The 283761-nt window shown below is 39.6% G+C and overlaps 24 protein-coding genes across 30 annotated transcripts in view; 10 read left to right on the forward strand and 14 right to left on the reverse strand.

Annotated features, from left to right (window-relative positions):
* Nucleotides 1-3765: 3765 nt before the first annotated feature.
* LOC117303583 (zinc finger and BTB domain-containing protein 18-like) lies at nt 3766-8932 on the forward strand. 2 transcript variants are annotated; one of them, XM_033787784.1, is made up of 2 exons: nt 3766-4035; nt 6182-8932. In XM_033787784.1, the coding sequence occupies exon 2, from the start codon at nt 6331-6333 to the stop codon at nt 7672-7674; it is 1344 nt and encodes a 447-aa protein (XP_033643675.1). In that variant the 5' UTR covers nt 3766-4035; nt 6182-6330; the 3' UTR covers nt 7675-8932. The 2 variants fall into 2 exon arrangements, with proteins under 2 accessions (XP_033643675.1, XP_033643676.1); XM_033787785.1 differs by lacking the exon at nt 3766-4035 and adding an exon at nt 5965-6000.
* A 2961-nt stretch (nt 8933-11893) lies between these two features.
* Nucleotides 11894-40408, reverse strand: LOC117304129. The gene is made up of 8 exons (XM_033788631.1): nt 40098-40408; nt 28570-28794; nt 25516-25674; nt 24861-25084; nt 20917-21585; nt 20375-20529; nt 18980-19193; nt 11894-15131 (listed from the first exon to the last, which is right to left on the reverse strand). The coding sequence occupies exons 2-8, from the start codon at nt 28787-28789 to the stop codon at nt 14583-14585; spliced, it is 2190 nt and encodes a 729-aa protein (XP_033644522.1). The 5' UTR covers nt 28790-28794; nt 40098-40408; the 3' UTR covers nt 11894-14582.
* Nucleotides 40409-52617: 12209 nt separating this feature from the next.
* Nucleotides 52618-79870, reverse strand: LOC117303802 (adhesion G protein-coupled receptor L3-like). 2 transcript variants are annotated; one of them, XM_033788163.1, is made up of 25 exons: nt 79650-79870; nt 76140-76232; nt 73573-73692; nt 71199-71528; nt 70496-70858; nt 69673-69729; nt 68877-69017; nt 68007-68107; nt 66820-67080; nt 65931-66138; nt 65385-65534; nt 64665-64731; nt 64079-64241; nt 63796-63845; nt 63544-63667; nt 62718-62827; nt 62170-62269; nt 61197-61359; nt 60653-60719; nt 59990-60050; nt 58318-58403; nt 57311-57437; nt 56683-56839; nt 55738-55991; nt 52618-55572 (listed from the first exon to the last, which is right to left on the reverse strand). In XM_033788163.1, exons 1-25 carry the CDS (start codon nt 79654-79656, stop codon nt 55492-55494), a joined length of 3441 nt encoding a protein of 1146 aa, XP_033644054.1. In that variant the 5' UTR covers nt 79657-79870; the 3' UTR covers nt 52618-55491. The 2 variants fall into 2 exon arrangements, with proteins under 2 accessions (XP_033644054.1, XP_033644055.1); XM_033788164.1 differs by having other exon boundaries at nt 55738-55988; nt 79650-79869.
* A 4727-nt stretch (nt 79871-84597) lies between these two features.
* On the reverse strand, nt 84598-92582 carry LOC117304008. The gene is made up of 4 exons (XM_033788485.1): nt 90934-92582; nt 86836-87784; nt 86151-86796; nt 84598-85283 (listed from the first exon to the last, which is right to left on the reverse strand). The coding sequence occupies exons 2-4, from the start codon at nt 87778-87780 to the stop codon at nt 84598-84600; spliced, it is 2277 nt and encodes a 758-aa protein (XP_033644376.1). The 5' UTR covers nt 87781-87784; nt 90934-92582.
* A 2167-nt stretch (nt 92583-94749) lies between these two features.
* Nucleotides 94750-102533, reverse strand: LOC117304101. Its single transcript, XM_033788602.1, has 3 exons — nt 102507-102533; nt 97623-99271; nt 94750-95644 (listed from the first exon to the last, which is right to left on the reverse strand). Exons 2-3 carry the CDS (start codon nt 99265-99267, stop codon nt 94932-94934), a joined length of 2358 nt encoding a protein of 785 aa, XP_033644493.1. The 5' UTR covers nt 99268-99271; nt 102507-102533; the 3' UTR covers nt 94750-94931.
* Nucleotides 102534-107070: 4537 nt separating this feature from the next.
* Nucleotides 107071-119387, forward strand: LOC117303857 (heparan-alpha-glucosaminide N-acetyltransferase-like). The gene is made up of 17 exons (XM_033788251.1): nt 107071-107246; nt 108817-109046; nt 109820-109953; nt 110309-110442; nt 110814-110883; nt 111383-111440; nt 111926-112029; nt 112291-112367; nt 112570-112600; nt 113351-113487; nt 113939-114063; nt 114507-114628; nt 114978-115197; nt 115528-115602; nt 116252-116322; nt 116876-116988; nt 117568-119387. Exons 1-17 carry the CDS (start codon nt 107183-107185, stop codon nt 117744-117746), a joined length of 1944 nt encoding a protein of 647 aa, XP_033644142.1. The 5' UTR covers nt 107071-107182; the 3' UTR covers nt 117747-119387.
* A 320-nt stretch (nt 119388-119707) lies between these two features.
* On the forward strand, nt 119708-128071 carry LOC117303891 (histone acetyltransferase KAT8-like). Its single transcript, XM_033788332.1, has 10 exons — nt 119708-119946; nt 122068-122145; nt 122644-122813; nt 123576-123629; nt 123916-124080; nt 124720-124809; nt 125423-125563; nt 125908-126001; nt 126218-126368; nt 126810-128071. Exons 1-10 carry the CDS (start codon nt 119748-119750, stop codon nt 127033-127035), a joined length of 1368 nt encoding a protein of 455 aa, XP_033644223.1. The 5' UTR covers nt 119708-119747; the 3' UTR covers nt 127036-128071.
* A 2274-nt stretch (nt 128072-130345) lies between these two features.
* On the reverse strand, nt 130346-138624 carry LOC117303653 (cytochrome P450 4V2-like). 2 transcript variants are annotated; one of them, XM_033787894.1, is made up of 12 exons: nt 138518-138624; nt 137357-137563; nt 136274-136380; nt 135938-136023; nt 135308-135498; nt 134938-135007; nt 134150-134276; nt 133374-133556; nt 132643-132745; nt 131709-131843; nt 130892-131071; nt 130346-130564 (listed from the first exon to the last, which is right to left on the reverse strand). In XM_033787894.1, the coding sequence occupies exons 2-12, from the start codon at nt 137532-137534 to the stop codon at nt 130404-130406; spliced, it is 1521 nt and encodes a 506-aa protein (XP_033643785.1). In that variant the 5' UTR covers nt 137535-137563; nt 138518-138624; the 3' UTR covers nt 130346-130403. The 2 variants fall into 2 exon arrangements, with proteins under 2 accessions (XP_033643785.1, XP_033643784.1); XM_033787893.1 differs by having other exon boundaries at nt 138509-138624.
* Nucleotides 138625-139517: 893 nt separating this feature from the next.
* LOC117303655 (pre-mRNA-splicing factor RBM22-like) lies at nt 139518-145124 on the forward strand. Its single transcript, XM_033787897.1, has 9 exons — nt 139518-139571; nt 140015-140068; nt 140202-140364; nt 140750-140850; nt 141283-141455; nt 141979-142179; nt 142708-142961; nt 143482-143712; nt 144048-145124. Exons 1-9 carry the CDS (start codon nt 139518-139520, stop codon nt 144326-144328), a joined length of 1512 nt encoding a protein of 503 aa, XP_033643788.1. The 3' UTR covers nt 144329-145124.
* A 465-nt stretch (nt 145125-145589) lies between these two features.
* On the reverse strand, nt 145590-158455 carry LOC117303654 (heterogeneous nuclear ribonucleoprotein H3-like). 2 transcript variants are annotated; one of them, XM_033787895.1, is made up of 11 exons: nt 158409-158455; nt 156882-157011; nt 156177-156332; nt 155682-155822; nt 154028-154166; nt 151941-152128; nt 151201-151359; nt 150125-150315; nt 149343-149580; nt 147113-147259; nt 145590-146917 (listed from the first exon to the last, which is right to left on the reverse strand). In XM_033787895.1, exons 2-11 carry the CDS (start codon nt 156982-156984, stop codon nt 146841-146843), a joined length of 1539 nt encoding a protein of 512 aa, XP_033643786.1. In that variant the 5' UTR covers nt 156985-157011; nt 158409-158455; the 3' UTR covers nt 145590-146840. The 2 variants fall into 2 exon arrangements, with proteins under 2 accessions (XP_033643786.1, XP_033643787.1); XM_033787896.1 differs by having other exon boundaries at nt 158391-158445.
* A 5541-nt stretch (nt 158456-163996) lies between these two features.
* On the reverse strand, nt 163997-172902 carry LOC117303656 (phosphatidate cytidylyltransferase 2-like). The gene is made up of 13 exons (XM_033787898.1): nt 172583-172902; nt 171853-171968; nt 170963-171059; nt 170291-170470; nt 169538-169598; nt 169098-169156; nt 168758-168896; nt 167846-167946; nt 167419-167466; nt 166760-166864; nt 166328-166462; nt 165439-165542; nt 163997-164750 (listed from the first exon to the last, which is right to left on the reverse strand). The coding sequence occupies exons 1-13, from the start codon at nt 172730-172732 to the stop codon at nt 164630-164632; spliced, it is 1416 nt and encodes a 471-aa protein (XP_033643789.1). The 5' UTR covers nt 172733-172902; the 3' UTR covers nt 163997-164629.
* Nucleotides 172903-175528: 2626 nt separating this feature from the next.
* LOC117303657 (group XIIA secretory phospholipase A2-like) lies at nt 175529-177358 on the reverse strand. Its single transcript, XM_033787899.1, has 4 exons — nt 177034-177358; nt 176544-176611; nt 176115-176286; nt 175529-175854 (listed from the first exon to the last, which is right to left on the reverse strand). Exons 1-4 carry the CDS (start codon nt 177287-177289, stop codon nt 175715-175717), a joined length of 636 nt encoding a protein of 211 aa, XP_033643790.1. The 5' UTR covers nt 177290-177358; the 3' UTR covers nt 175529-175714.
* A 1251-nt stretch (nt 177359-178609) lies between these two features.
* Nucleotides 178610-182731, forward strand: LOC117303581 (sphingomyelin synthase-related protein 1-like). The gene is made up of 5 exons (XM_033787782.1): nt 178610-178695; nt 179729-180400; nt 180781-180898; nt 181220-181370; nt 181637-182731. The coding sequence occupies exons 1-5, from the start codon at nt 178667-178669 to the stop codon at nt 181978-181980; spliced, it is 1314 nt and encodes a 437-aa protein (XP_033643673.1). The 5' UTR covers nt 178610-178666; the 3' UTR covers nt 181981-182731.
* Nucleotides 182732-186092: 3361 nt separating this feature from the next.
* Nucleotides 186093-205462, forward strand: LOC117303980 (sphingomyelin synthase-related protein 1-like). Its single transcript, XM_033788450.1, has 4 exons — nt 186093-186883; nt 201316-201433; nt 202045-202201; nt 202603-205462. The coding sequence occupies exons 1-4, from the start codon at nt 186372-186374 to the stop codon at nt 202950-202952; spliced, it is 1137 nt and encodes a 378-aa protein (XP_033644341.1). The 5' UTR covers nt 186093-186371; the 3' UTR covers nt 202953-205462.
* A 3862-nt stretch (nt 205463-209324) lies between these two features.
* On the forward strand, nt 209325-216379 carry LOC117303693 (isovaleryl-CoA dehydrogenase, mitochondrial-like). Its single transcript, XM_033787960.1, has 11 exons — nt 209325-209504; nt 210224-210313; nt 210682-210733; nt 211246-211415; nt 211811-211904; nt 212731-212864; nt 213159-213255; nt 213756-213849; nt 214852-214933; nt 215439-215616; nt 216182-216379. The coding sequence occupies exons 1-11, from the start codon at nt 209331-209333 to the stop codon at nt 216313-216315; spliced, it is 1299 nt and encodes a 432-aa protein (XP_033643851.1). The 5' UTR covers nt 209325-209330; the 3' UTR covers nt 216316-216379.
* Nucleotides 216380-216480: 101 nt separating this feature from the next.
* LOC117303694 (hematopoietic prostaglandin D synthase-like) lies at nt 216481-228453 on the reverse strand. Its single transcript, XM_033787961.1, has 6 exons — nt 228217-228453; nt 226227-226319; nt 225378-225493; nt 224644-224751; nt 223203-224145; nt 216481-216913 (listed from the first exon to the last, which is right to left on the reverse strand). The coding sequence occupies exons 1-5, from the start codon at nt 228347-228349 to the stop codon at nt 223981-223983; spliced, it is 615 nt and encodes a 204-aa protein (XP_033643852.1). The 5' UTR covers nt 228350-228453; the 3' UTR covers nt 216481-216913; nt 223203-223980.
* LOC117303695 (hematopoietic prostaglandin D synthase-like) lies at nt 217101-220975 on the reverse strand. Its single transcript, XM_033787962.1, has 5 exons — nt 220670-220975; nt 219871-219963; nt 219032-219147; nt 218290-218397; nt 217101-217797 (listed from the first exon to the last, which is right to left on the reverse strand). The coding sequence occupies exons 1-5, from the start codon at nt 220800-220802 to the stop codon at nt 217633-217635; spliced, it is 615 nt and encodes a 204-aa protein (XP_033643853.1). The 5' UTR covers nt 220803-220975; the 3' UTR covers nt 217101-217632.
* A 2630-nt stretch (nt 228454-231083) lies between the features above and the next one.
* On the reverse strand, nt 231084-234746 carry LOC117304118. Its single transcript, XM_033788619.1, has 2 exons — nt 234645-234746; nt 231084-233406 (listed from the first exon to the last, which is right to left on the reverse strand). Exon 2 carries the CDS (start codon nt 233397-233399, stop codon nt 231885-231887), a length of 1515 nt encoding a protein of 504 aa, XP_033644510.1. The 5' UTR covers nt 233400-233406; nt 234645-234746; the 3' UTR covers nt 231084-231884.
* An 842-nt stretch (nt 234747-235588) lies between these two features.
* On the reverse strand, nt 235589-239163 carry LOC117304120. Its single transcript, XM_033788621.1, has 2 exons — nt 238929-239163; nt 235589-237997 (listed from the first exon to the last, which is right to left on the reverse strand). The coding sequence occupies exons 1-2, from the start codon at nt 239015-239017 to the stop codon at nt 236581-236583; spliced, it is 1506 nt and encodes a 501-aa protein (XP_033644512.1). The 5' UTR covers nt 239018-239163; the 3' UTR covers nt 235589-236580.
* Nucleotides 239164-240320: 1157 nt separating this feature from the next.
* Nucleotides 240321-245812, reverse strand: LOC117303966 (hematopoietic prostaglandin D synthase-like). The gene is made up of 5 exons (XM_033788435.1): nt 245526-245812; nt 243401-243493; nt 242192-242307; nt 241794-241901; nt 240321-240791 (listed from the first exon to the last, which is right to left on the reverse strand). Exons 1-5 carry the CDS (start codon nt 245659-245661, stop codon nt 240627-240629), a joined length of 618 nt encoding a protein of 205 aa, XP_033644326.1. The 5' UTR covers nt 245662-245812; the 3' UTR covers nt 240321-240626.
* A 9856-nt stretch (nt 245813-255668) lies between these two features.
* On the forward strand, nt 255669-256714 carry LOC117304125. Its single transcript, XM_033788625.1, has 2 exons — nt 255669-255696; nt 256070-256714. Exons 1-2 carry the CDS (start codon nt 255669-255671, stop codon nt 256510-256512), a joined length of 471 nt encoding a protein of 156 aa, XP_033644516.1. The 3' UTR covers nt 256513-256714.
* Nucleotides 256715-260200: 3486 nt separating this feature from the next.
* Nucleotides 260201-265478, forward strand: LOC117303917 (UDP-galactose/UDP-glucose transporter 7-like). The gene is made up of 3 exons (XM_033788376.1): nt 260201-260643; nt 261357-261648; nt 263012-265478. The coding sequence occupies exons 1-3, from the start codon at nt 260461-260463 to the stop codon at nt 263578-263580; spliced, it is 1044 nt and encodes a 347-aa protein (XP_033644267.1). The 5' UTR covers nt 260201-260460; the 3' UTR covers nt 263581-265478.
* A 2367-nt stretch (nt 265479-267845) lies between these two features.
* On the reverse strand, nt 267846-273826 carry LOC117303644 (glutenin, high molecular weight subunit PW212-like). Of its 3 annotated transcripts, none has more exons than XM_033787877.1 (5): nt 272694-273826; nt 271329-271868; nt 270475-271022; nt 269050-269277; nt 267846-268088 (listed from the first exon to the last, which is right to left on the reverse strand). In XM_033787877.1, exons 1-5 carry the CDS (start codon nt 273292-273294, stop codon nt 267954-267956), a joined length of 2052 nt encoding a protein of 683 aa, XP_033643768.1. In that variant the 5' UTR covers nt 273295-273826; the 3' UTR covers nt 267846-267953. The 3 variants fall into 3 exon arrangements, with proteins under 3 accessions (XP_033643768.1, XP_033643767.1, XP_033643766.1); XM_033787876.1 differs by having other exon boundaries at nt 270475-271184; nt 271221-271868; nt 272694-273824; XM_033787875.1 differs by having other exon boundaries at nt 270475-271868; nt 272694-273823.
* A 72-nt stretch (nt 273827-273898) lies between these two features.
* LOC117303645 (lysosomal alpha-mannosidase-like) overlaps nt 273899-283761 on the forward strand; it is a 16503-nt gene continuing 6640 nt past the window's right edge. The window contains exons 1-14 of the mRNA XM_033787879.1: nt 273899-274127; nt 274657-274759; nt 275567-275740; nt 276002-276195; nt 276442-276645; nt 277754-277825; nt 278489-278605; nt 278969-279169; nt 279614-279686; nt 280109-280148; nt 280247-280316; nt 280909-281031; nt 281966-282079; nt 283224-283353. Coding sequence (XP_033643770.1) covers nt 274041-274127; nt 274657-274759; nt 275567-275740; nt 276002-276195; nt 276442-276645; nt 277754-277825; nt 278489-278605; nt 278969-279169; nt 279614-279686; nt 280109-280148; nt 280247-280316; nt 280909-281031; nt 281966-282079; nt 283224-283353 — 1702 coding nt within the window. The 5' untranslated portion in view covers nt 273899-274040. The remainder of the gene's footprint in view (nt 274128-274656; nt 274760-275566; nt 275741-276001; nt 276196-276441; nt 276646-277753; nt 277826-278488; nt 278606-278968; nt 279170-279613; nt 279687-280108; nt 280149-280246; nt 280317-280908; nt 281032-281965; nt 282080-283223; nt 283354-283761) is intronic.

Below are 283761 nucleotides of genomic sequence, written 5' to 3' on the forward strand. Positions count from 1 at the left end.
AATTGTTAGCATAAAACCTTAAATTGGTAAAGAGTAATGGGGAGAGGTTGATAGCATAAAACAATGTGAGAAACGGCTCCCTCTGAAGTGACTTAGTTTTCGAGAAAGAAGTAATTTTCCACGACTTTGATTTCGAGACCTCAGATTTAGAACTTGAGGTCTCGAAATCAAGCATCTGAAAGTGAAAGTACACAACTTCGTGTGACAGGGGTGTTTTTTTTCTTTCATAGTTATCTCGCAACTTCGACGACCAATTTGAGCTGAAATGTTCACAGGTTTGTTGTTTTATGCATTTTTATTATGTTGAGATACACCAAGTGGGAAGACTGGTCTTTGACAATATTACCAAACGTTTCCAGTGTCTTCAAAAACATTTACCACCCAGAGAAAACTTTTACAGAAAATGGGGGGGGGGGGGCGGTTCCGCATCTCAAAATAAAGAGGACCTATGTTTTATGCTGATCCTTCACACACTCGGATGATATGTCGACTTGGCATACACAATGCTTCCCCCCCCCCCCCCCAACAAACATAATCATGAATATCTTAATTATTTTGCTATACATGAGTGTGGTTTTCAACCACAACTAAGTCGTCAGTTACAAATCCCTAGTCATCGGCTTCATAATAATATCCCATCCATCATCAGTTCAACTGTGTTCCTTGTCTTTCCTTTTCCCCGGACTGTGCATCGCGCCCCGTCGGCGAGCCAACCGTCCTCCGCTCCTCTGGCCCCCACTGATTACCGTGCCTCGATAACTGACGGTCCAATCAAGCTGCCGTGATCCAATTGACTGTGTCTACATCTCGTGTCGTCGTTTGAGGATTCAAATCCCACTTTTTTTTATTCTGTGGGGGTGTCAGTTCCACGAACTTCATTAGCCTAATAACTAGGATTCGATTGAGTTCTTGTTGTTTTACGGATTGACGGGGAGGTTTGGAATTGGGTCTAATAGCTCGGAGGCAGGAAAACCTGAACGGGTTGATGTGTCATTTTTACACATGGTGAAGCATGAAGCCTAGTTCAGTATGTTAGTACGAAACCGAGGGTCGAAAATGTAATAGTCTGTTCCCATTATATGAAACTGTTAAATTATTGTTAGTACCGAGGGAGCCCGACTGAGATTTCTATGGAGTTTGTTTCCCTTTTTTTTTTTTTTTTTTTTTAGGGGGTGGGGGGGGGGGCAAAAGATGTAGTAGTCGGCAACCAGCAGTTCGCGCGAGAGCAGTGACAACTCGAGTATCTCGCCGCGTTAGACCGTTAACGACTTGTCCACAAGTCTACATTATGACCGGTGTAACATCTTTGCCTAAACTAGGGGCGTTCAAATTGATTACCCCACCACACACAATACATACCAAGAGAAACCATTCGCCTTAGTTTTTGTAGTTGTGGGTCACTCTATGTTGTTATTTGTTGTCTTTATTGAGAAGAAATTAAAACGAGAACAAACAGAAAACAAAATAATATATCAATTACTTTTTGTACACGTGCAATGTCAGTTTGTGGATGAGCAATTTCTACGCAAACCACAGAATGGCAAGAGGAAAGCAAAACGCTAATTGTTTGTTTATTTTGTTTGTTTAGAATTGTTGTTTTGTCCGCACGGATTGTGGTATATACGTTAAATGTGATTAGGCAAATCTAATCAATAATTGACTTGGATTTTGTTTACCCTCAAAACCATCATTATTGTCTATACTGTATAATATCTTTGCTAACTGAGCTCCGAAATTATGATTTCCAATTTTCAAGTCACGCCGTAATTAATGCCAATATACTTTTCATTACAATGGACCCATATTGCAGAAACGGTCTTACGTCAAACCCAAAAAATACCCTTCATTACCGGATACCAGATCAGTACACATAATGTGATTAAACAATTAGACGTCAAAATTATTGTTATTGTTCAATGAGACCCAACCTATCAAGCTATAAATATTCCTCCTCATGCCTTGTTTGTCTAGAATAATTGAATTAATAAAAGACTGTAATTCGGATAATGCATTTTTTCTGCAATCCTGGTGACAAAGGCTCTGGCTGTACTCTTTCTTCTGGTTTGACAAACTGGGAGTTTTTGATGTACACATCAGCGTTACCAAGTGGTGAGGGACGGGACTGGATAGGCAGATGGCAGGGGACGTGGCTAAATCCCACAGCGCCATTAGTCTGGACTAGTCTGCCACAGTCGATCAATTAGGGCCCCCACTGTTCCTTCTCTCGCTGCCCCCGCCCCTTACTGAGCGGTACACGGGAAGCTTATCGTCGTGCCCCCTTCACGGTATTAGACTTGAGAACAAGTCGTTATAACGGCAGTCGCGGTGGAAGTGGCATTCCTGACTCTAGCCCGGTTCATACTTCCTGCGAATGCGAAGCGAATGTTGACGTCACAGAAATCGCAACGAATATTCGCAGCAGTTCAGCTCGGGGCAACTCACTTGCAAATATCGCTGCGAAAGGATAGTTGTGACGTCAATTTCACGACGAATTCGCTTCAATCGCATTCGCAGGAAGTAGGAATTGCGATTTCTGCGTCACTGGCGATATTCTCGCGAGACTGCTAGCATGGCCCCCGCGAAGCTAGTCGGCAGATAGTCGGCAGCCAGCAGTGATCTCGCGAGAGCAGTGATCTCGGGGAGATCTACTCAATTGCGGACTCCCTGAATCATTACGCCACCACCACGACTCGACTATCTCACCATTAACGACTTGTCAACAAGTCTAGGTTTGTAGCTACATCCACGGAGCGCACTCGAGCGACGCTGGCCGTAATTAGGGTCAACATATGCTGCGATAATGCACCGCCGGTTCGGCGGGCGACTTGAAGCTTGTTAGCTTCGTACTGGGCATATGCTCCCGTTATAGCTACTTGACATTAGTCCATTGTTCCTCAACGCAGTCTAACAGTGTCTTGATTTTGTGTTTGTTCAGAGAAAATGAAGAATGCTCTTACTTTTTTACATTTTTTTTTTTATTTCATTTTTTTTTTCAAGTTAAATAATTATGATTGGTGTTGATTTTATAATCGGGTTTGGTTTTATTCTAAGACGTTGCTCACTTTCGTCGCGCGTGTTTTGGGTATGCATGGATGAAAGACAAATAATGATGGGGTCACCGAAAAGCGTTACTGTTGATTTATCAGACAACAAACTTGACTTGATTTTTAGGTTTTTAAACCTTCCGTTGTAACAACTGTAATTGTCATACAGTCCGATGATGATCCATTGTGAGAACGTTCATGCACTTTCAAATTTTGCAATGTGATATGGCTCTTTTTGATCTAAACACAATCTGTCCTCAAACACCATTGTAGCAGCTCTGAAACCATCCAGTTTGCACACTTGATAATAAATCATATTGTTTCAACAAATTTCTGTCATTGCTTTTAAAAGTATGAATTAAAACAGCGATACACAAATGCCTGACAATAGTATTAAAGTCAACCCTTACCTTTTAAGGAATTGAAAAAGAAAAGTAAGCCAACACAAAAAAAACATTTTGCACTTGCTATTATATAAAAAAGTGTTGCCAAGCCATTTTACAAAGGCATCTGGTTGAAGATTATACATAGTGCCAACAGCGCACGCGTGGTATGAACAAGAAAATGGCGGGCTAATCCTAGCCCGAAGCAACACACACAAAAATGCATTTCTTTTTTTATTTGGCGCGCGCGCAGTGTACCATAGGCAAATGGTAAACGACATTGATACGTCCGTATGTGCAGAAGAGAGTAAGAACGCAGTTGACAAGTGGACCACTGACGGAAAAGCCGGCTATAAACTGAGCAGACGACAACTGTCCTCAAAAACTCATGCAAATTGGCGCGCAATTGCAGCCTGTGTGTATAACACATGTAATGCGTTTATGCTGCAATGATTGTATCGACAATTTCAGCTGAAAATATATGGTGAGAAAAAGCAGATCGCTGAAAAACATTCATTACGAGAACTTCACTGCTGACTGGAGTACGGTGCCGAGATGGGGTCGTTTTTGACGATGTAGCTTTGGAGGCAACATGGCGTGTTTTCACGGTAAGTTTGTTGGTCGTTTTGGTTCATCATTGGTCTGATTTGTTTAAATCTCTGCACACAGTTTAGATCGTAGGCTTGTGGTTGTTTGCTGTGCTTTGGAAAAGCCTACCGTTTGGGATGCGATTTTTTGCAATTATAGCAAGTATTGCTTTTTGTTTTTAAATGACTTAACTCCAAGCGTCCAAATGACCCGATCTCCGGGTTCCTCGTCAAGCTGACTCAGAAAGTGGTTACAGAACTGACTCTCTGTAATTTTGAGTCAATTTGGGCCAGGCCATATTGATCCAGGTCAGGCCACACGTGACCCGGAACTGTATTATTTCTGACCCGGAAAGTGTTTAGAGTGTATGATACTAAAAAAAAATATAGCGTCACTCAAACGATAGGAAGACGGCTTATAGACCACTATCATGCTGCCACCATCTTGGTCATGTTCCACGTATCGAGTAACACTAATGAATGATAATAAAGCAGGAACCAGACTATTTTGTTATTCCAGCCTCGGTTTGGTAACATTGATACCAATGGGAGAAATTCAAGATGTCTGCACCATGATAAACAATACAGAAACAAGGGTGCATCTTTTGCGATTCTGCTGACACAATGGTTTGACCGTAGAATTTCGATCGCCTTAAAGTAGAACTATACATATTGTACATGACGGGGAAATTAATTTACACAAATTAATAAGCTTTGCAGTAATAGGAATACCATACAAAAAAAAGATTTCTCCAAAGTATTTTATGGTGTTTTCAAAAACAAGGCGGTGATGTAGCAGCTCGACGTTTCGATGTATATCTTCAAGAGATAGTGTGAAGTGACGATGCTTGGTTGCTTGTTGTCTGAAAACTTCATCGTGCGTATTTTTTTTTCTTGGCAAAACGCTGATCGAGACGTTGAGTTGTCATTCGCTCCGCACAAACAACAATTTTTATCAAGAGAAATTCTGACAGCTCATATACCACAAAATAATGTAATTTGTTTTTGTAGGTATCTCCACAAATAATTAATACATGACCTATTTTAATAATTAATCTCCCGCATTCAAATTGCATGCTTTCCTGAATAGTTTGAAACCCAGTAAGACCAACTCAGAAAGAAAACAGAGAAGAACAAAATAGAAATGATCTGAAAACTGTCAGAGACGGAAATACTAAAGACGTGGGTGCCGACATCTGCTCCAAAATTTCTCGAAATTAATAATATATTTACGAAATTAGACGAGACACTATTATCATGTTGAGACCCACCCAGCCGCATATGCCGAAAAGAGATTCCAAATTATTAAAACAGAATAAGAATTCCCACTTAAATAAGACATGAATTTGTAGGAGAGCAGGAAGAGTGTTTTAGGTCTACGACTAGATTAAGAATTAATCTGTCAGCACGGTATGAGACGGACCCCGTACTGTCGTTGACACCCCTCGACATGCTCGACGTGCCAAAATGCACGGCTGGGCCCGTCAAACTTATGCTTGTCTCGGCATAGGGGGAGGGACGGGAGATGATAGACTTGATTCAAGTCCCGTTCTCGTGTGAGAGGTCCCTTATATCCACCGCGGCGCGGCACAGATTGTGGGAGTTTTCTGATGTTAGGCGCAGGCGATGGGGGCTGAAAATATTGGGAATTGAGTCAAGTCTAGGAGATGATGGCAAGCGTATTTTTATCCAGGGTTTCATCACTGTCTCATTCAATCATTAATTACTTTTCTTCTTTGCTCGTGTGTGTGTGTGTTGGCTGGGAAGTCGTATGATTAGGCCTACTCAACGAGTTTGTGGAATATAATTGTGGAATTATGTTTTGAAGAAGAGTGTGATGCTGTTTCTGTGGTCGAGCGAACCGGAGCGCCTTGAGCCACGAATTTTGTGCAAGATTTTGATGACGTTTTTTCGGATGTTTTGAAGAAGGGGGTGATACTCTTTCTTGTGGTGGAACGCAACAGGGGCGTCTTGAGATACGACAAGGTTTGAATCAATATTTTTACTGAGATTGTTAAGGATGTTTTTGAGAAGGGTATGGTACTAGCTTTTTCTGGCAATTGAACAAACGGAAGCGGCTTGGGCCACGATTTGTGTATTATAGACACTTATTGTTTCATCGGTGTGTTTTCTTATAATATTGTTTTCTTTTCTTGATTATTTACAGACAAAATGACGTGAGCGTTTTTCATTGGTAGAACTCTAACCTGACAATGAAGCAGTAGTGAGCAGTTACAGTATCCACCTTCACACCCTCTGGATGTAATTGATTCGCTCTTCCACAAATTGGAAACCAAGCCAGGCTCCCCGTAAACCATGGAGTTTGTACAGACTGGTTCCCGGTTCGCCCCCAGCCTCTGCAACCCAATCACGACCAGAGCAAGTACCGGGAAGGCCAAGTCGACACACCACGGGATTGCCAGACCGGTAGCGCTGAAAAGCGCCGTGTCACCGCCAGAGACAATGTGCGGATTCAACGAAAAGGATTCGCAATTGGAGCGAACCCCAATTACGAATGACGGCCATTTTCCGAAGAAGTTGTGCGCGTGGCCCACGAGTCCGGCTGGGGCCGGGCTCGGCCACACCTTACCGGGGTTCGAATCTTCAAAAACATGGGCTGATTACTGCAGGCATTTTTCGCAGGAAAGTAACTATCATCTCGCTGGGAATTTGACGAAACCAGACGGTCAAGAGAGCATGAGTAGGACATCACACGGGAGTGAATTTGACGGTAAAAAGGATACCGCCGCGTCACCGCTCGAGGGAAAGTTACGGCAACATGCGCCCTCTGTTGACGCGTTGGACACCAGGAATGGCGGTGGTACCGGTGAGTCGAAGCGAAGTGCGTTCCGCGAGGTTGCGAGACGCCAGGGGACCGGACTTTACGATCAGCGCACGACACCCTCGACTTGCTCCTCCTCCTCCTCCTCCCCCTCCACTTCAATATTGAGACAACGTGGAGGAGACGTGCACGATCATCCTCAAGAAATACCAAGTGACAAAACATTACCATATAGCCTAAATTCAGCGATATCGGTTCACACTCCCCTCCTACCAAACCAATTATTCTACAGCTCCTCCTCACAACCTCTGTCAGTGTCAGCAATGGGTGGCAGCATTCCACACAACAGTACTGAACTCGGGGAACGTTTCAGGGCGCCATCTTTGATCCCAGTGAAGCAACAACTACACGCAGATTTCGTGAAATACACCCCGGACAAACATCACAGAAATCCGTACAGCCCCGGGGCCAAGGTGTCCCAAATCAACACCAGCCCGATCAGGGATACGTCTGCTCTCCATTTTGGAGCATTTCAAAACAACGCCCCCACCGGCAAGATGATGAACTCTTTGCCAGTTCCATGGCAACAACAGCCGGTTTTCCCCGCTGGTGTCCTGCCGCTTTCATCCAGCGTTGCAACGCCCCAGTACGACAATTGGTGCGCAAAATGCAACGCAAGCTTTCGAATGACGAGCGATCTTGTTTACCACATGAGAACGCAACACAAACGGTCGGCCGAGGGAAGTAGCGCCACCAATGACAAACCTGGCACCAAGCGCTCTGCAGAGGAGAAACTGAAGTGCGACTTCTGTGGGGAGACGTTCAGAGAGCGCCACCACTTGACGAGGCACATGACGTCACACAACAACAATGAATAATTTATGTCCCTTCTTGTGGGATATTACGAAAACGACATCTAAAATTTCTGGTCTGTTCTCCATATTCAAACATTGCCTGTTTTCTGCGCCGAGATAATGGCCGAGTTAGTTCGGGCGGTGTTTTCTTGGCACGAGGGAGCTGTTCGCACGTGCGCCCGAACGATGAGAACGAGACCCGAGAACAATACACTCGCTACAATACACTCGCTACAATATCACACACGACCTTTCATCGGGGGTTTCGAAAACAAAAATGGCGGCAGCATCTCAAGGAGAACGAGTAAATTAGTTTAAAATGACTATAAAATAGATTGTTATAGTTAATTTTAATCAATTGAAAGTTAACATTAATCTAGACTACAGTCTAGTCATCATCCCAAAGAAATAGGTCGAAAGGTTGTCTCTTTCTACCGTCAGGTTTCCGACACTTACAAAAACCAGCCTATTTTTTTGAGTTGACGTGCCGCGTGGTCACATTAATTGACCATGAGTAGTACCGAATCAATATTGGAGGCTCTAATCACATCGTCGTTTGAGCGGATGAAACAAGAACGGTGATCCTACTTGTTCGTTCTCGATTATCCAAAAATAAACAGCCCGTACTCGGCCATTGAGTCTAAGTAGCGCCCTCTACTGCCATGTTTAGTAGACTGGATTACGTATCGTCAACATTTTAGTGCGGCCAAGGACCACCCATAGATTTCTGTACCTGCGACATGACACCGCACGTGTTTGTTGTGATTATCACAAAGAAATGAATGTGTTGCTCTTGATGGCTTTTGAAAACTCATAAACATTCTCTTTTGTGGTTAAACGCGAAGTCATCTTTTACTTTGCTAAAAAAGGCACATAACCGCTCTATCAAGACTTTGAAAAATTGTCCTTACTCGGTGGTTACGTACGTTGTGCAATTGCATTACACTGCACTTCCAATATTGCAATTAGAGAAGAGAGAGTCAGAAATTAGGTTTGATGGGTTCGATTCCCACAAAATATTCATGCTGGTTTTTTTATAGATCACTGTAGTTGAACACAATAATCATGGGTTTTTAATCATTGCACCACGCAATACGCGGCAACAAAAGATGGCAGCCAAATGCAAAGGTGTCTATTCAAATTATTGTCACGATGACATAATCACGATATTGTGATGATGACGTCAAGGGAAATGTGCCATCGGTGTTCTATTCTTTATTATTATGAAGTTGATGAAATAAAACAAGATGGCTGCAACACGACTAAAGTATTATTACAACAATGTGTATGTTATTATTATCATGATTTAATCCATAAAATTGTTTGTAATATCAACAGCTCTCTGGTACTCTATGGTAATACCAAGTTTTATAGCCATTAAATTTTGGAGTAGGCCTATTTTTACCAAAGGTGTAACCTTTAAAACACAGTAAACCCGAACACATACGCATCCAATGTCAATGAAGAGATTGTTTGAAGATTGAGACCAGAAAAAGAATAACTTCAACAAGGTCAAGTATCCGTTTTCCAAACAAAGAAACCAAACACTCAAACGCAGTAGTAAATTCCACGACTGGTTTACCAAAACTCACACCACAGTTTTAGACACCCCCAATTATCGCGTAAACCTATTATCATGCCATATAATCAACGCAATTAGTCCATTACAAAATTACCCCATTCAATATAAATCAATAACATTGAACCACATGAGACACCCACAGTAGGGGAACACATTGTGCAGGAAATATTACTGCCCCCATATCCTACATATAAATAACTTATCACCTTTATATAAAACTGTGTTTTAGTTGCCCCAGTTGGCAGAAAATTTATAGTGTGACATCCAACAATAAAAACGCAACACTCCCGAACAATTCCAGTGGTTGACCGTAACACCACTCATCACCCTACCGACAACTCTTACAAATCTTAGGCGAGCCAGTTTACATCCAATCGGGGCGACATTATTTAAAGACCGGACCGCAAAACAATTTGGGTGCGAGACGAACTTGCACAAGGTTTTACTGGAGTGATAGCATAATATTGATTGTGCTCTCGGCGGGTTGGCGGTTTCGGTGGGGAAGGAGCCTAGGACCGCCGACTGAAACCTTTCGTCACCCGCAGCCTATGCGAGCGACCGGAACTCCAAAAAAAAAAAAAATTGAGAACAATTTATAAACAGGAAATCTTTTGAAAGTTATTTATTCAGTAAGACGATACTCAAATAACTCTTTATATAACTTGCTATAGTCATACCATGGAGTCTCGTGCGGCACTTGCTTCCGAGGGAATGCAGTGGAGAGGGGTGGGCGGGGCAACTGGAATTGTGGGAGACAGAAACCTGCCTACGGTGGTTGTTGTCGTTAAAATGGTATTCCGCACAGCGCCGTTTAGGGAGAGGGGTACAATAGTGTGCACCGATTTAACTACGGTGGCACTTCTGACAAAGTTTCCAAATGCGTATTTATAAAAAAAAAAACTCCAGTGCACGTTTTAATGTCTGACATTATTGGGGAAAAAATAGTTTGAACATATCGAAACAAAAGCTAAGATCTTAAATGGGATTGGGCGTGGACATTAACTAGGCCTGGGGTGGGGGCACACATCCCCTCCCCCGTACTACAGGCACTTCTGAATAATAATATTACCTTTACCAATTGGTGCAAATGACACAGAAGTCCAGCAGTCCGTTCGAACCAAGCCAAGATATGTCTCTGTTAACTGCTTCATGCCGTGTGAATACATGGAACAGCCTTCCCATTATAGTGACTGTCGAAATGGTGCGGCCATGTTGTTTCTTTCTGCTCATCTGATCGCGGGCTAAACCAACTCGTCACGTTTTAAGAGCAAAACCCTATGCTCGGACCCCTTCCACTAACATCAAACGCGGCTATTGTCTGCCACAACCGCCATTTAGGGTATCTAAAGCACGAAAAACTATAGTATAATTTGTCTATTATGACCGCCGCAGTGTATTTGGGCCGTATCCGAATTGTTGGCTACAGCCACGGGTTCAGCTGTCAATAACATTCTTTAATGCTCATTGCATAAAGACCATAAAAAAGGAATGATGCTCCAGAACAGACCATGCATGCCTGATGTGGGAAGAGGGTCCCCCCCCCCCCCCCCACAATTTCCCCAAACTTCATTACATCTTTTTTCCCCAAGTGTACAAAAGTACCCTTCCTAATATCCTTCTTAACATTCCTGAGATTCAAAGCAAACAATGAAGACACCATAGTGGTCTGGCGGGAATTTCTGTGACCCCCCCCCCCCACACCCCGCCCCAGTGAATACGGCGAGCTGTGACTAAACTTCTTCTAAATAGCGCCCTCTTTTGAATTATCCTCCTACAGCCGGTAGCCCAAGTTGATTCCAAATAATGGGGGACTGAATCACAGGCGGACATAAATCCCTGGCACACCGGAACCTCAGCTTCGCTCCTTCCTTTGTCTCTCGGATGTTTTCGACTTTGGTCTTCGCAAGGCTGGCCTCTATCAGACAAACACCTTGGCCTATAGTGATTTTAAAGTAAAGGTGTCATTGGATTTGTTTGTTTTTTATTAGGTCTCCGTCATGACACATTTACGGACCTTTTCACAAACCATTAAATTAACACTTTTGTGCAAGCGGAAGTAAACCCAGGGGTGAAAGTCATTACTAACGAAAAAGTCTGAAACTTGGATACAAATTCAAAGGTATGTTGAAATGATGGCATTTCTACCGTATGGTAACCCCTGGGGTTGTTGATTCCAAGAAGCTTTTGAAAACAGCATCCAAAGCACTAGAGAAATAGACCAATAAGCAGGATTTCTTTATTTGTGGAAACAAATATTGTCTGATTTTCTTCACCAGGCCGACATAAAAAGTCTGAATTCAGCTAAAAATCTGAACAATTTCATCCCTGTAAACCACACACTACTTGCTTTGAAACCTCACACAGGGTTTTCTGACAACTCGGTGTATGTATATCACCTTGTAGCCCCCTTCTTAAAATGTATACCAAAAAATTCTGACAAATCAGCCACAAGTAAAATCTAGCATCTTTGTCCCTTTTGACATTCACTATTTTTCCCCATAGTGTTTCCCTTTCCTCTCACTCTTAATTCTTAAGGTACAAATTATCTAAAAACTTGCGTCTTTCTGCGAAAAATTCAGCTCAACAATAATGTTCATTTTGAGCTTCCGTAGAACAGGTAGCGCGAGACAAAATAAAATATCAAAAAGTAAATTCTTCATCTCAGTATATACTTTATCTTTTAATGACGAGAAGATTCATTATATATACACGCTTAATAAATTACATAATTATGATAACCACATTCTTGAATAATTAAAAACAAAAAGTTGATATAAATATACGTACTGAAAGATTGTACAAAAAATTCTTATGTTTTTTGTAATAAAATTATTATTATTATTACTGAATTAATTTACTTTTTTTGTTAAAATGTTTGCATCGCGTCCGAGACGGGTTTGGTAAGAGTATACAAAGCTTGGTAACTACTGCGGCAAAGCGCCCTCAAGTTAATGTACACAAGATATAATATAAAATATATAAATATATTGCAATAGGCAATGCATAGTATATTTGTAGTCGTTTATTGTCGGTTTCATTTCAGTGACATGTATATAAAACACAAAATAGTACCAGCTGTGCTTGTTTTGTTTGTGTTCTAATGGATTGTTTCGAAAGCAGTTTCTGTCAAAATCAGAGATACTGCATATCATGTTTTCCAACCCTTGTTCTTTCTAGAAGGAATATTTGAATTGAATGAATGAATATGATATACACCTTTTGTTTTGTGTTGAATTGAATTTCTCCCCTCTTTCCCAGGTTCAAGATTTGAGCAACCCGACATTACATTGTAAGATAACATTCTTTTTTTACATTGTTTCATTAAAAAGACGTTTAGAAAAATATACATTTTATTGAAGTCGAGTTTTTCATGTTCGTGCCGAAAAGTTAATCAATTATTTACAGCAACCTTAAACGTATCAACCCATTTACTTTGTATAATGTTCTTTACAAAGAAAAATATCCCACTAGAGCACACAAATTGTTCACGTTCACATCTCCTTGCTTGGTCCTTTTCGCGAAAGGCAACTTTTGCAGGCAACTTGGAGGCAACCAGCTGCAGTGCATGCTACAGGACCACTATGGTAGCACATGAGTCATTTTTCAAACAGTGTCTTACGATCCCCAAGAAGTTTATGAGAACATTCAAATGTACATGCCATTTCTTCGTGAACGTTGTCTGGAACTGGTTGCCTGTAAATTGTCTCGTGTGTCACATGTGGCTTAAACTGAATATGAAGGAGAAATAGTATGGATGCCAAAAATCAAAATTAGAAAACATTCCACACGCACAAAAACTGTATATTTCTTTACGAGTTGGTGAAGAAGCACATCGTTAAAAAATGAACAATTTGAAATTTTGGTATGGAAAAATAGACAACATTATTTTTTAAGTTAGACAAAAACCAAAACGGGCAATGTTCTTTAGAAGCTTTCGAAAAGGAAACCGTTGGAAAAACGGACCATTTGGTATGGAAAATAAACCACATTTTGGTTTCACAACCAACCTATTAAATGGTCTACTTTTCAGGGGGTCATTTTTAGGCCAGGCGTCAAATCCAGCCGTCATACCTCTGGCGTGACGGCCATCAAACCATAGTCAAACCGTGCCGCCAAGACGAAAATGATTACAAACCGACTGGTATCACGTTTAACCCACAACGTGTCAGGGGTCACGTTCAAATTCGTGTTTGGGTAACCCGGCCCGCCCTTTTCTTTTTCTTGGCCGCAGAATGACGATAATTACAACTGTCGGCTTTTACCCGTAAACGAACTTTATTGTTTTCTGAGTATTAGTTGTGAGGGCAAAAGGGGGCCATGTTAACCATGGCTAGACGCCTTGGTTGGTGGTTCTGTGGTCTACACAGTTTAGTTCCAAGTGAGTGGTGATTAACATGCTGCTATTACAACACAAAAATGACATAAATGGAAACTTTATTGATGACTTTAATGGGAACCAATACTGTCTTAAAGATCGTTAAAAGAGTATTTGGCGTATTAAGCTTATCGTTGGTGTTGTCTATGGACTATGACACGGTTTTAAATCGCTGTTTAAACTTTTAACCATAACAAACTTGCCAAATACAGTTCACCATTTTTTTCAACGGTGCTCAACCCAATAAAAGGAAGTGTAAGTCCATGTCCAGATTGGCGGCTACGGCTAAATGGACGCGATATTGTGCGTTGAAGCATATACGATATCCTTAGCAACATCCATAGCAACAGTCGTAGCCGTAGCCACACTTTCAAAAGCAGACTAAGATAAGGGATTGGAAGTGATAGCGGCTTGGCTACTTTTACTCGTACTATAGTTATTAATAATGAGCCATTTAGGTTGGGTACCATGTTCGATGTTGAAGCTTATTACCTAAATTCATTAACGGGACCAGACCATTATCTCTTCGTTGGTTTCGCAACGGAAACGAAACACATGTTTGCATCATGACGTAAGACAGTTTAAACATTGGTAAAGAAGTTTCGGTTATTGTGCTGTGGTTAACTTGCCGTGAATAAATAAGCTGTTAACTTGTAAAAGTTACTTGAATACATCATGCAGAAAGCTTGCCTGGTATCCAGTTGGTAATAATAATTGCCCAACCCAAAGGCCAAGTTCAAAAAACCTCTTGTACATCACACCTTTTATTTTCCCAATTTATTGTACACTTGCACTTTCCTCTCGCGCTCAATCGCCTCCGGCTACTATTAAGGAATGTTTTTTATCTCGATTGGATACTCCTGCGCCGGTTTTTGCTTTCCCCAATAATATTACACCCAGGACCCAAAGCCATCTGCGTGCGAACTGCGAACCCACACCGAGAAGGTAAGAGACTCGGAACAATGGCGCCTCTTGTTACCGCGTGACGTCACTAGGGGGATGGGATGACACCGTGTCTGTTAGTTCAACAGTGATGTTGCTGTGTTCCGGGACCAGACTAACCCCGGTCGACCGTGCCGGCTGCGAGACGATCACATCTGACACGGTTACAGAGCCAGAACAACGGCAGCCCTCTCCTAGCTCCGCGGTGCCCGGGTGAGGGCAGTCATCGGATCCGGGGCGGGGGGACCTTTCCGGGGACCCCTCTCTCCTCTGTTCATTGTTGGCGGTCGGGGAGCTCCTCACACCCCGTGCCCCCTCCACCTCCTCATCCTCCCGATCCCGCAGGTGGAAATCATCAAACCCGCATTTCCTCGTGAACTCGTTGTCGAAAGTGCCGTCCCTGTTGAACAGCACGTAGACTCGCCTCCATTTATCGAGGTGCGGGTACAGTCTATCGACTCGGTTGTAACTCAGGAAGTTATTCTTGCTCCAGTGCGGACGGGCTCGGTACTTACTGAAGAGAAAATCTTCCAACTTCTTGTGGAACTCGTCGATACCGTAGGCACCAGGGAGAAATGGAACCTGTAAAAAAAGATGATCAAAACTATAAATCAACACCCGGTTATGATATACATGGGGAATTGATTGATCCACAGATACCAAAATAACACCCATGTGGATACCCTGGCATTTTGCAACCTTGTTCGCCCCGAGGGTGTGCAAGGCCAGGTTGCAGGTTTTGTCACGTAACTTCCCTACATATTTTCCTATTGGGGAGCGATTTTTTTATTGTGGGATCCCTTTTTTCTAGGGACGTACCGCTGGGATTGCAGCCCTGCTATGAAAACGAGCGCGGCAGCTGATAGCAGAGCAAAGGGGAGTGTTGTGGTGGTGTCAAATAATGTTTCCTAAAGGCTCCTGGGCAAAATAGAGAGAGAGAGAGAGAGGGGATTTCTTTTGGAGGGGTTTAATTGTGGGGGATACCGCCATCACCGGGTCAATATGTCAGGTAGCGAGCTTGCCCACCACCGAGCGGCCTGTCGCCGGCAGCCGTGCCCCGGCTCGCGAACGTGCCTCGCCCCGCGTTGGCGACCACACCACTACCGGCTGGTCGGAACCCGCGTTAATTTGTGGCAACAAAAACTCCGGCCGGTTTGGAGAACGGAAGCGGCACTCTGCGTGCCAGAGACCCTCACGGCAATCTGGGACTGGCGGGGAGAACGGAGACAAAACCGTGTCATAATGAACATTTGAGAATCAAAGCTGTGAGAATGTCATTAAGGGGGTAGAGGTGTGTGTTTACGCGGGTGTTTGTTTGGTTGACATAAAGTGGGTGACATTAGAATAACAGATCCCTACCACAGTGCAATGCACCTCTCCCCGTGACAACTAAATCCAGGTGAACTGGTGACCCTATTCGTCAGGAAGAAGAGCAAGAAACCATTTTGGTACAGTTTTTAGTTTAATTATCGTGACATGTCATTAAGTAAGCCATTTTAATACATTCTGTCGCCATTTTGAATTTCTTGAAGCATGATCGAAAGCCACAACAAACTAGTGGTATTTTATCGAGTTTGAAAACGTAAGGTTCGTTAACGCAGTTTAAAATCTTTGCAATTGTTTTTTTTTTTTTTTACGGCACTACTTGAACGTTTTCATTCAGAAATGTTTGTAAACAAATATATTTCGCGAATTCAACTGTACACATCACTACATGCAAAAGTTGTCAAGCAAGCCAGAATGAGACAACACCCTACATAATGCCATCTCAAAATGGGCATGGGAATATGCATTTCTTCGGCAAAAAACAGTGCCGTGAAAGATTACAACCCAATAGGTCAAACGATCACCTGGATCAGTCTCATCCCCGGGGGCTATTTTTAGTATCTTGACCACCAAGCGTTCAAAATGGCTCCAACTTCGACCCCACTAAACCTTTGTCACGCAATGTGCCATTTATACCTCGTGGGTAGCCGTACCCTGGACTCAATTTGCACAGGCCGTTGGTGATGAGAATAGAAAGGTACCAGTCTATTTTTCAACCCCCACCTCAATTTCGTCCCACGTGGTTTTTTTTTTTATAGCAGAAAACAAAGATGGCCGATAATTATGCAATTACTTTTTGTTCAGTAGCAGTGTCAAGTTTAATCTTGTAGGAAAAACAACCATTAAACAGCCATCAAATATTTTCACTTCAGTGCATTGTCTGATAGTTCCCAACTCATAAGGTTTTGATAATCACGTATTCCAAACTTGTTGGATAGCAGCAAGACTAAAGCCATCTATAATCTTTGGTAAGCACTGATAGATCATTTTGATATAATTTCTGCCTCTAATTATGCTACTGCATGTTCAGCATGTTAACTTTTGATATTTGTTGGTGCTCTTTAAAACTTGTGCGAACAATGCAGTTTCTTCTTTTTGGAGATTCATAACGTTTTTTCATGTATTATGTCTTACAGTCAAGTATGCAGATAGACTTTCACACCAACTCAACTGGAGAACTTGTTATACACTCTCAAAACAACCTCAATACAATAATGCTTTATAAAAACCGACAAATTTCTACCAGACAAAAAAAAAGGAGCTCGACAAGACAATGTAATCAACACTTTGACAAAGTTTTATCTGACAAAACAAAAACCAGCCACAACAAAACCCTGGACAATTCGGAAATCCAAATCCGATACTTTAGTTGCAATTATCGAGGGTTTCTCGGGTGCTTTATTGTCAAATTAGGCGACAACTCTAGACTTAACTACTGGCGATAGATTCCATCAGTGACTGCATTATGGCCATTAAAGCACGACACGGAACGCGAATCGTATGACATTTAAAGGTAAGACACAAATTCAAAAATTCTCGAAAAAAAAAATTAGTTTTTAAAAAGTTTTTGTTTAAAGATATGTTGTTCAAAGAAGACTCAGTTATTACATTGAAAAAAGTTTTCACTCAACGGGTAATTTTAAAATGATTTTGGTTTCTAAAAGAAAAAATTACTACAGATGAACTTGAACCAGTGCTCTACAAACATGAGCTATAGGCCCAATGTTGGCTGTATCACTGTTGTGTCAATGTCTTTATGGGGTTGCCAGTCAGAAGACATTAAACATCTTATTGCTGTATAACCAGGGATCACAAACAAGTTTAAGAAACAACTTGGGAAGTGCCAACTGAGGGGTAATTTGTTCTGATATTTTGTCTTATAGTGAAACTTTCACGGATTGTCATGAACAATATTTCCGTCTGATGGAAGCAAATCTTGTTCGAGAAATATTGTACCTCACCGCTCGCTATTTATTTGTTTATTTTCCTAGTTGTTTATGTTTTTGATCGGGAAGCCCTCTAATTTCTTGAAATTGTCTCAGAATATTTGTACGAGGTTTGTCAATCGAAAACAAGAGAGTGAACTATTTCTTCTAACTGCCGACCATACCTTTAAATCAACGGAACCGCGCCAGGACCCCGCCACAAATTGAATAAAAAAATAACAACCATAGTTCCCTTTTTTAATGATAATGTCCACTGTGACAATAACACCTCAATCTTTCCACCAGCTGATAAAATTGAAACTTTAATAGAAAGATCAGCCCCAAACTGGGAAGTACCTTCCCCACATAGTCTTACAATCTCCATGATACCATGCCAGGCCAGAAGTGTCCCTGCTTGTTTCCCTAACAAATTACAGTTAATTTCCCTTGGGATGTATATAATATCTGCCAAGTACCCGTGAACCAAAAAAAAAAAAAAAAGGAAAACTTTGTAGTCAATGTCATATTTCTGTGCAGCTTTTATTGTTATCGTGTATTAATTTATGACGAATAAATTCCAAACAGAAAAATAGAAAGTGGAATTGTTGCTGCTTGAAACGACTTTTTGATTAAATCAATTTAGATTCTTCTTTTTTTTGCTAGCCCACGCAAATTTAATTGCAGAGTGACCGTAAGAGAGAGTCTTTGGGAGCAATGTGTTCATTGTTTCAAACTGGATAGGTTTGAAATTATGCGAGTTTGTTTGCAAATCTTTTAAGAAAATCACCAGACATCAGAGCCCAAAATACAAATAGCTACACAACTGTACAATAATTGGGCGATTTTGCCTGGATGTATTGCGTGCGTGGGTAACCATGGAATATTGACAAAATGGTCGCTACTCGAACTTGCCCCTTAAAATGTGACCAAAGCGAGACTGGAAGGGAATGGGAGACTTTTGGGACGCTTGGTGGCAGCAGACTTACCGGGTAAACTCAATTTTTCTCGGTCATGTGCGCACGCTCAGAACTACGTAAACAATGGCAATTTACCTGGTAAGTCTGCTGCCACCTAGCGTCCCAAAGTCTCCTATTGCCATGGTCGCTTTTATACTCTTAAAAAAAACAGTTATCAAGTCTCTTTTATACTCTTACAAAAAAAAGTTATCAAGTCTCTTACCTCAATGTAACAATATCTCTCGCAAATCCCACCGTCCGGAGTGTGTCTATTCGCCGGGCTCATGTACAGATCATCGGCTTTGACCATTCGCACGTAGATGGGAAGCAGTGTGTACGTCTGATACAACTTGCCGTACTCCTGTAGTACCCTAACGATGTCTGCTAACGCCGCGTCCAGGTCCTGTAGCGGTATGCAGTATTCGGCCGTCTTGATGCTATGAAACGACAACGGTACATAGTCTTATTTCAAAATACACATTATGTGGTGTTTTTGAGACAGGATCCGGTGAAACCCTTATAAGAAAACCAAAGTATCCGACTCGCAAGGAAGATAATTTTTTACAAAAGATGTTTTTACAAAACACTCCTAAATATAAGTCATTTTGAGGTATGGTGGACACAATACTATGACACTATTTGGTTGGGGTAAATTAGACACACAAACCAAACAAACAGTTCACTCCTATGGTGTCCACCATACTTCAAAAAAGGCTAATAGGAGTGTGTGAGGGTACCGCTATTTCCAGAGCTCAATTTTGTTTGACACTATGACATTGCCCCCAGCATACCCTGACCATGATTCCTATTATTATTCGTTGACATTGTGACATTTGACCCCCATCCACATTGCAGAGGAGCATGTGCCTTTTGGTAGGAGTTAGCCTTGATTTCAAGGATAAACCAGCAACCAGGGACCTCCTTTTGTCCCTCTTTTGTTTGTGTGCTTTTGTAGTTTTGTACACACTTTCTAACCGGGGACCTTATTAAAGGCAGTGGACACTATTGGTAATTACTCAAAATAATTATTAGCATAAAACCTTTCTCGGTGACGAGTAATGGGGAGAGGTTTATGGTATAAAACATTGTGCGAAACGGCTCCCTTTGAAGTGTCATAGTTTTCGAGAAAGAAGTAATTTTCCACGGATTTGATTTCGAGACCTCAGATTTAGAACTTGAGGTCTCGAAATCAACCATCTAAACGCACACAACTTTGTGTGACAAGGGTGTTTTTTTCTTTCATTATTATCTCGCAAGTTCGATGACCGATTGAGCTCAAATTTTTACAGGTTTGTTATTTTATGCATATGTTGAGATACACCAACTGTGAAGGCTAGTCTTTGACGATTACCAATAGTGTCCACTGCCTTTAATACAAATGGGAAGCCTGTTGTCCTCTTTTGTTTTTGGCCCTCGGTTTAAATGTTCTGCTAATGTTAATGTTAATCCCTTTTCTTGACGGTGTGATGTGGACCAAACACCGCCTTGAAATCAAGGCTAGGTTGGAGTTGCAATGGATGTAAACGGTGTGTATAAACGGTGGTGTAAAGCAGAATATTTCTAATTTTTAGGGAGAGATTCACAGCAAAACATAGACAGAGAGAAGTTCGAAACTTACTGTAAGTTTCCGTTGGTGAAGGTGAGAACGTTGTACCATTTCTGGATGTACGGAGCGTCTCGAGCGAACTGGTGCAGTCCGCAGTCGGCAAACCACGGGATGAAAGACGGCAGACAGTGGGCACCAAGCTGGAGACACGACGCCGAACAGTCTGTCTGAAGTAGGTCAACAAAAACAAGCAGAAAACGAAATTCAGTCTTCAAACTCTTAGGCCTAACTCTTTTGATATCATGAGCCTGGCGAATGGTGTATGGTATCTCATAATAAACTAGTAATAATTTATTAAAACAATATAAACATACACATATTAAGGTCAACAATGGTCCTTTTCAAATCCACGGCTTCGGCTCCCGATTCGGCTCAGGCTAGCTTGGCCCCGCGGTTATTTTGACAATTAATGTGCGAGCTTTGCGTATACACGCCCAGTGCTTCAGACGAGAGAAAAGAGACTAAAGCCGAATCCAAGCCGAAGTTTCAAAAAGGGCCAAAGAAACTAAAAACTAACAACAAAACGCCACCAACGACGTATTTTGTCCAATTACCTGAACTATCTGGCATGCACTTTGACCCCTACATCCTGTGCACGCGCAACATTGGAAGTTGAGGCAGCAATCGCACTGACAGCTGCCCGTCTCTTCGGTCCTCTCCCCCGACAGATAAACGCTCTTCAACACGGTCCTGTCCGGGTCCTCGTGACTCTTTCTCGGAAACGGATTTACGAAGAACGAGAAATATTTCCCCTGCCCGGCAGACATGTTCTTCACAGTTTCGGGTATCGTGAACGGTTGTTGTGCTTTTATCGACTCTGACTCTTCCTCCAGTCGGGTAGTCGATTCCTCCAGAGACGAGTTCGTGGACGATATGTCTAGATTCGAATTGTTCCTGCTCGGCGCTCGTGTAACCGGTCTCGACGAACACGGTGTCGACTCCGGCCAGTCCATCTCGATATAATGTCTCGTTTCCCGGATGTTGTAAACCGGAACACACGTGAGGGTAACGGAGTAAATCACTCCGAGCGATCCGAAACCCACGGCCGCTGCACGGAACACGTCCGTGCTGTGAATGTCAAGGAGCGGATCGCCGTATTCTGCCGATTCGATTCTCTGCCGGACGGTATCGAAATCCTCGTCGATTTCGCCTTCTCGTGGTATCCGGACTCGTACCTGGACTCCTCCGCAGATGATCATGTGAAGTTCTGCGACGAAATTTGACTATAAAAAAAATAATAAGGAAGAACAAACTATAAAATCATATTTTTAAGTGAGACTATTTTTAAGTTCGCCTCTTAAATCAATAGATTGCAATCTAAAATGGTATCATGTGAAAACATAATGACATCGAATATACATTTTCAAAATTGTAAAACCAGACATGAGAGTATAATGTATCTAATCTTCAAGAAGATGATCAGAGCATACTGATCGAAACGTCGCGATGAAACCAACGATTCCTTACAGAACCACCCAAACTCAATTAGAGTTTATCATTAATGGTGTTACTGCAAACCTTACTATATAGTCTACCATGCAACCTTTCAAATCCTACTTATTTTCAAATTACTCCTAAGTTCAATACAAAACTTCTAAGATGGCTGGAACTGGCCATTTTGTGAAAGAATAGCACTCTGATAATGTCTGGTATTTTTGAAAGCACTCTGACAACTTTGTTCAGCGAGACTGGTACAATAGTTAGATACCAATATCATGAGAAGTTAAACCAGTCACGTTTGACCCTGTCCCCATCATAGAAATTAGTCCCTTGCGAGCTGGCCCGGGGCTGACGGCTCGAATGTGTGAGTAGAGGCAGTTTATGCCGCTACACTACAACGAGGTTAGGTTATAGGCATCCTTGGTTATCGCCGGTGCGTTTAAAGGGAAGGTATACCCTTGGTAATCACTCAAACATTTAAATCTGAGAAGCATTATTGCGGTAACGTTTCTCAGATTGCGTATTCCTACTAAGATTTTTCTTCCTGTGTGGACATATTCGCTTCGGAATTTCAAAGTTACCAAAAAAAACGCAACCACTTTTTAAAATGAATTTGTATAGGATTAAAACAGTTGAACGGTTCAAAAAACCAAAGGTATACATCCATTTAAAGGTAAGTTACAACAGCAATGGCGTGACATAAAACTAAATCGACGACATACTTACTTTATAATAATTGTATAAAAGTTCAATGCGAACCATGTTCCTTTTTTCTATTAGAGAACTGTATTACAGCGGTAAAGAAATTAATTGAGCCATTGACACGGAAGTTCAGATCTCAAAACGTGAAACATTATTTAATGTTTGGAAAATTATCCTATAATCCTAAGTTCATTTTCGTTTTTAAACAAGCCGTTTGTATAGACGTTTTATTTGAAACATGGCGGCAGCCATGTCTACTGCCTCGACCAATCAAATCTATACATCCCAAACTGAGGCCGTGTCCGAAACGACGACTTCGGCTACAGCTACGGCTAGATCGCGCGCGTCTGCTATTCTTCAACACTGGTAGACGCGCTGATCTAGACGTAGCTGTAGCCGAAGTCGTCGTTTCGGACACGGCCTGAGCCTATAAGGAGATAGTAGTATGGTTCCCTTTATGTTTGAGAATCACACAACATATAAGTTGTGACCACTGGGATCAAGACCAAAATGGTGGAAATAGCTATACAGTGAAACGCATCTTTTCTGATAAGGATTTACGTACAAATAAACGCACAGCGTTAACATGTGTTTTTCCTTTAACAAGAGAACACAGAAAGGGAAAATATGTGCATCGTTCTATTTTATTTGTTCAACCCAATACCTGCGCCGTCCACAACCCTTGAATTTGCAAAGCCCAAGAGTAAAGAATGAATTATAACTCGTTTTTATTAAACATGACAATATTGTTTGAGAAATAATATAACTTTATGCTTGCATTCATGGCACACGTCACTGGCAGGTGGTTTCATACGTGTTGTCTACTATATGTGTGGGCTTTTGCTTTTGGTCTGGAAGTAAAGTATCAAATGCCATGCACAATATGACTCCTGTTTTGGAAGATTCAAAAACGTCTTAAAGAAAGTGTATTGTTGGTTCCCCTCTCCCTTATCAAATTCGTTCAGCTGAGTCACTTTTTGTTTTCTTTATGTATGTGCGTGTTTCGAATATTGTTCCCCTTCCACAATCCACTTGGAAGTTTTCCTTTGTTGTGTAGATTTCAAAGTTTTTTATTTGGTTTTTGTTATTTACACGACCATGATGTAAAAGAGCCTCTTAGAGCTGATTTATATATCATGTAAAAAATATTGTTAATTAAAGAAATAAATGAATAAATAATATACATGTAGTTTTACCTTTCTGTTACACTTCTTAGTTTAAACAAACAAACTCAAAAGGTCGCCTTACACCTTTCTTATTGATTTACAAAGTGTGCATTTCAGACGAATTAATAACAATAGGAAGACGCTTTAAGTACTACCAGTATGATCTCTATACAAGTAGGCGTTCGGATAAAAATAAAACACAAATCTGTTTCTTTGTCATTACCAAAGTACTTTAAGTGAAAGTTTGGAAAGGTAAAGACAATTTTAACCGCAATATTGGCTGTAAATCGTTCAAGTTATAACCATGTCATATAATTTACGATCTTTACGGAATGCAAACACAACTGTTACTTATAAAAACTTAATGGCCGAGGAAACCCAATTGCGGTTATACCTAATTGGAATCGTAAATGTGCCACTCCTGTGTGGCGTAAATTTCATCGTGTGGTGGTTTGGGGTAAAAAAAAAGTTGTTGAAAGTCACTCAAACAACAATTAAACACACTGACAGCAACGTGTAACAATAACCTACCGGAAACGTACAACCAAGAAATATATGACCAATTATACATAGTGACCCATTTACGGTTTTAAGGGTTTGCTTTTTTTAGGGGCGGGATATTCTCAAAACTAACCGATCGGAAGTTCACCTATCAAGAAAGTTAAACGCTTTGAGAGAATTCCGTTACTCACCCTGCTTTACATTTGGGGGAATTTAAGGTCTTATTTCATTTGGGCTGGGTTTTACGAGCAAAAATGATGTTAAAATTTGCTTTTTATTTTAGTGCAACTGTCTAATAACTTGCACTTAGAGATGGAACTTCCTACCACCGGTTTTTAGGCTAAGCATATAATATGCCATTGCTTCTAGATTTTAAGGCGACTGATTGTTTATTGCCTTTGTTGGTCATCCTTAGGCCTATACCGATTTCGTTACTGCAGTTCAGCCTCGTCCAATGAAATGGAAGAAACAACCTCAATTTACCCAGAAACAATCTTATAAAAATAAGAAACACAAATTTCCGGGTAGGCTTCCCTCCCCCCCCCCCCCCCCCATGAAACGAGATGGAGGGGATCCTTCAGTGTTGAAGCATGGGAACAATGGGGGTTATCCTCTGCCCAATATTTGGCATGGTGAAGGCCTAAAGTCTCTCATACATTTACTGATTTAAGAAATGAATTTCCTCTCACCATAGTGGGATAGTCCTGCCCCGTGCCGTGGGTGGATGTGCTGATGATGCCCGCAATGGTCTGCCCGGCGTAGTTGCCCATGCACGGTAGACTCATACCGTAATCCTCGTCTATGATCCGCACGAAGTCGTGAAGTTTCATCCCGCCTTGGACCTCGATGTGATAGAGGGCGCCCTCCTCGTCCTGTTTGTCTACTCGAATGATCTGGTTTAGTGCTGTCATATCTGATTGGTGTAATAATATTTAAAAAGTAAAGTATAGATGCATTACAAGGGTTACACACTGTTACTGTTTTCTGGCTAATTTTGCTAAACTTTGAAGGAATCTATGAATGATTATTTCTTCGACATAGTTAAGTTCAGAAACTGAGACAATGTTTGCGTCCATAGGTTCTCTTTAGTAAATCGTGTTAGTCTTGATAAAATTGTTGTTACAGTACATCACTTCTATTCGTTGTACATGGTTGTACAAACTCCACTTGTGAATATTATTGTGAAGTAAATGGCAAAGAAAGAGTGCCATTTCAGTAAAGACTATCCCAGTGTATTATTTATAGTTATACCTGGATTGTGGCAAGATACCTTGTCTCGTGATAGCTTTTCCAAAGAACAGTTCCCCTTCTGTCTGTGAAGAGAAGATTAGTAACTGGACTTACCTATCAATATGTCGCGGACATTGGTGAGTTTAGACCAGGACGAACCGGTTCCGACCGCCCGTACTTTCAGGTCGTTCTGGTGAGCAAAATGGACGACGGCGGCAATCTGTTGCACGGCGTCCAGACCTCGTTTCAGCTCTGCCTTGTCCAGTTTCATTCCTTCGTGAAAGACACAGCAAAAGGACAACAATTAAAGTACCGGGATGGGTTTTACATGGAGGTAAACCAATCTAAGCGAATTTCCTACTTGGGGTGGGGTGGGGGGGGGGGGTGTCTGGCCAGCAGGTTTGGGTGGAGTCATATATGAATGAACAACCCATGCAGGAATTTACTTTGAAATATGTTGCGTCCAAGGCACGTGTAAAAAGCTTTGTGAATGGGTCTAATGAATTGCATAACAAAGTAGGCCTACTCTGATGTAACTTCTGTAGACAGAAGGGGCCCTTTCCGAATCCACGGCTTCGGCTCCAGGTTCGGCTCAGGCTAGCTTGGCCCCGCGGTTGTTTTTGACAATATTGTGCGTGCTTTGCGTACGTGCTCAGCAAGAGAACGGAGCCTGAAGCTGAATCCAAAGCCGAAGCCGTGGTTTCGAAAAGGGCGTATATAACTAATCATGTGGTGTTCCCTGTATTCAGCAGTGTGCTGATTCTAATCACATTGAAACAGAGCCAGACTATTTCACACCTTCGTCCTCGCTCTTGTCACGTTGATTCGAATGGAAGAACCAAAGCGCAATGTGATACGGGTCCGGGCTCAGACAGTAATTTTCAGGAATTTCAGAGATATCCAAAAGTTGTCTCAGTTGTTTTTCCCTCTTCCACTGACCTCCTTTTATAAAACCACAAAGGTGTCTTAATACCCAGTAATGTACACACGATTATGAAGTTTACAGACAACTTTCAAGTCCTTAAATCTCTCCAGAAATTCCCGAGAGATGACGAAACAGGAATGACCTTGTGGGTACGTTTTGGGCGATATCAAGTTTAATTTTGTTTGACCATATTATTCTTGTCGATGAGCCATGAGTTGTTGGTCGCTGTGCCTGTGAGTTTTTTAAAGGCACTGGACACATTTGGTAATTTGTCGGAGACCAGTATCCTCACTTGGTGTATCCCAACATAATGCTATGACAAGTCTGTGAATATTTTGACTCAATTTGTCTATAAGTTGCAAGAGAATAGTGAAAGAAGTAACACCCTTGTTCTTGTTGAATAAATTTGTGTGCTTTCCAGATGCCTAAAAAAGGTTCCATCAGGCCTGATGAAGTCTTTTAACATTTGAATGAGCAATTATTACCTCTTTCTCCAAAACTACGTTACTTCAAAGGGGGCCGTTTCTCACACTATACCAGGTAAGTTTGTATGCAAACAATTATTTGGGGCAATTAAAAATACTGTCCAGTGCCTTTAAACACCCTTGTCCTAACGGCACTGGAAGGGTTGAGACCTTGACGCGAACGCCGTCAACGGCTCGCCCAGGAGAGACCAGTTGAGAGAGAGGGGGAAAGGGAGGAGGCCCGCCAAGGCTGGCTGGATTGTATTTTCACACTAATTTCGCTTCAACTTCAAAAAAGTGCAGGCACATCTTGCCCTTGGTACACTAACGCTTAGCCCTGGCTACGAAATCAGCCCCAGGGGGAATTGGGCCATCCAAAAAAAGGACCTTTCACGCAGAGGCCCGGATTAGCACCTGTACTTGAGCAAATTGTTGTTAAATTTGGAGAAAGTAAAAAAAAAAAGTCCTCGAGACAAGAAACAAAAATAGGAGGGATCGAGTATCCCTCGGCATCTGGCGATACCATTAAACACAATGTGGGGTATAAAATGCGGTCCTGCAAGCATTTGTATAATACGAAACCGTGTGTCTTCAAGATCATGTTGTAGTAACATCGAAAGGTCTTAGATTTCCCACGGGGACGCGTCTACAAGTTGTGTATGTTGATATAATGACGTTCAAGGGTGAGAAAGAAACCTAGGATTGCATCATACCCCCCCCCAATCCCAAATCCACCTTTCAAATTGGTTCATCGTACTTCCTGGAGGGTCCTGCGATTAAACTGCAATCGGTGAAGGCACTGCCGCTCCTTGCACGGGTGTCTAGGTTTATAGCTCATGAGACGCAGTGGCGGTGTTCTTTGATGCTTATAACCCCGTCAACTTGGAGTCATCCTTGCTTGCCCCAATCCCACTAAAAATAGTTCCCCCAAACACGGCGACTTTTCAACACACCCTTTACCATTACAGCTATATACCCGTAGGGCAAGGTGCCCCCCCCCCCCATATCCACGATGTCGAGAAGCGAGTCTTTGAACATGCAATGTTGCTTAGGTACCGGAAGGCACAATTTTTGCCAACGATGTGCAGGTTCGTTCGCGCCTTCAGCTCTCCATCTTTCAGAAGTTTCAACAAAGTACAAGAAACACGACGCGTACGTCCTTAACAATCTCGAATTACAAAAATATGTTTAAAGTCCTGAAGTTTAGACCCTAGCAGAGTTTTTCTCTTGTTAACGTTCGAGGAAGACCCTACTAGGGTCGAAACGTACTATTTTTTGTGTATTTATACATGGATCCTTTTGGTTGGTATGCAGTTTGCAACAGCTCTTTCTTTTTTCTCGATCTCGAATTACGCTAACATTTTTTTGCAAACTGCAGTGGTGAACTTTCTGCGTTGCGTTAAATTAAAAATGGCGGACAGAGTTAACCAAAACACCGCTCAGCAAGGACACCAAAGTCTTCACGAAGAATTTGAACACTTTACTCTTAACATTTCTAGGCCCTACACTTTATAACCGCCTGCAGTGCGAAATGCTGTAATCAGAAACGCACTCTGACTTCCCTGAGGCATATACAAAATAATCATATTTTATGACTGTTTGCGCGCCAAAAGAAAAAAACCCGGACACTTTACGCCTGCACTGGCTCAGTCACCAAAACCAATTGACCCAAATTTCAGATCCTAAACAAACTTGATAGGCTCTGGTGTGGTTTAAACAAATGTTTATCGAGGGATTTATAACAGAGAAGCTCGGGGAAAAACAGAACAAAACACTCACCTCTTATCATGTTCCTTTTGAGCAAGGAGTTTGTAGGTTTGAAGTAATCCACAAGGGGCTCCACGGTCTCTGTGCCGTCGTAGTTATAGAAGACTTTGCGGTCTCCGTAGGAGCAGCTTCGGATGCAGGGGAAGACGGCCTGATGACAAGGCCTCATACCGAAGCAGCAGTCTACCATGCTGCAGGCATTGGCCAAACCTTGGTATAGCGACTTTAACATGGTACCTGATGGCAAAACATAAAAAGACACAAATGTATTTATTCAAACTAAACATGTTATTCGTTAAATAGTACCAATAGAGGAAGAGCACGTTAATTTTGTCCGTTCATTAACTATACTCAACCTGTCCCCGTGAAACAATTCACACCTTTACGTCGTTAAACTGACAGCTTCTTAAACTATTCATCCGTTAAACAGTTGCGGTACGTAAACCCTTTACCCAATAAACTGCTGCATAAACTGTTAACTCATTTAATAAACAGTTTTAACTGCTGTTGGTTACCAATAGCTCCACCTCACCATGTAGTGCCTGGAATCCAATACTAGACTTAATTGTAAGATGTCGATGACTGTACCTAAAAACACATGGCCAATACTGTATTAACGCACAGTCAACTGCCGTTAAGATCACTGGGGCTGGCACAATTACCTCTTTATATCAGGAATGCTTTAACATGAATGTTGTTATAAGAGTACAGCAAATCAAAGAAACCTTTAGCAGAAATGAGATTCGTAACTTCAGAATGTACTCTTTATAAGCTGAACCCCTTTACAACGTCATTTGTATAATGACAGTTGACCGAATACAAAACTTCCGCATCGACGTCGAGAGGAAATATGTAATTGCTTGGTAAACATAAACTTGTTTGTAATTTCCTAAACAGTATTAGTTTCTTGATGAGCGTTTGTAAGACCATGGTAAGACAATCAACAGGAAGTATTAGTGGAGCGTGCGACACGAACGCAAACAAACATAACGTGTTTAATACATGGTAAGGTATCAATACGCAGCAAGCGGCGATGTATTCGTAGAGCATCCGTGTTGCACAAGATTAACATTCAAAACCCATATTCCCGAAATCATAAAAGGATGTTGAAACTTCTTCCGGTCGTTTATGCAATGGAGCCAACCATAAACACACTAGATACATCCGTCTTTGTTCGTCACTGTCGTTTAAGCATACATTCTTGTGACTTGTGAATCATTTTAAATGATTGGCGATTGGTATAGTGTTCCATACAAAAAAAATACTTCCTGTAGTTTCGACCCTAGCAGAGTCTTTATCATCGAAGGCTAAATGACAACGCAACCAAACAAATTGTTGGCAAAAAAAAAATCATGCAAGTGTAATGCATATCCGACAATATGATCGTATGCTTGTAGCATCACACGTTTTTAAAAGAGCCACAGAGCCTGGACTTCATGCACGCATGATTTGAACGCAGCCCAATGACAGAAAACAAAATAAGTGCGGATGTTACTCCGTCTGAATTATAGGTTTGGTATTAAGAAAGGGGAATCTAAAAACCAATTCAGCTGTTACTTTTAAAATAGAGTGTTAACAATTTCCAAGTGGTAAAGTGTAGTACCTTGCCTGCCAGAAAGGCTCTGGAATATATAAGGCCAGTCTAAAACAAAATGGTCTATACACGGCAGAGTATGTTGACATTTAGATTGTTGTTAAAACTTACAATATACAACAGCAACTCTTACGCAATCGGGGAAAAACCTCACTGACAAAACAAATCCACTAAAGGGAAAATATTTACAACAGGCGGCGGGCCAACAAAAGTTCAAAACCACAGCAATATAACACAAGACCTCCCGTATGTGCTAAAATGAAAAACTAAGTGAGTCAACGGTTGATATTCAACCGTAAATCAAACTCGACTGAAATAATTGCGGATCACACTCGGGTAAAATAAAGGTGCATCGGTCCTTTGAGATTGAGTTTAACCTTTGCCTACTTTTAAACTGGGCCAAGCGACAGTTGATATATGTAGACCACGTCAACATAGCATCACCGCTATAGAACTTGCTAGAATACTTTGAATATCTGGCTGACGCCAAAATTAAGCTGACGCCAAATTATGTTATTGCAGATATAATGTTGCTATCAGAATCAATAATTATGTGTGCGTATGACGCCAAATTGTGTTATTAAAGATAGTTATGCTATCAATTGTGTGTGTGTCTATGTTCTTCCTACGAAGTTATAACACCAGACGCCAAATAACATGACTATACTTGTGGCTATATACGTGCTAGATTACTATTACTTCTCTAATTCATACTCCCAGACGCGTATACAGGCTGCCACCCCAGAGCAAGGATATTTTGTACAATGGCGATATCCCTTTTGGCGATATGCCTGTGATATTTTTTTGCCACAGGACTCAGGAAAGTATACAGTGCTAACACACATCGGTGTATGGGTAAAAACCAAAATTAATATTCTTTATCACCAATGCCAATTTAACATCTCTGATATCCTTTTTGTTTATACTCTACAGGACGCTCTACACCACTGCAGACAAAGGACCTATATCTATATAATTAGTATTGATCTTTATCTACAAACAGCTATAGTATCTTTTTGAGAACTAAACCCTAACGATAGAGGAATACCTTATCAAAATGTTAATTGTACGCAGTGCTCGCAATTCCAAGCTAAATATATACTTGCCGAAAAATGACGCAAGCGTCTGATTTCTGCGCATAATAAAATCAAAATGGCCAATAAAATGACACTTTTTCGGTTCGGGGGGGGGGGGGGGAAATGGACCAGGGGTGGGTTTCACAAAGCGTTAGGACTTGTCTTATCTCGAGTTAGGACCAGTTACTCGTCCTAACTTAGGACTATCTATGCAATTTGTATATCTCCTAGGACTAGTCCTAAGTTAGGACTAGTCCTAACTCTTTGTGAAATCGACCCCTATGCTTTCAATCAAACCTTACTTTTGCTACAATGAAAGACCAAACCAAGTGATACCTCGATATACATGTGCAATCCCACCCAGTATCAGTAGACTTTCTCTCTCCTCTCCCCTCCACCAACCCAAACCGACCAATCGCACCCAACTCCAGTTACCGTCAAAGTACAGAGACCCTCCCAGGGCACCCATTGCCGGGGGCCAGATCCGCCACGCCAGGGGTTGACATTGAACCAGCTTTGTTGCCGCTATCACGTTTCACCCTCTAGTACTAAAACCCAGCCACTTAAAGATCAAGGTGCTGGTATAGGACGACAGTCGGCATTCCAACTAACTCTCTGCCGCCTTTCTCGTACAGTATGTGTGTGGTGTGTGAACAAGAGCAACCAAAACTTAACCGATGTCTCTCGTTATTACCCAGGGCTATATGCAATAACACCGCGTACTTTATGACAGGGGTGAGAACCTAATCAGAACCTGGAACCGCGCCATTTTTATATTTCCTTTATTTTGGTCAACAGCGCACATGTTTTGAGATTAGTTGTTGTCTGCAGACAATGAGACAACACAATAGGTTTGAAGAAGTCTCACCCGTGCTACGTTTATGACATGGGAGAGAACCTATAATCTGAATCTGGAACCGCGCCAGTTTTGTCCTCTTTCTACTTTCTTCATTTTTGGTCAACAACGCAACTGTTTGGAGATTAGTTGTCGTCTGCAGACAACAACATCAGTTTGAAGAAGTCTCACTCGTGCTACATTTATGACAAAGGTTATTATCTATAAGCTGAACCTGGAACCGCGCCATTTTTGTCCTCTTTATTTTTGTCAATTACGCACATTTTTTGAGATAAGTTGTTGTTGTCTATATACTGCAAAAGGAGCCAAAAAACTGCGTTCTTGAAGAAGGCTCACTCGTGATCATTTCTCATCAGCTGGCGACGCCATTGTGTGCTCGATATGTACAGGGTGGTTTAATTCTATTATACAATCTCCACAGAATTCTTACAAAAATACAAAAAGGGTGGACAAAATCCTGAGGAACTGTCGAGGATAAAACAAAAAAGCTAGAAAAAAAGCTTGTGATCCTCATGTGTCATGCTAGTGTAGCCCACACCCCCCTCGTATTGTGTCTTTATTGTGTTATGAGAATCCCAAGAATTCTTAAGAGGATTTTAGAGAAAATGAGCTCAGTGGTTAAAGAATGTGAACATTTGGGTGGATATCCTTTGCCACTTACATTATGATACACTAAATGTTCCTGGGGTGGAATTCACAAAGAGTTAATTAAGACTTGTCTTTTCTCTAGTTAACTCCTAAAGAGTCCCATAATTAGTCCTAAGTTAGGACTTACTATCTTTGTGATGATCGACCCCTTTACAATCAACTCTTAATATATAACAAAGTACAAGATCGCTGGGACTGGCCAATTACTTCCTTATATCAAGAACGTTTTTTATAAGTGGATATAAAACAAAGAAACACACAGCAGAAATGAGATTCAGGACATCAGAATGCAGCACCTTGTAAACCAAAGAAATAGGTTCCACACATACACGTACACCTTGCAGGGAAACAAACTGAATGTTAAATCGCCTTGAGCGCAACTGAGTGACAGATATGTGCGACAGTGCTATAAAGAACGAGAATTTCTAACCTTTTTCGTTTGACCGAAAAACTCTGGGCTGCCATGTCTATGATAAACATAGATCTCAGTAGACGAAACCCTCGTTCCGAGATTGCTACGTGTTTGATCTTGGCAATCGCTTTTCCTTCTTGGCACACTTAGAACAATGATATTTTGGTCACAGTGTGATGTTTTATGGCCACGTTATGTCTCCGTTACTAATACTAGCAGCGTTCAAGAAATAATCACCGAGACCCCAAAACAGACCTTCGCTTAATTGACCTGACGAGTGAGACCATTAAGTTATGGAATGTCTGCGATGCTGTATTGAAAAAGCACATACTATAATAATTCTCAAGCATGAGACGAAATATCATGGAACACCTGCGTTTAGGGTTTTATGTGAAAGCATACTTTTTCACACTTACGAGTACAAATCTCCCGATGTAAAAAGACTGTAATTATTGCTGCAGTTACACTCTTGCACAAATTAAATTGAAGCAGATACCCAAGTGCGCGACCCTGCACCGTAGTCTTGCCAACAAGTCATAAGACGTAAACTAACATTCGTGTTCCGCACCAAGGCCGCTGTCTGGTAATGTTATACTAGTCGATATTGTAAAAAAAAAAAAAAACTTTTAGTTTCAGACATTTTTATTTGTTTAGTTACAACAATTTGAAGTTTGTGTGCCACACGATCGTCTACAGTACAAGTTACAAATTGTTGCCGCCACGTAAAGACCGTTGTTACACAACGCTTGCGTAATAATTATTGTATCACCCTTTGCCCCCAAGCCAGTTTTGTTTGACAGCCCCAAAGAAAACATCCTTACCTGTTTTTGACAAAGTACTTCAATTTTATCGAAAAATCAGATGCGTACCCAGAACAGTGGCGAGTTCAGTACGAGCCACAGAAATCAAAAGGTTTCAAGTCTGCACGTGTGTTTAACTAGCTTAGTCCGTGGTCCTGTCTCTATGTGTATAGTAGTACTAGCGAACTTCAACATTAGACTAAATCAGGCAGACCATGGGTAGACCCAACTGGTTGACAGGTAGCGGGGAGCACGAATGATCCGCGCAGAGACGGGCGTTCTGATCACCACGTAACGGCCCTGTCTGGTCCACAAAGACAGACGTTATTAAAAGGTATTAACCTAACCCCCCTACAACGGATACACCCGTATCTTTCCTAGCACTTTATGCTTTGATCATCTGCTTAAAACCTTAAACCAACTTGTAATCCTTGCACATTCTGATTTATTCAATGTCCTATGCTTCCGATCTATAAGCGGCTTCCGACTGTTTGAGTGGACCCCAAGCAAAGAATTACAGAAAAAAAAAGAGTTACGGAATTATTTGATCCTCGCTAATCTGGATTAAGCCGTAGACAGTAGACACTCTAATCTCTCTCACGGGGTGCTTTCTGGCGGCCCACGTGATCCCCCCACGACGATAGCCCAATACGTTTAAGGCCGGTTTTGAAAGTCGATTTTGAATCCTTGGGACTCCCTTTGGGGTCGTGCCTTGATCAGGTTTTATCGAATTTTTATTAAGTCCATCAGTGTCGAGAAAACACACGCAGGACATTTTCGAAACCCTGGATTTGCATTCGGCACCGGTCAGCGTTGTAGAAATCATGCGCTTTCGGAGCTTGGGCTGTGCCGGAACCCTACGCAGTATTTGCAGTAAAAATCCTTTCGGAATGAACCCAGCAGCCAGGTCCGAAACCAGGACCTGCTGCTCCGGCTAAAAAAGCCGACGTTTCGGAAAGGCCTTTTGGTCCAACCAACAGACTCAAACCGAGCCTTGGAAGACACATAGTCAGGTTCCGAGAATCAAACGTACCAATGTCAGCATGTGTGTAAGGGGGGAACACGACTTACAATCCGAACACAGCGCGTTGTTGAAGGTCTATATCATTTCCTATAACCAGACATTTGAGAGCGTAATCCTTATTATCATTGGCAAAAGACTCCAACAAAGCAAGCTTTCTTTCCTTCAATTATGAGCCAATCTTCCGTATACTTCCGGTGTTCAAATCGGCTTGCTGATCTGTTTTACCGAGAAAACATTCAAATCAAGGTTAAACTTCCAGACATCTTGCCAACACACGGGCTGAACGATTCCGTTACGGTTCGCATAGATCGGGAAATTTGAGATTTCTTAGAAGAAAAGGAAAAACAGTATGCACGTACCCACGTCCATCATGCACTTTCCATCATGACTAGTTGATTATGTTCGTCTCTCGTGCGAAAAAACGTTTACCTTTACACAAGGAAATGTTACATAACAAAAGTTCGTTGCGCTGATTTCACCAATCGGAACTCCACAGAAATCAAGCCTTGACTTGACACAATCTTAGGATCAACACGTGTGAGATTATCTCATGCCGGTAAAATTTTTTTTAAAAACCTCGGCTCAGGTGTGGCAGTGAAGGGTTTAGTTTCCCAGTTTCCTAATCATGCTTAATTAACTACTGAAGACCATTTACCGAGCGAAACGTCGTGAATGATCACGGTTCTGGTTCATGCTCTATGATCACACCATGGTCACACCATGGGGTAAGGACTGGTCATGCCACTACGGTTCTCAACCTAGTATATCTCTACCGGAAAAAAATGCCAAGCTCATAACTGACAGTGAACGGTTTAGTTCTCTAGTTTCCCAATCATGTATAATTGTCTACTGAAGACATTTACTCTATACTGATCGAAACGTCGCGTATGGTCATATCAAACACCACGGTCACGCCATAGAGCAAGGACTGGTCACGCCACTTCGGTTTCATTCAACACCAAAAACGCTGTAGAGAGTTGCGATACCACAAGATACCACGCACCATTGGCTACTTTTTCCACCATGCAAAGTTCAAAACTTTCAATGCGTGAAAAGGAAGTTTGCCTATCACCTCTTCATCATCACAAATTAATCAAAATTCGAGACTTTTCTTTCTAGTCCGCCGTGTACAAAGTGCGTCTCCACCATGCAAGGTTTAAAAACTTGCACGTTCATAATACGTGAAAAAGGAACCAGGTTCCACTTCACATAATTCCACCTCTTCATTATATCACAAGTTAATCAAACTGTCAATACATTTTGAGAGTTTGTCTTTCTAATCCTCTTTGTAAAAAATTGTGCCTGCAGGAAGTCCAGGGCTGTGAACACATGAAGCCTGAATAACATGGTCTGCACATTTTACATCTGTGCAAAAGATTATCATACGTGGTACAACCAAGAAGTAATACTGGACCCCTATCAAAGTTGGACCTTTGCCGAAAAAGGGTGGCAGAACTGAAGTTGCGCCGGTTGGCTGGAAGAGGTCACCCAGTATTTAAGAGGAGTGTACAACTATAACTCGTACTCTATAATAACATTGCTTGCCAATGTCATGACCTAGTGAGGTTCAAAGTTAGTGCATACTCGGCCCGAGGCTAGCTGGCTCTCCCTAACCCTCTCTCTCTCTCTCTCGTACCCCATAACCCCCTTCCATCCACTTTCCGAAATTAAACCGCCATGTGCTGCCTTGGAGGAAATACTCGTAAGGTCCGTTCCTGGTTGTTGTTTTTTTGCTAAACATGGGAACTTTTACGGACCAGTGAAATGGCCGCTGACTTTTCAAGGGCAAGACTGCCGCCGTCCATGGTGGACCAAATTAAAACATGACACGTGCAAAGAATAAGCGTTATTTAATTAAATATTTAATGTGCAATTAACCTTCATGAGTTATTTTAAGCTTTAAAGTGACGGTAACGTCATTGTTTGTTTGATTTTGGTTTTGAAGAGTTAACCTATTCCCACAATCAAGCCATACCACGGAACCAAAATGTTTTGTGATGTTTTACAGGCCCTGTATGTTTTTAGTTTTTATCCAATTCTGTGATTTCATTTCATTTGTTACATAATTAGATCTAGATGGTGTCATCACAAACAAACAACATGATAATTAAATGAAATCCAGCGTCATCAATATTTGCTCACTGATTTGCTGTGAAATATAAAAAAAATGTTGCTCAGCAGTCGTTAAAGGTATTGGACACTTTGGGTAATTTTCAAAGACCAGTCTTCTCATTTGGTGTGTCTCAATATGCATAAATTAACAAACCTGTCAAAATTTGAGCCCAATTATTAGTCGTCGAAGTTGCGAGAGAATATTGAGGGAAAACCCGGCCCTGTCACACAAGTTGTGTGCTTTCAGATGCTTGAATTCGATACCTCAGCTGAGGTCTCGAAATCAATTCAAGAATTTTAGTGAGAAATTACTTCTTTCTCAAAAACTACGTCACTTCAGAGGGAGCAGTTTCGCGCAATGTTTTTACACTATCAACAGCTCTCCATTGTTCTTTGGTTAAAACATACTGAATAAGTTTTTATGCTAACAATTATTTTGAGTAGTTACCAATAGTGTTCAGTGCCTTCACGCCGGGGTAAGTGGATTGGGTTTTTCAGTCCCTCTGACCATTTCAGTTTTCCCATGGAATAGTTATCTTTGTTGAAGAAGTCATGTTTCAAGGGATGACTTTTATTGACTGTTCCCTTTCAGACATTGATAATAATAATTGACAAGCCCATCGGAGTGGAATCTAAAGGGATTACAAACCGCTATACCGAGTCAACTGTCCCTTTACTACTAGTCGTATCAAATTACACTGAGCTTAAACGAGGCTGATTGTTCCTTGATTTGCAAAGTCTTTATTCTCTAGAAACTCAACTTTTTAACATCTTTTTGTTGGCCGCTGGCCACAAACCCGATTACGCGACTGTCACCCCCGCACTGATTACGGGCTTTTCGTTCACCTCTTAAACCAATGCATCCTCCGCAACCCCCCCCCCCTTCGAAAAAGGAAAAAACGGAGAAGAAAAAAAAGAAAAACGAAAGATAGAGAACAACTCACTTGATTGACATTTCGAGAGTATCATTATGAAATGCTCTCGTCGATGAAATAGTATAATTGCAATAACAACAAATAGTTCATGGCCTGACGTTTCGACAGTTGCAGAGTCCTTCTCGAGGGCTCAAAAGGTAAGGTACTTGGAGACACCACAGACCACTTACCAATTATCATCAGTGCTTGTACGAACTTGCTTAAGATATCTGCTCAGACAATCGTTTCTGTTGGGGGTATATGATGATATGTTCCCTTGGGAAACAAAAGTAGGGACATTTTACTGCTTACTAAGGCTGACCTACATGTGGTTTAGGGCTTTTTTATTTGGGATTTTGATAATACATATTGATTGCAAAAACAAAATTCTGAGAATTCAGTAATTAAGGTCAATTTAGGATTTGCATGCGCACATTCCACAAACAACGATGACAATTTTCGGTCAAATTCTGAGAGATTCAATATTTACAAAAATCAAGACTTAAGTATTTAGAATATCATGCCCGCAATTGTTTTCTACAAACTTGATCACCGAATTGTTGAGAATTTTCAAAAGTGCCATGTATTGGTGGGTGTTTTGTTGAGAATTACAAGAGTGATGGGCAATTTCTACTCTTTCAAAAGACGGAGGAGCTTTTGCATTTTGTATAAAATTGAGTTAAATAATTATCTCTACCGGATTGGGGGGGGGGGCTTGCGTCTATGGAGGAGGGAACTAGTAATTAAAGACTTGTGTTCCCCAATGCGACCATTACTCTTTCTTAAACCCCGTCAACTGGAAATCCGTTTTCAAGATTCAGTGACGCAATAAATCTCATCAACAACATCCATTTTAAGTGAATACATGTAATCTGAGTCTTATATAGATGTCAGTTCGTGTAAGGCTTTCTGGTAGTGATTGGGGGGCCAAAAGCTTCTTCCACATGAGTCACCACGCATCAAGAAAACAGACAGAAAATATCGTGCCGTAGTAAATTGTGTCTCCAATTAGTTGTGTCAGAAAAGAAGAGGGTCACAATTAAACGAACCGGATGGGATATCAGTTAATCTTGCGTGTGTTGAGTTAAATTTTCTAATAAGCGGTTACGTAACTTGAATGAAAAACAGATTGAAAACGAAAGATTTTTTGCATTAAATTGCCCAGATTGTTCACAATCGGATGCATAACAAAGGCCTCAGGCCCAAAGTGTTTTAATATTTGAGTGAGAAATTACCTCTTTCTCATAAACTACGTTAGTTATTTTATGCATGTTGGGCACCAGGTGATAAGACTGGTCTTTGACAAATACCAAAGGTGTCCAGTGCCTTTAAGCCAGGTGTGTGTATGGGAAATGCAGCGTGTGTGATAAGCTCCCCCGTCTACACTTGGTTTCTCACTGGGGCTGGACAATGTCACTCTCCGTGCCACGGCACTGTACAAGAAGAGCGATATATCGGGGACGAATTTGGGGGAAGTAGTAGCCATTGTTGACGGCCTAACCGTCTGACGGTTCGACAGGTAGTCTCACCACGGGGCGGATGGACATCAAGCAGCGGGCCCGACAATGGACCATTGTCAGAACAACTTGAGCAACATCTTAATTTTACATTTGGCAGTTTAACTGTTTAATTGTACGTTGATATTATTGCACGGTAGGTGAGCACATGATTAAAAAACGTTTTTTTCAAAGCACCGATTATCGTAAGCGTTACCTTAAAGACAGGCTCTTGTGTCGGGCGCCCCGCACGTTCGTAACCTCGTGATTGTCAAAATAAGTGTGAAAACAAAATATTTATAACAATAAACACTTATCAAACCATCTTGTGGCCGAGCTATAAATAAGCGATAATAATTGTAAGTTTTTTTGCGGTTGCATGATGTTTGAAAGGCAAATTGAAAAACTTTAAAAAAGGTGTATTCATTTTCGTGTTACCCTTACAATCGGTACTTTCCCAAGGTCTGTGATGAAACAAATTCGGGTTGTTAATAGTTCTTTATCCCGCGATGCAAATTGAACATCTATTTAAAAAAAAAGGTGGTTGGAAATTATGTTTAACATTCAAATTTAGAGAAAGTAGGTAAATCACAGCATGAATATCTTACCCGGTTTGTTCAGCAGGCACCGTGTTGTTAACAACTCCACCAACGGGGAAAAACAGAAGTCTCCCACCAAAAACTGTCAGCGTGTACGTAGTCTTTGCTGGTGTATTTATCTCCAAAGCTCAGTGTTGTGGACGCTACCTCGATAGAAAAACACTACTACATGTACTAGCAGTGGTGAATCAATTACACAACAAACATAGTCCGTGTGATTTGGCTCATACATGTACAGTACGCTGTATTACACACAAAAACTTGACAGTGCCAAACTGTTTTAAGAGTCCAATGTCTTGCGAACAACAGAGAGCATTATACACATGTTGCTTCGACCTTGCTACTTGAGAAACTACCCAGTCCGATAGGTACGTCTCGAGTTTTAAGTGTCAAACATCACTGCCGTGCGTGCGTGGCCCGGCCAGCAACGGGCTTCAAGCCAGCTCCTCCGTGCACAGTCTGTGTACCCAAGTTTGTTTGGTGACGTCATGTCAGGTTGTTAAGGAAAATTCTCACTACTAGAAGGCTCAGCGGTGCGGAATTTCGAGTTGTTTAGGGATTTTTTTCTAGTTTAAAAGGAAATCCGCGATTTGTGAGGTGCTTTCGTCACTAAACAGGTCCGTGTTTTAACTGAAACCCTAATTTGGTCCCGACAATTCCTACTTCTGTTTTGATTTTAAAGAAATTCTGTAGCTTTGTATGGGGCATAAATTTACTTTTAAAAATGTTCCTATAGAAACGAGATTCGTAGATAATCCTAATAATAGCTTTCAGGCATGATAGCTTTTGCTCTGTTTCACCTCTCATTTTATTCTATCAACAGCTCTCCATTGCTTGTTTACCAAGATATTTTTTTTAATGGCAACAATTATTTCGAGTAATTACCAATTATTGTGTCCAGTGTCTTGAGGATGTGTCCAGTGTCTTGAAGATACCATATTCCCTTCTCGATTAAACACAACTAGGCTATAACAACAATGATGACAAACTATCAAGCCAAGATCTATACAATCTTGGGAATAAGACTTTTCCTTGAAATTAATCACCCTGTCCCTCTAATTGTCAAAACAAAGCAGTGCCGCTGGTCGTTTATCTAATTGAGCTGATGACTGCAGATGGGCCGGACTGTGGTATGGTGGGGACGTACCATGGCCCTCAAGCGAGATGACGATAGGCTGAGTCACCGAGTGACTGGCCCCGTGATGGAGGGGATGTCCCCCCGCACCCCAAAGATAGACCGAGCGCGGGGCAAGGGCGTAGTGGCCGTCCGGTCGGTAGATACCACCCCATAACTCCGTGGGAAGAAAGTGTAATATGGCTATAAATAAGAACCAGCTTTTCCACTTAATTTAAATTGCGGGAATGTGTACTTTTATATGAAAGATCACATAGCGGCCTATATTAAGTTTTATGCGAGAAATTACTTTCTCAAAGTGATGTCTTTTTTTTTAAAGTCACAATCGCCAAGATGTTTTGGTATCAATTTCTTTGGCAAAACAATAACTAAATTGTGATTTTTAGGCAAGGGTGAAAGAAAGACTATGCAACTCGGTGTTGTTGTTCTCCTTCTTATCAAACTATTTGTTTGTTTATTTGATTTGCTCACTCAATGGTTAGTTACTTTTCAGTGTCAAAGAGAGCGAGAGCTATACCTAGGTATATTATACCTAAATCTTGAAAAAAATTTGAGGTGCGTTAAAACACTAGGCCTATCAAAAAGAATTCAAAATTTGATTTAAGTAAAACGAGAGGGGGCATTTAAGAGAACATTTTTCTCTTATTATAGTCAAAATGTCATGCCAAAGAAAAGTCATTCAACAAATGAAAGTTCTAAATAAACTTCAATTTTCAAGACTGTGGTGAAAGGGTATGTTAAATACCTGAAAAGAAAGGGGTATTTTAAGAGAAAATGTTCTCATAGTCAAAATTTGAAGCCAAAAAAGCAAGTCCTTCAACCAATTAGACTTGTTAAGTTCTAAAAGACCTTCAATTTTCGAGACTGTGGATGTTTTTTTTTCTTTACACACACACCGCACCCGCAAGAATCGGAAGTTGGTTTTCTTTTGTCCCTAACGTCACTTCACCACACTTAGCTCCGCAAACCATGTCACTTCGTATATCCGTGGGCACAACGGATCATCAAAAGCCAAGATTGCCGTGTAGGGATTTGTACGGCGGGATTATCCGTTGGCTTTTGGCCAATAATTCCACAAGAGACTTAATGTAATAACCCTATTAGGGTTCTAGAACGGCGTGTAAATGCTTAAGTACCCGTCTCCTCATCGCTTTGTGGAGTATTATTGCCTCCACCAACTGCCGTTTACAATGGAAAAAAATGACTCGAGTCATCAGATCCAAGGATGGTGAGTGAAGTGCCTAGAGGGGGGGTGGCACAGGGGGGGAAGCCCCCCCCTCTAGTTGATGCACCCCCCCCCCCCCCCCCCCACACACACACACCTGGTTCCCACATCCTTATGATACCAAACACTAACAGAACAAAGTGTTGTAGTTTATCAACTTTGATATAGTAAATTCAATGTAGTTTTTTAAGAAGAGGTAATTTCTCAGTAAAATTGTTTATCCGAGAAAGTCTCCATAGGCCTGGAGCCTTTCTCAGGCGTCTGAAAACACACATGTGCAACAAGTCGGAGTATGCTGTTTTTTTTTCTTAGTCATTTTCTTGTAGATTAGATGACCACGATATGCATATGTAGGGATACACGTGCACCAAGTGAGAACACTGGTCTTTGACAGTTACCAAAAGTGTCCATGCCTTTAAATCAGCATTTCTGTGTCTGTCTTCTTTTTTTCTCCCGCCCGAAGTCCGGAGCTGCAAGTAAAAAGAGAACACCGCGCTGGATTAGGCTCCGTCTCGGGGCTCTTAGGTGTGGACGGGTTGCCGCTCAGCACACATGCCGGGTGTTAATTACTCGGTGTTGCATACCGTCACGGAGGCCATGATCCCACCCCAAACTTAAAGGCACAGGGGTGGATGAGTTACTCGTCCTAACTTAGGACTACCTTTGTGAAATCCACCCCTGGACACCTTTGGTAATTGTCAAAGACCAGTATTCCTACTTTGTGTATCCCATCATATGCAAAACATAACAAATCTGGACTCAATTGGTCATCAAAGTTGCAAGAGAATAATAGGTTTCAGACCTGCAGCCTTTTAATATTTCAGTGAGAAATTACCAAATTCTACGTTAATACTTCAGAGAGAGCCGTTTCTTAACAACAGCTCTCCATTAACAAGTTAGTTTTGTATGCTAACAATTGTTTTGAGTATTTACCAATAGTGTCCAGCGCCTTTAAGATTCGGTAATTGGTCGAAGCTAGCACTCAAGTTTGCAAGAGTACAGGTGTGGGAGCTATCGAGGAAATAATTTGATTATAGTTTGAATTTAAAAGCTCACCGATTATAAAGTTCATACCAATCCTAACGAGAACATTACTTCCACATTATTTTCAGAAGTACCCCCCCCCCCCCGCCATGAACAAAATATAGTCACATGGCAAATTTTCCTTGAAGAAAAGTAGTTATTGTAAAAACGAGGGGCAAAGATGCCCCCCCCCCCCCCCCCCCACTTGGTGCAATCACAAACACTTTAAATTATTCGACTGCCGCGCAAGGAGATCAAAGTAAACGCGGCCAACATTGTCAACACTTGTCTTATGCCCGTCCGGGCCGCAGTCACACAGCATTGTAAACTTAATGTAATTTTGGCTAGTAATCTTTTTCTTCTAAGAAATATCTTTTTGTGCTTAGCTGCCTGCCCTTGATGTCGGCACGCGTGTAAGAGAACCGAAGTTGTGTACACTTAACGGTTTATAAAAGAAAGCCCCGACGTTACACAATAAAGCAATCAGATTTACTCGTTAGATTCGCGCCTTCATCAAGTCCTTGGTACATACGCGAGGTCTGGCGGCGGCCTCTCTAAAGAAACATACGAAACACAGGAAGTGTAAATTTTGTCCACAAATCTCACCGCAAAGTCGGCTGAAAGGAACCGCTGACAAATACCGGAAACTGGACGAGTTTACTCTCAGGAAAGTTTACGTTATAACTATAACCAAGAATGCAAATTGTTGCATCTGAGGTTTTGTAAGGAGATGTTCCACTGCCTCTTGACTTGGACCCAGCAAGTTATGAAGTTGGCTGATGTGGCTACAGCTATGGCAGTTGCCAAGGGTCTAGGGACTTCCTATAAGCTTCAATGCGTATTGCCGAAGCCACAGCCACAGCCGAAGGTATAGACCTTCGCTGTCTCCATCTTGGTCATATTCCTTGTATCGGATAACAACAATGAATGCTAATAATCACTTTGCAAAAAGGAACCAGACTGGTTTGTTGTTCCAAGCTCAGTTTTAGTTACATTGATATCGATGGGAAAGATTCAAGATGGCTGCACCGATTTGAAGGGTTGTACACGTTCGAATTACAACCTAATCACGTGTCATTTTCGCTGCACACTCAAACCTGCTCAGTGTAAACTTTTCAGAACATATTTAGGCCCAAGTGCAGCAGCAATCTTAATGCCGATGCCCCACTGTTTTCACCACACTGTTTTCACCACACTGTTTTCACCAGTGTTACCCACTGTTTTCACCACTGTTTACGGCAGTTTTCCCCACTGTTTTGGGAGGGCATTGCCCCGCCCCTCTGGATTGTTAATGTCGATGTAAAGCATGTCTAACTCAAAACTGTAACCGGGTGAACAAAAAGTGCACTGAAAATTTTACAAGTTTTGTTTGGTCCTCAATTTTTTATTTATACAAAAAAAATTTGATTCTACTTATCATGACCCACAAAGATCTAGCGCAATCCGTATCGGGTGCGTGGGTTGGCAGTCGCTTTGTTATTATGGAGTTATTACATCTCCTTGTTGACTGTATGATGTAATTCACTTTGATAACGTGACGGTCTTTTTATCTTGGAGTTATCAACACGTCTGCTGTGGTTTGTAAACAACCGGCAGTGATGTGAAAACACCAACTTATAGAAGGGGAAGAGAGAAGGCTTGAACAGGAAGAACTGGACCGGCGTATCAAATTGGTATCGATGTTTCAATATTTAAAAAAGATACCATGATACTTGATCAGGGAGTTTTGGATTTAAAGGCGCTTGACACCTTTGGTAATTGTCAAAGACCAGTATTCTTACTTGGTGTTTCCCAACATATGCATAAAATCAAACAATCTGGACTCATTGGTCATCGAAGTTGCAAGAGAATAATGAAACAAAAATCACCCTTGCTGCACAAATGTGTGCGCTTTGTAATGCATAATGAAATAATTGGTCACAAGCGCACCGGTTGGTAAAAGTAATAACAGCGACTCGTGGCTCGGCGCACATTTGAATGGTTGTATAAACTCCATGAGCAACGTCTAGTCTTTCTGACCCAGTCCCCCCCCCCCCCGTGGTTCGGCACGTATTAAATACCATAAAGCTATCAATGATTTGATATCACTCAAGCTGAAACAATAGAACCACCCTTTGTTTTCATTGACCTCTGAACTTCACAGTATCTCAAGTTATACAATAAAAGTATAGAGGTGCCTGGGAAGTTGATGTTTCTCTCGACCTTTGCCAACTTCATAAAGACTATTAAATTAAGAAAGGTTTGTCTGTTGTATACAGGAGGGCCTAATGTCGTATAGCAGAACAAATTACTTGCCATGACCATATTACGGGTGCATCACACTTAAATAGGGAGAAAAAAAGAGCTTAAAGACACTGGACACCTTCGGTTATTTGTCAAAGACCAGTCTTGATGTATCTCAACATAATGCATAAAATAAAAAACCTGTGAACATTATTTTGAACTCAATTGGTCGTCGAAGTTTGGAGATAACATTGGAAGAAAAAACACCCTTGTCGCAAAGGTTGTGGGCTTTCAGATGCCTTGAATTCGAGACCTCAGCAGCTGAGGTCTCGCATTCAATTCAAATTTAGGGAGAAATTCTTTCTAATTGTTACCTGTTGACTTCAAATTTGAGGTATTTTGGATAGACCCCGGAATATGGTCCTTTTTAGCCAAGATTGTTTCCCGGACAAGGGAGATTTACATCGGCGCATGAGTGTTTTTATTTTAGTCCCCTCAACATCAGTGCGTCTCAATCGTCGCTCACTTATAAATAACAAATCGTATTACACGATATTTTCTCACCCGAAAATAAACACAGTCTTCTATAATTATAACATTGTCGGGTTGAATGTCAGAACACACGAACCGCCGCGAAACATCGTTTGTTTGTGGACTTCTAATCCGCTGGAGAAAGGAAGTGCCTCGCACTTTTTCTTCGGCTTTCTTCGGCTTGCGTTCCTTTTTTGTGGGTAGTTGGAGGGGCGCCTCTGAGGGCCCGGCGGAAGCTTTAGCGGCCAGAGTAAGGGAACGTATGATTGGGGGTAGGGATGTTGAACATCGCTCGGGGAAAGTAAACACAGACTTTAACCGGTGTACATGGATGTTTTCGGTGAAATTTGGAGAAAGTTTCATAACTATGGGTAGACTTTCTGGTGGCGCGGTGCGTAGCCTTAAGTCAAGTGGTTTTTGGTTTGTTTATTGTTTGGCGTTAATATCAAAGTAACTCCGGTAGGGGGATGCTGTGGGTTGGTTGGCACATGTTTGCCTCCTTGGTTGGCTCATAATGGGGTCGAGAAGTAACTGATTTGATGATCCAAGTTTTCAATTGGGGGCTTCTTCCTTTGGGACTTTTTTAAATAAGTCTTTGATTTGTTTTTTTCCCCTCGCAGTTCGTCTAGTTGAAAAATAAGCAAAAGTATATAGAACAAAAGTATATAGAACATTAAAATTATAAAAAAAAAAAATACGCTAACAACGTTTCTTCGAACGGCCGATTGTGAAAAGTAATCCTTTAAAAGAATAATTAAAAATTATTATTACAATAATATTAATTAAGAAACTAATCCAGTCAGATGTTAAACAATAACTAATCACAATCAGTACACGACTCAATAAAAAAGGTGAGTCTTTTAAATTGAATTACACAAAAACATACCCCCCCCCCCAACAACAAAAAAGTGTGGGGGGGGACACCCTGAATTACATTGTTGGCCGTTACTATCCCTAAGATGACCAACCCACGGGATCGTTCCCACCGAACCACACGTTGACTCTAACGGGAATATCATCACACTTCCGTCATCCCCGCATACCAAGCCCCACCCATAACTGTGTGTTACAGGGGCGACTGGGACCAAACGTTCAATGACCGAACGGATGTTCATCCCGAAGCATCCCGAAGAAGTTTTCTTCTCTCTTTTTTTATAAACCACGCAAAACGAATTTCCTCTGGAGGCAAGCGGGAACCGTTTTTTATTTTATTTTAGACTTGAACCAAGTCTGTTTTTACCAGTTTTCCCCTCTGATGAGAAAAGCGTGCCCGAATATATTTCATGAGGGTTATTATACACATGACTTATGTGTCGTGGGGTGAGAGGGCAGTTACCAGAAATTATATTTTGTAAAATATGAAAACTTGATTTCAAGTCTATGTATTTGCGTTGGCGTTCTCAGTATTGTAGATCTTAAGAAGAGGATTTTACTTAATTAGTGTACAGAACAAATTAATGTCCACACTGCAACACAGAGCTGTATCTTTTTGTGTTTGGATGTAAACGTGTCTGCCCGTCCACCGCTGAGGACGCCCTTTGCTTAGATTTGATGTAGAAAACCAATGGAGAGGTATCAAAAACCAAGTTTGAATAATTTGGCTAAAAAAAAACAAGTTTGAATAATTTGGCTCAAAAACCAAGTTTGAATAATTTGGCGCCGAAAAAAAGTTCTCACTTTTCGGCGTGCGTGGAGTTCTCCAACAACAGTATAAAGTAAGAGTGGGGCGCCCTCAAGCAATAAGAGACGCAACAATGAAGTAGGCCTAACCGAACAAAATTTCACATTAATTTTCACATCAATACGAGTCGTCAAACCTGCGTAGCGACCACTCTCATCAGTATGAAAGACAATTGTTTTTGTAAAATTCTGTATGGGATAAAAACAAAATAATTGGTGGCCGTATACACGGCCAAGTTAAATTATCATCCTCTCATTGACTTAAAATAACTGTAGACCTACGAAATCAGTCTCCAAATATTTTAGTGTTTTTGGCTGCTATTTTGCTAAAAGAATTATTACACATTTCCTATTTTTAACGAATTACAACCCACACACGTCTAGGCCCTATACCAAGAAAAGCGGAATCTAACCCACAGTCTTGATGTTCTTAAATTTGATCTCTATTTCTGACTTATTTTGTGTCTGGTGATTCATTGTACCTTAGTGCCGGATTTCAGGACGTGGTTCATGGTGTTCGAAACACTACAACGAGAGAGGGGGGAGAGGTCGACGTGCGGGCCGTGCCACGAACCGACTGGACGAGGGCGGATGAACGGTGTATTTCCGCACGTACTTGGGTAGCTGAGTCCGCAATTTGATTACAAGAGCCATCAAGATATGTTGCTAAAATTACCAGAGTGATTTGTAGGGTAATAGTCATTTCTCACGAGGCAATTTAGTATAACGCCGACATGTTTTCTAAACAATTATAGGCACTGCAATCATATGAAACTTACACAAACGAAGCCCCAACTTTAAGATCATTCTTGGCTCTTCGCGAAACTGGAACGCACATTGCGTTCCAGTTTACCGCCAATCAAACCGCGCGGTTTATTCCGAATGAATGCATTGTCAAGTCAAGTTGACTATTGAGTGCTTGTGTGTGTGTGATTGGCAGGGAGAATAAGGTGAAGTGCGGGGTATTGTAGGCAATGTGAGAAGCAAAGAGCAAGTGGGGGAATTTTCAAACGACGAGGAACTTTATAACAATGTTGGAAAGATACATAAAGAGATATGTTTATAGCCTACGCAGAACGGAAACGCGAAAATTATTCCATCTAATTTTCGATATTAAAACATGTAAATTAAGAGGTTAATGGCAGGGTATACTTCTGTTAATAATCAAAGACCACTCCTTACTTGTTGTATCCCCTATTGTGCATACAAATAACTGGTCATTGAAGTTGCCAGAAAATAGGCCACTCAGATTCCAAGTTAATTGTGGGTGACCTCTTTCTCTAAAACTACATCACTTCAAAGTTTGATAAAGATACTAACAGCTCCCCAGTGTTCCTTCCAAGTAAGTTTCTGTAGTCATTAGCTTGTAGGGTAGATACCGAAAAGTGCACACTGCCTTTAAGGTTGGGTTATGTCTAGACTTGACTCAAGTCCCAATCCCGTGCCATACCCGCGCACTGGACTGTATGCTACGGGTTGTTTCATAGTAAATTGTCGTGATGTACTTAGCTCTCACACGAGAATGGGACTTGAATCTAGTCTAGGTTACGTCTTGATCATAAAATATTTTAATTGGTGTGGTATTTTAGTCCTAAAACTTAACTAAGTTCAGTGAACGTAAAACTACTTTTATTTGGCGGTCAAGTTCTATGGAAATACTGACCGTCATTTTCTGACTCAGATGTTTCAGAATTTCATGAAAATACAAGAGCATTAAACCAATAACCGGAGAATGTCACCTTGAAATGTTCAAGGGTGAATCATTAACTCAGGTAAACGCTATACCTTCTCTAATATCAGACTGTATAATATACAAAGAAAGGTATGGCGTTAACTTTCACCAACAATAAACAAGCAATGCACGCACCACAAACACGCAACAATTTCACCGAAAAATGACAAAGCCCTCTCCGTTCTCAACAGTTTTTATAAGGTAAAGATACAAGAGCATCAGAGTTTGCATAAGTTTTTCACCTTGAGATGTCCTATTAATCATTATTTCATGTAAACATTATAAATTCCCACACCAAAAATGTGGGATAAACTTTCACCTAAATAACAACAATCAACAAGTCGTCAACACGCACCACATTGTGACAAACACAAACATAAACTTTTTCAACGAAAACGGACAACGCCCTCAGTTGTGTACACGGACGCCGTTCCCATGACAACATTATCAGTTCAAAGTACCGGTACATGACATAAACATCATAGTCGGCATTTCGTTCAACTTAACTCAGTCTTAACTCTTTGTGAAATTCATTGCTGGACATGTTTGGTAATATTGCCAAATATACAACTTCGTGTGACAATGGCGTTTTTCCTTCATTATTGTCTCGCAACTTCTTTAAACGCATGCTTAACAAACAACGGAGAAAGGTCTTTTCTAAACTGCCTGATTCAGAACATTTTTTCTCATTATGATTATGGTCTTGTAAAAACAATCTTAGTTGAGTAAACATTCTTGAGCTGCAAGCCCTGTGGTCTTACGGATATTCCCCTAAACTGTGTACAACAAATACTATTGTTCTCTTTCCTGGAGATTGCCTTGAGCTTTCAACTGTAAGACGCCACGTGTGACATGACCCCATCATAACACGGGAAAACAGCAGAACAAAATAAGTACAAGAAAAGAAGAACACACGAACAGGGACAAAAGATCTCCATGAAGCAAAACAATAAACGGGTAATAAAAAGGTTTAGGGACTAAATCACCAGCTTGAATAATATGTCCCTGTAGTAAAAGATTTCAACCTTCAACTTGACCTTTCAGTTGACCTTGGAATAGATCCATCACAGGCCGCGATGATTTACGTTTAATGTTTTTTTCTTCTTCAACTTCAACTTGAAGTTCAAGTGTATGATTTCCCACGTGGTTTGGTGCCATTGCATCAACACTTTAAGTGACTCCAATTGAGCACTATGCGTGTGTACGCAAACTATACAATCTGGTTTTCATAAAATAATTATGTCTCTACTTGCGAGAATGCACACTGTTGTGCTTTGCACCTTCTGACTCTTGTGCGCAACCAGTTAAGAGTCTTCCAAGTGGTCTCTGAGATGGGTGCGAGTCACTGCTGACAAAAAGTCTCAAACTGGGATCCAGATCTTAGGAGGAACATTGAAATGATGAAATTATCCCTTATAGACTCAAAGGAGCTTCTTGTAACAGTATCCTTGGTGCTAGAGAAAACTCAAAGAACACGACTTAATTTATACAGAGACAAATACAGCACTTTTGTCCACCAAGCAGGCTTTAAAAAGTCTAAGTTCAGATAAAAGTCTGAAATGTCTCATCCTTAGTATCAGCACCACCAGGGAGACTCATTCTGTCGCCGGGATCTTGAAGTACGAGATGTTGTTTATGACATCGAGGAGTGCTTTCAAGAGTTGGCACGCGAGCCGCTTGTAGACCGCTTGGCCATACACCGCCATCGTCTCCAATAACTTGCGACAAACAGAAACGACAATACCCTTTCTTTTAAACTTTATTTTTTTTTTTTTACAACAATGTGAACATAAACAAATAAACAACAATTTCAACATTCTTGGTATCTTGCCTCGCCTTCCACCTCTAGGACCCTGGTTCGAATCCCACCAGGGCACTCTGTTGATTGGGTTTCAGTCCCTACTCGACTGCGAGGGTTTTCCCTGAAATAATTCTCTGGGGTTTTCCTCCCACATTTAAAACTGCAACATCCTTCCCTATCTTCTCTCCATTGGGTTCTTGGCAAGTAAAGTGATTAAGTTTAGCTTTTTTGAGAATCCTTGGCTAGAATAAATGAATGAATAGTTTATTAAAGGAATGAATGAATAGTTTATTAAAGGAACGTTACAGAATTGGTGAGAAACAAAAATCGTGAAGATCACAGATTTACATAAAACTTACACGGTCTGATGATGACGATAGTAGAAAAACATCCCTTGAATTATTTCTGTCTGAAATGTCATATTTGATGAGTAATAAATAATCTAATTTCGCGTTTGGAGTTTTTGGCATCGATGCAATGCAAAATTTGTAATCGGTTTTTCACTATTCTCTCGTGACCCAGATGGCCGATCGATCTCAAACTTCTACAGGTTTGTCTGTTTATGTACATGGTGGATTACATGAAGTGATTACACTGCCAGCAACTGTTTTGTTAGCAAAAGCCAATTCTGTAATGTTCCTTTAACGATTCCTGTAAGTGGCGGCTATCCGCTGTTAGATATCAATAAATAAAAAATAATACAAATAATTATAACAAAAAGGGATATAAAATGAAACATCCTAAACACAGGGGTGAGAGTCATTACTAACGAAAAAGTCTGAAACTCGGATATCAATTCAAAGGTATGTTGAAATGATGTCATTTCTAGCGTTTGGTATCCCCTGGGGTTGTAGATTCCATGGAGCTTTGGAAAACAGCATCCAAAGCACTAGAGAAGTAGACCAATGAGCAGGATTTCTTTATTTGTGGAAAAAAATAGTGTCTGATTTTCTTCACTAGGCCGACATAAAAAGTATGAGTTCAGCCAAAAGTCTGAACAATCTCATCCCTGTAAACAGTTGTGCAGACTGTTGTTCCAGTAATGACAACAGGGACTTTTCGTTTTCGGCGACGGATGGTTCTGCGACGGTTGTTCAGCTAAACGTTGTCGTTTTCAGCACAACGAAGATTCATCCCAAGTACTGTCGTAGAAATTGAGGGACGACCGTCCTCAAAGCCGACGCATGCGCAGATGACGCCAAATGTCATCTTTACCGTCGCAGAACCATCCGTCGTTGAAAACGAAAAGTCCCTCATGTACAACTGGTGCTCAATGCCCCGGCAGTTTATCCAAGTGTGTGTACGATCAAATGGAAGCCAAGTTACCTCTATTTGAATCCATATCAATGTGTATTCCTTCCAATGGAAACGTCTACATAACAAACAAACACCAAGTAAACCCAAGTTCGAATGCTCCTACAGATGTACATCTCTAAGATAAAACAAACCGTACAAGCAATACATTGACAAGAAAAAGAAGTGCGTACAATACGCATATTACACTTTACCTTTAAACATAAAAAAATTCTCTCCATTAAAATATTTCAGCGGAAGATTGTTGGACAATTTGAGCCGAAATTTATTGGACAGTTTTATATTCTGCCTTCTGCCACCTAAGTACAAAAACAGTCAGACACCATAAAAATGGTCTCATCTGCTAAACTATATATACATCTGCAAAGCCTCTGAAGTAAGTACCAGTTAATGCTTAACTACATGCACATCATTAAAAAATACCCCACCTCTAAACACAAAGTACACTTTCAAACCAGGACCTACATTTTATCATAGAGCTGCTTTACAAAAACTAGCCAAGCACAGCAAATTATGCTTACCAGATTAAGGTTACCAGCTACAATACCATCTACCATGTACCATTTCTAACTGGTGTCCTACACAATTTCGCTAAGCAGAAAAATGCTCAGCAATATTTTCTGCTTTAGACAGCTTTATGAAACTGAGCCTCTTTGCCCAAGTTCATGGAGCTGCGCAAACACATAGAGTAGCTTAAACACATAGAGTAGCTAACAACAACAAAGTGTGCTTAACAGAATAAGGTAACCAGCGGAAATACTATGCTACATGAAGCATCTGTGACTGGTACCTTGTTCACTTTTGCTCAGCAGGAAACTGGTAAGTACTTATTTCCTGCTTAAGCAGCTCTATGAAACAGTGCCCAGGAGAGCTACATACAGGCCTAACACGTAAGCTCATTCAGGGGCCAAAATACATTTTTCGTTACTAAAAAGGGCGCCTCTATGAGGGTCATTTCTACAGGAAAATTTCAGGGGCATTGAGGCAACAACCAGGGCATGGAGGCAATTGCCTCCGTTGCCTCCGTGAAGTATCAGTATCAGGCCTGACTACGAAACCTAGCAAGGAAGAAACTTGAGAACTAGACGGTTCCTTGTGAAGTTCAATTTCAGTTGTTGCGGTAAAATAAAAAAAATCAAGGTATACAATTCTTTGGTGCTAAATAAACATAGTCGTTAACTACACATAATATTTGTACTGAATTTACATAACACACCAAGTGTGGACCACAGAGCAAAAAATGTTCAGACATTACCTACAAAGCATTCTGTGGAGTTTCAAGGTTTTTGCGAACTAGGGCCTTTCACAAACCTCGGCTTGGGTTCCGGCGCAGGCTCCGCATGCTGGTGTTCGTGCAATACGTGCTGCTCATAAATACAGGTTAAAGGCCAAGCCTAAGCCTGAGCCCAAGCCGAGGTTTGAGAAAGGCCCTTAGACAGGAAGCACCTTCTCTACGGTGTAGGTTTATTTGACTCAAAACGGAGTAGAATCACCTGAGAAATTATCTACGCTTAAAATTGCTGTAGTTTTTTTAAATGATTTTGAGAACGTCTGAATAATTTCCTGTTTTGTTCTTAAAGAACTCGGTTTTTTTTTGGTAGTTATTAAAGAACTTGTATTGTTTAGTTCGGATAAGAACTTACCCTGTTTAGTTCTTAAAGAACTTACCCCGTTTAGTTCTTAAATAACTCGTCATGTTTAGTTCTTAAAGAACTATATTGTTAAGTTATAAAATAACTTGTATTATTTAGTTCAGTTCTGATAGGAACTTACCCTGTTTATTTCTGCAAGGAGCTCATTCTGTTTCGTTCTTAAAGAACTTGTACTGGTCCAGACCAAACAAGCAACGGCTTTTGAAAGATTTGAGGGAGTGAGGGTCAAAGAATAGTTCAACTCGTATTGTTTAGCTCTGATAACAACTTACCATGTTTATATCTAAAACTTGTCCAGCTATAATTATACCTACTGCTTTTGAGTAAATTTTGTGACGTGACACAGGAGTTTTAAATTTGATTTTTGATAAAACAAAAATTACTGCGTTGATCCGAGTATAGTTCAAAGTTCCAACATTATCGTTCACCCTACTCCCTTGAGTGATTTACAAGAATCCTTCCTCACTCTAGCAAAATCCTACACCATTATTATAACAAGTCAACAGCAAAATGCTGGACTCTGATTATGGTGGTATGCCTGATCCCATGAAAGCATAATCAGTTTACGAGTGCAGTCCTCAGTCCAACACTATTCAGTAACTCAACACCCAAAATGTTCTTCTTCTACTTCCTTATAAAGTGCAGCCTTCAAATGGTTGAAGATGTACGCACTGCGTGTGAGCGCATGCGTTGACTTAGGCAACAGGAATTTGTGTGTCAGGTGCAGATAGAATTATTAATTAAGAATTAAATTAAAGCGGACTCTGATTAAGGTGGTATGCCTCATCCCATGTAAAAACATGATATGTACGTTTACTAGTGCAGTCCTCAGCACAACACTATTCAGTAACTCAACATCCAAACTGTTGGAATTTGATTTATGGCGGACGGTATGCCTGATCCTTTGTAAAGCGCAGTCATAATACTAGTGCAGAGCTCAGTCCAACAAAATCAAGTGAAACATGAGGTTGAATTTTGATGGTGTGTTAGGGGACAGTTTAAGTTAGGGTAAGTTAGGGTGATGAAATTATGTTTAGTAAAATTTAATTTCTATTTCGATCAAAATGCTACTTAACGTCACTGCTGATCAGACTGTCGTGACAATGTCGCCAGCGTCTATCTCTGTGACGGATCCGCTTGGTGGCCGGATGGCCATGACGTCCAAACTCTGTAAACAAACAGATATATGACAAATAAATGACACAAAAAAGTCAGAATTTCTGTCTCTAAAAGTACAAAATTGTACAAAAATAGTCACATCCCTTTCGGGTATAAAGACAATCAGGGTACTTTATCACCATTGCAGGTTGGGAACCTGTCAGTGTATACTCACCGTCTCTTCGGTTCGAGGTCTCTTCCCTTTAAACTTCCTCTGTAGCTGCGCACTACTCATGCCGATCAGGGGCGAGTCTGGCCCCGAACTGGTCCCCGCTACAAATCGGTGTCCCTTGACTCCTAACATCTCCTCGTTCCTGAGGTCGGGGGAGGTGTCACCGCTGGAGGGGGTGCGGTGCCGCGCCTCCTTGGGGCTGGCCGGGGTGTCAGCCGGGGGTACAGGCTGGGTCCTCTTTGATTTTCCAGTACCTACTGAGCGATATGAAAGGAAAACTTTAAGCTTGAAATCGGGAACAGATTTACACCTGTGCCCAATTTCTCATACAATCGGCTTAATGCCGACGTCTAGAAGGGCACAAGATGTAAAATCCACAGAGATACAAAATGTTGACAGAATCCTAAGCCAAAGGGACAGATTGTGGCTGTTTACTCCGAAGATTAACAGAATCCTTATCTCTAGTCCAGTGGTGTAACCAGAGGGCGAAAGCCGACCCCCACCTCCCATTGTGATATAAATGTAACAATGAATAGTTCAAACATTAAACAGCCTCCCAAAATGATGTCTTTGCCACCGCTTGTCATTTCTCCCTCCCAATAACATTTTATGATTCCGCTACAGCTCTAGCCAGAGACACAAACTGTGGCTTCCTAATCCAAAATAATGTCTTTGCCGTCGAGAAAGACTCAGCTACAACCCTGTCCATATCTCGTTGGCCCCCCTACCCCCTTTCAATGTTGGTTCTGACTGCCCGTCTTCTGCGTTACAGTCAACATTGAGCCGGGGGGGGGGACGGGGGAGAGAACGATTATTGTCAGTGGGAAGTGTACAGTGATTGGTTTTATGTAACGTTAGGAATAGGTGGTCCAAGCATTTTGACCAGGATTGTAGGTTTAAAAAAATCATCTGGCCATCAATAACTGTTTCTAAAATGAAGTATTTTACCTAGAGCCTTGATTGGAACGTATCGACGGTAGACGCTGTACTTGGTAGAGCGCGGAATGCTTGGCGTAACGGTCAGGCCGAGCGTCGAGCGACGTTCCGCCAGGATCTCCACGACCTCCCCGTTCAGTACACAGAAGAACACAAAGAAAAACGCCCCCTTCAACAGAAATAAACAAGTTTCGAGAGAAAATTACAAATAGGGTCAACAGTAAGGATGTAGTTCGGGTTTGTAAACTCCTACAAAACTTTTTTTTTTACAGATGCCTTTAGGTTTCCGCAAGAAGACATTATAACAAAGGTAATGTCCACAAAAATGTCTCGCCTGCTGTTCATTGTTTCATACAAGGGGCTCAGCAATTTTCATCTGATAAGGGGCACTTCTACTGGGAAAATGTAAGTTTGTATTGGAACCTTGCAGAGGGCACCACAGCAAAAGCACAGGGCACCACAGCAAAAGCACAGGGCACCACAGCAATTGCTGTGGGTGCCATGGGTCATTTCAAGGCTAGTTTTGGTGGTACAATAATTAAACACAAACCTTTGGAATGGGGATTCAAGATAATCACTTCTTCAAAAGTCATAAATTAACTGAAAACATTCTAGCCAGGCTAGCCTGGTTCTTCTTTACCTGTAGTATGTTGAACATGGCAAAGAGTATCTGAGGTATCATGCTGTACATCATGATGGAGAGGATAGCAAACGCCCAGGCTATCAGCATCAGAACTCCCTGAATCCAGCAGCCTTTACAGTGATTCCTACCATCCAAAACGAAGTCAATCAATCAACACATACATTTATACAATTCGATTTGATTTGACCGACTTGAATTGGTTTATTAAGATACATTGCATTGCGGCCTAAGGTGGGATTTCAAAATCTATAATAATTATTATGAAAAACAGATTTTTAACAAACAGCATAATCAAATAGGAAGAAACTATAAATACACAAGTGAACTTGCGCGTACCCATGTGTAAGTCTTTTTTGTGGGAGTGTTAGCTCTTTACTATTCATTTACACAATGCAAAGCTAAAAAACAATACTTGACAAAATCATATTCAAATACAAGAACGCAAATCAGTATGTATTACTAACAGCAAGCTAACACAAATAGAGGAGGGGATACGACTTCAACAGATGATCTGATGAAGACCGAAGTGTCGGTCTAAAGTTTCAGGTATGAAAATATTTTCAGTGTTGTGATCAAAAGTTTACCTAAATTGTAGATGCTCCTTTTGTCTATGAATACAGTACACTGTCTAAAACACATCAAAGTAAAGCCCGGTTCATACTTCCTGCAAATCCCAATACAATTACCATACGAACGTTGACGTCACAAATTCGCAACAGTTGAAATGTGTTCAACTCTTGTGAAACATTCGCAGCGAAAACAGGGCTGTGATGTCAAAATTTCGTTTCGCATTTGCAGGTCGGTGAAGAGATAGCATACATGTTCCGTCTGAACGACAAACCATATGTGTTTGGATTCTGTGTGTGGTGTTGGATCTAGTCACCATAGTCCTACAGAGCTTCACCCGTTACGTTTTCTGGTGCGGTGGGTCTACCAGGATTACAGGTTAAAACAAATAATATACTCTTAAAGTTTCCTGAATGTTCCAGATTCCGTTCACTTACCCGATGATTTTATTTGCCTCTCTATCCTTCGAGTATGAACTCTCCATAATGGCTTTACCAGTATACACCAAGACAAACACCGTCACCTAAGAGTAGAAAACAGTCTCAAGAGTTCATATTATTGCTAACTATGTACTGTATAACTACTGTTAATTAATTATTGTTATTGCATACTCATTTTATAAGCCTACTTAACCCTAAGTCACTGTGAAACTTAATGTAATTATTGACTGTTGATTATTGTTCTAATAATTGCATTCACTGAATATGTTCATGTTCATTATTGTTTATATTGTCTCTGCTGCGCCTTGAACAACTGTTTAGTGTTTAGACTGATTTAGCGCATTACAAATACCTATTGTTATTATTATTATTATTATTGTTAAATAATGTATTATATAAGATGTAAGGATAATAATGAAACATTAACAATAATAGTAACAATGATATTATAGTGCCTTTAGACTGTGCAAGTCTAGAGCATATTTGAACACAATGGCAAATACGATTATTTATTGACACAATACAGCTAGTTCTACAAAACTTGACGACAACAAAATACACTCCAGGAAAAAAATGAGAGAACTAATTTGAACCAAGAGATAAAGTCTAAACAAAATCTAGCTCATTATAGGCCTATTGATGACAAGTAACTAATCAATTTGTAAATCAAAATTAATCAGAACAATTAATTAACAGTAATAAACAAAGCAATTAGACAAATAATGTATAATGAAGCAATAATGGAGACACATTTATATAGCGCTGAACCCATTGCAAAACTGCTCCCATGCGCTTTACAATATAAATAAGAAAACCTATAACAGTTAACCATGAAAAGTGAAACCATGAAAAAGTAACAAATAAGATCCACAAAATGTGATCAATATAAACCAATAAAGGATAAAATATACAGATCTTCAGCAATCAATCAGTTCTGGAAAAAAAACACGTACAAAAAAAATCAACTCACTGAAAAATGTCACAAGGAGTTGTAAAAGATAACCTAGACATTGAAATCATGGGCAGACATAATCGTAAATATCACAGCATTATGAAAAGAAAAGTTGCAAATGTCATAATAAATTCACTTCTTTCATTATTAATATAAAGCATCTCATAAAACAGTAAACATTTCAATCACATGAATAGATGGTCACATTACAATCAGCAATATATCGGCAAAACAATACATGAACAAAATATGAACACTCCAAATTTGTAATCAACACAACCGACTGCGTCAAGTCTAGTGCCATGGACACAGTTCAAAGGGCAATATTTTGTTTCCTACAAAAGTGATTAAAGAGATATTTGTTTTGTGTGAACCATAGAAATAGAACTCGGACAATGTTGCATGTTAAGTTATCAGTTTTGGGCAGTTTGACACACTTGCTGCTAAACTGGAACTGAAAAGGCATGATAATCTTCAAGTGCTTACTGTATGAAAATGAATGACGTATCATTGCAAATTCATGGTAAATATGTAAGCTGGCCGTCTAATTTTCATGCTAACCTGTGAAACAAGCTTATGCTTAAGCAAACTGTTTCATAATAGTAGGAAAATTTGCTTCACGTAAGCAGCGTTGAACTTGCCCCCTTTATGAAATTTGAGCCATCTTTTAAACAGGTAATTTTGAGGTTTATGAAGATTGAAATGTTACGTTCTTACCGCGGAGAGCCCCAACGCTGGTCCAATCAAATACCAGATATGCACAGGATCCAAAAGACATCTGGAGAAAAACAGAAATAGATGCAATGACTTAAGCCCGGTTCATACTTCATGCGAATGCGAATGCGAAGCGAATTTGACGTGAATTTGACGTCACACCCTCGCAGCGATTATTCGCAAGGGAGTAGAACAGAGTTCAACTGCTGCGAATTGTTCTTGCGAATTTGTGACGCCAAGATTCGCTTCGCATTCGCATTCGCAGGAAGTATGAACCGGGCTTCAGATGAAATATTAATAATAATAAAGTCAGATAAAATACTATTATTGCACAAATTGGTGTGCTTTCAGATGCCTGAGAAAGGCTTCAGGCCTGAGGTCTTTCTCAAGTTAAAATATTTTTGTGAGAAGTTACTTCTTTTTAAAAACTAGATTACTTTAATAGAGGGAGTCGTTTCTCACAATGTTTTATACTTTCAACAGCTCTCCCAAGGCTCGTTAAAAACCAAGTTTTCATGCTAATATATATTTTGAGTAATTATCAAAGGTGTCCTTAACCAGGACTCAAAACCACATTCTTCTGATCAGAAACACCAGAGCTTGAGTCCAGTGCGCTTGGCACAACCTTTAGAAATCAACGCTAAGAATCTCCACTTAGTTACTTACACATCCGAAGAGAAGTAGTTATCCCATTTGACCTTAGCCACCGCACCAACAAGGACAGCCGGAAACACTTCAGAAATCAACAGAGAAAAGAAACAATAATTAGCCATCATAACTATCTTTGTTTGAAGGAAACACCAGGAAAAAATCTTCTTGAGTTCTGACAACAAAAAGTCCCCCATTAACGAGAACGCACACTACCCTATGACTAAGTCTTTTTTACTGTTTCGATTCAGGTCTTTTACAAAATTTTGAGCAGTCTTGTGGATTTTTGTTTCCCAAGTTAGAACCCCCAAAATTGGTCAATACACATAAGCCTAATATAAGTAAGATTTGAAGTTTTGCACGGTGGAAATGCGATATGGAAAGGTGTGCTGTAACACCATGTATCTGTAAATGAGTTGGGATGAGTTGGAGTTGGGGTGGATCAGAAAAGAACCATTGGTTTTAACTCAACATTTCGATCAGTATGCTCTGATCGTCTTCTGGATAAAGCTGTACGAGAAAAAAAGTTTTAAAAACACGAGAAAAATTTATCAGAACTTACAGTATCCTATGATGTAGTACCGCAGCATAGAACGTTGTTGCTGTGTGTCGGCATGGATTGAGTTGACCACCTCCATGTAGAGGTTAAATGCCTCGTTACAGATCCACGCAAAGGTGGCCAGGAAGAAGAAGTGGATAGAGATGGCGAAGACCTTGCAGACCGTCTAAATCGGGGAAAAAACAAAAAAAAAGTAATTGTCCACGAGGAAAACTGACTGGTTAAGTTTTCAAACAGTTTGAATTTAAACAAAGAAATATTGACTGGAGTGGGACTTTAACCAATGGCCTCCAAATTAACGACCGTGCCGGCGCTCTACCAAATGACCTATCTAGCCCGATGTTGGCCGTTTTCGTCAATATCTTTGTTCGGGGGTGCCAGACATAAGCCATACACCCGCTAACTGCCGTGTAGCCAAGGATCGCACCAAAGTGCAACTTGGAAATGGGCAGCCAGGGATAACCTTAAGGGGATGCAACTTTTTATTTAGGTATCAAATAATAATAATAATTGATAAAAAAAAATACTTATAACAACACAGGGCTGTATGCTTCGTTTTTGAAAGGGCACCAAGGCACTAAGGCATTTTTTTCTTGGTAAAGGGCACCCTATGATGAAATTGCAAATTTGTACTGGAGCATTTCAAGGGCACCAAGGCAATGACAAGGGGACACGGAGGCAATCGCCTCCGTTGCCTCCGTGAAGTATCAGGCCTGACAACAACTTGGCATCTCAAAGGGCTGATCATTATTTATTTCTTTTTGGGGTTGAACAAAGAATTGACTAGAGTGGGATTCGAACCAACGACCTCCGGATTAACGTGCCGGCGCTCTACAAACTGAGCTATCTAGCCCTATTATTGGCAGTGTCCCTATTATTATTATTTATTTCCATACAGGTTTTTGTACTATGAGACCATTTTATGGTGTTGTTACAGCCCACTGCTGATTATTTAGATCCAAAAAAGTTAATTTACCTCATTCTCATCACGTGTGATTCCAATAAAGTAACAGAGTTGTAGACAGATCATGGATATAGCCAGGTTACGATGCACGGCAACGGTGTCCGTCTCACATCTATAATAAAAAGGTCACACAGGGTTAATAACGAACAAAAAATAACTTTGTCAATTTGCTTGTTTATCTTCACTCTCTTTTTGATTCTTACCCTGCTCTGAAATGCAGAGGTTGTGGGTTCGAATCCCATCTGAGTTGCTCATTGTGGGCGGCCGTTTTTGTAAAATGATGTACCTCAAAATAGTCCACTTTGAACTGTTTCAAAATGGAATATACTTCTCTAGTCTGGCCCAATGCTAAAACTGGAATCTTGAGCCCCTTTTACTGTCCAAGTTCTCTTGCAAAATCTTGTCAAACATTGCTACATTTTACAACCTTGCCAAAATTAAGCAAGGGACCCCAGTTAAATTGCTGTCGTGTGAATAGCACCTTGGACTCTGTCTTGTAGTCCAGAGGGCTACTTGAATCTCTGCCCTTTGTGTTAACAAGTCAAACCTTTTGTACTGACCTGAGATATATGAAGACAGCCATAGACGTTGTGAAGAGACAGAGCGACACCAAGATGCCGATGTAGGACGCTACGGTCAGCGTAAAGCGTGGCGGGTCCTCCGGCCTCCACTGAGAAAGAAAAAAGGTTACAAAACATTATTCTCCATCAACATTAAAGCCATTGGACCCTTTCGGTAAACAGTATTGTCCAAGGCCCACACTTCGTTTATCACAACTTATATATAAAACAACAAACCTGTGAAAATTTAGGCTCAATTGGTCATCGGAGTTGGGAGAAAATAACAGGAAAACCCACCCTTGTTTCCGCACGTTTCGCGTGCCATGACATGTGTTTTTAATAAATCCGTAATTCTCGTTATCGAGAATTGATATTGTTTTAATGTTTTCTCAAAAAGTAACCATTACCTTCTGAACACCCTGTAAGTTATTTGTAAATCTGTGAACTTTTGTTTTTTCTGTACCGAAATGGTCCAATGGCTTTAAAGACACTGAGTCACTGAGGAGATGATCGTCAAAATGAACCACAGTACCCTGTCAGACTTTTCCATTTCGTGAATCACCCATTTGTCTATGACAAACTGAGTCCGTAGTTTTCGGTTTGGTAATGTTGTTGTTCTCCTGAAGACGAAACATCAAGACCAAAGCGGCTCTTTTCAGAGCCAACACTCCTTCAAAAGAGATTTTACTCATGGTTGCACCCGCAAAAGTGCACTATTAATATTTTCTCCACACCATGCAAAGCTTTAAACACCATTTAATGTTGTTGTTGTTGCTAATACTTGTAAAGGGGGTTAAGTGTGAAAGCAAAAACGAGCGTAGCTAACCTTAGTGTCGTACATGTCGGTCGTTATGGCGAAGACCCCAAGATGGGTGCAGCTGCACTGAGCATGCTCCCCGTCGCTTTCCGTCACCTCGCAGCCTTGCTGCACCCACTCCCACTCGTTGGGTCTGAGTTGGCAAAAGGAATACATATAATATTTAGTAGAGGCATGGATTTTTGGGGGACTACCCATCAAAAGTGGTCAGTTCTAAACTCAAAAAGAACATAAAGTTGCACAAAAAAAATATATACTTACAAAGGATTACCCCCAAGGGTGACGCATTCTGGGTTTGAGATATTCATAAGCTGAAACAAAGGAATGTAAAAATAAAATAAAATATTTGTATAAAAATTCATTTCAGTTCAACTTGACAACATTTATTTCCGTAATGCAAAATGTATGTACAAGTATTATTAAAGAAGGCCTAGTGATTGTGAACAAAGGTGTATAAAGAGCTACAAGAACAACAATTATACGAGAGCAGTTTTTTTTCATTATTAATGATACAAAAATCCTTTAAAGAATTCGTTCTCTTCACCTTTCGGAATTTCATGACGTAACTTATCGGATCTGAGGAGTTACTGAAGACGATGGGGCCTTTCTTGGTGTGCACCCTGGTTGCCATGACGACGCTGTTTAAGTTGTCGTGTTTGTGAAGGTGCTCCTTCATTTTGTCGCGGTAGAACTTCACAATGACAGGCCTTAAAAGAAATCAAAATTAAATGGTGAGAGAGGTAATTTGAAACTTGGGGGGGGGGGGCATTGACTCCTTCAAGAAATCATGGTGTGTTCCAAATGGAATGCCTGGTGACAATACACATACCCTCTTCGTTCCCCCGCTCAATGTTGTTAACCCGAGCTGGAGCGCTGACTGCGTAATGAGAGCCACCACTGAACAAGGGGCAGAGCGAGATATGGCCACGGTTTGTAGCAGTCAAAATAGAACACCCATCATTCCAATGAAACACCTAGGTTTAGGGGTTACAAACGGAGCACCTAATGTACAAAATGGAACATTAAGTATGCAAAATGAAACACCTAGTATTCAAAATAAACACCCATCATTCCACATGGATCACTCGGCCAAATGGATGATCCACAAACTTTTCCCAAAAAGGACTTACTCCGGATGGTTTGGCAAGTACTCGGGCAAGGTAGTGTTGTACCTGGTGTAGGATATGGCCACATGTTCTGCAAGCAGGAAAGAAAAAAATGCACACATTATGGGACGGACAAGAAAGGAATAAAGAACTTTTGTCCAAGTTTAAAAGTCAATGATTTCCACACTTTAGATGCAACTGTTGGAAATACTCGGTCTTCGCAGACCCTTTTGGGGAAGAGTCAAAATTAACAGAATCTATTTTTCCCCTGGTATTTCGTGGAGTAAATGTAAATCTACATTAGAAAGATTAGTAAAAAATATATATATATATTTTGTTTGCGGTAACACCATGTGTGTATCTACTTGCCAGGTAGAGTTTGTTCTTAGAGAACTGTCTTGCTTTATTTTACTGCCGCTGAGTAGATAATCAGAGGTTCGGGAGACTTCTCAGTTCTGAAAAGAACTGTCCTGCTTTTTAACTATTACCAGGGCGGATGGTATAGAAAATAGACTGGACTACTACTTTAGCTTACAGGATCGTAATTAACTGTAATGCCGGGGGGTCAGTTCTGAATTGATCTCAACGTTTCGACTAGCTTGCTCTAGTCATCGTCAGGAGACTGTATGGCAGAACAAACTCTACCTGGCAAGTAGATACACACATGGTGTTACTGCAAACCAAACATACATTGATACCTCACCATGCAATGCCTCAAATCCTATATAAAAAATATCTGTTTACCCGGCCAGCCGTCTAGTGGTGCTTCCTCAAACAGTGTCTCTGGCAGATCGATGTATCCATCTTTGTCGTTCAGTGACGCCATACCGGGCGAGCTGTCCGGTAACACAAGGCCCTCGAAACTCTCTGGCTTCACGATTCGAATGTGAAATGCTGCAGAAAGGAGCATCATTTAGTCAGGTTGGTAAGACACTGCTCTAGAATTGCAAAGGTAGTGGGTTTGAATCCCACCCGAGTAATATGCCTGTGATTTGTTTTCACAGAACTCGGGAATGTACCGAGTATCCCCTGCTAACACACATCGCTGTATATGGGTACAATCAAAATGAATATTCTTCATCCTAAACTGTTTCTATGTAATTTTCTTATGGCATATTTACTATTATGCGCTCTCGAACAGGCTGGTCCTGGTGAGAGCGCAATATACATGTAATTCAACACCCACGAATGTTTGTAGGCCTTGACAGGTTTTAACAAGGGCAAACTTTAAATAATGGGACAAATTTTCTTCTTGGAGCTATATAATCGTAAACAAAATATTCCGCTCACCGAAATTGGAACCGATGCGTGTGATGGACCATTCGCTTGGTTTTAAGGTCTCTGCTCTGATGTGTAACAACAAGCTGTTAGCGACCATGTCAGTGAATTCATGGACGGCCTTCAGAACCTTGATGGCCTCGGCTCCTCGTGGCGCCGTCCGACGCCAGCCCGGATTGTTCCTCTCGTCCAGGATTATGTCAAAGATGTTGCACGCAACCTTTGAGGAGATTAAGAGAATTCAAAAATGGATCCGTTTTCGCAAATTATGTTTGTGAAAAAGCACAAATTCTGAATACTTTTACAATTGTTTTTTTTCTTCTGTTTTTGAAGGTATTTTATTAATAGCAAAACCAGAACCTGTCTTCACTGCAATCTTGCTTGGTGGTTGGCTGATGTTAATTGAATTTTGAGAATTTAGATTCAGGGGGGTCAAGTTGGCATCTTGCCTTGCCTTTCACCTCTGCGACCCCGGTTTCAATCGCACCAGGAGCACTATGTGGATTGGGTGCTCAGTTACTACTCGAATGCGTGGGTTTAAGCTCGGGCAATATTGCTTTTATTATCCCACGATATACCGTCAAAGAAGTATCACGATATTCGATTTAATCGCGATTTATATTTGAAGTGTAAAATTCTGACATTTTACTATGCCCAATTTGCATACTTCAAAAATCCAAACAAATCGAGGTATAAGAAATGGTATCGCGATTTTCGATTATATCGAGATATCGCCAAAGCCTACGTGGGTTTTCCCTGGAATAATGATTCTCTGTTGTTTTCCTCCAACATCTAAAACTGAAATTTCTTCATCATCTCCTCTTTGTGTTTGGCTCCAACTAGAATAAATATTTATCCAGAGATTCACGTCAATGCAGTGCAGCAATTTCACTCATCTCACCGTGACAAACTGCAATGTCTCTTCCATGCTTGTATAACCCTGGCCCTCTCGTATCGATGCGTTGATGCCGTCGTCTTCCAGGCCCAGTGAGGCGTTCTGGAGCAGAGAGAGCATGCGGACGCCCTCTATATCGGCCGTGATGTCAGACGGGTTAGAGCGATACTGGACCGCATCCCGGTGAAGCTCCTCTAGGAGCTCTAGAAGCCGAGACCGGTTCGATAGCGGCCCCTCCTCCGTCGTGTTGTTTAACAACATTTTAATCTAGATTTAAAAATAAATATAAAAAAACAATCAAATACAATTGTTGGCTATACCACTCGGCTGTGTGGAATTATTTTTAATCAAGAACTTATCCGATGTTGATTTTGTATTAATTAAGCACTGTATACTCAGTACTACCTCAAGCTCTGTGCAAAAAAAAATCCCTGATAGATCGGTCGGGCGGGAACCCACAGCCTTTGCATTGCTAGAGCAGATTTCTTACAACTAGATAATTGAGCTGGTTTTTAGAGCCAGTGTTGTCTCAACGTTTAGAACAGAAGTCGCGCAAAGTATACTGTTCAAAACGTCAAGACCACTCTGGGGGGTTTTTCAGAGCCAACACTAGTCCAAAAGAAATTTTAAACATGGTTATGCTTTCAAGTTTACTGTTAATGGTAAATTTGTATCTTAAAGGAACACGTTGCCTTGGATTGGACGAGTTGGTCTTTAAAAAGCGTTTGATGAAATGCACATGGTTAAGAGATATTTTGAAAGAAGAATATAATGATCGATACAAGTATAACTCGAAATTGCATGGTTTTCCTTTTGTCACGAACTAACATGATCTGCCATTTTATGGAGTCAATTTTGACTCCATAAATTGGCCAACCGTGTTTCTTCGCGACGTACAAGGAAAACTGTGCAATTCCGAGGCATATTTGTGTCGATCATTAAATTCTACTTTTAAATTATCTATCTAACCATTTGCATTTCATACCAAACGTCTTCAAACGCTTTTTCAAAAACCAACACGACCAATCCAAGGCAATGTGTTCCTTTACATAAGGTAGGGTGCACAACATTGGTAAAATTGAACTATCAATGGTCACAGATGCAGTTGAAATTTTACTGTTTTATAGTTGAATCTTTTAATTTCCACACCATGCAAAGCTTCAAGCACCACCTGTCTTTATCGTCTACATTACCTTATTATTCAGCCTTCTTGTGTCTTCCCCAAGGCATTCAGAAACGTCCGCTTCTCCCCACAGTCCCGCCTCATTCAGGCACTTCCGATAACCTCGTCTGGCTTTGTGGGGGTAAAAATAAAAGGCACTTATAGGTTTTGAATTTAAGGAAAAACAAACCTCACAAATACTTAGAATGCTGCAGCCAGAGATGCAAAGCTATGAAAAATCTTGCTTCTCACATTCAAGGCCCTCCATGGATTACCACCTTGCTACATTACTGATCGTCTACAACAACGAAACATCAGACCAGGCCTTAGATCGTCATCATCATCACACATACTCTATGTTCCCAAAACTCGTCTGGCAAGTTACGGAGACCGTGCCTTTTCCAGCTGCGCACCGCGTCTCTGGAATTGCTTGCCAGACGAGCTGAGGGACACACCTGATCTGTCTACTTTCAAACACAACCTCAAGACTCATCTGTTCAATTTGTCAGCTTGCTAAGCTTCCGGCGCCTTTGAATGGTACCATTCTAGATACTGTGCGCCTTATAAATGGTATGTTATTAGTTTTATTATGAAAGCTTGCGGGCGCAAAGCATGAAAGGTTGTGAGCATGAAAGATTTCCTGCTTACATACATTACTTTGGTTTTGCATTCCCTACTCTGCAACCTGGGGTGTTCCATAAGGTTTTATCTTCATTTTCTTGTGAATTTGGTCTTAGTTAAAAAATATTTTTTACTTTTTTGAATTTTTTTATTAGTATTATTATTATTTTTTTTTTTTTTTTTTTGGGGGGGGGGGGGAGTGGGGTGGGTTTGAAAAAAAAAATGCATTTCCGGTAAAAAAAAAAATGGAGAAATCACATCCCTAATCTTGTTAACTTACTGTCCACACTCTGATACGTCCCCGAGGCATCCTTCACAAGGGGACCATTGAAGTCACCTGGGCACGGCATGGAAGCTCGCTTACCCACAGGCGTGTGGTTCCACTCGATATTTTCTGCAAACTCCTGTTTACACTGGGGTCCTGGAAATATGGAAAAAGGTTCGCATCCAAAGGTTTCAAAAGCTCTACTCAATTTCTGCAACTGTTTCAAATGTAAGTGCTGTAAACTTGCGGGTACTGTACCAACCATGTATGAAATCTCTTTTTAGGGAGTGTTGGCTCGGAAAAGAGCCAGTTTGTTCTCACTGTTTCTAAAAGACTCTGCTCGTCTTTAGGAGAACGTTAAGTGCAGGTTTACTACTATTTATAGGTAATTCATATGTTTCAGATGTATTTCCTTTTTAAACAGCAACCTGAACGGAAACAATTTATAACAGAAATTCTTTTTAAATTTTGTGTTTGAGACTTGCGGACAAGTCGTTATTGGTCTGCCTCGGTGGAAGACAGTCGAGTTGTGTCAGTGCTCCCGCGAGATCACTACTCTCGCGGGAACTGCTGGTTGCCCGACTACTACTCCCAATTAAATGGGACCGTAGTCGTGAGAGTAGTAGTCTCACGGGGCCAGCAGTCTCACGAGAGTACCGTAGGAATCGCGGGCTATCACCGCAACAGACATTGAACAACTTGTCCACAAGTCTAGTGTATAATGTGTTTGTTTATCATTCAATTGGAATTTTGATATTTTTATAACTCTGAATTTGTTGTAATATTCGGACGATTTGGTAATTGTACTAACCGATTGTTTTAGTGCAGTAAGTGTCGCACCCTTCCTCTTTGTCTCGAATGCAGGAATCTGGAATGCAAGACAAGTTTAGTTCGACAAACTCCTTACAAAATTTGTGGGTTTTTTCCTTCATGTATTCAAAACTTTGGCCGACACATTATGGATCCTTAAAGCCAAGTTCGCATTGAATTTATTATAATGTTTGAGACAAATGGGTAAATCTTCCTGGTGTATTTGAAGTAGGCCAAGTAAAAGAGATGATGGTGAAATAAACTAACTTACTAAATATAAAGACATGAGGGCGCTATGCCAGTGACCTTTATACGGATGTGACCAAATACATGAGCTAGCTTGTATTACATTGGTTGAAGAGAAGCACATCAAATAAAAGTAAGAAAAGCAACGCAACCAAAGCGATGCAATTTCTGAGTTATTTATACCGACACAGCAACAACATTCATAAGTAGGACTTTGCATGGTGGAAATACGATATGGAAAGGTTTGCAGTAACACCATGTAATCTCTTAATGAGTTGGGGTGGTTCAGAGCATACTGATCGAAACGTCGAGTTGAAACCAATGGTTCGTTTCAGAACCACCCCAACTCATTTAGAGATAGTCATTACATGGTGTTGACGCAAACCTTTCCATAACAACATTCATAAAGACGTGGTGTTTTATTAGCTACTTTCATCAGGACAACGAAATCACAGAGCACAATTTCACAGAGCATGTAGTGATTTGTTTTGTGGCATGACACTTTGCTCAGCAATCACGCTTGATACATGAGCCTTAAAGAGCAGTCTTAGCTCTTGAGAAATCGAGCCCAGTCTTACCAAAGACCCCAGACGGCCAGCGTAACTTCAGACTTCCTCTGGTCCCGATCCTGAAATCCACCCATTCCACCACGTCTCCGCAGTAGTTGAAGGTACAGTCCTGGTGCATGTCAGCGATATGACTCGCCTCCAGGGCACCCTTCCACATGTTTAAGTAGCTGATCTCGCCCTTGAACGACACCGCCCTGTCGAAGGAAGAGTTGACGAGCTTGTTGCCGATCGTCTTGTCCGTCTTCTCGGTGAAGTTGCGGTCGCGACGAATGCCGACTTCCAGCTCCCCGCCGGCTCGGATGGTCTCGCCCGTCGCGAGGTTCTCCCCTTCGATGATGAGGCGCCCATCAACGAACAACGACCAAAGACCACCTGTGAAATACAATGAGGGTCTCAGCAGTCAGTATCAATGTGGATCACACCTTTTGATCAAACTCAGAAGTACAAAAGAGTTTAAGTGGACATGATGTGTTTTGGGGTACTGTTATTTTGAAATTTACTATATAAACGACATGTACATTAAATTTTAAAATGATTTAATTAAAAAAAAAATGCACAAATGATTGGTTTCCAATAATCCCCCAAACTATGTCTTTCCCTCACCCCGAATGAAAATGTTTGGTTTCACCAAGAGGGCCTGATGCGTTGAAGATAAAAAAACATCAAATGAAAACTACAGCATGAAAAAGGTCTAGATTACTGTCATCACTACCTTCGCTATTCCATGTGCAGACAAAATGCAACCATTTGTCACGAGGTAGTTGCTGCCTGAGCTTAACGGCCGACTGCTTCCCTCTTATCCGCATGATGAAACTGCTCCCGAGTCCGATCCACAGCTCCTCGCTGTTCCGACTCGAGAAGCCATAGGAGAGAATGCTGCTGTTCCGCCCGCTCTCCCCCTCGTTGGCGGAGTTGAGGCGGAGCCAAAGGCCGACCGTGAAGGCCTGGAGGGAGGGGAAGTTCTTGCCGAGGAGGACGGCATAGCTCACGAGGGCACTGTTGCTGATGTTTGTGTAGTCGAGACGCGAGTCTATGGACAAGGCTATACAGTTACAAAGAAAAAAATGTCAATATGGGCTCAGCACTACTACTGTACCTAGGTATCCCAACTAATAAAAATAGAATAGAACTAAGATTTTTATAATAGTATTGATAAAAAAATGGGCTGTTAATGGATACTGCTAGCTTATGAGGGTTCGTTCCGCTATCGTCTCCACGAACCCTCAGTCATAGTTCTACCATACATAACTTAATAAGTACAGTACCTAGGTAGGAGTAGTCAATGGCTTTCTGGTTGTATTATTGATCTTATTCAGTTCAGACCATATAGGGGCCTAGTTAAGACTAAGGGTTAGAGTAGACCGATAATCAAAATCAAAGAGAGCCATTACAGCCCAAACAACGAGGTAGACTAACCAATCGGAAAAGTTTCCGTATGGGCATGGCGCCACCACTTTTTCATTCGATATAAAATAATATAGGAACTTATTTACCTGATTGATATATCTCTTTTTGTTAAAATGAGTGAAAAAAGTGGTGGCGCCATACGGAAAGTTATCCACCAATCCACTACAAAAAGTACAAGTCACCCAAAAAATAAAAAGTTTCCATTATAATCTATAAAAAAAAAATTATAATAATCCTGCCACCAGTTTCTCATTCATTCTTGAAATTGAAATAGTCCTTACTTAAAATCAGTGTCTAGTTCATCTCAAATTGAGATGAGCTAGACACTGATTTAGTTAGGCCTATTCACACAGCAAAGATCTTATTAAATAAATTCATGAGATGACAGCCACCAGCCTACCACCTGTCCAGCGAAGAAAATTAAAAATGAGTGAAACATGGTAAAACAAACATTGCATGGCATGAGTGCCGCATGCATGGTGGTGAACAACAGTCGGTGGTTTTCAGAGACTTTTCCTATAGAAAATTTGCTCACCGTTAAAATGTTTTTAAAATTATTAATAGATTGATGGAGTCTGGCGTTGTTCAACTTCTGCTCGGGTGGTCGGGCTAGCTCATTTTGGCATGGAGGAATTTTGGTTTGGATGTCGCGCTGCCGGTGCATTTACCAAGTCGTCGTCACATTGACTTTTGTGTTGGTGTTTTGGGTTTTTTTTTTTACCCAAGAGGGCGCTGTTCTTTATAAGTTACCGAAATTAAGATTATCAATGAGGAATGTTTTGTTTTCGAGCATTAATTTCTCTTCTAAAGCCACACGGATACATTTCCCTCCCATTGATTATCGCTTATTTTTCTTGGGGAAAGAATTACGTAAAAATTAACAGAGTGCAAAACAAAACGAATAATAATTGCTAATAAATAATTTAATGGGCCAAAAATTGACACAATAAAAAAGGAAATGGGCATGACTGCCTCGCGACCATCAAGAAATAACAATCATAGTGCAGACTGTTGTCAGTTCACGCAAAATTCAAGCAAATTAATTATTGTGGAATTAATTGAAAAACACAAGGTATATCGCTCACATTCTTTAGCAACAAAGTAGGACTACGGATAAACATACGCTGAAAAAAAAAAAAAATAAAATAAAAAAGCCTGCATCCCCCACCACACTCCGTAAAGTGAAAAATAATGTCCCGGACCGGTTTTAAAAAATAAAAATAATATTTGTTTTCATTTTTTTGACAATACAGACGACAAACCCAGACCCAGCCACAACAGCAGCTGCCAGCCTCGTCTGGCATTTAACAGAGGTTGTCAGAAGTCGGCGGCCCGTACTCTCCTTTAACAAGCCTATTGTGCGGTAGCTGCGCAACTTTGTACTTTTTTTTTCTTTTAGAAAAAAAAACTTGACGGGCCCGTCGTCGGCCAGGCGACATTTCTTTTCTTTCTGTGTATAGTATAGAATTACAATCTGCAAAAATGATCCTGATTTTTTTTTTTTTTCGATTTAGAGGAAGAAAAAATGTCTCCGGGAGCGGCGGCGCAATCCTGATGGACAACATTGGACTAACCAAACGGTTCCAAAAGTCAGCTCATTGGCCGGACCTTAAAGGGGGACTCGAGGTCCGATTCAGTTTTGTGATTTACTCATTTCCAATAAGTTGTTTAATACGTACCTATGCATTGCTGGCTGTTCCAGTCGAACCCGGCCCCACACTCGCAGAAATACGCCCCCGGTGTGTCCAAACAAGTTGGCGTCTTGTAGAAATTTGGGTGACACTGTCCGCTGAAATGACCTGCCCGGAAAAAAGGGATTGTTTTCTATTGACAAGATGACCTTATCACAAGGCTCGATGGGACAAGTGTACTGACATGTAACGGAGGCAAGGGAGGCGATTGCCGCCATGATTCCAGTCATTGACTTGACCCTTATAGATTTACAATTTCCTCAATATTAGGGTGCTCTCTAATGTGAAAGGGTGAAAAACACCACTCTTTACATTTCGAGTTGTCCCTCATTATGGCTCTTTAAAAAGGGAGGGGTGGTTGTTTCGCTCAGAGGGGTTTCACCCCAGGACAGAGTGGAAAATCACTCAAAAAGATGCTAACTTCAATCTTAAAGAGTGAAGACCACTCGAACAAGATGCGAACTTCAAGTTTAAAAAGTGAAGACCACTCGAACAAGATGCTAACTTCAATCTTAAAGAGTGGAAGACCACTCAAAAAGATGCTTACTTCAATCTTTAAGAGTGAAGACCACTCGAACAAGATGCTAACTTCAATCTTAACGAGTGGAAGACCACTCGAAAAAGATGTATCCCTCATACGGCTTTTCAAAGAGTGCCTTTTCACTCCTTTGCATTAGAGAGTGCCCTTTACCAAGGAGAAAATGCATTGGTGTCCTTGCTCTTTCAAAAACAAAGCATTTATATATAAGGCCGTGTCCGAAACGACGACTTCGGCTACAGCTACGTCTAGATCAGCGCGTCTACCAGTGTTGAAGAATAGGCAGACGCGCGCGATCTAGCCGTAGCTGTAGCCGAAGTCGCCGTTTCGGACACGGCTTTATACAGGCCTGCTTGGCCTACTCATGTTTCTTAGTTCCTCAAGGTTTGAAAATAATATGACTCCCCAAAGGTTTTTGTTTTTTGAAGTTTAGTTTATATTTGCACATAACTAAAAGAAAATTAATTTCGTAAAAAAACCAAAAACGATTTCATCAGCAAATTTGCCGATGAAATAATTGTTTTGAAGTTATGTTACAATAGTTGAAAATATTGTGGAAATGATTCTTCTTTCGGCTGTTTGAGATTTGGAAGGCGGAACCTGACGAGAAGATCAACTTCCACGCCTTCAAGAAGTCGCTAATAACTTACTATGGCCATAAAGGAAAATTATGAGAAAACTGAAAATGCGAATAAAAATGTTGGGAGTTGGCTTGGAACTGTTTGCCTGTAAATTTCCTCGTGTGTCATTTTCAGTTAAATCATTTACACTTTGCATGCATGCAATAAACTTTCTACATGTAGTCGGTGTTTTTTAATTACTCTAACAAGGCGTCATGTTTCACTCTTGAATTCTAAAACTCAGTGATGGGACAAACATTATTGCGTGAGTCCTGTGTTAAGGCAACTCTGACGTCACAGAGGTTTAATTAAATTGGTTTATTTTCAGCGTCAGTTTGAACAGAGGAAGATAATACTCATCTTCTTATTTCATAATCTTTTTTATTTCATCGAGATTGAAGTGTCAATGTCCATTCCAAATCCAATAAATAATTCTCAAGGACAAAATATTAATATAATGTTTGTGTACTTTGTGTGTGAATGGTTAAATCTGATATGTAATAAGAAGAAAATAGGTACGAGTGTTTGTCAATTTTGTTGTATGTAAAGTGTTTATTTGAATTTGGGTTGAACAAAAACAACGACTTAAGTGGGATTGAACCTGCGACCTCCGGATTAACCTACCGGTGCTGTATAAATACCAACTGATCTAAGAAAGAGGTTGACAAAATTAGGGAGGAAAACGCGCAGTGAGTGTTTTTTTACGAAACATTGATAAGGGTGTGACCAAAATAGAAATGATAATGCTAATGCCACACATGCTTTTAGAAATACTATAAAACGGCATAATAAAACTTCGTGATTGTTGTGTCCTGTATAATAAGTTTCTGAACCTAAAAGTTATTTTATATTGATGGGAGGACGAGGGTTTTGAGCACCCCAGCTATCAGGACCGAATTTCATAAAGCCTGTAAGCACACAGCACTTGCTAAGCACAGAAAAGTATTGCTTAACATAAACACTAGGTAACCAGGCAAAACTACATTAAGTTGACATTTTTGTGACGGGTTCATTACTCAATTTGTGCTTAGCAAAGAAATTTGTCAAGCAGTATTTTCTGCTAAGCAGATTTATGAAATTAGGCCCAGACGCTCCCCCGCCCCGACAACAAGAATTAAGAACAAAAAAATTGTTTGAGCAAAAGCATCATTGCATAATTTATAAGCTATTTAAGTTTTAAAATAAGTTTCCATTATACACCAACCAAAATGCGGGCCAGTGACCAGTGACTTTCAAAAATAATGTTTCTTAGTCCAGTAAAAGTTATCCACTCCTGGTGTAAACCACTCCCTAATGTAAACAAAAATTTGCAATCGGAAAATAATAATAATTTTATTCAAATTTGGTGTATTAAACAAGCTGTGATCAAAACTCTGGACAGAGTGAAAAGTACATACCACAGTTTGAAACTTGGACAAGAACAGCCACCGACAACATAAACACGATCGCACTGGCCATAGTGCAGCTTCTGTACGTCCCGATGTCGCCACCTGCAGTGAATGAAGAAAGTACATGTCAGAAACAAAATAACAATTTTTACGCCAAAATTTCTGTATATTGATGCACAGTTTGAATGTTATTACTAGGCCTACTGTATGTACCTATTGAAGACTGTTGGAATGATGTCTAAAATAAGATTGTCGAATTGTTGACCAAATAAAATCGAAACAAGTTTTGTTTCACAGAATAAGTTTTGCTTGTCCTTTTTTCCCCGACTATTATTTTCTGCTGATGATAATGGCAAAAATATCTCGTTTATTTCTAATTTCATGCGTATGGTCTGGTACCTCTTCAGTATCACAAAGATCTAGTGAACATTTGACATGGTTGCCGCTCTATTTAATTAGCGCACTAATAACCTAAAAGACACTGAACACTTTTGGTAAATTGTCAAAGACCATTCTTCTCAGTTGGTGTATCTCAACATATGCATAAAATAACAGACCTGTGAAAATTTGAACTCAATTGGTCGTCGCAGTTGCGAGATAATAATGAAAGAAAAAATACCTTGTCATACGAAGTTGCGTGCTTTCAGATGCTTGATTTCGGGATCTCAAAATCTAATTCTGAGGTCTCGAAATCGAATTTGTGGAAAATAACTTGTTTTCTCTCGAAAACTACGTTACTTCAGTGGGAGCTGTTTCTCACACTGTTTTATACTTGTAACAGCTCTCCATTGCTCGTTACGCAAGTAAGTTTTTATGCTTAAATCTTGCTTGAGTAATTACCAATAGTGTCCAGTGCCTTTGTTAACACTACATGTAAATATCTCTTTAGAGCAATGTTGGTTCTTGAAAAGAAAACTACTCAAAAGAGATTTTCACATGATGTTCCGCAAACCTCTCTTAGTTATACTTCCACCTTGAAAAGTTTCAAATCCTAATACGCATATTATAATCTTTATAGTCTGTCGCCTTTTTGGTGTAGCTGAAGGATTCAATACTCCTCCAACACAGCACGCAGGGTATGCGACCAAAAACAAAATGGCGGCTGTTGGCTTAAGCCATGGACACATTGTACAAAACATTAACATACAGTGATATAGAATCCCTCCTTTATGTTACACTGAAGCAAGTACATGCTTCATATCGATGCCTCGGCAAAACCCAAACTCGTCCATCTAATTTGATTTCACACCGTATTGATGTGCCACACTCTCCGTGCAATGCATATTATAGCCACTCGAAAAAGATTTTAAAGAGGCTTTCTTGCCTTATAATGTAGTCAAATTTTGTAGTTTGGAACTTCTGCTCCTTATATCCTTTTAAAGAGTAATTGTTCTGCACTCAGGCACCCATTGTGTGTTGCAATCACGGTGAGAGTGATTTAAACAAAAACTTTAAATGTTCCTCAGCTGTAAGATACAGCAGCGAAACATAGGCTACAAACGGCATTTTGTGGAGTAATTCATTAGAACAACGACGGACCACTCTGCCATAGAATGTAACAAAAACCGCACAATTTCAAGGGATATTATTTCAAATCTAGTTTGAACTTTTGAAAATATTTTTCCCAATCATATTCACTTCATAACAAACGCAATTTTATTTTAGGCAAAATCGCCCAATCCGACGGCAACGTGCACCTCTAGGACATTATTTCAGCCCTGAAGCCTTTTATCTGAAAGCACACACATTTTTGTACAACGGGTGTTGTTTTCGTTATTCATTGTTCAACAGGTTTGTTAATTTATGCACAAAATGATGGGATACACCACTGAGAATACCGGTCTTTGACAACAACCAAAGGTGTCCATCCAGTGCCTTTAATAGCTGCTGACAAAATACAATGTTCACAAACTCCAAAGGACTCCCTTGATGGACTCCTCTGCTCTACCTTTTTGAGCAATGTATAAATGTTCCTGTTCCACAAAGTAGTGATGTAACATACCTTTAAGTCCCATGATAATTAATTTAATAAGCAGTTAAATGATCGCCATCATTTGCCTGCCAGAAATTATAATATCTTATATTACGGATGCATACCGCGGCCACCACCACAGGGAAAACAAGATTTTGTTCAATTAACGCATTGCTTCAAGCAAAATTCCACGATTCGTCCATCACAGCGTACGGCGAACGGTTGGGTTTCATTTTGCGCGGGGAAAAAAACGTATGCAGATTTAAATGACACACGTTGTTGTCGTCTGCTCAGGGCCGTGGGCAATACACCGCCATGCCATCGTATAATCAAATTAGCAACACGTCTGATTTGCTCACGCACTCTTCATGAAAGCCATTGAGGGAAAACTGCAGCTACCAATTCGTGGTATCCCAACCACAATAAACATTCCACAGTATAAATACCTAAAACATTGGTATTTCTCTCTATAAGAAATTCCTGGTCAGAATATTGACCGGGCCCAATTTCATCCCTTGCAAAAAAAGTCCAATCTAATAGGCGAAGTATCTATATCCTATAGGATTTATGTAGGATTCCTATAGGATTCCTATAGTTTTTTTCGTCACTTCTTTGATTTCTATAAGATTCCTATAAGATTTTTATAGTTTTTTTTTGTAAGGGATAGAGCTGCTTGTTAATCACACAAAAGTAGTTTTAAAGCACAATACAATTGTGCTCAATACCAGAATAGGTTACTAAGCCAAACTACCACCGCGCGAAATTGCGCAAAATGCACATGTTCACACTTAAAACGATCAATATTGAAAAGAAAAATATAGAAGAAAAAAAACTAATTACATCAGTGTTGACAATGATTAATAATGACTCAGAACTGCTGTCATGTATTAACAACAAAATTATTTTTGTATAAGAGTAAGTGTACGTGATTCAGAAAAAACGAGTCTTGAATTGAGGTATTGCTGAATCAATACGATCGCGAGTCGGACTCCATGGTCATCCATTTATGCAGCACACAGTCGATATTCAATTCAACTCGATGCACTTGTATTCTTCATGTTGAAAATTACAATAAAACATCAGTTGACAACAAAATATAACAACGAGTATAATAAAGAAAAGGTGACATGGATGCCACATAATTCAATAATTAAATGTATAGAAATTTCAAATAATATCGAGTGTAAAAAATTAATAGCCAACATGCAGGAAAAAGGGTTTAAAAGCACTGCTTTTATACATTTCCCTGTGACAGACAAGGACTTGGACACGACAAGGGGAAAAAAAAACAGTGACTCGGACCAGACTAGTCAATATAAATAATTGTCAAAACAACAGTCTTCGTAAGTATCTAGATCTACAAATACATATTCAAGGAGTGATGTTTCAAATATTGTTAGAAAACGACTCGAGTGAACGAGACTTTTTAATATCAGAGTTGAGTCTCGAGTGCTACGCAGTAAATAACCCTTAATATCCTCCATCAATTAGACTCCATTCATTACACAATACAACACAATACATCATCATAATAGCCTATCCCTCACCTGTCATATCCAGCACTGCACGACTTGCAATAGGGAGGCACGATAAACCGGCTCCGCACGCAAGAAACACTGTGTATTTATATGCGGCAATATTGGAGTACACTCGACTCAGAAGACGAGATGGAGAAAAACTACGGGCTCCTCCAAGTCACCATCTACATGTATACATCTAAGACCTCCATCCGCTCTACTCACTGTGCATAGATGCAATCTCCCTCTCTCTCATGTCTCGTGCATGTCATTATCCCTCAGCAATGAGGCAGCTATTTTTAGAACAGCATGAAAGGTCACGTGGCCGCAGCTGCGACTGTAGAGTCTGGTTTACGGTACATAATAATAGCGCGCGCGAAGGTGTGATGAGAAATGTGTGTTGTAGCCATTATGGCGAGCTGCGGGTCGATAGAGTGGCTATGCAGCGTGCGAAAACAACCCGATTGAGTTACAACGGAAGACATGAAAGAGCGCCATTCACATCAATTTTATTACAATTGCGGTTTTACAATATTCAGCTCTAAAAAGTATACTACCTGTAGATAGCGGCATTTTATCGAAACTTTAAACAAAAAGCTGATTAATGAGCTACGTATAGATAAAAAAGAAGGTTATTGTTTTGCGATGAAAATTGATAATAATTATTAATATCTCATCATAATTATATAATTTCGGTACAGAAAAAAAAATGGAACGTAATAAAGGGTGAGCATCGTTAGTAAAACTTCGCTGTTTGGAATTGCTTCTAATCCCTTTTAAATGTTTTCATGCTCTAAAAATACATATAATTACTGAGGTGAGTGACCAAAAAAAATACATAAATTTGTCTCTGGAAATACGCCCCGAGCGGATCAGACGGACCACGTGAAAAATGTGGTCCTGCAAAATCCCCCCCCCCCAAACACACACCCTAACAAAAAACAAAAACCCACACAAAATGTATGTAAATTATTACATTCTACGTTTAAAATATCTTTCCAACCGCATTCATTTCATAACAATCGCCCAATTTGAAGGCATTTTTAAAGGAGCCCGTTATATGCAAATACATTTAATTAAAATACGGTGATACATGTTACTTTTAGAGCGCCCTCCAGTGGTGTGGCTAGTGTAGCTATGGTTTGTGTTTCCCCCACCCCCTGGGGTGAGGAGGGGAAGGATAACTCCCTCTTCACTCATCAGTCCACACCCTCTAAAAAACATTATTAAAAGAAACAAAGAAAAAAGACCTTTCGAGATCGATTTGGCGTTGCCTTTGTATGTTGTTTACAAAATGGCCAGAAAAACTCACTTGGTATAAAGGAGGAATCGCAGCGTAAATTAATATCGTGTAACTGCTCATTGTATTAACAAATGAATTGGCCATACAACGTTACTTTTAGGAAGATCCGAAACTTGTAAATACTCTACACGATGAAATACCATAAACCTTTACTTATAGAAAAAGTTCTACATTGCTAAATACTCAACATTAAACATACAATTTTACTTATGGGAAGATCTCTACATTGGTAAACACTCTACTACAAATGAATGACCATCAGATTTTACGTTTAGGAAGAGTTCTAAATTGGTTAGTACTCTACAAATGAATGACCATTGAATTTTACTTGTATGAACCATTCTAAGTTGGTTAGTACTCTACAAAATGAATGACCATTGAATGTTACTTATATGAACCGTTCTAAATTGGTTAGTACTCTACATATGAAAGACCATTAAATGTTACTTATATGAACCGTTCTAAATTGGTTAGTACTCTACATATGAAGGACCATTAAATGTTACTTATATGAACCGTTCTAAGTTGGTTAGTACTCAACAAATGAATGACCATTGAATTTTACTTATATGAACCATTCTAAGTTGGTTAGTACTCTCATATGAAGGACTATTATATTTTACTTATATGAACCATTCTAAATTGGTTAGTACTCTACAAATGAAGGACCATTGAATTTTACTTATATGAACCATTCTAAGTTGGTTAGTACTCTACATAAGCATGACCATTAAATTTTACTTATATGAACCGTGCTAAATTAGTAATTTTTTTACTTAAATGAATGACCATAAACTTTACTTATAGAAACAGTTCTAAATTGGTAAACTTTCTATTTAAATGGAACTTTACTTATAGGAAGAGTTCTAAATTTGTAAATACTCTACAAACGAATTACCATAAAACTTTACGGAAATACTGAAATTAAAAAAGACAATAAAATTTTACTAATGGGAAGAGTCTTTAACATTGGTATAAACTATAAAAAAGTAACACTACAACTTTGCTCAGGAAGTTCATATCTGCAAAGGTCGTGGGTTCGAATCCCACCCGAGTAATATGCCTGTGATATTTTTTTCACAAGACTCGGGAACGTACTGAGTATACAATGCTAACACACATCGGTGTATGGGTAAAAAAACTAAAATTAATATTCTTTATCCCCGATGCAACATCTATTATATGAAGTTCATGTTGTTAAAAAAAATGAAAGATCGTTATGTGGTTTTTTTTAGTGAGAAGCATTGCAGCTGTTGAGAGAGGCTATAAACTATTAATTTGAGAAAGATTTCCCTTCGGACAATATCGTTCACCTCAAATTATTTTAATCTGAGTATTAATCAATTGTGACCCGCTCCAACGAAATGAGGAATGTCTAATAAAGTTTCATTTCGTGTAATTTGACACCGAACATAATCATAACAAACAATTAATGAAAATTATTGAATTTTTTAATTTTTTTATTACTACACTTTTAGGTTGCCTAAATCTTGATTAAACTTACAATGGTCTTACCTTTTCGTCAAAAGATTACTAAAGATGTAAAAACAGACGATTTCTGAGCCATGTTCTTGACGTAATTATCCAAAAATGTTCCAAATCCCACGGGACAGACAGCGAACATTCATTGAAAACACCAAATTTGGCGAGCGTCGCAAAACTTTTCACACAACTTGCATAGCGCCACCAAGAGTACCATTGGAAAGCCAAAGATTAGAGGTGTCTAAATATAGCCACCAAAAACATGTGTCAACACTGAAAGGGGTTCAAAGGTCACCAAAGGCAAACCCTGTTTTATCAGCGATGACATCTCCCATTCATAAATCCGCGTCGCGAGATTTAGTATGGCTCACAGACCGAGGCGTTGTTTATCCATGCAGCGTGAGAGTCCGATCACCCGACCCGGTCTTGTTGCCATAGCTAGTTGCAGCGCTGGTAATACGACAATGTACACACGAAGACTGCGCGGGTACCATGCACAAACTTTGCTACACGTACGACGTATGGAACAGTGGAATGTTTATCGAACGTTGGGAAAACAGTGTCTAATTTCCATCATTGTTTTGTGGTTTTTCAAGGTTGAATTGTTCCAAACCAAAATAATTCTGAATGTTAAAGGAATAATCTTTCAGTTAAACTTCATGCTGGGTAAGAAATTTCGCTAAAATCATGAGAAACATGCACGGGGAAATTGCGAATGTTCCCGGGTCTTCAAGCCGAGTATACCCGTGGGGATTGATGCTATGCGCTGAGTGACAGCTGTCTTTACAATGTTTTGACTTGACGGAACAAAACTCGCATTTCAAGTTGGAAATATCAACGCAAATTGCTCTAAAATTTCAGGTAAACATTGTCAAACTTATTGGTGAAATTGTCTACACATTATAATCTAACTTCTCGTTGAGTTGTTTGTTCATTTTGGTAATTTTGTTTGCCTGACTACGGGGGGTTAAAAATTGATGTTTTCATTATCGTAAACAAAAATATTAATATTATTTTAATGAGTGTGTGAGACGTCGCGTTTTTTCAAATTAATTTTTATGGAGTTTGTGTTTTCCAAAACGGGTCGTAAAATTAAGCGTCAAGGGCGTCGAAAATTCCACATTGGTTCAGACAGGAAGGTCGTATGATCTTGATTTTTATTTCATTTAAAATATTAAGATTTGCTTGTTTGGAATATTATGAAATATGCAAATGTGAAATTCACTAGACATTCCTCATTTCGTTAGAGCGGGTCACAATTAGCATTTCAGAGGGGTGGTATCACTTCGCTAAATGTTCATGGATACGACATTTCTTGTGAAATCGAGTGACAATTATTCTACAATTTTGTGTTTGTTTTTATCAACAAGTAGACATTAAATTTAATTGAAACGTTAACATGTGACTTTTATTTTTCTTTTAATGTTCGGCTTGTGGTTTCTTTGCCGCCTCTGGAACTCTCTGCCTCAAAGTCTAAGAGATACACATGACATTTCTCACTTCCAAAACTCCCTTAAAACACATCTTTACAGACTGGCCTTTGAACACATCTGAGATTTCTTCTATTGACCTGGACCGGCGCCTTTGAAATGGGTATACAAAGAAAGTGCGCCTTACAGATGCTGTGATTTATTTATTATTATATCAAACTTTGGACCTCTGACTTGAGACTTGATCAGGTTAAGTATAGCCTACAGTCAAATTTGTACTAGCTTTTACCTTTATATCTATAGACCTTTCTTTTGCAACGTCACAGTCCGAGTTTTTGCAAACCCAGATTGGAAAACTATGGAAAGCCGTAAGTGCAAATCAAGAAAAGATCGCTATTTTTGGTAACGATCTAACCAAATTTGTTGATTTTGTTTAAAATAAAACAACTAATTATAAGAGGTATTTTGTTTAATTGAAAGTTTGCAGAAAGTGTTGAACTTTGTTAAAACATATGTTACTACGATTGAATGTTTTACTAACATTCGGCCGACCATGCCAACCGAGGCGGTTTGTTTATCAACAAAAGAAATGTCTATATACCTTTATCACGCTGTCTTGTTCATGTTCCCCGTTTTCAATAGGAGTAATGAATGCCAACATTCATTGCGCATGGCATCAGACTATTATTTCGTCTAGCCTCAGTTTGGTTACAATGAGTGGGAATGGAGTAAAATCAAGATGACTATACACCGTGATAAAGGTCTATACTGTAACCTCCTCCTTCAGCGTTTCAAAAAACTTCAAAGTGTTTTGCTCAGCGACCACAAGTGTGCCATTCCCAGTCACCACGATGTCGATGACAGGCTGGGAGATGTTACCACTTGTCAAACACCCAACGAAGCTTCCACATGAAGTGTACTGGTGAATGTGGATCTCCTGAGCGCCCTCTATTGATACAGCCACGTAGATGATGTCCCGGCTGTCACGACAAAGGCCAGAGCAGATGACTGGAGCTTCCTTTTCACCGTCCGTCGTAGATCTTGCCACGGTTGGGTGAATGGTCAAAGAGCTGGCATCGTTGTCGTCCAAACACTCGACACGAGCTGGCTTCTTTGAAGCGACTAGGATGCGCCCTCTGCTGGTACATGCAAGGAAATCAGGTTTGATATCAACTGGTATCTTGCGGACCATGGAACCGTTGGACGTGTCGAGAATGACAATCCCTTGCCAGTTAGAGTAGCTTATGACGATTTCTTGATTCCTGTAGTGTACCACTTTGACAGGCTGACCAAGGCTGATGTTTGAGCCATCTTGCACGATGGAAGCAGGGACGGCGATTTGTTTCAACAGTGCACAAGAGTTTGAGTAAAGATGCACAACCATATTGTATATGCAAACTGCTGTGCAAGAGGAATTTCCGCTGTCTTCAAGTGTTGCTACGATACCGCCTATTCAATAAAGAAAAAAAACAGGTGTGTAATCTCAATTTTCGTAAATGCAGTAGACGACTTCAGAACCAGCAATTTATATTTACCCTTCATTTGTAGACACTGTGTCTTATACAGAAATACCTTGCAGCTTAGCAAAAACCTGCTACACCCAATTTGTCACAATTGAATTAAAGGGTTTGTGGGTACATAAAACACACTGTCCTCAAATTTACTTTAAACTTAAAACACAGTTTGAACAAAATGGTGGTAGAAAGTTTCCCTTAAAATATGAAATGCTGAGGTGCTGTTGTCTTTTGAGAAATGAGTAAAACAATTTGTCACGAACATAATTTCGTATCAGTGAGACGAACATTATTTTAGCATGTACAACGTTTACCAGAACTGCGTGTAAACTTTGCTACCTTCTGTTGGTTCCGGTTAGCCACCCAGTGTGAGCGATACACTGCCGGACAGGCATCGACTGATTTATTGTCGATCATGTCGGCAGTATGTGATGCGAAACGCCACATAAGGATTTCATTACGAGTTAAAAAGTAACTCGATGCCCTCCCAAACTACTCGCAAGCTAATTGCGCCGTCCCTCGCATGTGGAGCAAACAAGTTCCCAACTCAGTGAATACGTGGGACTATTGATAGTTTTAAGACCAAATTGAAAACTCACCACACGCCATTTCTTAATAACCTTTATTCTTGTTAGCGCCTTGGGCCGGATGTGTTTTTGCGCGTCAATGTCTTTATTATTATTATTAATATTTATTGTGACGAGGTACTAATGAATCAGGGTGAGCTTTAAACGGTTTTATTTTTTCTATTTGTTGTTACCTATTGCAAGAAAATGTTTTTTGTTTTTTTTTACATTCTTACCATTGTAATTTTGACTGAGATATCGCTGTATGAAGAAAGTATGAAGAAAGACTGCAGGGTAGTTATTTGAAGAAGAAACCAGGATTTCATCATTCGATGAAGCTGCAGCCATACTGATTAAGTTACAACCGGTATTGATCTCCCTCGCAAACTTCCAAGTTGCTCCCAGAATCAGCTCACCGAGTGCCGTGTCATCGCTACTCTTGAATAGCATCTTTGAGTATCCCAGAGGCAGCCTAGGGGGGCTCTGGATGAGAAGAACACGCAGATGGCTGTCGACGACAAGGCGGAGATTAAGAAAATCCACGTTGGAGCTTGACTTCACAGCGTCGGAGGCTGTCTCCACGGTCTGCCGCATGTGTTCGATCTCAGCACTCACCATTTTACCGACACCCTTGATCATGGATGTCCGAAGTTCGAAGGTGCCTTGGATTGACTTCAAAAAGTGGTCCAAATTGGTGGCCACTTTTGACATGTCTTCCTCGTTGTCCTTTGCAGCCTCCGATTTAAGAATGACTTTAAGGTCCTTGATTTCGTCGTCTGATTTACGTATGGACTCAGCTGCTTTACCAAACGCAGCGAGGGAGCTGTCGAGGCTTGCAAACTTCTCATCGATTGTTTTAGAATACTTCTGTTTGTTTTCTTCCTTCACTGCATCGTCCTTCATGGGTGGCATCTCGGCAGCGTTTGTCGCAGCGTTTCTCTCAGCAGTTGTGGCGAGGGACTTGGTTATCTTTATACCGGTTTTGTTCATTACCTTTGTTCGAAGCTTCTGACGCTTGGCAATGTCCTTCGAAAAGTTATCTTCTCTTTTCGCGATCTTGCTTTCTTCTTCAGCAGCTTGGTTGGTCACCAACTGACGAGTTGAGAGCACCGAACTCTCCAGATCCGTGGTCATCTTTGCTAACTCCGTACTTGCTTCCAGATACGCTGCTAAATTCTCCTCAAATTTCTGAATGAGCTCCTTCGTGTTTTTCCTGAAACGGTCAGCAGCTTCGTCCAGAGTGATGAACTCGTGGGTCGATTCGCGGTGATCGACAACGGTGCAATCTCTGCAGATCAGCTGATTGCATGTCAGGCAGTAGAACCTCTTCTTCTCTCCTCTGTGTTTTTCACAAGGTGGTTCGTCTTGAGCTTTGCTCCGGAGGCTCACTTTACCGGACCGTAGGGTGTCCAGAGGAACGATGCAGTGACCGGCTGTGGCAGAGATGCGTTGATGGATGGCCTGGCAACTTGTGCAGAGGAAGAACGGGCAGTCCATGCATCTAGACTTTGCCTTTTGCTGGTCGGTGCACAACTCACAAATCACCTTAGCCTTGGGCTGGGTGAGTTTCTCTTGGAGAGTAAAGTCTTCGACCATGCTCACGAGGTGGAAGTTGGTCTTGAGGCTAGCGACGATATCCGTGCCGGGGGCAAACGTCATTGTCTTACGGCAAACAGGACATCTGATTATGGAAGGATCTTTGGTAGACTTCTGGTATGTTGCGAGACATCTTTCGCAGAAGTTGTGGAGGCACTCTAGAATTTTGGGTTCGTGGTATCGCTCGTGGCAGATGACACATTCTAAGTGACTCTTGCTGATTTTGCTTAAAACAGCCGCAACTTCAGCACCGGATTTCTTGCCCGCCATTTTTCTGTCAACAAATAAAACAAATGCCACATCTTGATAAAGACACACAAAACCTCTTAGCAATATGCAGATTTAATATTGATATCAAACTGTAATTGAGGGTTTTTTCAGGTGCGATAACCAATATCATAGCGCCAAATGGTGCACTGCGGATGGCTTTGGGCATTCATTTTCATAAAAGTTCCAACATCTGATGGGCGCCGAAGTACATTTTCAATCATACCCCCCCCCCCCAAACGAGCCTAATTGTTAACACCTTTTTATGTAATTTACTATCTTGTATAAGATGGCACGAATGTAAAAACAATGTAGAAGGTAAAACAGTGTTTCAAACACTTAAATTTTTTACATTTAACTTTGGAATTTTCCAATCACACAAGGCCATTATTTAAAATGGGAGGGGGGGGGCTGCCACTGCCCCCCCCCCCCTAAGGGATCGCTCCGCCTTTTTCCGAATCCAATAAACGATCACTCGGCTTCTCAAACTCTAAATCTGAGGTTTTGAAATCAAATTCGTGGAAAATTGCTTCTTTCTCGAAAACTACATTACTTCAGAGGGAACCGTTTGACACAATGTTTTATACTATCAGCGTCTCCCCATTACTCGTTACCAAGTAAGTTTTTATGCTAATAATTATTTTGCTAATAATTATTTTGAGTAATTACTAATAGTGTCCACTGCCTTTAAAGGAATCGCTCCAAGTTTCACCAACTAAAACGCCGTTCTTAACCAGCAAAAAGTAGGGTGACGGCTTATCGCATCGGATACCCGACGCCAATTGAGCGAGTGGAAAAAACGGTTTCACGAAGTAGCATGCCCGTAGTTGTGTGAGCGCGCGCGCGCTGACCTAGTTTCAAAAATGAACACAAAATGCTTTGTTGTAGCATAGGCGAGTGCTACTTCGTGAAAACGCAAAAAGACATTTTTGCTTTTTTTTTTTGGTATCCCGGAGTAGCACGCATCTTCTCTTGTGTCTAGTTTTATAATTAATTATGCAAATGAGTCAAAATAAGATTAATTGATAAGTTCAAGTCATCAAGTATCTACATTGAAAAATTTAAATGGAAATACTTTGAAGTTTTGAAGGGAGGCGGGTTTCTAAAAAGTGTTCAACTTCAGAGGCCGTTTTCTCTGATTGTTATTTTTTGCTGGTGTAGCAGCAGTTGGGTGCTACGTCGTGAAGCCGCTGACGATATGGTGCCATTTTGAAAAATGCATTCCCTTTAATATTAAGGTTATAAAGTGTTGTAGAAACAATTACCACTCTTCTTGCCAGTAAATTTCAAATCTTTGTTAACAAAATTTGATGGCCTTAATACGTTCATGACGTTTCGACCTTAGCAAAGTATTTTTCAGAGGTTTCATTAAAAAAAAATTAATAATTGCGAGAAAATGGTGAATTTTACCTTCAACTTCCACTATAAACTCCAGGTGACGTCTAGTTGTGGTACCACTGAAAGACAAAGCATCAATTTACTAATAAAGTATCAGTCGTTGGTGTGGCAAGAGCTTTAATGGTTAAATCTTCTAAATCGTGTCCACCCCGGTTTACGTCTTGTAGTTGAGTGCTTAAACTGCTAAATTTGTTCGTCCAGAACAACAACAACTGTTTCAATGCTCTCTCGCTCAATTCAGCATTTGGTATGTGAAACACAAAGTCATGTACAACACAATATAATTGATGTATATCTCTTTGCTCCAAGGGTATTTTTCCCACTGGCGCCAACAGAACTTGCCAGTTTAGCCATACGAACCGGATCAGACCGGTTCTGCCATGCGCAAAACACAAGGCGTATAGACAAGCTGCACATTCAAGTCGGTAATCATTAACAAGTTGTTTTGTCTGTTTTGTGACATAATATTATCAGGGGTGTTTAAATCATTTATAAGGGCAAAGCAACATAAAAGTTCAGAAAATTGGCCGGATGCCAAATTTGAGGGACAATTTGCCTTTGACTGAGCGATATGGGCTGGTGCCAGTTATAAATTACAGCATCCAAACTGTAACATACCGTAGATCACGACCCACTTCACGATACCATTTTGGGAAGCGGCAGTATCATGAGCAGTCAATGTTGTGTATTTTTTAAACCATATTATTGCTATTTTTGCTCATGTTTTTTATCCTGCATTTTAATGTTTTTCTTGGTTGTACAGCGCTTTGAAACAGTGGCGCTTTATAAATGCATTTAAGTTAAGTTAAGTTAAGAACACGTTGCCTTGGATCGGGCAGGTTGGTCTTTGAAAAGCGTTTGAAACAGTTTGTTATGAAATACCTATGGGCAGATAGGTAATTTGGAAGGTAAAATATAATGGTCCACGCAAACATGCCTCGGAATTGCACGGTTTTCCTTTTACGTTGCGAACAAACACGGTCGGCCATTTTTGTTGAGTCAAAATTTTGACGCCATAAAAATAATGGTCGACCGTGTATAGCGTGCGACTTAAAAGGAAAACCGTGCAATTCCGAGGCATGTTTGTGTAGATCATTGTATTCTACCTTTAAATTATCTATCTAACCATATGCATTTCATAACAAACTGTTTCAAACGCTTTTCGAAGACCAACTCGCCCGATCCAAGGCAACGTACGTTCCTTTAAGGGGATGCGTTTTTTATAAAATATCAAGTAATACACCACATTAGGGAAATGGACAGAGTAGGCCTTATAAACTTTTCTAATTATTTTTATGGGGGTTGAGCAATAATTATAGATTTTGTGACTATAACGGGCGCACAACGTCTGCAACACTCTGCAACTTTGGAAACAACATAAACTTCCGCTGCTGTTATATAGCGTACGCGTAAAGTATACTTGTGCTATAACATTACTAGTGTAGGTTTTGCGAACTCATAGACTTTGTCAGAAAAATTGGATAACAATATACAGGCTACATAACTTCCAGTCAAAATCAAGCTCAAGGTCTACTGATAATAATGTGCAAACATTGCAGGGACAGTTTTTCCATAATGACCTTAATTTGAAAAGATTTAACGAAAACAAGTCAAAACAACACGAAAATAATGTTTCTTTGAAGCACACTATACAAAATGATCGCTGCAAGTGATCTAGAAACCACAGCGAAATGGTGCAGTGACATTTTGGGTACAAACCATACATAGCAGAGAAGAAAAATAAGAAGTTTTACTCACAGAAAAATCGCCAGACCAACTAGTAACACAGAGAAAGAGTCGGTTGAGCGTACCCGTGTATATTTACAGGGAGTGGTTCTTGGTAGAGTTCCGGGCAACGCACACTTTAAGCATTACTACGCAATTTACGTTTTATTTATTAATCGTTTTTTTTTTTACATGACGGCAGAGTATTATACTAAAACCTAAGTGACATGTTAGAAAAACACACAACGATTAATGTGATTTTAAGATAATACAATGTTTAGAACTAATTTATAGGCGGACTAAGTTTTCCAATGTGAATGTGGATGACCTATTATGACCCTCCATATACTTAGTCTGGTTCCCAGACCCAAAACTCTCCGACTAGGCTCTGTCGAATTTTAACAAGAGACGTCAAGGAATCTTTGGTCAGGGAACCAGACTACCTAGTACTACGACTTATCAACAGTGAAACCGAGCCAAATATATTGTTAACGATCCAGGAAAGGCGCCCGAGACACATCTCATTGTGTTTTGGTCCATTGAGTACATGTACATGTAGTAAAGCCCTACGGAATGTAATCAAGTGCACGGGCTATGTCTAGAATTACCACTGTCAGACATGATACAAAAAAAGTTTGCTCTATGGTAACCAAAATAGAGTCTACCTCCAAACGAAACCCAACCAGCAACTCCGATTGACCGTGTGACACACTGATTTATATTTTCTCAACTAATCCTCGCTGAATTCACCATTTGGCATGTCTGATTAACAATATTTGAATACCTCTTGGCTCAAAGTCAGAAGAGCCCACAGAACAGAGAACTTGTCTTTTGTTGTTTAAAGGCAGTGGACATTTTTTGGTATACTCTAAATAATTATTAACGCTGCCCATACGATAAGCTCCTTAAACGGGCAAACATGCCTCGGAATTGCACGGTTTTCCTTTTACATTGCGAACAAACACGGTTGGCCATTTTGTGGAGTCAAAATTCTAATTATTTCTAATGTTTTTCTAATTATTTTTTATGGGAGTTGACTATAACGGATGCACAACGTCGTCCTCCTCTGCAAAACTTCGGAAAACAACATGAACTTCCGCTGCTGTTACTATTATAGCGTACGCAGCACATGGCTGCACCTATAGTACAGTTTTATTGCAGTGCTATGTTACACCCATTATTCTTTACACATAGTGTGGCCCATGTGAAAAGCTTACTTGTGCTATAACATTACTATAGTAAGTGTAGGTTTTGCGAACTCATAGACTTTGTCAGAAAGATTGGATAACAATACACAGGCTATACATAACTTCCAGTCAAAATCAAGCTCAAGGTCTACTGATAATAATGTGCAAACATTGCAGTTTTTCCATAATGACCTTAATTTGAAAAGATTTAACGAAATATTGTTTGAAATACACTTGTTATTGACACTTGTGTAAACATTTGACATTATTCAACATCACATTCCAGTCGCAAAGTATAGGCCTAGGCTACACATCAGCCGTAAGATCATGTTTATTCCATAACGGGTTTTGTGTCCCAAAACTTCGTCAATTAAAAGGTGATAAAAGCTAAATGTTATGACACTATAGCATGCTTGATTAAACTGAAATTTTGTTTTGAGTAACATATTGTCTGCTATTAAAGGCAGTGGACACTATTGGTAATTACTCAAAATAATTATTTGCATAAAACCTTACTTGGTAACGAGTAATGGGGAGAGGTTGAGGGTATAAAACATTTTGAGAAACAGCTCCCTCTGTAGTGACATATTTTTCGCGAACGAAGTAATTTTCCACGAATTTGATTTCGAGACCTCAAGTTTAGAATGCGAGGTCTCGAAATCAAGCATCTGAAAGCACACAACTTTGTGTGACAAGGGTGTTTTTTCTTTCATTATTATCTCGCAACTTCGACGACCGATTGAGCTCAAATTTTCACAGGTTGGTTATTTTATGTATATGTTGAGACACACCAAGTGAGAAGACTGGTCTTTGACAATTACCAATAGTGTCCACTGTCTCTAAACAAAATAATAATATAATATACCGTACCCTATCACGGCTCTGTGTAGTGAGGGATTCGGCACTTATTACAAATATTGTGGAAGACTGTTGGGGTTAACCCTATAGTGTTTCTCGTTCAAATAGCAGGCACAATTTTTGTACAGGTTTGCTCAGGCTTGCACGCTGCAGTTAAGTTCACTTGTTAGGCATACTTGGCTTCCATACCAGAAATAATGTAAAAGCAAAAATAATGGTCAAGATCCAAAACTTGTAAATACTCTACATAAAGAATTACCATAAACCATTACTTATAGAAAAAGTTCTACATTGCTAAAATACTCAACATTAAACATACAAGTTTACTTTTTATATAGGAAGATTTCTACATTGGTATTAACACTCTACAAATGAATGACCATTAAATTGTACTTATATGAACCGTGCTAAGTTGGTTAGTACTCTACATATGCATGACCATTGAATTTTACTTTTATGAACCGTGCTAAATTGGTAAATTTTTGACTTAAAATGAATGACCATTAACTTTACTTATAGAAACAGTTCTAAATTGGTAAACTTTCTACTTAAATGGAACTTTACTTATATGAAGAGTTCAAAATTTGTAAATACTCTACAAACCAATTACCATAAAACTTTAACGTAAATACTGAAATTAAAAAAGACAATACAATTTTACTAATGGGAAGAGTCTTTAACATTGGTATAAACTATAAAATAAAATTAAAATAAAAAGTAACACTACAACTTTGCTCAGGAAGTTCATATTTGCAAGGGTCGTGGGTTCGAATCCCGTCCGAGTAATATGCCTGTGATATTTTTTCACAGGACTCGGGAAAGTACTGAGTACACAGTGCTAACACACATCGGTGTATGGGTAAAAAAAACAGAATTAATATTCCTTATCCCCGATGCAACATCTATTATTATGAAGTTCATGTTGTTAAAAAAATGAAAGATCGTTATGGTTTTTTTTTTTTAGTGAGAAGCATTGCAGCTGTTGAGAGTAGGCTATAAACTATTAATTTGAGAAAGATTTCCCTTCGGATAATATTGTTCACCTCAAATTATTTTAATCTCAGCATTAATCAATTAGCATTTCAGAGGGGTGGTATCACTTCGCTAAATGTTCATGGATACGACATTTCTTGTGAAATCCAGTGACAATTATTCTACAATTTTGTGTTTGTTTTTATCAACAAGTAGACATTAAGTTTAACTGAAACGTTAACATGTGACTTTTATTTTTATTTTAATGTTCGGCTTGTGGTTTCTTTGCCGCCTCTGGAACTCTCTGCCTCAAAGTCCAAGAGATACAAATGACATTTCTCACTTCCAAAACTCCCTTAAAACACATCTTGCCAGACTGGCCTTTGAACACATCTGAGATTTCTTCTATTGACCTGGACCGGCGCCTTTGAAATGGGTATTCAAAGAAAGTGCGCCTTACAAATGCTGTGATTTATTTATTATTATATCAAACTTTGGTCCTCTGACTTGAGACTTGATCAGGTTAAGTAGCCTTCCTTCAAATTTGTACTAGCTTTTACCTTGAGATCTATAGACCTTTCTTTTGCAACGTCACAGCCCGAGTTTTTGCCAACCCAGATTGGAAAACTATGGAAAGCCGTAAGTGCAAATCAAGAAAAGATCGCTATTTTTGGTAACGATCTAACCAAATTTGTTGATTTTGTTTAAAATAAAACAACTAATTATAAGAGGTATTTTGTTTAATTGAAAGTTTGCAGAAAGTGTTGAATTTTGTTAAAACATATGTTATTACGATTGAATGTTTTACTAACATTCGGCCGACCATGCCAACCGAGGCGGTTTGTTTATCAACAAAAGAAAGGTCTATATACCTTTATCACGCTGTCTTGTTCATGTTCCCTGTTTTCAATAGGAGTAATGGATGCCAACATTCATTGCGCATGGCACCAGACTATTATTTCGTCTAGCCTCAGTTTGGTTACAATGAGTGGGAATGGAGTAAAATCAAGATGACTATACACCGTGATAAAGGTATACTGTAACCTCCTCCTTCAGCGTTTTAAACAACTTCAATTTCTGACTGTTTCGCTCAGCGACCACAAGTGTGCCATTCCCAGTCACCCCGATGTCGATGACAGGCTGGGAGATGTTACCACTTGTCAAACACCCAACGAAGCTTCCACATGAAGTGTACTGGTGAATGTGGATCTCCTGAGCGCCCTCTATTGATACAGCCACGTAGATGATGTCCCGGCTGTCACGACAAAGGCCAGAGCAGATGACTGAAGCTTCTTTCTCACCGTCCGTCGTCGATCTTGCCACGGTTGGGTGAATGGTCAAAGACCTGGCATCGTTGTCTTCCAAACACTCGACACGAGCTGGCTTCCTTGAAGCGACTAGGATGCGCCCTCTGCTGGTACATGCAAGGAAATCAGGTTTAATATCAACTGGTATCTTGCGGACCATGGAACCGTTGGACGTGTCGAGAATGACAATCCCTTGCCAGTTAGAGTAGCTTATGACGATTTCTTGATTCCTGTAGTGTACCACTTTGACAGGCTGACCAAGGCGGATGTTTGAGCCATCTTGCACGATGGAAGCAGGGACGGCGTGTTCTTGCAACGTTACATTAGAGTTTGAGTAAAGAACCACATACGTATCGTATACCAAAACTGTTGTGCAAGAGGCATTTCCGCTGTCTATAAGTGTTGCTACGAAATCCATGCCTATTCAATAAAGAAGAAAAGACAGGTGTGTAATCTCAATTTTCGTAAATGCAGCAGACGACTTCGGAACCAGCAATTTGGATTTACCCTTCATCTGTAGACATCATGTCTTGGTTCAAGACTCTCCTGGATTTGTCACAAGAGGGCGCGCTTTCACCCCCAACGCGCTATCAACCATGAACCGCTATCACCCGATAACCGCTATCACAGGAGTGTGATAGCGGTTTTATCACCCGAGAACCGCTATCACACTCCTGTGATAGCGGTTTTATCACCCGAGAACCGCTATCACAGGAGTGTGATAGCGGTTATCACCCGAGAACCGCTATCACACTCCTGTGATAGCGGTTTTATCACCCGAGAACCGCTATCACACTCCTGTGATAGCGGTTATCACCCGAGAACCGCTATCACACTCCTGTGATAGCGGTTCTCGGGTGATAGCGGTTCTAGTCTGGTCCCCTGACCAAAGATTCCTTGACGTCTCTTGTTAAAAATCTTAGGTCAGGTATCACATAGAGCATGACGCAACTTGTCAGGGTCGGGGGTCATCTCCAGGGAAACCATGTCTGCACTAGTTGCGATAACGTAACCCTCCTCCCGACGGCGGCCGCCAGGCAGGCCGGAGGGTTACGAGATTATTTTGATCGGCAATTATGACAATCTGGTTCAACACGTATAATTTCGACAGCTAGTCTAGTCACCAGATTTGCCCCATTTTTACCACTTTCAAAAATCATGAAACTTAATCCTCAATCAATGTCTAATGAACACTTAAGTCAAAACACCTTTGAAAAAATATTTTTGAAGAAAAACGACAAAAACTTACCAGATCCCGGAGCGATTTCCCAGGTTCATATATTTTGAACTTGTCGCATCGCTTTGCAAACGCTTTGTTTAGGCACAACGCCTGCATTGGCAATAACTGGCATAAAAACTCCTGGATCTACGGCCGACAGGACTGACATTACGATTCCGTACCGAACATCAACGATACTGTCCGAATGTTGACGACAACACGTTCGGAACATTTCGGATATCTTCGAAAAAGGAGGAATTCCTCCTTTTTGGTCACGTGAATTTGGGTGATACTGGACCCTAAATTCGACAGAGCCTAGTCGGAGATTTTGGGATCTGGGAACCAGACTGTAGCGGTCCGTGGTTGATAGCGCGCCCTCTTGTGACAAATCCAGGAGAGTCTTGAACCAAGACTACTGTAGACACTGTGTCTAACATATGAATACCTTGCAGCTTAGCAAAACACCTGTTAAACCCAAGTCAAATTAGAGGGTTTGGGTACTTTTTGTACTATATAACAATGTCCAAAGATTTATATTAAACCAACAAAGTTTGAAGATAATTGTGGGAGAAAGCTTCCCTTAAAATATTACATGCTGAGGTGCTATATTTTTTTTTTGAATGAGTAAACAATGCCGCTAAAATAATTGTTGTATCAGTGAGACGAAAATTATTTGAGCATGTACGTTTACCAGAACTGTGTGTAAACTTTGCTACCTTCTGTTGGTCCCTGTACCCACCCAGTGTGCGCGATACACTACCGGACAGGCATCGACTGATTTATTGTCGATCAGCAGTTTGTGATGCGAAACGCCAAAATAAGGATTTAAGTCCGAGTTAAAAGTAACTCGATGCCCTCCCAAACTACTCGCAAGCTAATTGCGCCGCCCCTCGCAAGTGAAACAAACAAGTTCCCAACTCAGTGAAGACATACGTTGGACTAAAAATAGTTTTAAGACCAAATTGAAAACTAACCTTATGACACGCCATTTTTTAATAATCTTTCTTCTTGTTAGCGCCTTGGCTGGATGTGTTTTTGCGCGTTATCAATGTCTTTATAATTTATGATTATTATTAATCGTGACGGGGTACTAATGAATCAGGGTGAGCTTTAAACGGTTTAATTTTTTATTTTGTTATTACCTATTGCAATAAAATGTTTTTTCTTTTACATTCTTACCGTGGTGTTCATCGATATATCGCTGTAGACCCCCAGTATTAAGAAAGACCTTGACACTATATGAAGAAGAAACGAGGATTTCATCATTCGAGGAAGCTGCAGCCCTACTGATTATGTTGGCACCGGTATCTCTTTCATAACCTGTAGATTCATAACCTCCATATTCATTCCAATAACATTCTTCATGACAATCGGTATTGGTCTTGATCTCCCACACAAACTTCCAAGTTGCTCCCAGAATCAGCTCACCGAGTGCCGTGTCATCGCTACTCTGGAACACCATCTTCGAGTATTCGACGGGTAGCCTGCGGGGGCTCTGGGCAAGAAGAACACGCAGATGGCTGTCGACGACAAGGTGGAGATTAAGAAAATCCACGTTGGAGCTCGACTTCACAGCGTCTGAAGCCGTCTCCAGGGTCTGACGCATATGCAGGACGTCATCGCTCGTCATTTTACCAACTTCTTCGATCTTGGATTTTCTAAGTTCGATAGACTTCAAAAGATTCTCCAAACTGTTGGCCACTTTGGACTTGTCTGCGTCAATTTCCTGAGCAGCCGCTGATGTTAAACTGCTTCTTAAGTCCTCGAGTGTATCATGTGTTTTAAGCAAGGATTCAACAGTGTTGCCAAACGCATTGAGAGAGCTGTCGAAGTTATCCAACTTCTCCTCAATTGTTTTTGAATAAATCTGCTCGTTCACATTCTTGACGGGTGTCAACGCCTCGGGTTTTGTCTCACTGGGGATCTTGATCCCGGCTTGGGACAATAACTTTGTATGAATATTCTGTCGTTTGGAGATATCATTGGAAATGTTCGCTTCTCTTTGCACAATCTTGCTTCTTTCTTCAGCTGCTTTGTTGGTCACTTCCTCACGAGCTAAGACCATCGCCTTCTGCAGATCGGTGTTAATCTTAGTTAACTCCGCGCTTGCTTCCTCAAAAACCTTTAAATTCACCTCGACCTTTTGAATCAGCTCTCTTGTGTTTTCCTTAGCTCGAGCAGCAGCCTCGTCCACGGTAGTGAAGTTATGAGCGGGATCACGGTGTTCAACAACGGTGCAGTCTCTACAGATCAGCTGATTGCATGTCAGGCAGTAGAACCTCTTCTTCTCTCCTCTGTGTTTTTCACAAGGTGGTTCGTCTTGAGCTTTGTTCCGGAGGCCCACTGCGCCGGACCGTAGGGTTTCCAGCGCCACGATGTCATGACCAGCCATGCCAGAGATGCGTTGGTGGATAGCCTGACAGCTTGCGCAGATGAAGAATTGACAGTCCATGCATCTGGACTTTGCCTCTTGTTGGTCGGTGCACAACTCACAAATCACCTTCTTAGCCTTGGGCTGGGTGAGTTTCTCTTGGAGAGTAAAGTCTTCGACCATGCTCACGAGGTGGAAGTTGGTCTTGAGGCCGGCCACAACATCCGTGCCTGGATCAAGCGTCGTTGTCTTACGGCAAACAGGACATTTGATGATGGAAGGATCTTCGGTAGACTTCTGGTATGTTGCGAGACATCTTTCGCAAAAGTTGTGGAGACAATCCAAAATTTTGGGTTCACTGTACCTCTCGTGGCAGATGATACATTCTAAGTGACTCTTGCTGATCTTGCTTAAAACAGCCGCAACTTCAGCATCGGATTTCTTGCCCGCCATTTTTCTGTCAAAAAATGAGACAAATGCCACATTTTCATAAAGACACCAAAATCACTATTAAGGCGGCAAATTTAACAATAAAAAAATTACATGATCACAATATGGCTGTCAGTGTATCTCTTTGTGTTTTCTGAACATCACATCTGATTGGCTGCATATAAAAAATACATGTAGAGGTGTTTGAGCGCGTGTCAGCGCCCTTGATCAATGCATGAGATGGTGACACTGATCTCGAGATTGGGCCGTATCCGAATTGGCGGCTATATTGAAGTACATGACGCCCTTAGCAACACCCCTGGCAACGGTCGTAGCCGCAGCCGTAGCTACCAATTCGGACACGGCCTTATTGACCCATTTCACCTGACGTCATCATCAGAAAAATCTTGAATGCGCCATACTGGTGGGCAATTTCACTGTGCGTTTTCATATAATAACTCTATGCATAGAGTATGCTGTGCGTTATGCAGTGAAGTGCGCATTTTAGGCGACGCGGCGTTAATACACGTAAACCTAACTGCCCACCAAGCAACATAGACCTTATCGCATATACCAATGCGCAAGCGCAGACTGTTGAATGAGGTGCATTGTGGGATAGATATGAATCAAATTTGGATACCAGCTAGACCACAATGCACCTAATTCCAAGCGTTACGCGCGCGCCCCGGTATTTGCGAAAAGGTCTATGGCGAACGTGGCAACAGTCGCCGCGTGTGACGCGCGTGCAATTGCAAGAGGTCAATAATTGAACTTTCGATTCGGGACTGTATGTAGAGCGTATAAAGGACGGAAAATAACAGAACGCGGCGGTCCGGGCGCTCAGCCTCATACGCTCTCGTCCCATAAACTGGGGTCGATTTCACAAAGAGTTAGGACTAGTACTAGCAGATATACAAATTGCATGGATAGTCCTAAGTTAGGACGAGTACCTGGTCCTAACTCGAGATAAGAATAGTCCTAACTCTTTGTGAAACCCACCCCTGTTTCTATATTCGTATTCGTGTTGAGAAATTAGTAGGCCTATACGTGGCAAATTCTTCCTTTAGATTGAATGGGAGACTTTCTGGGACGATAGAGGGCAGCAGACTTACCGGGTAAATCCATTGTTCTCAGAATTATGCGCATGTTCAGAACTACGTAAACAATGGAATTTTACCCGGTATGTCTGCTGCCACCTAGCGTTGGAAAGTCTCCTATTGAAGTGGAAATTGTCACCTGTATAAAAATGAGCCGATCTTTTACTTATCGACCTTTCACTTGATGCGCAACTGCTTTTTATTTGATTTATACGGCTCAATGAACCAACAATAACCAGTAGGTCCCTACTGCCACTAAAACCCTTCAACTTTTTCATTTATTTATTTCATGAAAACCTCCAAAAACGGAGAAGAAGAATCAAATTGCAAAACTGCAAAACAAATTCATACACTTTTTATTTGCTGAGCAAAATTTAAATCTTTGTCAAATGTTCTGATGGATGCCCTCACGTTTTGAAGGTTATAGCAGTGTCTTTCGTAATAATTTCAATAAAGCGCAATATCAAGTCATAGGCCTATTCAGTGAACAAAGGATGACTGTTGGATTCGGCTCACAATGTGTGTTGAAATGTAGTTCCCCATTTATGTGATAAGTCCACATGCGGTAATTGATTGGCTCTTGGCCTGACTGCAGGATACAACTGCCGAAGTGTTTTTCATCGCAATATGAAAAGACGATTGTTGGCCTTAATCACAACCGAAAGGACAATTTCTGATACCCCCTTTGGCACGTTGACATTTTTAGTGGCAAAATAATAGGCTAAAATGTTCCACTTCACAGGTTCTAAAAACGTGTGAGTATTGGCAACCTTGGTTTGCCTTCATAGCAAAATAAAAAGGTTTTTTTATTTGACCAATAATGTTATCAAATTAATAAATATTCTTATTACTCAAAACCAATATTAACTTAAAAACTGACTTGGTAACTACGTTACTTCAGCCGAGGGATCGAGTAGTTTCTCACAATGTTTTATACTGTTAACGGCTCTCCGTTGCTCGTTACCAATTAAGGTTTATGCTAATATTATATATTTTGAGTAAGTGCCAAACGTGTACAGTGCCTTTAAAAATATACCGATGAATAAAATTTAATAATATCATAACAAACGGTAGGCCTATAAACGACCCCTTAAAAGTAGTGTCTCGCTAAAAAGAGCATTATTTTGTTTTGCCATGTTTAAGTTTAAGTTTAAGGTAGGCCTACTGAAGGCATATTCCATTCAATATGATGTGTGTAAACAAAACAATATTTTGTCACAGACAGGGGTAGTATCCTCGTTATTAAAGCCATTGGACTCTTTCGGTTCAGAAAAAAATATTATTCCATGAAATACTTTACTTTTTAAGAAAACAGCAAAACAATATAAATTTACGTTAACGAGAATTACGGATTTATTTTAAATACATGTCATGACACGGCGAAACGCGCGGAAACAAGGGTGGGTTTTTCCATTGTTTTCTCCCGACTCCGATGACCGATTGAGCCTAAATTTTCACAGGTTTGTTATTAATTGATATAGAAGTTGTGGTACACAAAGTGTGGGCCTTGGACAACACTGTTTACCGAAAGGGTCCAATGGCTTTAATCTATAGTCAGTTAACTCCCAGGGAAAAAAATCCCATTGAATCCCATTTTTATATTTTGAATGGGATTAATGGGATCTATTGTTTTAATAGGATTCAATGGGATTCAATTGGGTTAAAAAGGATCCCCTGTGGATCCCATCGGAATCCCATTGAATATGTCCCAAATTCCACAACAATCCCATTTAATCCCCGGTAATCCCATTCAAATTTTCTAATTTAAATTTATTCAAACATACAGCTGATCTTTAAAGTTCAATCCAGTCCAATAAATTAAATCCAATCACAATAAATCCCAAATCTTTGAGTTATAATTAAAATCAGCAACACCGTAACCCCCAAAAGCCAACTTCTCACAAACTGGTCAACAATTACCTAGCCCTAGAAGATATATAAAATGCAACCCACACTGTCGTGTAAAACTAGTGACCATGGTTTGACACAACACAAATTTTAGACAATCAATCATGGAGTCAAAACAACACTAAAAAACCAATGTTTCTTTGAAGCACACTATACAAAATGATCGCTGCAAGTGATCTAGAAACCACAGCGAAATGGTGCAGTGACATTTTGGGTACAAACCATACATAGCAGAGAAGAAAAATAAGTTTTACTCACAGAAAAATCGCCAGACCAACTAGTAACACAGAGAACACAGAGTCGGTTGAGCGTGTATATTTATAGGGAGTGGTTCTTGGTAGAGTTCCGGGCAACGCACACTTTAAGCATTACTACGCAATTTACGTTTTATTTATTAATCGTTTTTTTTTATACATGACGGCAGAGTATTATACTTAAACCTAAGTGACATGTTAGAAAAACACACAAGACGATTAATGTGATTTTAAGATAATACAATGTTTAGAACTAATTTATAGGCGGACTAAGTTTTCTAATGTGAATGTGGATGACCTATTATGACCCTCCATAGTACTACGACTTATCAACAGTGAAACCGAACTAAGATGGCGGCTGGGTGACGTCAATGCATATCGGCCGCTAAGGGAAGCAGCGCTGGGCCCTGTTCAGAAGGCCTATAGTCGTTACTCCTTTACAAGTTGAAAAACACATTCAACAATAGAATGACGCGATTTTGGGCTTTGGAATGTGATGTTACATGCAAGGGATCTATGCGCCTTTTCAGCGACCCGACATGCTTGAATGCGCGCAAACTTATAAAGTGCGTTAATGTTAAATGGGTGCGTGCCTTTAGCTTCCCCGGGTCGACCCCCGGTGTGTGGCGGGGTTTTTTTTTCCAGGACGAACGTGTGCAGACAATTTCCCACGTTCGTTTCGGGAGAAAATAACCGCCACAAACCGGGGTCGACCCAGGGAAACTAAACGAACGCACCCATTGTATTCATGCATGTTTTACGTCACGGACGTGATCAGAGTTTTGGGCATCCTTGGCCCTATATAATGCCTTCCCTGCAAAATGCAACAGTTTACCATTTGACCAATGATTAAAATCCATAATATTACCGATGAATAAAATTAGGCCTATCCAAAACAAAAGGTTGAAACTTAATTTTTTACTTGGAAAAGTTGTAATGTTTTGTTATCATAAAAGGGCATTATTTTGTATTGCCATACAAGTGTATATCGTAAGCTACTCAAGGCATTCCATACGTGGCTAATGTTATAACAAAAAAGTACTTTCTATCTGAGTTAAACAGAGATAGCATAAACCGAGGTATTTTCTTGTTTCCTAGACATTACTTGGTTACATTATTTTATAAAGTTATTATTTTATAAAGTTTGTAAAAAAATCAACCTCATGATTTCACTGGCAATGTAAATTTGGTCTGCAGAAAAAGGCTTTGAAAAAAGTTCAATGTTTTAAGGAATTTTTATAGTGATTTAGTTTCATTTCAACACAGGAAAAACATCATCGAGATCAACGTCATGATTTCACTAGTAATGTAAAATGGCCAGGGGAATGAATGCAAATATTATAATCAGTTAATTAATGGGAACCAGACTAGTTTATTTTTCCAGTCTCGTTTAGGTATAACATTGATATCAATTGGATACATTCAAGATGGCTGCACCCTGATGAATGTCTACAGGACGAGTAAAATTGTCCTATTCTCGAGAAGACTGGTCTCAACTCTTTGTGAAATCCACTCCTAAACAAAAAGCCCTTTAAAAAGTTCAATATTTTAGCAATTCAGTTTGAGTAGTCACTAAGGATCGAAACAAAAGGAAAGGAATTTCGCAACGAAGTTAGTTTGATTATCAGAATTGGACTGAGTATGTTGTAACACCAGTACTGGCGGGTAGGAGGGGTTTACCAACGGCGATTATGGCAGGATCGTTTGGTAAGGAAGTATTGTCACACGCTGCCCATACGATAAGCTCCTTAAACGGGTGGTTTCCTGGCGTCGCCTGGTGGTGTGACGCACGCTGCTGCTGGTGGTGGTGTTGATCGACGGTGCTCTGTCCGTTGTCTCGACGGGCATAAAGAACAGCGGGATCTTCCAGTAAAGTGCCGAACGCAGACTTGTTGTTGTTTCTCGAGAGCTGTTCCAACTTCCTCTGGAACACGGCTGAGGGTGTTTCTTTGCCGCTGTTGAAGAGGTCTGACACGTTCTCGAGCCGGAACCAAGCCTTCCCGGAAGAGTTCCGGTTCTTATTTGGCCACTGGGTGCGCTGGACGACTTCCCCTACCGTCAGTACGGCAGGGTCTCGTAGCAGCCTTTCCTTTGGGTCGGTGGTGCACTGACCTGTTTTCAGTAAAGCTGGCCACGCATCATTAATTTCAGTCGTGGAATTCCTGCCCGAGTCTGTTTTCACATTGAAGTTACATCCTCTAACAGGTATGCGTTGTCCCGTTAAATAACAAGGATTTTGTGGACGAAATGAGGAACCTTTAACCTTTTCTTTCTCCCACATTCCCTCCCTCCGTGTGAAATTCTTGAAAAGTTTGTCACTTTGCACATTTTTGCAGGATGAATAAGGTTTGTCTTGAGTCAGGTTTTCCGTTAACCGTCTTGGTTTGGGTTTACGGCAATCACGAATGGTAATGTTTTGGCGGAATGTTGGACAGTAATCGTACTTTACTTTGGTTGTTAACGGCTGAAATAAAGGTCCGCGAATGTTGTCTTCACCAGTGGGACAGTCTTGGCTTGTGGTCAGAGGAGACCAGGAGGAGCACTCTGCGTCTGAATCATGAAAGTTCGGCGTGGTGGGTGCATTCACAAGGATACAGGAGACTTCCTCCGAACATTGACTTAGTCTTTGACTATCTGGCTGGGTATCTGGGAGAGCCTCTTCCCGGTTGGATCGACTTGATAGTGACGGGCTGGATGTGAGAGTTGTTTTTCTTTTCTTGCTGCGCCGTCTTTTTGGAAACACCTCCGGGGAATTGCCGTCGCTATCCCCATCGCTACTGGAGCTTCCATGCCTCGTGCTGGCATCGCTCTTTAGGCTAGAGAAACTGGCACTCAGAGACCAGTTAAGCTTGGAAGAGGCACTGTCGGAGGCGTCAACCTCATCATCATCCTCGTCATCGGTGCTTGTGATGAATTTTGTCTGCGGGAAAAACATCAGCTGCTGGTCGCTGTTCAGCATCTGTGAGAGTGACTGTGGGCTGGAATCTGCTTCCTGGACCTGTACCGGAAGGCTGTATCCCAGTGTTTCCACACTGTCGACGGTCTTCCCGATAGTGGACCGGGGGAAAATCTCATTCTGACCCGGGCCAAGGATCTCGAGTGCCAGGCTGTCCCTGAATGAGATCAGATCGTCCGTGAAGGATGAAATCTCGGCGTCTGAAGGAGATCGAAAGTTTGAGGGGGACATTAGTCTGGGGTTGTGGGTAAAGCTTTCGGCTAGATTGAAGGACGCATTCCCGTTTTCCCATCCCATCACGTGCCGGCTGACTTGTAATGTGGAGTGAAGTTTTACATCAGCTGTAGAGGTTGATAAACGCAAAGAAATATTTGTTTGCTTATATATGATTTTCCCGTCAATCAAACTCGGTAAAAGTTTCACTACATAGGGAATATATTAAACACCAAGCTGGCAACAGCTAATTTCAAAAACATTGGTTAAATTAAAGTCTAATGATTATTCTATTGCACAATTTTTGTATTAAAGAAATTGTGGCTCAATAGTTATTCTGGTCATTGTGATCATCATCAGTTAGCTTGGTAGGATTCGAACCCACAACATTTTGTAGTGCAAGTCCTGCAATCAAACCACTAGACCACGGTGATTTTTAAATGATACAACGTTAAAACCTCTCTGGAACTGTGGCCCTTGTGAATGACATAAATACAAAATAATAGAGGTTTGAAATACAATAATAATTGTATTACTCACGTTCTTGCACTTCGTTGTCCATTTTTCAGTTTTCTCAATCGAAATGAACACCGGACTAGCCAAAAGAGTTAAATTGTGTCTGATATTGTTAGCAAAAAATTAACGCAAGTCGGTCAACGGTGTACAACAGTGTGGCTACTCTCGACTCGCATTCTTTTGTTTCTCATCATCATGTAAAGACACATGCGCGTGCCTGCGTTGCGTCCGCGCGTTTCTGCGTTGCGTCCATCCAGCGTCCTCGCGCCGGCCTGCGGACGAACATAAACCAATGCGTCAGTTTTATTTATTGGGGCAAAAACAAAGGCAAATTACGACCAAGAAGTTAAGGTCGTAGGCTAGCATTTGTGCTGTCTTGAATGTTCAATTATTGTCTCATGAGGTTAAAGGTTCAAAATTCATCTTGAATTACATGTATGCTGCTGATAAGTTCCACGGAGGAAGAAGTTGAAGGGGAAAAAATCTGAACACTTACATTCAAGACGTACGTGTTCGTGCACTTGTTGGCCGAACACCTAAATAGACCTTATGCACATGACGTCATTTCAGTAGGGCGCTCTTACCTAGAGGTCAAAAGGAGGTTGTTCATTGGCCAATCCTGTGCGCCGCGCGTACAAATCTGTGCGTTTCGATTGTTTCGTCACCGTTTTTCCACTAAGATGGCTGCTGGTTGACGTCAATGCATAAGGTCTATTAAAAAGCAACCCATCCAGGATTTTAATCAGGGACCGGCACCTCCACCAAACTAGTTCTCATTACACTGTGATCTGGTTCACAAGTTGGGGTAGTTTGTTACCGATCGATCGATCCAAAAGACCAATCGATGTACTGGTCGGCTTAATTGCCACTTTGGCGTTCTATACCATCTTTGCTTTGCTTGTTTTGGCTGTTTTGGTAAGTTAAAGTTCAATGAAAGAAATCATTTTTTCTTTTCAAGTTGAAGAATAGACCGCAGCTGTAGTTTCCTGTGGACAATGTCGCTGTCACCGTCAGTTTCACTGTCAACATTGCTGTTTTTATCGGTGCTTTTTAATGCAGGTAAGGACATGGCATACAACATTTTGTGCTAAGCAAGTAGGGTTGCATTTTCGTGTAATATCTGTCACAGCACAGTGTACACACACACACACTACACACACCAGTGGTACAGTTAAAAAAAGGTTATTATCAAAACCACGACACTATAGTATTACTATACGACGACTAGACTCTGGCTGAGCTTGATGGGATAATTTACGGGTTACCTGCCACCGCTTTTTCATTGGTTATGTACTAAATTAGTATCTTAGTATTCTTACTCTAAAGTAGATATTACTTTCTTTAAATAATAAATTATAATAATTTACTTACTAATTTTACTTACCGATTGATGGGAGAAATTGTTTAGGCTTATATAAGTTATAAATGCCTTTTTATGTGACCCCATCAATATCATTGATTCCTTCCAATTATACTTATGATAGGCATCAAGCTCTTTCTTGTTGACACTGTTTTGGCATTTACCACTTCACTTAGTGTGGGAGACTTGTGTTCCAATCATTAATGAATGATTCGCTGTGAAAAGAAGTTCCTTCTGCACCCAATGTTTTTGTTGAGAGTAGGCTTGTACTATTTAATTAGTGAGAAATTGGTTTGCAGGACTAATCTTTCCAATAACTCAGTTGTTCAGCTGCTGTTTATGTAGTTTTATACTACTTCCTCAAGATAATTGGCCTTGGAATTGTTTTTCCAAATTTAATCAAACAATGAAAAGACTTGAAATAGTTGAGAGGGGCCTTCCAAAGCTTTCAATTCGTTGGGCTCATTGAATTTTGGTCATTTATTTCAGTACATTCAATTCAACATGACAAAACGACATTTTTAATCTTCAAAACAAAGTTCAAATTCAATTAAAATGGCATGTGAACATTTTCAATTTCAATGTGATGCTAGTTACTAGTTGCGATAACGTAACCCTCCTCCCAACAGCCGCAAGCCTCAGGCTCTGCTGTCAGGAGGAGGGTTACGTTATTGCAACTATGTGACTGCATAATATTTTTGAGTTGGTAAGAAGTTGGACCATAAAATAAGATTGATGAAATACTGACTTTTGTAGGGAAAAAAAAAAGTGGTGCCTGAATGACTACTGGGCATGTCTGTAGTGTTTACAAAAACAAAAAGACTGGTGGTTTTACCACTTACAGCTCCAGAGCAGGGGTGGCTACTCCAGGCCCGGGGTTCGCCGGAATAGATCAGGGTTAAACGTTATTCCCCAGGGCTATTTAATTAAAGGGCTCGAGGTATGGAAGCCACAGAGTGGGGAAATGGAGTTTATTTAGGATAGCAGCCTCACTTTCAAATCACCCATGAATGTAAACGAGAAATTTGTTTTTGAAACAAGGGCACACATTTTTCCTTGGTAACGGGCACCCTCTGATGAGAAAATTGTGAATTTCTACTGGAGCATTGCAAGGGCGCCGTGGCACGGAGGCAATCGACTCCGTTGCCTCTGTTAAGTATCAGGCCTGCAATGACCCCACAATGCATAACTGCCAATCTTTGACTTACGACTTGTTGTCTTCCTCTTTATTGCTCATACTGTGTAACATTATCGTCATCCTTGGTCCAGTCCATGCCGTCGATTCACCATCAGGTGAAGTCCTGGGTTTCAAGGAAGGTACCAAGAGCTACGTTCCCGCTCCCAGCGCGTCTTCTGGGGATGCATCTCCGTCGAGCTTGCACAGCACCTGGGATGCATTTCATTTCCATAATGCGAGAGTTGACACTGCCTCGCTGTACGTCACTAACAATATGCCGAATGACGTAAAGTTATGGATGCAGTCGGATGAATGCTACAAGGTAATAGAATAATTTTGTGTTGTTTTTAAAGAGGGGGAAGTTGCTAATAAAAAAAGGTCTACAACCAACTAGGATCTAAAATTTCTGGCCTGATATTTTGCACTTGTAAGGGTAAGATAGTTTTACCTCTACGACAGGGGTCGATTTCGCAAAGATCGTCCTAACTTAGGACTAGCCCTAGGAGTTATGAAAGACAAACCTTATGGGACGAGTAACTTGTCCAAACTTGAGACGAGAGTTATTCTCAACTCTCTCTGAAATCCACCCCTGGCCAGACAGGTTTGGTAATTGTCAAAGACCAGTGTTCTCACTTGGTGTATCCCAACATATGCATCAAATATTACCAAAAAAAGTTGCAAGAAAATGTTTATTAAAAAAAAAAACCTTGTTGCACAAATTTTATTGCTTTCAGATGCCTGAGAAAGGCTTCAAGTTTAAAGTCTTTCTTAGACTCAAATATTTTAGTGAGAAATTACCTATTTCCTCCAAAATGCGATACTCCAGAGGGAGTCGTTTCTCACAATGTTTTATACTATCAAGAGCTCTGCATTGCTTGTTTCTTATGCCAATATATTGGTATATCTTTAGAGCTGTAAATGTAGATCGCATGGAGCTTCTGGAAACAACAAAACTAATGTCTGTTTCTATTTTTTACCAAGCAGACATAGAGTACTCTAACTTTAGATAAAAGTTTGAAATTTCCCATCCCTGTGTTTTGTAAAACACTGAAATATTTATCAGTAAACCATTCTGCCTGCTTAACATTTCCGCAGTGTAAAATGATCGATATGGGAGATGTGACAGGGAACACATCTAAGCTGCTACTGATGGACACTTGGTGGGGTGTAACTTTGGCAGTAACCCATACTAATGTTGTGAGTTTCAACAAAAGCGCCGCACTCTGCAAGTAAGTATTCTGGTAATGAAATTCAGGGACCCTTCAAGCCTTTGTATGGCACAAAAACTTACTAAGCACAAAACAAATCATGCTGTAACAGAAACTGGTTACCAGACAAAATTCCATAAAGTTTACATTGTTGTAACTGGTGCCCCACTAATTTTTTTGCTTAGCAAAGAAATTTTCTAAGCATTTTTTTCTTTCTGCTGAACAGCTTTATGGAATTAAGCCCTGGTGTTTTGCTGTCATTTTTTTGCTTAGAAAATAAATTAAGCTTGAGTGGCATTTTCTGCCAGACTGTTCTATGAAATTGGGAACCCGATGAGTTGATGTTGTTCTTTGTCTTTTATTTTGTTTTGTCCAGCCCAGAAAAGTACCCGTATCATTTTGGAGAGAATGGGAACTACTCTTTCTTCATAAATCTGAACAAGACGGCAGAATCTGACATGGACGTCTGCTTCATGATCATCAATAAACAGCCGGACAACGCATATACTCGTAAGTCACAGTTGATCAGAGGCCTTTCTTAAAGCACTAGGGGGCAGCACATCCCTTCCATGGCAAATAAACCAAAATCCAAAATTGTTTTTTTTTTATGTAAGATTATTTCTTTGTACATTGAGGGGGCGTTTGAATAGAGCTTGATAGATGCACTGTGCAAGCGGGCAACACAAACTATGATATCATGTGATAAATGCATCTACACAGTACACAGTCAACCCTCCTACTGTCTGACCATTCAATGTTATCCACTTTGGTTTTTGAATGATAGAAGCACTGTGCCAGCCTGCAATATATGACAATTGGTGAATGGATCTTTACAATACAACTAGTCTCCCAATGCTATCTTTTGTTTATTGTTTTTGTAGCTATTTATGTCGCAATCGGAGTTTACGCATTTCTGGCTGTGGTGTACGGAATACTGAACTATGCATACATGTAAGTAAAAACCTACACTGTGTAGTTTGCAAGGACATGAAAGGCTTCAAAGAAAGACCCTTGATCAGGTTTGTGATCTGTTGGTATTTTCCTGATTACAGGTTGGACAAAGAAAATTAGATTAGAGCTATCTAATGCTTACGTTTGCGGTCTCCCTATTTTGTCAACATCTTTGTTTGGGGGATGCCAGTCAGAAGCCATTCAACCTGTATTAAGGACTGGGAATTATATGCCCCTGGCCAGGATGCCAGACCATCGCGGGTTACTCCCAAGCTCTCGCCGGTACCGATTTGTACTCCTGGGTGGAGAGAAGCAATTATGATAAAGTGCCTTGCTCAAGGACACAAGTGTCGTGACTGACCACCAGGCCAGGATTCGAACACACCGCCCTAGACCGCTTGGTCACGACGACAACCCACTTTCCAAGAGTTGAACTTATGCATTAAAATGTCAAATGCCGAAATTAAATGTTTATTGGTGTGCCCTTTTTTGTTGGCAGGTCGGGTGCTTTTAGCAGTGTATCCAACTGGTGCGCAACAGAAAGAGTTGTTAACAACGTAAGTGTTATAAAGTTTGAAAGTATGGGATTGGTAAATCAAATTGACCTGTTGCATTCTTAAAGCTCGCTTATTGCCAAGTTCATACAGTACCAATCCACTCTCGCAATAAGTGTTCTGGGTTCTTTTATGTTCACTACCAATCGTAGTTCACAGGTCCTACGGCTTAATGTTCCCTCTGAAGGACAAAGCATTTATGGTAAAGTGTCTTGCTCAAGAACACCATGACCGGGACTTAAACCAGCACTCTGCTGATCAGAAACACCAGAGTTTGAGTGCTCTGAATGGCTTTGCCGTGATCGCCACACTTGATTGCAAGGATGGAGTAGGTTTTGTTGCAGTGAAGTTAAAAATATTTTCCTGTTTCTCATCAATCCCTCAACAAATTGCAAGTCTACAAAAGCGACGTTCAAAACCATTGATATATCATCATACATGTAAGTTATGTCAATCCAATGTTGTTGTTGTTGTTGTTGACTTTTCAGGATCTTGGTGCCCCACCCTCTAGGCAACCAGTGACCAATCAGCCGAACTTCAACAACGAGCGCAAACGACCGAAGCGACTCAAATCCCTGGATACATTCAGAGGGTAAAAGGAAAATTTTAAATATAAATAAAAATCTTGACAGAACTGAAACCTCATAAATAGTTTGTGAATTGTCTATACAATTTTGTTTTGTCAATGTCATTGGCAGTTACTATTCCCACAGTGTTTTAGAAAGATAGAAGGAAAAAAAGGCAGGTGAAAAAAATATTGTTTTTAAATTGGTTTAGAATTTTTTGGGGGGGCTAAGAAAAATGACTGTATATTCAATAACAAATTGTTCTATTTGTATTCCTTCTGAGACAGCATTGCCATTGTCATCATGATTTTTGTCAACCATGGCGGGGGCAGTTATTGGTTCTTCAAACACGCACGTTGGAACGGTGAGAACATTTTGCTTTCAGTCGTTAGGGCCGAATTTCATGGGGCTGCTTACGTGGAAGGTAAATTTAAACTGAAGCATCCGTACAATATGGGATGCAGAGACCAAATTTATTTCATTTGTTTCTTTAGGATTGTTAAACCTCTGAAGTCCTTTATCTTTTCTCACATTGTGGTTTTATCTTTCTCCTTTGCTATTTTCAGGGTTAACTGTTGCAGATCTTGTGTTTCCTTGGTAAGTGTTGTTGTTGTTTTTCATTCACTCTACACTAAAGCAATAGCCTATAGTACTTTTTATTTTTTTTATTTTTTGTAATCTTTCTTTGTAATCTTTCCATCAATTGGGGAATAACACCAAGCTGGCAATAGCCAATCTCTCTCACACAAACAGTGGTTTAACGCCTGTGATAATGAATTGCACAAATCAAGAAATTGTGGTTCAGTAACTAGGCAACAATACTTATTCTAGTCATTGTGAAATCATCGGTTAGCTTAGTAGGATTTGAACCCACAACCTTGTGATTGCAAGCCCTTGGCATTGGACCACGGTGACCACTTTTTGTAACAGAAGAATGTGTCACAGGAATGGTTGGGAACCAATTCCCTAGGAGTGTTCAGCCCCGGCAGCAAGAAACCAACTCCTTAGGAGTATTCAGCCCCGCAGCAAAAACCAACTCCTTAGGAGTATGCAGCCCCGGCAGCAAAAACCAACTCCTTAGGAGTATGCAGCTCCGGCAGCAAAAACCAACTCTAGGAGTATTCAGCCCCGGCAGCAAGAAACCAACTCCTTAGGAGTATGCAGCTCCGGCAGCAAAAACCAACTCTAGGAGTATTCAGCCCCGGCAGCAAGAAACCAACTCCTTAGGAGTATGCAGCTCCGGCAGCAAAAACCAACTCTAAGAGTATTCAGCCCCGGCAGCAAGAAACCAACTCCTTAGGAGTATGCAACTCTAACTAAAACTGAGTTTCTTTATTGTCCGTCTAGGTTTGTGTTCATCATGGGAACATCCATGGCGTTATCCTTCAGCGGTCTGATCCGACACAATGTATCTCGCGCCTCTATAGTCAAGAAAATTATTCGAAGGACAGTCATTCTCTTCGCTCTTGGGATAATGCTAGACGGTAAGTCTGGGGGTTTTAATAATAGGGAGGTGGTTTAGCTGCACGTTACGCGAGCAAAAACGTGAACGTGATCGTCAGAAGCTTGTGTCGTTTCTATGAGACGTCACCACTTTTGAATCATTTCATGCTCACATATGACGTCTATCGTGCGTACCTGACGTGAGAAATGGTTACTTTACGTATGCTTAAAACGTGAGTTTTTTATAACAAAAGTCTCTGACGTTCCTGTTCACGTTTTTGCGCGCGTAACGTGCAGCTAAACCTCCCTAATAATAACTTTTGATTTGTATAGCTTGAGTATTTTGTAAATGCATTCACTGCATACATATAAAATATTGCAAAAGGCATGTAGAATTTCAAACCACCATGGATGATATTAATTGGTCCCACAGTAGAATAATTAAGTGTTATGAAATACTCACTGATTTCCGTTTCAAATTGATTGTTGTAGGAGGCATGGAACTCAAAACTTTCCGTGTGCCTGGCGTTCTGCAGCGATTTGCCGTGTCCTACTTCGTCGTCGCAATGCTTCACTTGATTTCAGCAAAGCCAACCTTGGAAGAGTACCGCATCTCTGTAAGTCTACGAACCAAAGAGGAAAACAAAAACACAGTTTAAAGGCTTTTCTCCCTTTTCACTGGGGGGTTGACAGGGTTAAACTGTAGGGAATTTCTTTCAAGTAAAACGTTATTTTCAAGCAAAATATTTGTTCCCACTGATTCGCAATTTTTAAGGCAAGATAAATAATTACCATCTTCCTTTTCCACTTTCATTATTTTCTTGCAGCTTCGATGACCAATTGAGCCCAAAATTTCACAGTTTTGTTGTTATATGCATGTTTGGTTAATACACCAAGTGGGTAAACTGGTCATTGACAATTACCAAAGGTGTCGCCTTCAAAAGCACTCTTCCACCAAACTGCCCATGGTGTATTTGACAATATTACCAAGAATATACACCTTTTGAATATTAATGATGCTTCTACTTTCTTGTTTCTTTGCCGTTTTCTTCCTACACAGAACAAATATCACCAAATGTTCCGAGACCTTGTTGACTATTGGTACGAGTGGCTGTTCATGATATCCCTGATGATCCTGTACGTCTGTCTGGTTTTCTTTTTGCCAGTTCCTGGCTGTCCAACGTAAGTAAAGATCAAGTCAAGCATTTCAGATTTTTTGTCCCTTGAAAAAAATCAGAAAAATTGCGATTGGATAGCCTGAGAAGTGTGATGCAGCCTACACCAAATGTTCATGTGGATTGACGGCCTTGAGGTTCTGGTCAGCTGTTCCTCCTTGCCACTCACTGGCTTGGATTTTTATTCAATTTTTGAATATTTGTATATATTTTTTAATTTCTCATTCTGTTCTATTTTTTGTTTGTAAGACTGTATTTGTTGTATTCCTCAAAGTGTTTTGCCAGTGTGAAATGTAAAAAAAAATATTTTGATAAAATAAATTTATAAAATTTGTTCGCTCGTTTGGGCTTCCCAGTGGCTACTTTGGACCAGGAGGCCCTCTTGTGGGGGAAAACGGTGAGTTGACAAACTGCACGGGAGGCGCTACGGGCTACATCGACAGGTGGATTCTGGGTGAGAACCATCTTTACTCGCATCCAACGTGTCAGAAGGTGTATCACACCACGTTGAACTATGACCCCGAGGGAATCCTGGGTTCGATTCCATCAATCTTCATTACCTTTCTTGGACTACAGGTAAATAAACCATCTTGAACCCAATTTCATAGAGCTGCTAAGCACAACAATTTGCTTTGCATGAAATTTTTTGCCTTGATAAAAAAAGGATTACCACGCGATTTTCAGGATAAGCAAACAACAGCTGAATACCAGAAACAAAACCTCAAGAACACAACCACCTTTTAAAAAAATGAAATGTTCACAGATTCATTTTACTGTATACAGCTACTTTTATATAGGATTAAAACAATCCAAATGTTTCAAAAACCAAAGGTATACTTTGCCTTTTTAAGGGACAAAAAATGAACTATAATAATGTAATTTTTAAATAATGTATTTTTTGGACAGGCTGGCAAGATTTTGCTTCTTCATCAGTTCCATGGCAGTAGGATCAAGCGACTTCTACTCTGGAGTCTTATTACCGTGAGTTAACCGCTCTTTACTGCCACCTTTACTGCGGTCTTACCGAAGTTGTAAATGGTTTACCGGAGATATGTACGCCATGGCTGAGTGACACATGACACATGTTTCCTTTAGCAAGGTGCTTCACTATGACCTCGCCTCACCCAGGGGTATAAAATGAGTAACTGTAAGGGTAGATGTTTGAAAAACGGTAGATGTTTGAAAAAGTCTTTTGAGCGCCACAGCAGCCCAGGGCTGTATACTCCCCAGGGAGCGGAGAAAGATTACAGGAAAGTTTTTAACCCAATGACCAGGGCACTAATGTATAGCACGTCAGCTTGGGGAATTCGAACCCACACCTGCAATTTAACCACTGGACCACAATGACACTGAATAGTTGGTAAGACACTGCTGTAGCATTGCAAAGGTCATTGGTCTGAATCCCACCCAAGTAATATGCAGGTGTTTTCTTCACAGAACTCGGGTAAGTACCGAGTATACAGTGCTAACACATATCGGTGTGGGTACCCAAATGAATAAGACACTAAACCAGTGGTAATTCACTGAAACCTCTGCATACTAGTAGTAAAATTAATAAAAACTTAACATTGCTATTGTTATTATCATAATTGAATTTCGAACATGTTTTTTTTCCTACTTATAATTTCAGGGTGGACCAGCCATTTTGTTGTGTGAGGCATCAAAAGAAGATGGATGGATCCCGGTCAGCAAAAACCTCTGGTGAGAAAAATGTGTTCTTCACCAGAATCTTAACTTTGTCCATTTTGATGTCCAAACTCTTACAATCTGGCGTTTGAAATTCTTGTTCACAAACAAAACTACCACAAGATACATTTTGTTGGTTGCCTTTAATTACTATCAGCAATGATTGGTTTGTAAACAAATTTATGAACCTGAAATCTTAAGGAGAAAAAAAACATTTGGAAAGAAACGAAAGGGTTACATTTTCATGCAAAATTTCTTTGCAGGAAAATAAATAAAGTAAAACAATTAAATTGGGGTTGAATAAAACTTGTTTTTAAAGAGCAGAATCTAAAGCTAAAAAATATATAGCCATATGTTGGCGTTCTCCCTATTTGTCAATATCTTTGTTCGGGGTACCTGTCGGAAGCCATACAATCATAAACTGCCAAGTTTTTTATATAACCTGGGTAGTGGCAGGAGGGGGATCACCTTGTGCCAGTACATGTGATACTCATAGAGTTTCCCTTGTGATTTATTATATATAAATAAATAAACGTAAGAATAAACAAGATGATGTATTTGTCAACAGGTCCTTGTCATTTGTTTTGGCTCTTGCCGGCACGTCATTCTTATTGCTGACGTTTTGTTACATCGTCATCGACATGAAACAGTGGTGGTCTGGGGTGCCGTTCTTCTTTGCTGGTTAGTAGTGCCACATATTATTGCAATTTTGTTTGTTTTTTTGTCTTTCTGTAATAAAAGCCAAGGGCGCGCCTTTGAAGCAAAGTTCATAACTTAATTTGGTCAAAACAGGCATGATATTCTTCCTACTTTACTCTGATTTCAGATTTGTTGTCCCTCGCTAAAATCTGAATAATTGTGATTAAACAGCCTGGAATGTCTTTTAAAACCTACACTTTGCATAAATGTAGGTCAGCCTTTGTACTAAAAAAAAATTCTTACAATTTGCCAAGGACCAAATATCATGAAGGTCGGATCTTTCATAATCGTAAATACACGACTTGAACCACACAGAAAGATGTTTCTCACAGAAATTTTCATATGCGACTCTCATTGTACATGTTTCTTGAAAATTGTGCCTTTAAATCAGCATTACATTATAATCAACAAACTATGACCATACCTTGTGTAGCTGTCTATTTCCACTATTAGTTTGGATTCCGTTTTGGTTTTTTGTTTTTGTTTGCAAACCGTGCAAAGTTTTGATGGTTGTGTTTACATTCCAATGTAAACACCACTTCTTTTCCCTGTTTTCATTAGGTATGAACCCCATCACACTGTACTGCGGTCATGAAATCTTGATGGGACAGTTCCCGTTCAGCTGGAGCCCTGTGTACGGCACTCACGCCGAGTTACTCTCCATGAGTCTGCTGTGTTCTTCACTCTGGGTCTGCATCGCTTACTACATGTTCAAGATTAACTTCTTCGTCAAGATTTGAGTGGACAACTGCAATTGTGTTGTTACCTTGTTCTTAGTGATGTACGATCTCGCTGCGCTATTTTTTCCCCCAAAAAAGTCTCAAGTTCTGTATCCTTTTTTTTGTTATCCAAGTTTACCCCAAACAAGGTTTAAAGCTAACTCTATAAGGGGGCTACAAGAAGAAAATGATTAAACATGAGAGCTGGAGGAAGGAATTGATATTGCTCTTAATTGATTTTCCATTTTTATCGTAAATTGTTGCAATAATTCAGCATTTGGCTGCTAAATGACAGTTTTGTTATTAACCATAAAAACAATAACTGTGTAATACATAACAAAAAACTGTACTTAAATTCTAAAAAGAAATTGTGAAAACAATTGTGTATTTGAATTTGTTTTTGTAATTTTTGACACTGCATATTTTTTATTTATGAATTGGTATTATTATATATTTCTGGTAATGAACGAAAAGGAGGCCTAATTAAGTGAACTATTCATTGTAGCTTGCAAGCCTGAAGAAACCTGTAAACAAGGGTAATTGCTAGTGACACAGAAACACCTAGGGTAATAGCTCTGGCAGAATGTAAATCTTTCGTAAATGTAGAAGAATGACTCATAAATTTACAAGTGGTTTGATTTTTCGGTTGAGTATTTCACTAAGACTAAAAGAGCCCTCTTACATGCATGTACCACAGACTGCCACGAAGTACCATTCCTTCTAGGCTAGCATCGGGTGCACAGGTTTGTTTGTACATCTGGTCAGGAATTACATGGAGATAACAGGTGTGAGTTGTCTGATGAAAAGGGTGTATTAATTGAGCCTCTTTCTTTAATGGAGCTTCCCGTAATGTGCAGATTCCTTAAAATGTTTAGAGCTGCTTCCTGTGTAGAAAAATGGGAGGGGAACTTTTGTCTTGCCATTCTTTATAATCATCATTTCGCAAAGACATGACAGTCGAGTTTCTGTCAGAAATGCTGTAGCCCTAAACGTTAAAATGAAAGACTGTCCAATTGTAGTAGATGTGCATGCATGTGCTAACTTAGTAAAAAATAAAATAATATAGTGACATTTATGCTAAAAAGACCCATTATTATGAAAGATCAGTATGATGGAAAAGAGACATGTTAACCGGGTTGGGCAATTTGGCTTTAAAAAGCATTTGTTATGAAATAATATAGTAGGACAAATTTGTTTAAAGTAGGATGTAATGATCGATTCACCCAACTGACTCTTGAAACTGTGTGGTTTTACATTTACTTTATGAACCAATGGGGTCCGCCATTTTGTAGAGTAAAAAAATGTGATTCCACAAAATGGTGGACTGTATTACAATTTCATGTACGTGTAGTTCAGACGGTAAAAGGAGGGATAGTTATGTGAATCATTATACTTTTAAAACATCTTTTCAACCATATTAATTTTATGACAAAATGCTTTTATACCCCAAAGTGCCTTACAAAGGCAACGTTCTGCTTATTTGTTATATTTACAAAATGGGATCAGATTGTAACCGATACCTTGACAATTTCATCACACTTGGAGTTTGGTCTCGATGGCAAGCTTAAAATAAAGTAATTTATTTTTAATATAAAATTAGTTTTAATTAGGAGTATTGATGAAACTCGGCAAAATAAAAAATAAAACTGCAATTTAAAAGTATTTTTTTCTGACAGTGACATTATTCTTGGATTGAGAGTGCTTTAGCTATATTAATGATACAATTTAAATTGAGCATGTTTACGAAGCCAAAATTGAAGACAAAGAGTACAGTTTTTCGATACGTGAAAAAAAATAGTTTTCAACCGTGTTTGTTTACAGTCCGTCTGGTCCTTTATTTTTTATTTTTTGCGCGCCTCATACCCTCACACAAAACAATACACGCACCAAATGCGCATTGTGCATTTAATTCAACTTCGTTTCCATGAGGCGTAAGCAGCGTCGATCTCTCGAGTTAGTCACAGGTGACACAATGCACAAAGATGAAACTCCGTGAAAACACCGGAAACGAGGACGAGACGCATGCAGACAAAAATGGCCGAAAGCGAAGCGAGCAGCAAAAACAAGGTGGAAAACCAGATTATAAACTGCCAAAATATGGCAGACGGGAAGGAGAATATAAATCAAAACGGTGGTGGCAAACTCTTCGAGTTAGGGGAAGAAGCTTCAGACCTTAAAATTGGGGAAACGTGTATGGTACGAAGGACAAACAACGCTTGGCGTAAGTGTGTTTTTCCTTACTTCGTGTTCGTCGTTCGATCGATGCGTTGTGTGTGTATTCGTTTGTTGTGTATAAACTGTTATGTCTTTTTGTCAATAGAGAGAGACGCTAGACGTGTGTGACTAGTTGTGCAGATAGACTGTGGGTCCTTTCTCTGTGGTTAAACGCATGGTTAATAACGTTTTTTCAAGTTTCAGCAGTGCCTATTTATTCATTGTGGAAAAGTTTCCGTATGGCGCCACCACTTTTTCATTCGAAATAAAATAATCTAATTTACCTGATTGATATATCCCTTTTTGTAAAAATTAGTGAAAAAGTGGTGGCGCCATACGGAAAGTTATCCATTCACTTGACAAGGCTTACTATACAAATATTGACTGCTTCAAGTGCTATGGTTGTTACTACGAGGTGATCCCTGGAGCTTTGTTCACCACCTTCCATAAAGGCTTATCGCCAATAGCAAGATATCAAGAGAAGGCGCTGTTGAACTCACACAAAGATATATAGCCTAGGCGATGCCTGCGCGAGTCGTGCATGACAACATACACCGCATAGCAAACTGCCCCATCTGCCTACCCACAACGCATTGCGGTTCTGAATCGCGATATACATTATTTGGAAATAATAGTCTTTTTCGTTTTTGCAGAATCTGCTCATCCCTGTTTCTTGTCAAATATTTTCTTTATGGAGTCAAACAAGTGGCATTTGGATGCAGCAGAACAAAATGTCCTTCTTTCTTACCTTGTTTTTATGCGGTCAGTCAGATTCAGGGTCTGGAAGCTGCAGTTTAGTCTAGTGTCGTTGAATAAATATTCCGTTAGCATGCAGTTGTTCTGTAGGCATTGAATGCTGGTCCCCTCAGCTCCACTCCATTATTCCAAATTGTCAAATAAACATTGTTACTAGATGGACTTTAAAGAGTTCTGTCCTACATCCAATGGTTTGGGACTAGGACTAGGTAGGAATACTACATTACAAGTACACTGTCACTGAGTACTAACTCAGTTCCTGTCGCCATTTAATGTACAACAGCAGTACAAAATGTCACTGTCGGGGTACAGACCATTATATGCATTGGTGACTGCTACTTACTAGTGCTTAAGGTGTGCCTCCAACCACCACTGGTCAGAAATAAGTGGGCAAATGCCTCAAGACCCATAAGAAATGCCTTGTGTGGATGAAGTGTATTCACATAGTTTTTGAGTCCAAGTGGTTTCACAGCGTGCACAAAAACAAAAGGATAACTGACTGTGCTCTGAGCTTTATTGTTGTACTCTTCAGTGGTATGTCACTTACAAATCACATTTTTGTTAAATCATTCCTATGTCAGGGTGCTCTAGATAACTTTTAAGCCATTTACAAGAAACACAAGTGGCATTCCTTTGTTTATAATGATACTTTGGAGAATGTCCTAGCCTTTGGATACATGGGCATTCTACTGAGGACAATGGGCAGTTGTTCTGTGCCTACCCTTGTGGAATTTCCCTCAATGTGAAAACGCCCAGAGTACACAAAAGTGAAATCTCTAGAGCATTGTCTCTCAAAACCAGTACTAGGCGCTTTAAGATAATGGTGGACACTGAACACTATAATAGAGCAGTATTTTGTTTGGTTGTATACACTACAGTACATACTACAGACAAATTCACCCAAACCAAACAGTAGCCAAGGTTCTGCCAAGAATTTGTTATTGGAGAATAGTGTTTTCCTTTCATAAACACTATAGACTCAAACCAATTTTTTTTTAATTGTATGCCTGTTGTACATTACAGTTTTTTTAGTTGTAAATATTCAATTGAACATTTTATTGAAAATTTGAAAAGAGATTGTAAGCATTTTTCTTCTAAAGTTTTGAATGTGTGGTGGTTGGAAACAAACAAAATGTATAGGCTAGCAATTAAACCATTGTGCAAAAAATGTAATGCAGGTAGTTATGATAAGTCCAATTTAATAAAAAGTATGAAATTGAATGAATTTCTGCCACCAAAACCATTTTGAGCTAGCATGAGTGCAAACATTTCATAACTCTACAAAGTAGGTAGTTATTTTCTGTCATTTAATATTTTTGTCGACTGGCCATTTTTTATATTTTTTATATACATTTTTCTTTTTAAATTGCAGATAATGCTGAGATTGTGCAGACTCGAAGCAACGAGCTAGAGGGGGGAAGACAAGAGTTTTACGTCCACTACAAAGGCCGTAAGTACAGAATGGTTTAAAGGCACTGGACACCTTCAGTTCCAAGAAGCTCATTTGAATCTATAACTCCAGGGGTTACCAAAAGGTGGACTTGTCGTCGTTTCAATGACCTGCTAAAATCTGGATCCCAGTGACAGACTTTTTTGTCAGCAATGACTCTCGTCCCTAACTAAGGCCAAATAAAAACAAAAACATGTTTTGTATCCCATATTTAGAGGCCGCCTCTTTTCAAAAAAAAAATATATAATTTTGAAAAACAGCCCAGCCGGTTGTCCGTAAAAATGTGTCGGCCTGCCATTTAGAATAAATTAAGACAAAAAGGGCTCTCTTCTTTTTTCAAAAAAGCAGGGCGCTAAGTATAGGGGTTTTATTTGTGTGGGGGGGGGGGGGGGGTTGGGCACAATACACACATGGAAAATTGACTCCCAAAACATCGCAACCGAGATTATTGTGATGATGGATTGGCTTTAATTGATTTAAATTATCTTCCCTCCTTAGTGAATCGTCGTATGGATGAATGGATTGGGAAGGACAGACTGAATATCGTACAGGAACACAGCGAGACCAAGATCAGCGACCCAGCCGCCGTCGTCGTTGAGGACCAGCCAGACCGGAAGATCACAAGAAACCAGAAGAGAAAACACGATGAAATCAACCATGTGCAAAAGGTAAACTAAGAATTGATCAACATAGTGGAGATCTGAAGTGTTAGTCTGTCAATAGGTTAGGGTACAAAAGCCAAGGCTTCACCCAATCCGAAATTTTGCACTACTGACTTGTTGAACAATGTTGGCTACTGTTTATCACTGTCACTGTTAATATTATGAAACACCAATGATGTATTTCATGTGAGGGCAGTACCGAAATAAATGTTTATTGAATTGAATCTAGAGTTGATGCTCATTGTTTGCCATTGACTAGGGGAGAAAGGCATTTTTTTTTAATCCACTTTCCAGAATATACTTTATTAAAAGATTTTTCACTCGCGGCCACTATAATCCTAGCAAATGGCAAGACTTGTCAAGCCATTTTAAGAACTTAAAACCCTACCACCTTACCCCTCATTTGTTGTAAACAAGGAAACATTTTTTTGACTCACCAAGTGGACAAGAAGCGAAGAAAGGGATTTGACTCGCCCGCCGATGTTTCCGCTCGCATTTGGCGACTGGTTCGTTCAAACCCTGGATTTGTTGTTGGGATCCACGGATCCCCCCACTTTGCATTGTTCACATAGTTTGGCGCATACTTTTTATATCGGTTGAATGCCATGGCTAGTGTGCTGCCACCTACCATTATCAAAAAACTCCAATCGCCTTCCAAACCACTTGTTCAAATTGTTGTTTATTGTTCCGTAACGTAGAAGTGCACATAATCAAGGACAAAGTTTTACCTGTATGTTATTTTTTTCTCGTTGTCTTTTTTCCCTTAAGAGTTTTGCTGAGATGGATCCAACAACCGCTGCTCTGGAAAGAGAACACGAAGCTGTGAGTATTTAATGATAAAATCCCCCCTTTCATATCCAAGTCATTGGTTTAAAGATAAACTGTACAATATATCCCAGATTTGGGCATGCCCTCTTGTCCCAGCGATTGCCAGTTAGGCATTTCCTCTTGCGTGGGCCTGTCCCACCTTATGTACTTTGGGTATGCACAAGTTAAGACAATGGCGGTACTAATTGATCAGAAATAAAATTAAACACAGAAAACTTTAGAAGACTTCCACAACAGTCAAAATGTTATATTCCGTGTTCTTTTTGTCTCTCTCATCTAGATCACCAAAGTGAAGTACGTTGACCGAGTACAGATTGGTCGCTATGAGATCGATTCGTGGTATTTCTCGCCATTCCCCGAGGACTACGGCAAACAACCGAAGCTCTGGATCTGTGAATACTGTCTCAAGTACATGAAGTTTGAGAAGACATTCAAGAGACATCTAGTAAGTTGACATCTCAATATTTCAATCAGTATGCTCTGATCATCTTCAGGAGAGTATGTAGTCGAGTCTCGTTATAACAAAGTCACTGGGACTGGCCACATTGTCTCTTTATAGACCAATTTGAGGAAACAAAATTGGTAGCGCCCTCAATTGAAAACTACCAACTGTGGTGTCTTTTTGTGCACAATCTAGGCATTGGAGACACCGCAGCAAATGGCGCGCAGTGCTCAACACCTGCGCACCTGGTGCACGTCGGATTGGTCTAACAGGAACTTTGTTATAAGAGGAAATGAGATTTTTCAGTTATTCAGAAGATGATTTTTTACAGTGCTCTTCATAACAAGAGCCGACTTTACAATGCTTGTCACACAATCAGTTTAAAGATAAAACCTACATAAGAGAAAATAATATTAGCCGTTGCAAACTGCTAACCAACCAAAAGGACCGATGGTATAAATGAAAATAATAGTTCTCTGGAGTTTTCCTCCCACATCTAAAAATTGAAACTTCCTTTCTTCTTATTTTCTCTCCATGGGCATCTTGACCGGTAGTACAGTGACTAGAGAGTCCTCGGCTTCCCTACCATCAACAAATGAAATGAAAAAATATCCTCATCCTGAAAATTTGTGTTTGTTTCAGGGCGAGTGTTTGCTGAGACAACCTCCAGGGAGAGAGATCTATCGGAAGGGAACCATCTCAGTCTATGAAGTGGACGGCAAAGATCACAAGGTTTGTTCAAGTCAATTCAGAACTGGCTTTAGGCTGTGTCTTAGATGATGGTTTCTGCAGTGGCTGTGGCTCCATTGCTGAAAATGATTGTGGTCACTTGAAGGCACTGGACACTATTGGTAATTACTAAAAATAATTATTAGCATAAAACCTTACTTGATAGTATAAAACATTGTGAGAAACAGCTCCCTCTGAAGTAACGTAGTTTTTTGGAGAAAGAAACAATTTCTCACTAAAATATTTGAATTTGATTTCGAGACCTCAGAATTAGATTTTGAGGTCTCGAAATCAAGCATCTGAAAGGACACAATTTGTGCAACAAGGGCGTTATTTCTTCCATTATTCTCTTCGACTTCGATGACCAATTGAGCTCGCAGGTTTGTTATTGTATGCATATGTTGAGATACACCAAGTGAGAAGACTGGTCTTTGACAATTACCAATAGTGTCCAGAGTCTTTAAACAAACGGCCATAGCCAAAACGGTAGCCGCTTGGTTTAGCCGCTTGGTTTAGCCGCAACCATAACTCCTTCTCTTAGTTCTTTCTGGACAGTGTGCTGGGCAACAACAACAATATATTTCCTTACCTACTCTTTTAACATCGTCTCGCACAGATTTACTCCCAGAATATGTGTCTACTGGCCAAGCTGTTCTTGGATCACAAGACGCTGTACTTCGACGTGGAGCCATTTCTCTTCTACGTCCTCACTGAAGTGGATCGACACGGTGCTCATTTAGTCGGCTACTTCTCAAAAGTAAGTTCAGGAAATCTTGTTCTGCATTGTTTCATGTTCTACTTACATTAATCCGTCCTTTCAATGTCACCCACGATGGTTTTGAGTGATGGATGATTTATGCCAGCCCTGAATGATATCATGTGGTGTGAGCATCTAAACAGTACACAGTCAACCCTCCTACTGTCTGAACGTTCATTCTCATCCACTGTGGTTTTAATTGATGGATAAACTATGCCAGCCCTGCAAGGTGATTGATAATAGGTGACTGATACCATACACGGTTCACATTCTGCATATCTTGTATTACAAACTGTTCTCAGAAACTTATACAATTCTTCCCTTTTGCAAAATTTTTTTTTTAGGAAAAGGAATCTCCTGACGGTAACAACGTAGCATGTATCTTGACACTACCACCATTCCAGAGGAAGGGCTACGGCAAGTTCCTCATTGCGTTCAGTAAGTAGTGATGATTCTGTCACCTTCACACTATTCACTTAAGCTAACCCTCTCACTGTAGGTGCACTCTTCTGCCCGACTGGCTGATTTTGCTAAGCAGGCAATTGCTATCTGCTTGAGAAGCTCTATGAAATTGGGTCCTTGTTTAAAGTTGTCATATAAATGATTTGTTTTTTCAATACATACCAATCCTGTATTTTTGTCTTGAATTATCAGGTTATGAGTTGTCCAAGCTTGAGGGGGCTGTAGGCTCACCAGAGAAACCATTATCGGATCTGGGGAAGCTCAGCTACAGAAGCTACTGGTCCTGGGTGCTGCTGGAAATCTTGCGAGACTTCAAGGGAACTTTATCCATCAGAGATCTAAGGTACGACAACTTTTACACCAATTACTACAAATCTTACTCCTGAAGACGAGCAGAGTATACTTTTCAAAAATATTGAGACCACAACAACTCTTTTCAGAGCCGACTTTCCCACAAAAGAGATTTAAACATGAATGCACCTGCAAGTTAACTATTTAATTATAGTTTCTTCCGATTTATCCACACCATGCAAAGCTTCAAACTATACTTACAAATCTTACAATGATTTTGCTTGAACGCGACGGCCAGGCAAACCGATATTGTTTGTGTATAAGTCTTTGTTGCTCTTGGCCTTGGTGCCCCTTCAAAAGACTGTTCAAATGGAAGTGCCGTTTTACAAAATGAAAATGGCCTTGCCTGCCCTCTTGAAGGGGAAGTTCCAAGCCTGGGTTGACGGGTTGTCGGAGAAATACAATTTCTACTCTTTTTGTTTTCCCCCAACAGTAACATGACCAGCATTGCCCAGAATGACATCATCACAACACTGCAGTCGCTCAACATGGTCAAGTACTGGAAGGGACAACACGTCATCTGCGTCACGCCCAAACTCGTCGAGGAGCATCTAAAGAGCGCGCAGTACAAGCGCCCTCGCTTGACCGTCAATACAATATGTCTGAGATGGGCGCCGCCGCGAAAGGTCTTCAACAAGAATGCCAAGATTAAGAAATGAGTGTTTCTTGTGGAGGCAGTGTTGAAGAAGTTTGAATTTTTTTAATGTTAATATTATGTACCAGATAAGTTTTTGTTTTGTTTTGTAATATATTGTATAGATAAAAACCAAATCAAGTACATGTATCAAGGGATGCTTCATTACATCGTAAATAGCTCTTGAGGGTTGGGTGATAGATTGCTAAGTACTCCAAAAATTAAGGATCATAGAAACTTACGTGGTAAGAAGCACTGCAGCTGTTTGAGAGTACGCATTATTTTGAAGTATTATAGTTTTGAGAAGTTTTCACTCGGGAATCATTTGAATCTGTGAATCGATTTATGCTTTCAAACAATTTTTGAGGGTTGAAAGAAAATTTGAGTTTCTGTGTTGTCGATTCGTGAATAATGCAGCCAGCGATGAGTCTAATACTCACTTCTCTCTAATGTGAATGGATTTGACGTTCTTGAAAATACTGCTGTATCATTTTTGAACTGTTTTCTCAAGAAGTAGACACTGTATTCAGCTGAAACTTTCACATGTGACTTTTATTATATTTTTCTTAATTCTTGTACCAATATATCAGCATAACATTGACAAAAAACAATTCATGAGCCTATCTTTAAGTTTGGAAAGTGCTACACTGTGGCTCAAAACATTCTACAGCTTAATTTGACAACTGGTTCAAGTTTGCGAACATGAGCAGTGCAACCAACACCAGTCAAGACGGAAACAAGTTAATTTGTATAAATTGAAATATATACTGGTTTCGTCTAAGATGGGAAGTTTCGTTGGTTGTTTATGGTTGGTGAAATCTTGAAATATAAAAATCTTCCCCTAATTAACAAGATTTATGAAGGACAGTTTTCTTGTTTTTTTTTGTTGTTTTTTTTAAAAGAGGAGATGCTTGACGCTCTGTGAAGTTTTTTTTATACACCCGTCTGCACTTTATCAAAGTTAATCATTTTCCATATTGCTCAGTAGAATGGAGTATTATATGAGTTTGATGTCAATATTGGTTTTGAATAAAAGCTAATGAGATTGTTATTATAATTTATTCCTTTGTAGTTTCCACATTTCTTTAAATTGTTTTAAGGGAGAACTCACAAGTTTGGCATGGCGGGACATTGTTTGGTTTTACCCATACACCGGTGTGTGTACTGTATACTTGGTACTTTACCCAGTTCTGTGAAAACAATTCACAGGCATATATAATTGAGCCTTGACAATTTAGAGAAGATGTCTTGCCAACTAATGTTCCAGTGCATTGTTAAAATGTTCTGCTGGACCATGACATGCCAAACGACAGGGAGATTATATTTTATGCATGAGTTAACTGACATGAGTGAACCCTTGTGCTCTTGACTCAAATCCAATTTGTCACTTGAGTACATTAAACAAAATGATTTGTTGACATTTGTGTGAATTTCCCTTCAGAAACATAATTTCAGAATTTAGGTATAAATTACTAAGCACAGTAATATATATATAATGTTATAAAAATTATACTATATACCCTGATATCAAATATAGACTAACATCAAAATATATTACTGAATGCTGAAAATTTGAACAACAAAATTACAAATAAAACAAAAATATTACACTATCAGACACAAATTTGTACAAAACTGTTTTGCATTGTGCAGACTATGTAATGTGTCATCATGTTAACAAAAAGAACCAAACATTAAATCTTCATTGAGATGGCACTGTCATTAAGTATGGCACTGTTAAGTATAAAGAAAGAGGACACATCTCAAACCTTGTACATGATGTGTGTACAGATGTATTTTTACAACTCATGAGAATTGATTTGGAAGTTTAGACACAAAAAATAAAGTTTCCTAAAGTGAGGCCTGGGGGCCTTTCACAAACCCCGGCTTGGGCTCCGGCTCAGGCTCTGCATGCATGAGCCAATTTCATAGAGCTGCTTAAGCAAAAAAATTGCTTAAGCACGAAAATAGCTCGCTTATTTTACACATGTTACTGGCCAAAATTTCATGCAACATACTTTGCTTGTGACTGGTATTTAGCTGTTGTTTACTTAGCATACCAATTGAGTGGAGTCTTGGCCGGTAATCTGATTTTACTAAGCAATGATTTTTTTGCTTAAGCAAAATTTAGTGCTTAAGCAGCTCTATGAAATTGGGCCCTGATGTTCGTGCAATACGCGCTGCTCCAAAATGCAGGTCAAAGACGGAGCTGCAAACACAGCCCGCAGACCCTAAGCGGGAGCCCAAGCCAAGAAAGGCACCTGCAATGCATTGTGTGAGGTGACTCTTTTTGTTAACAAATGTTACATGGCCTTTATAACATAGCAATTCCAAGATTAGTTCGTTTTTTATGTTTTAAAGTCAGTGGACACTATTGGTAATTGTCATAGACCAGTCTTCTCACTTGGTGTATCTCAACATATGCATAAAATAACAAACCTGTGAAAATTTAAGCGCGATCGGTCGTCGGAGTTGCGAGATAACTATGAAAGAAAAAAACACCATTGTCACACGAAGTTGTGTGCTTTTAGATGCTTGATTTCGAGACCTCAAGTTTTAAACTTGAGGTCTCGAAATCGTGGAAAATGACTTTTTTCTCCAAAACTACGTCACTTCAGAGGGAGCCGTTTCTCACAATGTTTTAATACTATCAACCTCTCCCCATTACTCGTTACCCAATCAAGGTTTTATGCCAATACTAATTTTGAGTAATTACCAATAGTGTCCACTGCCCTGAAAAAACATCGGTCTCTGAACAGAAAGCTCAAAAAATGAGTGTTCATAAATATCATCTGCTGTGGTGATTTTGAGGCAGTTTAACGCCAAGCTGGCGTTAAAAGCCAATCTCTTTCATACAAATATTGGTTTTATAATAATAAATTGCACAAATCAAGAAATTATGATTCAGTATTACTAGACGATCAAACTTATTGTCGCCATCATTGTGAAATGGTTAGCTTGGTAGGATTCGAGCCCACAACCGTATGATTGGTAGTCTAACTCTGATCAGTTGGTAACATTCAAAGTGCTAATGAGCATGGCACCAACATGGCCTGTCGGCAAGTCGTACAATCTGATTATTGTATAGACCTTTCAAGTTTTTGCCTAATGAGTTTGGCAAACTATGGAAAGCAACAAATGCAAAAACAAATAGCCACAGTTTATAACAACAGTAAAACAGATACATCCATTCCAATAATAACGGTGTTGAATTTGTTGGAAATAAAGCAACCAGCCATAGGTGGTATTGAATTTAATTTTAAAAGTTTGCAGCAGATATTGAATTTGGCTAACACATTTGTTAACACGACTGAATGTTTTGCTAACATCCAGCCGCCCGTTTAGCAAAAATGGGAAAGGTCTATACATTACCATCTTGATGACCTTTTGAACTTATGACCTCGGTGTAAGCTTGACCTGAATACCACCGCTGGGACGTAGAATCAGCTCCGACAGTGGCAACACTTCGTCTGGAGTCTGCAGGGATTGGATGTTGAACCGTCTCAGGACGGCAGACACCATCACCTTCTCTTCCATCATAGCGAAGCGTTGACCTAAAAACAACAGATCAAAATTGATCAAAAACATTTCTCTTTTTTTCTTTTTTTCCAAAATTCAATTCATTTTGTCATAAGTAGTTACTAAAAGTAGTAAACTTGCAAGTGCAACTATGTATTTAATTTTGTTGTGGGTATGATGGCTCTGAGAAGATCAGGTGTGGTCGCGACGTTATGATTCTGTTCGAAAGTACCATAGTTATTAAAACTTTTGTTTTACATGTTTGTTTAAGAGAAAAGGAAAATTCCGAAAAATCACCCAATCTTTAGGCAAGGGCTCTGTAAACAAAACACAATAGCCACAAAATTGTGCATCGAACTCACCGATACAGTTTCTTGCGCCGGCTGAGAAAGGTACGTAGGCGTAGGCGTGACGGTTAACGCAATTCTCCGGCAAGAATCTATCGGGATCAAACTCCTCAGGGTTGGGGAATACCTCGGGGTCCCTATGGAGCCCAGTAATCAGGGCGATAGCATTCACCCCTTTGGGTAACTTGTATCCACCTTTGGGTATAAGAATATCAAGAGGGGCTCGTCAGGCTGTTGATTAACTATTCTGAGGAAGAATTCGCCTGAAGGTAATTAGGTTTGGATAGTTTTTCAGTATAAAATCTGAGAAAAGATTCAGCATGAATATTTCCTCAGATTTCTGAGGGTTGGTGTGTCCGTTCGTGAATGCTGCGGCCAGAGGTGCGGTTGGTACCCTCGCTAAGAGTGGATGGATTCAAAAATATTGCGACAGTTTTGTAACCGTTTTCTCAGCAAGAGGACACTGTATTCAGCTGATACTTTCACATGTGGCTTTCATTATGTCTTTCTTCATACTACTTGCTAAGGTGCTGTGGATTTTAAGAAATTAGTATAAAAAAAAATTACAAAAACAATTTTCGTCTCAATGAGACAGAAATTATTTTAGCATGTTTTTACGCAACGGATTCTCCTAAAGAAAAAAAAAAAGCTCTGTGCTTTCCTTTTTTTTTCTTCTCAAAAACTTGACAACTAATGAAGCTGAAACTACTACAGGTAAATTATGCTACATACATGTACATCTTCATTCAGTGTGTAGCGACACATTGTCATGCCACAAATGGATTATTAAAAAAAAGAACCCCCTGTGAGGATGGGAAGTTTTTCCACTCACCAATCACACAATCCTCCTCAAGGGTGCGTCCGATGAAAGGCACAGAGGGATAAATCCTGAGAGTTTCCTTCAAGACGCGGGTCAGGTACGAAAGACGCTGCAGCTGGTCAGACGTTGCTGGCTCATCATTGTCACCTAAGAGGGCATTACAGGAACGATGCCAGAATAAAACATCATTTTCACGCGACAACTCACACCTGTTATCTTTATGTCATTCCTTTTCAAAACAATGGACTAATCATGCACAAACCAATAGGGCTGCTAACTGCCCCAGGTGGATTAACTGCTCATCCATTGAGTTTAAAGGCACTGTATACGTTTGGTAATTGTCAACAACCAGTGTTCTTACTTGGTGTATCCCATCATAAGCATAAAATAACAAGCCTGTGAAAATTTGGGCTCAATTGGTCATCGAAGTTGGACGAATTTGTGTGCTTTCAGATAGGAATAAAAGACTTCTAGCTAAAAGTCTTTTAATATTTTAGTGAGAAATTACCTCTTTCTCAAAAAGGTACTTCAAAGGGAATCAGTTCCCACAATGTTTTATACTATCAACATCTCTCCAATGCTCGTTACTATGTCAGTTATAAAGTTAATATTTGTTTTGAGTAATTACCAAACATGTACCTTCCCTTTAATGACTAAAGTATTCCAATATAAACACACTCACTCCCTGTATACAGGATAACAGCAATGTTACTGGCCCATCGAATCAAATTGTGCCTACCAGATCAGGTTACCAGCCAAAATACCATTCAACATATTTATGAATGGTATCCTGTTTATTTTTGCCTACCAGAAAATTGTCAAGCAATATATTTTGCAGTTTCAGCAGTTGGTAACACTTAAGAAATGTTCTTGTAATATAAGAACTATTTATTTATTTGTTTGTTCCATAAATAAAATGCAAAAATCACAAAATGATTTTACTCACCAAAGACTTCGTCCAGCTCCTCGTGGACCCTCTGCTGAATCTCGGGATGTCGTCCCAGTAGGTACAGGCACCAAGATGCACCTGCAGCTGTGGTGTCATGACCCTAAACAAAAACCAGTCATACAAATATCTAGCAAAACCTACGTAATAGAAAAAGAGCCCACTTTCAAAGAGCTACTTAAGCAGAACAAAATTACTATTAACACAAAATGTATTTGCTTAGCAGAGTTAGGCAGACCAGGGCCCAATTTCATGGCTCTGCTTACCGCCGAATTCTGCGCTTACGATCACGATTCCCCGCTTACGTGCAAGCGCCGAATTTCTGCGCTAGCCTTGTAAGCGTAGAATGCCTAATAAAGTGGAGTACGCATGCGCAGAAGCCAAAATTCGCCGCTAGCCCGTGAACAACGCTTGCCGTAAGCACAGAATTCTCTGCTTCCGTAAGCGCCAATTCTGTGCTTACGGTAAGCAGAGCCATGAAATTGGGCCCAGGAGCTCGTATGACTATTTAGTTAGTCGTTGTAACGCTCATGGGGTAAGAGATGGAGCAACTCAAAAAAAGGAATGTGATTTTTGGAGGAGGTCTTGATCCCAGTTGTTTATAATGCAGGTCCGTGGCAATTTTATCACAAGGATTCATTTCACATCACACAATATTTCGATTTTCAGAGCAACAGCCAACGTTTTGAGATCTCGTGTGAAACAGGCTTTTGAAACTCAGAAACTCTCACCTCGAACATGAAGGTGTCGACCTCCTCTCTGATATCTTCGAACGTGAAGCTGTTGTCCTCGCGGTGCATGTGTAGCAGGAGGTCCAGAAAGGCCAGACGCCGCTTCTTGGGCTCTTCCACCGATTGCTCATCAATCCCTCTGGGGTAGAGTTCACTGAACTTGCTATTTCTCTCTTTAATAACCTAGTGTTGTTTTAGTCAAATAAATAATAATAAAATAATAATAGTAGGAAGATGAAAAGAAAGTAACTGTGTTTGGGGCGTTTTTTTCAGAGGGAAGACAACCAGACTGTATGTATTCAACCAACAGATATTGTTTTTAAGCCTACAGAACAATTTGGCGTGTTGGCACAGTGCAGGGTTTTAATGACCAAGGAGACGGACACACTTTTCACTCTGTTTGTTTTATCCCCGTGGAAAACAGACTCAGTGTGGCCCCATGACTTTTCTTACCCCACAATTACCTGGGCGCACTTTTAAACTGTGTCCCTATTCAATTCAATTCAATTAATCTTTCTCAGATCCCAAAAAGGGTCATTCAAATGCTCGCATTTAATTCCACAGGATTTCAGTTGCACATTTCATTACCCCAGGCTTTTACCGCTACCCCGGGTTGTGCCCATTTGCCAGACCAGGGGTAAAGGAACCGTAGTGTGAAAGGGCCTGCGGTTATTCAGCCCCGGGGACTATCTAGTGAAAAGAGCTAGAGGTTCAGAAGACTCAATCTGAACCATCCCTCTCTCTATTACAAATTGTAGGTTTGGAAGGTAACTTACTGAGCTTGTAGCATCATGAAGGACTTTCAAGCATCGAGCGTGCTCTTTACCGCTCGGTAACACGGAGTAGAGACCGTCAAACCAATACCAAGGGTACTTCTGTCTCTCTTGGATCAACTCACTCATTCTAGAATAGGAATCAATAAAAAACATAATCCTAACTCTAAAACAAATATTATTAACAATGATCAAATATAAAGAGAGGAGAGCTGAGAAGAGCAGCGATTTAAAGAGACCAGATGATGGCGGTGACTCCAGGAGTGCGCCACCACTACAACTTGCAGGCCTGATACTTCACGGAGGCAACGGAGGCGATTGCCTCCGTTGCCCCTTGCCATTGCCTTGGTGCCCTTGAAATGCTCTAGTAGAAATTTACAATTTCCTCATAGGGTGCCCTTTGCCAAAGAGAAAATGCCTTGGTGCCCTTGCCTTTTCAAAAATGAAGCATACAGGTCTGAACTTGAGGACGAGGTGTCCACGGCCAGAAGTCTTTGCCAAATGATGATGAGAAATATAAAGAGCATTCATACCACTAAATAAAATGAACCAATCTGCCGAAAGGAAAGCAACAAAAGGAACAAAGAGAGTAAAGAAACAAAAAAATTGATATGTTCATACTTCATCCGTAAACGAATGGCAAGGGCATTAAGCTGAGGAACAATCAATACACACTGTTTTCCAATTGTGACGCAAGAAAATTCGCTTTGCTTCCGCAAAAGTGTGAACACTTAAACTAGTCAGCGGGTCAATCATAGAGAAGTAAACCAAATTTTCTTTTCCCAACTCACTTTATGACCGACTGTACGTATTCACTCTTCTCGTCCTCCTGCGCACGGATGTTCTTCCCCATTGCCGTTTCTGCAAAAGTTAAAGTTAAATTTTAAAGAGACCGAATAAGTACTCACTCTGCAGAAGTGCAGTTAATTGTCTACCTTCCGCCCAGGTAGTGATTAAAATACAGGACAGTTCTTTTCAGAACTCGGAAGTCTTCTGAATTAAAAAAATCTACTCTGTGGTTGTAGAATATAAAGCAAGATCTCTTTAAGAACAATCTCTACCTGGCAAGTAGATACACACATGGTATTACCACAAACCAAATATTTATTGATACCTCACCTGCATGCAATACTTGAAATACCGATTACAAACTATACTTACCACAGATAATATCCAAAGAACACTGTGTTATAATTGGGAATATGTTAAACGCTCGACCGTCTGCCATTGTCGACAGCTTCCGTGCCAAGATGTCAGCCTTTTCATTAAACACAACCCGAAAGTTGTTCAGGATGCTGAAATGGAATGTTGGCGTCAGGAGCTTACGACGATGAAACCACTTGCTCCCTTTACTGGAAAAATAAAGAGTTCCAGAAAATTGTATTTGTGCAGGATTTGAAACCTGTGGCTTGGGTCCAGTTTCGAGCTGTGTGACCGACTCTAAACATGGTGCAGGATTTGAAAACCAGTGGCAATTGGGTCCAGTTTCGAGCTGTGTGACTGACTCTAAACATTTTAGTATTAAGTAGCAAAGGGTATAAACGAAACGCTCAATTGTTTTGTCAAGTATTCCTTGGACAGCTTGCAAAATGAGCGTCTTTATTAAAATAGACATAACCCCTCTTAGGAATCATCAATTTCTTAAACTATTTTTTTTCTAATCAGCAGGAGAGAGTGCTTCTTAAATTATATGCTTTACTGAACTTTTGAGTGTCATTTGTCTGTTTTGAAAAACATCACCAATCCCGGTTAACTTCCTTGCGTCCCTGTATAGAGGTATTTTGAGTTTACCTTGTAAGTAGGCCTGCTCCTAGCCACGGATGAAGGAAGTCATACACAAAGCTTTTGGTAATGTGCTTTGTACTGTTAAACAGGACCTTTATAAAACAATAAAATAACTCAGCAACAATTTATAAAAATAATAGTATTAATACATACTATCAACAGCTCTCCATTGCTCGTTACCAATACAATTTTCTGCTAACAATTTTTTTCAGTTATAACCAATAGTGTCCAGTGCCTTTAAACAACAGAAACATAGCTTAGAGTTTTTCTGGTAAACAACAATTAGCAAGATACCAGTGACAACTGTAAATTGCAAGGGGAAAAAATTTTTTTTTTATTTACCTCAGCATCTTTCGCATTATGAATGGCAATCATACAAGTTGGTCCAAGCATGATCCGGAAAACTTTGGGATAATCCCGGCAAAATTGTAAGACCTGCTGATAGAATTCTAAAAAAAAAAGATAATTAAAAAGATAATTTTAAGCAAACATGAATATGGCATACATTTTATCCATGCAGATTTAAATTTACCAGGGAAATTTCCATCAATTACGAAGCTCTATGGACGTGTGCGATGTAGTGGCTACAGTTACAACTACGTCATCATACATTTAAGTAAAGGACATCCTCAGCAACAGTCGTAGCCGTAGCCCCTGATTCGGTTACGGCCTTTACCTAGTCTGCTGCCACCTAGTGTCAGGTCTCACAGTCATCCATTGAGAAGCTTGAAATACTTCAGTAGAAATTATTTTCAATTTACTCAATAAGGTTCCCTTGATGGGCCATTCATAATAATCAGTGTTAAATATTTTTTCGAAATTGTGGGTGGGTGGGTCAAAAGAAATAACTGAAAATCAAAATTATTGTTATTTTTTTTTTTACATGATACAATAAAGAAGGCTGCTTGATCTGCTCGATGTTTGAGTCCTTTGACCCGATAAATCCGCATCATTATATTGTGGTGTAAATCAATATTTAAAAATCTAAATTTTGGGTGGGTGGGTGGTTTTTAAATTGACTATTATGAATGGCCCCTTACCAAAGAGAAAATGCCTTGGTGTCCTTGCCTTTCCCAAAACAAAATATACAGGCAAGGGGGTCACACGGTTCACAGAGGTCACAGGGCAGGGCCCAATTTCACGGCTCTGCTTACAGTCAGCACAGAATCGGCGCTTACGGAAGCAGGGAATTCAGTGCTTACGGCAAGCGTATTTCAGGGGTTAGCGGCGAGTTTTGGCTTCTGCGCGTGCGTACTCCACGCTACTAGGCATTCTACGCTTACAAGGCTAGCGCAGAAATTCGGTTGCACGTACATGTAAGTGGGGAATCGTGATTGTAAGCGCAGAATTCTGCAGTATTAAGCAGAGCCATGAAATTGGGCCCAGGAGACAAAAATGCGGTAAAAACAATATAACGCAACTTACTGGCAGGGTCCCTGTCAAACATATGAGCATTCCCGACGATCGGGAGGGCAGGAGGACCTGGGATTTCCTTGTTGAAGTACTGGAACCGCTTCCATGGTCCGTAGACGAGGTGAATGAGAACATAATACACTGTGAACACCGCAGCTGCTGTTAGAAAGACTGGGAATAGGATGCTCATTTTGATGCTCCGACTCTCTCTCTCTTTTTCTGTATTAGGACGAGTAAAAAAATTAATATGTGCAGCGTCCGGGTTTCTCAAAAATGGGAGGAGGGGCTTTTTATTTTTTATTTCAAGATGGCCGCCATTCTTTTAAAAATGTCAAATATCCATTGTGTTTTCTACTGCTAAAACACACAATACATAAATGAAACATTTTGGTCGAGACATTTAGGCAAGCAGATTGTTTTTGCTGAGATCGTTTTAAATAACCTTTTTCGTTAAAAAAAACCCCTAAAAAACAAAAAAAATTGCATAAAAAACAAAAAAAATTCCCCCGAAAAGTTTGATTTCTTGCATTTTGGCAGCAGAGTTTTCAAACTTAATTTTCCATACACATATCGCTTCAAATCAAAGCGCTGTATACTGACTGTCTTAAAAAGCACTACTGTACTGGCCTAATTATTAAATTATTGACAAATAATCAAATTACTTCAAAAACATTTCCAATGGACCAATCAAGTTTTCGTCTGTGGAGGAATTAATTTTCCTTCCTCCATGCATGGTCTGAGCTTTTTCATCCTGCATCCATGAAGGAAGAAATGGTATCCTCCATGCTCCATCATGGGAGGTAATCCTACCTTCATGCTCCACCAATGGTCTTTGCAAAGTCTACAATGTCAATAATAGAATACAATGCAATGCAATGCAAATTTGCAATCAAGGTCAATGAACAATGTATGAAAAAGAAGCTATCTCTTCTCACTCTCATCTCTTCTCATCTCATTCTCATCTCTCTACAGTCCCCTACACACATGAATATGACTAGTTTTGTTGGAAAAGTTTCCGTATGGCGCCACCACTTTTTTATTCGAAATAAAATAATATAGTATCTAATTTACCTGATTGATATATCCCTTTTTGTAAAAATGAGTGAAAAAGTGGTGGCGCCATACGGAAAGTTATCCGTTTTGTTAGTATCAATCATTACTTACAAGTTATACCTCTACATGTACCTCTTCTCTAGCTCAACACTCCACAACTGTTTCAATTCACGACTGAATGAAACATAACATCCAGTTTTGTTGGGGGGCAGTGGTGTGTGAAGTTGTTGTCTCAAGAGAGAGATTAAAGAAAGAACAATTGAGAAATTTACCCAACATTTGTTTTAAAAAAATCACAGGAGATCAACGAGAAACTACTCCTAACCCGACGTTTGATAAAGAAAACCGTTTGTAATTTCTAAAAAAAAGGTCATCATTGCATTCATTTGCGATCGCACATTGCATATTAAACTCTTTACACACCCCCACTCTAGCCCTAACTGTGTATTGTAAACAAACTCTTCATCATTCCCCCGAAGGTCAACAACCCGCCCGCGGTCAACTCGTGCACGGATAATCGCATCACGTATGGGCATCACGCACGCACTTGCGCACCTCACGTACGCACTTCAAAAAACCCAGTCCCGTCCCCACGAATAAAATTGACGCTAGCTTGTACTTTGACCCCATGCATGGAAACACGTTGCAAACGAATCTTGAATGTATCATGAACACTTTGAGACACTGACGAACTTTCTCACTAAAAATGCAATGAAAATATGACTTACCAAACTCCAAAATTCAGGTACGTATCTGCGAGTTGTTGATGTTCAGGTTGACGTCAACAATATTCAGTAAAAAATAGAAAAAAACTGCCAATTCGTACGATTTTGGGATCGTTTTGAAGAGCGTAAGCTACTCTGTCGAAACAATGCATCAGAAGAGGTCGAGACGCTAACCACGGCGCATGCGCATCAATTTCATTCATGAAAACTGCCATAAAAGGAGCGTATCCGTGACGTCATAATCAAGCGCTTGGTGAGGCCCTCTCGTGGCTGCACCGTGACCAAGCCGTGTGGGGGATTTTTCGCTGTGTTGGGGGCCCTCCTATTTTGGCATGTGGCTGGCCTGCGTGTGATCACAAGAGGGCGCTATGCTCTAAATCATTCCCACACAAAACATGGCGGCGAGCAAAAGCACGAACACGTACAACCGGCAAAACTGGGAAGAAGCGGTAAGTTTGTTTGGGTTTTAGAGTCTCAAACTTCTGTTCTCCGAAATTATTGTTGACGTTTCGTGGAGTAATTAATGTTTGATTCTAATGACAAAATGGATTCGTGCTCTGGTAATGTATGGGACTCAAAACGCCATGCACGATTGAAAAATGCACAAACGACGGAGGATGCGGTTGTGCGTGGCGGATGCCACCTACTGCAAGTCCATCTCGCCCTTGCAAAGTCGCCCCTCAACCCTAGCCCAATACATTGGACTCCCTCCACTTCTTGGCCCTAGCCTAGTCCGAGAATACTGGACACTGTCACTGCCAACCAAGTAGTCAAGATAAATTAAATTGTATTCTTTGTTGTTTTTATTTTGAATTTGAATAAATCTGACTCGCATCATTTGAAATTTTGATCATTTAATTTTAATAAATAATTTCGTTACTTTTTTATTCAGGACTTTCCGATTCTTTGCCAGACATGTCTCGGAGACAACCCGTACATCCGCATGGTAAGAATAGATACAAATCAATTGTAACACTCAGTAAAAATCAAATCAAATTATGTGGTTTAATTTGAAGTCTGTTTTACTCTTTACTTGTCTATATGTGTGACTAATGTCTTGTTTTATTTTTTTGCCACAGACCAAAGAGAAGTTTGGAAGGGAATGTAAGATTTGCGATCGTCCCTTCACCATCTTCCGTTGGTGTCCCGGTGCCCGCATGCGATTCAAGAAGACAGAAGTGTGTCAAACATGTAGCAAGATCAAGAATGTCTGTCAAACATGCCTCCTGGATCTGGAGTATGGTAAGTTGGGAACAGCAGGCCTGGAATTTCATAGATGCCACAGAGGCAATGGCTTCTGTTGCCATTGTCTTGGCCTTGGGACCCCTTCGGCCTTGGTGCCCTTTCAAAAGTTTCCTAAAGACTTAAAGATTTTCAAATGGAAGTGCCCTTTGCAAAATGAAAATGGCCTTTGCCCTATCAACATGATCAAAGATGAAATTCCAGGCCTGAAAGTCTGAAACAGATGAAGAAACAAGCAGGGGTCGATTTGGCAAAGGAAAGGTTCATCTTTATAACTGGGAATTGATCTTAAAAACATTTGGTAATCACTCTTTAAAACTAATTATGGCAACACAAACTTACCTTGTTAAAAGTTTCTGTTGTTTATAATTTTTCCTAAACACAGGATTGCCTATACAAGTAAGAGACGCTGCACTGAACATCAAAGATGAAATGCCCAAATCGGAGGTGAACAAGGAGTACTACTCACAAAACATTGAAAGACAGGTAAGTCTGATCATTCAGAGATGAGAAGTTTTAGAAATTTTATGTAGACCTTTTTATGTCTGCTGGGTATACATTTTTAAATGCTGCATTTTTTTCTTCTCCAAATTGAATAAGTCTGGCACTTTGATCTACTTATCTAGCTCCAAGGAGGCTACTCCAAAAAGCTCCTTGGAATCTAAAGCTCCAGGGGTTACCAAAGGTGGAAATGTCATCATTTCAATGTAAATCCTAAGAGCTGGATCCCAATTTCAGACTTTTTTGTCAGCATGGACTCTCACCCCTGATCATTAGACAGAGCTTCTGCAGATCCCTTAACGGCAGTGTAACAGTTTGGTTCCAAACACTTTTTTACTGTCCAGATATTTCGGCATTATAGTCACTTGAGTGGAATTTGAATTTTGTAATCACTCTTTATTTGTATGTTATGTTAAGATTGCAAACGTTGACGGCATTGCAGCGCCTGGGGCCGTCGGTAAGTCACAGGCACCGAGTGACTTGCTGATGAAGCTCGCTCGGACCACACCCTACTACAAGAGGAATCGACCTCATATCTGCTCCTTTTGGGTCAAAGGGGAATGCCGAAGAGGGGAGGAGTGCCCCTACAGGTAAGAACCCCTCCTCAATCTTATTTGTTTTATTTTTGTTTTTCCCATGGAATTCAATGGAAAGCAAACCAAGGGTGGAAAGCTAAAATTAGTCTGGTGCCTTGGAGAGAAACGAAGGGTAGAACTTGTTGTCAATGTGTTAAAAATGAACCTCATAAATAACAATTAAGAAACTATTCTTTTTTAGCGCATATCACCGTGAGGTCCCTATGCGTTGTCAGTATTTACCTACACGATATTGTGGAGCTTTACATCCCATTCGAAGGACGAAACAGTATTGTCTCAAATAAGGACACAAGTGTCATGAGCGGGACTTGAATCGACACTCTGCTGATCAGAAACACCAGAGCTCAGTGCTCCTATCCACTTGACCACGACACGCCACAATGATATCATGGCATTTCATGCCATGTCAAAGATTCTACCACTTTCAAGAAATGATTTTCATTACAAAGTACATCCCTAAGAATTTATTCAGCAACACATGTGTATGATTAACCTTGCCGTCAATCTTTACATTCAGACACGAGAGGCCAACCGACCCAGATGATCCCCTGGCCGATCAAAACATCAAGGACCGTTTCTACGGAGCTAATGACCCGGTGGCCGAGAAGCTGATGCGCCGTGCTGATGCCATGCCGAAGCTGGAACCACCAGACGATAAGAACGTTACGACGTTGTACGTCGGCGGTCTGGGAGATAAAGTCACCGAAGAAAATCTCAGGTGAGGTGTTATATTTATTTGCCAGGGCAGGGCTTGTAATTTTGAAGAAAAAAAATCACATTACAAAATGTAGCAGAATTTTTGAAATACTCTAATAATAACAAAAAACCTTATTGTTAAAATAGTCACCCTCGATCAGAGCTCTAAATGGTCTCTCTCGACCTTTGCACCGATTTGTACCAGGCACTGTATACTCTCTACTTTCCCGAGTTCTGTGAAAACAATCCCACAGGCAAACTACTTGGGTGGGATTGGAACTCATGACCTTTGCATCACTAGAGCAGATGTCTAACCACTATACCAATAGAGCTAGCCCAGTGGCTAGAGGCAGTTTAAATCCTATGTGTTAGCAGTGGGTACAGCATCGATTTTATAGATATTGAGCAGAAATCAAACTTCAAAATCTTAACAACAACCCTTATTGTTAAAAAAGTCTCTTTAGAACAAAATCCAAGCTATTTTTCAATGAGTCAAAAACATTGGTTTAAAACATTTTGTTGAATTGTATTGTCTCTTTTGTTTTTGTAGAAACCACTTCTACCAATTTGGAGAGATCCGCTCAATCAACGTAGTCCAAAAGCAGCAGTGTGCCTTTGTGACGTTCACAGCCCGCTCTTCAGCAGAGCAAGCAGCCGACTTGTCCTTTCAGAAACTCATCCTCAAAGGTCGGAGGTTAAATGTCAAGTGGGGCAAGTCACAAGGTCAGCAGGGCACCGTGGCTAAGATGCCACTGAAGGGCATGGCAGAGCAGCATTACGAGCCTGTACCAGGACTGCCTGGGGGTAAGTTGGGGGTGAAAGGAGACTAGGCTAGCATCTCTCTGGATGGGCCAGACTTTTTGATGTGATTGTGGCTGGGAAGATACTAGGCCGACTTTGAACTGGACCCAAATTAATCTTGCTTTTAAGCACGAAAAAGTAGCTAAACACGACAAAGTTATGCTTACCGGAATAAAGAAACCAGCTAAACTACCGTGTTGCATGGACATTGTGTGACTGGGAGCCTGCTTATTTCGGCTTAGCAGACAATTTTATCTGTTAGCAATTTTTTTCTGCTTAAGCAGCTTTACGAAATTCGGCCCTGGATGTCCTGGACAAAGTGTTTGGAGCTGGAATAAAGACTAGGCTGACCCAGTGCCAATGGATATTGCAATATTTATTATTACTAAGTGAAGAAATGTTGACTGTAGTCAGTATTGAACATGTTATGGGAATATGAAGACTTTTATCAAGTTGCCTTGATTGTTGTAAAAAGCTTCATAATGATTTGATCTATAACTTGAACGTTTATCGTCTCCTTTAGCTTTACCATTGCCGCCCGTCCCAGCCGACGGATCATCAAGCAACAACTTCTTCAACCTTGAAGAGGATACACACCAGTTGCCCCCGTTGCCGCATGGACCACCAGGTGCCATGGGACCCCCAGGTGCCATGGGACCCCCGGGTGGTGGTATGCCTAGAGGGCCACCAGGTAGAATGCCTAGGGGTCCACCGCCCCATATGATGCGCCACCAGCAACCGCCCCCTCCAGGAGGTAGGTTTGAGTGCCTTTTCATATGATCCTGAAAGCCAAAAACAGGGCTCGAAGTTGGTTGTAAACTCCATAATACTGTAGGGCTTGTAGCTAGCTCAAAATGTTTACTGGACCAAAAATTTTCTTACAAGACCAAGAAACAAAATGAGAAGAAAACATAACCTGACACCTGCACTCTGTTGCATGTAACATGAACATGTTTGATTGTTTTGTACTTACAACAAGCACTGAGGCATGTTTGTCAAGTTTTATCTAATTTTTGTCTTTATTGACTTAATCCAACTGGAGATTTTAGCATAGCAGTAATTAAACATTTCTTCTTTCTCTCTCTGCAGCATTTGGGTTTGCACCTCCGCCACCCTTCCCACCACCACCGGGATTCCACGGCAGACCTCCCTTCCACCCCGGCGCCCGCCCTCCACCTCCAGGGGGACGCCCTCCACCCCCGGGCATGAGGCCCCCGGGCATGAGGCCCCCTCCACCAGCAGGCAGACCGCCTCCACCAGCCGGTCGACCCCCTATGGGCAACAGACCTCAGGGACAAGGGGTACATTATCCTTCACAGGATCCACAGCGCATGGGCACAGCAGGCCCTGATACAGCTGCCAAGGAATAGTTTTAAAACAATCGGTGAATCTTGGGGCCATGTCACTCGAGGCATTGCAACGCGAGAGGGCAACCGGGGCCAAATTTCATGCTTCTGCTATTAAACCATAAGCAATGAATCGGCGCTTACGTCAAGCGTTTATTACTAGTCGGCAGGGAATTGTTACTTGTGCGTACTCCAAGTTACTAAGGCATTCTTCACTTACACAGCTAGCGACAAATGGTATCGGCGGTTAGCAGAGCCATGAAATTGGGCACAGGTTAAGGCAACCACAAAGAAGAAAAGGCATTCACATCCGACTGTTCACATATTTTTCTATGTGGCTGCAAGACATTGGGACGTAATTTAGTGGGGCTATTACATGTATTCAATTGAGCATTTTTTTAAACCTCATTTGGGTTGGGGGCAAGGGGGGGGGGGGCAAAGTAATTTTTAAGAGAATCACTGCAAGTACCCTGTCGAGTTTAATGACACAACCCACGATATTCATCGAGTAGTCTTTAAAAGCTGGAGTAATTTTTAATTTTCGTTTAAATTTTGTTTAAATTTTTAAAAGAATTGGAGAGTATTAACTAGACACAGTCACTGAAATCCAGTTTGTAATGTCTTTGATATATTAACTCCCGTCTTTATCTGTCCTCATGTCAATTTAAACTTTTTAATCTTTGTTGAATTCCAGAGAAATCAACTTTCTGAGTACTGGCATACCTGTACTCATTGTCATTTCAAGTATATTTTTTTGATATTTGAAAATAAAGATGTAATTAAACGGTTTTCGACCACTACGATTAATTTCACATGTTAACAGCTGCATTCATGTTTCGTCTTTTGTTTGGGTTTTGCTAATGCTTCCTATATAAAGGTCGTACATCAACAGAGGTCAGAGCTCCCAAGCCCGATGTCATTTTGCCCCAAGTAATCACCCCTAGGGACTAGTCTAGATGGCAGCAGAGTTACAAAGGCCATTTTGAGATATGGCGGACGGACGCAATAAAACAATACTATAAAGTTTGGGTAAATTTGTCTGTAATCTAGCCACTAACCTCTAGTAGTGATGGACTAGACAAACAATGCTGATTGGCTCCCAAGGGTGACTATTTGGCGTACATGCTTGAACAAACGTTTGAGCGCTTGTAAGACACTCGGTACATGCGTGTGAAACTGCAAGTATTTTGACGCGATTTCATTTTAAATGAAGTTCAAAGGTGCCAGTTATAGTGTACATGTACATGTAACCACATTTTGGTAAAAGCAGACCATGAGCCATGACTCGATTTCCAGACTATTTATTCTTCAACAGAAATGAAAAACTTGTTACAAACACTAAATGACAACAGTTGGTGTAAAAGTAACATGTGTAAAACTATTTCTTTGCTTTCATATACACACTTGACTACTTCTTAAAACATGTCAACAAAGTTTTAAAAGATTCCTACAGTCAACAGTTTACTGCTATTGAAATATAGTGAACATATTCAAAACACGATCCACATCCAATGTTTCCCTAGGTAAAGGCCGAGAAAAAGGACGTCAGATAAAAAGTAAGCCGCACCAAAACACGCCCTATACTTTTTAAGTCCCATTGATGATTATTTACAGCGGGGGAAATGTCATGCCTGATCTAAGGGTTTATCCCACAAAGTTCTGGTATTTTGTGCTACACTTTATGACTTACTTTTAACACTGGAAGCTACAGGTTATAATCTGTCCAATGATAAAGTCGTGTTATTTCTTTACAGTTCCAATTATTACACCATGCACATGATTAAAATCAAACAAAAAACATTCAACTACGTTATGATGTATATAACAACAGACAACAAAAAAAAACTTGAACAGGGAGGGAGGGGGGAGGGGCAAGTGTTGGGGTAAAGTTTAGTAACAGAGGAGTAGTTCAGTTCCACACTACATATACTTAGTCTTAAAGGTAGGGTCATAGATTGTTTTTTGTTAACGACGAACGTATTGCTGATTTTGTTAACGACGAACGTATTGCTGATTTAAAGGCCAAATTGTCAGAAAAGATACAATTTAAGTCACCTGTGAAAGTTTCAGCTTTTAATCAATTTCTAATCAACAGGGGCGTTTCAAATAAAATAATTTCGCACAATGCAATACAAACCTAGTCTTTATGGAAGAGTAAGCATTTAGAAAGAAAACCAAAATTACCCCGGCTCATTACCAAAATTACCCCGGCTCATTACCAAAATTACACCGGGTCATTACCAAAGTATGACCCTACCTTTAACGGGTCGTCAATTCTTCAAAACTAGACAATCTTGCCAAAAAGCTTTGCTTTTCAGTTTCACTGCCTTGCAGTCTTGGGTCAAGAAGAATATTCCCCAAAAATCAGTCACTTTCCAACTGCAAAATGTGACACAATGTACATGGAATTTACTTAAATTCCTACCAATTAAAAAATACAAAACAACTTCCCGCAGACATGTGGAAATACAAAAAGAAGAAGATGCATCTCTTGGGGTTAAATTTCCTTGTTGATCCGACAGTTCTTAAAGAGTTCTTAGAATCCCTGGCTGAAGCCGCCACCACTGGACCCGCCCGAGTAGAACCCACCGCTGCTGCCGCCTCCGTGGCTTCCTGAAATTAATTCAAGAAAGTTGAAAAAAATGGTTTCAATAATTTATTTGATCCTATCTATTTAATCCTATCTAAATGTAGCTGTAAACAATTAAACTATCATTTAATTTTAATGTTACATCCAACATGTCTGACCTGTATCCTGATCTTTTTCCAAGCACAAAATTGTTAAGCAATTTTCAGTGAGTATTTTACCTTGGTATCCTGATCCCTGGTTCTCGAAGCTGGTGTATCCGCCGCCCGATCGCATCCCACCTCCCTGATTGCCGAAGCCGTTGCCTTGGCTACCAAAGCCTTGACTTCCCACCTGACTACTCTGACCTCCATAGTTTCCTGCACCACCTGAGGAAAGGTACCAGACCGTGTTATATCGTTAACTAAATAAGTATCTCTGAAATTTCCAAAGGCATTTCTTGGAAGGCCAGATGACCATTTGTTTCACCAAGACGATATTAAAAAGTCTGAATTAACCCTTTCAAGCACCATTTATGTTAGTGATAAATTGATTGTATGGACATATTAGTAATTGTTTATTCATAGCACCATCAAGAGTCCATTTTCCCATTCTGAAAACTGTGTGGTCTTGCAATCATTTTTTCCCTTCATTTTACAACTATTTTTCTACAGGGATTTAAACTGACTTGATTTGTAAAGATTGAAATTAATGGAGAAAGTAAAGAGGGCTGGTGAAAAAAACTGTTGACTAGCAACTGGTCAGTGCATGAAAGAGTTGAGATAAACAAATCCCTGTCGGAATCCAATAAAATTCCCCAAATCAGGAAAACATTTTGACCTGATCGAGTGCTCCACTACAGAAGGCCAACTCTTCTCCGGATATCACCCTCATTCATACTAAATTGTACTGTTCTAAAATTTATGATACATCTTGCATATAACATCATTAGTCATTAATCACTAACGTCCGTCGATGTTGGTTTTTTCCCATTATCGATATATCGAAAATTTAATATCGAGTATACTCGATATATCGACTATTTCCCGCGCGCAAGATGGAAGCCTAAAAACAGCACTTGGTATACTCATGGAGGTAGAAATATTCATACCATAGACTGACAGTTTAATAGGGTTACATTTCAACTTGTTTATGTCTGATCCCCCGAACTTTGTTTGTAGTCCAAACAATTTCAGATTGCGTAGTCCCGCCCCGATTATTTCTGGTTTTACAACAAAGTATGATCGCCGCTACCGCTGGCTTGGCCAATTGGTGAACGCTCACCACAATTCTCGATTCGTGATTGGCCATGATTGGCCGTCTCAAAATGACACAGAGCCTTTGTGAGTTGCGTGACTCGCCGACATTAAGGTGTCAGTTGCCGATGCATTGACGTAGAAGTGTCAATCAAGTTGTCCGACGGGCGCGCGGACTACCTTTACGGTTGAAAATGGTTGAGATAATCATCGAAAAAAAATCACTAGAAAGTCCCGCAAAACACAGACCTACCACTCAGCGATCACAATATACAACGCACGCAGCATGCAGTCACATAGTCTCCAATAAAGGCTCGTAGTCTTTTTACTTTGCATTCTTTAACCAAGGCAAGAAACATTGAATGCTAGAACGCCCTCTATTGTCGAAATAACGCAGTGCATCACCCGATACCGCCTTGACCAAAGACTGCATGTGTCTGCGCATGCTTGGACAAACGGGTTTCCCCCCGAATTGCAATAACCATACACGCTGGTGTGCACGCTTAAACCGTACAACAGCATAGTCTTCGCTGGTACGCACGCAATAGCCGACAGCGTGGTCTAATTGCGAAGCATATAGTTCCTCGGAAATGTTAGCTTGTTTACTGAAAACAACACAACGTTTAGGCCTTATTTGACCAAAATGACGCCATTACGATAGAAAGATTATTGTAAGAGGGGAAGTTTTTGCGTGGTATTTTTGCAAAGTCAATAATGCTGTGATGAAGACGCATTGATTTTGATCACATGCACAATGGAAAGTTGCATCTTAAACAGCCGACAGGCTAGGGCAGCAGCGGCGGTTTCTTTTGAGGTTTTACCGTGCGCTCGCCGCGGGGTCGTGAACTTCTGCGGCGGGCCGGCGGCTGATGGCGAAAACACAAAGAACATGCAGACATACTTGCTTGTAAAACGTATTTTATTTAATAGGGCAACTCAAAATGATGAAACTAAATAACGACGACGGCTTTTCTAATACTCAAACACAGATTTCTTTTAAATTATCGGACACTCTTTTGGTATTTTCGATATCATTTAGGAACATCGAAATTTTCAAAACATCGAAATTTTTCGATATGTATCGAAAATCCGATATTACGATATGATTATAAAAGTGACATCGGCGATTTCGATGTCAAAAAAATATCGAGTTTTTGAGTATTTTCGATATATCGACGGACGTTATTAATCACCGACAGTTGAAAAGAAATCTTACCCCCCATGCCTCCCATACTTGGGACGTCTCCGTATCCGCCCCCATCCCCATTGTCGCCATCCTCCTCGGAGTTCAAGAAAAGCTCGATGTAGCGATGGATCATATGCTCCTTGTCCTTGCCCATGGCGGCCGTTGCATCCCGGTGACTTGTGAAGTCCACGTCGGCCTCGCCGGACGGCTGACCTTTGTTGTTGAACTTGATGACGACCCGACATGGGACAGCCTTCTTTTCAAACCACTGCCAATTTCAATTCAATATCAAAATTTATTTGTACATTATTGGTGAGAAAAAGGAGAACAATAAGCGAATATAGAACAATTTTGTTTTACTTTTTATGCTTGAATTCCCTATTCCACTGAGCTTTTGCCAAGGCATGCCTTGAATTTCATCTTTGAAAGGGCAAGACATTTTCATTGCAAAGGGCACTTCTTCCATTGGAAAATCTGTAAGTCTATGTGAAACTTCTGAAGGGGAACTAAAGCCAAGACCAGGAGCAGCAGAGGCCATGGCCTCTACATAACTACAAGCCTGCTATAATCAGGCATGATTTTTGGTCCTTCACAAAAAAGTAGCAACATTTTATCAAGTATAAGGGCTGACCTACATGTTCCCACCCAATAGGCTTCTAAAGACTTTTCATCAGGCTGGTTAATCCCAATTTTTCTGATTTTATCCAAGGGCACAACAATTTGAAAAAGAATGTCATGCCTGCTATAGTAATGGTATCATAGGCGATAAAACGATAAAGAAAAGTTGCATCGTCCCTGTTGGATTCACTTACCTCCATGATGTGTTCCTCGGTAGCGCTGTACGGCAGACCTCTCATATGCACAGAGTGCCCTGTGCTGCTGACGAATCCTGGGGACATGCTGTCACCCCCGGGACCCCCGAAGCCACCTCCGTAACTCCCGCCACCCCCACTGCTGCTGCTTCCACCAAATCCACTGCCACTGCTTCTCATTCCATATCCACCTGTTCGGATTGTAATCAATTATATTTATTATGAATGGAAATTCCACAGGTTCGTTGCACAGAAATTACAAAATAGTAAGATAATAATAATAAGATATTTTTATATTAGGTTCCTAAGCGTTATGGTGATGATGTCCCATAGACTATTTAGTAAAACCAGGGCAACAGCGCCAAAATACAAAGATACAAGTTTACAAAAATAGGCCATGTCATACAATGCAATAAAATGAGAGAATAAGCCTCTCGTTGGTTGAATATATTATAACACATTATTTATAACATACTCAAAACTCTTCTTAATGAATTTATTTGTTTATTATTAATGGAAATTTGACAGTGGTGTGTGGTTGCACATAGTTACAAAAACTAAAACTATAACTGGCCATTGAAAGCTAGTTGGCCCCGTCATACAATACTAAGAACGAAAGAATAAGCCCCTGCACAACAACCTACAAAACCACTACAGATGGCAAACTTTTCACTTGGCAATATGATTGAAATCTACAACAAAACTTAAAACGCCTGAACAAAATCACAGACCCAATGTGCACTGATTATCGATACACTGTTCATACAAATATAATCGAAAAGCACAAAATCAAAGAACGCACAATTTGTTATACAATCAAATTACACTTAGAAACAATAAAGGTAATATACAAGGCAAGTATAAATAATTAAGTTCATCATATAAAAGCAATTAATGGATAAGGGCTACACATTGCATGATGAAATAGGATGAAGGTTGGGTAAAGGAACAAAAATAAAAATCCACAAATAAAACATCATTTTACTAAAGCATGTCATTACTAAACCACATCAATTTCAACAACCCAACTAAAAAACTCCCCCATTCACTACTCCGCCCGTTCCTACTACACTCACCTCCTCCACTGCCTCGTCCTCTTGACTGCATCATCCCGCCCCTCATGCCTCGTCCCCGTCTGTTCATCATCCCCCCTCCCATACCTCCCATGCCTCCAAAGCCTCCGTAGCTATCCATCCCATACATGTTGTCTTCGTAACCTCCACCTCCGTAGCCGCCTGTCAAACCCATAAAAAAAACAGTCTTGAGATACCTCAGACATAATAGACCCCTTGCGTTGGAGGTCATTGTTGACTAAACATGCAAGTGTGAAAGGCAGTCATTGGCTGATAGACGTGCGCAGTGCTTACAGGCATTTCCATTGTTTATCAACAAAGATGGCAGCCAATGACGTCATGGGCAAAACATGAGGTCGTTGGGGCAATCCATGTGGTCGTTGAGGCAAAGCTTCAACTTTCTAAAGACGGTTTATATTTTCCCTTTGGACAGGACAGTTGAGGCCAGCTAAGTTCTTACTATTCTCAAGTCAGTGTTTTTTAAAAATTTTTTTACAAAAATTCAAAATAAGATCCTATCCCAAAGAAAGTCATTGGGTCGATTTCACAAAGATAGTCCTTACTTAGGACTAGTGTTAGGAGTTATTAAAAGCTTAAGATTAGTCCTTGGATAAGACTAGTCTCAACTCTTTGTGAAATCACCCGACCTATCAACCCTCTGAGTTTATTAGCACTTCATCCTGCTATATACAGATTTCTTGCTCTCACAAGATAAAATTGAACGTCTTTCAGACAATACCTACCATCGAATCTGTAGCGACGTTCAAAGCCAGAGCTCCCAAGTCCCCTTCCGCCCCTCATGTTGCCCATTCCTCCTCCTCCTCCTCCTCCTCCGAAGCGATCGTATGGACCAGGTCTAGGGAAGGATCGCTTGGCAGCATTTGACGCACGTCGTACCTCCTCCACGTTACTGCGGAAGATCTCTACATATCTAGGAAAACAAAGCGGTAACGTCAAAGTTAGCGACAGAGTAACCCTTGAAGCATCTCTGATTAGAGACGCTCACTATCGCAGTTTAAAAACAAAAGAGCCAGAATCGTGGACAATTATTCTACACTAGTCAAAAAATGTGTTTCTTTCAATGGCAATAATGTCCTTGGTCATTTCATGTAGAAAGTGCTTTCCAGTGCAAATGATTATTTCAGTCCTTTCAAAACCCTTCCATTCAAGTTTGATTTCATAAAAACTAACAAACTTTTAAACTGCCATTCGTTAAAAGATATGGATGGTTTTTGTTTTTACAAACATGTGAACAAAAAAACAACAAAGTAACTGCTTGCGATTGTTTACAAACTTCAACAAACAAGCAGGCAGCCACCATAAAGTGACACCAATCTCATTAACCCTGAAGAGGCAAGCTACAATTAAAGTAGACCCAAAAAGGCCAAACACCTTGAACAATGGTAATGTAATTATTACTTCTTTTTGTTTGATACAGAATTCAGGACTACCGAAAAAGACAGAACAAACTTTGCAACCTTTCAAAGCTTTTTAAAACACAACAAACTGTTTGGAAAAATTGTAATGAGGCCAGAATAAAACAGCAAATGTTTGTGGTTCAATGAAAATTATGTGGGTTTTTTAAGTGCTAGTATTGTTGATATTAAAACAGTAAATAAACATTAAGAAATGTTAACACAAACTTGTTATCTTTCAATGATCCTTTATATTGTATACCTTAAGAAAAATAACTAAAACATTTAAAAACACAAAAATACTCATGCAGCAGGCCTGGAATTTCATCTTTTTGAGGGCAAGGCCATTTTTATTTTGCAAGGGCACTGCCGTAAGAAAATCTTAAAAGACTACGGGACACAAAGGCCAACACAAGGGCAACAGATGCCACAGCCACTACGTATTCCAGGCCTTATGCAGTGTAGAAAGTGGAAGTTGACCAAAGGAAAACCAGTTAACAGATAGGGGAGGCCTTTAAACAAAGGACAATGGCATTGACAAGGAAAAGGACACTGACAAGGACATTGACAAACATATGACATCGCCACAGGTAAAAGAAAGGGACAAAAACCCCTTTTTGAAAAAGGACAAACATTGACACAGGATGACCACTGTGACACACAATGACAAAGAGTGACTGAAACGTGATAGCATGGACATGACAAAACAATGACACAAATGACAACAAATGAATTGTAACCACAGAAATAACTGCCCTTTGTAGTCATCACATCATTTCAAGGTTTGTAGTTTTTCCCCACAAAGATGTTGATTGTTTTTTTTTTTGCTAAAACCAACACACATCATTTCGCTCTAAAAAATCGGAACGAACAAAAACATTCCTTTACAAAAACGTACAGACCTATTTTTCTCAAAGTCATCGGATGTTTTGCCCAGGTAGAGTATTGAACCCAATAGCAATTCATGCCATTTAAAGTGAGGTTAGAGTTTTGGAGTGTTTCCCAGAAGCATTAGGACTCTATCTACTGGAGAAGGAGTACATCACAAAATTGAATTTGACATTTCCCTTCCTGTTTTTAAGATGCATTCAACCTTCATGCGGACACCAATCCGTCACACTTGAAAGTTTTTAGCTGATTTCAGCATACGCAAACACTTCACCAAGAAGTGATATACATCACTACGGCAACCAATAAAACCAAGTGTTAACGGATAAAAAAGCTTTAAAGGGAAATAATATGACTTGGGATAGCCTACTATTTAATTTTTTATAAAGAAAATAAATTCAACAAATTTGAAGTGAAAATAGTAACTTTTAAGGGAATTAAAAACAGCCTAAGATTATCTTTAAGCACACAAAATAATGAGAAAACAAGGGTAACGGTAGCTACCCCACCGCCCTTCCAAGCCCCACCTGTGACCCAATTTTTGCATGTGCTTTCCCAAAGCCTGCTCTGCCAGATCCTTGGTTGCAAATTGCACAAAGGCATCCCCGGTGCACTTCCCCTCGTGGTCTTTTGGCAGGGTTACACCGTTCGCCACTATCTCCAACCCTGTCGTTTGTCAACGCCACCCCAGTACGTTGCCCGATTACCACCCGGTCAGGAACCACACCCGTTGATAAACCCGGTCGGTTTAAGTTGATACCCAAATTGAGGGGGGACACACCATACCCGCCAGATCCACCCCGACGATTAAGAACCCAAAAGGGAAGGAGACAAAAAAAGGATAGGAGGCACAAATCAATAATGATCATAATCTGTTGGGAAAATGGCGTTAACATCAAGCACACAGGTAGTTCATATTTTTGTAAAGCAACTTACATAACAACAAAGTTCTATCATCCCCATTATGAAGTCAAATATGCGACACACTTGGGTTTTTTTTTACAAGTAAAAACCACCAAACCAAGAATATTGGTGATGTTTTGCTCTATACTCGTCGGCCAAACTGAGATCTGTTTTTAGATCAACATACTTTTGTCCGTCGAAGAAAAGCAAGCTGTTTTTTTCTGCCCAAACAGTTTTGAATATCTGCCTGGTGACTAGTACATGCTGGATTCTAGAATTCCATACGTTATAGCCTCGGCTGCTTTTCTGCTTTAGAAATTTACCAAATCTTGGGGCACTATGCCCGGGATCTGAGGGAAAAATGCTTGAATGTTCACACATTGCTCATCAGACACGCAACTTGTAATTGCCCCCAAAAACAGGAAACTGCCTTGGAAAATTCTCAAAATGTCCCTTCAAAATCACTTACAATGTTCAGGACCCATGGGGACCCTCAACAATGTTTTGCTTGCAACGACAACAACCAATACAATTGTTTATTCTATATTAAAAATATTTTTTAGAACTGATCAAAATTGGGCAAAAATTCACAGTAAATGTAGCATTTCAGATTCAAATAGGAATGTACAATTAAATACACAAAAAGTTCATTTCAATTTAATTTGTCATACATTGTATTTCATGAAGAAAAACACATATTCTGTCAAGACATAAGTTGAAATAGATAGGTACAGAATAACGGTAATGCGATTATAGAAATTTAATTTTAATGGAGGAGCGACCGAGGTTTTACCCGTGAGGAGAGCACTTCCATCAGAAAATCATGTCTTGGGCATCCAAGGAAAGGGGGAACAATGCAACCGGCTCAAATAAAATTCAAGTCCAGTCGTAGAATTTGAGAATGTTTTTCAGAATTTTAATATGAAATGTATTTTTCAGTATTCCAACAAAAGGTTTGAAATGGAACTCTTGTTTTTTTTCTCAATAAAAAATTCAAATGCCTATAATTAGTTTCAAAATCTACACCTTGATATCTCTAAGGTAGGGTCATAGATTTGTCAACGTAGTGTTGATTCAAAGGCAAAACTTAAAAGGAAGGCAGCATCTCTTGCCACTGCTGTGCTTCTCACCAGTAAGTTTTTACGGATCTTAATTTTGTTTTGAGTGTTAACTAATCTAGATTCTACTTCTAGATGAGAAGTTCTTGGGGGGGGGGGGGGGGGGTTCAGTCACAGAGGACTGTTTCTGTAATCAATCTGCCATGGCAATGAGACGTACCTTGGAAGAACTGCATAATTTCTTCTTTGGAGCATTCATAGGGTATGCCACGCATCCTTATGCATCCTTCGTTGTCCTTAAAGGATGCTGCGCCGCTACGCCTGGTTACCCACTCCATTTCACCAATCTTAGATCGGAACACTGTATTAAGAGGGAGGGAGAAGGGAATAAATTGTTATAAATTACTGCCTGGGTCACTGCACGTAAGGCCTAAATGTCAGCATAAGGGGGTGTAAAGGCATGTATTGAAAACTCCCGTTTTGAATGTAGAAACCCAGCGTCGTAACAGTGACTGTGTCTTTTTATCTTTGTGCCTGTAAGCCCATGGCAACACTTTTAGCAACAGCCACAGAATAAGGTTACAAGGTTAACTAACAATTCACATGTACAATCTGTCACTAGTATATTGCTTATTTTTGCTTAGCAAAAACTTGCAGGCAACTTGTCTGCCGAAGCATCTCTATGAAACTGGGCCTAGGTCTTCGGAATGCTTACCTTCAACGTAGCGTTGTCCCATGTCCTTCTTGTGTTTGGTCATTGCATTCTCCATGTCCTCTTCCGTCTCAAACTCTATGAAGCATTCCCCGCTGGGACGGCCGGCTGGTGTGAATGTGAAGTGAATCCCATCTTTGCCATTCAAGATGTTGCTTTCTGCCGAGTTCAAGAATATTAAATGTTTGCCAGCATTGTCTGCAATAGAATCTTGTTTTACATTCCACCATCTTTAAAGGATTTGGGTACTTTTTGTAACACAAAACTAGCACCTCAGCACGTAATATTTTAAGGGAAGCTTTCTTAGTCATTATCTTCAAACTGCGCAAGTTTAATGTAAATCTGTGGACATTGTTTTTTGTGTTAGAAAAAAGTACCCAGACCCTTTAAAAGCTAATGATTTTTATTTTCATTCAAAGGTTTGCATATGTATGTATCAATTTAACAAATCTGGGAAGTTTTGTGTTTATAAGTTCGAAGAAAATTAAGCAAAGATGGCAGCTTGGACTTTGCTGTGTCTACCATGTACGAATAATAATAATAATAATAAGACTTGTAATGCGCACATATCCACCCTGCTGGGTGTTCAAGGCGCAGTATGCTTCGTTTTTGAATTGGCAAGGGCACCCAGGCATTTCTCCATGGTAAAGAGCACCCTACGAGGAATATGTGCTAAAGGGTACCAAGGGGCTGGGACAAAGGCATTACCTCCGAAAAATGTTGAGATGTCCTCTTCTGTGCTGGACCAGGGAAGTCCTCTCGCTCTGACGACAAAGCCATCTTCTTCCTCTGTTCCTGGTGCGGCACTCATGATGTCTGTTGATATGATTTGATTGGTCTGTGGATATCAAGATAGAAAATTGAGACATGTGGAAACAATAGCATGGATGAAGTCAGCTAATCCAACTAGGTAGGAGCGAATGCAGGATTCTGTATTTAGCTTTTCCTTTTTATAGATCGTTCAATCATTTTTTGAAAAAGGAATATTCCATTCATGACTCAGGTAAATAAGATACTATTTTATTTGGATTCTATAATTTCATAATGAATGATTGAAAGAGTGGTGACAGGATACTTTTCTGCCAAACTGCCCGTAGCCGTAGGGAGTTAGGACTCAAGAGCCTTCAACTTTTTTATTTGGTAAGCTGAAAACACAGGTTCTAAGCGGGTCCTGATTGGGGCTAAATCGGGAAAATTGCGGTTTAAACCAACTAAAATGTGTCCACTTTAGTCCCTACAATACAATCATGTAAGTATCTCCACCTCTCCTTGGAATTGCCTTTGGATATTTATAAAAAATAACAGGCCTACATTCCTAATTTGTAAGTTAAAAATATTCAATTGACGTTTTATCGTTTACTAAAAACTAAGCAGAGCGCAACCATTTTGGAATGATCCCTAAATCAAGTACGTTATCAATATCATGCCAAGCAAATCATTTGTGTCACTGTTATATTCCTTTTTGTAAAAATGAGAGAAATACAAAAGGTGGTGGCAGGATACGGAAAGTTTTCCAAACCTTTAATTGGAAAAGTTACAGTATGGCACCACCACTTTTTTTAAATAGTATCTAATTTACTTGAAACAATGAGAATGGGATTGAGATACCTACCTTTATCTAAGGCTTTTTGGGAAAAGTTTCCGTATGGCGCCACCACTATTTCATTGATATGAAATAATATAGTATCTAATTTACCTCAATGAGATATCCCTTTTTGTAAAAATGAGTGAAAAAGTGGTGGCGCCATACGGAAAGTTATCCGCTTTTTGTAAAAAAGAATGAGTGAAAAAGTGGTGGCACCACACACACAAAAATGACACATGCCATAAAAAATAAGGAAAGTTATCCCTTTAATTTTAAACAGGGGGGAAACACAAGAATTACTCGATCAATGCAGGCAGCCAAAATTTAAATAACGAAGTCAAAATGAACGATATAAAACAATAAGAAAGCCAACAGCACAAGTTGTGTTGTGCCACAACATGCGAGTGCCCCGCTGTCCGGAAACTGGACCCACATCATTCGTGCGTACAAAGAAATCGCCTTTCACACTCGGTGCTCGGCAAGCGTCCACAACGGGGTGATTTTGTCAACCAATTTTCACTTCAATATACACCCTTCCCGCCCTTAAAACCATGCATGTATAGACAAAAATTCATATTATCATTAATATTATATTAAACTTTGGTTTATTTCGATACAAACGTAAAATTTACCAAAAATAACGTACACACCTATTTCCCCTCCCGGCTTCTTTCTTTTCAATTTCAGCGTGGCTTTTTATTTTCGCAATGCGTTAAAAACCTCTATAGTGCGCATGCGCATATACCTCGACTCGTATGATCGGTAGTTTCCGGATTCTTTCGGGAAGAAATTGGCGCCAAGATGGTGCGCTACACTTTGAAGCGCATGAACTTTCCCCATGGCAACAAGAAACTTAATGCTCATTTCGGACAACTTAACTTTTTGATTTTTTTTTTTCGATTTGTATCGGATTGGTGCTTTTGCCAAAATTGACTTCATGCTGACTTTCTTCATGGAACATCCCTCCACTTCCCATGCAAAGGCCTCCAACTTGAAAGCCTGGGGGGTGCAAATTACAAACACTCAGTTTTGTATCGCATTGTCTTCATTACCTTACATTTTTTTAAATGTGACACTCCATATCCAGCTCCAGCTACCATGGAGAAGTCATGCGCGATAGGTGTTCCTTTGACTTCAGTGACGAGGGCGCTGTTTACAGCTTGTGAGGTCATTTTAATGCAATCGATGCCTTTCAAAGAAACACTACCGGGACTCTTTTTCTAAAGCTTTCTATACAAAGAAGTACCGAGACTATCTTGACACTGCCAGCAAATGTCTTTGAATACTAGCTGTACTTATGACCCTGTATATAAGAAAATATCTTTTAAAAAATAAAGAAAAAATGTGACAAAAAGGAGTCCATACAACAGCAGTAATGTGAATTTAGCGTGAACTGCCTATTTTATTTCACAAACTCTAAAAGTGAAATGACACTTGACATGTTACAACTTCTTCTTAAAATAAAACATTTACATGCGTTATTTGAATGCAATCTTGTACCCCGAATGTTTTTTCTGAAAATGGTTATTATTGGTGAAGAGTGAAAACCTGGGCCAGAGCCGCTCAACTGAAAATTTGCTCAATAGTTATTCTCAGATTCATCAAAATTATGTCAGGTTTTTGTGTTTAAACCTAATTCACAAGCCCTCTTTTGGCGACACTATATTTGTTTACCTATAGCCTTTCACCTGTTATTAGTTAAAACATCTTCTGGATAAAAATATCTATCTTAAGCAATGTGCTTAAAAATAATGATGTTACATTAGATAGACTTTTGAACATTGCTTTTAATTACATACTAAAATTAAAACAGTCTAGTGAACATCTTCATACACCAAATTTATTGAATAATATTTTGTTTTTAAAATAATAGTCGGACATGTAAACAAAGCAACACCGTGCATACTTGATACATCGTCTTCACGAGATGATCTAACGCCATCTTGGTCATATCTCCTGACCCATTCCCAAAGGACATTTACTCAAAGCATAACAGGGACCAGACTATTGTCAATGGTTAAGTAAAAAATCCAGGGCCCAATTTCACAATGCGTGTAAGCACAAATATAGGCCTATACTCTAGCAAAGAAAGGTGTTGTTTAACAGAAACAGGTTGCCAGCCAAAATTACATTAAGTTAACATTGTTGTGACTGGTTCCCCACTCGATAAGTCTGTTTGTTTAGATGATCTTCCCATCAAGGGAACTCGACAAACTCCCACAAGGGGATATAAACACCAAGCTGGCAACAACCAATCTCACTCATACAAACATTGGTTTAACGTCTATGATTATGAATTGCACAAATCAAGAAATTGTGATTCAGTATCTAGATGACAATATTTATTCTATTGTTTGTGCTGAGCAAAGATATTTTCCTGCAGTATTTATGCTAAACAGCTTTATGAGATAGGGCCCTAGTCCTTTTTCCAAACCTCGGCTTGGACTCTGTCACCAAGTTTGGAGCAGTGTACATTTTGTACGATTTTCAAACACCAAATAGAGTCCCTGAGACAGAGTCTAAGTCAAGGTTTGGAGAAAGGCCCCATTCCTGGGTGAAATCATTGACCTTTAAAGGCAGTGGACACTATTGGTAATTGCTCAAAATAATTATTGGCATAAAACCTTTCTTGGTGACGAGTAATGGGGAGAGGTTGATGGTAAAAACACTGTGAGAAACAGCTCCCTCTGAAGTGCCTTAAAACTGATAGTTTTCGAGATAGATGTAATTTTCCACGAATTTGATTTTGAGACCTCAGGTTTAGAACTTGAGGTCTCGGAATCAACCATCTAAACGCACGCAACTTCGTGTGACAAGGGTGTTTTTTTCTTTCATTGTTATTTTGCAACTTCGATGACCGATTGAGCTCAAATTTTCACAGGTTTGTTATTTTATGTATATGTTGAGATACACCAAATGTGAAGGCTAGTCTTTGACAATTACCAATAGTGTCCACTGCCTTTAAGTAATCAATACAAGAATCAGATTTCAGAGTGTAAATCTTATTCCCAAATTAAATATGTACAGCAACAATTTTGGCATTTTAAATCCACTTTATGTGAAGGCTGGGTATCAAATTCAATGAAAAACTAAAAAATATTTCAAAAATGCAAAAGGGGGAAATCTGCTCAGAACTTTTTTTCGTCAGATACAATTTTTAAATAACAGCAACAACAACAACCCCTTGTGACACTGCCTCCTCCTGCATTCTTACTGCTTGACCTACATTTCATAGAGCTGCTACTTTTCAAGCCGAAATTTAACTTAACAATTTCCTGCTTAGCCAAACTAAGCAGGAAACCAGTGAAGAACAGTTTGAGTAATAAAGTATTTTCACTGGTAACCTTGTCCTGGTAAGCCGTCGTTTTGTGGTAAGCTACTTTTTAGCTTAATTTTCAGATGTACGTGTATTGCATTAGATAGGTGGGAGGTTGGGGGTATGTTCAGTACTGACAGCTAATCACCTAGTCTTGGTACAAGGTGCTCCTTGTTTAACTTTCACGCACAGCGCAACCAACTCACCAATAGTGCCCGCTACCACCCAGCAAGAAATGGTCCAAGATGTTTCTCTTGGTGGTATCTCTACTAATGGTTCGAGTGCTATACCATAGGTTTGTGGCGGACGCTACTGTGTGAGTTGAATGAGCGGATGCGTGCAAGGTAAACGAGAAACGTCTTGCAGCAAGACTTTAAATCACCAAGATCTCTTAACAATCAATTGTTACAATTGCACACTATTCTGCAGCATTTATCATGTCTTCCCTCACTGCAGAATTGCTCCACACTTTGATGCACATTAATTCTGTTAGTAAGTTAAATAGTATCCTTTAACAATTTTGGTTTTACCCATAAATATCCTTTTAATGCCCGATTTATTTTAAGAAAAGATTTGGTCAATGAGAAAGAAATGAGCTGAATAAGTACAATGCCCAGGAGGTGCAGTGCATACTTCTGCTTTACTTTTTTTTTTTTCCCGATCATCTCATCGGGGCTGGTCTAAGTGCAAGACCTTGTTATTCACTATCACTCAACTATATCATGATCCTGATCCACTTTTCCTCACCGCACACATTACTATAGAACGATAGCAGGCAAACTTCAAGATCACCACACTCAAAACATTCTTGCTGGCTGGATTGCAGCTTACAGAAACACCCTCTAACGGTGGAATACTTGCACAAGTTTAGCGTTGAGTGTACAGGGGCTATGGTATTGCCATAGAGGTTTTATTAACTCAACATGAACGTCTTGCACCAAGACTACATAAGGACATGTTATTTGCTTCAACTCTGAAAGGCAAGGTGATATGAATTGCGTCTCATTGGATTTACTCACTAATAACAGTAGTAATCATACTTAAGCTATGGTAAACCGTTGTACAGTTTAAATCTAAGCGCAGACTCAACACTGTCTATCTAGTTTGGTTCCCTAAATAATCAAGGTAATACCAGTGCCAAAACCTTGATACAGAAAAAGGGGCCAGCCTCTCTTTCTACAAGTCTAGCATTGGTCCCCAAAAAGAACATCCATAATATATATTAATTGACATTTTGTTTCCTGAAACCTGACCTACTTATGGATTTAGAGTGATGAACAATGCCTATTAAGCCAGGGGTAAATTTCACAAGGATAGTCATAACTAAGAACTAGTATTAAACATATTTAGGGTCTTAACTCGTTGTGACATCCACCTCTGGTCTATTAGATTACAGTATCTTTCAGTGCGTCTGTAAGAGGACAAATAGTAATAATAATCATTTATAACCAGATTTGTATAGCGCCATTCCAACAAGATCACGGCGCTCAATATAGTGAGTCGTCATGAATAATTAAATTACTAGGCCCTACTGGAACCTGATGGCACCATCAAATGCTGAAAACTGATGTGGCTACAAACTAAACTTTAGCCTCAAAGCTTACTTCCATGATGGAGACCTGAGCCCAACTTCATTACTCTGCTAACCGTAAGCAAAGAATCAACGCTTATGTCCTTGCTTTTCAGAAAGTGTTATTCACGGGTTAGCAGGAAAGTTTTATATAGGATTTGAGGCATTGCATGGTGAGTTATCAATGTATATTTGGTTTGCGGTAACACCACGTGTGTATCTACTTGCCAGGTAGAGTTGTTCTTAGGGAACTGTCTTGCTTTATTCTACTGCCGTGGAGTAGATAATCGGAGGTTTGGGAGACTTCTCAGTTCTGAAAAGAACTGTCTTGCTTTTAACTATTACCAGGGCGGATGGTATAGAAATTAGACTGGACTACTACTTTAGCTTATAGGATCGTAATTAACTGTACTGCCGCGGAGTCAGTTCTGAAATTGGTCTCAACGTTTTCGACTAGCTTGCTCTAGTCATCGTCAGGAAAGTTTTACTTGTTAATGTGGGCATGCCTACTCCGCGTTACTCTGCATTCTTCGTTACACAGCTAACGCAGAAACTCCCCACTTACTCAGTAAGTACAGAATGATGATTGTAAGGGCGAGGCAGTGTTTCCTCAAAAGGAAATCTGCGAGGGAAGTTTCTGTTTCTAATGGAACATTTGAAGGAACGTTAAGACGATGACTAAGAAGTTCACTTCGCGCTAATGTGCAGCATAATCTAGGCTTAAACCTCTGTAATACAACAACTGTCTGATATAATGACGGAACTATTGCACACTCATAAAACCAATATTCAATAATAATAATAATAATAATAGTAGTAATACAGATAATATTTTATCAAGTGGTCACCTAAAATACATAAATAGTTTTAACATAAATGTACTTACATCCAAATGAATTTTTAAAAAGGGATCACTTTTAATGTTAAATTATTCTAAAATGATAATGCTATCATAATAAGTGGTAATTAATTTTGACTAAGGCTCGTGTGGCAAACATCACCGATAGTGTTTTTATTAGCCGCATTTAAAGACACACCATTTAGCTACAAAACACAAACAACTGATTATGAGGAGCGCTAAAAGGTCCCCCGAGGTTTAATTGATGAAACACGGATCAAACCGCAATTCTAGGATGTGTAAAAAATCCATTAATAGATCTTGAATGAATGAAAATGAACTTTAATCAAAAACATTTTGAGAGCATGTTTAACATTACATGTAGCTACCTTATTTTAAAAACTTTATTAGCTTTTTCCAAAAATATTACATAATTTAATTTTTGGTCAAGGTTTTTTTTTCATATTAACCTAAGTGAAAGGCGACACAGTTCCAGTTCTTCATTTAACAGTTCTTTAAACATTTGTGTTGAAACACTGCAACAAACTCGAATGAACATTTCTGTTTTCGCACTACACATGCTTGCGCTTGGAACTTCTGGGTTATAAATATCTTCCCTTCCTAACTCAGCACCACTATATACATATATTAGTCATGATTACAAGACTTTCAATTCATTTCATTCGATTGGAGCCCCCCTACCTGTAAACCAATGAATGAGGCCCTCTATGCGTTGACCCAAATGTTGTGCAGAATGGCAACAGAGGGCAGTACAACAGCAGTTATGTATATCAAGCAAGGTGAGTGAGTCTACGTTTAAACCAACAAGTTAGTCTACGTCGTGTATCTCTAACATAGCTTTCACAAACGCTTTACTCTTATCAGGGAAAATCTAGGAACAGGTTGGTGACATCTAAGATAGATTTTTAACATTGTATCTTTTAAGACTACTTCGCCTACCTACAGACTGGTGGACAAAGTATCAGGTATTACATTATTTAGCACAAGCAAGTGTTTAAGGGTGATAGTAAGTACATGGCATTCCTCACCCTGTATGTTAACGTACTGCGAATGAACAAGATCTGGTACCTGTACTTCTTGCTGACTCAATACCTTGATCTCTGCATTGATGTGTGGGTTTTGGCACTCACATGTCGGGTAGCAGGCCAGTCTTATTGAGATGATCTGTGAGCTGTTTATACACTAACAATTGGTCCTCCGCCTCCAGTTGGAAAATTTGCTGCACCAGTTTCTGGTAATGGGAAGATCTGGAGCCAAAAGTGAAATTATGTTAACCCTACATTTTGTTTTTTGTTACCCATATACACTGATGTGTGTTAGCACTGTATACTCAGTACCTTTGCAATTCTAGAGCAGTGTCAAACCAACTACACCACCGAGATTGCCCAGTGGCTAGAGGCAGTGAGAACACTATGTTAACCCTCTCGCTACCAAACTGTTTAAATTTTTAAAACAACCACTGGTTACTGCACTGTCTGACTGGTCATGCGTGAGGCAAGTTATCTTACACAACAGCAGACATGTGGTCAGAGGACAACTCTATTTCCACCTGACAAAGACCCTAGGCTCTCTTGTAACCACTTGATTGTTTTAATCCTATATAAATATTAGATACACGTTCCACTGGTATTAAGCTGTGTTGTTACCAACCAGTGACCTCTGACACTCCAAATGGTATGGCGTGCCAAGAGGTAAACAGAATTAAAAGGCACACAAATGTTCATGTCACCACAAAACTAACCTGTAACAATTTCATTTCAAAAGTGGGCGCGTTTTATTTTTTAGATATTCCTGAATAAACCAGCGATTATGTCCTTGCAGAAATAGCTTACTTTTATTGTATGTTTCTTTATAATGTTGCCTATAATATATCAGCATTTTGTTGACAAAAACCAACCTTTGACCCTACTTTGAAAGACAGAAACATTGACTTACTTGAGGAAGGTGTGTAGGTACACATACAAGAAGGATGCCATGAGAAATTGACAGTCAAAACGGTCCATGATTCCTCCATGCCCTGGGATCACATCACCAAAGTCCTTCAAATATACAACCAAAATAAGGCACTTGTTTATCACCTTTTCCAACAAAGCAGAACTTTCTGCAGATTCAGGGAGATTAAGCCGCTCTGTACTATACACAAAGCATTAAGCAAGCAAAACTTTCAAATTCAATTCAATTCAAAATTGGTTTATTTTTATATAAAAATACAACACCAAATAAAAAGTCACAGACTAATGGCATTTGATTAACAACAAAATTACATCAAAAATATATGTACAAGAATACTATGTTAAATACAATATTAAAAATATTACTTGAGTTAAACAGACACACAGGAATTGAGAAAACATCATTAAAAAGGGTGGGGAAAATATTTGTGGACACAAAATTAAAAAGAAACAAAGGCGAACTTGTAAGTGGGTCAAATCCTCTGGCAGGCAACCAACAGGTTCTGAAGGTCCAAATCTGGCATGATTCACCTGCCTCGGAAGTCTCTGATCTCCCAGGTACACAACCCTACTGGGGAGGCCCCGGAAGTTATTTCACCCCACACACAGTAACCAAAGCGAACGATCACATTGTCCCTACCTAGGTCCCTATTCAACTGGGTTTTGGTGGAACATTTCAACAATACCCAAGGGTTTTACCGCTTCCCGCTACTTCAGAGCAGGGTTGACTATTCCATGGGGTATGCCCATTTCCTACGGTAGCTCAGGGGTATAGCAATCTAAGTGTGAAAGAGCTGGCCGCTGGGGAATAGAGTTGTGTGAATAGGGCTAGAGAACAATGTCAGATGTTTTGACTTTGTCTGGTAACCTACCTTGATCTTGAAGGCTCTCTTGAATCCGCTTGCAAAGAATCCTCCGAAAGGACTGACCAGTGACGCAAAGAGGCCAATCATAGCAGCATGTAAGTAAGCCGGCAGGGTGGTAAACGTCTCCCAGTGGATGCCAATCTGAAATATATAGAGATTCAATGAAAGTGAGAGAGTAAGGGAGAACGGAATTTTGGAAACCTCTTCGGGGGCCAACTTCACAAAGGGCCAAGATTGATCTTAACTGCAAATAAAGTCGGATGTCACTATACAAATCTCTAAAGGAATACTTGCGATGAATTTTATTGCATAGTGAAATCGGCCCCTGGGTTTGTTAAACATAAGAACTGCATATTATTGTTATTATGTAGAAATGCAAGGAAGTAAGCAAACAAACGAACAACAACAAAATCAACAAGTTTAGAAGTTAAGCCTTACCTGGCCTAGAGCTGCCTGAACAACCATGGGTACGTTGAACTCTCTTGGTTGGTACGTACTAGAAGGTTCACATTCCATCACAAACACACCTCGTTCCTCGTTAAACTGCAAAAAAAAAAATCATCATCAACCCCCCTCAATTGTTGTTTGTTTATTATTAGTTATTTAGTTTTGTTGTTGTTGGCATTAGTATTACCAATCAGTGTTAGGTCGTTTCACTTTAAATATTATTCTACAACTTAAGCGTCATTAATTAGTGTTTTGCTAAGCAAAAATGAGCAGAAAACCAGTCACAAACAGTACACGTTAATTGTATTGTGGCTGATAACCTTTTTCTACAAAGCATAATTTTTTTGACTTTAGCTACTTTTTGTCTTATAGCAACTCTATGCATCTGGGCCCGTTAAGACAAGTGCTTTAAGATGGCGGTAGGCAAAGCGCTACATACAATCTGTGTTTTATTATTGGTAAATTTTAACTAAGAGGGATTTGCTGTAAAACAAAGTGAAAACCTCTTTTGAGTAGCGTTAATTCTGAAAAGAACCGGTGGTTCACGCCTCAACGTTTCGATCAATATGTTTTGATCGGGAGACCGCAAACCTCTTTTAGTTATACTTCAACTAGCAAAGTTTCAAATGCTACAGATTAATTGTACTCACCTCAGGTGGACAAATGAAGAATTCATATCTCTTCAAGAGACTGGCAAGCTGAGGAAACAGAGAGAAACAACAATTAATATTTTCTAATGCTTCTATTTTCTGTATTCCTTTAACTCCAAATTGGTAAGACACTGCTCTAGAATGGGAGACTTTCTGGGACGATAGAGGGCAGCAGACTTACCGGGTAAATCCATTGTTCTCAGAATTATGCGCATGTTCAGAACTACGTAAACAATGGAAATTTACCCGGTATGTCTGCTGCCACCTAGCGTTGGAAAGTCTCCTATTGCAAAGCTCATGGGTTCGAATTACATGATACACCTGTGATTTTGTTCACAAAGCTTGGGTAAGTACCGAGTATACAGTGCTAACACACATCGGTGTATATGGGTAAAACTAAAAAATAATATTAATTCGACAAACTTACAAATACAATGAAGATGACAGTGGAGAAGCAAGCTCCGATGAACCCTTCCCAGGTTTTCTTGGGAGAAAGTTTGATCAGAGACGTCCGGCCAAAGAAGAATCCTGTTCGGAAGAACAAAACAAAAAAATCAATCAATCAAAAAAAGTTTGCTCTAAGACGCTACATAGTTGAATAGTAAGTAAGCCTGCTAGAACAGGTGAGATTTTAGGAGTGTCTTGAAAGATGTAAGTAAGCTGCCATTTTTTAATTTGTACAGAAAGCTTATTCCACATTTTAGGGATATATACGGAGGATGATTTCTCTGAAAAGTTGAATGGCAAGTTCTTGGCACAACAAAAAAGGGAGCAAGAGGAAGACGAACAAAGATGTCTTTGTTAAGATCTCAATTTGAGCATGTCCGTGATATATCAAGGAGCTTGTTTATGGTCAAGGAATTGTTGTTGCTAAATAAATTCTGCAACTGGAAATTAAATTTTAAATATTTCTTGGATTTGAAAGTATTGTCTTGGTTGTAACACTTATGCCCTTGAGCAAGATACTGAACTAGAGCGACCTTCGGAGTGGGGGTTTGGGAAAGAAAAAAGGGTAATGAATTCTGAAATTTTATTTTGAGGTGGGTATTAAACTCTTTCTCAGATGGAAATTTGTATCGGGGATAAAGAATATTAATTTGTTTTTTTTACCCCTTTACACCGATGTGTGTTTGCACTCTTTACTCGATGGTTACCCGGGCAACCTCGGTGGTCTGGTTGGTATGACACTGCTCTAGAAACGCAAAGGTCGTGGGTTCAAATTCCACCCGAGTAATATGCCTGTGATTTTTTTTCACAGAGCTTGGGTACCGCTGAGTATACAGTGCTAATACACATCTTTGTGTTTGGGTAAAAACAATTTTTTTAAAATCCTTCTTACCAAACATGTACGCCATGATGTCGTTACAGATGACCGCAGTCGTGGAGAGCAAGAACCAAATCAAACCCTCAAACATGCTCTGCACGATCAGGTTAGACTGTGTGACCACAATCAGCAGAGCTATGTGCGTCCAGCCAAACTACCGACAAGGAAATCAAAGAGATTTAAGTTGGGAAGGGTTAACAAAATTGAGGGAAAAAAAGAGAAAAAAAAAAAGTTATTTTTGTTGCTAGTTTGCTTCAGTCTCGTTGCACATTAAATGCTGAGCAGGACTATATATTTCTGTATTCCTATTGCGCTTGAGGGATCACTAACACAATGCAAACCCTTCATGACTTACCAGCGTGAATTGCACAAGGTATTGTGACTTCCTAAGGGACAGTACAAACAGCATGAAACCTGGAAAACAAAAGCAAATATCACAATTAAAAACACACTTATACTTTACAAACAATAATCCACAATAAATTGTTTGTATAGGTATGAGGTTCAAGGGGAATGTTACAACCCTAACATCTAAAGGGCATTTCCGTTTCGGATATTTGTTTTCTTTCTACTGGGGCATTCCAAGGGAGAGAAGGAACAGGAGTGTGTTCAACTCGCTGGCTATCGTTACTAAGAGTTAATAATAAATAAGACTTATAAAGAGCATTTTACGAAGATACAATGGGCTGGTATAAAGAAAGCTACGAAAAAGTAGATGCGCTTTTAATTTACTCTTGAATGTCTGGAATGAGTTGGGTACGGTGATCTATAACAATTAAAAAACATTTCACATACCAAACATGTACAGCCAGAAGGCAATGAAGCGATAGTAGTCAATGAATGGCTGCAAAAACTCCTGTAAAATGAAAAACAGAAATAAAGTTCAGTTTGCTAAGTCATTGTGTCACACTTGCAATAAATGTGAATGGCACATAAAAGAAACCGTCTTTCCTCAAAGCAACACTAGCTCAATACATTTCTAATGTGATCCTAGATAACTATTGGAGCAAGTTTGTAAGAAGGGAGTGTGGTTTACTGTGGGATTCTATCACACTTTGGCCACAAAACTATGCTTCCGTCATGCATTATCGCAAATAATTCCATGTATCATTGCGAACTGCATCAGAGTTGGCTCATAAATTGTTCAGTGACTGGCAAACAGGACCAGTTAGCTTGTCATTTCACTTAGTCCTTCTTTCCTTTTTTTTTTTTTACTGTCATTTGGCCAGTTAACCACTGTTACGGGACAACACTGCAGCATTATTCTTTATGTGAATTACTTGGTGTGTATTTTCATCCTAAAACGCATTGCGCATACATGTACGCATTATGCACCAAATAATGATAACAGTGGCTTCTTATGATGGACACATGGTTTTCTGGCTACAAAGAGAATACGGGGGTAAGCAATTTGTTCCTTGCACCTGCCTGATTTTTTGCACCCGTAGATTTAACCACGGTATGGTGGAGGACGGATTGAGGTGGAGGATGGAGTGGGTTGGAGGAGAAATTATTCAAAGGGATTTAAAGTTGGATAAAAACACCCACCAGATCCCTATGGAGAACAATCCCGAAGTAGTCCTTCATGCTCTGGCCATACACAAAGTAATTGGCCGAGAGGAGAAAGTACCAGCTGAGGGTGCGGAACCAGGGAAGATCCTGCGAGCGATAGACGGCATGCCCGATGGTGATGATCTCATGAAAGCACATCATCTCTATTAAGAGCACCTGTGTCCCGCAGCAAGAAGTAAAACAAAAACAATCGATAAGAACAATCAGTATCACTCCATCTGTTCATTAGAGATAACATCTTATAACAATAACAGTGGCTTCTTATATACAGCGCTCATGTCCATCACTCAGTGAGGCTCAAGACGCTTCAACATTCAGCATTTTTAATGCAAGGTATTGTGTAGCTTGAGGTAATGAGAACAATTCCTCTGGTCTTGGTGCCCCTTCAAAAGTTTCCAATAGACTCTTAAGATTGTACACTGGAAGCGCCTGTCAAAAATGCCCTCTCAAAGTTGAAATTCCAGGTGTGATATTTGTTTATTACGGTCTATAACAATTTTAAAAGTTCTAATCTTAATTGGCCCTTTATCCAAATATCTTTCTCATGAAGTAGGCTTATCCTGACTAGTCTATCAGTTTTCACCTACCACACCCATTTTACCTACTAAGAAGCACAACTAAGAAGAATTGTTTTTGGCATTAACTTACCAAACAAGTCAGTGCGACCGGGCCCACATATATGATTAACGAAAACGCCATGACCATAATGATGGAGAAACCGCCACGGATAAACCAATTCTGCCATCTGAAACGGGAATAACAAGAGTACTAAATAAAAATTTGAAGTATATTGTAGTACGTCACCATTTGGAGAACCGAACAACACATGGGACTAAATTTAATAGCAATCTGTTGATACAACTGAGGAAACTTCCTAAGGAAAACATTTGTGTTAAACTGATGGGTAAGTATATTTTGATACTCAAGCTCAGAATTGCATTACCAGACTCGAAGTCAACATTTGAATATAATTGCTTTCTGTTAAAGAAACTGGAAACTATTGGTAATTGTCAAAGACCAGTCTTCTCACTTGGTGTGTCTCAACATTATGCATATAATAACAAACATGTGAAAATTTGAGCTGAAATCGATCGTAAAAGTTGCAAGATAATAATGAAAGAAAAAACACCCTTGTCACACGAAGTTATGTGCTTTCAGATGCTTGATTTTGAGACCTCAAATTCTAAATCTGAGGTCTCAAATTCAAATTCGTGGAAAATTACTTTTCTCAAAACTATGTTACTTCAGAGGGAGCCGTTTCTCACAATGTTTATATTATCAACAGCTCTCCACATCTCGTTAAAAAGTCATGTTTTATGCTAATAATTATTTTGAGTAATTACCAATAGTGTCCACTGCCATACTGGTATTATTATTCAATTGAAAAACACAAAGATTGCCGGATTTGTTATTCTTTTTTGTTAGGTTATGAGTTTACTGGACCGAGGCTGAAATCACTGGCCTCGGTCCAGTGTCAATATCGAGCCTTGGGTTCTTCTTGTGGCAGGATTATTGTTCAGGGAGCGTGCGATCCTTACCGTGGGGATAATCCCTTAAGAATAGTCGGTACTGTATCTTTCTGCGGAGCGATGGGAGGATCTGCAATCTGTGGGTGACCAATCTCTTCAGGTGGAGTGCATCCAGAGGCGGGTTTCTGAATAATAAAGTAAACGACAAGGGGGTGAGAAACTTCTCCACTTTCATGGTAGAGGACTCGATTGGAAAATGAGTCAGAACTAAATTTTACCTCATAATAATAATAACAAAGTCATAAATACTAGGATAAACAATAACATTCTTTTAAACAAATTAAATAGTTTGGTTTTAATGTTTTTGAGATGTTCTTGAGATGTTCTTTCAAACTCAAAGAATCTTTGGCAATTAGCATCTTTCTTCAAAATCTAAATTCAGCCTTTCTTTTAGTTACAATGTGATTTTGAATAAACCTCTAAAATTAAAGTAAGCATGAAATGGAGGAATGAAATATGAATGAGTGAATAAAAAAGTCCTTATTATTAGTTACTAATTAATATTATTAATATTATATATTATATATGACTATCTTATTTAATATTAAAATATTATATTAATATATATACTTCAAAAACATTTTTTTTTATGCACCAGAAATATTGAACATTCACAATAGACCACATTATAATAATGCAATAATATTATTCTCCATGTCCATCATGTCATGTCTTTGATTTGCTTGGTGTGAAAGCTCTTCTTACTCTATTTGTTTATCATCCCACCCTGCGTACATACCTCTCCTGATTCTGCCACAGGCTTCTTCTCCTCCTCAGCAGCCGATGATTGCGGGTCTTTTTTCTCTTCGGCTACAACTGCCGTCTTATTTTCCCCCTCGTTTGCCGCTTTTTCTCCACCCAGGGGTTCCCGATGCCGTAGCTCACTCATTGTGGCTCAATTCCTAAACCCTAATAGAGGAACCTTTCGTCTCAAAAACGCTTTCTGCCGTACAAAAACAGCTATTTTAAGCGACGTTTCTTCGACACATCCATCGGTCGTCGCAGGTCAACAAAAATTAATGAAAATAACGATATAGTTTCCAGACGTCATTAGAGTTTGTGTGGGTGTTTACTGTTATTTTTTGTCTGCATAGATCTCCACTAATATTGAGCAGCCTTGTTCCTGCGGTCAACCCTGCACGTACATGATACAACGTATGGAGTCGATGTTTTCTTTTAAATGAAAGCGAGGTTGAATTATCGTCAGGGGGAGGAAACCTGACTAATTTTGCCACGATATAAGATTTCTGCAATGTGATTTGTTGATGTTTTTTAAGACCCATCTTCAGTAATCTTGTCTGTTCAGTGGACTGGACCATTTCTTTTATTGTAAAATCGCACCATGCATGGCCGGCTGAGATGGGGAGATGGGGCGGGGTGCAATCGGTGCGCTAGGCTAGTGGATGATTGGGGCGATTGCATAATAATTAATTACAACAAAATAGTGGCCCGTAGAAAGTCGTTGTCACAAGTCCTCTATGATTGATTTAATGGCCATTTTGGTCAGGATCAAGTGAAACAAAAAAATAAGAAGAAAAACCCACAAGGAGGAACAGTAAAATTGATAGGGAGAACAAAATGAACAACGAATTAATGTTCAACCCCTATATATTTTACCCTGGTGACAAATGAGGGCAATGTAAAACAATTGCAGTCAGCAGAGACAAAAAATTAAAAAAAAAAAACACCCCTCCGGCCCTTCCGTTAACAGTTTCTTACAGTTATTTATAAACCCCTCTTGTCCTATTCTGAACTGCATTTGCGTTTTGTAAACTTGCATTCAACCATGGAGGAAAATACTTGTTTCTCTCATGAGACAACTTCTTGCAAAATATAATGAATATTCATTGTTTAATTTGCATAACATACATACTGCCTGGCGACTGCTTTTTCTCCTGGACTTTTTTCAAAGTGAATTTGTTTTAAACAATTGAAAGAAAAAAACATAAATGGAGAGTTCAACTGTTGTTTTAACATAAAAATGCTTCTTTTATTTTCTTCAAAAATTAAACAAGTTTACATTCACCTTTAAAAATATATTTTAACACCAAACAAAAATATGATCTTTACAAACCATTTATAACAAATTCGGGATTTCATAAAATCATGCAATTCTGTATAATTCCTAATAATGAGATGGCACACAGTGTGCAAAAACCAAGCCAAAACTCCCAAATGAATGTTGTTTGCTTATCAAATAGATGCAAATAAAAGCTTTCAGATTTTGTTTTAATTAGGCTCATACAAGTTAAAAGTTTGTCAACCTGTTTAAGACATCCCATCACGTTCTTATCATGACTCAAAAATCCTCAGGAGATCAAAAGAAGCTCTTCAAGATAATTGGTAAGTTGTTGCCCAAAACCCCTGTCCTTCCATCCACTTCCATCTACTAAGTTAGAACTAGTCCTAACTCTTTGTGAAATCGACCCCAGGACTTAGCAAATGAGTTCCAGAAATTCTTTGTCACCAAGATTTCAGACATCCGCTCAACATTTTCATCAGTCCCTTAATAAACAGGTGACAGGTCTTTTTCTTCAGCCGTGCCACGCATCTGGAACTCTCTACCACTTAATCTTTGATCCTGTCTTTGTACCACAAAATTCAAGTCTCTTCTCAAAACTTATCTTATGTCACAGGTTTTCAATGACTAATTTTGTTGTGTCTGTTTTTCTTTGTGTTGTGTTTTGTTTTTAGTTTTACTGCGCCTTGAACACCCAGCAGGGTGGATATGTGCGCATTACAAGTCTTATTATTATTATTTTTATGGCTGATGCCTCGGAGTTGTCAAAAATAATAATTGTTGGCTTTTTAGGATGAGGCATGACTGTCATACTTGTCTACACTTTTATAGAAAAGCAAACTTATATACTTCAAATATTTCCAAAAGTTTTCTAATTCAAACTAATAAATACAAAATAAAAATATTAAAAGTTCCAGAAAAACTTTCCTTAAATTCTGAGTAAAGTAAAAAGTAGTACTGTTCAACATTAATTAGAGGCTAAGTTGCAGGTTGTTAGTATCCTTTGTGTACAAAAGTGGTATGTCAATTTTCAATGGTAGATGAAATCAAATTATATAATTTACTTCTAAAGGTAAGCAAACATTTAAGCTTAAAATTAACCCAACATAGTACGTTTCAAAAAAGTCAGTACAAACTTACTTTTAAAATATAGAAAAAAGCTTATCTCTGCACTTTTTAGATCCCTGTAATAAAGCACTATATAAAAATTTGTTATTTCTATTATTATGTGCTGACAACAAACCATAGGCGCATTGCCAACAAACTGTGCCCAAATTTCATAAAGTCTGTAAGCATAAAAACTTGTTAAGCACAAAAAGATCTTGCTAAACCAAAACTGGTTACCAGCCACAATTTCATAAAGTTTACATTGTTCAACTGGTGCCCCACTCATTTTTTGCTAAGCAAATAAATTTGCTGAGCAGTATTTTCTGCATAACAGTTTTTAAACTAGACCCAGGGGTATAATTTCATAGAGATAGTCCTAACTTAGGGCTAGTCTTAGCAACCTTTTATAACAAACTGAAGGCTAGTCCTCAGCTATAACAAGTACCTGATAGTCCTAAATTGAGATAAGACTATGTCTTAACTTTTTGTGAAATCCAACCCTGCGCACAATTTCATAAAGCTATTTAGCAGAAGATACTGCTTGACAAAATTCCTTGCTATGCAAAAAATTAGTGGGGCACTAGTCGCAACAGTGTTAACTTTATGGAATGTTGGCTGGTAACCTGTTTTCCTCAGCAAGCTTTCCCTTGGCTTAGCAGATTTTTGTGCTTACTGGCTTTATGAAATTGGGCCCTGGTCCCTTGCTGCTTTCTCGGCGCTAGATTTACAATATCATGTGACAGGTCAGAGTTCCCTCTTTGACTTTATCCTGTCCGTTCTGTTGTCTATTTGACAAATGCACGCTTCCTTTTGTGTGTCTATGTATGTTTGGCACCCCAGCTCCAAGACGGCCATCACCATCATCTGAACAGTCATCTGACAACCTTAGAGAAAGTAAACAAGTATAAAATAAAATTAAGTGGAAGTGTCGAGCCGTGCGGTTAAAGAGCACTGACTTCAAACTCTTGTGTTTCTGTCCAGCAGAGTGTGGGTTCAAGTCCCAGTCACTTGTGTCATTATTCCTTGTGCAAGACACTTCTTCATTGCTTCGTCCTTTGGATGGGACGTAAAGCCGTTTGTCCTGTGTGTTGTGTAATGCATGCAAAGAAAATTCAAGGCCCCCGTCTTAAGTCTAGTATTTTACCTTCAAGCTCTTCACTGTTGAAATTCATTACTCCTTTCATGACATCACACACCCCATCAAGGCACTTGGCAAATTGATCCTCACACGTCAGCTTAGGCATGCCGCACTGTCCATAACATTTGTCGTGCTTATTGCAGCATTTTTCAACGCCGGGCAATGAAGACAGATCAAACTGTAGGGTGGGTGGGAACAATAACAACAATAATAAGAACACATAATCTTTGTGTAACTTTCTCAACACCCAAGCATCTTAAGATACATCTTGAAACTGTCTCAGTCCTCACAGGTACCTATGTTTACACGTTGATAAAGAGAACAAGCCTGCATGAAACTTCACAGAGGCAACGAGACGAGGGTGAGTACAAACTTACAATTTCCTCAAAGTCAAAGGGTATTTCCTCCCAAGACGTCTGGGGATAGAAATTTTACCTGTATTCCATAAGCACCACAGCCATTAACTTCAGGACTGTACCCAGGTCTCTTCATTGCTGTCCCACCTGTACAAAAAAAGTAAGGTTTTTTACGGTCTAGCTTCAGTTATTTAAATTATAGCCATGACATAACAAACATAGGCCTCGCTTAAGAGTTATAACATGTCAGGCTCAGCCAAGTCCTCTGACATTATAACTAATTAATAAGCAAGGCCTAAGTTGGCCGACCAAGGGCTCAAATTTTACCCTGTACAACCACACAAGTCTGAGGCCAGTGATTTTAGTGTCGGGCCTGTTCAACTCGATCGAGGCAGGACAAGTCATCTGGCGACCTCACCTTGGTTTTGGGTTTTTTTTTCTCGAGATGTTTAACGTTTTATCTTGTTTAACTCAGAATCAGATGATATATTTCTCTCGGTAAAAATGAGTGAAAATGTGGTGGCAGGATACAGAAACTTTACCGGTATTTCAAATCCGTAAATACTCACCATTTTTACAAGTAAAGATGCATTCGTCCACCTCCCCTCCGATGTCATTCTGTCCACTTACGATTTTGGCGGCTTTGGAAGCCGTTTTCAAACCCAATGCAATATTGTCGGCAATGGTCGCAAAATCATTCATATACTCCCCGAAACGTTTGTCATTTGCAGCATGGTTGTTACTAGCTACTTTCAGTTGCTTTGTGAAAGAAAGATGTAGACAAACAATTGCTAACACTTCTAAGAACGTGTTTTTGAGGATCATGATGGTTGGAAAAAGTTTAGTTTACCAGCAGGAAACGGGTCGTGCAACAAAACGCAAGTTGATGCTGACCGACACACAACAAATCCAAATTTTAACAGTGAACAGGAAGGGCGCCCTCTACCGAACTGAATCCTAACATTGAACTAATTATGCCCTCTCCAAAAGGATTATTTCAAAAGAGGAAAGAAAGCCCGAATTCCATATATAAATTAATATAACGCCCCTCCAAGAGGGATAACCCAACTTGTGTGGCCATGGCCAAGGCTAGGGAATCTCTTGCCTTGGCCACACCAAAGTGGGAAGGCACTTAATACTAAACTCCACAGCGGTTCGCCCCATCGGAGAATACCCGAGCGAGAATGACCTTATGACGTCATTTTGCATATGCTTGCATCTTTTAGACATGAAAATATTAACAACCAGGTCCTAGTGGTTAGTCCACTCTTATGTAACAACTCCCCAAACCTGCTGCTACAAAATTAATGTACTTTAATATAGAGGTATGAAGCAGTACTGATCTTTTAGACATGAACATATTAACAACCAGGTCCTAGTGGTTAGTCCACTCTTATGTAACAACTCCCCAAACCTGCTGCTACAAATGTACTTGAATAAAGATGTCTGAAGCAGTGCTTGCATCTTTCATAAACAACCAGGTCCCAGTGGTTAGTCCACTCTTATGTAACAACTCCCCAAACCTGCTGCTACAAATGTACTTGAATAAAGAGGTCTGAAGCAGTACTTGCATCTTTTAGACATGAAATCATTAACAACCAGGTCCTAAGTGGTTAGTCCACTCCTATGTAACAACTCCCCAAACCTAGCCTGCTGCTACAAAATATGTACTTGAATAAAGAGGTCTGAAGCAGTACTTGCATCTTTTAGACATGAAATCATTAACAGAACAAGGTCCTAGTGGTTAGTCCACTCTTATGTAACAACTCCCCAAACCTGCTGCGTGGGGGATCGTCGCGAACCGTGCCGGAATATTCCGAGAGCACACGAAAAGTTCCGAACCGCTGTAGAGGTTAGTTTTTAGTGCCTTCCACAGCCACAAATAAGAGGGAAAGAGAGTCCGAATTCCATATGGCCCTTTTCGAAACCACGGCTTCGGCTTCAGTATCGGCTCAGGCAAGCTTGGCATCGCGGGTGTTTTGACATCAGAATCGAAAGCCGAAACCGTGGTTTCGAAAAGGCGAAAATGGCTGAGTGCGCCCTCTGTAGTTTGAGAGCTTCGTCATGTCGTACTCCCTGACTCCACGAATAACACGTAACAGTTAAACTATAATTTCGTCGAAGAGTACCGTTTGTTGTGATTTCGCAAGGACTCCTCCCCTGTCAGCTGACTGGGCTTAAATGCAAAGAGATGATTGAAAGATGAAGGCCACACGACAATCTAAAAAGAGGTATATCTTTCGTTTGGTTATTATATATATACTTTGAGAGGGGAAAAGCAGTTCACTGTCCTGAAGTGTTAAGACATGCCCTTTATTGTTTGCCATCAATATTGACACAGTGACACTGACAGAGTGACCAGTCACTCGGCGGGCCCCGGCCCTCTCTCAATCCATGTATTGTATTGAGTTGAGAGAGGGCCGGGTCACTCTGTCACTGTCCTGTGTGTCAATTGATGGCAAACAATAATAAAGGGCATGTTGGAAAAGTTTCCGTATGGCGCCACCACTTTTTCATTCGATATGAATTAATATAGTATCTAATTTACCCGATTGATATATCCCTTTTTGTAAAAATGAGTGAAAAAGTGGTGGCGCCATACGGAAAGTTATCCGGCATGTCTTTACACTTCAGAACAGTTACAGTGAACTGTAACTGTTCAGTCTCAGTCTCAGATGGTCTCAGATGGTCTCAGTTGGCAAATGCCAAAATGGTCTCTCTCTCAGCTCAGCAGTTCACTAGCTCAGGCTTAAATGACCCACGACACATGGCCCTCACCACCACCGCATTTACCGTGGTTCCCTCTCCCTACTCCCATCATTTGCCCATGACAAATCCCATTGGAGTACCCTCTACGTTATCGCAACTACCTCTCCCCTCTCCCCTCCTGCCAGTGACCACCGCACCAGAGAGTGAAGAGGTGTTTTTGCTGTGGTGCCCTTTTTGCCAAGTTCCAAAACAAACTAAAATTTTCATAATGACATCGACATTCTTCTTAATCAAAAAAATTAAGTTGGTATAAGGTCCCATGGATGGTCAAATATTTGTTCATTGTTTTAGGAAAATTTTCTGGTTGCGGGATATAGAAACTTTACATTGTTCATTCATTATGAAATAAATAGTATCTAAGTTAACCTTAAGCGAACTTAATGAAAAATACCTTTTGTAACAATGAGTGGGATAAGTGGTGGCAGGATATGGATTGTTTTCAAAAATTATAATCTTGGAAAGTAACCTTTTTTTACAATTCTTTCATACCTAAAGACTGAGAGCCGTTGTTGTCAACTTGCCCAATAATAAGAGTGTACATCATTGGACCTCAGACGATGTTGCCGAGTTCCTGCATGCGAATGGGATGGGCCAGTACTCGGAGCTGTTGTGCATCCACAATGAGATTGACGGCGAGGTCTTGCTGCTTCTCAAGGAGTTGGACCTCCGTCTTCCGCCAATATCCGTCCCCGTCTTGGCACATATTAAGAGGTTGATGATGCTGATCAATCACCTGCAAGAAAGAGAGACGGGGTCGACGCACTTCAGCAACGGATCATCCAAATTAACCGACTACCTAAGCAAGGAGACCAGCCTAGAGCTGGGTCACATCAGCCAGCAACTGAACGCTTTCAGTTTCAGTGACGATGAAGATTACCAAAGCTCTCATTCCAACCCGCAGTCAAGACGCTCGTCTGAGCCAAAGTTCCAGCCGGAGTACGGGAAGACGCTTCTCAGTTTCATATACGCGTCGTCGGTGGCGCTACTGACTGCGTTTGTGATGACCATCGCTCACGATCGCGTGCCGGACATGACCAAGTTTCCGCCGTTGCCGGACGTCTTTCTGGACAGCGTCCCTAGGATAGAGTGGGCATTTGAGGCTTGCGAAACTTGCGCCATCACTCTGGCTTCCATGTTTGTAATCGTCTTAGTTCTTCATAAACACAGGTAAATCTTGTTCCCTGTGTACCATTATTGCAATAATGACTGCTATTTTCATGATACAAATATGAACCTGACTATTTCGTTATGTAGTGTTGGTTTCAATGAGGGACGACAAATGCTAATAACCAAAATGAAGGTCTCTAATCCCCAATATGAGGTGATGTTTCTTGTTCATTTGCAATTTATTTTCCGACGGACTAGTGCAATGAAAAGGTAATTGGCACTAAATAAGTTTTAAAGGCAAACCCTGCTACCACCGCAACAAACAATTAACGACATGTCCGAAGTTCTTCACTCTACCCAATGAGAGATTTTTGGGACACACGTAGGTTGGCACTCCAAAGGCTCCCATTTTTAGTCTTACATGGTTTTCTTTCTTTCAGGTCCATAATACTGCGGAGATTCTTTGCCCTGACGGGCTCGTGCTTTCTTCTTCGTTGTCTCACTATGTTTGTCACGTCAATGTCCGTCCCTGGCAGCCATCTGCAGTGCAGTGGCAAGGTACGTCTATCCTGGCAAACCTCAACTAAAAAAAGGAAAACAAATGAAGGGAAAAAGCTCAGTAGTTTCTGGAGCAGAATTTAAATGATCTTTTGCACATTGACAGGGATTTCAAATTGAAACTGACTGCTCTAGAATTGCAAAGGTTGTAGGTTTGAATCCCACCTAAGTAAAATGCCTGTTGTCACGGGGCCTGGGGGAAAGTACTGAGTCTACAGTTCTTAAGACACATCTTATATTGGTAAGAACCCTTATTATATTTGGAGGTGTGTTAACTGTTATATTAATTTCCCCCCCCCCCCTCCTCTCACTGTCGCGCAGGTTTATGGAAATTACTGGATCAAAATGGAGCGGGCCTTGGAGATAATGTCTGGCCTTGGCATGAGCGTAACAGGTGTCCATACCTGTGGGGATTACATGTTCAGTGGACACACCATATGTCTGACTATGTTTAACTTCTTCATAACGGAATGTGAGTATGCTTTGATCTAGTCCCAATCTGAAAATCTATGTCAAGGAAATGTTCATGACAAAAAACAAAAAGCAAACAATTTGCAGGCCAATCAGTCATAAACAATACAGTCAACAATCTGCCTCAAACTTTACCTACACCCCCAAAACTGCAGCAGTACTACCTTCCATAAAGCTTGACAGAAATAAACTGTTGTAGTACTAGTACCTCCTTGATTGCCTCACAACATCACCGATTATTAGTACTTCATCTCTTTTCCCCGATAGATTCGCCAAGAAGTATGACTTACCTCCACACTACCTCCTGGGTCCTCAATCTCTTTGGGGCCTTCTTCGTTCTTGCTGCCCACGAGCATTACTCCATCGATGTGGTCATCGCATTCTGCATTACCTCACGCCTCTTCCTGTACTACCACACACTCGCCAACACCCACTCCCTCCAACAAGCCGACAGGAGGACCAAGGTCTGGTTCCCCATGTTCTCCTACTTTGAAGACAAGGTGGATAACGTGGTACCTAATGAGTATGAGTGGCCGTTCTCTATGCCTCGTTTACCGGCACCGAGCAGACTCTGGCAGAAAAGAAAAGTTAAGAAAGATAAACAAAAATGAGATCGAAGTTCACAGTTGACACTTTTGTTTTGAAGAACAATCATTGTGATAGAGTTTGAAAATGGCTTATGTGATATGAAGAGGGGCTTCAATTGGAATCTTAAATTTAATATGACTTTCGAGAAAGACTCTGCTATGGTTGAAAAACGTCAGGCCAGTAACTTTTTTTTTAATTAAACATTATCTAATTTATTTGGTTGCCAATCTTTAATTTACAACATCTTATTCATCAAATTCAGAGATGAGAAATGTCAGACTTTTTTTCTGACTTCAGAATGTTTTTAGCTTCCACCTGATTTACAAAAAGTTGCTGTTTTTTCTTCAGATATAAAGAAACCTACAACAAATAGGCTGCAAGTGAAGAACGGTCAATTTTTGACAAACGCTGTTTTGTCCTTTAAACTATCTCTCTTTACAGTTTTACGTTGTTTTATCCTTTTTCAGTCCACAGTTGTACACACTATTTAATCATTTTATATTTAAAACAAAAAGCAATACACACAAAAGTGAGGATGCTTTTAAACACGATAAAATCTCCGACAAGACATACTGTTTTTACTTTTGTCTGTCTTTTTAAAAACTAAAAATATTGTTGTTATTTTTTCACAAGTTGGTAGAATGGTGTTTTTTCAAAGTACATGATGCAAATGGATGAAGATTTGATAGTTGGAACCCACTGTTTACATTCAAACCGCCCTCTGTTGAAAAAAACACTGTATACGTCATGTTTCGCCGGGCAAAAAGACACGTAGTCATGGTAAGATTGCATACAATTTTTAGCTGGCTGGCAAAACACAAAGGTTTTGCCCGGCGCTATGCGCACGAATCATGTTATGGTTTTCGTGTGACGTCAGAGGTCACATCGTCGTTATATGGTCGTTTACCATAAAACTCACCAGTAAAAGTTTCATTTAATTTGGTTTTTGAGATATAACCGAACTCCGTGTGACAAGGGTGTTTTTTCTTCCCTGATTATCTCGCAACTTCGACAACCAATTGAGTTCAAATGTTCACATGTTTGTTATTTTGGGCATGTGTTGAGATACATCAAGTGAGGAAACTGGTCTTTGACAATTACCAATAGTGCCTGATGTCATTCAATATTATAAATAATGTCAGAACTAATCCCCTTAAATGGGTGAAGCCAAACACGCTAATATACATTTAGCTGCATAAAAATATACTTTAAATTATGCCTTCGATTTAATAACCTTTTTACAAGTATTTTTTATATATAATTCGATTTTGTACCATGACTGAACTATTTTACACGTGTGTACAAGGAAAAACACGCTTTTGATCACGGTTTGAATTCTAAATGAAATAATTTAAATTTGAGCTAATAAACTGCTATAAAATTAATGCGGTTTTTCTTAAGTTTTTTATTTCTAAAGAGGGGGGTATTCCACCCGTGATTGCAATGTCACTTTATGCAACAAAAAGTGCGTTCCTTTGACATTTTGTGATCCGACCCCCTGTCCCGACACCCCTATTTTTCGACACACCTGGTGTGTTCTCCTGAACTCTGGCGTCTAAATAATTAGGGTTTTGTTCTCGGAACATACGGTTGTCGAAACATGGTGTCGGAATATAGAGCAGTCTCCGTCTAGCTGGAACTGAGGTCAGCTGAGTGTATCAGGGCATGTCCAGTGTATTCTCCTGACCCTAAACTCTAACCCTAAAGCCCGTTTTATACATCCTGCGAATGCGAAGTTACGAATGTTGACGTCACATCCGTGCAAATTATTCGTTGCGTCCAAATTCGTGACGTCAAAACTCGTATACGGCATTCGCAAGAAGAGAAGTATGAACCGGGCAAACCCTAGCCTGAACATCTGACATCACACTTCGATGCTCGTGAATTGCGGATATTAAGACAGGGGCCCAGTCTAGGCATACCCTAGCAACCCTCTAGAGTGTAAATCATCTAGGGGGTGGGGGTTCGGAGTTGGGATGTTGGAATTTTTGGGCTATCCTTGGATAATTTTCTGCAGTATTTCTATCTTGTTTTTTTGTCTTTTCTCCTGTTGTTATGTACATGTTTGTATTTTGAGTATGTTCTTGCTGTATTTTTATCCGAATAAATTCAATCAATCAATCAATCAATAAAGAGCAGTTTCCGTCCAGCAAACGCTTAGCTGAAACTGAAGCTAAGCGAAGTGTTTTAGAGCATGTCTTGTACCGTCTGGCAGGCTGCACATCGATGTCACTTGCCGTCACACATCAGGCGGGAAGCAGGTTACAGTGGCGATAATTGCTTGCTTGCCTGGTTACACTTTAGCAAAGCTATGAACTCTAGGAAAAAATACCAGACGAGATGCTCGACGGAGTTGTGGAATTCGCAGAGAGTGGTTTTTGGTTTTCATTCATGTCATTTATTGTTTGTTGTTATGTTGTAATAATGTCTTCTATAGGGCCGTCAGACTTCCACAAATTGGGCTACCCTGTATACAAAATACTCAATAGTAATCACAAATACCAATAAATTTATGGTCAACCCCAGCTCTTTGAATCATTTAGAGCTTTAACCTTGAGCAAGTTGGCAGCTACCTTGAGCATGTTGACAAGTTTAATTTCAGGACGACCTTGCCTGCCAAGACGCTCCTTTACAAGCTGCCGTGTTTCCTCCCCGACTTGGCAAGCTGCATTGTTGGCAATTATGATGAGTAACTTTCCCATAAAGTTTGGCTGTAAGGTTCTTGACCTTGGCAGCAGTGGCGCAGGTTTTGATACCTTTTTGTAGATAATGTTTGAATCCCTACTCACTGTGAATGAAGGTGTATATAATTTTTATTTGTATTAGTTTCAGCTTCAGTAGCCGTCAAGTTTTGAGAGAGAGAGAAAAAAAAAGTGAAAATCATAGAGCAGAGGAATGGTTTCAAAAGAGTCAGCGCGTAAATACATTGTACCCTTATGGCTGTAACGTTTCCCGAGACGAACATTATTTTTGTGAAATTGGTTTTACTCGTTTCTCAAAAACTACAGCATCTCAACGAGTAATATTTAAAGCGAAGCTTTCAACCATCATTATCTTCAACCGTGTAAGTTTGATGACAATCCGATGGACTTTAAGAATGGTGTCGTACCAAAAAGATCCCAAACTCAAAAGCTATTTAACCGCCGGTAATTGCGGCATTATGTCCTTTCTCGAGTTATGTACGCATAAAACACGGAATTGTTTACTTGTTGTGCCGTTGAATGTATAATATACTCGACTCGTTTGTGACGAAGTTTGGCCGGGGACATTCCAACTGTGTGGAGACATTAATTTTTAAATGTAACGACTTGTCGACAAGTCTAAGTGCGGGTAGCGCAGTGGGGGAGCGGGTAAAACTTGGTCAAAGTTGCTCCCCATAAAAAGACACGGGGGCAGTCTATGGGTCAAACAATATCCAGGTTAGAATTGACGTCGGGGTTTGATCCCGAGGGGGGCCCACCCAGTGTTATCCGGAATCCGTTCTAAAATTACACAGAAGTTCATCAATTTTCCGCAGAATCTCGGCTAAAATCCATTTTCAAACAAGCGCCCGTGTCAGCCTGACATTAGAGTAGCTCTCAACATTGTCGAAAGTTCCATGGCACTTTTGAAACCTAATAATTTGTACAACGTTAATACGGACTGGTACTGTCCACAGGGACTAAAGGCCTGCTATATTTGAGAACCCTGCTAATGACCCCCCCCCCCCCCCCTCTAACATAAGAAACAATGGGGCGGCCACAGAAATGTATATTTTTTATCTCATATTGGTTTGACGTTTCTCATTTTAGATTATTCTGACAAAATTAAAACACCAGCAGATAAGAACCACGCAACAATGCCTTCTTGCAGGAAATTGTTTATACTCCGATTCCATTTTTTAAGTCATAACATCTCGACTTGAACAATTGATCTCAAAGTTGACGATTATGTTAATTCCATGCGTATCACGTGCACAGTTGGTACCCTGTACACTTCCCCCCATATTGTAAAAGTGTTATCCCCTTGAATCAAAGGAAATGAAAGCAACATTATAGCCAAGGTTTGAACATGCCCAACTTTTGGTCTCCTTAAAAAGTAAGAAACTCATGAGACGGCCTATCAGTTACACGACTTTCCTGAACTGCGCGGGTGATCGAGCTGCACAGTGAATTTCGTGTTCACACTGCGCTGTGTATTAATGACACTAGTTTTAAGGTCACAACGAAAGCGAACCGAATTAGTAATAAGGTTGTCCCCAAACTGTGCATAACGTTGTTATAGGTTTGCTGATGCACTCCATCACCGCGTGTGTGGATAGTTTTAAGACCGCCTTAGGCTGTAAGGCGCATGAAGGATATTTTAGTATCCTTAGACAGAGGACACGGGGACCAACGGTGGCTCTGGGGGAAGAACGGAACGTCTTGGCAAGTTGATGGACAAGCCATGCCGGCAGATCTCACCAACATACGGCAGCAGATCATCCCCGGCGACGCAAGGAGTGATGGCGATAGGTAACGGTCACACCACGGTAATTGATATCGGGTCGTCGGTGGCGAACGGGAATCACGTCCCCATTGGGGCACTATGCACCACCAACGGGACGCTGTCTCCGGACGGGACACCACTACCACATTCGGCCCTTACCAAAATCGCAAATGAGATTGCCGAAGCATCGGCTACCATTGCTCACCCCAAACCCAAGTTCGAACCGGAACCCTTCAAGACGGTGATGGCCATAGTCTATGGGATGTCAGTTTCTTTCCTATCTGCCTTCACGATCACCTACACACATGACAGAACCCCGGACGTTAGCGTCAACCCGCCCCTACCAGATCTTGTTTTTGAACTTGTGCCCAGAATGGAATGGGCTTTCCTGGCGTGTGAAATCTGTATGCTTTCTTTGGCAGCAGTGAATGTTATCAATCTTGTCATTCACAAACACAGGTGAGAAATGTTATTCACATCAAATTACCCCTTTTCCCCCTTTCCCTGAAGCAGCTATAGGTACAACACACTTTTAAGGACAACTAAAGACGCCCACAACGCGTGCACAAAGGACACTTCGCTTTATAAACAACGGGGATCTTTTGTCTTTTTTAGATCGGTGTTTCAATTTGTAAAACCAATTACAATCCCTCAGAAAATAACTGACACACATTAAACACATGAATAATTTTTATTTTGAAGTTCTGTTGAAAGCCTTGTTTGCCTGTGAAGTATCTCGTGTGACATAATTAGCTAAATGTAAATCAACGGTTGTTTACGTTTATCAAGAATGATTGAAAAAAAACTATAGTGGACAATTTTGAGAAAGATCTTTTGATTGAAGACACTTGCGTTTTATCTTTACATCTCATAGTTTAGAAATGCTTCACATTATAGTAATTTATAAAGCTTTGTTGTTATATCAATGTATTTTGTTGAAGTTCACTCGGGCTTATTTCTTCAGCGACAATCAAAATAAACTATTGTCCTTGACGGGATTTCAAAAGTGTTTACTTCTCTGGGAATTTGTTACTTTAGTGAACGACCTTCCAGACTTAATATATACCTTTGGTCTGGACGTCGCGAGGAAATAAGCGTGTTGACTCTAGTTACTGCAGTCAGCAAAGTTTGAGATGTCAAGTAGAGTTTTGACGAACTTTGTTTCGCCCTCTCGGGCACCGTCGATGAGCAGTTTCATTCAATGAACTTGCTCAGAGGCACTGCCCGGTGATGTACACATTTCTACTGTAATTGTCAAAGACCAGTATTCTCACTTGGTGTATCCCAACATATTATGCATAAAATTACAAACCTGTGAAAATTTGGGCTCGATTGGTCAAAAAAAGTTGCAAGAGATGTGCCCAACCACTCAAAGTCAATTTAATAAAATATCAAAATAAAACTGTACTGTTGTCGCCCCCCCCCCCCCTTTCTTAACGCTGTAGAACATATCTTGGGATCAACGATAGCCGGGGAAAACTAATATGCTCATAAATAAAATCTGACAAACAAGGCGGCCTTCGCCATGAACTATAACGAGCCAGGATTAATATAGAGCGAAAATAAAAGCGTAATTCGAAACTATGCATACAGACAAGATTTATGAAAATAGGAGGGCACTAAAGTCAGGACAGAGGGATTTCTGGAAAGCGCAGCTGTGGTTTAAAATTGAACATTATCGAATACTTTTACAGTTACTATATATACTTAAAAATGCATGATATTAATAGATTGTGTTATTGTGATCAGCTATCATAAAGGTCATTGCTTTTGAAGAGACTTGATAATTGTTGGCGTTAAAAGTTGGTCCCATTTAGCTTAGAAAGTGACGGGTGGCTATACGAATATGAAAAACAGAAAATATTTTTAGTAAAGAGTGTGCGTGCCTACATAATGGTTCTGTTTCTGTCAGGTTGTTGATCATGTCATCATTGTGTTGTACAAAGACAAATGCAAGAAATATTTCCTTAAGTTAATCTTCCCCCAAAAATATAAAAATTGTTTAATCACCAAACATAAAACTGCACCCAGTCTGAACCCCGGATTAGTCATACAAGACACGGAATGTTTTGAAAAGGAAATGAACAAGGAAGACCTAATGCAGCGTCCATTGTGCCCAACCCGTAATTGGCAGAAAAGTGGTCTGGAATTACAGCTGGCACAAAGCAACCAATTGATTTAGTTCCTATATTTGTCATGATGTTTCCTTAATAGTACGTTTGAAGCAAAAAGTGTTGGAAGTGTGTCACAACCACGACGCACATTTTGTTTCGATGCTGTCGTCTATTGTTAAGTCAATTACATCAATTAAATTCAATAAACTTTTATTTCGGTAATGCCCCCATAACATAATAATAAATGGTGTTTCATAAATATTAACAGTGATAGTTATAAACAGTAGCTAACATTATTAATAAGTCAAAAAGGCAAAACTTGGGATTGGGTTAAAGCTTTGCTTTTATACCCTAGCCTACCACACTCTACATGTTTATACGGGTCACAGACCTGTGTAATCTGTGTCAAAGTAACCCAGAAATGGTTTAAAATAAACTGATGCAGATTGTGACCACAGTTCACCTATTATAACCAAAAGACAGGGAACCAAGCAACAACATCTCAAAAGAGTTTATTGCTCACTGCTGGCAAGGTGCTGTACCAATCCCAACAAAAAGACGCACACAAAATAAAAAATAAGGGCCTACAGCAAAAAGTCTAGACAAACAAACTTAACCTTAACATTCTGGTGACTGACCGGGTAAAGCCCCCCCCCCCTCCTCCCGGCTCTGCACAGTCTCAGGAAACTCATCATCCTTTCCAACGAGGGTCGGGAGGGGCTACAAAGTTGTTTCATATTATGCTCAATGAACATAAAAATATAGCATGAGTCAGGCTATACCACAAACTAATTCTCTTTGAATTGCAATAATTCTAGGTTGTTCTATCATTAATTATAAAATTTGATCAAATGTACCTTGGCGACACAAAGAAGTTACCGGTTTACCGTTTACGTAGTTTACTTATGTAGAAGCTTGCATTCATTTTTTGATTTTTTTTGGTAAAACAATAGATCACCAAAACGTCACGTAATTGACCAAAAATGTTCGTAAAAACACAAAAGGTCAGCGTTTGCAAGTGTCTCGTCATAACATGCTAGCCCATTATTTATGTTATGCTAGTCAAAATGTATGCTATAAACCCATGAAGCGTTTAGCCTATACGCGCAAATAAACACCTTGCCGCCATTTTGTTTTTCAAATCAGACGCAAACAAGTCGTAGCTAGACGTCACGGGTATAAACAGTCTGGTCCCCTTATACTGGTATAACAGTGAATCAATATTAAGCTATACACACAGTGTAAGCACGGCCTTGGGGTGCAACCGTGAACAGCCGCATATAGAGGTCGATAAACTTCAAACATTGAACCCGAATTCCCCATAAGGCATGTGTATAGTTCTTGTCAAGTCGGATCTGATACTGGTTCACCTAACGATATCAACAGTCAAGTCTATAATCTACAAAGTGAAATTGCCACAGAGGGCCAGACAATGAACTTGTCTACTTGGACTTGTATCAATATCCGTCAAAAAGTTTCGGGTGGTGTTTTTGTGTATGGATTATTGGGACAATGCATTAACAATCATACCCCACATGGATGTTGACAATGTCAGCTTTCTGACTCTAATTTCAAACTTTCCTGAGCACTGCAGGTATGCAATATGAACCGATGTCTTGCAATAATTCACCCATGGGGCACAACGGTGAGGGGAAAGATTGTATATAATACAATAGTACTATATTTTGGTTAGGACTGAGTTACGGATTTGTTGTTGGTCACCATCTTGGGTCGATCCCTTTGTCAAGCTTTTCGATTTTATCACAGACTACCCGGGTTTCCGGTATATCTACCCGGGTTTGCGGTATATTTTGAGTGGTTTATCATTTGGTAGGACCTTAAGATGTACACGTGACCATACAGCTATCCCTATGCGTGTGACTGACTCAACCCTCTGATTAAATTTCTGATTAGCACTTGGATCGGCAAAACAAAATGCTTTTTTAATGACAGCTAAAGGGGACTAATTGGGTCACGTTTACGGTAAATTTAATAGCACGCACTCTCGCGCAATCCGATCACAAATTGCCGTCTGCAAACAATCAAACCAAAATGCGCAACTGATCTTCAAAATCCACACTCGGCGACCATAACAAAAATACCCGTCCGGTGGGCGGATATCATATTTAGTCGTATGAGAGAAATTAAAAGAGGGTCGCCATTTTGGATTGTTGGCATGTAAACAAGAGCACGCCATACGTGTCTGTTTTTGTTTGTTCACGCTCACTGCAGACTTGGGTTCGTTACCCCTTCTCTCGTTCGTAAGGCACTTCGGGGGGAACTTGGGGGTCGAGTTCACTTGTCATGTCTATACGGTGACTCGTCGGGTTGTGTTCTATGAAAGTAGGGCTTTCTTGAATTTCAAATGTATTAGACAGCTGTTGGGGTTAGACAATTGTAGTCTGTCAGATTCCAAAGCTATGACATGCATCTCCCCACCACACATGGGTCCAATTATAGTATGATCTTGAAGGCGCGGACAAAATTATGTTTTGCCAGAATTGGGTTATAATAATAAGCCAAATTACAATGTCTGTGTACTGATACTGTTTCCAGTCGCTAAAGTTATTTGTTATTAGTATTTTCGGTAGTTTAGTCAGCTTTGTGACTGTCAATTTAAATCCACTAAATATGTCAACTAAATGAAAATGTAGCTGAACAGTTACGGGTAATTGCCAAAATCGCTTGTCTATAATGAATTGGTTTCTTGTATAAATGTTTGCTTTTAAATAGTTTGAATTATGCTGTATCTTTGAAAGATTATGGCACTTTATTGCAAGGCAACCTCTGGTAAAAGTCAGGTCCCGTTTTATATTATAATAATTGATATTCAAGATTGTGAGCACGATACAGATCATAATCTTCATCGCTGTCATCATTATCATCACGGTCTCTATACCCGTTGGGATTAACAATAAAGTTATATATCGACCCTAATATACAAAATTACAAAATCTACAAAATGCCAACGTGAAACCCTTAACATCTGGGACGATTGAATGTGTCTAAACAGACCCCCTTTTCGCTTGACACCGAACCCGATGTAGGCCTACATTTTACTTTGTTACTTTAGCCTTGACCGAGAAGCTGGAGTTGAGTTTTCATGTATGTTATTGTGTATTTTGTTTTTCCAAATTGTGTGTGACCTCTACGATGACACGCCAATGTTTCGAAACATTATCCGAAATCCGTGGTTTGTTTTCCTAACCTCAAACTCTATCCCCTATCTAGCGAACAAGTCACACAGGAGGTTTTAGGAACAGGGTTGTCAGAACATTATAGGGGTGTCGGGATGTAGAGCAGTCATAAAGATCATTGAAGACCGGGGTTGAACAAAATTATGTAAATCTACCTTTAATGTGATGATTTTTCCCTTCTTTTTATTAATTTCCCCCAATTTGAGATTGATCAAAACCTCCATAATTTTGGTTTTCTTCCCTGCACTTCTTTCTTTTTTGGACGTATCACACGTAGACCTAATGATTAATGTTTATTTAAATGGAGCAATGTGCCCTATACAGGCAGACACTGTGTTTATGTACTGTGGTTAGTCTGGTCCACACGGGGAGTATCCTGACTGCAGTCACCACTATTTTTAACCCGCATGATTAATACGCAAAGTACGGTGATACGTCATCAGAAAATATAGCAGGGAATTCGTGGAAACATCAACATGAAGAAATATGGCCAACCTCGGGACAGATTTGGTTTTTTTTTCTGGTTTTTTTTTTTGGGGGGGGGGGGTGGTGGACTTCCGGACGAGATTTAGATAATTGCCCTCAAAGGCCGTTTAAAGACGTAGGCCTACTCGCCATTTTGTATTGAGCATAAATATAATATACATTCATTATTACCAACCTTGGGAAATGGTAACATATGGTCAGCAAAGGCTTGCAAATCAATTGGTAAAACGACTGGTAAACCTATTTATTTCGGGAAAACGTGCGAACCCGGGTTTCAAAATAGAACCGGTAATTGTCTTCACCGACTGAAACTCAAGATTCAACACATTTTAAAAAGAAGCCTTAACCGTTTTGTTACGGTGCCATATCAATATACAGTTGTCGATTATAATAGCTCCCGAATGAGCTCATAGCTTCCTCGTTGAACCTTGCCTGGGGTGGATGGGTCTCCTGCTCTTGTGTGTTTGGGTTGGGACTTTAATACACGGTCAGTCAAACGATTGCCCGCGGGGCCTTGGATCCGGCCGTGCGTGCGCGTCGATTCCCCGTACAAGAATGCCCGGTGCGGTCTGGCTTTCTGTGCATACATTGACCTCATACACCGGCCCGTAGCGCCCAATATAGTCGATTTTTTTTCCTTCAATTTGTCTTGAAGGTCTCTTACAGGATTGAGTTCCCCTTCACTCAACATATCTTGACCTGTAATCATGATAACCAGGGTTTGCGCATCGCAAAGGTGCGTTGAAATAATCAGTGTCAATATACGCTGTGCTTTGATGGCCCTTTTGTACAATAGTGGGGAAAAGACCTAAACATTGTTATTTGTTAGACTTGCAAAATGTTATCTAATATTACCAATTATCATTGATCTCCTATTGACGACCTTATGCATGACGTCATCACGCCGCCATCTTTAGAAGTAAAGCGACGATGAACCAATGGAAAACGCACATTTTTGTACAACAGGCGCGGCGCACGGATGGACCAATAATAATGAGCAACCTCCTTTAGAACTCTAGCCGAGGCGCCCTGAAAACGACATCGGGTGCATAATTACGAAAGTTCACTTTACTTCGTGTTACAATGAAAAGCAAAATGGCCCGACTTCAATCATCCCAGTCTGACCCCCTATTTGCCTAAGTGTTCAAAGCAACGTAACATAACAAGGGTTCAGACTTTTTTCAAACATCAGTTTAAATTTCAGTTTCAAAATTTAAAACTAACTAGCATATCATGTTGTAAGTGAAGTATGCTTTTAACTTGCGATTTCTCAAGTCAGGGGGGGGGGTTGGCTGAATGCGTGTTGGTGTGAGATAGACATTCCAGATCATTAGTTGCCCTTTTGATAACGGGTTTATGGGGTTAGAAATCATCGACGCGACTGATGCGACACGCTGCGAACCCGCAGCGGTTGCATGATGAGCCAAGACCACGATTGATAGTAACAAGCAACAGCGGCAGCGCCATTTTGATTTGCTCTGTACTGTGTATAGGCCAATACAGGCCTACTATTTTGGCGAAATTAAAAAGAAGCGTCAACGTACATATTGCTTGAGACAAAAAAATGTTGTATGGAGGATTTAAAACAGAAATAACTTGGTTGGATGAGCTCAGACAACGGTTGATAAAAAAAGAAACTACATGGCAGCGCCATTTTGAATTGCTCGTGACTGTGTTCAATACAGGCCTACCATTTTGACGAAGTTAAAGATTAAGCTATTATAGTTTTAAGGTGCATATTGGTTGAGAAAATTTCTGCTATAGGGAGGATTTAAAACAGAAGTAACTTGTTGTTCATGCGATCTAAAGCTTTTTTTCTAACAGCTTTATAGAATTGAGGGAAATATCAGGTGGATCTATGAATATTAATAAGTTTTTTTTTTAATCCCTACTGACTCCCAAGTTTCGTGTATGCACATGGCATTGTAATGAATCATCGCTACTTTAAATGCATACAGATAGCTGTATTTCACGCAGTGTGGTTTTATATAATACTGATTTACTATGTCATTAATTAGTATCAAGTGATAAACCACAAGGGAAACTGACAGGCTAAATGTTTTTTTTTTAATTGGGTCGACCGTAGAAAAACTTAATGAGAGCGAGATTTTAATCTACTGCGACCTCCGGATTGTTACGTCCATGGCAACTTAGCTAGCCCTAAAACAAGTGTCGCCTGTACCGCCCCCCCCCCTACTTTGTAAATTGTTATTTGGGGTGCCGTCAAAAGCCATTAATCCTGTAACTTTATAGCCAGGGATCACACCCTATAATATATAGTTTACGATGCTGAGAAGCTTCAGCAGACGGGGGATCCCCTTTAAGTTGATGCCACTTTTTGTGTTTGTAACAAGGGAATCTTAATAACTTTGGAATGAACAAATCATTATACAAACATTGCTGTTGTTCAGCTCAATTTCAGCACCAATAACAATGCTACATCCACAATGCTCTGTCTTTGAATGTAACATCCTTTAAGAAATTATAATATTGTTGTTTCTGAGAGACGAATGCTGTGAGATACCGGACGGGGAAGATCATGTATAAACTGGATCTCATGTGTTTTAACATTGAACTATACAGAACTGGAAAAAATACATATAGACCCCCCTACACAATGCTATATACTGTCGCGATTGAGTGTACATTTTGGTATTTGTTTTGTAAAATCTTTTGTTTGGGGGTATGGGGACTCCTATGGGGAATTAACCTTCACTTCTTAATACCCATTGTTCTTGTAGCGTTTACTGTTTGTAATAAAGAACTTCCTTTGTTTTCTTTACAAGGAGATAAAACTAAAAGATACACACACAAAGCGAGTCTAATCGATCCGTAATATTTCTTCTTGTTTTCATTTTAATTGTAAGACAGCAGGAGGAGTAGTGTTCGATCTCTTGTACTGATTCACTCGAGTCCTTAAAGGCACTGGACACCTTTTGTAATTGGCAAAGACCAGTCTTCTCACTTGGTGTATCCCAACATAAATTATGCATAAAATAACAAATCTGTGAATATTTTGACTCAATTGGTCATTGCAAGAGAATAATACGAATGAAAATTCACCATTGTTGCACAATAGTGTGCTTTGATGCTTCAGGCCTGAAGTCTTTTTATTATTTGAGTGAGACATTACCTCTTTCTCAAAAGACTATCGTGGTAGCCATTTCTCACAATGTTTTATACTATATCAACAGCTGCATTGCTCGTTACCAAGTAAGTTTTTATGCTAACAATTATTGAGTAATTACCAACAGTGTCCAGCCGTCGATTTCACAAAACTCTTCCTAACTTAAGACTAATCTTATAGGACTTAGGACGAGTCCCAACCCTGCACTGTAGCATGCAGACCTTAAGATTAATCTTAACTCGAGATAAGACGAGTCCTAACTCTTTGTGCAATCGACCCCTGCTGTCTTTAAACTGATATTAACATGGTTCGTGTGACACGTGTGTCGGTTTTGGTTTGCAAGTAGGACTTGTGACACTTTACACTGTGGGAAAACAAGACCATACATACTTCAATTGTTTTTGTTTCATTAGGAAAGGAGGTCTGCCAGGGGTTGGAATAATGTTTCATATTTTGGTATCCTCAAAAGGAATGTACTTGGAATCGTTGGGATAGTACTGCTCAGTGACCTCACTGAATGGGAAACAAAACAGAGACTATAGAAATACGTTTATTTTCATTATTTTTTTTTATTCCTCGGACAATACAACTATAACAAGCAGAGACCGTCCAGGGAAGGGCCAAAAATAAAACATAAATGTCATCAAAAAAGATGTGCCCTCCGAAATATTGCTTATAAAAAGGGTAACAATTCATACATTACACACTCTAAAATTGCAGTGAACATTAAAACACCTCTATTACCAATTATTACCCATTTTACACATTGGGGAAAGTGGCACAAGCTATAAAGCTATTATACAGATACTTTAAGTCCTTGTTATAAATCTGTTTCGTGCTTGGGATTTCCCCACTAAGGTCCGTAAACGATCGTCTAGCATGTCGTACATACATGATCACACCATAGGTCATGATCAATGACTCAACACTTGGAGATTTATTGGTCTAGTGCCAATATCTGAATGCTGTCCTTATTCTTTCATTCAAGATTTATTAAAAATTCACACGGCAACCAAAGGCTGAATTGAGTGACACCGGGCTGTGGAACATTCCGTATACAATGTTAAAACTTTAAAACCAAATAATTAATTTCCGTTTGACAGAAAAGGTGCATGCAACGCCATAAGGAACGTCACAGCAATTTCTAATACTTTTTGCCCATTGAGACAAGTGGTTACTCATCTTATTTTGACCTAGCGCTGGGGCCTTACTATTCATTTGGTATACAAAGTAAAACATAGACATGAGGGTACGATTACAAAATTCAACCTCGTGCGTATTATTCGAAGCCCCTCGCCCCCACCCTGTTCATCTCGGCCTCATGCGGCTCAGAACAGAGCCGCGGGTACGATTATGAGTTACAACCTCGTACATATTACAGGAGGTCGGCCTTTCAGCTCCATCAATAGCACGATCCCATTAGATATGCCGTGCTGATTTTTGAACTGTGTGTGAACCTTACGGGTGCATCACGTAAATAGAAACTCCCATAGCAGAGTGTAAAATGCTAATCAAAATTTCACACAAAAAATACTCAGTATTTCAGCACTTTACAGTTAATAGAAAATGGTCATAATTATTCTTGAACACCAAATAAAAATACCTCCGCACCGCTGTATTTTTCCAAACGTCCGATCATCAGTTTCGATAAAAATGTCGCTACACGTCTCTCGGCAGATAAGACCGATAATTTTAGGGTCATCCAAAATACCTCAAGTTGGAAGTCAACATCAACACACAGGTCACAATTTGGGCACAATTTGTTACACTCTGTCCCCTTTTCTTGGGCTTCCGTCTGGAATAGAATATTTTGAGTTCCTTGTACACACAAAATTATGATGTGGCCGCGACGCTCTGTTAAGTTTCTTTTATAGTGCGGTACCCTTGCCTTCTGTAAAACAAAACAACAATAATATACACCCGTCAGCAGATATGCAATCGGTGGCGCGTGTGTAATTAATCGCCCATAAGTATTCTCTGACGTTCTCATTTTAGTTTTCAGACCACAGTTTCCCAGCAGGTCTGTCATTACGAACCAGGCATTGATGGTCTGCTGATAACTGTTATCCATGGGAACCAACTTCGTCATGGTTGTGGTCCCATGTGACCAGAATAGTTATAAATAATATGCACTCTCAAACAAGGATAAAATACCGTTGTCGATCGAAAGGTTGGTTTTTGTGGCTTTGAATAACTAGTCATTTTCTTCACGTTAGAATTAAAAAAAAAAATTATATAATAACTTAATAATTATATAAAACGTTGCCTTGCTTTGGGGTGCTTTTGGGCTTAAGAAAGCGCCCGTTATGAAATGAATAATATGCTTGGAAATAATATGTATTAAATTAAGAATATAAAATATCTGCACAAAATAAATATGGATCAAAATTGTGTTTTCTTTTATTTCATGAGCTAACACGGTCCGCCATGTTGTTGAGTTAGCGTTAGGCAAAATGGCGGACCGTGTATAGGCCAGCCAATCATCAAAATAGATGTATTATAAAAAGTATTAAAAATAAATTCATTATTTTAAGGTATTATATTTAGATTGATCTCAAAGCATTAAAAAATTTAAAATGATAGTTTCTTGACCCACTTGCAAAGAAGTATTGTAGCAGCTGTCACAGGTGATCACATTATATTACCAAGTGCGATAAAGAGGCTGCTTAAAGTTATGAATTGGTTATTCATTCGGATAATATTATTGCGTGTATTCATAGATCGGAATGAGATTAAATAACGCATGGGACCCATCTGCTCTTGAATTCCGAGCGTGAAAAGCGACGGAGGCGTACGGTGGATTTCACCGGCTAGACGGCTCGGTGTGTCTCCCAGGCATGCAGGACGCTTGGTTAGGTTTCTCGTACTATATTATTATTATTATTTATTTGGCCAGTAGCAGGTTATTTCGTGTAATTAACTCACACCCTGGATGTACTTTTTTATGAGGACGAGGATCCGGATCAACGCCATTATACGCGGGGGACGAGGGGCGTGTCAATGTGGGGAGGCGATATTCTTAGAAATGTCAAACCGTAACAAGCCAAAAAGGCTCAGCTCAATCTTAATCTTGCTTCATTTGTTTTTGTGAAACGCATGTCGACTATTGTCTGATCTGGTATTAATTTAGTACGCAGTAGTAGAGACCGTCTCCGTAGTAGTGTTTCCTGTGTGTGACATGCGAATTATGAATACAGATTCCAATGAAGCCATAAGGAGGTCAGACTAATTAGCCTCAACAGCATCGTCATGTCAAAAGAGAACAGAGACGTTTGACACACATTGATTTGACGTCACACACGGTTTTTACGTATACCGTCTGCCCTGCCCATGATCTGGCCATTTTGGGATTCAAATTACATGACCAGACGAATGGATTGTCGACCGCCATATTTGATGATAAACAGCGGAATAGTGCACGTAACTCTCAGCCAATGATTATGCGTGCACGTTTCATACAATATGGCCGTCGATGACGTCATGTGCAATCCATCTATTGGATGGTGCGTGTCTTACTACGCAAGCTCAGTTCATTTTGAATGAATGAAGTTTGCATATTATATTAAGTTACTTCAGTGTAGTTTGTTTGTGCCATACTTTTATGTAACACAATCTTGAGGTAGGAGGACTAGTGTTCATTTTACTCTTCAAATAATGTGACTTTACAATAGTAGGTCACACATAGCCTTGTGCTGAATGATGTGTCAGATTTAGTTGAATGTGTTCAAGCTGTCATGTGATAGGTGATGTACGGAGCCCTGGAAGTGCCATCCGACATGTCGAGATCCGGAAATTAATTTACTGTAGGATGATGACAGTTTGTAAGATGATGATGGTAGTAATAATAGTGCCTTCTTATAATAGCGCGCATATACTTCACTCGGTGGCATATTTTATTCAGTATTTTCCCGCAAGATTTGTGGGACTACGTTTGAATTATTAGACCCGGGTCGATTTCACAAAGATAGTCCTAAATTAGGACTAGTCCTAGGACTCTCTAGGGGTTATTAAAACTTAAGGGTCCTAAGTTAGGACGACTCGTCCTTTTCTCGAGATAAAACTCTTTGAGCAATCCATACTGCTGCTTTTGTATGTACGGTTTACAGAGTACTGTGGCGCAACATGCAGCCAATCAAACCAGGAGCACCGGGGCGAACCCCTTCTCTTTCAGATAAGTGCACTGATTGATTCTTTTTGTGGGTAATTCTTTAAAGGAACACGTTGCCTTGGGTCGAACGAGTTGGTCTATACAAAGCGTTTGTAACCGTTTGTTATGAAAGAGGTTTTAAAAGTAGAAATGACCCTCACAAATTATGCCTCGTAATTGCGTTGTTCCTTTTACCTCGTCGACTTAAACGGTCGGCCATTTATGTTATGGGAGTCAAATTTTGACTCCCGTAAATGGCCGACCGTGTTAGTTCGCAAAGAAAACGAAAACCACGCAATTTGAGGCAAATTTGTTTAGATCATTGTACTCTTCTTTTTACAACATCTTTCTAACCATATATATTTTATAACAAACGGTTATAAACGCTTTTCAAAGACCAGCTTGACCGATCCAAGCAACGTGTTCCTTTAAACTGTGTGTTCCGTGCGTAACGTGTGTTACGTGCAGCTCGAGTGGTTTATCTCAATATGAAAACATCTTAAAGTAACAAGACATTTTTCTGATTATACTTTATCTTACGGTATGTCGACACAAAAGCAAGATGCCGTCATCCAGATGTAAATAATTCCAGGATGTCGTCATCATACCTGATTGATGTCATTGTCATACTGTCAATTATCCCAACATCTTAACAATTTTGATGGCACTTCCAGAGCTCGGTAGCAATGATTTAGTCAAGAGCTCCTTACATTTTGTTTTAAATAGGTTAACCTTTCTTAGGTGGCGTGTTTTCTTATAGCTGACAACATTGTGCTCCACAGTGAGTCCACATTCACTCTACGATGTGTTTACAGCGTGTTCCAGATCGCTCTCTCACGTTTTACATAACTAGAAAAAGAGACATTCCCGAGAAACGAAATAAATAAAAAAAACTCTGCTTGGGTCAAGACGTCAGGCTATAACTAACTTTATTTTTTATTTATTTTTTTAAACACAATTGAATTTATTATGTTACAAAGAACTGAATGCACATGCAGAAAAAGTTGCCTCACATTTGTTCTTGTTTTTTGCGAATGCTAAACGATTTTGTTGTGTATCTTCAAAGTACACAATATTGGTAATTTGTATTCAAATGTGGTGGGTTGATGTTGTTGAATTCATGCCAGGGCGCGTCATTGTTAGGCGAATAAAAGTTCACCCTTTTCCGTACATTGTCGAAGGATTGAGCCTACCTGCAAGACATTACCGAGACTTTAAAGGTTATCGATTAGTCTCAAGGAAATACCATGCTCATAAAATGGAAGTTGTAGTCAGTTTCCGTCTAGGTCTACCCTCAAGTGCGCAAAAGTTCATTGAAACCCTATAGCAGTTGAAGACTGCGTGGCATTGCTTATCTCAATATCTAATCATAAATGTACGGAGGGATAAGCTAACTGACAACAATCCCACTGTTATGTCTTCCGAATAGTCTAGAGACTGTACTTCACCATTGAGTACCCATGAGTATTTGCACGGGTGGGGTCAGGTATGTCAACCAATGTTATTACTACATGACAGACTAAGGCTCGTTTATGTACGAGTCAATGGGGAATACCATTGAGACAGCGGAGCAGTCTATGTTGTAAAAAGTCAAGCGGGTAAATGACCTTCCCCTTGCCACTCAAATGTTACACTTTGTTTCTCAAGCGTATTCTCTTAGAACTATCAAATTATGTATTACTTGCCTTTTGTGTTAAAATGAAGAATTTTAGTCTACATTTCAGAGGACTCCATTATGGTTATCCCAATAATAGAATGGTGGTTGTTTTGTGGGAACCGAACATTCATGCGTGTTTTCTTTCTCCCCATTTTGTCACCAGACTAATCATCCTGAGACGTTGCTTGGTCATTATCGGATTCACTATGACGATGCGGTGCCTGACCATGTTGGTGACGTCACTCTCCGTTACGGGTTACCACGTGCATTGTGGTAGAAAGGTACAGGCTGAAGAATGGCGTAATTGAACATAAATTATTTCATTCTGCTTATAGGGCGTTTTAGGCTATGAAAGTGTTCGCCATGAAACTAATAATTATGTTTGGAAAGATGTTATCAAAGTACAACATGAGAGTGAATAACCGTTGGACACCCAGTTTTTACATTTCCAGCAAAGTTTTACAACCCTTTAAACACAACCCTGTCTAAAACCTTGTTTATATCTGCTATTCTTTCTAGATGTACAACAGTATAAAACATATAAACAATAGTCAATATAAATGCCTACCCCCTTTATTTCTTGATATTCATAGTGTTAGCCACAGGCGTGTGTGGGTGTTTTTTGGACACCATGGTTTGGGTTTGACGCCATTTTAATGCCTATAATATTGAGAAATAGTGGATACTGTATAGGAGTGCGCTGTTTATTTGGTTTTGATCTATTTTACCCCAACCTGTGTCACAGTAGTGTGTCACTATACATTTCAAAAAGGCTCAATTAAATATAATAAGTAACAGTATATGGATTCTCAGCTATTAAATTTCCAGCAATTTGAACACCCTTTTATACTAAGCTAACCCCTTCTTGCTATAATGATGATTTTCTTTCTAGATGTACGACAGTGTCTGGAGTAAGCTTGGCCGAGCTGTGTCCGTCTCTATCGGTATGGGGATGACAGTGACTGGGGCCAGGGAAGAGCTCTGTGGTGACTACATTTACAGTGGACATACAGTATCAATCACTGCGTTCTGCCTCTTCTTTATTGAATGTAAGTTTCGTTAAAGTTTTATTTAATTTTTTTTATGATGTTTCACGCGAATTCGGACACTGCCTAATTTTGTCAAAAATGTTAAATTATTGCCAAAAATACATCTTAAACAAAAATGGCCGCTGATGCTGAACTAAAAATAGTCTTGGACAAATAGTGGTGCCCACACGTTTAATGTACATAATACTAGGTTTTGTAACAATAAAGCCATTGGGAACAAACTTTACAATCTACTCTTTAAAGCTCCTTGCACGAAATCTTGAACCAACAATGACTCCAAGGGGTCATAATCTCGCCCGGAGTTTTAGAGTTTTTTCACGGTGGCTGTCAACAGAGGTTAAATCTTGTTTCCGGTCGGTTGGAGTATTGGAATTAATTGTGTCCTTCTTTTCCCTCCAAAGATACGCCAAGCAAGTGCCGTCTGATGCACTTCTTAGTGCGTGTCACCGGCGCATCCGGGATCTTCTTCATCGTAGCCGCGCATGAGCACTACACCGTCGACGTGTTGGTCGCCATCATCGTCACCGTACTTCTATTTCTGTACTACCACACACTGGCCAACACCAGGGCCTACCTCCACCGTGACCTCTACAAGGTCAGAGTCTGGTTCCCTTTCTTCCACTACCTGGAGGCCAAGGTAGACGGCGTGGTACCCAACGAGTACGAATGGCCGTTCCGGATCCCGTCAATCTCCTGGCCGCGCTGTCCGTCGAAGCTTTGGCAGAGAAAACAGAATAGGACCGAGGACTGACCCCTGCGGAACCCGTGACCCTGACCCCCTTTGTAGTACTACAATAAAACAAATGTAAAACTCAGCTGATTAGAAACTGTAGGGTATACTTAGACTTTTATCAAGCAGGCAGCTCGCGAAAACTTGCAAGAAAGGCGTGGGGCTGGAAAAAGTGTGCTATAACCACTGCTGAATGCTTGACTAATAAACATAAAATATGTTCAACCATGGAATGTTATATCCATGATTTCATGTGCGCCTTGTTTCAAGGCTACGCTGTACCCACGTATGTTTTTATACTATTTTTCTGTATTTTTGCATTAATATTATTTTTAAAAAAAATTGTTATGTTTTTGTTTTCAATTTTTTTTTTTTTTTTTTATTGTGAAATAAACTGGTTAGGGGGATAACTTGTGGCTTGGGTAAATGACACTGGAAAGAATAATCATTTGAATTTTGCTCCAGTTGATAAATTTAAGTCACATTGTTTTCATGGATAGCGATCTTTGCGTAGTTTAAGCCTTGGACAGCAGCTAACGGCTCAATTTGTTCGAGCGTGCCGCTGTCACTTTTAGTAGTGGGCTGGAGAGGCTTTGCCCCCATGACTTGTCGAGGCTGAACACGCTATAAAGATTGCTATTCCGATACCCCCTCACGTACTATGGGTAGACTAAATATCTCAAACTGTTTTTTTACTCTAAATTATTTCTTTGCTACATTTACAAACACTGTTGTCATTATGAAAACAACAAACGTATTAGCCTTTCCACGCATGACTGCTTATGGGGAGGAATGACCTGCGGTGACCTCCGACCTTGATTATTAACGGTTGACCTTTAAGGTCATGGTGCTTTGGACGCAAGATATTTATTACAAGGCAGTTGTATGCAGAGAGAAAGCGGCTTGCATAATATGCTGCAATGATGATATGAGTCAAAACAAAATCTAACTTTTTTTTTTTTACTTATAAATGAAACTTAAATCTCGAAAGATGCCTGCAAATAATATGCAAATTGTATAATCAAATAAGTCTAATTATAGTTTATCTTTCGCAATAATAGAGGCAACTGTTATGACGAGTTGGAGTTTTATGTGTTTGAGCTTAGCTGTAATTAAATTGTATTAAACTTTAAACTTTAGTCTCCATGCCTGGCGCTTGGCTTGGTTTGATGTTGGAAGCATCGTTCAAAATGTACACTGCTTCAATGTTAATAACGGAACCCAGTCTGGAACCGGAGCCTAAGTTGAGATTTAGGCAAAAGCTAAATGTCCTTAACATCGGCTTAGGCCCCGGCTCCCTATCCGTTTGATGTTGAAGCATGGTAAACAAAATGTGCACTGCTCCGAAAGTGATGACGGAGTCCCCAAATGATGTCAAAGCCGGAGACTATAATCCAATACTAGAAACAAGTTTCGTGTTTTGTGGATGATTTTATACACGTAAATATTATGATTTTAATCAAACTTTTTTCTATGTTAGAGCAACTTCCATAGCTCTGTTGCTATGTTAGAGCGACATCCATTATAGACGTGTCTACAAAATCGACCATTCCCGTACGTTGTCTATAGATAATAATAATATACTTTATGTCATCCAATAATAATATACTTTATGTCATCCAATACTAATATACTTTATGTCGTCCAATAATAATATACTTTATGTCATCCAATAATAATATACTTTATGTCATCCAATAATAATATACTTTATGTCATCCAATAATAATATACTTTATGTCATCCAAAGCAATGTAATAGCTTGTTTCAGCACGAGGAAGGGATTTTAGTTCTTCGTTTGCCGACGTGGAATATTAGGTCACATTGACCATGGGACATGGGTAGACTTCACAAAGATAGTCCTCACTAAGGACCAGTCATATAGGACCATTAGGAGTTATAGCAACTATAGGCTTTCCATAGGACGGATAACTAATAATTATTAACTCCCTGTGATCGGCCCAATTTGTTTCGACATTATTGGCAGTGCCATTTTTTGATTGGCTCTTTGGATTGGGAGTCAATTTAAATTGTGTTTGCCTTGACTACAGTTTGGTTCTGTATAATGTGTGTTTACCATTTCTAAACGAAAAGGGCACTATTATATTATGGTAGAAAAAAATGTTCTCGCTATTACAGAGCGAAGAATTTTATAAAGGGTCGAACAAGTAAAGTACACCGCGAGATATCAATTTTAATATCGAAATAGGAGATTGTTTGTCGGCTACAATTTTTCTCCAAAATTGTATAATTTCAGACCGAAAAAAAATCCTTAAGTGAATCATTTTTTAATCCTGATATGAAATTCAGCTGAATAGATTAAATATCTATGGTATACAGTTATTTCGACCAATGTTACTCTTGCCATTAATTATAATTTGATGTTTGACATAACTCGATGTGACATTTTAAGTATCAGGTGTTTGAATGACTCCTAAAGGTTATTAAAGGCACGGTGCACTATTGGTAATTACTCATAATAATTGTTAGCATAAAAAATGAATTTGTTCGAACAATGGGGAGCTGTTGATGTTAAAACATTGTGAGGAAACGGCTCCCTCTGAAGAACGTAGTTTTTTAAAGAAAGAGGTAATGTTTCACTAAAATAAAAAATGACTTCGGGTGAAGCCTTTTATTAGACATCTGAAAGCGCACAATCCGTTCAACAAGGTTTGTCCAATAGCAACTGCAATGACCAAATTGAGTCAAAATGTTGTGCATATTATGTTTGGATACACCAAGTGAGAATACAAGTGGCCTCTGACAATAGGAGACTTTCCAACGCTAGGTGGCAGCAGACATACCGGGTAAATTTCCATTGTTTACGTAGTTCTGAACATGCGCATAATTCTGAGAACAATGGATTTACCCGGTAAGTCTGCTGCCCTCTATCGTCCCAGAAAGTCTCCCATTACCAAAGGTGTCCAGTGCCTTTAAACCATGACCGGAAAAATACACAAACAAATGGTTATTTTAGAGAGTGACAAAATAGCTTTGCAATACACATGGCTCTTCCAGTTGGCCATAATATAATATATTATAGTTTATGGAATGTGTTATTAATTTTGTGTATGGGTTTTGCTCAAAAATGTGTGTTTTCAAAGCACCGTTGATCTTTTTAAATTTAAAAACTATATACGAAGCCATAATCCTTGTCAAGAATTCTTCCTTCCACTCCAAGAGTTTAATATGTTATTTGTTCTTATTTATATATTTAACCCAACTGCTGAATATTGTACACAGTAAAGCATATTTTTAAAGGTTTATTGTGGTATTTAGTCAGAATGGCAAACTTGCATCGCAATATTTTAAACAAAATAATGTCTCAAGTGTCGATTATTTTTGTCTTGATTTTTATTCACAAACTGTGATTAATAACAAATATCTATATTTCATTATGGTGCAGCCATCTCGAATTTCTCCAATTGATTTGAGTGTTACCAAACCGAGGCTGCAAAAAAAAAAACAGAATAGTCTGGATCCTATTTGCAAAATGGTTACTAGCATTCATTATTGTTATTCGATACGAGGAACATGACCAAGATGGAGACAGCATGATAAGGGCCTATGGCTAATGTCTGTGTCAACGTAATGCTGATTATTCACTTTTGACGTGCATGGCAAAATTTAAGTGTGATGTTGTTCGCGCCATAATTGCATGATCAAGAGAATCCTCGCTACCAAATTAAAAATTTTGACTTAAAACATCGCACAGAAACATAGAGGAAGTGTTCTCTGAAGAAAAAGAATCATTAAAACTTTGAGCTTTTTGAAAGACAAAATAGTTCCTCTTCATTACAATGTCCTTCCGATATGGCTTGATTTGCCCTACAAAAGCATTGACCTCAGGAGAACCCAACAGTCCCATGGCAGTCATCTTTGGAGGCAAACCAATGGGAAACCATCTTGGCTCTTGCTCTATGATGGCATCGAGCCTTTGGCCTCCAAGTAACCTAACAAGCTTGACAGAAAAAGGCGCGGGTTCCAGCCCAATGTGAACGTGGATTTTGTTTTACCCGAAACTTAAACTGCTTTTGGTCGCTTGAAGTAGAAGAAATAGTTAATTGTCTGTGAGCCGTATCTTGACAGATAGTCCACCGGAAAAAATAACATGATGATACACCAGTCTCGTTTCCGTTCTATAACCTAGATTCCAACTTGGTAATAATATTATTATTAAAATAACATCTATAAGGGAAATAGGAATAATGGTTCTCCATACGCTCAAACAATGGGAAGCCTATCGTAAATATTGAGCTCTATCTGTGAAACAACATTCCGGGCAAAAATTAATAGGGTATGTGTCTATTATGTGTCCTGTTGCCGCCAATTCAACTTAAATATTTACAACGAGGAACCTGGTAAGAATGTTGGATTTGAGTTCAAGTATAGGCGCCTATATAAACCCGCACTACGAACTATGGTGGGGACTCGGGAGCTCTGTACCAGAATGTGTCTTGGTTTGAACGTGTTTACAGGCCTGCATTCATTTGGACTTGATGAAGCGCTGGGCTGAGCGAAAACTAGACTATCAAAAACATAAACCATCATAAACAGACACAATAGACAAGGCCCAAAATCCAAACATGTATGTAGACCATGTTTCTTTGTGCAACCCCCAAAATCATAGACCATGTTTACATAGAGCTTTACTTCCTGCGGGCATGATTTGCTGCACAAACGGAAGAAAACATAACTCTTTGACAGGAGATTGCATTGCCTGGGTAATACTCAACTACAAATGAAAGGTGACCCGTGCCGGTTTCAGATGCAATTGTGTCCGCACTGCAAGCTGCAATACTGTCCTCTCCGGACACTATTGCATATGCACTCGTGTCCGGGGCTATGCAAAAACCGTCCGGTGGACATACTTGACTAGTCTGTATCATGTAATGTGCGCGCGCGTGTAAGCGAGCGTGCATGCACTTAACCTACGTATTCACATTATATGATTGCAGCGAATACCCAACGGTCAAACATTTCCCATGTCATTCATGACATGCACTTATTTTCTTGTTAAAGCCATTATACACTTTCGGTACAGAAAACAAAAGTTCACAGATTTACAACAGGAGTGGGTTTTCCCGTTATTTTCTCCCGACTCCAATGACCGATTGAGCCTAAATTTTCACAGGTTTGTTATTTTATATAAAAGTTGTGATACACGAAGTGTACTGTTTACCGAAAGTGTATAGTGGCTTTTAAACAAATGGCGAACGTGTTCCGTCGACCAACCAAAAGGGCGTTTTACTGCATGGACGGTTTGCACGGGAGTGGACACAACTGCACTATGCAGCAGCCGTCCGAGCAGCGTCCGGGCGGACACGATTGCATATGCAAAACCGTCCGGCGGACATTATTGCATGTGCAATAATGGATAGTATTGCATAGAGGACATAATTGCATGCGACACCGGCCGTATCTTGCCTGACAAGCCTACTGTGGCAAAATGTAGGCCACAGAATAAGAGTTTCAAAATTCCGTGCGAACTTCCTTTTCCCCCTTTTTGTTTAATACTTGTTTTTTCTCGAATTGTTGGGGGGGGGGGGGTGGATTCTGTCTCCGGAGATTCTATTCCGCCATAAGACAAACTTCTTCTGACAGCGCCCTCTTTTGAATCCATCTCACACAGGGGACATATTCTCATCCGATTATCCCTGTGGACTTCATGCTGTAATTAAAAAATAATTTAGACTATCGAGGATGGTGCTCCAATCGATGTCACGGCTGCAAAATCGTCAAATTTTTGACACATTCAAGTTGGTGAGAACTTGAGTATTGGAAGCCGGTGTCAGATGCAATTGTGTCCGCCATGCAATACTGTCCGCTCCGGACACTTTTGCATATGCAATCGTGTCCGGGGCTATGCAAAAACCGTCCGGCGGACACTACATGACTGTACAAAGTGCGCGGGTAAGCGAGCGTGCATGGCACTTACGTATGCAGCATGAATATTCACGTATTTAATGATTGCAGCGATTACCCGACGGCCGAAAAATTCCCATGTCATCCATGACAAGCACTTAGCTTGTAAAAAAATGGCGAACGTGCTCCGTCGACCAAGGGAGTTTAATTTACTGCAAGGACGGTTTTGCACCGGCGGACACAACTGCATATGCAAATTTGTCCGGTCGGACACAATTGCATTATGCAGCATCGTCCGGGTGGACATGATTGCATATGCAAAACCGTCCGGCGAACATTATTGCATATGCAATCATGTCCTCCGGATAGTATTGCATGCGACACCGGCCAGCTTTTTGCAAAGTGAAATAAATAGCGCCACCAATCAATATTTCTTATCTAACATAGTCGGGTAACTTACGCAATATCGGTAGTACTAAACAAGACAAGAGGAGGTTAGTAACTATACCACAGTAGACTCCAAAGAAACTCTGCATGCAAAACACCATGGCGGCACTAGTGAAGAATTTTAGCAATTTATCCCGGCGGATTTTGCCATGTATTTCGAGAGTATCGGCTCCGTTACAGAGTAGTGTACCCTCCAGACGGCAGGGGACATACGTCGACATTGATGACAACATATCTGGGCTTACTGACGAACAAAAACAGGTAAGACCGGAGCTTTTTATTGATGCCTAGTTTCCGGACATTACTTTGTACTTTTTAGGTAGGCCTCTTTTAGGGAAAATAAGTGGTGGCGCCATACGGAAACTTTTCCAAGCAAAATATCGCGTTGTTGGCATTATTTATTTCATGACGAAGAAAACTCCAGGCCAATTTTTGGGTACCTTGATTCATGAACCTTGGTTTACTATAGTTAAAAAAATATCGATAATAAAGTTTTTTTTAATATCGTCAATCTGGAGAAAAAAGCTTGGATTTTTAGTTTTTAATGAGGTCTGTTTTGTTAAGTTTACGTTGAACCTGATTTAGTAATTAAATAAGACTAATTTGTTGGTCTTGGCATCACCGTCGAGAATTTTGTCTTATTGTAGAAACATATACATAGAATAGGCTAGATGATAGAATTTACACTACCGACCGTACAACTTGTACGGTCGGTACAGCCACTTGAAACATCTACACAATCTGTGTGTGATTCCGACCCTCTGTTGCATGCCCTAGAGTCTTAGCCTTATTTAGTTTAGTGTCCCTTCAAAAAGTTCAATAGTCTCTCATCAAATAGATTTTCCAATGAATGCGCCCTTTGATAAATAAAAAATGGCCTTGCCCTCTTCTTAATCTTTAAATAAAGATAAAATTTGAGGTTCTGATGATTGATTTTTATTTTAGAAATAATCACAAAATTTTCTTTTAATTAATTACAGCTTCGGGAATCAGTGTTTCGATTTTGCCAAGATGAACTTGCCCCCAAGGCTGCTGAGATTGACGCCAAGAATACATTTGATGGACAGAGGGTAAGTAAGAGCTGCACCAGTGTTTGCTATCTTCAATTTTATTCAGATTTCTTTTTGTTAAACATAAGACCAAAGAGGACCAGAAAGAAAACAAATCTGTAATACTTATGGTATTTTTTTTATATGGCACTCCCACAGTTTTTTGGAGTACATTACAATTTGCTTTACAAACACAAGTAAAACAGTAGAAACCAGACACTAGAAATATGGTGAATGTCGTGGCCCAGTGATCTAGTTCACTGACGACCCAACCTGCAGTATTAAAAGCAGCAAAGTGTGGATTCGATGCCCAGTCATGACAATTGTGCCCTTGAGCAAGCCACTTAACCATAATTGCTAATTGTTGTTTTATCTTCTTCTCAATTAAGGAATTCTGGAAGAAATTGGGTGATTTTGGACTGCTTGGGATGACTGTGCCAGGTAAGTTGAATCATGGAGGAAGGAAGAGAATGAGTTCTCTTCTTTCCTCCATGGTTGAATGGAGGAGCACATCCAATGTCCTTAGATTTGCCTTAAAAATAAGCATCATTCACTGTACTCACTCTGAAAAATAAATGCAATAAACATTTGGTTTGAAGCCTACAGCAGCTTTCGATAGTATCAAACATTTTGAGAAACATGTCGCTTCAGAGTAGTAAGGTTATGTAAAAAGACATCAGTTTGTATGCGTCCAAAATTTGAATATTTACAAGAAGCGTTCTTAGATTGCGAATCCCTACTAAGGATTAATTCTTGGTAGAGTGCCAGATTGTTAAGTGAAAGGTCGTTGGTTCAAATCCCAAGTCTTAGTCAACTCTACTTTGTTCAACGCCACATTATTTAAAAATTTTAATACCTCGTCAATTTTCTATGTGGTTTAAATACCTTGTTAAATAAAGAATTGTACCTACTTTCAAAACTGTCTTTTTTGCGAACCCCTTGCTTGTTCACAGAGGAGTTGGGAGGTACCGGGGGTTCATACTTGGATCATTGTATAGTCATGGAGGAGATGACCAGGGCGTCGGCCGCAATCGCTCTGAGCTACGGAGCCCACTCAAACCTTTGCGTGAATCAAATTGTACGCAACGGAAACGATGCGCAGAAAGCAAAATACCTTCCAAAGGTAATTGCAACTTAAAGGTTTTTTTTATATTTTTTTTACTACAATTTCATACCTCCTTTTCGTAAAACACGAGGTGCCCTGTGCTTTTGCTGTGGTGCCCTCTGCAAGGTTCCAATAAAAACTTACATTTTCCCCATAGAAGTGCCCCTTACCAGATGAAAATTGCTGTGCCCCTTCAAACAAGTGTATCAAAATTATTTTAATCTAACTGTCTTGAGCGCCTTTGAACAACTTTGGTTGATTTTGGCACTTTGTAAATTCCCTCTGATTGATTGATTGACTGATTGATTGAAGAGGGAAGTTCAAGCCTGCCAAAGTATGAAGTGATTATCACGTAATTGTGACACAAGTGTTACATCTAAGATGTAGAATGGTTTTTCTTATACTCTTTGCAGTTGATCTCGGGTGAACATATAGGAGCCTTGGCCATGAGTGAGGCAAACAGTGGATCGGATGTTGTCTCAATGAGACTGAAGGCAGAAAAGAAAGGTACGTTTATGGTTTACTTTGCACAAAAACTTTAATACCTGTACAGTCAACTCTCGTTATGCCAAGATCACTGGGACTGGCCAAATACCCTCTTTATAGCAGTAACGATGTTGTAAGAGTACAGCAAAATAAAGAAACACAAAGCAGAAAAGAGATTCAGGACTTCAGAATGTACTCTTTATAAGCAGGACCTCTTCTTAACAGTACTCTTTATAATGAGAGCCAACTGTAATAGCTTGTCCTTATATAAATAGTTTTTATAAAGCACATTTTACAATATCATATCAATGCGCCTTACATTAGTGCCCTGGTCCTTGGGCCAATAACATTCCTGCAGCCGATTTCACAAAAGGCTAGGATTAATCTTGAATTAGGACGAGTAACCCCTCCGAACTTGGGATGGGTTCAATGCGTCCTAACGTCTTTGTATACCGAACTGAACTCGTCCTAAGTCCTAAGAATAATCTAAGTCCTAAGTTAGGAAGACCTTGGTGAAATCAACGGCTGTAATCTTTCTCAGCTCCCTGGGAAGTATCAGCCTGCTTTTTCAAACACAATATCAACCTCTACCCTCGCAGGTACCCATTTATATCCCCTGTGTGCAGAGAAGCAGTTATAGTAAAGCAACTTTCTCAAGGACACAAGTGCCAAGAGCAGGACCTTAACCCATCCTCGGGAAAACACCAGAACTTGGGTCAAGTGCACTAGACTGTCAGCCACGGCACTCACTAACCCATTTCCTCAGTGTGGTTAGTTGTAACAGTTAAGTCTATTTCAGAGCATCAAATTTTATTTATATAAAATCTGTACTATTGTGTATTCGTAGGAGATCATTACGTACTGAACGGCACCAAGTTTTGGATCACAAACGGGCCCGATGCCGACGTCCTGGTGGTCTATGCAAAGACAGACGCTGCAGCAGAAGCTAAACACGGTATCACGACGTTCATCATCGAAAAGGTAAGAAAAGCAAATGCTCTGGGCCCAATTTCATTCCTCTTATAATCGTAAGCAAAGAATCGGCACTTATGGAAGCAGGTATTTTCGTGCTCACGGGTAAAGAGGTAAATTAGTGGTACCACAGTCAACTCTCCTACCGTCGTGCCATTCAATCTCGTACACTGTGGTTATGATATAAAGTACTGAATAAATGAATCTACACATTATAATATTGTGTACATGTACTACGTCAACCCTATGGTAACCTTTCACCTTTGATCAACCCTTGGGTAACCTTTCACCTCTGACCTACAGGACTTTGAGGGATTCAGTACATCACCAAAGCTTGACAAGCTCGGTATGCGCGGCTCCAACACCTCGGAGCTGGTGTTTGATAACTGCAGGGTACCAGGTAGGTCAAGTCCTTCTGTTTTTGGCGTTGAGTCCATGGTAGTTTTTCCCCAATACCAAACTTGAAGCATAGATTATGCTCTTTCAAATGTATGAGAAAAAAATTAGTTGACCAAGGGTGGTTTTGTCGAGTTAGGGCGAGTTACCCGTCCTAATTTAGGACTAGCCACACGTTTTGTATATCTCCTAGGACTAGTCCTAAGTTAAACTAGTCCTAACTCTTTGTGAAATCGACCCCTGGGTCAGCAAACAACTCATTTTTGTTTTGCTTGATTGCAACACATGTTACAATGAGCTTTTTTCTTATTTTGGGGTTGAATAAAAAAAAAAATTCTTGAGTGGGACTCGAACCAACGACCTCTGGATTAACATGCAGGGCAAACTGAGCTAGCCTTATGTTGGCAGTCTCCCTAGTTTTTTCAATACCTTTGTACGGGGGTGCCATTTATTTTGTTTTCATGGTTCTGATGTTAAGTCCATGTTTTATTTACCTTTTACTAGTTGAGAATGTGATGGGGCCGTTAAATAAAGGTGTCTATGTCCTCATGAGTGGTTTGGACTTGGAGAGGCTGATCTTATCTGGCGGACCGGTAGGGTGAGTTCAAACGTTTTTTTATTAGTTGTTGAAGTTGAAGTTATCATCATTGTTGAAGTTGTATTTTTGTTTACATCGATGTGTGTTAGCACTATAAACTCAGTTACTCAGCAGTGTCCACTGCCTATAATTGTTTGCATATTTAATTGTTTGCATATTTAGTTGTTTGTATACATGTGTATGTTATTGTATGCATATTTAATTGTTTGCATTTTTAATTGTTTGCATATTTAATTGTTTGCATATTTAATTGTTTGCATATTTAATTGTTTGAATATATACTTGTTTGCATATTCAATTGTTTGCATATATAATTATTTGCATATTTAGCTGTTTGCATATGTAACCGTTTGAACATCAGATTATACATATGGAAACAGTGTTTTAGAACTGTCAGTTTACTTTATGGAACTTTATGAATTGATAGTTTGTTGTTCGTTTGTTTACCTCGGCGAACACCTGACTTTCGATTTTTGATGTTTCAATATTGAATGTTTCTTTTACAGGTTCATGTTATTAACAAATCCCCTTTTCACTTTCATATGTTTATCATCATGTCGTTGTAATTCTCTTGAAGATTAGCTTAGAATTACCTTAGAATTACCTTAGAATTACCATGCATTTTTCTTTACATTGTCATTGCATCTGTTCGTATTCTTAAATGGTTAAAGTGTCTCCACTTTTCAAAAAAGGCTGTTACTTGCAGGGTGGATATGTGCGCATTACAAGTCTTATTATTATTATTATTATTATTATTATTATTATTATTATTATTATTATTTAAGATTTCGAGTTTTGCTTTTTAATAGTCAATGTAGTCAATGCATAATGGCAGAAGATTTCGATTTTTTAATTTTTTTTATTGTAAATGTACTATTAAAATGCATAAGGGATAGGCCTAAAGATTAATATTTTAGCCCACACTTACCGATGTGTGATAAGCACTTTATTTAATGCAGTCTTGTGATGTGTTTTAACAAAACTATTCCATTTTTGTTCCAGCATTATGCAGGCGTGTATGGACATTACTGTACCGTACCTGATGACTAGAACAGCATTCGGTAGGCCCATCGGCGAATTCCAGGTAAACAAAAACGTTATACCTCCTGATAGATCTGACACTTTGCAAGGCAGTGTTGGGTTTTGTGGCCAAATAGTTAAAAGCACCGGACTCAAGCTCTGGTGTTTCTGATCAGTAGGGTGTAGGTTCGAGTCTTTGTTACCCTAAGAGCGTTGTCCTTAAGATGGAACACTAACCAGCAGTTCCCATGAACTCGGCTTGATAGTACATGGAAAAGTATCCAGAACACTTATCGTCGAAGAGTAGGGGTTAGCCCTGTTTTTTTTTCACAGTGACATAGCAAGCACTCTTGTTGTTAACAGTTTTCCTCAGGCTCATGAACTTCAGTGATTAAGTTCACTTATGAGCCATCCTTGGTTTCAATACCAGAAATTATAGTACCGAAAATAATGTGCCCTCTGAGTTCGCTTTCAAGTACCGCTCTAGTAAATTTTATTTAGTTTGTGGAAATATACCCCAAAGTGGATCTTAGATTGAATGGTTTTCTCTTTTCCTTTTGATTTTTCAGTTGATGCAGGGTAAGATGGCCGACATGTACACACGACTCAACGTCAGTCGCTCATACCTGTATAACGTAGCGAGGGCAGCAGACAGGGGGTTCGTCAGCGCAAAAGACTGTGCTGCGGTCATCCTGTACACAGCTGAGAATGCTACGCAAGTAGCGCTTGACGCTATACAGTGCCTTGGTAAGACATTTCGTTTGATAGTACATCTAGGATTTGAGGTGGAGATGCAGTTATTTAAAGGCCCTTGACACTATATTGGTAATAATACTCAAAATAATTGTTAGCATAAAAATGCACGTAATGAGCATGGAGAGCTGTTGATATTACAAAAGATTTTGAGAATAACGTATCGTGTCCAGTGCATTTAATGCTGTGTGGTACCCCATGTATAAATCTCTTATACTTTTATTTGGAAACAAACCCTTGTCTCCTAACGACTGTAAACCAGGCCAAGATGATTTGCTTAAATTGTAATAGTGAGCACTAATTGCTGGGCAGTGGCTGTGGTGTGAGAGGCTCATAGATTCACCTTTTACACCTGATGCACATTGCGTCCTTTGAGTTGGGCGCCCTCAACTAGAGGGCAAAAGAAGGTTGCTCATTGGCCAATCTTGTGCGTTGCGCGTTCATAGATGTCCTTTTTCTGTTGATTCATCATCGTTTGATCTGGAAGATGGGGATTTGTTGTCACTTTATGTTTCAAGAGTTGAATTTTCGTTTTCCATTTCGTCTTTTTATACACCAGGTGGTAACGGATACATCAACGATTACCCAACTGGGCGTTTACTAAGAGATGCTAAGCTGTATGAGATTGGGGCGGGAACCAGTGAGATTAGAAGACTTATCATTGGTCGAGCCCTCAACGCGGAATATAAGTAACCTCATGAATAATAAACATGATGAATATGAATAAAAAACGTGATGAATATTTATGTGAGTGGAGAATGATTCAACTGGTGCTGGGGACAAGTGGATGGTTATCATCACTGCATGCAGAATAGTTGTTTGGTAATTTCATGAATATTAGATGAGTAATATTCATGGTTTTTTTTATAGAGTATGACTGGATCAGAAACTTTTTCTGATGAATATTCAAAGCAATATTTTATTACTTGAGAAACTGATTGGATATCAGGTTTGTTCTATGAATATTCAATAATTTCCTTGTCTGAAATATATTTTGAGCTGAATTGAGTGAGAGAAGGAAGCATTTCATTGGACAGTGTCACTATTGTGCTAATTATTGATTCATGAATTATTCAGAATGTAGGATTGGATTGGAAGAAGCGTTGTTGATGGGAGAGACCATGGTAAGAGGATGTTTTTCATCAAGAAAGTAAAAGCAAATAATATATATATATACATGTACATTGTATTCTTAGGGAGTTGTATGAAACTAATGTTATTTAAGGGTTATTTTTATTTTATTTTTAAACACTCTTTCTAAGTCACGTGGAATTATGAGATAAACATCTACCTTCTGTCTGCATAGGGTCATTGTGTGTAAGACATGCGGACAATATTGGTCATTACCAAAGTATTTATGTGGCCAAACATGAAATATAAACAAACCTATGAAAGCAGTCTCTGAAATCTTGAGAAAATAGTGAAAACCCTTATCATATATGGACATATGGACACATCACTGTTTTGAATTCGCAAGATAAAAGTAAATTGTTTTATTCATTTCTCAAAAACTATATTATTTCATACACAAATATTTTCAGGGAAGTTTTTTCACCATGAGCATCATCATTATACTAATTCGGTGAACATAAATTCATATTTTTGATCCTAAATTGCAAGGAAAGGGTAACTGCAGATTATTTTCTTCAGTGTTTCATTTACTTGTAATCACACTAGATTAACTATTTTAGCCCCAAAGTGTCTTGAAAAAAATTAATTCTTAAAGTAATTGCCATGTACATCCGAGTCGGCATCCAAAACAGTCCGTGTTGCGCCCTCTACCAGTCACAAATGCAAAAACCAGCGACGTCAATCGAGACTTGTAAAGCGACCGACACGCCGTCACATCTATTGCCCTTTTAGGAATCACGGTTTCTCCAGACTCGGCTCCGCGGTTGTTTTGACTGTTAATTCCGCGTGCTTTGCATTCGCGCTCGGTACTTAAGGTGAGAGGTTGGAGCCTGAAGCCAAATCCGTGGATTTGAAAAGGGCAATGATCTAGCAATCTGATCACCAGTCGGTTACGGGGCGAACCTTCCGCCACTCGGCGATGACTGGGTCGGCCGCCACGCGGTCGAACACGGCCTGCAGCTTCGGGTACTTGGCCAAGGAATTGGTAAAGTAGATGTCGACACCCTCGACCATGCACAGGAAATGTACATCGGCTGCTGTTATCTGTATGAGGGTTCGAGGGAAGAGGAAAATAAGCAGTTGAAGAGTTTGTGAACGCTGGCAGTTGGACATTTTCCAACTATGTTTCATAAAATCAGTCATGAATATGTACCGTGACGAATTAGACTTGAAGGTTTGCATGTTGTAAGGAAAGAAGGAATGTTTTGTTTTGCGGTAGATAAATCTCTTTTGAGTGACGATGGTTCTGAAAAGAACCAGCCCTTGATTTCATCAAGCTCATAGTGTAGGGTTTGCGATGCGTCGCGCACCGAAGATACGTCGTTGCTACGTCGTTGCTGCGACGAGTTCTACAATCGTTTTACCAATGCTCGTGGGGGTCAGCAGAGCTCCGTCCCCCACGAGCCTCCACGGAAGACGCGGCCCGCGGACAGCTTCAATTGGCTAGAAGTGCACCAACAATATTTGTGCGCCCACCCTCATAACATGTAATGTGTCGTTGCCTGAATACCCGTCTGCGTGCCGTCCAAGGCTTACCTTATTTCCAAAGAAGAAGTCCCCTGCGTGGTCCAGCTCCAACAGGCTTACCAACCGGTCAAAGATTACTGGAATCTCAACCTCGCTGAAATGCTTGATGTTTTTCGCCTTGAAGGTTAATTACCAAATAAAATATGGTGAATACAGTACTTGTGTTTTCATCAAAGAGAAATACAAACAGACACAAAAACATGAGAATTCTGCACTGATGGCCCGAACTAATTTAACTTTGTACGCCTTAACAACTTTTTCTTTCAAAGAATTTATCAGAAAATTGGGTCATACCAAAAAACAATGGATTTAGTGGGGTGTATATATACATGTCCGGTCGTGCATCTCCGAATAAAGAAAACCCAACACAATGAGTGTTCATAAATAACAGTCAATAAATATAATCGAACTTCTGACTGGGAGTCGAGGCCTTATTAATCATTAATCAAACTAATGACGTGGCGTCGAGGCCATATTTTGAACCACAGTCTCCGAGAGCGGTCGTAGACACTGTGCTGGGAGGAACGGCCGACCGAGTGTCCTTTTGCGAAAGCTGCCGCTTAAAATGCGGTTGATACCCCGGCCTACAAAAACTCGCTCAATGTTGATGGATTCGACTCGGCGTTCGTATTTTCTGATATAGCATCAATTGACAAAAAAACACCCGAAAGTGATGGGACTGACGGTTTATAAATGAAGCCCATCCCCCATCCTAAAACCAATTGTATTCCTCGCACCCTTCCTTTCGTACCTTTTCCTCCTCGTTGGTGGAATACCAAACAACATGCCATGGCGGCACCGCGTCATCAATGGTGTCAATCACCATATCGATGCACAGGGCATCCAGTTCATTCTTGCCAAAGAGACCTACACAAGCAGACAATAAAACAATGTATGAGAATAAAAGTAAACTTAATTTCGGGTACAATCATGTATAATCTCATTTGAGGGGGAGTGTTTGCTCTGAAAAGAGTCGGTTAAGGTTTGTCGTTCTCGTCATCAGTCTTAAACTAGTCCACAGTATGCATCCGACGATGTGACCTTTGTTTACATTCAAACCGCCCTCTGTTGACAAAACACTATATACGTCATGTTTGGCCGGGCACTGAGTTGCGTAGTCATAGTAAGATTGCATACACTTTCTAGCTTGCTGCCAAAACACAAAGGTTTTGCCCGGCGGTATGCGCGCGAATCATGTTATGGTTTTCGTGTGACGTCAGAGGTCACATCGTCCCGCACTAGCCTTTTTATACAAATATCCTTGTGGAGTACACTATACTTGCTTTCCTTGTTTTGTGTTGACCTTGGTCTCCCATATCGAATACAAAGGGTTGTGCGGGTCTTTGTACCGTATTTACAGCGTTTTATTATTCTTGCCGCTTTTGAAACTGGGGTTGATTGTGTGGGCCACTCCTACCACCGGTCTCAAAAAAAGTGTAATCACCATCCCTACTATCGGGCAATCCCAGTTCCAGAGCCATAGTTGGGCCTTTTCAACTGTGAACACTCAAGTTGGGCGCGGTCCCAACTACAATTGGGACGATTCTATAGTTGGGCCGTGACAGCGATACGAGAAATGATTGCCCTCACCACACGTTCTTGCCACGTAGTTTATGATGGACTTGCTCTGGTTGTATTGCTTGCCGTCGATTTCCAGAGCGGGAAGTTGCTTGGTTGTAATGGCTGTAAAGGAAAAGTATCATCATGGCAATTATAGTATAATTATAATTTTGGAGTAACTTTAGAATACAGGGCCACACTCGGCGATAGCCCTAACTCTGACCCTATCCCTAACCCAACCCTAACATGCCTAACCCTAACCCTAATGGCCTAACCCAACCCTAACCCTAACCATGGAGAGGCTCTGTATTCTATAATTGTATTGCACACATTCCATTAGGCTACACAAAAAGCGCATAACACCGAGCTCTAACACGGTTACATGGTTACACACTGACACAGTCGTTTCGTTCCGGGCCACTACTCAGCTGTATTTTTTTTATAAAAAGCATTGACTAGTACGTTTCGGGACCGTGTCCTATGCAATGTTTTGTTCAAACATAATGGACAATTGAATCGCGTTTTTGAGATACCGAATCTGGAATAGGCCGGGGCGAATACATCCTAACACCGGAACAAAAATCCCTTATAATAGCGTTACCGCGTAGTGCTTCTGACATTCTCTTTTCAGGCATATAATATAGACCTTTTATCTTTTGCAAGAACTGCATTATTTACTTATTACTAGTGAAATGTTTCTCAAAATGTTTATCAAACGCTGCTGTAAGCTTCTAACAAAAAATTGTGGAAAAGTTTCCGTATGGGGCCACCACTTTTTCATTCGATATGAAATCATATCGTATATAATTATTCTTTGTAAGAATCTTACTTGGTTTGATCTGTGGCCACTCGTCCGATTCGCACCGTGAGTCTTCGAACTCAGTCTTGCCGAGCTTGAACAACATCCGGATGGTCTCAGCCCTACCTCTGCCATCGAAATACTTGAGCTTGTAGTGCGGCATGTTGTCTGACAGCTTGAGACGAGTAGTCCTGGTATAATAGGGTAGCGCAGCTGATGGGTATAGTAACACTGGGGGGTATACAGCAATACTCTTAGCTGATAAATACACGGTTCTGTACGATACAACAGCTGAAGGTGCAGCAATGGGTTCGACCTCGACACGTCACACTTGTTACAACGGTTCTAGCATAATTAAGGTAGCCCCACCGCCCCCCCCCCCCAATATGCCCTGAGGGCAGGCTTGTTTGAGTGTGGTTCAATATTTAACAGACAATCATAGCATACAGTGCAAAATGCTAACAAAAACAGTTTTTAGAAACTAATTTAGAAGTGGCACCTCTTTTTGCACTCAAAGCACTGTATTTTTTTATCCATTGTTAAAGTATGTGGGAGGTCCCAGTGCCCATTACTCTCCTTCCAAAAGGAAAAATGTCCCTGTACCGCTAAGCAAAACAGACTATCTTGTTGAGCTCTCGAAATCGGTCTAATATCTCGAGGGCCTTTAAAAAAATTCAAAATTAGGCACTCTCGTTTTCTCCCTGGTTAGTGGGTGCACCCTTGGGCAACGCCCCCTCCCATTGATGTAAGTGCCCCGCCCCAATTCGAAGGCTGGATTTTTGAGCTTGAATACCGTATTTGATCGAAAACGGCAACAAATTATTGATCTTTGCTGAATCAATTCTCCGGTTCTTTTCATTTACCGTAATTTTCAGTAATTTCTGCATAGGCCTATATGAAACGTTGCACTCTCAGCATCGGTTTGTTTTGATTTGTAAATATAATTATTTGTAAAGAAATCTACGTTTGTGGACAGTCAAGAAACTTCAATCAAGCAATCGATTTCAATCAGTCGATATGTCCACCAATCAATCAATCAAGCTGTGTGCTTTTATGCAACACTGCATCTATGAAGTTCCGTTAATTTCCAAGTCACTCCGTTCCGATTATCATACTGTTTTCGACAACATTGTTCGTTGCCCAATTAATTATTTGTTTTGTAAATTCTCTACATTTTGTGTATGATAACAAGATTGATAAAAAAGTCAAAAGGAAAATCGATAAATCAATCCATCAACCGTAGTCTTCCAATCAACTTACTCAATTTGGTAAATGAATCTATACCAATAATTAATCACGAATCAATCTATTTATCCACCGACCCATCAATCAATATTGTATTCTCTATTCAATTAACCAGTCACCGATCAAGTACACAATCAGTCGATAAACGTACAAATCAGTTAATCAATAGTCACTAATCAAACAAATCCAACTGACGTTTAAAGAAAAATGAATCCCTACTGCTTAAGTTCTTAAAAACCAATATGACCGGTTTGAAATATAAATCTCTTATACTTTTATTTGGAAACAAACCTTTGTCTCCTAACGACTGTAAACCAGGCCAAGATGATTTGCTTAAATTGTAATAGTGAGCACTAATTGCTGGGCAGTCGCTGGTGGCTCATAGATTTACTTTGTAGACCTGATGCACATTACGTCCTTTGAGTTGGGCGCCCTCAACTAGAGGGCAAAAGAAGGTTGCCCATTGGCCAATCTTGTGCGTTGCGCGTTCATTTATGTCTGTTTTCCATTGATTCATCATCGTTTGATCTGGAAGATGGTGGTGTCACTTTATGTTTCAAGAGGTGAATTTTCCATTTCCTCTTTTTATACACCAGGCGGAAATGGATACATCAACGATTACCCAACCGGGCGGTTACTAAGAGACGCTAAGCTGTATGAGATCGGGGCGGGAACCAGTGAGATTAGAAGACTAATCATTGGTCGAGCCCTCAATGCGGAATATAAGTAAACCTCATGAATAATAAACATAATGAATATTTATGTGGTTGGAGACTGATTCTATTGGTGCTCTGGGAACAAGCAGAGGGTTGTCATCTCTGTATGCAGAATAGGTTTATGGTAATGTCATGAATATTCAATGAGCACCTGGTAAAAATTCATGTGTTTTCATAGATTAAAACCGTTTACTTTTTCTGATGAATATTCAAAGCAATATTTTATTACTTGAGAAACTGATTGGATATCAGGTTTGTTCTATGAATATTCAATAAGTTCCTTGTCTGAAATATATTTTGAGCTGAATTGAGTGAGAGAAGGAAGCATTTCATTGGACAGTGTCACTATTGTGCTAATTATTGATTCATGAATTATTCAGAATGTAGGATTGGATTGGAAGAAGCGTTGTTGATGGGAGAGACCATGGTAAGAGGATGTTTTTCATCAAGAAAGTAAAAGCAAATAATATATATATATACATGTACATTGTATTCTTAGGGAGTTGTATGAAACTAATGTTATTTAAGGGTTATTTTTATTTTATTTTTAAACACTCTTTCTAAGTCACGTGGAATTATGAGATAAACAGATAAACATCTACCTTCTGTCTGCATAGGGTCATTGTGTGTAAGACATGCGGACAATATTGGTCATTACCAAAGTATTTATGTGGCCAAACATGAAACATAAACAAACCTATGAAAGCAGTCTCTGAAATCTTGAGAAAATAGTGAAAACCCTTATCATATATGGACATATGGACACATCACTGTTTTTGAATTCGCAAGATAAAAGTAAATTGTTTTATTCATTTCTCAAAAACTATATTATTTCATACACAAATATTTTCAGGGAAGTTTTTTCACAATGAGCATCATCATTATACTAATTCGGTGAACATAAATTCATATTTTTTTGATCCCAACACCATTGTCTGTACCTTTTGTGGCCCATTTAAGCAGGACTTATCGTATAAATTGCAAGGAAAGGGTAACTGCAGAATATTTTCTTCAGCATTTCATTTACTTGTAATCACACTAGATTAACTATTTTAGCTTCAAAGTGTCTTGAAAAAAATTAATTCTTTAAGTAATATTGCCATGTCCATCCGAGTCGGCATCCAAAACAGTCCGTGTTGCGCCCTCTACCAGTCACAAATGCAAAAACCAGCGTCGTCAATCGAGACTTGTAAAGCGACCGACACGCCGTCACATCTACATTTGTATTGCCCTTTTCAAATTCACGGTTTCTCCAGGCTCCGCGGTTGTTTTGACTGTTAATTCCGCGTGCTTTGCATTCGCGCTCGGGACTTAAGGCGAGAGGTTGGAGCCTGAAGCCAAATCCGTGGATTTGAAAAGGGCAATGATCTAGCAATCTGATTACCAGTCGGTTACGGGGCGAACCTTTCGCCACTCGGCGATGACTGGGTCGGCCGCCACGCGGTCGAACACGGCCTGCAGCTTCGGGTACTTGGCCAAGGAATTGGTAAAGTAGACGTCGGCAACCTCGACCATGCACAGGAAATGTACATCAGCTGCTGTTATCTGTATGAGGGTTCGAGGGAAGAGGAAAATAAGCAGTTGAAGAATTTGTGAACGCTGGCAGTTGGACATTTTCCAACTTTGTTTCATAAAATCAGTCATGAGTATGTACCGTGACGAATTAGACTTGAAGGTTTGCATGTTGTAAGGAAAGAAGGAATGTTTTGTTTTGCGGTAGATAAATCTCTTTTGAGTGACGATGGTTCTGAAAAGAACCAGCCCTTGATTTCATCAAGCTCATCGCAAGAAGCAATGCATCGTGTAGGGTTTGCAAAGCGTCGCGCACCGAAGATACGCCGTGGCTGCGACGAGTTCTACAATCGTTTTACCAATGCTCGTGGGGGTCAGCAGAGCTCCGTCCCCCACGAGCCTCCACGGAAGACGCGGCCCGCAGACAGCTTCAATTGGCTAGAAGTGCACCAACAATATTTGTGCGCCCACCCTCATAACATGTAATGTGTCGTTGCCTGAATACCCGTCTGCGTGCCGTCCAAGGCTTACCTTATTTCCAAAGAAGAAGTCCCCTGCGTGGTCCAGCTCCAACAGGCTTACCATCCGGTCAAAGATTACTGGAATCTCAACCTCGCTGAAATGCTTGATGTTTTTCGCCTTGAAGGTTAATTACCAAATAAAATATGGTGAATACAGTACTTGCGTTTTCATCAAAGAGAAATAAAAACAGACACAAAAACACGAGAATTCTGCACTGATGGCCCGAACTAATTTAACTTTGTATGCCTTAACAACTTTTTCTTTCAAAGAATTTATCAGAAAATTGGGTCATACCAAAACACAATGGATTTAGTGGGGTGTATTCATGTCCGGTCGTGCATCTCCGAATAAAGAAAACCCAACACAATGAGTATTCATAAAAAACAGTCAATAAATATAATCGAACTTCTGACTGGGAGTCGAGGCCTTATTAATCATTAATCAAACTAATGACGTGGCGTCGAGGCCATATTTTTAACCACAGTCTCCGAGAGCGGTCGTAGACACTGCTGGGAGGAACGGCCGACCGAGTGTCCTTTTGCGAAAGCTGCCGCTTAAAATGCGGTTGATACCCCGGCCTACAAAAACTATAAATGTTGATGGATTCGATTCGGCGTTCGTATTTTCTGATATAGCATCAATTGACAAAAAAACACCCTAAAGTGATGGGACTGACAGTTTATAAATGAAGCCCATCCCCCATCCCAAAACCAATTGTGTTTCTCGCACCCTTCCTTTCGTACCTTTTCCTCCTCGTTGGTGGAATAGAAAACAACATCCCATGGCGGCACCACGTCGTCAATGGTGTCAATCACCATATCGATGCACAGGGCCTCCAGTTCATTATTGCCAAAGAGACCTACACAAGCAGACAATAAAACGATGTATGAGAATAAAAGTAAACTTAATTTCGGGTACAATCATGTATAATCTCATTTGAGGGGGAGTGTTTGCTCTGAAAAGAGTCGGTTAAGGTTTGTCGTTCTCGTCATCAGTCTTAAACTAGTCCACAAATTAGTTACCAGTATGCATCCGACGATGTGACCTTTGTTTACATTCAAACCGCCCTCCGTTGACAAAACACTATATACGTCATGTTTGGCCGGGCACTGAGTTGCGTAGTCATAGTAAGATTGCGTACACTTTCTAGCTGGCTGCCAAAACACAAAGGTTTGCCCGGCGGTATGCGCGCGAATCATGTTATGGTTTTCGTGCGACGTCAGAGGTCACATCGTCTAGCCTTTTTATACAAATATCCTTGTGGAGTACACTATACTTGCTTTCCTTGTTTTGTTTTGACCTTGGTCTCCCATATCGAATACAAAGGGTTGTGCGGGTCTTTGTACCGTATTTACAGCGTTTTATTATTCTTGCCGCTTTTGAAACTGGGGTTGATTGTGTGGGCCACTCCTACCACCGGTCAAAAAAAAAAAGAAGTGTAATCACCATCCCCACTATCGGGCAATCCCAGTTCCAGAGCCATAGTTGGGCCTTTTCAACTGTGAACACTCAAGTTGGGCGCGGTCCCAACTACAATTGGGACGATTCTATAGTTGGGCCGTGACAGCGATACGAGAAATGATTGCCCTCACCACACGTTCTTGCCACGTAGTTTATGATAGACTTGCTCTGGTTGTATTGCTTGCCGTCGATTTCCAGAGCGGGAAGTTGCTTGGTTGTAATGGCTGTAAAGGAAAAGTATCATCATGGCAATTATATAATTATAATTTTGGAGTAACTGTAGAATACAGGGCCACACTCGGCGATAGCCCTAACCCTAACCCTATCCCTAACCCCAACCCTAACATGCCTAACCCTAACCCTAATGGCCTAACCCAACCCTAACCCTAACCATGGAGAGGCCCTGTATTCTATAATTGTATTGCACACATTCCATTAGGCTACACAAAAAGCGCATAACAAAATAATTGGAGATGATCAAAATGTCACACAACTGGTAAAAGCAAGGAAAACTCACAATCCGGATTTGTTTTCTTTTTTTAACAAGGGCCTATAAAGGTTGATTCTGAATCTGCTGTTACATTTTCAGCCTTTTGAGAAATTATGGACACATAGGATTGCACTGTTTGGTATATATTAACAGACAGATTAATGCGAACATTAGTCTAATTATGTTGTGACTTATGTCCACCATATAATTATTATATAAAAATGGCTTCATGCAAATAGATGAATTGCACATAACGTCACATATCCCAAAATCCTCTCTGAATTACAAAAGTTCGCCATTTTGATAAGTTATTATTGACCCTTTTTACAACTTCATAAAATAAAATGAACCCCATAAAAATATAAAAATAAAATTAAGTGATCTAAAATTTATAGCAACCGCATGATAATGGCCAATCAATCACACATCGTTAAAAAGACACTTTGCAAAATACAATTAGCCATTAAAAAGTTTATTTCTTGCCACTTTTTTGTCGATACAGTTATACCCGGACATTAACACGCACACATTCAAGTGATCTGTGTACGGCCCGAGACTGTGTGCACTTTTTGTTCAAACATCCCAAAGCAGTGGGACCGCTGACGAATTAAAGAGTAATGTACTTTTTTTTAATACACATTCATTTACTTCAGTAGGGGTTTGCAAATTTCTAATCACAACCTTATCTAAAAAACCAACAGATAAGACCGAGCTCTAACACGGTTACATGAATACACACTGACACAGTCGTTTCGTTCCGGGCCACTACTCAGCGGTATTTATAAAAAGCATTTCGGGACCGTATCCTATGCAATGTTTTGTTCGAACATAATGGACAATTGAATCGCGTTTTTGAGATACCGAATCTGGAATAGGCCGGGGCGAATACATCCTAACACCGGAGCAAAAATCCCTTATAATAGCGTTACCGCGTAGCGCTTCCTGACATTCTCTTTTCAGGCATATAATATAGACCGTTTATCTTTTTACAGAACTGCATTATTTACTTATTACTAGTGAAAAAAATGTTTCTCAAAATGTTTATCAAACGCTGCTGTAAGCTTCTAACAAAAAATTGTGGAAAGGTTTCCGTATTGGGCCACCACTTTTTCATTCGATATGAAATCATATCGTATCTAATTAACATCAATGGGATATCCCTTTCTGTAAAAATGAGTGAAAAGTGGTGGCGCCATACGGAAAGTTATCCAAAATGGTATTGCCATTTTACAAAATTCCCTTCGGAAGCGGAAAAGTCATGCTCCTTTGTAAAGGGCATGAACCTTGCTCCTTAGCGATTGTAGTTCCACCGATACTGGTAGGTACGTCGAATCACACTTTATCATGTTCAGCCCACTCCCTTAACCATTAACCTTCTGTGAAAAGGGCGGTAGCGGATGCTTGCAGTAACGGAAAAGAGCAGCATGGTGTAACAAAATGTCGGTTGACACACCCAAGGGCCTCCCAGACTCGTTTTGGTCATGTTGGTTTAAATTTTGCACACAAAAACCCCGAGACGACAGCACTCCATTGCAGAAGGCCTCACATCCTGTATACTGTGGCGTGTTTGAACCCAAATTCGAATCCCTTGATTTGTCATGCTATATAATTATTCTTGGTAAGAATCTTACTTGGTTTAATCTGTGGCCACTCGTCCATTTCGCACCGTGAGTCTTCGAACTCAGTCTTGCCGAGCTTGAACAACATCCGGATGGTCTCAGCCCTACCTCTGCCATCGAAATACTTGAGCTTGTAGTGCGGCATGTTGTCTGACAGCTTGAGACGAGTAGTCCTGGTATAATAGGGTAGCGCAGCTGATGGGTATAGTAACACTGGGGGGTATACAGCAATACTCTTAGCTGTACGATACAACAGCTGAAGGTGCAGCAATGGGTTCGACCTCGACACGTCACACTTGTTACAACGGTTCTAGCATAATTAAGGTAGCCCCACCCCCCCCCCCCCCAATATGCCCTGAGGGCAGGCTTGTTTGAGTGTGGTTCAATATTTAACAGACAATCATAGCATACAGTGCAAAATGCTAACAAAAACAGTTTTAGAAACTAATTTAGAAGTGTCACCTCTTTTTGCACTCAAAGCACTGTACTTTTTTTACCCACTTCTTAAAGTATGTGGGAGGTCCCAGTGCCCATTACTCTCCTTCCAAAAGGAAAAAATGTCCCTGTACCTCTAAGCAAAACAGACTATCTTGTTGAGCTCTCGAAATCGGTCTAATATCTCGAGGGCCTTTAAAAGAATTCAAAATTAGGCACTCTCGTTTTCTCCCTGTTTAGTGGGTGCACCCTTGGGCAACGCCCCGCCCCCCCCCCCCAATTGATGTAAGTGCCCCGCCCCAATTCGAAGGCTGGATTTTTGAGCTTGAATACCGTATTTGATCGAAAACGGCAACAAATTAGTGATCTTTGCTGAATCAATTCTCCGGTCCTTTTCATTTACCGTAATTTTCAGTAATTTCTGCATAGGCCTAATGAAATGTTGCACTCTCAGCATCGGTTTGTTTTGATTTGTAAATATAGTTATTTGTAAAGAAATCATCGTTTGTGGACAGTCAAGAAACTTCAATCAAGCAATCGATTTCAATCAGTCGATATGTCCACCAATCAATCAATCAAGCTGTGTGCTTTTATGCAACACTGCATCTATGAAGTTCCGTTAATTTCCAAGTCACTCCGTTCCGATTAACATACTGTTCTCAACAACATTGTTCGTTGCCCAATTAATTATTTGTTTTGTAAATTCTCTACATTTTGTGTATGATACCAAGATTGATAAAAAAGACAAAAGGAAAATCGACAAATCAATCCATCAACCGTAGTCTTCCAATCAATTACTCAATTTGGTAAATGAATCTATACCAATAATTAATCACGAATCAATCTATTTATCCACCGACCCATCAATCAATATTTTATTCTCTATTCAATTAACCAGTCACCGATCAAGTACTAAATCAATCGATAAACATACAAATCAGTTGAAAGATTTACAAAATTAAAATTAAAATGCATTCTTCTATGCAACATTCTTTCCTTAAATTAGAAGCAAAGAAATTGGAGAGAAAAAAGTCAGTGCACCACAAACAAAAATGAAATGATTTTGTTAAAATTATGTGCACAATCGCGGGAAATCCTTTCAACTTTCTGGAAAAAAATGAACTAAAATACAATGTTCATATTTAGACATTTGAATATTATTTACATTTTTAAAGTATTTTGTTTCAGAATTCAGATACAAGCATGCTATGATGAAACTTCAAAGTTAGTTTGCAAAATATTAAATTTTGGGATTTTCAGCGTATTTTTATGTTAACTTGGTTGATTTATGTTGTTTGTTAAAGTCACCTGGAAATATAAAAAAAATTCTTTCAAACATAAGAGTATAATGCTTACGAACAATAAAACAATTTTTTTAGTAATTGTTTGTCACGATTTATATGTTTAAAAAATATATAAAGTTGTTTGGGGCTGACTCCGCCTACCCCTTTTGTGACGTCAATCGAGGCAGACTTTGCCTGCAATGCGTATAGTAAACCCACGTGCAAAGTACATGTACGTCCAAGTCGTGAGTTGGTACATTTCAAAAAGTGTTTTTCTGCGTTCAGCAGCAATACACCCGGTCGGCATTGCCGGAATTTTTTTTTTTTTTTGAAACGTACAAACTCACGATTTGGTCCGTACATGTACTTTGCAATTGTGTTTACTCTACGCATTACAGGCAAAGTGTGCCTCGATTGACGTCACGAACAGCGCACTTTCGGGTCGGGGTCTACTCTTACATTTGTAAATAACATAAGAACTGATTTTTTAAAACCTTAGTTAACTGTTTATTCACATTCCACTCATCAAAACACATATATTAGTGACAAAAGCTTTATTTTGAAAAAATACCACTTCCAGGTGACTTTAAGCTTGACCTGGGATCGAGCATGACATACCTGTAACAATCGGAGCCCATCCAACAGGTTGGAGTAACTTTAATACGTCTGCTCATCTATTAAAAGGTCATTGTTTTAAAATTACTTCTGCATATTTTGAAGCTCCTGGTTAGTCCAGGATTATTTAACAATAGTGGTTTTCGACGCACTCGTTTGGCAAAAAGAAAACATTTATTTCGTAAGTGAAATATTTATTTGTTGTTCTAAAACCGTCGTTTCCATTGAAAAACCTCACAGTCTATGGGGAACATTTGTAAGGGGTGCAAAAGACCAGAGTAAAGAACTTAAAGGAACATTACAGAATTTGTTTTTGCTGACAAAACAGTTGCTGCAGTGTAAGCACTTTATGTAAGCCACCATATAGCTCCATGCATAAACTGACAAACCTGTAGAAGTTTGAGATCGATCGGCCGTCTAGCTCACGAGAGAATAGTGAAAAACCGATTACATATTTTGCATTGCATCGATGCCAAATTAAAAATGAATAAAACGCTCACTGAGCGATAAACTCCAAACGCGAAGTTAGATTATTTATTTCTCATCAACTATGACATTTCAGACAGAAATTTTTCAAGGGATGTTTTCTACTGTCATCATCATTAGACCGTGTAAGTTTTAAGTAAATCCGCGATCTTTACGAATTTTGTTCCTTACCAATTCTGTAACGTTCCTGTAATATTATTAGCCCATGCCTGACTTAACTTCAACTTGCTTCCCCCTGCTAGTGGAATAACATGCTACAAAAACCACATGACTCACAGATTACAGAACTAGGTTTCATTCAGCTTAAACGCCACGTTATTTACATATTATACAAAAATTGAGGGAATTTTTTTAACTTTTTTACAGCGTTTTAGGTAGGACTTTTGAGGTGGCCAAGAATAGTTGAGGTGGCATTTTTGTTAAATCAGTTGATTTTCAACAGTAAATCTGAACGCCTTAAACAAACACTGGAAAGTAGGTTAGTATTTACAGTCTTAGCAAAAACCAGCCCATCAAATTATGCAACCTTTATCCAGGCCTTCCAAAATTTTAAGATTAAGGATACATTTCAGTTTCAAGACTTATTGTCGGTTGGAGTGGAGCAAGAAACTTATTTTTGGCATCAGGCCTCGATTTCACAAAATACTGAGAATCTTCTTAAAGATGAGTTGTCATAATTGCCATAGTAATTTGTATAGTGACATCACAATTTACTTAGCAATGAAGACTTATACACAGTAAAGATCAATCTTAGCTCTTTGCGAAATCAATCCAAGGAAACCTTGAACATAATTAATTTCTTTGGAGCTTTCAAAGGGTGGAAAGTAGGGAAGATTTAAAGAAAGTTTTGTTAAAGTCTCCTCATTCAGTCATCTCCTCAAGCAACTGGCTGGCCTGAGCCGCTTCCTGTTCAACCGGTCTCCAAGATACTGGACGCTTTTTGTTCTTCTTCTCTCTGCGCATTGCTGCCCAAGCCCGCTTCCGCTCTGACCACTCCCCTTTCTTAATGATCTGGCGTTTTTCTGACATCAAGCTGACAATCTTGTCCTGCAGATCTCCAATGTGCAAGTCGAGCTGCTCAGCTCGTTCGTGCCATTCCGATATCACAAGCTTCGTCTTCTCGCTTGTGATGAGGGCCACCTGTTCCTTCAAAGTATTCACCGTGATGTCAATTTCTGCCATGCGGTTTTCCCGCACCTTCTTTGTTTGATGCTTCTCTCTTTTGAAACCACCTGGCTGGAACAACTTGCTTCTTGTTTGGTTACAGCGAGTGTACTTGTAGCCGCTGTAGTACAGCCTCTTCTGAGCTTCAGTGTAGAGCTCGCCTCTTTTATCTAACAGGTGGGGCTTCTCCAAAGCAACCCTGAATGCCATCTCGTTCATTTTAGTATGGTAGCTTGTTAGGTTCATATTCCCGTTCCGACCGAATATCCTGGAGACCTTTTTCAGTTCTGCCAAATCAACTCCTGCCTCGTTTAAGTCTTCCAGGGGATTGTCCTCCACCAGGGTTCCCCGTTCAAGCAATACAAACTCCTGGTTGACAGCTTCATGGGTTGGAGAGGAAGCGGAAGTCAGCTCACGCCTCTCATCTTCGATCATGGTGTCCACAAGGGCTTCCAAATTAGCAACGACCTGGGAGGAGTCATCCGCCCTGTCATTTACCTGTTCGCTGGAACTTTGCTCTGGTGGTTGAGACCCTGGTTGGTCATCCTGTTGTGTCTCAGATGGACCAGCCTCATCGCAAGTTTGTGCACTTTGCGACTGCTCATTTGAAGTATTCTCTCTCACCACGACCACCTCAACTGCATGGACTACTTTCGGTGTTTTGGCCACCCTTTTTGTTGAGTACTTGTAGCCGCTCTGAGTCAGTGCTTCACGGGACAATTTCAGCAGCTTTCCCTTGTCTTGAAGAAGCTCTGGATGTTCCAAAGCAATCTTGTGGGCCCACTCGTTGACTCCCTTGTGGTATTTGGAGACATTTTTCTTGAAGATTTGCGACGCAAGTTTCACTTCTTGGTTGGTCATACAAGTGCGCTTGTTGAAGAGTGAGGGATCGGCTCTCAACCTTCCGATCACTGTTGGAGATATGTCGTTGGGAGATGTTATCTCCGACTTAATTGCTCTCTGTGGACTTCTGTAATGGAATTCATACTTTTCTTTGGCTACAACCTTGTGACCTTTGTCCACATCGACAAACTCCTCAAAGTCGTTAGAGTAGACCATGAAGCGGTCCAGGGTGGCATTGCCAACAGGGTACAACTTCTTGGCTTGTTCTTGGATGTCTTTGACATTCTTGACCTTCACTGCCTTCTTCAGCTTGTTTTGGTCATCGAGAAAGATGGAAACGAGAATCAAATGCTTTGCCATCTTTTGCATGTAATTCCTGTGATAAACAAATAATTATAAAATTAATGGGGGGGTTTTTGGTCAAAGGACGAAACTATTCAAACATGGAGGAAGGCAGACACTGACACAGCAATCAGTGACCCCCCTCCCCCCCCCCCAAAAAAAAAAAAAAAAAAAAAAAAAAAGTAAATCAATTATCCAGAACAAAATGGATACACCAATTGATGGCCATCATGCATGCCATCAATTGATGTCTTTACTCAATTAAGTTTCAAAATTAATACTTCATAAAAACTTGAATTGTTCATAACGTGGCATAGCTTATATAACAAAATGTGGATTATATAAGCCTTTCTTGCATCGCATTAATATAATGGCAGAAAAAATACCGAAGTTGCAAAGTCTTTTTTATTTACTAACAATTTTAACACTAACATTCAATAAAACAACAAGTGTTCAATTGCAATAAAAAAAATCTCCTTTTGGCTTAAACTTTACAGCATGAAATTCAGTGCTGCAGCTGTTGTATAAAACTGAACCACTAACACAGTGGACTGGAGACGAGTCGAGTACCGTCAAAAAATACAGTGGTACACTGGTGGTAGTGCAGTCAATTTCATAAAAATTGTGGCGATCCAAAATTGTCATAAAAAAGTGTTGTGAATGTGATAACAAATTAAGTTGACAATGAAAATGTATATTTCCCCTACTTTTAATCAAAAAAGAAAATTGCTGAAGCTTTTGACAAGTTTCTCTTCCTGTCGACAACCATGGTCCAGAAAAGTTTTTAATAATTATTTATAATAAATAAACCAACACATCTATTAATTTCAAACATGCTGTAATTTGTAAAATGTAATTCAAATATTAATGAGTCAAACATGTCCGGAGCTGGATCTGCAAGCAATCTTCAAATGTCTTAAATCTTATCTTGAAATCGGTCATAAATTTGGCTTTTTAAAAACTTATATCATTTGTTCGTTGATTGAGTAGAAAACCGTGATAAACTTCTTCTCGCATGGATCAAAGAACAACTCAACACTAAAACTTTATTACTCAAAAGGCCGCATTTGAACCAAAACGTACGACATTTGTTTCCATGTGTTGTGATTGACGCACCTTTGCCCCGTCTTTGCTATAGCATGACCGTCATTGGGTCACATTTTGCGTCATTTTATGGACGCCATCTTTCCAAAGAAAAAATACAGGTTTAGAATGAAGAAAACGAGATAGAAAACGAACAGAAAGTATCTATGCCTCGCCGCATTTACCTACCTGTAATACACACTCTTAACAGAAAAGCCTTTTCGTCAAATAAGTGCCTCAAAAAACGTTAAATTGCGAGAAAACCAAAACCTTTTCAAACGTCATTGGGACTCAAAGCATGGTACCTGACTTTCTGTGCGTTGATAATACATTTGAAGTCAGGGATGTAGACTAGTATTAATATCAGACGATAGAGGTCGCTATTTATCATTCACTGTATTTTTTAGGGGTTACGTGTAGGGGGAGGATGTACATGTTAATGTTTCTGTATAAAATAGTAATGCTGCATGGAGGAAGGATGAAGTCAGGTTTGTTAGGGAAATGAACTTTGATCCTTTTTTTTTGGGGGGGGGGGGCACCCACAAACCTTCCCTATCCCTGCCATATTGGGTACGGTATGATGTTAGAAGTTTTGAATCAAGCATTTTTTTTTAGATGGCCAGAGTTTGAAGCTTGGGTTATTAGTCTTGTGAACCTAATTAATAACTAGACAGTTCAATTAGACATGGGTGCAGGGGATTTAGCTCTATAGTACAGGACAACAAAGCATTTCCAGAAAACCAAGCCCCCCCCCCCCCCTTAGTTGATTATCAAATAATTTGTTTACATTATTTTTTAAAGTGAGGTCAGAGACTTGTAACTTGTCCCGACTTTCAAGACTTCATTATCTCTTGGGAACATGAGTGCACAAAATTCAATTCATTCTTGATGAATTAGAATCTCAATGATAATTTATAAAATAAGGACTTTCTTCTAAGACGAAGTTAGAGAATTTAAATTTCTTCCCCATTTTCATAAGGACTTTATCTATTGGAACTCCCCCCGCCCCCCCCCCCCCAAAAAAAAAAAGCCCTTACCCCTCCCTGACAAAAGGAAGAAAAAAATCACACATTAGACAAGAATCATGACAAGGAAACTACATGTACTTTAGAATCTTTAAATGTATTTCTACATTCTAAAACGTCAAACAGTCAACTCTGATCTGGTCTGTGCATTGCTTTCTTTTGACAAAATCTACAAAGTTTTCACCTACGAAATGTTTAACTTTGAAAGGCAAAGCATACCTTTGGTTTTTGAAAACGTTCAATTGTTGTGATCTTATATATAAATGCAAAATAATGTACAGTTAAACTAACATATAAAAAATCATTTCAAAGGATGGTCGCGGAGAAAATTAGGTAGAAAGAAAATCTCTTTTAGGAATAACCAATCTGAGTGTGAGAAATGTTAGCGCGGTAGCGCTTCTTATAAATAATAGTGTCAGGCACAAAAAGTGCAAGACGAGGCCAAGTCTGGTGGTCTTGTTTTTTTCTCTTCAATTCAACATCTTTGTCTCAAAATAATGATGTTCAAATGTTGAGTTTGAGTCTCACAAATATCTTTCAATCCTGCTGAGTACTGCCTTAAAACAGAAAACATCAATCTTATCTTGTTCAAATAAAACAGTGACGATAATAAAACTGTTTTATCATTTTGATTCTATTCTCTTCTAATTTTGATTTCGGTCTTGTAAATAAGATCACGATCCAGTAAAGATTCTGAGTTACAAGTCCTGTGGTCTTGTGGATTTGGATTCCCCTTTGAGAAGTTCAAGCCCTAAATAAATTTAATTTGTATGCATATTTAATTGTATACTTTCTTTTTACAGGGATAAAGAAAATTACTTTGGTTTCATCACCCTTACACATAATTATTATGTGTACGTGTATTTGATAAGCAATTACTCATTACTTTCCCCGAGTTCTGTGAACAAAAATCACCGGCATATTACTCGGTTGGGATTCATTCAAAATTCTTATCTTATTAGTAACGTTGATATCAAAATGTTGCTCTTGTTTTAGTGAACGTACTGAGGCACTGATGTGACAAAGGGTCTAGAGAATTATGAGTCTCAGGTGGTCAAGAAACTTCATCGCTCACACAATGTCATGTAAAACCCAAGATGTCAGGTTTCCGATAGGGTTTCCGAGTCACCTTGTTCTGCAGCAATGCTCCTCGGGCGCTTCCATTTCTCCCTGTACTGGAGTTCCCAAGCCCACCTCCGTTTCATCGCTTCACCTTTCTTGGTATGACCGCGTTTTTCCCCCTCCAAAACGACAATCTTTTCCTGCAGCTCGTCGATCTGCTTGTTGAACTGCTCCGCTCGGTCCTGCCACTCGACCTTTGACCTCTCAGCGGTGATGAGTGCCACCTGCTCTTTCAGAATGGTCACCTTAACTTCGATATCTGCGATGCGATTCGCTCGCTCTTTCTTTGACATTGTCTTGTTATCCTTCTCGATGCCGCCACCCGGTAGGAACAACTTGCTTCTTGTTTGGTTAGATCGGGTGTACCTGTAGCCGCTGTAGTACAGCCTCTTCTGAGCCTCTCGAAAGAGCTTGCCTCTTTCACCCAACAAGCTCGGATCCTCCAAGGCGGCCTTGAATGCCATCTCGTTCATTGCAAGTTGGTAGCTGGTCATTTGAAAACTCTTCTCCCGTCCGAATACCATGGTGGCCTTTCTCAGTGCTGCCATATCGGCACTTTCCATAATCGGGTCTGCCTGGGGATAGCATTGCTGGGTAACACTTCTTTGGATTGGAGGAGAGATCAAGGTAGCACTTAACTTGCGTCTCTCATCTGCGACCAGTGTGTTCACGACGGCTTCTTCCGTTTTGGAAGAGTCAACACTCTGATCATTAGTCAAGTCACTTAGATTTTCCTGCGGTGTTTCTGACCCTTCTTGGTCGTTTACAGGTTGAGCCTCCGATTCCTCTGTCAGATAATAAGTTTGTAAACAGTACGAGTGCTCGCTTAGAGTATTATCTCTTGGAATCATTTCAACTTTTATATTTGCTTTTGTCTTGCTTCTTCTTGCATATTTATAACCACTCAGAGCAAGTGCCTCATTTGCCAACTTTATCAGCTTGTCCCTGTTCTTAAGAACCTGTGGATGTTCAACAGCAATGTTGCTGGCAAACTTGTTGATGCCTCTGCGGTACTTTGTGAGATTTTTCTTGTAGATTTGTGCTGCTTCCATTATTTCTTGCTTGGTCATACTCTCAACTGGTTTGGGAGGAGCGCTACTACTACCTGGTGCACCCTCAAGTTCAGGCGCTGATGATTTTTTGTTTAGACTTTTAAAATGGAGTTGATACTTTTCCTTGGCCTCTACTCTGTGGCTGTTGTCTACGTCAACATACTCTTCAAAGTCCTTACAGTAGACCATGAAGCGCTCTAAGTAGGCTCCTCCAACAGGGTACATGGTCCTCGCTTGGTCTTGGATTTCTCTGACATTTTTGACGCTTGTCTTTTTCTTCAGCTTGTTTTCATCATCCATAAAGATGGAAACGAGAATCAGATGTTTTGCCATCATCAAACACCTGCAGAAAGGAAAGCGAGAGAAATAAATTTGAAACCAAAAGCCGTTGTTTTATTATTGCACGTATCAGTTGCAGCCAGTAAAAGAAAACTAACATCACGACTGAGAACGAATGGTTGGACTTTTGTACAAGAACTCAGTTATTCAATTTCAAAACCTTTATTAATTCATATTAATTATTTCAAACTATTAAAATATTGTCAGTGTACAGAACTGGAATGGAACAAAAGTACATTGGCTAAGCAAACAAAGTTCCTGTGGGTGGCCTGATTTAAAAGTCCTGTATATTTCTACTATTTATTACTAAGTACCAAAATCCAAAACATGTCATTCGATTTTCACTTGTTTTACTGGCTTCCTTTAATTTATAATTATGATTATTTGACATGTTTGTTGAAGTTGAACGTCTTTTCATGTAAATTTTGGCAGGATCAAAATATAAGTTCAAATCAAAGTGTCGAATGTAATAATAAATAATATAATAATATTAAAAATACTGGAAAAGTTTCCGTATGGCGCCACCACTTTTTCATTCGATATTAAATAATATAGTATCAATGTCCAATAATGAGATATCCCTTTTTGTAAAAATGAGTGAAAAGGTGGTGGCGCCATACGGAAAGTTATCCAAAATACTATTTGTAAAAAGTATGGAAGGCCCATACATACTGCCAAATACGCTGGATTCCCTCAAGAAACGGTCTTCTTTGATTTTTGTAAACTTATAATATTAGTTGAGTGCTGAGACAGTGTGAGCACTGCTTCCACGAAATTGCATTGCAAATGCAAGTTCGTCGTTCCACTTTCACCGATGCGATAGCTAGCGGAACGAACCTTTTCCATATGCAAAGTTCTAGGACCGTGTGGGTATGTTTGCCCGATCATGGGGACTTGCAATTGCAACTAACAAATAATTCGCAATAATTATTTACCTGTAGATTAAAATCTCCAAGAAAAACGTTTTTTTTTTCACAACAAACGAAGCGCAACCATCATTCGAACTCTTTCTCAACTTTCGCATGAAACCTCTTCAGCTGCCCCTGACTATTTTGCTTTGCGCGTGTATTACAACAATGAAGTCTGGGGTATATACAATAGTTTTTATCAAACAACAGAGGTCGCTATTTTTTGTTAGCGACTGTTTAGCTGTTGCTGGCCGCATTATGATGTTCGTTGGCCAAGTGACGAGGCACGTCTTTGCCCGACATTTCTTCCTCCATGATTTCCATCAGTGTCGTTTGAAGGATGAAAAGGGAATTTACATTTGTTTAGCTTTGATGTCAAGCTCTTACCATCGGACAAAATTGATCAAAATTCAATCAGTTGATGTTAATTAACCGTCAACAAGACACAAGCCGGGACAAAATGATCCCCATGACACTGGCGGCCCCGCGATGTGCAGCAATTTTTGTTTGTGAACTTCAAAACGGCCACTGTCGTAGTGCTTTTCAATGCGGAAATGTTTTTTCAAAATTGATTTGAAAAGCAAATCCTTAAACAACATCAGGAACATTTTTTAGGGTGGCAATTTTGATGAACAGAAAAACAAATTCCTGGCGGGCAGCAGGGGGAGACCCCCCTTATATTATTTAATATTTAGGGCGCCCTCTTGAAAACTTTCATAGCCCGCGGGATCAACTATCTATGCACAGGCGTAAACGTCACACAAAACAAAGACAATTGAAACACCATCCCCCCCAAAATTAACATTAAAGATATGTTTTTTGTAATAAAATATTAATTTTTTATTGCCTCTAGATTTAATTTCAGGCAATATTTTTTATTTATTAAAACAACAACCCCTCGTCCCAACAAAATCACAACTACACTTTTTTTTTAATTACAAGAAAACTGTTTAAAATATAATGGGCATTAAGCGAGGAGACTCCTGAAGACGATCATATAGCATACTAATCGAATGGTTGAGTTGTCAACCGACGGTTCTTTTTTAGAACACTAAAATATATTGGTGCTAATACTTGGTCCTATCGCAACCTCACTAAACTATCCACGTTACAAAATGTATAACCCCAATCATGAGACTTTTTGTTCAATACTGATCAATTCTTTCGAACGGGTCCTTTGCAGGGGACAGTCAGAAAAGAGCAGATACTGATCCCTGTATCCCCGTTCTCAAAAAAACTATATTCTGTTGAGAGTTCTGTAGTAAAAAGTTGCAGTTTGAAGACCAGGGGTGGATTTCTCAAAGGTAGTCCTAACTTAGGACTAGTCCTAGGCAATGCTAAGAGATAGGACTGGTCCTAAGTTAGGATGAGTTACTGGTCCTAACTTAGGACCAGTCCTATCTATTAGCATTGCCTAGGACTAGTCCTAAGTTAGGACTACCTTTGTGAAATCCACCCCAGCAGAAGTGGCTGTTATCAGATCCCTTATAAGGAACTAAAGACTGTCTTCTTCACCAAGATGTCACTGGGCGAATCTTCCGAAATTCTTTCTATGCAGGGTACAGTCAGAAAGGAGCAGTTACTGATCCCTGTATCCCCAAGAACTTGAAAGGTGTTCTCAAAAAAACTAGTTTCTTTTGAGAGTTCTGTAGTAAAAAGTTGTTTGAAGACTAGCAGAAGTGGCTATTTCTGACCCCTCAAAGAACTAAAGGCAGTGGTCTTCCTTCACCAAGATGTCACGGGGCGAATCTTCCTCCACTCGGCTACTTTCGGGTTCGCTGCAACTCGGTCGAAAAGGGACTGCAGCTTGGGGAACTTTGCCATGGAGTTCGGGAAGTAGATTTCAGCAAAGTCAACCATGGAGAAAAAATGTACGTCTGCCGCAGTCAACTGGATTGGAGAGAGAGACGTTACAAAACAAATTCACTACTTTTGTGGGGTACACGTACTAGATACACTGCTGCATGTTGTTACCCCAAGCCAACACCAGCTATGTATATTATTTACAATTGTATAGTAACAATTTATTATTTATAACCAAACCATCAAACCAACCATTCTACTCCAGTCTAGTCTAAAAAGTACTGGAACTTTTTGTTTTAATAGATGTTTAAATTTGCATCAGGGCTGGAATATTGCAGATCTAGTCAATTCGCGTTTGTAAACCTTTGTGTCTCCAAACAAGAACGTGTTAGTGTATACGATTTGAGGACGGTAGAAATGATGTGAAATCTTTATCATGGACATTGGGCATAGGAGTTCCGGGCCGATGCTAGAGGACTCGAAGCCCAAAGACCTTATCGCAAATACCAATGCGCAAGCGCAGACTGTTGAATGAGGTGCATTGTGGGATAGATATGGATCAAATTTGGATACCAGCTAGACCACAATGCACCTAATTCCAAGCTTTACGCGCGCGTCCCAGTATTTGCGAAAAGGTCTATGTCGGATTTGGACTCCATCCAGGGACTGGACTTTCAACACTGACTGTAACAGTATGGCTGTCTGTAATAACACTGGGTTCTTGTAGCGCTTTACCACATCCCTGGCCTAAGCGTATCAAGCGCTCAGGTTTGTTTCCCTGCAAGGTACACGGTGCTGTAAAGCAATACAGCAAATCAAGCAAGGAACACCGGGGCGGAACCCCTTCTCTAAAACGATAAGTGCAATAGGTTCTTCTTGGTGCGCTACACAACACACGGGACCGAAGACAAATGGTGGACACGGGTGTCACGACTATGGGACTCAAACCCAGACTCTGCTGATCAGAAACACCAGAGCTTGAGTCTGTGATCAGGGCGTGTCATTGTGACCAAAAGGTCCAAATAGGTTACTGAGGTTCTACCATGGATTTCAAAATAAACCAATGATGATGTTACGACCAGACCTCACCTCATTGCCCACAAAGTAGTCTCCTGCGTGATCCTGCTCCAACAGCCGCGTCAGTCGCTGATAGATTAAGGGCGCCTCCACTTCCTTGAAGTTCTTGGTGTGTTTTGCCTGCCAGAAAGTGAATCATAAAAAATGGATGAAGTTTGGGAAAGTTTGGGAGCGTGTACTGTGATGTGGGAGGGTGATACAAAAGAAGGTGATATTATAAGAAGTTTGTGCAAAGTTCGCCACAATGCAGGGGGGGGGGGGGGGAGACACAGAATCTCCTGCCACACTGGCACGGCCCTCGTGAGAGGTTAGCGGAGGCCTACCCCCTCCTATTCTGGGGGCCTGTTTCCACTCGGTTTTTGAGAACCACCCCCCCCCCACACATTTTGGTTTATTTTAATAGTCATCACCTTCTCCTCTTCGGATGTGGCGAAGAAGATGAGATCCCAGGGTGGTACGATGTCATCAGCCGTGTCGATTACAGTATCGATATAGAAGGCCTCGAGGTCGTCCTTCCCGAACAAACCTGCCACAGAAAACGACCGAGTTAATATTTGTTCTTGAAGGCGAGGACGGGAATGCAACAAAATAAATGAGTTTATGACTTTGTACATCAGGGCCCAATTTCATTGGGCAAATGTGCTTAGCATGAAACTACTTCCTCGATACCAACAAAGTTTCCATTTGTTGCATATTGCTTGGTACTGGTATTCAGCTGCTGTTTGCTTACCCTGAAAATCACGTGGAAATTTGGTTGGTAATCCTGTTTTCATCAAGGAAGAAATTTCATGCTAAGCAAATTGTTGTGCTTAGCAGCTCTACAAATTTGGGCCTAGTGGTCAGATAACGCGGTAATTGAACCAGGAACTGGTTATTGAAAAGGAAAGCAAAAGTTGAATTTAAAAGCCATATCGAGTGACCAGTGGAAGTAGCCTGGCGTAAACAACAGTGTATGATGACACAGTCGAATGGTACTCGAAAATCGCAAAATCATGTTATGTGCACATAAACGATGTCATGAGTTTTTCATTAATATAATATTTTATACAAACAAAATTTGTGAAGTCGCATAAAATTATTTATGTTTATATTAACTCGACAACGTTCACTACGACATTGCAAATAATGTGCGTGTTCACTTCGCGAGTTGTGTCCTGTCGGGGCTACCGTAAGTGTGAAGGCAAACCATTCTTTATGCATGTACTACGTCGGTGTTAATTTTCTGTCTTCACATATCAACGCCCCCACGTTTTTTTACAACTGGCTCAATCAGACTAAAAGAATTTCACATCGGTGTTGTTTGGTAAGATCAAACTACCCAATATTGGTGTAAATTGAACTTTACACAACCCCTGGGTAAACTTTGGGTTGGGTAAGGTTTACCCCGACTTTTGTGTCATGCTAGCTGGGAACAGAGTTTCTGTGGCTAAACACTAGACTCATTATTATTGGGTAAAACATTTGCACAGGGCTAAGTCAATTCCTACCCTACGCAGTTCGGTAATTAGGCCTACCCTATTGAACTGACAACCATATTCCCGTAACCTAAAAAAAAAAAAAATTCACACAATACTTGTTACAGTGCGTGGGGAAACAAACCGAATACAAGAGATTCTTACCATATTTCTTGGCCAAATAACGTATGATGGCTTTGCTCTGACCACATTTCTTGCCATCAATCTCCAGCATAGGAACTTGAAGTATCGGAATAGCTGGGCAAAAAAAAAAACCATAATGGTTTAGAGATTTTGTCATCATCACTTCGACCTATGCCGAATTTCCCCGAAGAAGTACTGCATGGAATAAAACAAATACCAAAAGTACAACACCCAAGCAAGGTACAAATGCTTAGCAGAATAAGTTTATAAGCCAAAATACCATTTCACGTGTACCTTCTGTGACTGTATCCCGCTCTTTTTGCTTGTGGAAAGTTGTTAAGCAATAATGCCTAAAGTTCAAAGACATTGGACACTGTTGGTAATTGTCAAGGACTAGTCGTCTCACTTGGTGTATCTCAACATATGCATAAAAGAACAAACCTATGAAAATTTGAGCTCAATTGCTCGTCGAAGTTGCGAGATAATAATGAAAAAAAAACACCATTGTCACACGAAATTATAGTGTGCGTTTAGATGGTTGATTTCGAGACCTCAAAATTCTAAATCTGAGGTCTCGAAATAAAATTCGTGGAAAATTACTTCTTTCTCGAAAACTACATCACTTTAGACGGAGCCATTTATCATAATGTTTTATACCATCCAGCTCTCTCCATTACTCGTTACCAAGTGAGGTTTTATGCTAATAATTATTTTGAGTAATTACCAATAGTGTCCACTGCCTTTAAAGGGAAGGTATCGTTTGGTAGTCACTCCTAAAATGAATGGCAATCAACACGTGTACTTGGTAAGAAGTAGGGCTAGTAGACGTAAGGGGTACATCAGCTTTCGATACAGTATACATCATGTTGTGAGACTCAATCCACTTTGAATAAATTTGGTAATCACTAATGGGAAAAGATATTATTTGTTATCCCCCAAATTTGAATCTGAGAAACGCTGTGATCAGAGAGAGACCTTGTCAGATTGTGTGCTCCAGATACGGTTTACTATTCCATTTTTGTGTGGGCATAATATTCGCTCCAGATTTTCAGCGATATCTCAAAAACGCTTCCATCTTTTGAAATGAAATTTTCACATGCTGGTTTTGTTGTTATTCTTTCTTATAGAATTAAAACAATCGAACGGTTAAATGAATGAAGGGAAGTGTCTTATAAGGAGCTCTGTAAAATTGGGCCATAGTCTCATTTTCATGTCTACACGTAGGGCCTACGCTATCTGGGGTGCGACACCGCCTTGAATAATAAGAGAATCAATGTGTGGTGAAGAGGTTTTAAACTAGTGGTTTAAACCCGCCGAGGCCTGGTTCTTGATAAATTTACCGAGATTTCGGGGAGTAATTCAGCTTGCTGGTTAAAATACAAAGTGATGAACGAGGTTAGAATGTCAGAAATCCAAGTTGTGTACTCATTATGCTGATTCAGGGGCCACACACGTGGCTGTGGTTATATCATCCGTTTAAACACCCCACGTGATGTCCCCCCCAATTGGAATGGATAAACTTTCCCAGGCATTTATGAAAGGCTATTAACACCAACGTGTCCTTGTATAAACTTCAGTAGCAGAAATAAAACTTGGGTGTTTTCTTTGACCTTGGTAAGGGTCAGTGTGAACAGGAAAACGACGCGATGAACCGGGAAATTAACATGATAACAAGGAACAGTTATAGTTTGACCATGGTTTGACAATGGAGCATTAAACTGGATTGCTCCATGGTTTGACAGACATTACAAGAACAAAATTGAAAGAAAAGTGCAGATGAGTCATCAACATCTGGGAAGAGATGTATTTATTTTTTGTAACTTGCGAATAAATGTTTTATTACACAGTAAAGCCCACACACTAACATGAATACTGTTGTAAACGGTGACGAAATGTTCATTTTTTAGATGTGGGAGGAAAAACCTTTAAAGTGTGGAAAACCAACGCAATAGGGGATTTTAAAAAAAGCCATGCACTCCTCAACACAATACTCTTGACTAAGGTGGGAATTCAAACTGCCCTCTGCAGCGTCGACAGAATCGCCAGACAATCGCTTAGACAACATTACTTCAGAGAGGGTATTTTCTATGAATTTAGAATAATATTATGTGTTCAAAGTTCAATCATTTTTAACCCGAAAACTTACATGGTTTAATCGCCGGCCATTCAGCCTCCTCAAACCGGCAGTCCTCAAACGCCACTCCGGCCAGCCGAAACATGATTCTTATAGACTCAGCACGCCCCTTGCCGTTAAAATAATACAACTTGTACGAGGTTGACATTTTTCTGTTTTCTCAATGAATTCACAGACAAGATGTCTTCACGAAACATTTATAGCACTACAGTAGTGAGACACTTGTGACCCGTCATGCACCTTTCTGATTTTTTTTTTGACAATGGCAGAGCCACACCGAGCTATACACACTATTGTTCGTGATCGATCAACTGAATGTGAATAATAAGTTGTTCCTTTGTAGAATGACCTTCCTGATATATATTTTGGCAACAGGAAAGTTATGTACATATTAAAGCCGTGTTTAGCTCCCTCAGCAAAATAAACACTGACCATGTTCACTTTAAACAATTTTTAAAGACCAAGAAAAGGGTTTGTTTGAACGGAGCTCTGGAAGTGCCATCTGGCATGTCGAGATCCTGACATATTTATCTCAGAATGACGACATGCTAAAGACAAATAAGTTTTTAAAAAACGAGATAAATAAGTTGGGATGTCAACATGTCGGCTGGCACTTCTAGAGCTCCGTATGTTTTGGGTTTTTTTTCGGGAAAAATTAACTAAAACTCACTTTGTATTGCTAAACCATTGCATGTAATAGGCCTGCCAATTATCCAGAAAAGTTAGTTAATAGTATGAAATGCTGTTAGTCGAGAGAGAAAGGAAACTGTTCGTAAAAACTACTATGGCCATTGCAAACAGCGCCCTCTTTGTGTCCAACTAGGCGGTATTTTGAAAACTTCCAACTGAATTAAATCTTCACCATCTTTTACTAATTCCAAACGAACCAGGGAACTCATCGTGATAAATGTATTATAATCGTACTACTTATACAAAGAATGGTACATGGTTCGGTAATAATGGAAAACAACTTCAAACAATTTTTGTTTACTTTGACTTTCATTATTATTATTTTTTGTTCAAGTGCAAGCACTTTTTTTGTAATTTCAAACATAGGCCTGTTCACTCACAAAACAAACTACGAAAATACCAAAAACGAGAACAACACATATCAAGCAACGATATTATGGTTCGCTTGTTTACAGTGAAAGTTGACTCTGACAAATCTTGATACCATGGAAAGACTGGTCCCCTGTCTTTATCACGTGCTGCATGTGACGTCAGTGGATGGAGTTCGTACCTATTTAAATATAATTCCACGCATCCCTAATTAAACCACTTTAGATTAGTTTCCTCGGAACAGATTAATATTTCTGGGAGTTTTAGTAAATGGGTGGTTCAGAAATGCCTCTCTGGCGTATTTCCAAAAAATTATGAATAATTCTCTTTAGAAGGCAGTGGACACTACTGGTAATTACTCAAAATAATTAATATCGTAAAACCTTTCTTGGTGACGAGTAATTGGGAGAGGTTGGTGGTATAAAACATTGTGAGAAACGGCTCCCTCTGAAGTGCCATAGTTTTCGAGGAAGAATTTCCACGAGTTTGATTTCGAGACCTCAGATTTAGAACTTGACGTTCATCCATCTAAACGCACACAACTTCGTGTGACAAGGGTGTTTATTTCTTTCATTATTAGCTCGATGACCAATTGAGCTCAAATTTTCACAGGTTTGTTATTTTATGCATGGGATGTTATTGAGATACACCAACTGTGAAGGCTAGTCTTTGACAATTACCAATAGTGTCCACTGCCTTTAAAAGGAACAGCCGAAATCGTTTTTATATCTTTGAAACAATCATACAGCCCCAAGATTGGGGACTGTGCGTAAAATCTGCAAGGAGTCTAAATTACTACTCTAAGTGTCGATTTTGATTAATGGGGCGCCTTCAAAATTTGGGCTAAGGCTCCGGGCGTTTCTTCCTGTGGGAGGCAACGAGGGCCGTAGACTTGCCAAGTCTCTCTTTATCTTTCGACCGCCCTATATACAATTTTTGGTATAAAAACATACTTGTTATGAGCAATGGAGAGCTGTCGATATTATAAAACAATCTACCTCTGCAGTAACGTAGTTTTTGAGGAGTTAACTTTTCACTAAATTTAATAATAATAAAAGACGTCGGGCCTGAAGCCCTTTATTATAGGCATCTGAAGGCACAAACATTTTGTACAACAATAGTGTTTTTTCTTTAGTTTGTCTTGCAACTTCGATGACCAATTGAGTCAAAATTTACACAGATTTGTTATTTCATGCATAGTTAGGATACATAGTGAGTATACTGGTCTTTGACAATTACCAAAGGTGTCCACTTTTACCAAAGGTGTCCACTTTTGCCAAAGGTGTCCAGTGCATGTAATATAATAGTTAAAGTCACCCTGCTATGGGTGACCCCAAGCTTTTCTATAGTCAAATATTTATCCCTAACTTTAAAGAATAAATAACCACATCCGCGAAGCACACACGAAATATTAGCCTCCTCAGAGTTTGGCCCACGGTTCCGCCCTCTCCTGTCAAAACACTAAACAGTCGTAGGCTTCTAGACTCTAACTCAAGCCGTGGTTTGCAAACAAATCACGGCCTTTTCATTGGTGATAAACAAACTGCACTGGTCGGCATGGACGACCGACGTTAGCAAAAATTATTCAGGTTTTGTAATAAAGCCATTGTACACTTTCGGAACAGAAAAAAAATCACAGATTTACAAACAACTTACAGGGTTTACAGAAGGTAATGGTGAAAGACTTCTCTTGAAATATTATTCCATGAAATGCTTTACTTTTTTAGAAAACATTAAAACAATTATCAATTCTCGATATCGATCATACGTATTTATTTAAAACACATGTCATGACACGGCGAAACGTGCGGAAACAGGAGTGGGTTTTCCCGTTATTTTCTCCCGACTCCGATGACTGATTGAGCCTAAAGTTTCACAGGTTGTTTATTTTATATATAAGTTGTGATACACGACGTGTGGGCCTTTGGACAATACTGTTTACCGAAAGTGTTGTGAACAAATTCAGCATTTTCTGCAAAATTGTCAATGAGTAAAATACCTTCCACGATTGGTTGCTTTGTTTTCAACAAATTCAACTCATTGTTTTGTGCTTACGAACTTGGCTTTGCTTTGCATTTATGGCTTTCCATATAGTTTTCCAACTTCGGGTGGCAAAATATGGCAACTTTAGTGTATTCCAAAAAATTTCTCAGTTTGAAATACCACAACCTGAGCTTTATGGCACAATATTGGACCATTTTTAACAGTCCTTAAATACTGTGACCTTCAAGAAATTTCCAGAAAAACTCATGGAATTACAATTTATTTATTCACGAGACTTGACGCATGATGTTCCTCACTGTTGTCTCCTGCATGCGTTATTGGTAGCTATAGACTTGCGGACAAGTCGTTCTGTGCATTACAGGACGGCAGTTGGTTTACGCAGAACGACTTGTTTTCAACTCTATTCGTTTATGACAATAATACTACACAATTTGGGAGGGGGGGTCAGTGTTTGTAGCCAGAAGTGTAACTTGTGCAGTGACTGCCATTCAGACCGTTTCCTTATCCCCTAATCGCTTACAAACCTTGAGTGACGCTGGGGAACAAGTCGGACGTTGGGCCCCCGCTCAGAAACCGCTCATACATGACTTAACATAATATGGTTTCATTCTGAAAAATAAAGACGCAAGAATTTATATGCCTATCGCCTATCATCTATGATCTACAAACGAACGGGGTGTACAACAGTCATGAAAAGTTGCGTTTATTTTGCATCTCGTCTTGGTTCGTGAACGTGAACGAATTTACTCGAAGACAAGTTTGGACAATGAGACCATGGTTCGATTTCAAGCTGATTTTAAGCACACAAACTAATAACTAAGCAAAACAAAATGATGCTTACCAAAATAAGCTTTCCAGCCAAAATACCATGTCACATGTAGAAATTTGCTTTTATCTGCTCTTCAGAAATGTTTTGAGCAAAACATCTTCTGAAATTGGGCCCATGTAGGTGTCTCCTTGCGTGGGTTCTAAAAGGCTAAACAAGATCAACCGCAAATTAAAAAAAAGGTATCAACCAAGAGACTGTGCCAGTCTAATACTTCAGCAAACCGGCATCCTTCAGACCTGTCAAAAACGAGGAAATGCTAATAAATGGTATCACCCGATAGGGAAACGTTGTGTTAGCCTCTTCCCCAAGTCAAACCATCACGTATATATACACTTATATATAAATATGAAAGAAATACAGTAATTTTTCAACAGCAAGGACGACTGTAGCAAAAGAGGAACATTGTGGTTGGTTGGCCACACAGGCCAATGCGTTTTTGAGAGTTTGGTTTCGTCCGAGTATCAAATCAAGTTGTTACACACACCTTTTGTTAAGCAATGTGATGGCACGCGTGTTCGGTTGTACCTTGTTTTTGCTGGCGCTTCTTCTACACGTGCTCGTGATATTGTCGTCTGCTGGTTCTTTAACGCGGGAAGAAAATGATGTTCGATTTATACTTGAGAGTGGAAACAATGACAGTAGTAAGGTGAGTAGTTTCTTGGTATTACTGTGAGGGTCCATTGTGGAAATTGGGGCTTGGTGGAACCCACACACAGTCCTTTATCATGCTGCCTCCATCTTGGTCATGTTCCTTGTATCGAATAACAATAATTAATGCTAATAATCATTTTGCAAATAGGAACCAGACTATTTTGTTCTTCCAGCCTCGGTTTGGTTACATTGATGAGGAAAATTCAAGATGGCTGCACCATGATAAAGATCCATAGACAGTAAAGGCACGAGACCAGTGATTTTAGCGTCGGACCAGTAAACTCAAGAGTCTTAGTCCGGTTGGTCTCCTTGATTTTTTTCTTAATCCAGAGCCTTGGGAATAAACCGAAAGTTTCTGTTTATGAAGGCTTACAGCAATCTTGAAAGTCAGGGGGTAGGTAGGGGTGTTCATAGGTTATTTGAAGGAGAACAACGGGGTTACACTTAGGAGGCTTGCCCAGGTATCGAGAACAGTCGAGTTTTGGGAGGTGTTACCGCCTCCAAACTTCTGCTTTTCTTTCCCCGCCTGCATAACGTCACCAATAATGAACATGGCTATACGTCAACATACACACAAATTAATGTTGTGCAATGTTTTTTTTTATTAATTTTTATTACATGGCAGAATTTGTATAATATAGGTTTATTGTTTTTTGTAAAATTTTGTATGCGTCATTTTTTTTTTTTTAAATAACTTTGTAGGCCTATGTGTTAACTTTTGTTTATTTTTGATAGCCTATTGTTTTGGGGCTGCTAAAGCAGCTCCATGAAATTGGGCCCACATATCGGAACTTCAAAAAATGTGTAAAAAAAACACATTAGAAGTAGCCCACATAAGAGATGTTAAACTTGCATCGGGGATAAAGAATATTAATTTTGGTTTTTACCCATACACCGAGGTGTGTTAGCACTGTATTCTCAGTACTCACAGTAGCCCACAGGTCCACCTGTAATTTTTGGATGTCATGTGGAAATGCCACAAATAATGATACCCCTTGCTCAATAGGACCAACTGGGACCTTAGGGACCAACTACTGAAACGATATTTCCTGTTTTCGAACGTGAGTTTGTGTTTTTATGTTCGGTTGACTGATTAGCTGTCATCTTTTTAAATGAAGTTATTATCGGGTTCGAAACAAGCCGGTATTTCAGCTCAATCACCACGGGAGGCACAGAGAGACCTAGCCCGGATATTGCCAAATGAGGGCTCTATGTTTTATGTTAATATTTTAGTTAAAGGCACTGGACACTATTGGTCAAAGACCAGCCTGCTCACTTGGTGTACCTCAACATATGCATAAAATAACAAACCTGTGAAAATTTGAGCCCAATCGGTCGTTGAAGTTGCGCCGGATAATAATGATAGAAAAACACCCTTGTCACACGAAGATGTGCGCTTTCGTCGGATGCTTGACTTCGGGACCTCAAATTCTAAATTTGAGGTCTCGAAATCAAATTTGTGGAAAATTACTTCTTTCTCAAAAACTTTATCACTTCAGATGGAGCCGTATCTCACGGTGTTTTATACTATCAACCTCTCCCTATTACTCATTACCAAGTAAGGTTTTATGCTAATAACTATTTTGAGTAATTACCAATAGTGTCCACTACCTTTAAAGGCACTTGGCACGTTTGGTTGTTTTCAGAGACAAGTACTCTTACTTTGTGTATCCCAACGATATAAATAAAATAACAAACCTCGGAATTTGTCATCGAATTTGCAAGAGAATAATGAAAAAACAAGCACATTAATTTTTTTTTGTTGTAAATTTTATTACTTTGTGTGCTTTCAGATGCATAATAAAAGGCTTCAGCTAAAGTCTTTTATTAATATTTGAGTGAGAAATTACCCCTTTCTCTAAAACTGCGTTACTTCAGAGGGAGCCGTTTCTCACAACATGTGTTTTACTATCAACATCTCTCCATTGCTCAGTTACCAAGTAAGTTTTCATGCTCACAATTTTTGTTTAGTAATGACAAATAGTGTCCGGTGCCTTTAAGTATAAGAAACGTAGATAGGAACGTACAATTTGCTAAGAGGTCAGCGTTCATTTGTAATAGGAGACTTTCCAACGCTAGGTGGCAGCAGACATACCGGGTAAATTTCCATTGTTTACGTAGTTCTGAACATGCGCATAATTCTGAGAACAATGGATTTACCCGGTAAGTCTGCTGCCCTCTATCGTCCCAGAAAGTCTCCCATTGTTTGTGGTGTCAATTAAAGGAATAATCTTCTCCAGATTTGATTTTGGACTTTATGGGAGAACCCGGCTTTCAAGTGACATAATATCTGCTGTTCGCATATACTATAGGTAGGCCTTTATTATTTACTGTTTATTACTGACAGGGTGCATCCCCTAATTTCACTCTAAATTGACCCGGACTTCAGGTCCCAAGAGGGTCTGCTGGCACGCTATTCTGAGTCAAGCTGACCCGGAAGCTGTTCTATGAAATTTGACCCAGGGCTCAATTTCATAGAGCTGCTTATAAGCAAAAACTTTTGCTTAACATTTTTCTGCTGAGCACAACTAAACATCATCCTTTTAGCACAGGACACTATTGGTAATTACTCAAAATGATTGTCAGCATAAAAACTTAGTTGGTATGAGCAATTATAGAGGCTGTTAATAGTATTCAACATTTTAAGAGAAACGGTTCCCTCTGAAGTAACGTAGTTTTTGAGAAAGAAGTAATTTCTCACTAAAATATTTGAATTGATTTCGAGACATCAGCTGAGACCTATTTTTGGTCTATTGATAAATTGAGACTATTGACCTCTTGTTGATAGACCTACTTTCATGTAGGCCCCTACTCATTTTTCCCCAAACCCATTAATTATTTTTTTAAAGGCAGTGGACACTATTGGTAATTACTCAAAATAATTATTGGCATCAAACCTTACTTGGTAACGAGTAATGGGGAGAGGTTGATGGTATAAAACATTAAGAGAAACAGCTCCCTCTGAAGTGACCTAGTTTTGGAGAAAGAAGTAATTTTCCACGAATTTGATTTCGAAATCAATCATCTGAAAGCACACAACTTCATGTGACAAGGGTGTTTTTTCTTTCATAGTTACCTCGCAACTCCGACGACCGAGCTCAAATTTTCACAGGTTTGTTATTTTATGCATATGTTGAGATACACCAAGTGAAAGAATGGTCTTTGACAACTACCAAAAGTGTCCACTGCCTTTAATGATTGTTGATGTCCAAGCCACTCTAGATTATAGCGAAGGGAAAGTAAGCTAAAGCACAACGCCCTCTCAAGGTCACTGCCAAAACAGGGACTTTTAAAACAGGGACAAAGGAAAAACAACTTTCAATTTTGTTTTTTTCAATGCGGGCATCAATCTTGTGTTCTTAACAGTAAGTAAACAAACTTAAAGCCAATGGACACTTTCTGAACAGAACAAAATTAAAGGTTCACATATTTACAAATAACTTACAGGGTTTACAGAAGGTAATGGTGAAAGACTTCCCTTGAAATATTATTCCATGAAATGCTTTATATTTTGAGAAAACATTGAAACAATTATAAATTCTCGATATCGGGAATAACGGCAATTATACGTGCAATACGTGCAGAAACATGGGTGTGGTTTCCCGTTATTTTCTCCCGACTCCGATGACCAATTGAGCCTAAATTTTGACAGGTTTGTTATTTTATGTATAAGTTGTGATACATGAAGTGTGGGCCTTTGGACAATACTGTTTACTGATGTTGTGCGATTGCTTTAAGATGATCTTCACATCATCATAAGGGAACTCGGCAAACTCCCACAAGATAAAGCTGGAAACAGCCAATCCCTCTAATCAAACTTTGATTTAATGTCTATGACTATGTGATAGCACAAATCAAGAAATTGTGATTAATTAACTCGACGATGTGAAATCAGCTGTTATCTTGGTAGGATTCGAACCTACAACCTTGCACCACTCTGGTATTAAAATTACCCTGTTTGCTTGTTATTCAAGACTAGAATGAGCAATGACTTTCGAGTGGTGTTACGAATTGAAAAACTGCATACTTTCCCCCCTCTCCTATCCCTATCCCTACCCCCCCCCTTTACCCCAAACTCCTGTCATACATTGAGTGGATGTGTAATTCAGATGCATGTCACTCAATGGGGTCTCGGAAGGTCTTCATTAAAGACAAGGAAACGACGACGGGATGCCATGAATCAAGAACCCTGGCATACTGAGCCCCAACAGCTCCTAGGAATTCTTCACTTTTATGGCGTAATCAAACAACATGAAAACAATTTGGTTTTTTTTGAGTGGGCAGAGAAAACATGCTACACCCGCAGCTCTTTCCCTGTTGAAGCTTTCTTGTATTAGATTATTATATCAAATTATACCCATTGTATTGGCCGCCATCTTTGATGAAACGTGCACGCATTGGCCTAGAGTCGTGCACAGCGCGTACACGCGTGTGCACCAAAAGATGGCGGTCAATGACGTCATGTGCCGTCTATAATAACTCTATCGCCATGGACGCAGGGTAGAATAAAATAATTGATATTAAGTGGTTTGGCTCGACGGATAAGCCCGCGCTTTCAAACTTAAAGTATGAAAAATGTATGTATGTGGTCTTGGTTCATGACGTTATACGTCTCTGTTTGTGGTCTTGGTTCAAGACGTTATACGTCTATTGTTTTATTGCTTGTGTTTCAGTTTGCTTAACCGTTATAACGCACAGCACTAAATCCAACCAGCTGGTACTGTATGCATGCACACTTAAGGAGCCTTGTGTCGAGGCTAATCCTTGTCAAATAAATTTCTCTTGATTTGCTGTCCCCAGTTGACAAAGCGAAAGGTCATTTTAATTGATAAATCAACAACATCAACCGAGGGGTGAAATTTAGCCTTCCATGGTCCGTTTAGTGACACCCTTAACCATCATCTGGGGGAAGTGTTTAATTTGTTGGAGGATATTCAACTTTCAGTGAGTTTGACCTTCGTTTAGAGGAGCTGAAATTATGAAACGTGCCCCTTAAGTTGACACATGGGGGAAGTCTTCGCTAAGAAGGCACAATTTCACGTCTTTATTGGTTTTGGTTATTATGAATATTGATAGAATTGCTGTTGCTATTGTTGTTGTTCTTGTTTCGTGTTGTTATCGTTGTTGGTGTTGCTGTTGTTGTTGTTGTTGTTCCTTGTTGTATTTGTCTGTTCTTGTTCTTCTTTGATGTTTCTGTTGTGTTGTTGGTGATGGCTATATTTTGGTTATGATATGATGGTAAGGTTATGGTTATGGTTATAGTTGAAATTATTGGTATGGTTATAGTTATGCCCAGTTATGGTTATATTATAGTAACGGTTATTCTAATGGGTATGGATTTAGTTGTTATGGTTATGGTGAGGATCATGGTTATTATTACAGAGGGCCTATAAACTATTGTATTGTTGTTTACAGATAAAAACATGTGACGGGTCATTGGTCAAATCGCAAAAAATTCTGATTCATTTATCGATAAAGACACATTCAGCACAAGTTAGAATATAATTGTCTGTTCCCCGTTTCATTTGTTCGAAATCTGTTGTTTTTTAAATCATGTTTAGGAGCATCCAGGAACTTCAGTTCATCATGGACGGCCAAATGCACATCAGACAATGGCAGGCAGATTAACATTATCACCAGGTTAGTCAACGTGTTAAACGGTTCCATTGTACAAACACACTGATTTAACTGATTATCTATGACGTATAATTAATTATCTGTAATGGAATAAACAGTCACCTAAATGTATAGCCACCATGGAGAACTTATAGTACATTTTGAATCCGACGTGACCCCGACGACGACAGGCACAAACATTTTTTCAGTGTGCCTGAAAAGTTTTCCTAGCCCCCAGTTAAAATAGTCTTAGTTGTTTTTAACTTCTAAACTTCGATCGAGAGTTTGATGTTAATTACTATACTGAGACTCAATTCTTTACTCAGCACTTTGAATAACGAAATACATAATTATTAACTTGAATTGAATAGAATTAACACGATTTTATTTTCGACAGGAGAGTCTCTACGTCACATGGAGACACCGACTTCTAAGTTGCAACAGCAAGCCTTTGTCGTCGACAGGAGGCGACGACGACGTCGCGAAACCTCCAAACTGCAACTTTTCAATCACGACACCAAGCCCAGTCTCCAGCAGAAAAACTGCGACGACAAGCAGCAGCGCCAAGCACCGGCCAACCCCACCGTGGTGGCTGGCATCGTAGGGGGCGCACTGGCATTCTTCCTGGTCGTTGTCTTGACCATTATCTACTGCTCCTACAAGAACCACGCCCCGTCGGACCTAAGGAAAAGGGTGGCCGATCTGTACACTTACATCGGGGATGTGGAAGATGTTATCTGGATGCCGGGAGCTAACCCTGCTGCTGTGGACATTGGGACGTGTGAACATGTTAAATTTGATGGAATCTCGAGGCTTGCTAAGTATCCGCGACAAGCGTAACTTTTAGTGACTTTTTTTTGCAAAACTGATAATAGACTTTTCAAAATAATTAATTTGGAACTTTTCATCTTAAAACATGATTTTTGCCACCACTTACTCGAGGTTAGCGGCAGTGCAAAATTGGGATGGCCTGAATGCTACTTGGGCGTCATTATTATCATTCTTATGTAAATCTTAACATTTACCAGAATAATTTCGCAATAGGTGGATTGCACATTGACCACCATAATGGGTGCGTTCGTTTAGCTTCCCTGGGTCGACCCGGTGTGTGGCATTTTTTGTTTCCAGGACGAACGTGTGCAGATAATTACCCACGTTCGTCCTGGGGAAAAAAAACCGCCACACACCGGGGTCGACCCAGGGAAGCTAAACGAACCCTTGATCGAACGTGTAGGCCTACGCGTGAAAGGTTTTCATTGGCTGAGGAGAGACATGCGCAGAGCGCATACAGGCAGGCACTTTTCCATTGTTTATCATAAGGGCGGAGTCGATGGCGCTATGTGCAACCCATAGTCAATCTCACATGACTTACTGGTAATCGAGCCATTTTTCTACAAGTCTTCTTGCAGTGGACACTATTGGTGATTACCTAAAATAATTATTAGCATAAAACCTTACTTTGTGGGAGAGGTTGATAGCACAAAACATTGAGAGAAACTGCTCCCTCTGATGAAGTGGAGTAGTTTTCGAGAAAGAAGTAATTTTCATCGGATTTGATTTCGAGGCCTCAAGTTTAGAATTTGAGGTATCGAATTCAAGCATCTGAAAGCACACAACTTCGTGTGACAAGGGTGATTTTTTCTTTCATAGTTATCTCGCAACTCCAATGACCAATCGAGCTCAAATTTGCACAGGTTTGTTATTGTATGCATATGTTGAGATACAGCATAGGAAGACTGGTCTTTGACAATTATTACCAATAGTGTCCACTGGCTTTAAAGTGTGAACTTGGGAGTTATATTTTATTGATATCCTAAACTGCATCATCCACATATCGTAAAGGGGTATCAGGTCGAAGAGATTTTTGTTGAGGGGCATAAAAACTATAATTATACACTCGTGTACTTTTATCATTGACATTAATACAAAAGTAGCAGTAGCACATGGTATCAAATTTTATTTGAACCACTCAGTCAATTGCTATTAAACTTTACAGTTTTTAATGTCAAAAATGTATAGCCCCTATGGTCCCATGTCTTGTTATCCATAATAATAATAATTATTGGCTGTGTTTTAGGTTCTTGCGCAGGCCTACGAAAAAAGAAAAAAAAAACAAGACCGCGCGCATTGTCAGCCTATCGGGGGTGCACCACACAATAACCCACAGAGCAAACACTCTCCCAAGAGACTACGTTTCTAATAACGCCGTTATGCAGATGTTCCCTCTAGGAGAATTATTTCAAAACGGGGAAAGAAAGGCCGAATTCCATAGAAAGTTTATTACGACGTTATGCACGATACCTCCTCATCGAAGGATTATTTCAAATAGCGTTGCAATGCAACGTAGTATCCTCAAAACAGGAATTGGCAGTTAGCAGAAAACTCATTTTGTTTAAAGCTTTTTTTTTTTTTAATTTGCCTATTTGTATCTTGTATCTTTCTCTTATTGTTTCTTTAATGCGCTTAGAGGCTTTTGCATTAGGCGCTTTACAAATGTCTTATTATTATTATTATTATTATTATTATTACTATTATTATTATTATTATTATTATTATTATTATTATTATTATTATTATTATTATTATTATTATTATTATTATTATTATTATTATTATTATTATTATATTATTATTTATTATTATTATTATTATTATTATTATTATTATTATTATTATTATTATTATTACTATTATTATTATTATTATTATTATTATTATTATTATTATTATTATTATTATTATTATTATTATTATTATTATTATTATTATTATTATTATTATTATTATTATTATTATTATTATTATTATTATTATTATTATTATTATTATTATTATTATTATTATTATTATTATTATTATTATTATTATTATTATTATTATTATTATATTATTATTATTATTATTATTATTATTATTATTATTATTATTATTATTATTATTATTATTATTATTATTATTATTATTATTATTATTATTATATATTATTATTATTATTATTATTATTATTATTATTATTATTATTATTATTATTATTATTATTATTATTATTATTATTATTATTATTATTATTATTATTATTATTATTATTATTATTATTATTATATTATTATTATTATATTATTATTTATTATTATTATTATTATTATTATTATATTATTATTATTATTATTATTATTATTATTATTATTATTATTATTATTATTATTATTATTATTATTATTATTATTATTATTATTATTATATTATTATTATTATTATTATTATTATTATTATTATTATTATTATTATTATTATTATTATTATTATTATTATTATTATTATTATTATTATTAGTATTATTATTATTATTATTATTATTATTATTATTATTATTATTATTATTATTATTATTATTATTATTATTATTATTATTATTATTATTATTATTATTATTATTATTATTATTATTATTATTATATTATTATTATTATTATTATTATTATTATTATTATTATTATTATTATTATTATTATTATTATTATTAATTAGTATTATTATTATTATGATTATTATTATTATTATTATTATTATTATTATTATTATTATTATTATATTATTATTATTATTATTATTATTATTATTATTAGATTATTATTATTATTATTATTATTATTATTATTATTATTATTATTATTATTATTATTTTATTATTATTATTATTATTATTATTATTATTATTATTATTATTATTATTATTATTATATTATTATTATTATTATTATTATTATTATTATTATATTATATATTATTATATATATTATATATTATTATTATATATTATTATATTATTATATATTATTATTATTATTATTATATTATTATTATTATTATTATTATTATTATTATTATTATTATTATATATTATTATTATTATTATTATTATTATTATTATTATTATTATTATTATTATTATATTATTATATTATTATTATTATATTATTATTATTATTATTATTATTATTATTATTATTATTATTATTATTATTATTATTATTATTATTTCATTTTATCACAGCATGCAAAAGAAAGATCTCATTTTCCTTTGTGCCGGTAACTCCTTGAGTCGGGCTACGTCCCGTAGCCTTAGATCTCAAGGGTCTTTCTCAGGATCCTCGCTGTTCCCAAAAGCGCTGCCTTCTGTAACAGATCTACTCTCACATTTGTCCCTATTTCATCTAGATGTTTCCCCAGTGCTTTGGGAATGGTGCCAAGTGCTCCAACCACCACGGGGACTACTTTTACCTTTACCTGCCAAATCTTACGAAGTTCCCTGGCCAGGTCCTGGTACTTCTCGATCTTTTCCATCTCCTTCGAAGCTAATTATTATTATTATTATTATTATTATTATTATTATTATTATTATTATTATTAGCACACTATGCGGTGTAAAAGAAAATGCAGTGAAAAGATTTGCGCCCTCAAGTGTTTTAAAACACATTCGCACAAAAAACAGAAACTTGCAGTAGTGTCGTCGGGCGCGTGGCGTGGTTGTTGATTGAGGGTGGGGTTAAAGAAAAGGGGATACATCTGTACTCCTAGAACTATTTCGGTTTCGTCCGGCTACTCGTCTCCCGTACGGGAGACGATAGTTCTAGGAGTACATGAACTGTAACGGGAAATAACTGTAATAATAATTTATGGAGAGAAGAACGCCAAGTGTAGCTCAATTTGATGCAATACAGTTTGCCATTTGGACCATCGAATTGAGTTTTGTTTAACTGTCTAGCCTTGCATTTGCAGTCTGTCAAAATGACGGCCCCCTCCTCCCAGTCCCACAACCAAAAACAGCAACTCGAAATGCAGCGTGTGGCCGCCGGTCTTGCTGCCGCCGTGTTTTACGGCGTCTGCTCCGGTTCGATGTCGTTTATCAACAAGGCCGTTCTTACCACTTACGACTTTGATTTCCCGTGTTTTATCATGTTTTCTCAGATGGTAAGTCTTACTATGAAATGAGTACTTTATTGTTGTTATATTTATTTTGTGGTTTAGCTGTGTATGCTGCCGCACTCTGCTGGGGGAGGGGCCGGGGGGGGGGCAGGTGTCCAGACGGCAGACAAAATAAACATATAAATATTAATGGGACAACAAGGAGAAGTCCTCCAAGGGGGTCAACCAACATTAATTATGTAATGTAAATGTATGTCAGATTTAGCATTAATTTAATTGCTTAAGGAAAGTTCACTAGCAAAAAATTGCTAAATTATAGTATAGTTAGTATATTAATTTTGGTTTTTACCCATAGTATAGTGCTTATTATAGTAGATAGGCAATTTAACTTGCCATTCAAACAAAAGCCAGGCTTTACTAAGTACAGTTATTATTTTGGGGTGATGTTAGTTAGTTGCGATAACATTTGGAAAAGTTTCCGTATGGCGCCACCACTTTTTCATTCTATATGAAATAATATAGTATCTAATTTACCTCAATGAAATATCCCTTTTTGTAAAATTGAGTGAAAAAGTGGTGGCGCCATACGGAAAGTTATCCTAACATTTAACCCTTCTCTTGGCCTTCGTGAGGAGGTTACGTTTACCGCAACACAAATATTTGATTTTTACCACAACACAAATATTTGATTTTTACCTTCAAAGTGTTATTTTTCACAACTTTTATTAACATTCATCTATTGTTTTTCTTTTTTTCAGATTTTCACGGTGACTCTGCTGACCTTTCTAGGAAAGATCAGTCAAGTTTCCCTACCGACTGCCTCCGTTCACAACCTCAAGATTTGTTGTCTTCCGTCATTATTCTGGCTACTCCACGCCGTACTTGCCCTACATGCCTTGAGTGGGATGAACATCGCCATGTACACCGTACTAAAAAGATGTGTGCCTCTGATGAATCTGTTGTTAACGCCTTTACTGATGAAGAAAGGAACCCCAAGGCTGGCTGTGGTGGGCTCTGTATTGATGATGACTGCTGGGTGCTTTTTTGCAGGTAAGGGAAGGGGCTGTTACTTCACTGGTAATAATGGATAGCACTAAGCGTTATCGATCGCCATATTTGAGATGAAACAATGGAAAAGTGCTTGCGTGTACTCGCTGCACACAACTCTCAGCCAATGATAGCCTTGTATGCCTGCACATTTCATCAAATATGGCGTCGATGACGCTTAGCGCAATCTATCTATAGAGGCAGCAGTTTCCTCTTTGGCCATATAGTTTGCCATGGTGCCCCTTAAAAATTTTCCAGCAGAAATTGACATTGCTTTTCTAGAAAATAGATTCTCTACTATACAGTAGTTGTTGCTTTGATGTCTTGAAATAATTTTCATATCAGTATGCTAACTGTTTCAAGGATCATGGGTTAGTCTACATTTATTTGCTTATAAAACTGATTTAGTTATATGATTTGTTTTCACTATTTATAATGCATGACATCAAAATGTTTACCACTTACCCCCCCCCCCTTAAAACTTGTTCTACTCGCACATACTTTTATTTGTAAAATGTGATATTTAATTTTTTTAGGAAACCATTGATATTACAGTATTTTTAGTTTTGTTTTCTTGTCTGTTATTTTTTACATAAAATGTTACTTTATCTACTCTATATTAGTTTTACAACCAGATGTTTGGCAGCATCTACCTAGCCAACGGATCGATCGCAGTAATTGCTAGGCCTATAGATACTTTTGTCTCTCCCACCCTTCTGGAAGTATTGTAGTGTTTTGTATTGTTGTGTTAATTGGCTGAATATAATAATAATAATAGGCCTAGAGGCATTATGAATTAGGTTGGGTCGTGATTGCAATGTGGATGATTGTAATAGTATCGTACATGTAGTTCTATCAGTGTGTGTTAAGGAAACTAAAGAAATAGGCTAGCAGTTTTGATACTGTTTCAATTAAGGATTTGAAACTTTGCATGGTGGAAGGGGGCCGAAGTATTTATTTAACAAAGAGAATATCTCTTTCAATATCTCTTTCGTGATTGCAATGTGGATGATTGTAATAATATCGTACATGAAGTTCTATCAGTGTGTGGTTTAAGGAAACTACAGAAATAGGCTGTCAGTTTTGATACTGTTTCAATTAAGGATTTGAAACTTTGCATGGTGGAAGGGGGCCGAAGTATTTAACAAAGAGAATATCTCTTTCAGTATGCTGTGATCATCTTCAGGAGTTCTTCAGGAGAAATACTCTGATTGTCTTCCCCTCCAGACGATTGGAGCTTACTGTTCGATGAACTTTACAGAACGACCACTACTCAAAAGAGATTTTTCACATGGTGTTACCACAAACCTCTCTTAGCAATGTCATTTTGTTTGATTGTGATTTCGATTTCACACCAATCATCTAGGAATGGGAGATCTGACCTTTGACCTCCAAGCCTACACCTACGGAATGTTGAGCGTAGTCTCCCAGTCCCTCTACCTAACCCTCGTGCAGAGCATCGGGATGCAGCAAGACGCTTTCTCCCCAGCGGGCATCATGTACCTCAACTGTCTCAACTGCCTTCTGCCGCTTTTTGCTGTCTTGTTCCTATCCTCAGAGATCTCGGGTATCATGGACTTTGAGGACCTGTCTTCCCCGAGGTTCCTCATGATCTTCGCCCTCGTTGTCTCAATGGGGTGCGTTCTAAACTACGCCATCTTCCTATGCACTATCTTGACCTCTGCCCTCACCACGAGTGTCGTGGGGGTCATCAAAAGTGTCGTTGTGGTGGCAGTTGGGATGTTTACACTCGGAGGGGCGCCAGTGACTTTACTGAGCACAATCGGGATCTGTATGAACACGCTGGGTAGCAGCTGGTACACGTACGACAAGTACCGGGCAAGGATTGTAAACAATGGCGAAGTGGACAGTGTATCAACGAGTAAAGTTTCTACAGCTCCAGCAACCGGGAATATAAATGGGTTTCACAGCTAGAAAATTGTCGTAAATTATTTCGCTTTTTCAGAAACAAGTTTGTTTGTCACCAAACTATTTATTTATAAGGAGGGTAGGAGGGTGTGGTCACAGGTAGTGATTGGAAGGGGGCTATAATGTGGCTGAAACATAACATACATGTATGACCTCTGACCTGTATTACAACTCAATTTCATTTAATATCGCACAAGGTTCACTGTATCATTTGCTAAAATGTTTTAATTTTTTTGTATAAATGTCACACAGTTAACTTTTTATTCGTTTGACACTGAAAGGTAACAGGTTTACAAATGTGATTTTACAAGATTTTTCTATTTTGACTGAGTTTACTTTTACACATGTTTTGTTGTTGTCCAGTCCCACATTTCATAAACGAATGTCAGCTAAAAACTAGAGGGCAATTTGCCAAATTGAAAATTATCTTGATAGTATTTTGTTTACCGGGGTAGAGTGTCAAGAAAACTTTTATTTGAGAGGGGGTGGTGGGGGGAGCCAGCTTGGTGACTTGCCAAAGACCAATTTTGTCCACCATTTTTAAGAACGATTAGAACCACACTGTATTCAATAAGGTCACAGAAATAAACCTTTTTTTTTTCGCAAATGAGTTTAAATCAGATAGTTTTGAATTAACAGCTTTCTACATCTCAAAGTAAGTGTTTAGTAGTATTTTTAGAGGAATTACCATAGGTATACCCACCCTTTAAAACAACGGACGCTTATTTTAACTTAAAGTATTCAAATTATACATTTATTTTAGATTTTTGAAGGAAACGCCAAAATTGTTATTGGTTTATTTTTATTGGTAGTAATAATAATAGTATTATATTTTCACGTACAGTATTCCTAGTGTATACTTTGACATTAACAATGTTATTACTTTAGGAAACATTTTTTCAGTGCTCAAAGGTTTATTATAGAAAGTTAACTTAGAGGGGCTCCATGGTCAAATTCAATTTTGTTCTGCATTCATTTTTCCAATAGATAGAGTCCTTCTGGAGAAGACATTACAAATCTCTAGATTCTTGTGTAAAATAGTGTAAAATTAAGTAGCAATGCAAAGGTTGTGGGTTTGAATCCCCCTCAGCGATTCGCCTGTGGATTTTTTGTCTCCACAGAACTCGGGGAGAGTACACAGAGCAAATGCACATCGGTGTAAGGGTTTAAAAACAAATAACATTCTTTATCTCCAATTTGCAAAATCTATTGAGACATTTTATTTTATACTCATTTGAGCGAACATTTGAAACATGAAGTAACTGGAAATCAACAATAATGTACAGACCTGTGTCTTGTGGATATTGAAATGTGATGGATTGGATAATTTGGGACGTTGACTAATTTTGCACTTGGAGGGTGTCACATGCATGTACATGGGCAATATTGGTATCACTTTAAAGTGATGTAAGAGACTTCTATCTACTGAGTCTATCTACTGAAATTTGAAATTTGAATTTTTTGAGCCCCTCTTATTTTTTTTTTTTTAGTAATGATCGTAAATATTGTTGTTTGTTCTTTTCATCTTGTTTTTAAAAAGAGGTGTTAGGATTTTTATTTTCCATTATATGACTGTAGTTTATTAATGACATTGAAAAGTACTTGTTGGTAAGGCATCTTCGCAAAACCTATTCAAGGATAAAATGCAGGAAAGTTTTATACACAAAGAGTAAACCAGTTTAAAAGTTTATTTCGATCAAAAAGTTCCTGGCTACTTTAATACATGTATGGTGACACAATCGTTGCTCGAATTCATTTGTTGTTGTCATAAATTCATGATATTTATCTTGATCACTTTCATCAGAAAATATTTTTTTATTTTTCTACTATAAACATAATGCATCAGGAACATTGAATTTTGCAATAAAAGAATCAACATGAGATGTTGTTTCCTCATCACAGTATTTTATGTTTGGCTCTTTGATCTGCTTCTATTTTGTCATTTTTTGTTCTTCATTTCATTGCTTTACAGAAAAAGGGCAAAAGGATACCTTGGTTTTTCTAAACGTTTAATTGTTTCAATCCTATTATTAAAATCAATGTGGATGTATACAATCAAAGTAGGTTGTGAAAATTTCATTTGTTTTTTCTAAGGAAGTGGTCAAGTGGTAAGTGGTTAGACTGCAGGACTTGCAATCACAAGGTTGTATGTTCGAATCCTCCAGCTAACTGCTGATTTCACAATGACTATAATAAACATTGTTGTCTAGTTACTGAAACACAATTTCTTTTGTGTTATTCATAATCATAGACGTTAAACCAATGTTGGTATGAGAGAGATTGATTGTTGCCAGCTTGGTGTTTATATCCCTTTGTGGGAGTTTGCCGAGTTCCCTTGATGGGAAGATCATTCAAACAATCAAACAAACCTATAAACCTAACTGCCTTTTACATAAATCTCAATGTCGGGATCTTTTATAACTAGTCGGTACACTTACTCTTTGCATCTTTGTTTAGTGACGTCCTTTTACAATGGGTTTGTGTCTTAAAAGTCTTGTATATCGTAAGATATACCGTATGGCAGTTAGACTATAAGTCTTCCTTATAAAAAGAAAGAAAAAAAGGTCGCATTTACAGTTGGGTGTCAAGCGTCATGACCAGCAGGTTCAGCTGTGTTCAAGAAACTCGATGCTTAGGTAAAAGGTTTCCACTTTAAAGCCATTGGACACTTCCAGTAAACAGTAATGTCCAAGGCCCACACTTTGTGTATCACAACGTCTTCTATATAAAATAGCAAACCTGTGAAAATTTAGGCTCAATCGGTCATAACCCACCCTTGTTTCGCCGTGTCATGACATGTGTTTAAAATAAATCCGTAATTCTCGATATCGAGAATTGATATTGTTTTAAATGTTTTCTCAAAAAGTAAAGAATTTCATTGAATATTATTTCAAGAGAAGTCGTTCACCATTACCTTCTGTAAGCCCTGTAAGTTATTTGTAAATCTTTGAACTTTTAATTTTCTTTTCTGTACCGAAAGTGTCCAATGGCTTTAAACAAACTATTGGGCAATTTCATGTAAACTTAAGCAACCTATTAAAATTAAAAACAAACTGCATACATTTAGCTAAAGAAATATGTTCTTATCTATTGAGTAAACCAGTACGGTACATTAGCCACCGTGTGCAAAGTTAAACATTTGAAATTAAGCCCAGTGCCCATTTTTTAGAGCTGCTTAGCAGAATTTATTGCTTAACGATTTCCTGCTAAGCAAAAATTAGTAGGGTACCAGTCACAAATGGTACATGTGAAATGACAATGGTAATTTTTCTGCTAACCATAATTAGTTCACTCTTTTTCAAATATTTTTCTTCCAAAGTTATAAAGAATTTAATACAAGACATAGAAAAGAAATTTATAACTTTTACAAATAAAACAAAATATCGAAGCTTACTTGCTCTTTCTAAAGGTATTAATTGAAAGCATTTGAATCACACCATGTATAGATAGTGAAATGTTACGTAAAACGCAATGCCTAAAATCCCACTACATTTTATCCTTTACATCACACCTTTGAAAACCCAAACCAGAATATGGCAACTTCTTACAATGTAATTTTTTGTATAAAGCCTTCCCTGCTCTACCGTATTCGAACAGAGCTTCATCAGTCAATAAGTACAACTTGATCATTAAGTACATCATTACTGCGTTTTTTACAAAAGAAAACTTAACCCCAAACCCTGTTTGTTGCTTAGAGGTAATTAATTTATTGCTTAAGGCCCGGTCACACAGGCCCCGATAACGAGAAAGATAACGAGGAACGATAAAAATGCACGCCCTCGATTGGTTGAAATGCTCCACGCAGAATCACCCACGCTCATTCAACCAATCAAGGGCATGCATTTTTATCGTTCTCGTTATCGTTCTCGTTATCACTGCCTGTGTGACCGGGCCTTTAGCATCATTTCTAAAAACAATTTGAATTACCTAAATGTTCTGCGTGCAAAATGTTAAGAAATTAACCTTTTCACCAATAAACAGAACCCAATTTCAAACTGCTGCTTTTTAAAAACAAGTAGCTAAGCACTAAACAATTTTGCTAACCAGATTAAAGGTTACAAGCCAAAACACAAACGCATGTCTGCTTGCTTTTGCTCAGCAGAAAAGAACTTGTTAAGCAGCTCAAATTGTCTATCCACCTTGCTTCATATAAAAGAGTATATGTCTCTGTTTAAAGGCACTGGACACTATTGGTAAATACTCAAAATACATGTTAGCATAAAACTTACTTGGTAACAAGCAATGGAGAGCTGTTGATAGTATAAAACATTGTGAGAAACTACTCCCTCTGAAATAACAAAGTAAATTACCAAAGGTGTCCAGTGCCTTTCAGAGTTTATTTTTTATGCGACAAACAAGACAAAAGCTTATTTGAATGTTTAGAATTTGTACTCCTTGCTCTTTTGGAGTGACGGCATTACGTCACTGAGGTTCTGGTCTAGTTTCTGATACCCGTCGTTGTTGCGTCTCCGGCGTTCGCTGGCATTTCTTCCCTCGATGATGACAGCAACGATCTGGAAGGAAAAGAGTCATGAATAATGCATCAGTTTCTCATGAATAATTCATGCTGGTCATGAAAGATGAGTTAACATGGCAGGTAAACCAGTGTTAAAGGCAAAGTATACCTTTGGTTTTAACCATTCGATAGTTTTAATCCTACATAAAAGTATATAGGCCCTACAATAAAAGTAACCTGGGAAAATTAGGTAGTAGCATTTTTATATATCGCTGAAAAATTCACAGCGGTCATGTCCACATAGGAAGAATAATCCATAATAGGAGACTTTCCAACGCTAGGTGGCAGCAGACATACCGGGTAAATTTCCATTGTTTACGTAGTTCTGAACATGCGCATAATTCTGAGAACAATGGATTTACCCAGTAAGTCTGCTGCCCTCTATCGTCCCAGAAAGTCTCCCATTGGAATATACACAATCTGAGAAACGTATCGGACAGTAATATATTTCAGATCAAAATTTGGGGAGATAATACATCTTTTTCCAATAACCGCATTACTTCAAAGTGAAATGTTTCTCAAAAATGCTTTACTCTATCGAAAGCTGCTGTACTTCTAACCAGTAAGTTTTTATTTCCATTTTTTGAAGAGTGATAATTTATTGAACTGCGTACCTTCCCGGACATTGGTAATTGTCAAAGACCAGTACGCTATTCTCACATGGTTGATCCCACTTGGTCTCACGTGGTGTCATCGAATTTGCAGATGCATAACAAAAGGCTTCAGCTGAAGTCTTATTATTTGAGTGAGAAATTACCTCTTTCTCAAAAACTACATCATTTCAGAGAGAGCCGTTTCTCACAATGTTTTATACTCTCAACAGCTCTCCATTGCTCGTACCCAAGTAAGTTTTTATGACAACAATTATTTTGAGTAATTACCATTAGTGTCCAGTGCCTTTAAAAAAAGAGGAAATTCTGGAGGATAGAAAAAAATATAAAAAAATAAGGTGAACCAACCCTCTGTTTGTTGTGATACATGATGTATGTCGCCATGATGATGATGATGGCAATCAGAGAGTACGCCATAAAATGACTGCTCGATTCTTCTTCATCGAGATCCATAGAGCTGATCTCGGGCATCTTAAAAATTGTCTTCTCCTTCTCCAGGTTCTCCACGTAACCATCACTGTTTCCACCTTCTAATTCTTCATCTTTTATGTCAGACTGCTTATTTGAGTCAAACATCTGGAAAAAAAAAGAAGAAAATTAGTAAATAATAATAATAATACTAAGTTCTGGTTATCACACCCTCTAGGGGTGTATCAAGGCCCTCAGTATCGTTTCTTACAAGATATGTGGAGCTACGTTTTGTAGTATGAGACCTTTTTCTTTACAGGACCATGTAACGGTTTACAGGGTGCTGTGGCGCAATTTGCAGCCGGTCAGACCAGGAATCACTGGGGTGGTAAACCCCTTCAGGGCTGTATGCTTCGTTTTTGAAAGGGCAAGGGCACCAAGGCATTTTCTTCTTGGTAAAGGGCACCCTATGATGAAATTGCAAATTTGTACTGGAGCATTTCAAGGGCACCAAGGCAATGACCAGGGGACACGGAGGCAATCGCCTTCATTGCCTCCGTGAAGTATCAGGCCTGCCCCTTCTCTTTGTGATAAGTACACTGGGTTCCTTTACGTGCATTACATCACATATTTTGTGAAACTTTATACACAATATCAACCTCTACCCTTACAGGTACCCACTTCTACACCTGGGTGAAGAGATGCAATTATAGTAAAGTAGCCTGCTCGATGAAACAAGTGTTACGACCAGGACCTGAACCTACACCCAGATGACTCAACTACCAGACCTTGAAATTGATGCTCATCACCACTCGGCCATGACACCCTACAAACTACTTAATCATCCTCTTGGGATGTCGTGGCTGAGCGGTTAAGAGCGCCGGATTCAAGCTTTGGTGTCTGACCAGCAGAGTGTGGGTTTTCGAATCCCAGTTGTGACAGTTGTGTCCTAGAGAAGGACACTTAACCACAAGCTTCTCTCCACCCAGGGGGTAAATGAGTACCTGTGAGGTCAGAGATAGTACTTGTGATTGACTTTTTATAGCTGAGTAGCGCATTTGTTGCACAAAGGCTGTATTCTCCCCAGGGAGCTGGCTGAGATGGTTTAAGGAATGATTTAGGGCAAGGGCACTAAGGCATTTTCTCTTTGGGAAGGGGCACCCTATGAGGAAACTGTAAATTTCTACTGGAGCATTTTAAGGGCACCAAGGCAATGGCAAGGGGCAAAGGAGGCAATCGCCTCCGTTGCCTCCGTGAAGAGTCAGGCCTGCCAGGGGTAATAATGTTAGGCACTTTGGGACGCCCTCCGGGTGTGAAAAGCGCTATATAAAAACTAACCATTATTATTATTATTATTAGCCTAACCTGTTTGAACGAGTCTTGTCCACCATCAGGTTCACTGCTGTACTCTGACTCTTCCTCATCGCTGAATTCCTCAGTTCCCTTCTGGTTGCCTTTCCCATCTTCCGTTGAAGTTGTTGTATCATCTTGGTAGTCTGGGTAGTGACCTACTCGATCTCCTACTTGTGGCTGCACTCCAACTTGTTGTTGATATCCAACTTGTGGTTGATCAACTAGGTCTGGTTGATCTCCTACTTGTGGTTGATATCCTACTTGTGGTTGATCTCCTACTTGTGGTTGATCTTCTACTTGTGGTTGATCTCCTACTTGTGGTTGATATCCTACTTGTGGTTGATCTCCTACTTGTGGTTGATCTCCTACTTGTGGTTGATCTCCTACTTGTGGTTGATATCCAACTTGTGGTTGATCAACTAGTTCTGGTTGATCTCCTACTTGTGGTTGATATCCTACTTGTGGTTGATCTCCTACTTGTGGTTGATCTTCTACTTGTGGTTGATCTCCTACTTGTGGTTGATCTCCTACTTGTGGTTGATCTCCTACTTGTGGTTGATCTCCTACTTGTGGTTGATCTCCTACTTGTGGTTGATATCCAACTTGTGGTTGATCAACTAGGTCTGGTTGATCTCCTACTTGTGGTTGATATCCTACTTGTGGTTGACCTCCTACTAGTGGTTGATCTTTTCCTTGTGGTTGATCTCCTACTTGTGGTTGATATCCAACTTGTGGTTGATCAACTAGGTCTGGTTGATCTCCTACTTGTGGTTGATCTCCTACTTGTGGTTGATCTCCTACTTGTGGTTGATCTCCTACTTGTGGTTGATCTCCTACTTGTGGTTGATCTCCTACTTGTGGTTGATCTCCTACTTGTGGTTTATCTACTACTTGTGGTTGATCAACTACGTCTGGTTCATCTCCTTCTTGTGGTTGATCTACTACTTTTGGTTGATCTCCTACTTGTGGTTGATCTCCTACTTGTGGTTGATCTCCTACTTGTGGTTGATCTTCTACTTGTGGTTGATCTCCTACTTGTGGTTGATCTCCTACTTGTGGTTGATCTCCTACTTGTGGTTGATCTACTTGTGGTTGATCTCCTAATTGTGGTTGATCTCCTACTTGTGGTTGATCTCCTACTTGTGGTTGATCTCCTAATTGTGGTTGATCTCCTACTTGTGGTTGATCTCCTACTTGTGGTTGATCTCCTACTTGTGGTTGATCTCCTACTTGTGGTTGATCAACTACTTCTGGTTGATCTCCTTCTTGTGGTTTATCTATTACTTGTGGTTGATCAACTACGTCTGGTTGATCTCCTTCTTGTGGTTGATCAACTAGGTCTGGTTGATCTCCTACTTGTGGTTGATCTCCTACTTGTGGTTGATCTCCTACTTGTGGTTGATCATCTAAAAAAAAAAAAAAGGGGGGGTAACAAATGTTAAAAAGTCAACGAAAAGAAAATGGTGTCCTTTTATATAATTTTCCTTTTAATTGCAGAATTTAATTTTTAACACCCAATTGCGATCCTTGTTGGCAGAAATGAGTCTAATCACTTAGTCCATAAAGTTAGGGATAGGATAAATCTAATGAACAATATCAGTTAAGTGTCTTGCTCAGGAACAAAAGTGCCGCGACCAAGTTTCAACCCACTTTGACTCAGCCACCACAACTTAAATTTTGTATGATACGTCGACCACGACACGCTGAAAAGTCCATTCATGAATCTTTTTTTTTAATACCTTAAATACCCCATGGTATGAATCCCTACTCACACTGTGAATGAAGATGTACGTAAGATAATTTACCTGTAGAAGTTTCACCTTCATTAGCCGAAAAGTTTTTAAGAAAAAAGTGAAAATCTTAAAGAAGAAAGATGAGTTTTTAAGAAAAAAGTGAAAATCACAGAGCAATATTTTCAGGAGAGTCGCCTAACCCCATTGTACATGTATGCAAAAAGTAATAGTTTTTTGTCTCACTGAGACAAAAGTTACTTTTGTGAAATTGTTTTAATCATTTCTCAAATACTACAGCACCTCAGCAAGTAATATTTCAAGGGAAGCTTTTTACCATCATTATCTTTAAATCGTGTTGAGTTTAATGTAAATCTGTAGACATTTGTGTTTTGTATCGTACAAAAAAAAGTACCACCACCCCTAAAACTAGTTGCGATAACGTAACCCTCCTCGCCGTCGGGACAAGGGTTACGTTATCGCAACTACCTTAAAACTAACCCTTATTAGGCTGGTATGCATGTGTGTACGTCATCAGTAGGAAATCAAGTCCCTGGCACATCACAAGATTCATTTGACTAAAGCCACAGAATAAGCTGCAAATGGAACCTTCTGACGGTTGTCCGGCTAGGATATACAGAGTGGCAAGGGTGCTCTCTTCGACCATCAGTTCATAACCTTCGACTTGAGAGTAGGTCTTGGCTGTCTGGGAGATCATGTTGAAATCGGCACATACGCGTTCTATGGTTGATCGTTCCTGGGAGAATACATTGTAATACTTTAGAGACTCCGCTTGTGGGTCTCCCTCTTTGCTGCAGGCGCTAAGTGCCAACGACTTGAACAACTTGCACACTGATTTATCAATACTCAATTCAGTGTTTGAGTTGCAAACACTGTCAAATGGAGATTTGCCTGTGGAAATCGAGGGCAGGTAGAACACCGGTGAAGGAATTCCACATTGCTCAAGGTTAAATACATCTTTCCCATCGACCACAGGGAAAGCTTCTGTGACGTCAAGCTGCGGCGTACTCAACAGCAAGAATGACGTGCCAATTATTATGTGGCAAATGTTCATAACACTTCTTGGTCCTTTGCTGATCATGATGGATGATGATGAGAATACCCAATGATGAAGATGCTGGACTGGTGGTAGTTTGTCCAATTTCAGTCAGCCTGGAAACGTAATCACAAGTCCTTGCGAGACTTCTTATTTACTTGATTTTTTATAGTTCCTTTTGACAGTCTGAGTTACTGCTTACTTTATTGAAGGCAAGACAAGTTGAAGGGGTAGCAATACACAACAACAAAATCACATCCCTACTAATTTAATACATGTACATCAAAGATCCATCCAAAGATCAAGGACAAATCGTGTTTTGTCCAACTCTAAAAAGTTTAGTAGCTGGGAAAGTTCCGCGGCCTACCACCACACTGCACAACACACTCTTTGTTTTGATGATGTCACTGCCTGATGACCACACTGCTCACAAGTGACTCTCGCAACAGAAATCCCCTTAAACTGTTTCAAATACTACGATAATGCCAGCAACAACTGCATCGATTTTGAAGAAGTGTGTCTTGCTTACGTGGAACGTTGCATTGCCGGCTATGCATCATTGATAAACAACAACCAAAACTCATTGAATATAGCGAATACGCTTTGCACTTTTGTTTGGGCGGCCTCTAGCGTCAGAAACAAGCCAGGCCGGAAATTGTGTTTGGGGACATGTGACTGCTCATGTGACTTTTTCGGGTGTTCGGCAAGTCCATGAACAACAATAAATCTTGTTCGTTGTTGACTCTCCAACTTAACAAGAGTTAAGCTCAAGAAGAGTGACAATAACACTCATGATGTTTCGGATGCCTCTCTTCACCACTTTGTCTTTCATTGCAGTTATATCTGTAGATTTTGCACAAGCAACATGCGGTTACAAGGTAACAAAACAATACCACTACCAGTACAAAACTACAGCACTACAGACCAGACTAACTACAGACAGTACAGACTGCACAGTACAGTACATGTGCAACGAACTACAACAAGCACTAGCACTATCAATAGAGAAGAATAGCTGATAATTTCGAGATTTAGAAGTATAAATATATTTCTAACTTTAGAATTAGATTTAGAATTTAGAATTAGAATCATCACTGCCAGTGATGAGATCGATGTTAAAAGCGGAGCCATTAACAGCTCAACAAGGTGGGCTACAATGTCTAATGAATCCTACCATATCACTCAAAACACTATTGAGGAAATAATTTGAAGAAAAGGGACAAAAACTTACCAGATCCCCGAGTGAAAGAGTAAAAAATGTTCCAGGTTGAAAATTCGAATCTTTTTTGGTTGAACTAAACCATTCTGTAAAAGGGGTGTTACAAGGCAGGGTCCTAGGAGATCATGATGGAAGGCGAGACATTGTTCATATAGTTTGTAAAAATAATATTAAACATTTGATTGTAGAGCTGTCCAGCCACTGTGCCCGGCATGCTGAATGTTCATCTTGTTCCTCACACCCACGATGACGTCGGATGGCTCAAGACCGTTGACCAGTATTATTATGGAGGTATGTAGAAAATGTCTCACTAAATCATGGTTTAAAGTGATGTTTTCTTGTCTACCATTAACGGAAGCAATCATACTTAAACATGCCTTGAACTCGTTCTTGAAGGGTCAAAGCAAGTTCCCTCTGGTAAAGGTGCACTTCTATGAGGAAAATGTAAACTTGTCTGGAAACCTTGCACAGGGCACCACAGCAATGGGATACTTTTGAGACGCTGGTGGCAGCAGACATAATGGTCCCCTAAGGTGAACATAGACCTTTTCGCAAAAACCATTGCGCAAGCGCAGACTTATGAATGAGGTGCATTTTGGGATAGATATGGATCAAATTTGATCACCGGCTAGACCACAATGCACCTAATTCCAAGCTTTACGCGCGCACCCCAGTATTTGCGAAAAGGTCTATGCACAGTACTGCTCACACAGGTCTGAGCATGTGCACTACTGGCGAGAACTGTAAAAAAGGACAGTCCAAATGTTTCCCCCTTGTGTGGGTTAATTCAATGTCATGGCCTGGGATTTGAAGCAGCCACCTTAGCCACCTTGAGTCTGTTGCACAAGATCACCATGGCCCAATTTCATAGAGCTGCCTAGCACAAAAAGTAGCTAAGCACAACAAAATTATGCTTACCAGAGTATGGTCACCAACCAAATTGCAATCTTTGACTATTATCCTGCTAATTTTTGCTTCGCAGAAAATTGTTAAGCAATATTTTCTGCTTTTATAAGCAGCTCTTTGAATTTGGGCCCTAGCCACGATACGCCATCTTTTAGGGGGTACTTATTTGTTGATTTTGTTAATTATTTACAGACCGGAATGACATCCAACATGCAGGGGTTCAATACATTCTTGACACAGTCGTGTCCGAGTTGTTAAAGGACCCAGAAAAACGTTTCATCTATGTTGAAATTGCTTTCTTCGAGCGATGGTGGAACGAGCAAACGGACAAGATGAAGGGCCTTGTCAAACAACTTGTTAATGAAGGTAAATAGGATTTGAAACTTTACATGGTGGAAGCATAACTAAGAGAGGTTTGCGGTAACACCACATGAATAGCTCTTTTTGAGTAGTATTGATTCTGAAAAAGAGCTGGTGATTAAAGAGTCGTTAACCACAATCCAGCTCCTCAGCTGCGAATAAGGATCATGAGCTTCCCAAAGTATTATAATTATTATTATTATACCCAAAGAGCAAAAGTTGCTTGTCAATGCTAATGAAATATTTCACCATCGCCGTACTTTTCAGGGAGATTGGAGTTTGTCAACGGGGGATGGTGCATGAATGATGAAGCTGCGACTCACTACAACGCCATCATTGATCAGATGACCATCGGCTTACGATTCCTCAAGGAGACGTTTGGCGACTGCGCAAAGCCACGGACAGCATGGCAGATTGACCCCTTCGGACACTCGAGGGAGTATGCCTCTCTCGTGGCCCAGGTAAATTAGAACTTCAGACAATGCCCTTCAATTAAAGGTGGAGTGAAGCAATTATAGTACAAGTATAGTACATGACTGGGATTCGAACCCACGCTCTGCTGAACAGAAACACCAGAGCTTGAGTTCGGTGCGCTTATCCGCTTCGCCACAACACCCTATTCTATTATTTAGAATGGGCGCTTTATAAATCCATTTATTTTTATTTTTATTATTATTATTATTATGGTTATTTTCTTGGACACACAGATGGGATTTGACAGTCTGTACTTTGCTCGACTGGACTACGTCGATAAGGCAACGAGAATTGCAAAGGACAGGATGGAGCAAGTGTGGCATACATCACAGAGTCTTGGCAGTACCTCGGACCTGTTCTTCGGGGCATTGTTTGCCCACTATGGCCCGCCCAAAGGCTTCTGCTTCGATACCTCCTGCAATGACCCCCCCATCATGGTACGGCACCCAAAATCAGTAAATCTCGCCTTGCTTGGCCTGCAGTTTAAGTCAATGAGAGACCAGCTTTTCGCGGGACTTTCTTGACTAAGTGCTGCAAGCTTTGCCTAGTCATGGTTTTCCTCTTTGTTTTTTAATTCATTCCCGTTGTTGATTTTTCCTGTCATTCTCTGAGTGCTTTGCAACCTTAAGAAAAGGCGCTATATATTATATAAGGCGCTGTTATTTTTAAAAACTATCCACACAAATCACCAAGATACAATAAAACTTACCTGTCGAAATTTCATTTTAAAAGGTGGTCATGCTCTTGAGATATCGCCGCAAATCCAGCGCGGATATTCCCGTAATTGGAAAACACAAACTTAAAAAACGTTTCATCGTATTTAGTGCCCAATACCGAACTGTGTAAGGGTAACAGTTGCTATGTGGTGATGAATATCTATCGGATAGGTCTTATGCAAAAGCTTAGACCACAGTTTGCTTTCTTTTCTTTCAATAAAATGTTTATTCCATACTCTTTTAGAAAAAGAAAAAACAAAAGTTGAAATTCAACGAATCTAAAGTGCATTAAATTATACATAAACAATATAATCTAAAAGCAAATAATAAATTAATAACTAGGAATTAGCTATGTATCTTATAGGTATTAATTATGTTAAATTTGCATCGGGGGCAAAGAATATTCATTTCGATTTTACCCATATACACCGATGTGTGTTAGCGCTGTATACTCTGTACTTTCCCGAGCTCTGTGATAAAAATCACAGGCACATTACTTGGGGATTGGCACCAACGATCTTTGCATCTAGAGCAGTGTCATACCAAGTAGATGTAGGTGTTCTCTTTTGTATTTAATTAATTTTCTTGAATCTTCCCGAACCTTAAAGGAACACGTTGCCTTGGATCGGTCGAGTTGGTCTTTGAAAAGCGTTCTGTAACCATTTTCTACTTTTAAAACATCTTTCTCACGATATGCATTTCATAACAAACGGTTTCAAACGCTTTTAATAGACCAACTCGTCCGATCCAAGGCAACGTGTTCCTTTTAAAACCAACCTGTCAAAAGTGGCTGTTATATTGTTTTTGAATTCTCTGTTTATATTTACAGGATGATCCCAATATGTTTGACTACAATGTAGATGAGAGAGTTGCTCTGTTTGTAAAACTTGCCAAAGAACAGGTAAGGGGTCTTGTCAAAAAATCAATTAAATTCTATTCAATTCACATTCACAAATACCATTATATGCAAACCTGTGGACCTTTATATTTTTGTGCTGACCAATGTTTTGCAACATCCTTTAATTAAAGTTGTGCAATGTTTTTATTGTTTCATTTCATTTCATTTATTCTGTTTATGAAGCCAAGGACTTTCAGGAAAGTGACCTTAATCACTGGGAATGTATTGTATTACCCAATAACCCTAGCCCTAACCCAAGACAAGTAGGGAGGTTTGAGTTTTGGTTGTGGGAGGAAAACCCCAGAGAATTATTCCAGGGAGAACCCTCGCAGTCAAGTAGGGACTTAAAACCCAATCCACATAGTGTCACTAGTGTGATTAGAGCCGGTGTTCTAAAGGGGGTAAGCCAGGGTACTCGCGGCTGTATTTTTGTCTGGCTACGTCACCCGGAAAACTGAACACGCCGGAAAGCTTAAACCGTTCCAACAACGTGGTGAAATGTCCGGCTACGTCACCCGGAAAAATGAACACGGCGGAAGACTGAAACCGCCACCCCGGTGTTCTAAAGGTGGTAAGTCAGGAAATAATACCACTACGCCAACCACCCAATGGCAATTCATTTTGGGATAGCTACTTTTAACAGAAATATTTTCTGCACTTTTTCAGAACGCTACGTACAGAACAAACCACATTATGTTCACCATGGGGTCGGACTTCCAGTACAGCAATGCACACATGTGGTACGAGAATTTGGACAAACTTATCAAATACGTCAACGCCAAGGTGAGGAATCAACACTAATCAGCTATTGCTTAAGCACTCGTTGTTTCAGGCTAGGACCCAATAATGGAGCTGCTTAAGCAGAAAATACGGCTTAATTCCTGCGGAGTAAAAATCATAATGATAAAGTTTTGACAATACATGTTTGAGATGTCGGCTCATAAATTGCTAGCCTGTTGGGCCACTTTTTTAAAAGCCTAAGTGCAAGGCCTGGCTAGGGTCTTCACTAAAAAGTCAGTTTGAAGCCTGAATGATGTAGATATTTACTAAATCACTGTGCAACTGCAACTCAAATGTTGCTCGTTAAGGTCAAAGAGATTTTAATAATAATAAAATCATTATTTTTTGTTGTTCTGATGCACGCAGCAAAACGAAACAGGTGTGCATGCTTTGTACTCGACCCCATCATGTTACACAAAAAATGTCAATCAAGTCGCCAAGAACTGGACCACAAAAAGTGACGACTTCTTCCCCTATGCTGATCACCCGCATGCTTTCTGGACTGGGTACTTCGTCAGTCGGTCAGCACTCAAGGGTTACGTCCGAGAAACCAACACCCTTCTTCAGGTACCATGACAATTTTCATACAAGAATGTTTGACCTGAGAGCATTCTTACCCCGATGCAGTTATTTTCTGAGTTCCGAATCTCTCGTTTACATTGCCGATGTGAAAAGGAGCCACAGACAACAAATATTTCTGTCAAAAATATCACTGCTTATATCGATTAATTGACAATAGTGTACAGTTATGATCACTGCCCACAAAGATGCCCAAGTATGACGCCAACTGGGAACAATCTTTTTGTGTTGATAGTCTAATCCCTTAGCACAGCCAAAGAATTGCAATGTTTAATTTTAAATTCTTGAATAATGCCATGCAAAATGAATGCCTAAACTGGAACTAGGACAAGATTTGTGATTTTTTTCCCTGAGGAGTTAAAATATTTATCCACAGTTCTGAAACCAAAAACTTACTGCACAGTTTTTAGACAATTTCTGTTTTACTTTCAGATTTGTAAACAGTTAGAAGTTTGGGGATCAGTGCTTCCTGGTTTAAAACTCCAAACAAACTCAGATTATCTAAGTAAGTACAATGGACCTTTCCCATGAAATATGCTAATTACATTCACGCATGCGTACAGACCCTGTTGGTTGGCAAACGCCATAGAGTTGTGCACTAAGCAGAAGCGCAATCGCGTCTGCGTTACGCACCCCTTAGCCGTGTACAAAACAGCGCAATGTTCCCTCATTTTGCCAACCAAAACGTTAGTGCGCACGCGCTATGTGCAATTTACATATTTCATGGGAAGGGTCTATTCTAAGTAGGTAAGGTTTGCAGTGAAACAATGGAAAAATCTCTTTTGTGGGTAGTGGTGACTCTGGGAAGAGCTTGACGTTTCGATCAGTGTGCTCTAACTGTCTTATGGAGATTGTGAACTCTGCTGTGTGTGTGAGCTTCGGTTTTCATGATTTTTTATTTTATTTTTGTTTTTGTTTTTTTTCCAGAAAAAGCTGAGGCTGTTGCTCAGCACCATGATGCTGTTTCGTAAGTTTATCTTCAAATGTTTACTCAGATTAGATTTCTCTGATGTCTCCTTTTTAGGGAGTGTCTTTAAAGAATTTAATTATTTTTTAAAATTTTAGTGGTACTTCAAAACAGCATGTTGCTGATGACTATGCTGAGAGGCTCTACATTGGCCGCACTCAATGCAAGGTAAGTTAAATTGAATTAAATGAAACGAAATATTCAAACTAATTATTTAAATTTATTTTAGATGTTGCAACACTTTTGTTCTTCATAATATTGATGTTAATTTAACCTTCCTACTTTCAGTCACAATTGTTTAAAGGTAGAATACAAAAATGGTTTTTGGCAACAAAATGCTGATTTATTGGCATAATTATACAGAAAGGTACAGTAGAAGTCACATGTGCAAGTTTCAACTGAATGTTGCCAAGAAAACTGCAAACAACTGTTTTGGTATTTTCCGTGAATCTATCCACGTTTAGTGAGGAGACACAGTTATCCAACCCCATTTTTGGCTTTAGCATTTAGACACCAATCCTCAGAAATTTGAGTTACTGTTTTGTGGTGAAAATTTGTTCAAACCATGTTTGCTTCGAAAGGAATAAATTCTCAAAATAGTCTATACTATCAACAGCTGCAGTGCTTCTTACCAAACACAAATTTTAGGGTCGTTAGTTTCTGAAGTAGGTACTAGTCTATGATGCTACCTTTACGCATGCGTATTGAAACGCAGCCTAGCGAACTTGTTCATTCATTTCTTTGCTCTCTGTCGTCATAGAGCCTTATTGGCAGTGTTCTCGGTAACCTGATGGAGAAAAATTCCTCCGTCCCGGCACCAACGCCCGAGTTCTGTGACTATCTCAACGTCAGCGTTTGTCCTATCACGGAAAACTCGCCTGAGGTAAGCCATTGATAAGTGTGTCATAATTCTATATTTAAGACACTGAACACTATTGTTAATTGTCAAAGACCAGTCTGCTCACTGGGTGTATCTCAACATATGCATAAAATTACAAACCTGTGAAAATTTTAGCTCAATTAGCTGCGAAGTTGCGAGATATCAATGAAAGAAAAAACAACCTTGTCACACAAAGTTGTGTGCTTTCAGATGAATTCTGAGGTCTCGAAATCAAATTCGTGGAAATTTACTTCTTTCTCGAAAACTACGTTACTTCAGAGGGAGCCGTTTTTTCAAAATGTTTTATACTATCAACCTCTCCCCATTACTTGTTACCAAGTAAGGTTTTATGCTAACAGTTATCTTGAGTAGTTACCTATAGTGTCTAGTGCCTTTAAAAACCGCTTCACATATACTGGCTCCAACGATTTCCAGAAGTCCATTAATAATAATAATAAAGACTTGTAATGCGCACATATCCACCCTGCTGGGTGTTCAAAGCGCAGTAAAACTAAAAACAAAATGAAAGAAAACCAGACACAAAATTAAACCTGTGACATAAGATAAGTTTTGAGAAGAGATTTGAACTTTGTGGTACAAAGACAAGATCTGAGATTAAGTGGTAGAGATTTCTCGATGCGTGGTGCAGCTGAAGAAAAAGACCTGTCACCTTAGGAGTGTCGAGACTTGGGTTCAATGAGCATGGAACTTGCTTGTCTTTGATGGTGTACATCCTTCTTTTTTCTCCATATTTGTTCGTAAGGACACGGGGGTCGCACCAAAATTGATGTGTTTTGTTTGGCCATGACGCCATAGATCACATTGTCTATTAAATAATAATAATTAAATATGATTATTAAATCATCAAAATGGTTTAAGAATTGATTAATGGGGTTAATTTGATATTAATCTTTGCCTTTTTTGGTTGTTCTTTCAGTTTACTGTAACCGCGTATAACCCTCTGGCACGAGCAGTGACAACAATTGTACGGATACCAGTGAATTTCAACTACGCTGTAACTGGCCCAAGCGGAAAACCAGTTACAAGCCAGGTTCGTTAAAAAAGGGTTGAGGTAGCTTTGGGGTGACTAAAAGATAAAATTTACATAATTTGATTCTGCGACCTACGGAGTAAAGTGTCAGTGCTCTACGATGGTGGTTTTTTTTATTGTTGGTCAAAATCTTGTAGATTCCAATTGTATTTCCACCCTTAGAAATTAAGTTTTCACAGTATACATATCTACATTTATGTAAGATTAAAACAATCCAATGGTTAAAAAAACCAAGGGCATACTTTGCCTTTAAATATTTACTGATAAACCACAAGGAGAACTGACTTGGTAAATATAAGTCATGTTTAGGGTATTGATAAAGTCAAATTAACCTGAACTAGTTTTTAACCTAGCTGTGACCGCTGAGTTTGCTTGCCTAGCAACTGAGCTATCTGGCCCTACGTCGGCGGTCTACGTAATCAGGGATGAGAACATTTCAGCCATTTATTTGCCTTTAAATATTTACTGATAAACCACAAGGAGAACTGACTTGGTAAATATAAGTCATGTTTAGGGTATTGATAAAGTCAAATTAACCTGAACTAGTTTTTAACCTAGCTGTGACCGCTGAGTTTGCTTGCCTAGCAACTGAGCTATCTGGCCCTACGTCGGCGGTCTACGTAATCAGGGATGAGAACATTTCAGCCATTTATTTGCCTTTAAATATTTACTGATAAACCACAAGGAGAACTGACTTGGTAAATATAAGTCATGTTTAGGGTATTGATAAAGTCAAATTAACCTGAACTAGTTTTTAACCTAGCTGTGACCGCTGAGTTTGCTTGCCTAGCAACTGAGCTATCTGGCCCTACGTCGGCGGTCTACGTAATCAGGGATGAGAACATTTCAGCCATTTATTTGAATTAAGACTTTAAAGTCTGCCTGGTAAACAAAAATGCTGTATTTGTCCAAAAATAAAATAAATCCTGCTCTTTATCTACTCTAGCTCCGAGGAAGCTACTCCCAAAAGCTCCTTGGAATCTATAACTCCAGGGGTTACCAAAAGGTGGAAATGTGATCATTTCAATGTACATTCTAAGATCTGGATCCCAGGTTCAGACTTTTTTGTCAGCAATGACTCTCATCCCTGTCGTATACAGCCTTACTCTGCCTTCTTTCTGTTTTGTGGATATAATTCTCACAGTTGCAAGACGTTTCAATGGGAACTAAAGAAGTCAGGAGATCCCATGGCAACGCATCCAAGGAGTTGATTTTCCCGATCACTGTACCTCAACTTGGCTTCAGTAACTACGTCCTCAAAGTCTTGCAGAAAGGTAAAACTATCGTTTCAAAACAAAAAATAATCGGGAGACTTTCTGGGACGATAGAGGGCAGCAGACTTACCGGGTAAATCCATTGTTCTCAGAATTATGCGCATGTTCAGAACTACGTAAACAATGGGAATTTACCCGGTATGTCTGCTGCCGCCTAGCGTTGGAAAGTCTCCTATTATGTATGAAAGGTTAATGTATCAATGTAAAAGAGGAGCAAGCTCAATCAATTAGAAACTTTGTTCTCTGATGTTTGCCGTGCATCGTGTGCAACGGCCTTTTAGGGAGCATCTCAAACAGTTGGAACGGTAAAAATGCTCTTGTTGGATCGTTTTAAAGGTCCAGACTGACATAGGGACCGTTCCATGGGACTGCAGGAACATTCCATTGGAATACTCAAGCTTTTAGTAC

This window comes from Asterias rubens, chromosome 20 (genome assembly GCF_902459465.1).
Source record: "Asterias rubens chromosome 20, eAstRub1.3, whole genome shotgun sequence".
Lineage (NCBI taxonomy): Eukaryota > Metazoa > Echinodermata > Asteroidea > Forcipulatida > Asteriidae > Asterias > Asterias rubens.

Excerpts from the sequence above, each read along its gene's own strand:
- LOC117303657 (XM_033787899.1), bottom strand. The coding sequence starts at position 177,289 with ATGATCCTCAAAAACACGTTCTTAGAAGTGTTAGCAATTGTTTGTCTA. Across the intron at positions 176,612-177,033 it reads CATCTTTACTTGTAAAAATG|GTGGGACAGCAATGAAGAGA; the intron begins GTGAGTATTTAC and ends TTTTTTGTACAG. Across the intron at positions 176,287-176,543 it reads GTGGTGCTTATGGAATACAG|TTTGATCTGTCTTCATTGCC; the intron begins GTAAAATTTCTA and ends CCCACCCTACAG.
- LOC117303857 (XM_033788251.1), top strand. The coding sequence starts at position 107,183 with ATGTCGCTGTCACCGTCAGTTTCACTGTCAACATTGCTGTTTTTATCG. Across the intron at positions 107,247-108,816 it reads ATCGGTGCTTTTTAATGCAG|TCCATGCCGTCGATTCACCA; the intron begins GTAAGGACATGG and ends TCCTTGGTCCAG. Across the intron at positions 112,368-112,569 it reads CAAACACGCACGTTGGAACG|GGTTAACTGTTGCAGATCTT; the intron begins GTGAGAACATTT and ends TGCTATTTTCAG.
- LOC117303694 (XM_033787961.1), bottom strand. The coding sequence starts at position 228,349 with ATGCCGCACTACAAGCTCAAGTATTTCGATGGCAGAGGTAGGGCTGAG. Across the intron at positions 224,752-225,377 it reads CCACCAACGAGGAGGAAAAG|GCGAAAAACATCAAGCATTT; the intron begins GTACGAAAGGAA and ends TTAACCTTCAAG. Across the intron at positions 224,146-224,643 it reads ACTTCTTCTTTGGAAATAAG|ATAACAGCAGCTGATGTACA; the intron begins GTAAGCCTTGGA and ends ACCCTCATACAG.
- LOC117303917 (XM_033788376.1), top strand. The coding sequence starts at position 260,461 with ATGACGGCCCCCTCCTCCCAGTCCCACAACCAAAAACAGCAACTCGAA. Across the intron at positions 260,644-261,356 it reads TTATCATGTTTTCTCAGATG|ATTTTCACGGTGACTCTGCT; the intron begins GTAAGTCTTACT and ends TCTTTTTTTCAG. Across the intron at positions 261,649-263,011 it reads TGCTGGGTGCTTTTTTGCAG|GAATGGGAGATCTGACCTTT; the intron begins GTAAGGGAAGGG and ends CCAATCATCTAG.
- LOC117303966 (XM_033788435.1), bottom strand. The coding sequence starts at position 245,661 with ATGTCAACCTCGTACAAGTTGTATTATTTTAACGGCAAGGGGCGTGCT. Across the intron at positions 243,494-245,525 it reads ATGGCCGGCGATTAAACCAT|CTATTCCGATACTTCAAGTT; the intron begins GTAAGTTTTCGG and ends TTTTTTGCCCAG. Across the intron at positions 240,792-241,793 it reads ACTACTTTGTGGGCAATGAG|TTGACTGCGGCAGACGTACA; the intron begins GTGAGGTCTGGT and ends TCTCCAATCCAG.
- LOC117304008 (XM_033788485.1), bottom strand. The coding sequence starts at position 87,780 with ATGGCGGGCAAGAAATCCGGTGCTGAAGTTGCGGCTGTTTTAAGCAAA. Across the intron at positions 86,797-86,835 it reads AGAGAAACGCTGCGACAAAC|GAAGAAAACAAACAGAAGTA; the intron begins GCTGCCGAGATG and ends GATGCAGTGAAG. Across the intron at positions 85,284-86,150 it reads TCTCAGTCAAAATTACAATG|GCGGTATCGTAGCAACACTT; the intron begins GTAAGAATGTAA and ends TTTATTGAATAG.
- LOC117303581 (XM_033787782.1), top strand. The coding sequence starts at position 178,667 with ATGAAGGCCACACGACAATCTAAAAAGAG. Across the intron at positions 180,401-180,780 it reads TTAGTTCTTCATAAACACAG|GTCCATAATACTGCGGAGAT; the intron begins GTAAATCTTGTT and ends TCTTTCTTTCAG. Across the intron at positions 181,371-181,636 it reads TAACTTCTTCATAACGGAAT|ATTCGCCAAGAAGTATGACT; the intron begins GTGAGTATGCTT and ends TTTCCCCGATAG.
- LOC117304118 (XM_033788619.1), bottom strand. The coding sequence starts at position 233,399 with ATGCAAAAGATGGCAAAGCATTTGATTCTCGTTTCCATCTTTCTCGAT.
- LOC117303695 (XM_033787962.1), bottom strand. The coding sequence starts at position 220,802 with ATGCCGCACTACAAGCTCAAGTATTTCGATGGCAGAGGTAGGGCTGAG. Across the intron at positions 219,964-220,669 it reads GTGGCCACAGATCAAACCAA|CCATTACAACCAAGCAACTT; the intron begins GTAAGATTCTTA and ends TTTCCTTTACAG. Across the intron at positions 217,798-218,289 it reads ACTTCTTCTTTGGAAATAAG|ATAACAGCAGCCGATGTACA; the intron begins GTAAGCCTTGGA and ends ACCCTCATACAG.
- LOC117303583 (XM_033787784.1), top strand. The coding sequence starts at position 6,331 with ATGGAGTTTGTACAGACTGGTTCCCGGTTCGCCCCCAGCCTCTGCAAC.
- LOC117304120 (XM_033788621.1), bottom strand. The coding sequence starts at position 239,017 with ATGCGAAAGTTGAGAAAGAGTTCGAATGATGGTTGCGCTTCGTTTGTT. Across the intron at positions 237,998-238,928 it reads TTGGAGATTTTAATCTACAG|GTGTTTGATGATGGCAAAAC; the intron begins GTAAATAATTAT and ends TCCTTTCTGCAG.
- LOC117303655 (XM_033787897.1), top strand. The coding sequence starts at position 139,518 with ATGGCGGCGAGCAAAAGCACGAACACGTACAACCGGCAAAACTGGGAA. Across the intron at positions 140,851-141,282 it reads CACAAAACATTGAAAGACAG|ATTGCAAACGTTGACGGCAT; the intron begins GTAAGTCTGATC and ends TGTTATGTTAAG. Across the intron at positions 142,180-142,707 it reads GTCACCGAAGAAAATCTCAG|AAACCACTTCTACCAATTTG; the intron begins GTGAGGTGTTAT and ends TTGTTTTTGTAG.
- LOC117303644 (XM_033787875.1), bottom strand. The coding sequence starts at position 273,294 with ATGATCAGCAAAGGACCAAGAAGTGTTATGAACATTTGCCACATAATA. Across the intron at positions 269,278-270,474 it reads GACAAGACTCGTTCAAACAG|ATGTTTGACTCAAATAAGCA; the intron begins GTTAGGCTAATA and ends TTTTTTTTCCAG. Across the intron at positions 268,089-269,049 it reads TGTATCACAACAAACAGAGG|ATCGTTGCTGTCATCATCGA; the intron begins GTTGGTTCACCT and ends TTTTCCTTCCAG.
- LOC117303693 (XM_033787960.1), top strand. The coding sequence starts at position 209,331 with ATGCAAAACACCATGGCGGCACTAGTGAAGAATTTTAGCAATTTATCC. Across the intron at positions 213,256-213,755 it reads TGATAACTGCAGGGTACCAG|TTGAGAATGTGATGGGGCCG; the intron begins GTAGGTCAAGTC and ends ACCTTTTACTAG. Across the intron at positions 213,850-214,851 it reads TTATCTGGCGGACCGGTAGG|CATTATGCAGGCGTGTATGG; the intron begins GTGAGTTCAAAC and ends TTTTTGTTCCAG.
- LOC117304101 (XM_033788602.1), bottom strand. The coding sequence starts at position 99,267 with ATGGCGGGCAAGAAATCCGATGCTGAAGTTGCGGCTGTTTTAAGCAAG. Across the intron at positions 95,645-97,622 it reads ATATATCGATGAACACCACG|GCATGGATTTCGTAGCAACA; the intron begins GTAAGAATGTAA and ends TTTATTGAATAG.
- LOC117304125 (XM_033788625.1), top strand. The coding sequence starts at position 255,669 with ATGGCAGGCAGATTAACATTATCACCAG. Across the intron at positions 255,697-256,069 it reads CAGATTAACATTATCACCAG|GAGAGTCTCTACGTCACATG; the intron begins GTTAGTCAACGT and ends TATTTTCGACAG.
- LOC117303656 (XM_033787898.1), bottom strand. The coding sequence starts at position 172,732 with ATGAGTGAGCTACGGCATCGGGAACCCCTGGGTGGAGAAAAAGCGGCA. Across the intron at positions 169,157-169,537 it reads CTTCTGGCTGTACATGTTTG|GTTTCATGCTGTTTGTACTG; the intron begins GTATGTGAAATG and ends TTTGTTTTCCAG. Across the intron at positions 167,947-168,757 it reads CATCATGGCGTACATGTTTG|GATTCTTCTTTGGCCGGACG; the intron begins GTAAGAAGGATT and ends TCTTCCGAACAG.
- LOC117303654 (XM_033787895.1), bottom strand. The coding sequence starts at position 156,984 with ATGAGTGCCGCACCAGGAACAGAGGAAGAAGATGGCTTTGTCGTCAGA. Across the intron at positions 155,823-156,176 it reads GGGACAACGCTACGTTGAAG|TGTTCCGATCTAAGATTGGT; the intron begins GTAAGCATTCCG and ends CTCTTAATACAG. Across the intron at positions 147,260-149,342 it reads AAGTATGGGAGGCATGGGGG|GTGGTGCAGGAAACTATGGA; the intron begins GTAAGATTTCTT and ends ACCTTTCCTCAG.
- LOC117304129 (XM_033788631.1), bottom strand. The coding sequence starts at position 28,789 with ATGTTAAAGTCGCTATACCAAGGTTTGGCCAATGCCTGCAGCATGGTA. Across the intron at positions 21,586-24,860 it reads GGCAGGACTATCCCACTATG|TCAAATTTCGTCGCAGAACT; the intron begins GTGAGAGGAAAT and ends TTTTTTTTATAG. Across the intron at positions 15,132-18,979 it reads AGAGATATTGTTACATTGAG|GTTCCATTTCTCCCTGGTGC; the intron begins GTAAGAGACTTG and ends CTTTTTTTACAG.
- LOC117303802 (XM_033788163.1), bottom strand. Across the intron at positions 68,108-68,876 it reads GACGTATCAGAGTGTGGACA|CCAGACGAGGTTATCGGAAG; the intron begins GTAAGTTAACAA and ends ACCCCCACAAAG. Across the intron at positions 61,360-62,169 it reads TCACACGTGATGAGAATGAG|ACGGTCTGCAAGGTCTTCGC; the intron begins GTAAATTAACTT and ends TCCCCGATTTAG.
- LOC117303980 (XM_033788450.1), top strand. The coding sequence starts at position 186,372 with ATGGACAAGCCATGCCGGCAGATCTCACCAACATACGGCAGCAGATCA. Across the intron at positions 186,884-201,315 it reads CTTGTCATTCACAAACACAG|ACTAATCATCCTGAGACGTT; the intron begins GTGAGAAATGTT and ends TTTTGTCACCAG. Across the intron at positions 201,434-202,044 it reads ACGTGCATTGTGGTAGAAAG|ATGTACGACAGTGTCTGGAG; the intron begins GTACAGGCTGAA and ends TTTTCTTTCTAG.
- LOC117303891 (XM_033788332.1), top strand. The coding sequence starts at position 119,748 with ATGCAGACAAAAATGGCCGAAAGCGAAGCGAGCAGCAAAAACAAGGTG. Across the intron at positions 123,630-123,915 it reads TGGAAAGAGAACACGAAGCT|ATCACCAAAGTGAAGTACGT; the intron begins GTGAGTATTTAA and ends TCTCTCATCTAG. Across the intron at positions 124,081-124,719 it reads AGACATTCAAGAGACATCTA|GGCGAGTGTTTGCTGAGACA; the intron begins GTAAGTTGACAT and ends TGTTTGTTTCAG.
- LOC117303653 (XM_033787894.1), bottom strand. The coding sequence starts at position 137,534 with ATGAGCATCCTATTCCCAGTCTTTCTAACAGCAGCTGCGGTGTTCACA. Across the intron at positions 135,499-135,937 it reads GGAGCAGGCCTACTTACAAG|TAAAGGGAGCAAGTGGTTTC; the intron begins GTAAACTCAAAA and ends TTATTTTTCCAG. Across the intron at positions 130,565-130,891 it reads CGGCGCAAGAAACTGTATCG|GTCAACGCTTCGCTATGATG; the intron begins GTGAGTTCGATG and ends TGTTGTTTTTAG.